Source organism: Syngnathus leptorhynchus, chromosome 7, assembly GCF_054491065.1.
Source record: "Syngnathus leptorhynchus isolate UIUO chromosome 7, UIUO_Slep, whole genome shotgun sequence".
Taxonomy (NCBI): domain Eukaryota; kingdom Metazoa; phylum Chordata; class Actinopteri; order Syngnathiformes; family Syngnathidae; genus Syngnathus; species Syngnathus leptorhynchus.
Window position 1 is genome coordinate 8,392,093 of NC_141201.1, and position 274,333 is coordinate 8,666,425.

The 274,333-nt window shown below is 41.2% G+C and overlaps 33 protein-coding genes, 1 long non-coding RNA gene and 2 other non-coding genes across 61 annotated transcripts in view; 15 read left to right on the plus strand and 21 right to left on the minus strand.

Annotated features, from left to right (window-relative positions):
• The first annotated feature begins 487 nt into the window (after window positions 1–487).
• On the plus strand, window positions 488–4,514 carry ckmb (creatine kinase, muscle b). The gene is made up of 9 exons (XM_085916645.1): window positions 488–546; window positions 1,426–1,539; window positions 1,629–1,725; window positions 1,795–1,949; window positions 2,197–2,329; window positions 3,016–3,187; window positions 3,330–3,453; window positions 3,568–3,757; window positions 4,092–4,514. Exons 2-9 carry the CDS (start codon window positions 1,447–1,449, stop codon window positions 4,268–4,270), a joined length of 1,143 nt encoding a protein of 380 aa, XP_085772771.1. The 5' UTR covers window positions 488–546; window positions 1,426–1,446; the 3' UTR covers window positions 4,271–4,514.
• Window positions 4,515–4,752: 238 nt separating this feature from the next.
• Window positions 4,753–27,804, minus strand: mark4b (MAP/microtubule affinity-regulating kinase 4b). Of its 4 annotated transcripts, XM_085916638.1 has the most exons (18): window positions 26,130–26,996; window positions 22,348–22,545; window positions 22,011–22,064; window positions 16,592–16,640; window positions 16,447–16,512; window positions 14,866–14,936; window positions 14,553–14,609; window positions 13,655–13,891; window positions 13,454–13,573; window positions 13,050–13,149; window positions 12,863–12,972; window positions 12,211–12,394; window positions 11,916–12,136; window positions 11,378–11,469; window positions 10,048–10,335; window positions 8,898–8,980; window positions 7,417–7,453; window positions 4,753–6,566 (listed from the first exon to the last, which is right to left on the minus strand). In XM_085916638.1, the coding sequence occupies exons 1-18, from the start codon at window positions 26,178–26,180 to the stop codon at window positions 6,233–6,235; spliced, it is 2,352 nt and encodes a 783-aa protein (XP_085772764.1). In that variant the 5' UTR covers window positions 26,181–26,996; the 3' UTR covers window positions 4,753–6,232. The 4 variants fall into 4 exon arrangements, with proteins under 4 accessions (XP_085772764.1, XP_085772762.1, XP_085772761.1 ...); XM_085916636.1 differs by lacking the exons at window positions 8,898–8,980; window positions 26,130–26,996 and adding an exon at window positions 27,626–27,804 and having other exon boundaries at window positions 7,417–7,461; XM_085916635.1 differs by lacking the exon at window positions 8,898–8,980 and having other exon boundaries at window positions 7,417–7,461.
• A 373-nt stretch (window positions 27,805–28,177) lies between these two features.
• On the minus strand, window positions 28,178–33,803 carry LOC147054576 (uncharacterized). 2 transcript variants are annotated; one of them, XM_085916641.1, is made up of 8 exons: window positions 33,245–33,803; window positions 32,185–32,286; window positions 31,639–31,810; window positions 31,420–31,469; window positions 30,883–30,984; window positions 30,551–30,737; window positions 29,348–30,087; window positions 28,178–29,269 (listed from the first exon to the last, which is right to left on the minus strand). In XM_085916641.1, the coding sequence occupies exons 1-8, from the start codon at window positions 33,392–33,394 to the stop codon at window positions 29,006–29,008; spliced, it is 1,767 nt and encodes a 588-aa protein (XP_085772767.1). In that variant the 5' UTR covers window positions 33,395–33,803; the 3' UTR covers window positions 28,178–29,005. The 2 variants fall into 2 exon arrangements, with proteins under 2 accessions (XP_085772767.1, XP_085772766.1); XM_085916640.1 differs by having other exon boundaries at window positions 30,551–30,740.
• A 182-nt stretch (window positions 33,804–33,985) lies between these two features.
• Window positions 33,986–40,676, minus strand: LOC147054577 (uncharacterized). Its single transcript, XM_085916639.1, has 9 exons — window positions 40,371–40,676; window positions 38,421–38,522; window positions 38,086–38,257; window positions 37,910–37,959; window positions 37,510–37,623; window positions 36,635–36,827; window positions 35,470–36,203; window positions 35,154–35,258; window positions 33,986–34,950 (listed from the first exon to the last, which is right to left on the minus strand). The coding sequence occupies exons 1-9, from the start codon at window positions 40,521–40,523 to the stop codon at window positions 34,690–34,692; spliced, it is 1,884 nt and encodes a 627-aa protein (XP_085772765.1). The 5' UTR covers window positions 40,524–40,676; the 3' UTR covers window positions 33,986–34,689.
• A 270-nt stretch (window positions 40,677–40,946) lies between these two features.
• LOC147054578 (uncharacterized) lies at window positions 40,947–44,324 on the minus strand. 2 transcript variants are annotated; one of them, XM_085916643.1, is made up of 6 exons: window positions 44,178–44,324; window positions 43,105–43,429; window positions 42,966–43,025; window positions 42,375–42,716; window positions 41,950–42,292; window positions 40,947–41,808 (listed from the first exon to the last, which is right to left on the minus strand). In XM_085916643.1, exons 1-6 carry the CDS (start codon window positions 44,283–44,285, stop codon window positions 41,265–41,267), a joined length of 1,722 nt encoding a protein of 573 aa, XP_085772769.1. In that variant the 5' UTR covers window positions 44,286–44,324; the 3' UTR covers window positions 40,947–41,264. The 2 variants fall into 2 exon arrangements, with proteins under 2 accessions (XP_085772769.1, XP_085772770.1); XM_085916644.1 differs by lacking the exon at window positions 44,178–44,324 and adding an exon at window positions 44,034–44,122.
• A 558-nt stretch (window positions 44,325–44,882) lies between these two features.
• On the minus strand, window positions 44,883–48,786 carry LOC147054579 (uncharacterized). Its single transcript, XM_085916634.1, has 5 exons — window positions 48,254–48,786; window positions 47,756–48,078; window positions 47,401–47,470; window positions 46,493–46,926; window positions 44,883–46,053 (listed from the first exon to the last, which is right to left on the minus strand). Exons 1-5 carry the CDS (start codon window positions 48,618–48,620, stop codon window positions 44,887–44,889), a joined length of 2,361 nt encoding a protein of 786 aa, XP_085772760.1. The 5' UTR covers window positions 48,621–48,786; the 3' UTR covers window positions 44,883–44,886.
• A 1,442-nt stretch (window positions 48,787–50,228) lies between these two features.
• sptbn4b (spectrin, beta, non-erythrocytic 4b) lies at window positions 50,229–79,209 on the minus strand. 2 transcript variants are annotated; one of them, XM_085916142.1, is made up of 44 exons: window positions 79,154–79,209; window positions 78,477–78,636; window positions 77,702–77,853; window positions 77,261–77,434; window positions 75,592–75,683; window positions 75,320–75,400; window positions 74,937–75,052; window positions 74,756–74,868; window positions 74,500–74,687; window positions 73,972–74,089; window positions 73,746–73,904; window positions 72,793–73,095; window positions 72,168–72,318; window positions 71,952–72,088; window positions 71,737–71,886; window positions 71,262–71,630; window positions 70,910–71,124; window positions 70,670–70,807; window positions 70,256–70,496; window positions 69,974–70,132; window positions 69,715–69,845; window positions 69,416–69,641; window positions 69,097–69,299; window positions 68,031–68,121; window positions 64,874–65,020; window positions 61,916–62,179; window positions 61,545–61,769; window positions 60,992–61,081; window positions 60,025–60,303; window positions 59,710–59,840; window positions 59,254–59,458; window positions 58,854–59,099; window positions 58,463–58,597; window positions 58,151–58,395; window positions 57,686–57,824; window positions 56,928–57,012; window positions 56,551–56,747; window positions 55,414–55,749; window positions 54,516–55,000; window positions 54,200–54,260; window positions 53,730–53,986; window positions 52,681–52,851; window positions 52,191–52,233; window positions 50,229–52,109 (listed from the first exon to the last, which is right to left on the minus strand). In XM_085916142.1, the coding sequence occupies exons 1-44, from the start codon at window positions 79,169–79,171 to the stop codon at window positions 51,813–51,815; spliced, it is 7,923 nt and encodes a 2,640-aa protein (XP_085772268.1). In that variant the 5' UTR covers window positions 79,172–79,209; the 3' UTR covers window positions 50,229–51,812. The 2 variants fall into 2 exon arrangements, with proteins under 2 accessions (XP_085772268.1, XP_085772267.1); XM_085916141.1 differs by lacking the exon at window positions 79,154–79,209 and having other exon boundaries at window positions 61,916–62,192; window positions 64,845–65,020.
• A 2,040-nt stretch (window positions 79,210–81,249) lies between these two features.
• Window positions 81,250–84,034, plus strand: blvrb (biliverdin reductase B). The gene is made up of 5 exons (XM_085916153.1): window positions 81,250–81,474; window positions 82,301–82,462; window positions 83,054–83,143; window positions 83,228–83,359; window positions 83,686–84,034. The coding sequence occupies exons 1-5, from the start codon at window positions 81,390–81,392 to the stop codon at window positions 83,835–83,837; spliced, it is 621 nt and encodes a 206-aa protein (XP_085772279.1). The 5' UTR covers window positions 81,250–81,389; the 3' UTR covers window positions 83,838–84,034.
• Window positions 84,035–84,625: 591 nt separating this feature from the next.
• Window positions 84,626–89,676, plus strand: LOC147054582 (sushi domain-containing protein 6). 2 transcript variants are annotated; one of them, XM_085916150.1, is made up of 5 exons: window positions 84,626–84,760; window positions 85,681–85,770; window positions 86,317–86,538; window positions 88,292–88,433; window positions 88,665–89,676. In XM_085916150.1, the coding sequence occupies exons 2-5, from the start codon at window positions 85,689–85,691 to the stop codon at window positions 88,945–88,947; spliced, it is 729 nt and encodes a 242-aa protein (XP_085772276.1). In that variant the 5' UTR covers window positions 84,626–84,760; window positions 85,681–85,688; the 3' UTR covers window positions 88,948–89,676. The 2 variants fall into 2 exon arrangements, with proteins under 2 accessions (XP_085772276.1, XP_085772277.1); XM_085916151.1 differs by having other exon boundaries at window positions 88,689–89,676.
• LOC147054583 (uncharacterized) lies at window positions 88,550–94,949 on the minus strand. 2 transcript variants are annotated; one of them, XM_085916149.1, is made up of 9 exons: window positions 94,643–94,949; window positions 94,154–94,241; window positions 93,954–94,077; window positions 93,204–93,352; window positions 92,444–92,586; window positions 92,180–92,372; window positions 91,877–92,010; window positions 91,642–91,804; window positions 88,550–88,923 (listed from the first exon to the last, which is right to left on the minus strand). In XM_085916149.1, the coding sequence occupies exons 1-9, from the start codon at window positions 94,729–94,731 to the stop codon at window positions 88,912–88,914; spliced, it is 1,095 nt and encodes a 364-aa protein (XP_085772275.1). In that variant the 5' UTR covers window positions 94,732–94,949; the 3' UTR covers window positions 88,550–88,911. The 2 variants fall into 2 exon arrangements, with proteins under 2 accessions (XP_085772275.1, XP_085772274.1); XM_085916148.1 differs by lacking the exon at window positions 88,550–88,923 and adding an exon at window positions 90,790–90,915.
• Window positions 94,950–95,104: 155 nt separating this feature from the next.
• Window positions 95,105–103,839, minus strand: hif1al (hypoxia inducible factor 1 subunit alpha, like). Its single transcript, XM_085916147.1, has 15 exons — window positions 103,769–103,839; window positions 101,196–101,386; window positions 100,961–101,112; window positions 99,538–99,619; window positions 99,312–99,430; window positions 98,975–99,159; window positions 98,691–98,797; window positions 98,477–98,624; window positions 97,919–98,079; window positions 97,022–97,188; window positions 96,866–96,961; window positions 96,353–96,501; window positions 96,120–96,240; window positions 95,922–96,036; window positions 95,105–95,685 (listed from the first exon to the last, which is right to left on the minus strand). The coding sequence occupies exons 1-15, from the start codon at window positions 103,804–103,806 to the stop codon at window positions 95,627–95,629; spliced, it is 1,890 nt and encodes a 629-aa protein (XP_085772273.1). The 5' UTR covers window positions 103,807–103,839; the 3' UTR covers window positions 95,105–95,626.
• Window positions 103,840–105,279: 1,440 nt separating this feature from the next.
• Window positions 105,280–110,178, minus strand: LOC147054585 (WD repeat-containing protein 20). The gene is made up of 4 exons (XM_085916146.1): window positions 109,393–110,178; window positions 108,643–108,825; window positions 106,669–108,054; window positions 105,280–106,523 (listed from the first exon to the last, which is right to left on the minus strand). The coding sequence occupies exons 1-4, from the start codon at window positions 109,792–109,794 to the stop codon at window positions 106,476–106,478; spliced, it is 2,019 nt and encodes a 672-aa protein (XP_085772272.1). The 5' UTR covers window positions 109,795–110,178; the 3' UTR covers window positions 105,280–106,475.
• A 411-nt stretch (window positions 110,179–110,589) lies between these two features.
• On the minus strand, window positions 110,590–118,697 carry LOC147054586 (von Willebrand factor A domain-containing protein 5A-like). 3 transcript variants are annotated; one of them, XM_085916143.1, is made up of 21 exons: window positions 118,590–118,697; window positions 118,002–118,085; window positions 117,482–117,684; window positions 117,193–117,415; window positions 116,902–117,068; window positions 116,700–116,814; window positions 116,469–116,617; window positions 116,145–116,233; window positions 115,899–116,043; window positions 115,651–115,730; window positions 115,448–115,562; window positions 115,194–115,352; window positions 114,684–114,787; window positions 113,883–114,091; window positions 113,169–113,201; window positions 112,573–112,617; window positions 112,373–112,414; window positions 112,054–112,176; window positions 111,679–111,815; window positions 111,484–111,607; window positions 110,590–111,036 (listed from the first exon to the last, which is right to left on the minus strand). In XM_085916143.1, the coding sequence occupies exons 2-21, from the start codon at window positions 118,042–118,044 to the stop codon at window positions 110,957–110,959; spliced, it is 2,385 nt and encodes a 794-aa protein (XP_085772269.1). In that variant the 5' UTR covers window positions 118,045–118,085; window positions 118,590–118,697; the 3' UTR covers window positions 110,590–110,956. The 3 variants fall into 3 exon arrangements, with proteins under 3 accessions (XP_085772269.1, XP_085772270.1, XP_085772271.1); XM_085916144.1 differs by lacking the exon at window positions 112,373–112,414; XM_085916145.1 differs by lacking the exons at window positions 112,373–112,414; window positions 112,573–112,617.
• Window positions 118,698–120,582: 1,885 nt separating this feature from the next.
• vwa7 (von Willebrand factor A domain containing 7) lies at window positions 120,583–128,045 on the plus strand. The gene is made up of 16 exons (XM_085915533.1): window positions 120,583–120,822; window positions 120,903–121,136; window positions 121,214–121,310; window positions 121,557–121,691; window positions 122,610–122,805; window positions 122,992–123,161; window positions 124,413–124,525; window positions 124,583–124,699; window positions 124,948–125,157; window positions 125,225–125,357; window positions 125,625–125,777; window positions 125,855–125,947; window positions 126,048–126,343; window positions 127,038–127,174; window positions 127,304–127,463; window positions 127,536–128,045. Exons 1-16 carry the CDS (start codon window positions 120,583–120,585, stop codon window positions 128,043–128,045), a joined length of 2,994 nt encoding a protein of 997 aa, XP_085771659.1.
• On the minus strand, window positions 122,174–122,255 carry trnas-gcu (transfer RNA serine (anticodon GCU)). The gene has a single exon. It is a non-coding gene; the product is annotated as a tRNA-Ser (tRNA).
• Window positions 128,046–128,402: 357 nt separating the features above from the next.
• On the plus strand, window positions 128,403–132,898 carry LOC147054589 (sodium- and chloride-dependent GABA transporter 2-like). Its single transcript, XM_085915535.1, has 14 exons — window positions 128,403–128,562; window positions 128,636–128,770; window positions 128,894–129,034; window positions 129,180–129,255; window positions 129,339–129,471; window positions 129,537–129,671; window positions 129,742–129,845; window positions 130,309–130,433; window positions 131,095–131,207; window positions 131,299–131,436; window positions 131,892–131,994; window positions 132,100–132,200; window positions 132,472–132,642; window positions 132,800–132,898. Exons 1-14 carry the CDS (start codon window positions 128,403–128,405, stop codon window positions 132,896–132,898), a joined length of 1,734 nt encoding a protein of 577 aa, XP_085771661.1.
• A 1,603-nt stretch (window positions 132,899–134,501) lies between these two features.
• LOC147054590 (sodium- and chloride-dependent GABA transporter 2-like) lies at window positions 134,502–138,993 on the plus strand. The gene is made up of 14 exons (XM_085917070.1): window positions 134,502–134,661; window positions 134,736–134,870; window positions 135,586–135,726; window positions 135,870–135,945; window positions 136,032–136,164; window positions 136,239–136,373; window positions 136,445–136,548; window positions 136,877–137,001; window positions 137,106–137,218; window positions 137,404–137,541; window positions 137,673–137,775; window positions 137,955–138,055; window positions 138,490–138,660; window positions 138,781–138,993. Exons 1-14 carry the CDS (start codon window positions 134,502–134,504, stop codon window positions 138,877–138,879), a joined length of 1,734 nt encoding a protein of 577 aa, XP_085773196.1. The 3' UTR covers window positions 138,880–138,993.
• A 19-nt stretch (window positions 138,994–139,012) lies between these two features.
• Window positions 139,013–144,585, plus strand: LOC147054591 (sodium- and chloride-dependent GABA transporter 2-like). Its single transcript, XM_085917069.1, has 14 exons — window positions 139,013–139,347; window positions 139,421–139,555; window positions 140,092–140,232; window positions 140,295–140,370; window positions 140,456–140,588; window positions 140,659–140,793; window positions 140,870–140,973; window positions 141,330–141,454; window positions 141,802–141,914; window positions 141,991–142,128; window positions 142,355–142,457; window positions 142,934–143,034; window positions 143,902–144,072; window positions 144,204–144,585. Exons 1-14 carry the CDS (start codon window positions 139,146–139,148, stop codon window positions 144,309–144,311), a joined length of 1,785 nt encoding a protein of 594 aa, XP_085773195.1. The 5' UTR covers window positions 139,013–139,145; the 3' UTR covers window positions 144,312–144,585.
• LOC147054592 (CLOCK-interacting pacemaker) lies at window positions 144,389–149,285 on the minus strand. Of its 4 annotated transcripts, none has more exons than XM_085917071.1 (5): window positions 149,248–149,285; window positions 147,929–148,039; window positions 147,188–147,361; window positions 146,855–147,048; window positions 144,389–146,643 (listed from the first exon to the last, which is right to left on the minus strand). In XM_085917071.1, the coding sequence occupies exons 3-5, from the start codon at window positions 147,351–147,353 to the stop codon at window positions 145,744–145,746; spliced, it is 1,260 nt and encodes a 419-aa protein (XP_085773197.1). In that variant the 5' UTR covers window positions 147,354–147,361; window positions 147,929–148,039; window positions 149,248–149,285; the 3' UTR covers window positions 144,389–145,743. The 4 variants fall into 4 exon arrangements, with proteins under 4 accessions (XP_085773197.1, XP_085773201.1, XP_085773198.1 ...); XM_085917075.1 differs by lacking the exon at window positions 149,248–149,285 and adding an exon at window positions 148,310–148,519 and having other exon boundaries at window positions 147,188–147,375; window positions 147,905–148,039; XM_085917072.1 differs by lacking the exon at window positions 149,248–149,285 and adding an exon at window positions 148,310–148,518 and having other exon boundaries at window positions 147,905–148,039.
• ccnp (cyclin P) lies at window positions 148,990–152,371 on the minus strand. Of its 3 annotated transcripts, none has more exons than XM_085917078.1 (9): window positions 152,216–152,371; window positions 151,911–152,036; window positions 151,301–151,397; window positions 151,060–151,229; window positions 150,697–150,795; window positions 149,962–150,117; window positions 149,735–149,893; window positions 149,464–149,642; window positions 148,990–149,402 (listed from the first exon to the last, which is right to left on the minus strand). In XM_085917078.1, the coding sequence occupies exons 1-9, from the start codon at window positions 152,264–152,266 to the stop codon at window positions 149,234–149,236; spliced, it is 1,206 nt and encodes a 401-aa protein (XP_085773204.1). In that variant the 5' UTR covers window positions 152,267–152,371; the 3' UTR covers window positions 148,990–149,233. The 3 variants fall into 3 exon arrangements, with proteins under 3 accessions (XP_085773204.1, XP_085773203.1, XP_085773202.1); XM_085917077.1 differs by having other exon boundaries at window positions 151,884–152,036; XM_085917076.1 differs by having other exon boundaries at window positions 151,884–152,036; window positions 152,210–152,367.
• A 2,387-nt stretch (window positions 152,372–154,758) lies between these two features.
• Window positions 154,759–167,362, minus strand: akt2 (AKT serine/threonine kinase 2). Of its 2 annotated transcripts, none has more exons than XM_085915865.1 (14): window positions 167,119–167,362; window positions 164,414–164,578; window positions 164,078–164,209; window positions 163,852–163,963; window positions 162,424–162,577; window positions 162,161–162,292; window positions 161,079–161,144; window positions 160,925–160,993; window positions 160,682–160,804; window positions 160,086–160,214; window positions 159,730–159,944; window positions 158,304–158,391; window positions 158,108–158,210; window positions 154,759–157,879 (listed from the first exon to the last, which is right to left on the minus strand). In XM_085915865.1, exons 2-14 carry the CDS (start codon window positions 164,457–164,459, stop codon window positions 157,800–157,802), a joined length of 1,449 nt encoding a protein of 482 aa, XP_085771991.1. In that variant the 5' UTR covers window positions 164,460–164,578; window positions 167,119–167,362; the 3' UTR covers window positions 154,759–157,799. The 2 variants fall into 2 exon arrangements, with proteins under 2 accessions (XP_085771991.1, XP_085771989.1); XM_085915863.1 differs by having other exon boundaries at window positions 162,161–162,295; window positions 167,119–167,361.
• A 791-nt stretch (window positions 167,363–168,153) lies between these two features.
• dhx40 (DEAH (Asp-Glu-Ala-His) box polypeptide 40) lies at window positions 168,154–173,177 on the minus strand. Its single transcript, XM_085917029.1, has 17 exons — window positions 172,852–173,177; window positions 172,607–172,752; window positions 172,406–172,525; window positions 172,009–172,245; window positions 171,717–171,783; window positions 171,506–171,637; window positions 171,017–171,116; window positions 170,860–170,946; window positions 170,597–170,779; window positions 170,184–170,264; window positions 169,948–170,105; window positions 169,686–169,800; window positions 169,483–169,591; window positions 169,295–169,389; window positions 168,893–168,962; window positions 168,569–168,797; window positions 168,154–168,484 (listed from the first exon to the last, which is right to left on the minus strand). Exons 1-17 carry the CDS (start codon window positions 173,021–173,023, stop codon window positions 168,363–168,365), a joined length of 2,223 nt encoding a protein of 740 aa, XP_085773155.1. The 5' UTR covers window positions 173,024–173,177; the 3' UTR covers window positions 168,154–168,362.
• A 425-nt stretch (window positions 173,178–173,602) lies between these two features.
• Window positions 173,603–178,944, plus strand: LOC147054596 (P2X purinoceptor 5-like). 2 transcript variants are annotated; one of them, XM_085916445.1, is made up of 12 exons: window positions 173,603–173,822; window positions 174,110–174,260; window positions 174,409–174,480; window positions 175,938–176,013; window positions 176,845–176,941; window positions 177,176–177,253; window positions 177,330–177,468; window positions 177,538–177,671; window positions 177,748–177,841; window positions 178,225–178,290; window positions 178,379–178,461; window positions 178,536–178,944. In XM_085916445.1, the coding sequence occupies exons 1-12, from the start codon at window positions 173,686–173,688 to the stop codon at window positions 178,573–178,575; spliced, it is 1,167 nt and encodes a 388-aa protein (XP_085772571.1). In that variant the 5' UTR covers window positions 173,603–173,685; the 3' UTR covers window positions 178,576–178,944. The 2 variants fall into 2 exon arrangements, with proteins under 2 accessions (XP_085772571.1, XP_085772570.1); XM_085916444.1 differs by having other exon boundaries at window positions 177,330–177,671.
• Window positions 178,945–181,175: 2,231 nt separating this feature from the next.
• On the plus strand, window positions 181,176–194,121 carry samsn1a (SAM domain, SH3 domain and nuclear localisation signals 1a). The gene is made up of 15 exons (XM_085917235.1): window positions 181,176–181,199; window positions 182,510–182,665; window positions 183,228–183,274; window positions 183,997–184,037; window positions 184,660–184,746; window positions 185,034–185,128; window positions 185,940–186,051; window positions 186,181–186,578; window positions 190,010–190,090; window positions 190,369–190,497; window positions 190,601–190,700; window positions 191,265–191,416; window positions 191,514–191,765; window positions 192,076–192,223; window positions 193,415–194,121. Exons 1-15 carry the CDS (start codon window positions 181,176–181,178, stop codon window positions 193,567–193,569), a joined length of 1,977 nt encoding a protein of 658 aa, XP_085773361.1. The 3' UTR covers window positions 193,570–194,121.
• A 760-nt stretch (window positions 194,122–194,881) lies between these two features.
• hspa13 (heat shock protein family A (Hsp70) member 13) lies at window positions 194,882–198,485 on the plus strand. The gene is made up of 5 exons (XM_085915842.1): window positions 194,882–195,035; window positions 195,205–195,545; window positions 195,806–196,019; window positions 196,087–196,254; window positions 196,325–198,485. Exons 1-5 carry the CDS (start codon window positions 195,011–195,013, stop codon window positions 196,885–196,887), a joined length of 1,311 nt encoding a protein of 436 aa, XP_085771968.1. The 5' UTR covers window positions 194,882–195,010; the 3' UTR covers window positions 196,888–198,485.
• Window positions 198,486–198,585: 100 nt separating this feature from the next.
• gdpd5b (glycerophosphodiester phosphodiesterase domain containing 5b) lies at window positions 198,586–222,389 on the minus strand. 4 transcript variants are annotated; one of them, XR_015066633.1, is made up of 17 exons: window positions 221,988–222,389; window positions 213,196–213,368; window positions 209,476–209,579; window positions 208,049–208,142; window positions 207,888–207,947; window positions 207,509–207,607; window positions 206,485–206,578; window positions 205,292–205,437; window positions 204,483–204,565; window positions 203,820–203,970; window positions 203,498–203,719; window positions 202,930–203,087; window positions 202,702–202,849; window positions 201,772–201,854; window positions 200,409–200,521; window positions 200,077–200,296; window positions 198,586–199,474 (listed from the first exon to the last, which is right to left on the minus strand). XR_015066633.1 is itself a non-coding variant. In XM_085915839.1 (16 exons), the coding sequence occupies exons 2-16, from the start codon at window positions 213,310–213,312 to the stop codon at window positions 199,386–199,388; spliced, it is 1,761 nt and encodes a 586-aa protein (XP_085771965.1). In that variant the 5' UTR covers window positions 213,313–213,368; window positions 221,988–222,389; the 3' UTR covers window positions 198,586–199,385. The 4 variants fall into 4 exon arrangements, 3 of the variants coding, with proteins under 3 accessions (XP_085771965.1, XP_085771966.1, XP_085771967.1); XM_085915839.1 differs by lacking the exon at window positions 200,077–200,296; XM_085915840.1 differs by lacking the exons at window positions 200,077–200,296; window positions 221,988–222,389 and adding an exon at window positions 212,905–213,044 and having other exon boundaries at window positions 213,196–213,355.
• A 2,841-nt stretch (window positions 222,390–225,230) lies between these two features.
• serpinh1b (serpin peptidase inhibitor, clade H (heat shock protein 47), member 1b) lies at window positions 225,231–228,841 on the plus strand. 3 transcript variants are annotated; one of them, XM_085916062.1, is made up of 8 exons: window positions 225,270–225,336; window positions 225,779–225,810; window positions 226,292–226,438; window positions 226,511–226,703; window positions 226,957–227,227; window positions 227,354–227,452; window positions 227,534–227,766; window positions 228,025–228,841. In XM_085916062.1, the coding sequence occupies exons 3-8, from the start codon at window positions 226,323–226,325 to the stop codon at window positions 228,325–228,327; spliced, it is 1,215 nt and encodes a 404-aa protein (XP_085772188.1). In that variant the 5' UTR covers window positions 225,270–225,336; window positions 225,779–225,810; window positions 226,292–226,322; the 3' UTR covers window positions 228,328–228,841. The 3 variants fall into 3 exon arrangements, with proteins under 3 accessions (XP_085772189.1, XP_085772188.1, XP_085772191.1); XM_085916063.1 differs by having other exon boundaries at window positions 225,231–225,810; XM_085916065.1 differs by lacking the exon at window positions 225,779–225,810 and having other exon boundaries at window positions 225,278–225,336.
• Window positions 228,842–229,893: 1,052 nt separating this feature from the next.
• On the minus strand, window positions 229,894–243,332 carry gucy2f (guanylate cyclase 2F, retinal). Of its 3 annotated transcripts, none has more exons than XM_085915847.1 (19): window positions 238,166–243,332; window positions 237,308–238,090; window positions 236,539–236,837; window positions 235,981–236,335; window positions 235,831–235,915; window positions 235,642–235,738; window positions 235,086–235,211; window positions 234,860–234,940; window positions 234,049–234,225; window positions 233,491–233,647; window positions 233,253–233,402; window positions 232,914–233,062; window positions 232,680–232,843; window positions 232,415–232,607; window positions 232,147–232,321; window positions 231,818–231,916; window positions 231,656–231,750; window positions 231,499–231,584; window positions 229,894–231,031 (listed from the first exon to the last, which is right to left on the minus strand). In XM_085915847.1, exons 2-19 carry the CDS (start codon window positions 238,032–238,034, stop codon window positions 230,926–230,928), a joined length of 3,321 nt encoding a protein of 1,106 aa, XP_085771973.1. In that variant the 5' UTR covers window positions 238,035–238,090; window positions 238,166–243,332; the 3' UTR covers window positions 229,894–230,925. The 3 variants fall into 3 exon arrangements, with proteins under 3 accessions (XP_085771973.1, XP_085771974.1, XP_085771972.1); XM_085915848.1 differs by having other exon boundaries at window positions 236,539–236,665; window positions 236,744–236,837; window positions 237,308–243,332; XM_085915846.1 differs by having other exon boundaries at window positions 237,308–243,332.
• Window positions 239,167–239,238, minus strand: trnaa-cgc (transfer RNA alanine (anticodon CGC)). The gene has a single exon. It is a non-coding gene; the product is annotated as a tRNA-Ala (tRNA).
• Window positions 241,431–247,305, plus strand: tsku (tsukushi small leucine rich proteoglycan homolog (Xenopus laevis)). Of its 2 annotated transcripts, XM_085915849.1 has the most exons (4): window positions 241,431–241,694; window positions 241,873–241,998; window positions 244,984–245,298; window positions 245,494–247,305. In XM_085915849.1, exons 2-4 carry the CDS (start codon window positions 241,948–241,950, stop codon window positions 246,241–246,243), a joined length of 1,116 nt encoding a protein of 371 aa, XP_085771975.1. In that variant the 5' UTR covers window positions 241,431–241,694; window positions 241,873–241,947; the 3' UTR covers window positions 246,244–247,305. The 2 variants fall into 2 exon arrangements, with proteins under 2 accessions (XP_085771975.1, XP_085771976.1); XM_085915850.1 differs by lacking the exon at window positions 241,873–241,998.
• Window positions 247,306–248,367: 1,062 nt separating this feature from the next.
• Window positions 248,368–251,531, minus strand: LOC147054604 (uncharacterized). The gene is made up of 4 exons (XR_015066715.1): window positions 251,443–251,531; window positions 251,171–251,344; window positions 249,232–249,434; window positions 248,368–248,983 (listed from the first exon to the last, which is right to left on the minus strand). It is a non-coding gene; the product is annotated as an uncharacterized LOC147054604 (long non-coding RNA).
• Window positions 251,532–252,837: 1,306 nt separating this feature from the next.
• mmp13b (matrix metallopeptidase 13b) lies at window positions 252,838–256,130 on the minus strand. The gene is made up of 11 exons (XM_085916088.1): window positions 255,933–256,130; window positions 255,757–255,867; window positions 255,359–255,486; window positions 255,143–255,291; window positions 254,865–254,990; window positions 254,631–254,786; window positions 254,426–254,546; window positions 253,982–254,115; window positions 253,746–253,905; window positions 253,435–253,538; window positions 252,838–253,350 (listed from the first exon to the last, which is right to left on the minus strand). Exons 1-11 carry the CDS (start codon window positions 256,128–256,130, stop codon window positions 253,250–253,252), a joined length of 1,488 nt encoding a protein of 495 aa, XP_085772214.1. The 3' UTR covers window positions 252,838–253,249.
• A 4,586-nt stretch (window positions 256,131–260,716) lies between these two features.
• LOC147054606 (stromelysin-1-like) lies at window positions 260,717–264,119 on the plus strand. The gene is made up of 11 exons (XM_085916124.1): window positions 260,717–260,791; window positions 261,123–261,178; window positions 261,334–261,575; window positions 261,984–262,132; window positions 262,336–262,464; window positions 262,558–262,719; window positions 262,798–262,927; window positions 262,997–263,130; window positions 263,212–263,368; window positions 263,486–263,601; window positions 263,945–264,119. The coding sequence occupies exons 2-11, from the start codon at window positions 261,149–261,151 to the stop codon at window positions 264,043–264,045; spliced, it is 1,350 nt and encodes a 449-aa protein (XP_085772250.1). The 5' UTR covers window positions 260,717–260,791; window positions 261,123–261,148; the 3' UTR covers window positions 264,046–264,119.
• Window positions 264,120–264,986: 867 nt separating this feature from the next.
• LOC147054607 (collagenase 3-like) lies at window positions 264,987–269,003 on the plus strand. Its single transcript, XM_085916123.1, has 11 exons — window positions 264,987–265,153; window positions 265,650–265,766; window positions 265,888–266,015; window positions 266,496–266,644; window positions 266,723–266,848; window positions 267,292–267,453; window positions 267,648–267,831; window positions 267,901–268,031; window positions 268,104–268,269; window positions 268,589–268,692; window positions 268,833–269,003. The coding sequence occupies exons 1-11, from the start codon at window positions 265,037–265,039 to the stop codon at window positions 268,934–268,936; spliced, it is 1,488 nt and encodes a 495-aa protein (XP_085772249.1). The 5' UTR covers window positions 264,987–265,036; the 3' UTR covers window positions 268,937–269,003.
• Window positions 269,004–269,576: 573 nt separating this feature from the next.
• tbrg1 (transforming growth factor beta regulator 1) overlaps window positions 269,577–274,333 on the plus strand; it is a 6,045-nt gene continuing 1,288 nt past the window's right edge. The window contains exons 1-15 of the mRNA XM_085916120.1: window positions 269,577–269,871; window positions 269,950–270,068; window positions 270,406–270,463; window positions 270,564–270,646; window positions 270,759–270,795; window positions 271,044–271,106; window positions 271,432–271,671; window positions 271,888–271,958; window positions 272,084–272,316; window positions 272,390–272,526; window positions 272,598–272,744; window positions 272,928–273,025; window positions 273,206–273,316; window positions 273,417–273,556; window positions 273,913–274,333. The exon at window positions 273,913–274,333 is cut by the window's right edge and continues 1,288 nt beyond it. Of these exons, the coding sequence (XP_085772246.1) occupies window positions 269,950–270,068; window positions 270,406–270,463; window positions 270,564–270,646; window positions 270,759–270,795; window positions 271,044–271,106; window positions 271,432–271,671; window positions 271,888–271,958; window positions 272,084–272,316; window positions 272,390–272,526; window positions 272,598–272,744; window positions 272,928–273,025; window positions 273,206–273,316; window positions 273,417–273,556; window positions 273,913–273,992 (1,617 nt within the window). The 5' untranslated portion in view covers window positions 269,577–269,871 and the 3' untranslated portion in view covers window positions 273,993–274,333. The remainder of the gene's footprint in view (window positions 269,872–269,949; window positions 270,069–270,405; window positions 270,464–270,563; window positions 270,647–270,758; window positions 270,796–271,043; window positions 271,107–271,431; window positions 271,672–271,887; window positions 271,959–272,083; window positions 272,317–272,389; window positions 272,527–272,597; window positions 272,745–272,927; window positions 273,026–273,205; window positions 273,317–273,416; window positions 273,557–273,912) is intronic.
• The window catches only part of siae (sialic acid acetylesterase), a 4,258-nt gene continuing 3,956 nt past the window's right edge, over window positions 274,032–274,333 (minus strand). The window contains exon 10 of the mRNA XM_085916122.1: window positions 274,032–274,333. This exon is cut by the window's right edge and continues 221 nt beyond it. Coding sequence (XP_085772248.1) covers window positions 274,273–274,333 — 61 coding nt within the window. The 3' untranslated portion in view covers window positions 274,032–274,272.

The following is a 274,333-nucleotide window of genomic DNA, read 5'->3' on the forward strand; positions in this document are numbered from 1 at the left end:
TACAATGCTAGCCACCACTGCCGGAGCACATAGTAGAGGTTCACTCGATTGTTTGATAACTTGTATCGGTGATTATGGCAAAGTTGAACGTATTGTTGGTGAAACATTTGTGAATCAATCTGTAGCCTACTGTGGTTGTCGTCCGCTTTAGGCAAACATGACATAGTGTCGTTCAAAATAGTTGAAAATACAGTAGTTGCACATGGCTGAGAAAATGGTGTGTACACGCTTGAATGAAACTGAGAACATATTTGCGAACACATCAGGCACAAGCCGGTCCTGCCGACTGCGGCGGGCCGCGAGGTGAAAGGTCTCGACGTTCCTCCTGCAGCTGTCGCCTCCACCCCGGTTCCTCGTTGCCTTTTACAACAGCAGGCCCGCCCGCGTCCAATCACACCAGTGCGAGCCGAGTCCTCCCAACCAGTCGGGGTAGAGGTGGCGCTATAAAAGTCATCATCCAACACCTGGGACACTCGGGCAACCCCTTCATTTGGTGGACAGGATCTGATCCCGGGATCTGTTACCTATTTCTTTCTCCCTGAGCAGGTAATGAGTCAATCATGGTCTTTAAAATAACAAGATTTGAATTTGTCATTCAGAAAATTGAATGTGCTCAGTCTGTGCTGCAAATATCACACTCGAGGTCATAACGACCATGTGTCGAGCCCCCCAAGGGCCCTCAAGTGAGATTTGCTTTGAGTTTTTTTAGTTTATTACAAAACAATGTAAACTTTAAGATATTTTTATATTTTTGTACTAAATCTTAAATGATTTATTTTGATGCATGAACGCAACCGAGTGGAAAATAGCTTCCTAAATTAGACAACCGAAAAGATAGGTTACAATTTAAAAAGTTCAATTATTATTATTATTCTTTTTTTGTCACTGAATAATATATTTATAATAATAATATATACTTGTGTTGTATAATATAAAATTGTAATTTTTGTTCAGGAAAATTCAATAATACCTGCTCATACTTTTAGATTGTATTTTTTGCTGGACCACAGAGTCATGTTCTGAGGTTGGACGAGGTGCAACAGATGCACTCGTCCTTTTTAGTTCTCTGGTTGAAGGTACTATAAAGGGGGCGGGGGTGGCAACTTTGAGACTATTAATAATCCTCTCTGACGCAAGTGGGGTCTTTTGGTGGGGAAGGGTAAGTGGCACAGCTGAGAAAGACATTGACAGAGTGAGGCTGAGAAACAGATACCTTTGACTTTTAGCAAACAGCTAGGGATGGGGAGGGGTTAGTGAATAATGAGAAGGTGTCTCCTCTTTACCCAAAGACTCATCAACAAAGCTATTGAAGCACTCAAAGAGACCTCAGACAATGCTCAGGGTGCTTCATTTCTTGAAAATAAGAAAAAAATAAAAACACTCATTTCATCAATAGGTTATAATTTTGAATATCCTTTGATACAGTCGGAAACAGGAGTCGCAGCCATGGCCAAGAATTGTCACAATGACTACAAGATGAAGTTCTCGGTGGACGATGAGTTCCCCGATCTGTCCCAGCATAATAACCATATGGCCAAGGTAGCACACACACACACAAGCCTGTCTGCATGAAATCTTCATTCATTTTTATAACAAATACAGAGTCACGGTTGTCCTCCTTAATGCAGGTGCTGACCAAGGAAATCTATGGTAAGCTGAGGGGCAAGTCTACCCCCAGCGGCTTTACCTTGGATGACGTCACCCAGACCGGAGTGGACAACCCCGGTAAGTAGAGTTCCAAGTTGCTGTTTTGACATAAAAAGATGCCACCAATCTTGGAATGTTCCTTCTCAGGCCACCCCTTCATCATGACCGTGGGCTGCGTGGCCGGTGACGAGGAGTCCTATGAGGTCTTCAAGGACCTGCTGGACCCCGTCATCTCCGACCGTCACAATGGATACGGACCCAACGACAAGCACAAGACCGACCTGAACTTTGAGAACCTGAAGGCAAGTTCTTCTTCCAAGACTAAGAATTTATTATTATTTTTTTTTGCAGTGTGGTTTAGAGAATGCATCACTTAATATAAACAAAAAAGATCTGAAAATTGACTATTTAGAGTTACTTTAGAATCAAATCCTTTCAAATAATTTTGGGACAAACTGAAGAGTCTTAAAGTGGGAATCAAATGAAATATTTTCTTTACAATAATATGTTCTATGTGGACCAATCAATGATATGTCTTGTTCTTTGCAGGGCGGAGATGACCTGGACCCCAACTATGTTCTGTCCAGCCGTGTGCGTACCGGCCGTAGCATCAAGGGCTTCACCCTGCCGCCACACAACAGCCGTGGAGAGCGCAGAGCCATCGAGAAACTGTCCATTGAGGGTGACTAGCTGGACAACTTTTGTTTTTTTATTTCTTGACAACAGAAAGTCAATTATCTCATTACATATTTGGGTTATTGTAAATTGAAATCAATCAGGTAAAAAAATCATTCATAATATTCATATTCTGCTTCAACAGTAGCCTCACTAATACATTAATTTAAAGAAGTGACAAAACATGATTGTTTATTTTTTATTGTAACATTTTACACATTTAATTTTTATTTTGACGAGGTAATTGGCTAATTCATTATAATGATACAATTCGGAACTTATTTTAGAAAACAATTTCTAGCTTAAATATTGTTGCTTGTAACAATGTGTGGCGGCTGTGGCTCAGGCAGTTGAGTAAGTAGTCTGGTAACCAGAGGGTTGGTGGTTCAATGCCAGCTCTGTCACATGTCGCAAGACACTTCACACACACCAAGTTGCCATTGTAAATGAGAAAAAAAATCTTAATTGGCTTACCTGGTAAAACATTAATAAATATATATGTGATATAATAATAATTCATGATTATTTCACAATTAAAATAAAGTATTTTACACACATGTAATATTTATTCACTACAATGAATATGTAGGTAATTATTTTAAACAAAAATATTGATTGATTTAATTTAATATGAATGATTATTTATTATTCAAATGAAAACCATAAGCCCTAATATTTTCCTGCCTCCCCCAGCCCTGGCCAGCCTGGAGGGCGAGTTCAAGGGCAAGTACTACCCCCTGGTCGGCATGACCGATGCCGAGCAGGAGCAGCTGATTGCTGACCACTTCCTGTTTGACAAGCCTGTGTCCCCACTGCTGACATGCGCCGGAATGGCCCGTGACTGGCCCGATGCCAGGGGCATCTGGTAAGGGTCTTCACCATCTTGAACAAAAAAAATGACATTATAATTATCATCATTATTTCACTTTTCATTTCTATTTGACCGATTATATAGATCAGACGATCAAGCGATAGATTGCGAGATGTTGACCGATTTGGTTGTGCAGGCACAACGACAACAAGACTTTCTTGGTGTGGGTGAACGAGGAGGATCACCTGCGTGTCATCTCCATGCAGAAGGGCGGCAACATGAAGGAGGTGTTCAGACGCTTCTGTGTGGGTCTGCAGAAGGTAAGCAAAGAACAAACAAAACCAAAACAAAAAAAACCTCAAATTTAATCGGGCACAGTGATGAGCCATCAACTTTCTTGGGAGTCATTTATCGACGGATGGTCTTTTCCTCAGATCGAGGAGATTTTCAAGAAGCACAACCACGGATTCATGTGGAACGAGCATCTGGGCTACATCCTCACTTGCCCGTCCAATCTGGGCACCGGCCTGCGTGGTGGTGTCCACGTCAAGCTCCCCAAGCTCAGCACGCACGCCAAGTTTGAGGAGATCCTCACCAGACTGCGCCTGCAGAAACGCGGCACAGGTATGACAAAAAAATGGACATTTTCTTCTTGTCATCACCCTTACAAATTAGATTTATTTTCCTTGAATTATGTGATTTCTTAAAAAGTATTATTTCTTCAAATCACTGCAAACATCAGAAAAATAACTTTCTTTTTCCATCTCTCAAAACTCCAAAAATATGACAACTTATATTACAGAAATATATTTATATATATTTAATAAAAAATATTTTTTATATATAGTAAAAAAATCTTTTGCTTTGACTGACGGGGGTTCCACTGTACATCCCTTCCTTAAAAGCCACTTTTTGAATGTGGTGGTCAACCAAACTTGAGCTTTCTTTCCACTTCCAGGTGGCGTGGACACAGCCTCAGTGGGTGGCATTTTCGACATCTCCAACGCCGACCGTCTTGGCTCCTCCGAGGTGTACCAGGTTCAGCTGGTGGTGGATGGCGTCAAGCTGATGGTGGAGATGGAGAAGAAGCTGGAGAAGGGCGAGTCCATTGACGGCATAATTCCCGCCCAGAAGTAAACGAAAAGACCAACAACCACCACGGTGACCATGACTGCGTTGTTGCTGTTTTTTTACATACGTATATAAATATCAAAACCAAAACAAAGCCTGGTTGTTCTTTGAGAACATCACTATCTCCTTCCTTTTTCTTTCTTTTCCCTTTTTTCTCCTCTGTAACATCCTGGGATCAATTTATCTGCTCTCTACTTCTCTGGTTGCAAATTACAACTGGACAAATAAACAACTGCCCCATTTAAAACAACTTTGTCTTCATTTCTTTTTGGGCTAGCCACAATCTTAAAATGGAGACTGGCCATTGAGAGCAAATGATACTTTATAACTTTAGGACAGATACCATGTCCACCATTTTTTTTTTTAAAATACTAAATGGGATTTTTGTGCAAATTCTAACATTTTGATGCTAGGCAGTAAAAAATACATGATCAAATACATAAGCTAATCACAACTGCGTGGAGACAATGACGTAATGTCAGGTCCGATGTTTTGGATACTCTTTAATGTGAGAATGCATTTGCAGTGTGTGAGCATGAACAATAAATACGCCTCAGAAGATGGAGTGCATGCTTGTTCTCTGCTTGAAGACAATAGGAAATCAATTCACAATTTTTAATATCTTTTTAACATTAAACAGCATTTGTGTCATAAGTAGCGATACGTTGTGTGATGGGTAGTGAAAAATGTGTGAGCATTAATCAACAAATACATTTGAGAAGTCCAATTAGCCGCTTGCATTAAAACAATGACAAGGTTTTTCATGTAGAAAAAGTCAAATTTATCAACTTTTTAGGCTGACTTAAAGGTATGTTATTGTGAACCAACAAATCCATCATGCCTCCGTTTTTTTGGGGGGGAAAAAACACTACAGGAAATAGTACTATAAAAGAAATCTGTGGTTGTAACTGTGATGATGAGTGGACCATAACTCACTCTAGAGTCTAGAGATCAGCATCGTTACTTTTTTGCTGTTTGTTTCTCTTTCCTATTTATCAAAACGTTAATAAACGTCACTGTAAATAGCAGCATTTCAGTCGGGAATGAACTCTTATCAGGGTGGAATCTTAGCTAATTATGAATGGGTATTAGGACCACACTGGAAAAAAAAAAAACCCCAAGAATACACAACCAGAATAAAGTTGGGATGTTCCAAAAGTCTATTTTTTGGGGAGAAGATCACAATCTTGTGATAATAAAACTGTAAATATGCAATAAACATTTATTATTAATATTATGAGATCACAATAGAAATTTAAAGTGCTAATTATTCAATGGGAATTCTTTTGTATCTTCACTTCACCTAATAGTAACACGGTCCTGGAAATGAGCACTTGGTCATGAGAATAATATGAAATAATGCTCAAAGATTTGTTGTGTTTTTTTATCAAATGTATTTTTGCCCCTAAAACAAAATTGCTTTTCTCTTGAAACAAATCCGACGACAGGTATTCTGCACCTCTAAATAATCAAGATTTTTCCCAAAAACTTTTATGAAAACAATATTTTTTTAAGACAATTTTTTTTCAAAATAAATTTTTGGACAGAGAAATAAATTTAGATTGTAATAGTTATTTGGTAAAAAATTGGCAACTTTGTAGAACGTGGCTCCTTTTCAATAATTGCCTTTTTCCCATCTGAAAAATACATAACTTCCTTGAAAAAAAAAAAAAAAAAGACAATGCTAATGAGATTCCTTTTTTCCCTTAAAAAACAAGACTATTCTCCTAAAATGATGAGTTTATTCTGGTGGTATTAATCCAGAGTATTTTATTGTTCTTTTGAATGTGGTCTTAACACTCATTGGTAGCTGATCAGCCAAACATGATAAAATAAAGTGTGTGTAATCTTTTTGCTTGTTTTCAGCAGTTCAAGATGGGACACAGGACGAGGGTCTTTGGCGGCATTACGGCGAGAAGTTTGTGCCCACTTCTTCTTCCCCGCCATCATAATTTCCCAACTTAGCCCTCAGAGCTCCAGCTCTTTGGACACTTTGGTAGCAATGTCTCTGAAAGCGAGAGGTGCCCCCCAGAGACGCTTGAAACGCACGCCGCTGCTCTGCGCCGGCCCGCCGGGCAGCTGGCACACTTCTGCCTCGAAGGCCACGCGGGCACCGGCCGCTCCGTGTGTGCAGGACAGTAGGAAGGGGCCTGCCAGATGTACCTGGCAGCCGCAGCCTTGGGCCGCCTCCCGTAGAGCCAGGACCACCTCGGCCGGGTCGCGGGGGCTGCGCACCCTCACATCCCAGCCGCATCGGGGGGTCCGGGGCTCTGCCGCTTTTTGATGCCCAGATATATGGCGACTGAACCAAACAGGGTTGGTGGAGGGCGGGTGGGCGGATTGTGAATGAAGATTCGATGAGTTATGAAGTTTGATGGAGGGAAGGCAAAAGGAAAAAAAATTCTGATTACCATAACGCATATTTTTATATGTCTACAAGCATCCTCCTCACACAAGAGTTGAATTGTTTAGCAACTTTTGTCACAAGCAACACAAACATCTGCTGAGTCCACTATTTGAGGAAATACAGATTGTTCTCTGAATCATTTCTATACACAACAAATATTCGACTTTTCCACATCACGTCTGAAGAGGGTGAAAAAGGAGGTACAATCTATGAAAATAAAGCTTTATTTTATTTCTTTTTATTTATTTACTTACTTACGGGTTGGTCTAGCGCTGGAAGCAACGAACACAGCTAACTAAGCTAACGTTACCTGCTGCTGCTAGCTTGTGACACTGATGAGAGTAAACACACAACATTTAGGAAGCAAAAGTACATTTAAGCTTTGCTAATGCTAGATACTTATCTGTCTTACAGAAATACATTTGCTAACCGAAAATAGATGGCACGCATTGCTGTTACATAATAATATTGTTGATAACATGTCTGATTCTTAAAAACAACACAAAAGACCACAGATAGTCCTCATAAGATTGAAATAAATAACAAATTTGAGTCTTTAAATTTTTCTTTCTCTAAAATTTTGACTTATTCTCTTCCACAATTTTGCCCCCTAAAACAGTCTTTCCCCCTACAGTATGTCAAGTACAAAAGAGTGCATGTATTTTTCATTGTCCAAAATTTGGAACTGAACTTAAATTGACTTAAATTTTAAACTTAACTTCAATAAAAATCTTTCATGACTCACCTTGTGACCGGAGATCTGCTGATTCTCTCAGGTTCGTCTGTGACCCTCAAGAGGAAAACAAAAGGTGTCCGTTAGAAAACAACCAGGAAAAAAATATAATAATAATAAAAAAAAACATCCTGCTCAAGTTCTACTTCAAGGGGGCACCAATTCAAAACACAGAACACAGCTACTCATCCGTCACAGTGATCAGAGGGCAGATGTTAATAGCACACATGATGAATATGAGGACCATCGTGTCTTCAAAAAAAAAACCCCCGCTTCATCTGTGTTGGTATTGATCTTATCTTTACCTCACGGAAACTTGTGTGACTTGTTTGTTAACGACAATAACGTGAGGCCAAATAAAGGTGGAGAAGCATACAGGTGTATAATGGGAGAACAGCAGAGGAAGAAAAAGAATAGCAGCAGTAGAACAAAGCCAAAGTTGTGTAAGATGTTGGTTGGAAAACAGAACACACATTAGTGAGGATGACGTGTGAACAAGATGCCACCCTCTTAAACCACACACACGCACCCAAAATCCTATTCTTTGGCAATTACTCAAACTTGAAAAGTCACTTCTAATTGATTAGCAATTACTAGGGGGAAAAAAACTGTTGAATCATTACAACAGCAATTTCTTTGAACTCATGTTCTGAAAATAAAGTTGATTTGATAAAAATTTATAATTTGAATAATATTGTTAAAGTCAAAATATTTTGGTGTAAAACAGCATCATTTTACTAGAATTTAGCAGCGAGAGGTTAATTACTAGGAAAAGTTGTATTTTGAAGAATATAATTGTAATGTTATCAGAATTAATATTTTACAGTTACTTGTTTATCCTTCATAACATCTTGTAAAAACATATTACAATTTTCCGCTTGTAATTTTTTATTTTTCCATTTCCTGTAAAAGCCCAATCTACTGTTTTACTTGTTTAACCCACATCCATATAACTCTGTCTCTCTCCCCTTCCCACAACCAATCAATGACACGAACACACACACACACACGAACACACACACACACACACACACACACACACACACACACACACACACACACACACACACACACACACACACACACACACACACACACACACACACACACACACACACACACACACACACACACACACACACACACACACACACACACACACACACACACACACACACACACACACACACACACACACACACACACACTCTCTCTCATACACACGCTCATAGACCGAGAGTCAGATACAGTAACAATGCAGACGGACAATTGGATTGTTGCTGGTTAGAGCTACCATCAGAAACATTTTTGGATTGCAAAATTGAAAGGTTAAATATCAAAACTCTTACAAACGGCAGACAACAAAAATACACATTTGTATAACTACAGGATACTCCACCAGTGATATGAACACATAGATAAACACATGGGCGGACGCACGGACATGAAGCGAGATACACAGCAGCCAGAAAAGATGGGAAAGGAAGACTTACTAACTGTTTTTGTGGCCTGCGGGAGGTTGCAGCCCGACACGGATTTGTTTGAACTCTGACGCTTAGAAGGGTCAAGAGTGACCCTGGAAGAAGAGGAAGAGGAGGTGTGGAATGACAACAAGAGCAGTGTCAGAGCAAAGAAAGAAAGTAGGAGAGGAGGGGAGGAAAACAACATGGAGGTGAGAGGAAACAAAGCAGAAGATTGAAGAAGACAGGATGGCAGATCGGCAGGTGACTGGCGAGGGGGAAGCAAACGTGGTTAGACAATCAAACAAACACGGAAAAGCAACAACAAGCAGCGGAACGCCACGCGTGGGAAAATAGTTGTCCGCCTCAGAGAAACGACATCAGTTGCTCAAATATATTGGACTACAGGGATGCACTTCAACACAGGGAGCGATGTCAAACACTGAGATGACACCAGTGGGAGTGAACTGAGCTTTAATTAAAGCTTCATTCCCACCAAACCATTCTGTTCTGTTCGACACACATTTAAATATGTTTCTCTAGTAAAACGTTCAATGGAATAATTGGTTTTCCACCTAAAATACCACAAAAAAATCTAGCTGCGATTTTTTTGCCTTCTCTATAATTTAATATGCAATGATTATTTTCAAGGTCCTCTTTTTATGTATTTTTAACCAACACAAGCAATACATTCATCTGTATTACAAAAAAACCCCCAAAAGATTTATTCTACAAATATGTTTTGGTTTTATAGGTTAGGCATAGGACTGAAAAGGCAGAAAATCGAACTGCACTATCTGGTAGAAACAAGGCTGGTACACTATGATGTTGTATTTTTACACAGTTATCGCCACCCTGCTAACACACCCCCCTGCGCTAGAAACTCAAACCTGATCAGGATTTATCTGGCTTAGAATTGTGGTGGAAACGAGGCGAAAGATAGACAGACACCTGAGGCGGACAACTTGTCAAGCTTCACTGAAAAAGAATAAAAGCTGATATGTTAGTAGATGAGCTCTTTATGTACTTGTAGAAGTCATTAACATCAGTCCACAGTAAAAGATCATCCAGCACATTTTAAAATGTCCGTTTTTAGCGTGCTAATCAATTAGCCACAGCGTTAGTCCACAGTCATCAGACGCCTCCTCTTCCCGCCATTTTCTCCCGCGGCTTCTCCGCTTACCTGCGGGTCAACTTGGAGGTGAGCTTGCTGAGAAGGTTGCTGGGGGTGCGTGGGGTCCTGGCACCAGGCAAGGTGCCACCTGTGTCGTGCGACAGTGTGGGCGAGGCCGCCGTCCCGTGTAAGGGCGGCCGGCGGTCTCGGATTTGCCCGCCGTGGAAGGTGCTTCTGGCCGTGGAGCCCCGGGAGAGACGAGAGGAGGTTGTGGAGGTCGAGGAGGCGGAAGAGGCTGACGTGCCTGTGAAGCTGTGGGTAGAGGGAGAGGCGGGGGGCAGCCGGTGGGAAAGGGAACTGGGGTGGGAGGACACGGGAGAGAAAACATTGATTTCCTGAATGAAGATCCGGGTGGATATTTGTCTTCTCATAGAGCACTGACACAAATATGCACCTAACTTCCCAATATTCGCAAAGTAACCTTGGGCGATGGGACACGTGTTGCTTCACCAAATCTAAAGACACACATTATCCGTCTATTTGCACAGCTTGGTTTGTTTATCAGGTGTTATAAATGTCACAATAATGTGGGTGCGTGCATGCGGACATGCACGTGTTTACCCCATCAAGCATCATGGCATGGCATCGCATTGACAAAGCCTCAGAGGCAAATGAAAGGGGGGGGGGGGGGGACTGGTGATGTGGGCAGTGTGCCAGTCTCCACTTTATCACCACAATGCTTCCTCCTACTTTATTATGTGCCCTCTTTCACTTTATGACTCCTTACTTCACTAAACAAATTTGCTTTTCTAGAAAACAGAGGGGAAACAGCCAGAGAACTGAAAATGGAACTTCCATCCATTCAGTTAAACTGGGGCCTATCCTAGGTTGGCAAGTAAATGTTAGGGAATATAAAAACAGCATTGTCAGTATACTAACATTTACAGCCATGGACAATTCAGCATCTTCAATTAACCTCATTTGACGCTTGGCAAATGAACTCACTTGACTGAGAGCCAACGAATCAAAGAGCACATATACTAGAACATCAACCTCAAAATTTAGAGACTTCAATGTTGCTAATGTGCCAACCCGAGTGGAAACAATGTGGAAGGAACAGCAAGAGGTGACTGACACTCTCAGCAGCACAACGCCATCTGTTACAACAAAACGCAGCTCATACTGGCTACGTAAACACACGCACACGCACTTGTGCAGTTATAACTCTATGGAGTCGCCCAAACGCAAAACAAATCTCTTGTGAAATCATATCCGCCCCAGTCATTCTCGACCTGTGCTTAAATCATATTTGGGCATTTGAATAGTCAGATAGGAGAGGAGATGCCTCATCATAAAACATACATCATAATGTATATTTAAAGTTAGAAGATCTTCTCACCTGTTCTCTTTGCCGTTTTGCAACAACGACTGTCTGTCTACGCTGCACACGTACGTATTCCTTCGTGTCATGCCACTAGCAGAGACATTATTCTGGAGAAACAAGAGGGGGGGGGGGGAAAAGTCATCAATGGCTGGCAATAGGAACTATGTCCAATTCAGCAGAGGTGGGATTAAGTGTTGCAAGTCATATCATATCATTTTATAAAAACATACTGGAGTGACGATACGTTTGATAGTGATTCGAACGACAACAGCTTTTAAGGTTTAAACATCACTGTTTGAAAGCTGTTAAACCTTCCTGTCTGTGTTTTTTTAATACGTCAAAGAGTTCATCTCAGGTTAATCTGTCTGCTGCTTTAGTTCACTAAAATCTGCTACGTTAATCTCAAAAAAAGGTCACGGGACACACACTGTATCATAATTGGAGTGAATTGTGTTGCACATGGAGCAAATTGTATTGTCTCATATCACACACAAATCTGCCACATGGACTCAGTATAAAATATAAATATTTAAACACTGTTTTACGACCGTACCGTGGTGGAGTTGGCCTCCTTCCGTCTGTCGGGTATTTCGGCTTTGTTGGGATTGTGAGCAGAGCTGACCATCGGACTGGAGGGCGTCGGGATGCTCCGAGAACTGACGGTATTGTTGCTGGGCTTGCGGACTGACAGCCTTTCCTCCTTTAGCCCAGATGCTTCTCCCACCCCGCTCGGGCTGCGCTTGGGATGCGCCGACCCAGGAGGTGCCGGAGCACCTACGAGAGACACGACATGCAAGCAGATGAAGACCACTTGGAAGCTGCGTGGATGTGATGTCAAGAGGTCATACAGAAGTCAGAGTGTCGTCTCTGGCGCTGATAGGTGGAGACGCTGCGTTGTGGCTTGTGGGCTGAAGAGGAAGACGAAGCACCAGAAGAGGAAGTAGAGTGTTTGCTGGTACCGTTGGCGATGGTACCAGTCCTGGCGCGAGCCAGGCTGAGACTGCTGGCTGATCGGGACACTGTGCTTTCGGCCTGAGACAACAGAGTGACTGCAATGAAATTTTGTATTGGAAGTGTAAACAGACCAAATTGCACTGTAATTGAAGTGATTTTGATTCACCCCAATTATGACAATGCAATTCAATCCAATTATTATGTAGTACAGTATAATTTATGCCAACAACGATACATTGCGATAAAAACACAAATGGCTGTGATTTTGTAAGAGACAAATTGATTGGATGCAATTACAATAAAATACACTCTGATTATTATTATTTCTAATGTAATATGTGATTATGATACAATTTAATTCACTCCACTTATGTTTTGCATAAGTAACTGGAGTGAATCAGATTTATCACAACTCAAGGTGGCTTGAATGAATTGTGTCGTGATTGTGGCAAAGTGAGTAAGTAAAGTGAATTGCATCTTGATTAACTATATCATAGTAAAATTTCATCATACAGAAATACGCTCAAACCACTATGCCACACTGACCTCGTTCTTACGTGCCAGCAGGAAGTACGTGGCCGTCACCTCATTGTACTTGTGACTGACCAAAGAATCTCGGATCTCCTCCCTGGTGAAACCCATCCCCACCATCACATCTGCAACACCAAGTGTCATAGTGCTTGTATCATTTCAAGGGTCTTTCTTTTGGGAGTGGGAGGTGTTGTTAACTTACCGATGCGGACGGTGTCATTGAAGTCCTCCACGGGCTCTTTGTGAGGCTTCAGCTCTTCTCCTTCATAGCTCACATTCAACCACTTGTCTTTCATGATTTGCTGGTAAAGTGAAGCCAGAAAAATAATTATTTCATGCATTTTTACATCTTGTCATATTTACAATATAGGGCTGGGCTATATGCCCTGGTCTTGTTGAAGAAAAAGAAAAAAAAAATCCAAAGATTTGAATGAGGCCAAAAGTGGCAACAGCGAATGTGTTTATTTGTAAAGTAGAACATATTGTTCATGTGAGCAGTGCACATAAACAGGGATGTGCTTTGAACAACAGAAGACACTAACATAAAACATTTAAAGAAACAATAAATCATACTAACAGACTCTAACGAATGGTTTTCCAGCTTACATCCAATGAACAGCGCTTAGTCGGGTTGAGGACCAGGAAGCGGCGCAAGATTCCCTCGCAGTCTGTGGACATGTAGAAGGGCACACGGTATTTGCCTCTCAGGACACGTTCACGCAACTCCTGAATGGAACACAAATTCTGATAAGTTTCAACCAGAGACAATTATGCTTGAGAGAAAAACAATAAGGCAGGTTTGCTCACCTTCAGGTTTTGGCCGTCAAAGGGCAGTGAGCCGCTGACCAGGGTGTAGAGGATGACCCCCAGGCTCCAGATGTCCACCTCGGGACCATCGTACTTCTTGCCTTGGAAAAGTTCGGGCGCGGCGTAGGGCGGCGAGCCGCAGAAGGTGTCCAGTTTGCTGCCAGCCATGAACTCGTTGCTGAAGCCAAAGTCAGCGATTTTGATGTTGGAGTTGGCGTCCAAGAGCAGATTCTCTGCCTTAGATGGTGGATGGAGCACAACACATGATGTCAAAGTAGTACGTTTATAGTAGTGACCTCTCAAAAGGTTTTCATTTATGAAATAGCTAATAAATGTGCAAAGACAGGGGTGGCTTTCTTAAACCCAGCCAAAAAGCATTTACAGTACATATACTTCATTGCATTTTCACCCAAAATTGGTTATTCAGGGTATATTTGGTTATATGTATCATAAAATAATAAATAATAATAAATAATTTTCTTAAACCATATTAATGAACTGTATCTATTGATTAATTTATATTTATAAAAAAGCAATTGGTTTATTGATTTATTGTAAAACATGTTTAAAACTACAATTACTTTACAACCTTAATTTTTTTTTAGTTATGCATTTTTAATTGTATTAAATAAACTAATTAATTAACTTTGGCTGGCAACCAGTTCCGTCTACTGCCCCCAAACTTTGTGAGGACAGGCGGTTCAGAAAATGGATGGAAACTGATTAACTGTAAGAACACATTGGTTCCTTCATCAACAACTTCCAGAAACATTTAATCCACAATATGTTCCACATGTGACAATATCTTTTATGCTCAATTTATCAATGATTAAATCCAACTACTTTTGCTACATAAATTGCATCCATAAATTGTAAATACACTCTGCTGTGCGCTCACCTTCAAGTCCCTGTGAACAATATTTTTCTGATGGCAATAGTGCACTGCTGACACGATCTGTGGAAAGACAATAAAACATGCTTCATGTACAGTGGACAATGTACAATAGAAAATTTCACTGCCGCTGTTTATTTTATTCTGCAGTGGACCACAGTGGAAATGTCTGTGGTGCTTTTGCGTCACACTCTGCTAAATTACAGCTCATTTTTGCTGGCTTACATGCCAACTTCACCAACCTTTTACTGTGTATGATGCAAATTCATCTTTTTTTCCCCCCGATTGATCACAAAAAGAAGTTGAAGTTGGAACCGACCTGTCGGAACTTGCCGCGGGCCTCTTTCTCCTTCATGCGGCCATGAGCCACGAGGTAGTCAAACACCTCCCCTGTGAGTAATGACAAGACTGAATACAAGCAGTTTCAAACAAGAGCAAAGTAATACTGCAGAATCCAACCAGCTCTTTTCTGAGAAATCACAAACAAGAACAAGGCTGGAGAAGAAGGGGCTCTTTTTGTTGTTGTTGTTGTTCTTTTAAAGATGACGAATTGTAATCGAGAAACTAAATGAATTGCTGCGGCAAACTGTTATCTGTGAACACCACCCTTCACAAAACAAAAGATTTCCTTTTTAATTTGGGCCCAAAGTCAGCTTGGATAGATTCCAGCTCATCAAATGGGTGGGTGGATTGGTAAATTGCTTGTCACTTTTTAGACTCGGGGCTAACATGTAGCCATTCCGAGCTTTATGCCTCGTCACCATGGCAACAGAAGCCATACTTGGGGGTGTGAAAAAGAAAAAGAAATGAGGGGAAAATTGCCTAATTTGGCTGTTTCCTTTATGTTTTTAATTCAGTAATACACCAAAGCACACTTTATCTTTCTAAGCTCCAATAAATCCAAGTTAACAGCTGGAATTTATGCAAATAAGCATCCATCTGGCGGAAAAAACAAAAGGCATAATCTAATCTAAATTGTTAGCCAAACAACTAAAGGTGAGTCATTAACTTTAACATACAGTACGATAATTATCATTGACCAAAAGAAAAGAACAGAGAGTCAGTCACAAGTCCACTCCAGCTTGTGATGTAAACTTCTTTATTATGTGAGGAGATTAACACTGGCTGCTCTGTGTGGATTGGTCTCCCATTTTGTGTGCAAGCTCCTTGTTAGGTAGTGGTAGCAGGCACGGGAGAGCAGCACGGGGATAAAAGACGAAAGGTTAACTGAAGCGTTCAAATTGGAAAGGTTTTCACTTCACTGTTTGGTCATGCTGAATTATCCTGTGGCATCCAACGTGTTAAAATCGATTATCCTATGATGTGTGTGGATTATCATAAACGAGTAAGCTATAGTGAGGAGTGTACAATGATAAATTATTCTGTGGTGTGTGTGATATTTGAAGTGTGAATTTTTTTCTCCATTCAGTGCCAGCTCCTTAAAAAGCAGTCCGGCCGACCATCGTAAATATTAAACGTGTTCAATATTTATGATTGAAAACTTTGTGTGGTCAACAGTAAGGTGGGCCAAAATGGTGCTGTTGCCAAACACAATAAGAGGAGCATTTACTAAGTTGTCGTGATATTTCATATAACATATCCCTCAAGTCATTTCCCAAAAGAAAAATAACTGGTTGCCAAACAAGGTTATAGTGCAACTTCTTTTATTTCTTGTTCCTCTGCTCCTTTTTCCTCAGACTAGATGCCCTGTGGCAATGTGCTGCCTCTCATAGTCCAGTGCTATGAAATACAGGCGAATGTTTGTGGTGTGCTGTAACACAGCACACTAGAAGAGCAGTAAAAATACACAGTACGGTCTTTTTTTTCCCTCTCTCACACTTTAAAAATCGATAAGCTGTTAAAACGTATGTATGTGTGATTCTCGCTTAAGTGCATTCACCTCCACTGGCGTACTCCATAATCAAGTATAGTGTCTTCTCCGTCTCAATGACCTCAAAAAGCTGGACTGTAATACACAAATAGAAAAGGTCACACCAAATAAAGGATACCAATAAGACCAATAGACAAACTCAGGGATATTTTACCTATGTTGGGATGGTTGAGGGTTTTCATGATGCGTACCTCACGAAAAAGCTGCAAAAAAGGAGAGAAAATGTGACTCATATTCATAAATACTCAGTCTTTGGTGGCCCACAGAGGTACAAGCTAGCAGTAGGCCTGTTGCCTTTGATGAATGTGCTACACCACACCCCTTAATCCATCCATTACAGCGTAGCGCTCTTGACAATGCTGTCTCATCCTGCAACACTGCCCCGCCCTTCTGCCTCATTATAATAATGCATTTTGCAGGCTGTGTTCAAGGCGTACTGAAAATAAAATTCTTTGATTCGTGCAGGAGAAACAAACGTGATGACAAGGCTACATTTTAAGACCTGCTCGATGATGGTGATGTACTGTTTACATCATGCGTTCACGAGGATTGGTAATTAGTGGTATAGTGAGACATACTAGAGGGGGTTGTTGTTACTGGAAACTAAATGTGGAATGTATGATGATGAAAAGGCTCAGTGCATCCTGAAAGTATCCACAGCGTTTCAACATTTCCGTTTTTTATTGCATTACATGACAGCCTTATGTCGAATTGGTGTCAATTCATCCATGTGAACACATTTGGGTGCGTAATTTTAGTTTTAAACATTTTAAAACATTGTTACGTGCAGAATTTTTAGGGGGAAAAAATATTTAAAAAATCTTGGTAAAAATCTGTAACACAAGTGAGAATAATGTTTTCATTTGGTTTTTTTTTCATTTGTATACATATATGAATATAATAATTACAAAGTAAAAAAATAATAAGTTTCAAATGTCATCATTATCTTGTGTCAATTTAATCCTTCTTGGAATTAGGCTAGAACAAACAAAATGTCGAAAAAGTGAAACACAGATTTTTTTTCCAAATGTAATGTAAATAACATTTCCATCTAATTTGCTTGTGGTCATGCATCATCGAACCAAATCCAGTTGTACTTGATTTAACTTTACACTGCTACCACACACGAATGACTCAAACCTGCATTGTCTATTGTTAGTAATCACAGGAAAGCACATGGCTATTGTCAAAGTCTTATTTCTGCAGCTTATTTCACACAGCATGATACTCGTCAAGGTGACTGCTTACAGAACAACAGGCAGGACAAGTGAGTGATACGTGTGAAAATGCTTTTGGCCTGAAAGTAGACATTAGCGCAGGGGGTGCCAAACTCTGGCCCATGGGCAAAATTTGGCCCACAGTGTAATTATAACTGGCTCACAAAGGCAAATAGCCTTTAAGCAAAACGGTGACATGGAAACAAAGCGGAAAAATACAACTGCAACCAATGAAAAGAAGTGAATAGAAAGAAGCTTTACTTCCTTATTTCCTCATTGCAACATCACACGTTTCTCAATTTGTGTGAATCAGACTTGGCCTGGTTGAACAGGTCAAAGTCTCTAGACATCAACTGACGCATGCATCAAAACATTCTGCAGCACTCCCTAAATGATGTCACAGTAACCAAATAGCATGAAGCTGTAATCTGCTGTGAATTTAGTGTAAACAAAATTTTCAATACAAACAATACATTTTATTGCAATTAACATGACCAAAATAATCCCGGTTATTAATATGACGACAGCAGGATGATTTTGAATACAATACAAAAAAAAAACGAAACTAGGAACTTTATGCACTGTTTGAACATTTGAAATTGTAAACAGTGGAACAAAAATGAATTTTTATGCATGCAAGCCCCCAAGAAAATAACATGTTTTCTACAGCAACTAAAAATACTCAGTTGTGCCCTTATTTAATTATTTTTTGAATTAGCCTCCAGTGATTCAACACAAATTAGGTGGACATTGTGTGTCATAACAGGACACACTAGTATAGTGAAGCATAGTGTTAGTTTCACGTATATTTTGAGGGTTGTTGGCAAGTTTGAGGAAATGGTGCCCTGAAGGCACTTTTACCCATCAACATGAAATTGTGTTAATATACTTAGCAAAGCTGTACACACTAGAGGGTCCCATGGACCCAAACACCTTGCCATTTTGGTTTGACTTACTCACTTTGGTCAAACCCCTCCCACGGAATAGGCCTCATCGCAAGTGAGCTGCTGAAGTCAGCTAATGTGGATGGACCAAGTTTCATGATCTTTTCAAGGATTCACCACCTCCATCATCAACCGAGGACCACAGTAGCTGTTTGAAACATATAATGGGTAAACCAGCAGCTGCGTGTACAGCCGGCGTTGTGGCCCTCAAGGGGATTAATACCGACATTGTCACGGCAACCGTGACGCGGCATGGCCGTTGTCATGGCAGCTGGCCAGTAAGTGAAATAAATTATCCAGTCAGGGTTTCAACGAGCAAAGCGGGATGGAAAAGTTAGAGAAATGTAAACCTCATTCATCTTGGCTTCTGATTGACGGGATGTGGAAAATGTAAAGTGGAGGTGACAGGCTCATGCCCTTAATTCCACTTAAAGTACTCAGATGCTCCACTTTCTTAATTTGATTATACTCTCTTATGTCATTTAGTCCATACATGTTCAATCTTGCTTGTCCTCATCAGGGTCATGTTTGTTTGTGCTTAAGTGTAGGGCTGCTTGAAAAAATATTAATCATGATTATTTTTGGTAATAAGTAAAATCGCAATTATGCAAACAATTATTTATTTTTTGTCATGAAGCAAGAACATTTTGGATTGTAAAAAATACTAAGTCAATTTAAATTAATTTATATTAAGTATAAAAAATAACTAGATCATTTTATGTGGCCTGCAAAGACAAATTTTGCATCAAATTTGTGTCATTACTAGAATTGCAAATTGTCTACACTTTTAATATCTTTCTTTCTAAATATTTGACCAGTTTTTACTTGTCTGATTTGAAAACGTGTTATTTGTCAGTTTGTTTTGTAAAAAAATGCAACTTATATATGTCTTTTCCTTCTTTATTATGCATTTCATGGCTAGTGTGATTTATACTCCAGAGCGATTTATAATCCAGAAAATACGGTAATTATTTTTGTATAATGATGCCAATCTTGTAATCGTGGAGTGTAATATTCATAATCATAACTGAATTTTGTTTAATTGCAGAGCCCTACTAGAGAATATCCCAAGTGACTTTTGGTGAGAGGCTTGGTACGCCCTGGAATGGTCGCAGCTTGGGAGCACTCAGACAAACAAGCATTCAGACATAAACAATTTACAGTCTTCAATCAACTGACGCTGGCATTTGGGTGAGAGAAATGTTGTACACCCTGAACTGGTTGCCAGCCAATCCCATCACAAATTGACAAGCAACCATTCACACTTAAATTCACACCTATGGATCGAGATGAATCCTTCTCAAAGTGTGCCATTGTTGTGTCCATTGGTGCTTGTGGGAAAAGCTGCTCTCAGCCTGTCTGCTTACTTATCTACATATTCACCATACACAACCACAACAAAGCATGCTGAGCCAACAATATGACACAATAGCAATGCATATAATTGCATTACACATGCAGACAAAAGATGGAGAGACGACCAAATCCACATAGTCTGTCTTCTCTCTATCTTGTCTTTCTCCTGTCTCGTGCCAAGGCCCCACAACTCCGCGACCCGGCCTTTTGTTCGCCTGTCTGGAATTCAGCTCCCAGTTTAGGGGCCAGCCTGGGGAGACTAAAAGGAAAAAAAAAAAAAGAAGCTTCCCAGCATTGCTCAATGACGGTTCAAACACAGACTCCAAACACTTTATCAGTGTCACTATCAGGCAGCCGAAGGGTATCTACCGAAAAGTTGCAACTGCAATTGTGCTTCGAGATATAAGAAAATGATATGCATTGCTTCATATGTGAAATTCAAAAACAACAAAAGATTCTGGTGGATAATCCTTGCAAAGAGAAAAAGTCTAGCATTTTGGTAGGGTGCTGAAGGGCTAATCAAAATCAAATCAACATCACAGTGGAGTAGAATGTAGTCATTTTGAAAACCCAAAGGCTGCAATTTTGGAAGATTTTTTTTTCTTCACATTTGTTGTTTCACGTGGTACTTGGATACCTAAAATGAAGTGAAAAGGTCTGTCATACCTACATATAACAGGCCAGTCATTGTTGATGGTGAGATGTCTATTTTTCTTCGCTTAAATTAAAAATCTTGCAGATAATTTGCACTACTGTTTACAGCTTGATTGGTATCTAGGCCAGGTGGGAGCCAGCGTTACATGTTGAGGACCAGACACACTGCCAATACTTGGGTGTTATCAATACTTGCGAGCTAACAAGCAGACAACTCATCAATAGTCCAGCTCTATGCGTGTGTGTGTTTGTGTGTAATGGCTTATGGATCGTTTTGTTGGGACGGTGATGATAAAGTCAACTGATAATCAGACAATGGCTCCGATTGTTTTTCGTACAAAGAGCAACTTGTACCGAGTGTGAGAAAATACCATCACCAAGGTTTTTAAACACTAGAGGCTAAGAAAAGCACCAAAATTCTCATGTTTGATGACAGGGTAGAAGAAAAAATTAAAAATCCACATACATGGAGATAACATGATCGTACACTGGCACCTTGAGTTAAGAAAAAGCAATCTAAACTTTCACCAGTGAGGCCAGTTTTACCAGCCATACAGGAAATGCTGAATCAGAAATCAATAATGGACTGTGACTCTCAATCCTCCGGGAAAAAAAACATGAAAAGCACACAATCAATACAATACAGTGCTTCTTATTACCTCCCTCAAGGAGATTACTGTTTGATTTGCAGTCTGGTTGATTTGTCTGCAAGCAGACTCTGAAAGTAACAAAACGGACTAACAACAATATTTTATGAGGGCCACTGCTGAAATGATGGACAGTGCTTGCCTTGGTGGAAGCCTGCTCTCATAAACAGACTTAATATAAGAGGTCAGACCACCAATAAAACAGATAACCAACCTTGTTTGAGATCACGAGTTTACAGCGAATCCCTGCGGTTCACGAGATACAACCTACTGTGAATAGTGAAACTTAGCAAGGAATTGACACTCAACCCCCCCCCCCAAAACATTAGTACAGCATTTGTAGACCGTAGAGGCCAAACTTAAATAAACCTCCTCTCCTCACTTCAATATTAGTTCATGAGGCCCTTAAAACACTGAAAATAAACGTGAATAAAATAAATACATAAATAAAATAAATACAAAGACAGACATGAATCAAATGAAGATACAATTCTAAGTAAATAAATAAATAGATTTAAATTAAATGCAAAATATAAACACTAGAAAAATACAACTACAAATAATAAATACTTAAATCAATATATATATATATATATATATATATATATATATATATATATATATATATATATATATATATATATATATATACACAACATAAATAATAATGATGACAAATTCAAAAATAAAACAATTGGAAATTAATTTTCTATCACTCGTACTGGGTATTAAATGATAAAATAAAATTCACTCACCTTCTGTAGGCTCGAAGGGTTGAGTTGTGTTTTATCAATTATTTTTATTGCAACCTAAACAGCAAACAAAAGCAAAATATGTCAATAACCGTTAAAAATAAACAGGAGGTTCCATCAAGACAGCAAATAAACAAGTTACCGTTGTTTTGGTGAGGAGGAAAAAAACAAATACTGCAAATTGTCTTCATTTATTCATTGAATAAGATGAAAATACGTTGTGTCACTTGAAATGTATGTAAAAAAGATACAGACATCCTTTCGGAATTGGTAACTTGGACCTGCTGTGAAAATTCTGCCTTGAATGTAAAGTCTTCAAAAAAACAAAAAAAAAACATACCTCTTTGCCAGTCAGGATGTGTCGCGCCAGTTTGACCTTGGCGAAGTTGCCCTTGCCGATGGTCTTGAGCAGCCGGTAGTTTCCGATGTGCGGTTGTTCATCTGAGCACAGCGCGATGGAGTTGCGACATCGGGCACCCAGCGAGCGGCTGGACCAACCTGGACCCTTGTCTGAGCGGCTGTTGGACAGCGAGGTGTGCTGAGGAGACAATACGTAAACACTTAGCATCAGCAACATTATTCAAAGCATCTGCAAAGTAGTCACATTGATTGAAGTTTTACACATTTTCATGTGTATACCTTTATTGTAAAATTGATTCAATTAATTTTCTCGAGTCAAAGGGTTACACAAAACACCCCATTAGGATTATTGGGGAGGGAGGGTATATTTTTTAATATTTTCGCTAATTCATCCAAAATAAAAAGGGGAAAATGTGAAGCACTGTGAATACGTTTTAAATGGACAGTGTAACTGGATCACGAGTTCTGTTCAGTTCCTGAATGTTCAGCCTCAAGGGGAAAATCTGTTCATAAGTACAATTGCAACATTTAACATTAGCTCACGATGGATCTAAAAAGAATTCACAGCACTTCACTTTTTCCAGATTTGCAGACATTTGAGACTTATTCCAAAAGGGAAACATTTCCCACATAACACTCCATAATGACAAGAAAAAGTGTTATCATTTTGCAGATTAAAAAAAATATATATATTCATTCGTACATTGTACATGATGGGAGAAATTTGAAAACGGCTGTGCAGCAATGTTGCCCGAGCAATCTCAGTGATAATGATATTCTTCAGTGATTGGGAATTCAAAACAATTTTTTGACACTGTCTGCCACAGATAACATCTTGCATACCAGCTATATATGATGGCGTAAAAAAAAAAAGTGTCCTGCGGTCACACAGTCTGTGTTGTAACAGGAAATGCGTGGACTTCAGGAAGTGTGACGTTGTGGCCCAGCTAAAGCAGAATGGCGTAACCTTGAGTTAACTCCCAACCTTGCCGCAATAACACCGGTTTCCTTTACTTCCTTGGTTCTTCACAACATACAGGACACATCAATGCTCTGTCTCTCTCAAACACAAACACACACATACACACAATCTCTCACTCACTTTCACACGCACGCTCGCACACACGAGTGTCTCTCGGCATGATGAAAATAGACGTGGGTGAGTCACCGGCTTGACACCAGGTGCTATTTAACAAGTCACATCCATTTTGTTAATGAATTTGATTGTCACGGTGTTGTTGTGTTGCCTTGTTGTGGCGGCAAAAACACGTCACCTGTTGCAATGCAATTCAGAGCCAAACCCCAAATCTTTTAGAATTTGGATATCCCAAGACTACTGATGTCCTTATAGCAATGGAAAGAACCACAAGGAGTTCCTTTGCATCATAAATAAACCAGAAAACTTCTGAGAGATTGTCCTTTGGGCAGATGAGATAAAACGAGGCTTTTGTCAACTCTGTATTCACAGATGCAAAATAATGAAGCATTCCAAGAAAAGAACAGTGTTCCTTACTGTGAAACATTAGCAAAGCCCGGTTACGTTCGCCAAGTTCCATCAGAGGAGTGTTTGATGAACTTGAAAAATGTCACAGTTTCCTGGAGAAGGTTCTTGACTCAAGATGTGACGTCACAAAGTGTCACAATTAAAAGCAAGTATGTTTCCAAGGAGAGAGGTTTGTCATAAAATTAAGTGGAGGTTCGCATTGTGTAGCGACTTGCAGGTGGCCATCTTGGTAGGAGACACTAAGAGCAAACAGATGGCACCTCAATCACCTCTGAGAGAACAAGCTTTAAGACGGAAATGTTGCAGTGACTGTCCTACTTCTCTGACCTTACCACACAGTGCCGGTGAAAAACAAAAAGACCAAACATAGGTCACCTCATATTAAGGTTTATAGGAGTCATGCATGGCTGACTGGGCCTCAGTGAAGCACATGATGGAGGGCCTGAGGTGTGCTGCTAGCGCTGGCTAACAAGTTGTGGCAGCAAGTCTGGGACTTAGTGAATCTAGGAAACATAAAAGGGAAATTATAGCAACCGGTTGGGAGGTGCGCCGGACTTGTTTGGAAGACATCGGCCAAAAGATAAATTCATTTTTGAAGGGCTACCTTCTCATAAAAAGGCAAACTCTAGAAAGGGCTTCTTAAGATGTTTTTTTTTTCTCCTCATGACTGACATGCCTACCCAACTTCATATTATTCAGTGCAATTGGCTTCACGGGCTGAAATTTCAAAACATTTCTGAAGACGTTACCAAGAGCCACCAAACACTACAAAGGCCTCTTTGATCCAAACTGACTCACTTCTTTGGTCTTATTGTTGAGCCTGGTTTGACTCACGAAAGACATATTTTCCAAGAACATTCCAAGTCTTCAAAACATCTGTATGTCCAAGTAACGACGGAATCAAACATCATTGGCACACAGAGGACTTTGTAGAGAGGGGGACAACAAAGTACAAGTGCACACATGCACAAAGCCACGCCCACTTCAGGACTTCCTTTACAAATCCTGAGCAAATCTCATGACTCGCCTTGAGCAAAATATTTCAGTCCTGAAGCAAGGACTGTCAAGATAAACCTATCATCAAAAGGCAAGGTCACGTTATTGTAGCCATGACAGCAAACCATAAAAGCCTGCATGACTGAAAAAGATTTGATGCTCTCACTTTAACCTTGGAAAAGTGATTTTTATTAATTATGCAGACGAGCTCGTGAATGGTCATGAAAACGTCCAAGCGCGTGACAATTGCCCTCCTTACACCTCAAGCCCTACGGCTGTTGCCATGGTAAGATTACTAACTACCATGGCTTGTGAATTTGGCCCAGTTTACAACCTGATTTTAGATGGAGAAGTCATGTTAGGAAATATTACTAGCCACTCTTAAAACATGTCCAAATGAGATATTTCATATGCCCAGCCTCCGTGTGGCATTGTAACATTGCCACAAAAAAAGAAGCTGAAACCTTGGGGATGAAGAGGATCCATAAAACTGAGGGAGGGAACTGCTTAACCCATCCAAGGCACACCAAAACCAAATGAAGAACTATTGAGACGTCAAATTTGTATGTTTATGGACCTCCGATGCTACAAAACACAACTGCAAATTGTTTTTCACTTGGACTGGAGAATTGTTTTTTGACCTTTTCACTAACTCAAGACAGGTAATGTCAGAAAAAGTCAACATGGAAAAGCACCACCTGAGGCCTTGTGAGTCATTTTCATCTTGAAAAATCAGGAGTCTGTATGTGCGGAAGACAAAAGTATATTTGGGTGCTGATTATTTATTCTGTCTTCTCGTTTGTCAGTAGGCAATTCTCACGTATAATAAATCAGATCTGAAATTAGATTCCCAAGTTTACACTAGACAAGAGTGCCATACTTCACTTTTGCATTCCTGCAGTCGGGAACATGTCACGGGCATGGACAATCCGCTTAAAAAAATTTGCGTCAAGTTGGTGGAATGGAGGCAAAGCTGTTGATGTTTACAATTTCAAATGTGCAAATGGTTACAAATTGCACTTTGTTTTCCACTTTTAGTGCATGCATTTGTCATATACCTCACTTTTCACATTCTTCTAATTACACTGGGGTCATTTATAGGAGTGAAGTGGGTGGGTTAGTTCAGGGTGGTCTTGCATAAACTGGATTAAATATTGATTGGCTGGTGGGCAAGGGTGGGGGTGATGGGAGGCGACATAGCTCAAAATGGATGATGGGACGCATCATTTTCTAAATGTGTGTGTGTGTTTACGTGCACTTACATGATCCGGTTTCCGCTCGTTTCCGGGCAGTGCGGCTCGTAATAAAGACATGCTCGTCCCTGAGTGCGATTCCGGTCAGAAGAAGGTAAATGAGCACACTGTTGTGTCCACCACACAAGGCCAGTCAAATCACGCTCTGGTTGTCAATAACAGCAGACGCAGCGGATTTGAGGGGGGAAAGGTGGGGGACTCTCATACAATCTTCGTGAAGGCAGCACGACAAAGAGTCCAGTAAGCTCCACGCAGCTCCACCAACTCAGCATCATCGAGAAAAACAAATACTGTACACAGAGGCCCAACTTTCGAGCCCAACTTTACTGGGGGCTCACTGTCTCCAAACCCTTCAGCTCTATTGCCGCATTCCAAAGGACAGACGGCGTCGCTAACAGGATGATCCCGGAGGTTAAGAAGCAAAGTCTTCAGTCACATCGGAAGAAACTAGAACGAAACCACAGCGGGATAGGAAGCTAGCTGGCTAACGGGTTTTCCGCGTTTGTCCTAGAATTCGAATTCGATTTGGAAATATCAAGAGAACGCATCCAGGGTCCCCATTTCCACTGATGTACCGGAGGGCCTTGTCACGAAGAAAGCCTCTTGAAGCCCCCCTCCGCTCCGCTTCTGGATGCGGCGAATGGAAAGTAGCCGGTGTCTGGAGGTCGTGTGGCAACAAAGCAAAGGGCTAATATCTCCTTAGTGGGGTCTTTTGGACTATTGAACGGAGTCGTTCTGTCCCGGGCCGTTAGTTTAACAAACTAGAATGAGGCCGGCAGACGTCCACTTCTGTCGGTAAAAAGGGAAGACAGGCTGACTCTCCCTCTTCTCCTCCCTCCTCCGACAATGGTGGCCGCGATGCGTTCAGTGGCGCCTCGTAATCGGCGTCTATCAGTCTTCCCACGATGGCGACGCCTTCAATGTCAACTCGTAATCGAAAGTTGCAATTCATTGTCATAGCCATCGCGCTTGTTTGGCTTATGTTGCAATTGAGACACAAGCCATCCATTATCCAAACGAGTGTCGCAGGATGGGCTAAAGTATACACTTTTTAAACAAATGTATTTAAAGGAGGAAATGGCTAAGTAATAAGGGACTTAAAAGTATGTGGGTTTAAAATAATATGAAAGATAGAAGGGTTTGACAGTAAAGAAAAAAGGAAGGAATGGCAGGAGGAAAGAAGGAAGAGGGGAGAAAAGGAAGACTAGAAACTCAAATTTAAAACCACTTTGAAATGCTCGCCATAGTTTAAATCGGTTGAATTTGTGAGATTGACCCGTTTAAAAAATAGAATTGTCATTAATACAAATGTAATGAATTTGAACCAGTTGAAATTGTGTTTGCTTGACATATGGTGTTGACCTGTTTAAGAAATATAATTAATACAGATGTAATGAATTTGAACCAGTTTAAAATGTGTTTGCTTTACATATGGTGTTGCCTTATTTATCAGTGTGTATTTGTGTGAACAGTATTGAAAATACTCGCCAATTTTAATGTCTTACCTGGACCGATCTGGATCTCATGGACCGAATCCAAGGCCTCATCGTTCAGCTGTTTCCTCTTGGTTATGATTTAAAAAGTAAATAAAAGATAAAAGAGTCCAAAGCAGCACTGTCATCTGTCAAGAGAAGCTTACAAAGTGGACAGCAGAGAGCTTGCAGCTCCGACTGTGGGGATCAATACTGGAAAGAACATCCATATTTCCATGTAGCAGCATAGTTGTCCGGTCAGCTGTGGATAAAGCAATTAGAGTGCAAAAAAAAAAACAAAAAAACAAAAGTGGATGTGGAATCATCAATACATCCAGCTGGGTATAGGAGGCATGTGGGCAGCTTGGACAAAGGGCAGGAAAATAATTTCACTAAAATCTTTTTAACAATGAGTGTTACCTGTAAATCTCACTGAAGTCAAAATTCCCACTTTCCTCATACTCAGATGACAAATCTACATGTGCATGTTAATGATGTTCCACAAGGCTGTGTGCTAAGACCAACATTATTCTTCAAAAACAAGTTTCCATGAAGCAAAACAAACAAGTTTCTTTTAACAGCGAATGGATTTTATAGGAGGAAAAGATGAGCTCCATGTAAAATGTATTTTAAAACAGTTGTTTTGAGACACAAAGACCATACGCATCTACTTTGTAGTCATTACATTGTCTGTAAAACCAGCCTGAAAGTCACACATTCTCAATATAAAAATGGTTTGCACAATGGCACAATCTGGTAAGATGCATTAAAAAAAAGTATTTGCAAAAGCTGATTTGGTTGGAGTTGGTAGTGGCTTACACTAGGAATTCCCTAACACTCTACTGCCCCATAAATTTACAAACTACAAATAATGGGTGCCGTTTTTTTGAACGTGAAATAAATGACTGAGCTTTATCAAGATTGGGAAACAGTGGAACTAAACTGCATTTTTTGCATACTACTGCCACCTACAGTTCAATTGATAGTGGCGCCGGTGCAATTAGAGAGGGAAATCCATCCAGCCATCTAGTTTTTGAACTAAAGGTATCCCAGCAATCTATGGGCATTAGGCGGGATACACCTGAACTAGTTGCCAGCCAATTGCAGGGCACATATAGACAAACAGCAATTTTTTCAAAGGCCATCACACAATATTAATGTAAATTAATCATGACTATACCTTAATTCAAGGATTCGAGGAAATGTATTCACTTACTACCACACAATTCCACATAAGGCCAGTGGCATGTGCTGTGCGGCAAGGTTCAAGACTTTTCCAGTAGTACCAGGGAGCATCGCAAAGCTTCTGTGCCATTTCACTACCTTACTGTAAATATGACAACTCAAGTATATATTCCTTCAGTGCAAGCTGCCATTCAACCATCAAGTTCAGTCAAACCATTCAGGCAGTCATTAGTAGAGGCACTTGTGGTTTTGGAGGTTCCTCCTGTAGGCGAAACGCTTGCCGCAACGGTCGCATATGAACTTCTTGTGGCCCGTGTGGACCTGCTGGTGGGCCTTGAGGCTGCTGCTCTGGTTGAAGCAGCGGCCACATACATCGCAGATATACGGCTTCTCGCCTGTGTGTATACGGCGGTGTCGTGTCAGGTTGCCCAGGTTACCGAAGCGCTTGTTGCACGTGTTGCAAGCGAACGGCTTCTCGCCCGTGTGCAACACCTGGAAAGCAAAGAAAAAAGGCGAAGATTAATTCGACAAATTTACCGTGCAGTGTTACTACGAAATACCGCAGTGTACCTTGTGCGTCTTGAGGCTGCTTTTCTGCGAAAAGGTACGAAAGCAGACGTCGCAGGAGAAAGACTTGATTCCGATGTGTATTTTGTAGTGTATCTTCAAGTAGCTTGCTGACTTGAATGTCTTCCCGCAGATGCTACAACTGTGTTCACCTCCCGTCGAATGGTGGTGCTGCTGGTGCGGGCGCAACTCCGCTGCCGTGGTGAGCCGATGGCCGCACAGCATGCAGACGCATGGCATGGATTCAGCGTGTGTTTGGAGGTGGTCGCGCATTACCTCCACACAGTCCGCCACGCCGCCGCAAACCACGCACACCAGCGAGGAGGCGTCTGTGTGCGTCTCCAGGGTGCTCTTCTGGATGAAAGTCTTCCCGCAGCTTAAACAGATGAATGGCCGCTCCCCCGTGTGGATCCTGTGGTGACTCTTGAGTGTGCTGGCCTGGTTGAAGCTCTTCCCGCACGTGTCACATTTGAAGGGCTTTTCGCCCGTGTGGATGAGCAGGTGGCGCCGCAGGCTGCCGAGGACCTTGAAGGCCTTCTTGCAATAGTGGCAGCGATGGACGCAGTCGCGGCGCACCACGTGTAAGCGCTGATGCATCTTCAGGCCTTGAGCTTGGTAGAAGCTCTTGTCACACTGCGTGCACTTAAAGGGTCGCTCCTCGTTGTGCATTCGAAGGTGGTCTAGCAGGATCTGCTTGAGTGTGAAACCCTGACCGCACACATCACACGTGTGAGCACGCTCACCTGAAAAACAACAAGCAAATGTTGCATGTTGACTCCCTTTTCACTATATTTGCAAATCAAACTTTATTGCTCAAGGGGCACATTTCATTATTGAAACAGACAGATAAGACAGATCATTTGTAGATTAGGTGCAAATATGTATCTATATAGTGATGGACTAGTTATTTCCCTGGCCGATTATCGGGGCCAATATTTGGCATTTTGCCGATCAAACGAAACGAAGAAACAAAAGAAAACAAAAATGTGTTTATGTAATGAAACTACACGTGTGTTGTCTTGGATTCCTCAAGGGAACATGTCTGTTTTTATTTTCACTTTAATGCCTCTTTTGGTCAAATTAGAAACTTTTTACATCAATTTGAATGTAATTTAAGATTTCTTTTAAAAACCTGTTTCAGACCGGCTTGATTGGACGCAAGACTTCAGTAACATGCATGTAGCACCCAATAAGGTGAGAACTGACCCGTGTGCTGCCGCATGTGCACATTGAGGCTTCGCTGGAGGGCAAAAGTGCGTCCGCAGAGTGAACATGAGAAGTTCTTGAGCGCTGTGTGGCGGGCTCTGTTGCTGAAGTTGCTGCCGCCCCGTTTGCTGGCCGGGACACCAGGTTTGGTACCTTTTCCGTGGCTGGCGTCACTGACGTCTTCCGTCTCCTGCCCCATAAAAGGGATCACAATCACTCTATGGCTTATTCAACTGATTAATTGAATAATCTGATTAATTTGAATGTTTTTAGTGTGACAACAATAAATGTACAATAAATTGATTGATGTGATTCTAGTTGTGCGTCCTTACCTGATGGTCTGGCTCATCGTCATAAGGGTCTCCCTCCTGATTGGACCCACACGACTTCTGGTCAATCAAGATGTCCTGCTTTAGCGCTGGATGCATGCTGTCCTGTGAAAAAAAATAAAAAAATGATAATCTTCATTTTTGATTCACACGGTCAGAGGGCAATTGATTATGTGCATTACTGTGTTCACTGATGCACATTGCAACTTAATGTTTGCACGCCTGTTATGTCACAGATTATTATTATTTTTTTTTTGGTGGAACATATCTGTTGCAGAAATTAAGTGATACTATCTTCACCGCTCTACCTCAGAGCTTCATAAGGGAAAATATGGAGTAGAGCTTACAGCTGCTGGTCGTGTGTTAGGTTGGTTGGTCCTTACTGGTGGTATGTGCTCTCCTGGGTGACATTCTAAGAAGGAAGGACTTAAGACTATTGGTGGCATTTTAGTCAAATGTAACTTGAAACTTGAACTGCTGTTAACTTGAAAATGCTCTCAGATGTCAACAAGTCAACATGATCGAGGTGGTTTGGAGTACCTTGTAGGTTAGGTAAATGATGGCAGAGTTCTTGACATTTCCAGACATAGCTGCAAGTGCAAATCATGTCAGTAAGTCAGTTAACAAGCCAGTGTTCATTGTTTGCCAGCTATTTTGTTCCGTTATTTTTATACTGTGTTATAGTCTGCTAGAAGAAAAGCATGGATGCTACTAACAAAAATGATAGAATATTGATGATGATCAAGAACTGAGGATCACCTGAGCTATGCGTGTCTCCTTCTGACGTGCCGACTTGTCCATCTGCTTCCTGGACATGCACTTGCTCTTTCTCTACAGTGGCGTGAGCGCTTCTCAGCACCATATCCAGCGCTGTTTCCGCCACTTCCAGCTTTTTCTTTAGGTCCTCTAGCTGCGCTTCCCCTTGCATAACCTGCACAAAGGCCATAATCATATTCAAATATTCATAATCTGTGATTCACAAAATTGCAGCTGTAGGGGAATCAGGATATGAAGAGCAAGGAGAGGCATGAAGTAAAATGACCAGTCAAATTCACACTCTTTCTCATCCATGTACCCTCTCCAACTCAGCTAAGAGAGATGGCACGCCCCCTCTCACTCAAAACCAAAAAGTTAGTGGAATTAAAAAATACACGATTGTTCACGATTATATATCAAACCAGAGTTCTCAAGATCAGAAAAACTTTATAATTAAACAAAAATTATTCAAACTCCCAAACTCTGTCATGCGTGTCACCTTATCGTGCAGGTACCCTGAATGTCACAGTGTTGGATTGTGTGACGTACTTGCAAGTGCAGCAGAGATGAACATTCATGGAATAGCTGGCAGATATTGTCGGCAGCCTCTTGAGCCAGAGACGTCATGAAGGTGTTGGCTTGATGGATCAACTGTAAGGAGAGAATAAGTAAATTTAATACATGGTGGGCCAAAAACAGGTAGACACTCAAAAGGATACAAAAAAAAAAAAAGTTTGATTTGATCCCATTTGGGAAAATTTCCCACTTTGATCCTTCTCCTCCAACCTACTGTACTTTTCTGACAACCTTTCTTTGTTCATCTCATTCATTTATGAACATTTTACGAATGTTGACCTAAATCTACAACCCTCGGATGACCATTTTTGTTCAAATGCTAACTGTTTTATCACTTTATATAGACCCTTTTCAAATACAGAATAAGAGGGTTCAGGGCCTTTTTTTTATTTGATTTGTTTATTTCGGCAAGTACAAAACACTTATTAGAACTTCATTTCACATTTTGTTTGATATGACTTTCAAATACAGTATAAGATGGTTTAGGGCCTTTTAAGTCAAAGCAAGGTTTTTAATTACCTTTGAGAGATCACTTTGATTAGCATTTTAGCAACCTTTTGACAAAAAAATAATGATCAATACTATAAATAGTATAGTATCATCGGCGATTATAATTACAGTATAACATTTACGTTATAACGTAAAGTGACTTTTCTCCAACTGGTCATCGATGAAGATGGGGTGACCTTTGTCCGACATACTTGTAGACCTATAAACATCTAGAGTAGACTAATCCGTGCTTGTCAAACTCAAAACGGTGGCCGCAAATGGTTCTACCCGGGGGGGGGGGGGTGATCGCTAAACACATAAACTCGTACATTAAGACTCTTCCCGGGGGATGGGTGATATCTAAACACATCAACTCATACATTACAACTCAGTTTAGTTTTGAAATGAGTTCTAATGCGTCTATTTGGCGGATGCTACAATGACTAGCGAGCTAGCTATTCTATTTCTATGATCATCCGGGAAAAGGGGGCGGGAGGGAACCAAACAAATTAAGTAGGATAATAAAATAAGTAATAAATCGTACTTTATCTGTCAATGTAACTGGAGTGTTGTCCTCGCTCAGCGACATTTCTTGCGTCGTTTTGCTGTCAAACATCACTTTGCTCATTTCAATCACAGCCCTGTTTGCCATTTGCTCCAAAATGGATGTCGCTCGCGCTTCAAAGTCCCCCATTTTTGGTCTTGAAGTGGACTAAAGACGAAGTGCAGTCCGGTCAATTTAGGAGAACAAGAAATAAGAACGTTAACTTCTATGTAAAAAAAAAAAAAAGTGCTTATCTCACACCCGGAAATTACATTCTTCTCACTGGTTGTTTCAAAATATGAAGATATTTTTATCTATTTGAAATGTTTTAGGAATGTATTAAGTGTCTCAAATGAGGTAACTATCCATCCAAATACGATAAATGTTCTTCTTATGGCGTTTATACTATAAATTAAATCAGTGTTATGTATATTAAATTGAAGTGTTCCTGGGGATTTGTGTAATTTTGTGTTTGGGTTTGCAAGTCACCCTTGATACGACTGTTTTTTCCGGTTGTGTTTCAAAATAAGAGTTTTTTTTTTTTTTTTTAAATCACGTTTTGCCTAAATACTGCAAATATTTGAAAACATTTCTCCAAACTTTATTTTGTCTTATGTTTTCCCCTTATTCTTTTCTACAATTTCAATACTGTGTTTGGGAGAATGTAAAACAGCCGCTGGTGTTTTTTTTTTAATTGCTTTATTAAACCAACAGTAACAAAATATGTACAGTAAGCAAAAGAACATTTGCTGCAACAACGGAAACCTTCACTGTACACCAAATGCCGTTGCCAGGAAATAGCTGGCCAGTAGTATATACAGTGCTCATTATTTGTTCTAATAATTCAGTCGGGCAGATCTGCCATAAATGCATATGAACGTTTAGTCATAATTACAAAACTATAGAATGCATATACTGTATTTATTGTTGTTGATGAAGTAAATATATACTGTATAGTAAATCATGTTTGTTTTTTTACCTGTTGTGGGGTCAGGCTGGACAACCCCCACAACAATAGAGGGACTACTGAGTGAATTGAGACAAGGTCATTAATAATTCAGTGTACATTTTTTTTGGGGGGTGTAACTTTAATTTGGTGATCTGCTATGAGATTTTTCTAATGTAAAATGCTGTATGTTTGTGGACTCAATAAAAGTTGAGGAACATTGCTGTACACATGTGCATTGCCATTTAGCGCATGACTTCCATCTAATCCATCCATTCTTTGTAATGACCAGGAGATGAAAAATTGTGAAGAACGACATACTGTCATATTTTTGGCCCATGCTGATACATTCAATTCCACGTCTGAACCTATCCAGTAATGCCAGGGAGCATCGCAAAGCCTGAGCAGTATTTTAGCTTCATAAATTGAGCAAAAAGTATTTTCCTTATGTGCAATCAGCAATTCGCCCAGCGAGTTCAAGTTTAACCAGTCGTCAGAATTAGGAACACTTGTGTTTCTTGAAACCCCTCTTGTCACTGTAGCTTTTGCCACAGCGCTCACACATGAACCTCTTGAGGCCGGTGTGGACCTGCAGGTGGGCTTTGAGGCTGTTACTCTGGTTGAAGCTGCGGCCGCACACGCTGCAGCTGTACGGCCTCTCTCCTGTGTGGATGCGGCGGTGACGGATCAGGTTGGGATTGTGGTTAAAGCTTTTGCCGCACACGTTGCAGACGTATTGCTTCTCGCCTGTGAACTCTCTCTGAAGAGGAAAAAACAGATTCATCATTCACTTATCTGAGGTGAGCAGCCTAAGCAGGGAATAGCAGAGAGTGGAGAACCCTCCAGCGTGTCCTGTCTTCCCAGGGTCTATGTTATGCATATAACAGTGGAAAAACGGATTTTGATTGCACAGGACTGTTAAAACTACGATATTTCAATCCATCTCTCACTTTTTGTTTTTACCTTGTCAACTGTGTGAATTCGCTGGTGGCGGATGAGCATGTTCAAGCTGCTGAAAAACTTGCCGCATACGTCGCAGCAAAACTGTTTGTCCTCATTGTGCACATCCTGGAGAAGAGAAATCCAATATGGTTTACCTTGGACTTTAAATGACATTTAAATGGGAAATCAACACAAACTTTTTTTTTTTTTGCAATACGTTCTGTGCAGCCTAACCAGTTGAAACGGTGTTGTGATTAAAGTTGAAAACAAAACAAACATCAAATGGTATATCTTTTAGCAATTTTTTTTTTCTCAAAACTATTCTAAAGACGTTTACCTGGTGCAACTTGAGGCTGCTTTGCAGTGCGAAACTGCGATGGCAGATGTCACAAGAGAAGGGCTTGACTCCGCTGTGCAACTTGATGTGCGTCTTCAAGTACGCGCCTGACTTGAATCTCTTATTGCAGATGGGGCAGGCATGCGCACGACTGGCCATGTTGTGGTGCCGCTGGTGCGAACACAAGTCCGTCGCAGAAGCCAGTAGATCGCCGCACAGGGTGCAGATGCACGGCACGGCGTGCGTTTGCAGGTGGTTGTGCATTCCATCCTTACAGGCCACCACCACGCCACAGGCCACGCACGCCACGGAGGCGGCGTTGGCGTGCGCCTTCAGGGTTCCCTTTTGGTTGAATGTCTTCCCGCACGTGTCGCATTTGAACGGCCGCTCTCCCGTGTGGGTCCTCTGGTGGCTTTTGAGCGTGTTGGCCTGGTTGAAGCTCTTCCCGCACATTTCGCAGCAGAAAGGTTTCTCACCCGAGTGGATGCGCAGGTGGCGCTGCAGATTGCATTGGAAACTGAAGATCTTGTTGCAGACTTGGCAGAGGTACTCGCCTTTGCGGCGGGGGGCATGCAAGCGCTTGTGCATCCTCAGCCCGTTTGCTCGGTAGAAACTCTTTGAGCACTGTGTGCACTTGAAGGGTCGCTCCTCATTATGCATTCGTTGGTGGTTCAGTAGGATCTGCTTGAGTGTGAAGCCCTTCCCGCACTTGTCGCATGTGTGAGAATACTTCGCTAGTGGGGGAAAGGAAAAAAAAAAAAAAAAACCACAACAGGAAGTCGTCCCAAAGTTACACAAAACTACAGCAGTGGTCCCCAACATTTGTTTCATCTTGCAGACTGGCAACCAATCATAGACAGTGAAAGGTGGAGGGATGCTGACATAACTATTTTTTTTTTTTTTTTAGTATTAGCAACATACTCCAGATCCAGCCGTATATGTTCTACTACAAAATAAATTATTACATTAAATGAATTCCCCTACTACTTCCTCTTTTTAAAATTACTTTGATCAAATGGAGGGCTTTAAGGACTACCTTGGAAAAGACAGAACTCTTAAAGCTCACTCTTTTATTTTAAGACCACTTAAACCACAACTTTGATCAAATTTAAGTTTAAAGACAATTTTAGCTTACATACACCCGCATACATAATGTAATACTGACCTGAATGCTGCCCAATGTGCTTTCGCATGTGTACGTTGAGGCTGCGTTTGAGGGGGAAGCTGCATCCACACAGTGAGCACACAAAGTTCTTGGGCAGATGACGCGCTGCCGGCTGTGCTCTTTGCTGCTTGACAGCTGCAACGCTGCTTTTGGCTTGGCCATTGTGGCTGGTGTTGAGGGCATCTTCTTCTGACTTCAGCCCAAAGAAAAAAGGGTCATAATGATTAAAGGATGTTTTATTGGGAAGGAAAAAAAAAGACACTCCTCAAATGAAGTCCTTGTTAAAGGCAGGGTAAAGCGAGCCCAACGTTGGCACTTATGTCTTAGAACTGTATTAAAACATTATGTCAGTGCTGCAATTCCTCCTTGAAAAAAAAACCTCAGAAGAGATTTTACAGTATATTTTGGAACAAGAAGTACTCTGCTTAATTTGACACATCAGCTTGACTACGTCACGAAAGATAGAGATCAGAATTTCCCTCTTTGGAAATCATTGTAAAGACAATTGTTTAAAATGTACAAAAGGCTGATTTAAGAAAAATGAGCAACCTCTCTGCAGCTGAAGTGCACCGTTATGTCTTTCTATTTCCTTTCCCAATATTGTGATCTCTTCCTTCTGTGACATCATCAACCAAGACATGGGGGTTTGCGTGGCCCAATTCCTCATTAAAAGTGGCTGTTTTTAAGGGCAATCATTGTTTCTTTATTTCTCCAAAATGAATGGGTGAAATAAAAAATGCTAACTTTTTTCATTTTCCTGATTAAAAAAAAATACATGAACAGGAATAGTTAGTGAAAAATGAACCAGCTTAGCCTCCCTTTAATGACTATACAAGTACAACAAATAAAATGATTGAACTGATAAGAATCCCAACCTGATAGTAAAGATCATTGTGGTTCTCCATGTCTGTATTATTTTCCTGCTGGATGACGTAACACGACGTCTGGTCAACAATGGTGTCCTGTGTTAGTGGTGCAATCGCATGGTCCTAACAGACAAACATACAAGGCGATTCAAAACGTATAGAATACACAGTAATTCTCATTTTTTAGCAATACTAAGAACGAATATTTTTACTAGTCTAAAAAGCTTTGGGTGACATTTTTAAAACCCTTAAACGCTGATAGTCATTTTATTTAAATGCAAGTCTTTTTGTGGACTGGAAGGTGCAATGATTAAGCTGAGGTGTGGCTGTTCAAATGGAACTGCTCTGTAAACAAAGGACAGTAATTTAGCACTGATAACATGCAAGATGTTTGGAGGGCCTGGAGTACCTCGAAGGTCAGGTCCTCGATGGATGGGTTTTCAACTTCAACGGACACAGCTGTGAACACATCATGTCAAGAAGTCAGTTACTGACTTCGGCAGACATTTTTGTACAGAACCACAATACAGCAGGTGTTCACTGTACAATACGCTAAAACAATATTGATGACCAACTGCTGGAAACCTGAGCTCTGCGTCTCTCCTTCCTCCGTGTCCACTGCTCCGACCACAACCAGGTCATGCAACTGCTGTCCCACTACCACGGCGCAAGCATTTTGTAACACCGCACTCAGAGACATCTCCGCCTCCTCTAGCTTCATCCTCAGGTCCTTCAGCTGCGCCTCACCCTCTGTCACCTGCACACAGGACAGCATTCTTGTTCACATTCATTCTTATTCATATTCAAGATCACTTTTGCACAAAATAGCATCTGAGAAGGAATTACAAGTTCAGAGGGATTATGATGTCGTGTGTGAATGCCATCTTTCCCAAACCTTTGAAACCACACCCCTGACATACTTGCAAGCGCAGCATTGCAGAACATTCATTGAAAAGTTGGCAGATGTTGTCAACTGCTTCTTGAGCCAGCAACGTCATGAAAGTGTTGGCAAGATGGATCACCTGATGGGGGACATTAGATAATAAATAAATATATAGATATATACAAATAACACACACACACATATATATATAAATATTTATATGATAGGAATTAAATACATCCACACCAAATCTGTTTTAAATTTGCAAATATGTGTTCAACTTTTGAAAGTCCACTTTTGAAAACCCCATTTGTGACAAATGCTAAAATTTTACTTCTGGTATTTTAAGACTGAAGAGAGAGAGCAACAGCAATATGTGACTATTCTTATTATTTTACACAAATATAGTTACATAGTTACTCTTATATGCTGACACAACATACAGAGCTCAGTAATTTTCCATGACACAATCTGTAGACACAGAACATTCAAAAGATAACAGAACAGGTGTTTGCCTTCGAAGGAAATGTTTTCCCTTCCCGTCCTTGTTCCTGCTTGCGGACAGTATAAAACTTTCTTATCTGGGGTATAACGTGGTGGTTTTATCTGCTGAAATGCATTGTGTACTGACTGTCATTAAACAACCCAAGATCTTGCAAATAAAGAACCAACTGTTACTCCACGTGTTTGTTTTACTTGCTCAACGACGGACTCCTTGCTCAACGACGGACACAAAACCCAATACCGCCTGTCAGAATTGCCACCAGTTCTAACTTTGAATCAACTAGTGCTGCATTCGAGGAAAGTCGAATTTATCCCACTTGAATTTTCCCAGTTCAAAGCGAACGTCAACAACAAAGATGGCTGATTCCAATAGGTTGTTTGTTGTTCTCGTTTATCCCACTTTCTGACTCCCAGCGGACCTTCTTCACAATTAAATAAAAAAAAAAATAATTAAAGTCCCAATGATCGTCACACACACATCTGGGTGTAGTGAAAAATGTCGTATCTTCAGAGCATTTCATTCATTTCACCAAATAATGCAGGTGAATAACATATTCACATACAATGACATATAATCACACAGTCAGTACAAATCAGGCTGTATTATGTAAAGTTGTTTTGAATTACTACATTAATGTAATAATAAATAAAGCTAGATATATGTTGATAATTGTCAAAGTTAAGTTTTGCCATTCACGTACTGCATCTCCACATGGTCGCCATTGTCAAGGTCACATTGTAGGTCACATCAGTACACTCCGGGTCTCTTTTTTTTTTAACGACTTTGCAGCTCAGACCTCCCAGTTCAAAGGTTATCGTGCACTTTTTCTCGTCGAGTTCACCATTGATCGTTGAACTATAATTGATGGGCGGGGCTCCATCATTTTAGCGAGCAAATTACCACTTTAAAAAAAAAAAACCCACTACAGCATCAGAGGAAACGCCTTAAATTTATTAAGACCATTTATTTTCTCTCAGCGTTTCAAAGTGTGCTTAATGGTGCAATCGGATTTTTTTTTTGCCAGTCGGAAGTACGGTGTGACGCTATGGAAGTACGCCTTAGAAGTAGTTCTTGAAATGATTTTATTGTCTGTGCTCTTGCCTCTTGTAAATGTATTTTGTCATCAATCAAGATTGTTAAATTCATGTTTGTCATAATTTACTGATGTTGTCATGTAATCCTACCAGTTTGGATGCATTATTGACATTTTAAAGACTTTTTGTAGTGATCCCAACCGGATAACATGTGGCTGAGGCGCTCGTAGACCTTGTGTCTCGTGTTTGTCCCAACACATCCAAGGAATCAAACGTTGCTTTTTCACAACGGGCAGTGATACTTACTACTTAAGTAAATAGATTCCAACTATAAAATACATTCTAAAGTTCCTCATCGTTGGAGTCAGATGCTACAGTGGCTAGCAAACTAGCGTTTCCATTTCTATGATCGCGAAGGCGCAAAATCACATGAAATCCTAAAATGTACCTTATCCTGATATGAAACTTGAACGATGTCATTCTCACTCCAAAAAAACTCGTCCGTCTTGTCCGTGGAAAGGACAACTTTGGACATTTCTATCACTGCGTTGTTCGCCATTTCCTCCAAAATGGCAGTGGTTCGCGCTGCAAAGTCCTCCATTTGACACTGTCTTCAAGTGCACTAGAAACGACGTGCAAGAAAGAAAGCGAAAAGACGACTTCAACACGATAAACTAAAGTACATAACTGGACCACCATGTTAATTTGGCCCTAAAGAACGCGCTTTACTTGTAAACGGAAGTGACGTTAACGTCATGTTTCAAAACAAGATTGTTTCGTTTTAATTTTGATACATATTTTAGAAAATAAAGAAATCATTTTCATGCCCGACTAACAACAAATCCACTCTATTTTTTAAGTGATTAAAAGCGATTCATGTGGATTTCAGTACTTCCCAATTGCGTTTCAAAATAAGAGTACACGCTTCGATATATTTGTTTCATGAACAGGCCTTGAAACTCATTTTCAACTCATCTTTCCCCAATGAAATTAATGGAAATATCATCAGTCAGTTCCAGCTCTCTCAATAAAATGCATGTTTTAATAACAAAAATAGAACTGTAATATATTTAGCTTTATAAAAACACTTAAGTACAACACATAGCATGTAAATATTTGACCACATTTTCTGCTTCACTTCAATGGACATTGTGCTGCTCCTTCTGGTTTGCTTGCCTTGGCCACTTGGGGCAGTATAATGCAGACATGGATATCCATGGACATGTTTCCTTTTCATGTGTTGTACTCGGCAAAGTGAGGGGGCACGACTGCATGCCGGGTACATTCGTTGTTATGGAAAACTATCAAATTCTACTGAAATGTGTCAAATTATCCTTGGGAGTCAAGATGTTAGCGATGTCTTCACCGGATCCTTGCCAGCACACTTGTGTTTTTTTAGCTGCCTGGAGTCGGAAAAGCCGATTCCACAAGCAGCGCAGGAGTATGGCCTCTCACCCGTATGCACCTGCATGTGGAACTTGACATGTCCGAGTTGGCGGAATCTGACGCCGCACACCTCGCATTCGTACGGCTTCTCGCCCGTATGGATCCTGAGGTGTCTCTGGTAGTTGGTGTAAACACGGAATGCTTTTCCACACTGCTCGCAAGCATGCGGTTTCTCGCCCGTGTGCCGCAGCCGGTGCGACTTGAGCGCATGGTGGATGATGAAGGTCTTGCCACACACGTCACAGGCATAGGGCCGCTCTCCTGAGTGCGTACGGAGGTGATAGTCAAAGGTTGTCTTGTAGAGGAAGGCTTTGCCGCAAACTTCACACGTGAACGGGGTCCCGCTTGTATGGAGCAGCTCGTGTTTTTTCAGCGCCGCCTCGGAGTCAAACGCCCGTCGGCACGTCTTGCAGGCAAACGCTGCCAACTCCATGGTGGTCCTGTTAAGAATTAAAATGACTAAAAAAGCAAAGAGCCCTAACTTTTCATACATAGAAAAATCCTATGATGTCACGACTATAGCAAAACAATTTCAAACTACCACGGAGAAGCAATCTATGATAGGATGAATTTTCCTTCACCTGTCACGCTTAAAGATGACGGTACGCTTTCGCCGAGCCCGGACTTTCCGCCGCCCTTCCTGTATGTCTGCTTCACTGCCCTCCTGGTGCGCAACTTTTTGGTGCTTCTTTAGCTGCCAGTTGTACAGGAAGGTCTTGCCACACAAGTCACACATGAAAGATTTGGTGGCACCGTGGAGCAGCATGTGAGCCTTCAGCTTGTCCTGGACGAAGCTGGCGCCGCACACGTGGCACTTGAATGGTCGCTCGCCCGTGTGGATGCGGGCGTGCCGCTTGAGATTCTGCTGCAGTGTAAAACTGGCGCCACATGTTTCGCAGGTGAACGCTTTACCCTGTGAGACGTCTAAAAAAAATAAAAAAGGAATAAATTATGAAATTCATCCCATTTAATCTAAGATCACTCACTCAGGACATTCGGCGTGTACCAGGGGCGAAGGGCTGTGCGTCGTCGCCATGTACCGACTCGTGTGCCTTGAGCATTTTTTTGTTCTTGAAGGTCTTGTCGCAGATCGAACACGTGAAGGACTGAAGCGTCTTCTCCTTGTGACGCAGCAGGTGGCGTTCCAATGCGACGCTGCGTCGGAAGATCCTGGGACACTGGTGGCAAGTCAGAGGCTCCTTATGACTGTCCAAGTGCTTCTTGAGGTGGAGCTGACGGCTGAAGCTCTTCTCGCACACATGGCATGTAAACTCCTTCTTATTGACTTCAGATTGCAAAAGATTGTTGGAGTCTGTGGACAGCGTCACGATGTCATCCCCTGCGATGTCTGCAGATGACAGTTGGACGCATCAGATTCTTACAAAATGGCTATCTAAGGTACATTTATTCATTCAAGTGAAGCACAAGCCACACATTACATAAAATGAATTACAACCTCTATCTAACAGAAGCAAAAAACTGTCATTTTCAGAAAAGCACACTTGAGTGTTGTCTTTGTATGGCCCAATTAGATGTGTGGACGCATCGCATTTATTGAGGAAATATAATAATTTGTCAGAAAAGATTATGATCTTACCTTGTCTACTGACTGATGATGACTCAGCTTCACAATTCAAGCTCTCCATTGTAGATTCATCTAAAGGAATCATTTTACTTTTTAAATTATTAATATTCAGTCAGTACCATCACAGCTGAGTATATTATACTATACACACCATTGCATATGATTACGGCTGATGTGGACTCAGCGTCATCCTTTGCCCACTCATCCGATTTCACTAAAACCCCGAAAGGCTTCAGGGTGAAGACCCATCCCGTCTGCTCATTGAGCACGGGACATCCACTCAACACGTTCTCCCTCCATATTGTGATGACGTCAAAGTCTTCCGTGACTGCCTTCAGCTGGCACTCCAGCTCGCTTACTTTGTTCTGAAGCATCAGTTTTTCCTTATAGGTGCTGTCAAACAGCTGCTGGTAAACACAGTTGATCTTTCTGCTTGCCTCCCGAGCCAGGAGCTCCACCATTTTGTCAATTTGTGCCTGTTTGGAGCAGTTACAAACATATGAACATGTATTTTTCTGTATATACAATTTTGATATAGATTAAACGTGTGTCTCAGAAAAGCATGGAGACCTCGCTTCTATATGTGAAACAGTATTCGTTTAAGGAGACTGTGTTTGTATATAATTTTAGTTTAGCTGAAGATCAGGTTACATTTTACGACAAATTTCTGGAGAACTCCCAAAAGTGGTTAGTTTGATTTTGAACATCCCACTGTACTCGGGGGTCGTCTTCCAAGTCTCTAGGTGGCGCTACTGCTGCTAGCCCGCGACACAAATAGAACGTAAACAGAGAGCTGTCAATCAGAAAACACACAATGGCATCTGTGAAAGTCATGCTGAAACAAAAAAAAATACCAACTGACAGTAAAATAAAGGGAAAAGAAGAAATATATACATGTTCATATAAATATGGCCATCCAGGTTTCTAGATAGCGCTTCAACTCGCTTTATATAGCACAAAATGCTAATGGTTAACCAAAGTTTAACAGTCATAATTTTTACAGTAGGAATCGGGACACACAGGCTAAACCATGTAAACTATTAACCACAATCACACCAAACAATACAGTAGGCACACAACCTCAACACAACATAACGTCTCTGTGGTAACTTTAGCTTGTCAAGCTAAGTGAGAAGGCTCCATGTTACTTCAGGTTATTGCATTCAGACGTAACATCTCTGTAAAACCCCTACTCTCCCGAACGTAATAAAATTAAAAGTTCACCTTGGCGGTATGGTCTTCTTTGGCATTTTCCGTTAAATCCAGAGCATATCTAATAAGCATCTCCAAAATGGCGTTAGTTTGGGAATAAAACACCAAACTTTCAGACATGGTATATGGAATTTATTGTAGATTCTCTCTCAAACAAGATCTTCGGTTAGTTCGCAAACACAACCCAACAGGAAGATCGCTCGACTTGAGGATTTCAAAATAAAGATTCCAAACTTTCAAAATAAAAGTTCTTTTGTACATTCTCCAAAACATACTTAGCTATCAATGTTATAAATCATACTCTTGTATTGTACTAAAATATTTAAAACAGTAAGAGTTCTTTTTAAAAAAAAAAAAAGAAAAATACCTTAAGAAAATAGTAGATTTGTCATTTTTGGATTAATAATACCCATTTCATGCAACATACACATTTTCAAGGGAATTTGAGACTGTATTTAAATCTAGGTTTAGGACCTTTTCAGAATGTCAAATCTATGCTTTAAACTATCTGGGGTAGTCTCCAAACCCCAATGATGTGGTTTCACGCCTCAACCCTTGTTGAGTTAGATGTTTCCATTTCTTTGCAAATATTTATTTCATTACTTTTTTGATAATATAGTTTTTCAAGTTTTGAAAGTGTGCCCCCCCTGTAGAATTGTTATTCTAGGGGGGGAAAAAATCTGTTAATTTCCACAAAAGAAAAACATGTTGCATTCTTTTCCTATATTGCCAGGACGACAGTTCCGTCACAGCTGTGCTTCTTGAGCTGCCTGGAGTCGGAGAATCCGCGTCCGCATGTCTGGCACGAGTAGAGCTTCTGGCCCGTGTGCACCTGCAAGTGTGACTTGAGCTGGTTGGACTGGTGGAACTTGCGATGGCAGTAGGCGCACTCGAAGGGCTTCTCTCCCGTGTGGATGCGCAGGTGACGGTAGAAGTTTCCGTCGGTGCGAAAGTCCTTGCCGCACTGCTCGCACTTGTACGGCTTCTCACCCGTGTGGATGCGCTCGTGCTGTTTGAGGCTACCGGCGTGAATGAATCCCTTGCCGCACACTTCGCACACGAAGGGCTTCTCGCCCGAGTGCGAACGCTGGTGCGAGCGGAACGAGTACTTGTTGTGGAAGGCCTTGCCGCACAAAGCGCAGGAGAACTCCTTATGCTCGCTGTGGCCCTTCTCGTGGAGCTTGAGCGAGCAGGCCGCGCTGAAGCTGGCCAGGCAGATTTTGCAGCTGTAGGGCTTGACGAGAAGCTTGTTCCTCTGCCTCGGAGGGAACGCCTTGGGGTTGTCGTCCGCCTTGGTGTGTACGTATTTCTGGTGGATCTGCAGGCGGCAGTTGAAGAGGAAGGTCTTTCCGCACAGGTCGCACATGAAAGGCTTCCGGGCTCCGTGCACTAGCATGTGCGACTTGAGTTTGTTGTTATCCGAGAAGCTCTTGCCGCAATCCTTGCAGGTGAAAGGCTTCTCGCCGGTGTGGATGCGCAAGTGTCGCTTCAAATTGTTGTTAAGGCTGAAGCGGGCGCCGCATACGTGGCAGGTGAATGGTTTCTCGCCCGTGTGCACCACGCTGTGCCGTTTGAGTGCCGTACCGGTGCGGTACGAGCGTCCGCACACGCCGCACACGAACGGCGTGATGCCGGTGTGCTTACGTTTGTGCACGGTTAGCGAATGGGCGTACTTGAAAGTCTCTTCGCACATGTTACACTTGTACTTCTTGGCGTTGGTGTGAACCATTTGGTGGAAACGCAGCGTGTCTTTGCTCTTGAACTCCTTGCCGCAAGTAGCGCAGCTGAAGGGGCGCTCCTCCGAGTGCACCACCATGTGGCCACGCAGCTGCACTGCCGTCTTGCAGGTCTTGTTGCACAGCGTGCACTGGAGTGGCTCCTTCCACTTCTGAATACAATACGACACAAGACAAAGTAAAATATTAGATTTTGGTTTTTTTTCGTTTTACTTTAGTGCACACATGGCACCAATTTTGTCAGCAATACGTATATCATGAACACAATTTAGTAATCTGTGCTCACAAATAACTGGCAACCATTTACTATTTAATGGTCAAAAATGTATATTGAGACTTTGTGTAGGCCAATTGGGAAAGTCTTTTGGAGGGGGGGGGGGGGGGGGGGGCAAATAGAGAGACTTTACTTGTTAGGCCTGACCTGTTACAACTGAAATGTCTGTAGGAATTTTTTTAGATCAGCCGAGTCTTCAAACCTTAAATTCAGTTGCAGAGAATCCAAGTCAAGAATATTTTTAAAGGGGAAGAAAATTGCAAGATCTGGACTAAAATGTTGGTGTTGCGTTTAGCTTAGCACAGTAATGGCTTCACCTGGTGGCGCAGCAGGTGGTTCTCCAGAGAGCGTTCTACACGAAAGGTCTTGCCGCACTGCTCGCAGGCGAAAGGCTTTGGCTCGGCCAGTGGCTGATGGCGCTTCAGGTGGTTCTGCAGAGACTCCTCCTTGCGGTAGGAGCGCTTGCAGCGTGGGCACGGAAAGGGCAGTGGTGCCTTGGACACCGCCTGGTGGCTCAGCTCATGGTCCTCCAGATACTTCTTCTCCGGAAAGCTCTCGTCGCACTGCTGGCACGGGAAGGGCTGCTTGTGGAGCGGCGCATGCTTCTTCAGGTCGGCCTTCCAGTAGAAGGCGGCGTCACATTCATCACATGCAAAGCGCTTCACGTTCCGCCGTGCCTTCTTCCTCGGGTTATCTTCGTCTTCGCCAGAGTCTCTTTCGACGTCGCTTATGTCGATGGACGCTGAGAGAGCTTGAAGGGACAGAAGCCAACACCTTTATTTACAAAGGAGAAACTTGTCTGCTAATGATTCAAACGCCACATAACCTCATGAATACAACACTGTTGTTTGAAAGTTTGGATTTCGAGAAAGAATAGAATCATTTACTCCAGGCTACAATTGTCATACAAGTGTTAAAAGAAGTAAATCACAGTTAATGTTAAAAGGTAAACGGTAAAAACAGTAACCTTTACAAAATATTTCTATTATATTTCAAATATTTATATTAGATATATTGTTTTTATAGTTTTATTAATACTTGCATTTTGGTCTGTTCTTAGTATTTTTTGCTAATATTCTTGTCATAATTGTTTTTTTATCTAATATTTTACATGATAAAAATATAATTTTTATATTTGTGGAGATCTTTTGCACATTTTTCCAATTTTATGCACATTTCTTTTGTTCAATTTTAACATGGCCAGCCGTGAAATCTTAATCTTTACCCATTTCCACTTTGAAACTTGGCTTCCTTGTTCTTCTCGGTCTTCCCGATGAAGATTCTTCCACTGAGCCCTGCCAGACAAAGCAAATACAAAATATTTGTTTTCTTCATTATGTTGCTAAACAGATTAACAAACTAATGATCTCATCAAGACCTGTGATTTGTCATATAATTTGGTTCCATGTGGTTTGTCGCAATCTATTTAGTTTTTTTTATTTCTTCACTGGTGAACTTTGACCTTAGGCTTCATGTTGGCATATCCAAACCTCTGAACAAGCTACATGGTTAAAATCAAATATGTTGCTGCTAATTGAAACGTGTCAAAGGTTGAAAAGCAACTGTCGGAGACAGCAAACCTGTTTTTGTGCCTGTTCCTGCGCCAACTCCTGACTGCTAAGAGCGCAGGAATTGGGACTTGGAGCATCTTGAGGTGAGGACGCAAGTTGGGGGCCATGATGTACCACGGGCGATTCTTCTGTTGTCTCCTGTACAGCAGACGCTCCATCTTCTACAATAAGCACGGCACCGAGCTCGCTGACCATCATCGCTTGGGCAGCTTTGGACCGTGGGTCCATTTTAGGAGTCCAGTCTGCCTCGTCACTACCTGCTTCTGTGACACTCAAACTTGATTCTGTGTCAGCGAAGGTCTGGTTGACGGAGATTGACGACAGTGAGACTTCTGTGTTCATTCGCAGAGAGAAATATAACATGGCATATATTAAAGTTTGTTTACAATTGATTACAAAAGATTGCAAGTTAAGTAAGTTATCTTCATTTGAAGTAAATACGCAAACTAAACCGTTCAGGCTTAGTGTGTGATGGGCATTTTTGTATTATGCCGAGCTGAGTCTTGCCTCCTGCCGCAGCCCCTCCATCGCTGATGCTCTTGATCTCCTTCTCCAGCAGCTTCATGTCTCTGCCGAGTTGTCCTACCCGGACGTTCAGCTCCTGTTCCAGCTGTCCGGCCTTCCTCTGCATCACGTCCTCCAGCTGCTCCACTTTGGCCTTTAGCGTCTCGTTCTCGTCGCATAACTCGGCGAACACTCGCTGGAGCTGAGCCAGCAGATTGCGCTCGATCTCCCGCAGGTCACCAATGAGGCTGAGCTCTTCTAACACCGAATTGGGCGCTTGTTTCTCCCATACGCTCCTGATGACCGACACAGTGGCTCGGAAAGCGACATCGACCACCGACGCCATCTCGCTGTCGAACCTCGCCCCCATGTTTGTGCCAACTGTACACCGAACCGACTATTAAAAGACATAAATCGAGAATACGTCAGTATTGGGATAGCATTAGGTTGATGTTACTTCACCAAGTCGACTGCTGACTCTGGCGGACTGTGGGTATCTCTTAATCTTCCGGGTTTTATTTTCGCTTCCGGTTCCTTTTTCTTCTATCTTTTTCGTTTCCTGTTTCCGCCCCTAGCATGACTTATTTCGAAGTATTTAAAAAAAAAAATCTTTAACAATTCCACTCTCACCCCCAAAATTAAGTATGGTCACGTGCAACTAGTAACAACAACAACAACAACAACAATAATAGTAATAATAATAATAATAATAATAATAATAATAATAATAGTAATAATAATAATAGTAATGATAATAGTAATCATAAAAAAGAGGTTCTGAACTAATCATTACATTATTATTAAAAAGTCCCAAGGACCCAAGTTCAAATACGAGGCCATTTTGGCATGATGCAGCCGTTTGAGGGAAATTCCAGGGATTTGAAAAACTCCCAAGAAATTCCACATCATTAGCTCTGATCATAAGCAGACATCCTAGACAGAATTGAAGGATTCTCCATGAAAACAGGAGTAAAATAATGCTCAAGTAGACAGTCATTGAGTAAGACATTGTGGCAGAAGTCAGGAACGCGTTTTTATTCCATGACTGTCTCCTAATTGTTGCTAGAGACATCCCTCAAAGCTGCAAAGAAAGCATGACATTGCAAAGGACAAACATATTACCCCACCCCTAACTGCTGGCCTGCTGGGTGAGAGGATACTGAGGTCCCCCCTAAACACCCAAAACACACACAAAAAACCCATAAGCTTCACGAACCGCTGCAGAAGTAGTTCACTGAGAAAGATGCAGACAGCAGTTGGTATGCGGCAAAGGTGGGCCATGAAGAAGAAGGCAAAGTTGGATCTCTCCTTGAGGGCGGAGTCTTAAAGTAGAGGGTGCAACACACTGGCAAACATTGAGGCAATGCAGACATCGGCCAGGTGGTCCAACGCAGCTAGCAGAGCTGGCTGGTAAAGCCGATGAGGTGGTCAACTGCGTCAACCCAGGTAGCAGAGATGATCGGAAAAGCCTGGTGGGTTGCGGAAGGTTGGCTCCACAGCAGGTTGAGCTGGTCCTGACTGAGGCGTGCAGCTATCCTGACAGATAAGGCCAGGCTCAGGAAGCACACGTTGAGGTGGACGGGCCAGAGGGCTGGCATGGGCGGTGCTGGCCGTGGAGCGTGCAGCCCTGAAAGCCTGACTCGTGGGGTGCATGCCGAGGCGCGGGCGGAAGGCGCCGGGTGGGCAGGAACGCATGGAGGAACATGTCTTTGTTCCATGACTGTCTGCCAACAACTGTGGCTTGAGACAATTCATCAAAGCAACAAAGTGAGCATGACATTACAAAGGACACACATCATCCCACCCGTAACTTCTGGGCGAGGCCTGGTATTGAGATCTGCCACAACATTGTTAAAAACAATCAAATGGGAGTTTGTTTTGAACATACATTAAGTCTAGAGGCATGAAACAAAATAGATTTTTTGGTTTTATTTTTTTTTCAACATGTGATTTCACACCAAATCAGACATGCAAAGTCATAAGGTGTGACAGCTGAAGCGCTTCTGGTCTGCCATCCATTCATTCATCCATCCATCCATCCATTCAGTCATTCATCCAACATTGTTTACACTCTGCTGACGTTTCCAGTGGATTAGAACCTTGCACGCATCTGGAAGACATTTGAGCACCCCAAAACCACGCTGACAACACTGTAAGAAACCTGAGAGTTATGGACAGACGTACACATCAACCAGATTCCTTTTGGGTGGGAACATAAAAAAAAAAAAAGAAAGAAAACAAGATTTGGATGATTTCAGTGGGGTGATGATGAATGAGATCAGTTTGGCATAGAGGGCTTCCTTCACTAAAAGACAAATGTGTTCGATATAATAGCAGTGAGTTTAAAAAAGTGGTTTGCATCTGTGTGGCATAACAGTTTACATGTGCTAGATGTTAGTCCAGAAGAGTAGAAATTTGATGGAACAACTAAAGGGTCTTTAAAGAATTTCTATTTCATCTGAGATTTTAATTAACTTGAGATTCTTTAGATCAACTGTCAAAGACTTTGTGGACCAATTGGAAAGTTTTAAAAGAAGTTAGGATCAACTGAAGAGCCTTGTAGAGATTGTTTAATCAAGCAAAGAGTCTTAAGTGAACTTCAACTTCAAAACAGATTATTCCATCTCAAGAAAGATTATTTATATTAAATGACTGAACCATCAAGGAGATTTTTCAGACTGAATGACTTTTTGGACTAACTCTAGAATCCTCAGATGTTTGTGACCAACTCAGTGTGCTTCACATCTGTATTATATCCCAGAAATGCAAACCCTTCCAAGCATTTTTCACTTTCTACTGTTTTTCTTTTTTTCCAACAGCCTAAATTCATTTCTTACTTAACTTTCTTCAAAGGAATGACAAGTTTAATACATTATTTTATCTGATGTTTATTTGGACTCAAAGTGTTGTCAATAAATTTGCTAAGACTGAAATAAAAGCGATTCTAAGAATTTAAGCAGCAAACATTATTGTGTTGTATGTTGAGTTTTCGACAGGTTTCGTTCAAGGTTGCAAACGATCGCAAAGATGTCCGCCAGACGTTCGCCAATAGTGCTAATTTTCGTCACCAGTTTCACAAGAAAAAATGTTTGCAACTGTTAGCAAACATTTAGGAACCCACGAAATTCTCAACGTGTGCAAACCCTCTGAGCTCAGTGAGATACAGGCTTGACTTACTTTCTTAATTCCACTGCTATTACTCTGAACTCTACACGCACACACACACACACACACACACACACACACACACACACACACACACACACACACACACACACACACACACACACACACACACACACACACACACACACACACACACACACACACACACATACAGCTCATATAAGAAATCAGAAAAGGAACAGCGCGAGCTACTTGATACTCTATCTCAGAAGCAGCAATCATCATCCTGCTCCACTTCCCTGCACAGCCAGTGGGGGGAGAGGGGCGATACCGCTTAGACACATTAAGGGAAGAAGAAAAAGTCAGTTCAAAGAGTTCTTCCTTCCTGTGTCATGTTGCATCTATGTGCTTCCACATGGGAAGCGATGAGAAGACATCACTTTTTCTTACTGGACTTCTCTGAGCGTTTGGCTTCTGCCTTTCCACTCCGCTCTGAGCGCTCCCCCCTGTCTTTGTCCCGTCCCCTGTCCTTTTCTTTGTCTTTTTCCACCTTTTCTGCCTTCTCAGCTCGGTCCGATCGTTCGCCCCCGCGCTCCGAGCCAGCTTTGCTGCCGTCGCGCCGCGTGCCCTCGTCGGTGGATGAGGTAGTTGCTTGGGGCTGGCCCCACTTGGCCATCTCCTCGTGTTCCGAGATGCTGCTGCCGATGTTGCTCACCCACGTCTTCAGGTCGTCCTGACACCGCCGGATACACAAGTTACATGTCAATTACCATCACGTTCCGCAGCCGCATTAAAAACCACAAGAATTACTTACCTCGTCTTTAGCGTGGAATAAAAATTCACTGCCATCCTTTGTCCTGCAAGTACAGTAAACAATTCAGTGTTATTTATTTTATATTCTACTTTGATTCTAGATTGAATTCAACTGGAGAGTCTTCAGATATAAATGGCCTTACGGAAGAGTCTTTAGAAAATCTAAGTCTCAAGGGTCATATTTTAGACCAAATTAGGAGTCTTTTAAGATAACACAAGATTCTGAGAGACTTATTGGATAAACCAAAAATGTCTTCAGAATTAGCAACCTATTTAATACCTTCAGACAGTTTTAAAAAAAACTGAATTCCTTGAAGGCTTTGTAGATGACTTGACAAATTTGATCAAGAGAAGACAATTTCAATCAGCTAAAGAGTCTTAAGGGATTTTTTTTTTATATCAGCTAAAGATCTTTCAGTTGGTGAGTCTTTAGAGGCAATTAGAAGTTAAAAGTTCCAATCTACAGCATGAGTATGAGAACGAGCGCTTACTTAAGCGTAAAGACATTCTTTTTTTTCTTGTATCCATTGGTGACATCACAATGGCAGTGTGCGAGGTTGAGCATCGGCTCGTTGTTGTACGCCGTGGCGGTGTTCTTGGCGTCCTTGTAGAAGCCCAGCTCGCCTTTGTTCAGTATGCAGTACAAATTCACCCAAGACCTGCTGAGGTGGGAAGGTGTGGGGTTGAGGGAAAAGGGAGGGAAGGGGGTGGAGATGTGAAGAGTTAGGGGAGTCTGCACAGTACCTGCTGCTAAGTTTACACCTCACTCACCTGAGCTTACAGGTAGGTGGGTGAGAAGAACCAACACCAACAAGGGAGGAGAAAAAACACTGCAGAACAACACAAGACGGACGCCAATGGGGGGACATGCAGGGTGGAGGGTGGGGGCTACATACAGGTTGGGGTGAAGCAGGGGGAGCTTAAATAGGACTTACCTTAGAGGTGATGAGGGGGGCGGCAGCCAGCAGCAGCAATGATTGAAACAAACAGTATAAAAGTTTGGTTAAATGAAAGTTGATTAACAGAATAGTCTTAAGAGACTTTTTCGACCAAAGAATTCCTGAATATAAAAAGGGCTTGGAGATTTTTTAAAGTCAATTTCACAACCTTTTTGGAAATGTGTGAACACTGTCTGACCCAAATGGAAAGAGTTTAGACTGATACAGGAAGGACTATTCAAAAACATTTGAGACCAACCTGAATCTTGAGGGCCTTTTTGAGCGTCTTAAGAGACTTTGTGGACCAACTGAAGAGTCTTTAGAGATTGTGTAGTCTATAAAGACATTTTAGATCAACATTTTTGGATCAGCTGGAGAGTCGGGTGTTTTTTAGACCAACCAAAAAGTCTCATAGTTTTCAGAAACTGTGGACTGGCGGAAGAGCTTTTTTTTCCACCAACTTAACAGAGTCTTTAAAGTCTCGACCACCTTGTGGGGGAAACTATAGAGAAATTACTTTTCTGCTAGATAGGCTTGGTGTGTAAGACCACCAGTGATGTCAGGCATGTCCTGCATCAGGCATCAGGATCCAGAAGACCCACCTGTTGGTGCTCTTTTTCAAGCTCTCAATGTCCAGCTTGCGGAAAAGGAAGCCCTCGTGGTGTGCGCTGTGTGCGGGTGGCTGGGGGGTCGCGGGGCCACTCTGGGATGGAGCCGAGCGGGATCGCCGCGTGGTCTCTCCTGACTCTTTGGGTCGCGGCCGGCGCCTGGGTTTGGGTCTGTCCCTGGCTCGAGGCCGATCAGGACGGGAAGACTTTTCTGGGATGCCATTTGGCAGGCGGGGAGCCTCGCCTCGGGCCTTGATGGGGGCACAGATAGGAAAATGTCAATATTTTTTCAATACACACAGCTTTGTACAGAATCATTCAGTTATCACAACATTGTTGGTCTAATCGCATAAAAAAGTCATCACTCCACATACACGCCAAAATATTTTTCCAGCGCGTTCACGTCGCACGTGTACATGCTATACCAATGGAAACCAAAATCGTAATTTGCGTAAATTTCCAACCTGTGCTGCTTCTCTCTCCTGAAGCTGCTCCACTATTTCCGCCATGGTGGTTCTCCTCTCTCTGTGGCAAGAAAAGCGCACTAAGCAAGATGGCTGCTGTATTTATGTAATAAATAGCCAAAGACAAGTTTCCACCGAACACTTCAGTTGGTTATAAGCCCAATTGTGTATCCGCAATAAAATTATTATATATTGATTTGACTTGAGTCATAACGGCCCTTTGAAGGAACCCTAAGTGCTGAAAATGAGTTTGGCACACCTGAAAATGGGCATCTTGGTGGTGGAAAAGTGATTGTCCTTAAAACAAACATCTCACCCGCCTCCTGAGCGTCTGTCAGAATGTTCCTTTCCAGTGTCGTGCTCGCTGGATTCCTGCCTCTCAAGCCGGTGCCGGTCTCGCTCTCTCCTCCGGCCCTCGTGGCTTCCGTGTCCTTCCTGCTCGCTGGAGGTCTGCCTCTCCAAGGTCCGCCGCTCTCGCCGCTCGGCGTGTTCTCGCCACACCTCCTGAGGAAGCTCGTTTTTGCGGGCCTGAATCAGCTGCTCGCCGGATAACTGAGGCTGGACCTGCGGCTCAGGGTTAGTCCTGGAGGCCCTGGGACCTCCATGGAGCCGGTCCCGATTAGGTTCCTGAAGGACCACCTCAGCCATCACGGCCACCTCGGCTCTCTCTGTCATCAGCTCTCTGCCTTTCTCCCGGGCCTTCTCCAACCGGCTGGCAACCAGAAGCGGCGTCACAGCGTCGCCCAGGTGTTTGATTTTAGGTTGGCGGAGGTACGGAGATGGCTTGGCATCCACTTCGAGCTGACAAAAGATAAATGGAATGATTCAAAGTCAACAAAATCATTGAAAACATTTTTTTTTCAAATAAATAGTTAAAAACAATATTTCTTTTGTTTGTCAATAACAAACAGCATTTTCCGTACACAAAATATCTATCCAGCCATCAGTCCATCTAAAATCAAGCATTTAAAAAAAAATGCTACTAACTATAACTCAAAACTATCTTTAAATCCATGCTTCTATTTAACTGGCTGTCTATCCAAAGGCTTGTCCTTCCATCCATTTTTCTCTTATCTCTTCTATCAAACCTTAAGCATTTTTCAAAAACATGAACATAAAAACCTAGTAAACACACTCTAGAGGCAAATTCAAAATATATAAAGTCAAAGGGAAATAAAAACTAAACCTAATGAAAAATGGCAAAGTATACACACCTTGGGCTGAAGGTGATCCACCTTCCTGCTGTTATCTCGCGCCTGATTGGCTGAGACCAACATGGCGGCCGTAGCTACGGACAAGATGGACGAATGGGCAGGATGTACGGGATCTCGGACCCCCGATGGGGACGGCGTCGGTGTGGCTGGCGAGGGGGAGGGTGGCGTGCTGGCCTCGTTCTGCTCATAGATGGTCTGTCTCATGACGGGGGAGAGGGGCAGGCGGGGGAGGCTAGAAGGTAGAGCAGGGGACGCATCCTGGGGATCCAGGAAGACTTTACGGCCCAGCAGAGGGGTTGCCGGTTGTTTGCTTTGCTCTGCTTTCAGCTTCTCCACCTGCGCAAACAACACCTTAATATCTACTAGGGACATGACGGTAGGGCTTAAAACCCTAACTTGATCCCCTAATCCCCCAAACAAACCCAGGATTAAACCCATACTTTGTCTTAAAGCTCTGACTTGCTTGAAACTCCAATTGAAAACTGACACCCGAGTCTGAAGCACAAACCAGGCTTGAAACCCTAATTTGAAACCCTAGTATGACAACAAAATTTGAAACTCCATTTTGGGACTCAAGCTCGAAACCTTAATGCTAACGACTTTAAAATGCCATTAAAATCTCAGTCGAAAACAAAATCCAGCTTGTAAATTTTGAACTGTGACTTGACACCCTACCTTTAAACCTTAACTCTGTCTTGAAACCCCAATTTGACAACCCTGCTTTGAAACCCAAATAAAAAATCCTGACATTTTAGAGTCTAAAACAAGTTTGAAACTTCCACCTATGCTAGAAAACCTGATGTGAAACACTAACCAACACCTTAATGTAAAATCCCACCCAAATTTAAAACCCTGATTTGAGAACGTAGTATAAAACTCAAACTTGAAACCCTTAACTCTGACTTGAAACCCTACTTTGGAACGTCCTAATTTGAGAGACATTACGCCTGAAATGACATCCTACTTTGAAACCCAACATTGAAATTGGTGTCAAAAATTGCTGGACTCCATGGGACATAGATACAAAAATATTGTGAATACAGGTTCCACTGGATTGATGATTGAAGTATTGAAATTGGATTACCCTGGCACCTTTTGTTTCTAAACATTCAGAACAGGTCTACAAGAAAAAAGTACCGTGGTGAGCCGTCTGAGCGAGCTGAATCGTTCCTCCCAGGTGGCGGCGGCTTTGCGAAAGGCTTCGTGTCTGCGAATGAGCTGCTCCACCTCATCCACGCTTGCTCCCAGCTCCTTGCTGCTGACCAGCGGTTCCTGCGCCGCCAGCCACGCCTCCGCCACTACCGCTTCCTGAGCAAACTGGTGAACCTCCAACACTGCAAAGACAACGTTTGAGGTCACCATACTGTGAGTTGTTACATGTACACTGTGTCGTATTGAATCAACACTGAAGCGACTACTGGTCGATGTCATGAGTTGACAACTGTGTGCTGCTACTAGACTAAACCTAAACCTAGACTAATGTACAATACTTGTGCGTGTGTGTGTGTGCTTACGTTGCTGCAGCGCCTCCCAATGCTTGTCCCACTTCACAGATAGCTCATGTTGCTTAGCAACCACCTTGTCCAGCTTCTCCTTGATCTGCACTCAAAAATCATCAGTGTTGTTACCATCATCAGTGTAACCTTTATTATGTGAGAGTTTGCACTTTAGGTGGAAGCAGGGTACAATGTCCTGCTATGTTGTCATATTATGTCACACTAATGTCATGTGATGATTTTGTGATAGAATAAATATCCCAAAATACCACCACAAGTTTTTTCTTTGTTGCATATTTGTAATCCAGAAAGATAGCAATATTTGTGTGTAATACATATGAAAAAAAAAGAAAAGACACACATGCACACACATTATAAATGTGTTGGGGCATTGCCAATTAAGTGACATCAGTTGTAGCTTCGACTCCGGCTCCAGGTTGTTTATCTGCCATGGAGTTGACTGAACTAACGTTTGCACCTTTCTTGTTGCGAGAGTTTTCATTTTGCATTTGTGCGTTTAGTTGTTTGTTCAATCCAATAAACATCTGAAAGCGTATCGGCAACTTTGGCTCTCGTTTTCTTTTCACTTCACTCAAGCAACTGTCAACATAAAACAAAAGATAATAACTGGTTGTAACTAGAAAAATGCAAGTGAATGTACTATTATATAAATGTTTTCTGTCATTTTTCCTCAGTAGTGTGCCCTGATATTTCCAAAACATGTGGCAAAATCAAAGTTGAGAAACCTTGAGTATGTATGAGTATTGAGTTGAGACCTGGTGAGCTGCCGGGTTTCTAGCCGCCAGCAGCATCTTTCCCATGTCGATACATTCCATCACACTATGACTGCGAGCGTCCACCTCATTCCTCAGACTCTGGTGATAGTTCATCAAAACCTCCACAGACGACACGTCCCTGAACACATCAGTACAATGTCAACATATGATTACCAGAATTTCAAATGGTGGCATTTTGCTCCTAAAGTTTCAGACAGTGTAAGTCATTTTCACACAAAGCAAAACCTTAAACCAAACTTGAAACCCTCAGCCTTGTTTATCTCCATAATTCAAGCGTGAAACACATTTCAAAAACCCAAATCTGTCTTTAAACCCTAATTTGAGGTCTAACACTTGTTTGCAACCCTAACCCAAGCTTGAAATCCTGATCAAAACCACTGTGGATTCAGATTTAACACAAAGAATTATTAAAACGTTATCAAAAGGTGCCGCACGCATATGTACCTCGGCTTCTCCCCGGTGTCAATCTGGCAGAGGATGGAGTCCATCCACATAATCTGATCGCGGGCCAGGCCCAAGAACCTGAGTTTGTCCGTCTCTGTGGTGATCTGCAGCCGACATTCCTCGCAGTAGGTGAGCAGCTCCTTCCAGCACTGCATGACTTGGTGCTCACGGCAGGCGATGGCTTCCGCTTTCTCGCCGGCGTACACGGTCCTTAGCTGGGCCGCGCTCTCTTGCAGTTGACGAACCTGACAGACCACAATGTCTTTAGAAATTTTTTACCTGTTCAGATCAGGGGTGACAAAGATGCTGTACCTGCGTGACCAGTAACTGGATGTCCTGCTCGAAGCCCTGCAGCAGCCTCTGCAGCGTGGTGGGGTTGGCAGTGCTGCTCTGACGAATGCGCACCTCTGGTAATCGGCGGTGTTTGTCATCAATTTGAGACAGAACCTGGAAAGCACGTAAGCACAAGCTTCTTTCAATATCTGATTTTAAAGACATCTAAAGACAACAACGTTTTTATACTTCTTTAGCATTTTAAGACAATAAAAAATTGGAAGACTTTGGAAAATGTCTTTACAGGCTTTTTAAAGAATATCCGATTTTTTGGGGACTTTTTAAGTGTGTGTTCCTTTGATGCTCACTAAAAGTTCTCACATCAGTCTAACTTTTCTTTCGTATGACTTGAGCAGCGCAGCTAGCTCACCTCTCGGCAGTCGGTGAAGAATTTGTGCAGCTGATGCGAGGCAGCCAGCATTTGCGCTCTTGTCTCCATCAACTCCAGTAGTTCAGCCCACGACTCGTTGACGGCGTCCTTCCATTCTGCGATGACGGCGGCCTCGGCATGGCCGTAATCGATAAGCTCGTCCACCATCTGGTTGACAGCCGTCACGCGATCCTGACCCGTTCTGCCCGTCTCTGATGCAAACTCCGTAAACTTTTCCTGGAGCAACTAAAACATATTTGACATTTTATTATTATTTTTTTTACAGTGCCTTTTTGCAGCATCACAAGAATAACGGTAAAGCTGTCCCTTTCGGACAGAATTGACCTACTGTTATGCTTCTGATGCAGGTGATTGCGGAATCCTCAGTGTCAGAACTTACGGTGACATGCTCAAAGTCCTGTCCCAGCTCGGGCGAGCTGGCCACCACTTCCTTCTGGGCGATCCATTGCTCCAGTTCATCCACCTCGCGGTTGAGCTGGTAGAGCCAGTACTGCTGCTCCAGGCGGCTCTTGCGCTCCTCCACCAGGTCCTTCAGCGACACGTATAAGCGATCCATCTGCGACTGACGCTTGCTGATCTTTTCACTGTGCCAGAAACAGTCGACATAAAATCATGAAATGTGAATAAATTAGAAATGTCTTCTGGATTTCCTAGTTAGACCAAACCGTTTTTAATGACTGAAATTCTATTGGTCTAAAAATTCTCTTACAATTCTCAGTTGGTCTAAAAAGTCTTTAAAGACTCTCCAATTACTTCAAAAAGTTTTTTAAATCGATTTCAAAAGTCTAGGAAGATTTTCAAGTTTGTCCAAAAATTCTCGTGTTTGTTCGCTAACCAATCAGGGTGTCCCATCTCCAGAAGCTGCCGACACTGCTGGGACAGCAGGCCGATGGTCTCAGCGTAGTCCTCGATGGTCTGCTCCAGGACCAGGTGCTTCTTCAGCAGCTGCAACGTACTCGGCTCGTCCTGAATGGAAGAAGACGAAAATGACCAGGACGGAAGACGATTTATGGAGGCAACTCAGAAAATAATTTTCAAGCCTCAAATAATTTCGACTGCTGGGCCTTTTGGGTGATTTGACTTTGATTTCCTGATTGTGTCACATGTGGGTTGTGTTGTGGGATCCCAAAAATACATCTTTTCTTCTCACCTTTCCTTTCTCCTCATTCATCATGTGCAGCTCTTGCTCACTGAGCCAGGCCTCCACTTCAGCCGTGTCAAAGTAGTACTGCTGCGCCTGGTACATGGCGTCCAGCACCAGCTGCCGGCGTTCCGTCTCGGCCCAAAGCAGCGCCCACAGCTGCGACAGCTGCTCATGGCCCGCCCGCACAGCGTTGGCATCGGGACTGCGGACCGAGGCAAAGATTGCTGCACGCTCCAAGACGTCCTCCACGTGGCTCAGGTGGCCCTGGAGCTCCCTCTGGAGAGTCTGGAATAAGAAAGGGAAGCGACGCAATAAAGTAGGGATGTGCTAATTTAAATGTCTAGGGACACGTTTACTCTTTGAAATGGGCAGTTGTATAACAGCTTGTTATAATAACAATAGCATGTTCACTAAATAATTCCGTTTTTATGATATTATTTATAATTTAAACAAAATTCATTTAACAATTATTTAAAGTTATATTTTTTTTAATGTGTATTTCAATAACACTTTTTATTTGACTATTTACGATAAATCAAACAGACAATAATTTAATGAGATAAATGAATACAAAATAAGTTCAAACATGTAAAATTGCTAAATGTGTTTAATCTTATTTTCATATTTAATTGTATTATTTCTAATAATTTAATTATAATTACCAAACAATTATCTGTAGTTTTTCAAATAACCAAGACCTTGTTAAATGTATTTGTAAATGTTTTTCATTAACAAAGTGATATCGATATGTACAATAAATCAACCAATTATTTTATAGATAAACAAAAAAAAATAATCAAAATTGTTTTTAACATTTTCTTTATAAAATGGCCAAATCATTAAAAAAAAATCTTCATAATATAAATGCTGGGTGTGCCAAATTTGGTCCATGACCCAAATTTTGCCCACCATTGTATTAAAGATTTAAATCAGTTGTAAATACTGCTAAACAGAAATAATAAATAAATCCCACCTGGTTCTTCTTCATGAGCTGCTGCACCGACTGTAGGGAGGAACCATGTTCCTGACTCATGGCCAATGGGAGGCGCTCCTGCACCCACAACTGCAACATGCATTGACGAGTCAGACATTGTTCAAGAGACAATGAAAGGCCAACTACATTGCACATACGGACACTTCTTGTTGTTCACATCTCTCACGTGTACTTGTCCACGTCTTTCGTAGTGCGCTGTAGCTTACACTGAGAGCGTAACAATGCACGATAGCAGTGTACTCTAATATAAAAAAAAGCCTAAAAGAGTAAATCTGACATGACACTAGTGTCACACAAAAGCCAGAAAAAGAACCACCAGTGAAGCATGGTAGCATTGTTCCCACATAAAAGCCTATAAAAGTTGCACAATGGGAAATCACCATTGTGTTCTACAGAAACGCTTGAAAGATAAGTGCAGAGGTTAAAATTTGAACAATATGATAACAGAACAGTATTATAGATAGAATTATTATTACCCAACTGGCATCCTGTAGTTTTTTTTTAATTGTTGCACAAACTAGACGATACTCACCATCTCATCTTCCAGGTCTCGTGCCACCTGGTGCACCTCCTTGGAGGCCAAAAGGAGACGTCTGCGCTCCTTGAGGGGTTCGATAAGGCGCACCATGCGAGCCTCGACTGCTGCCTGCTGCTCAGCCACTGTCTCTTTGGTTCGCGTCTGTTGCGGCACGGCGGCTGCCTGAGCCTGCAGCTCACTAACCTCCTGGTACCACTCCTCCATCTGGCACTCCATGGTCTTAAGGCACAGTGACAGAGAAAACCATGAACGTCGTAGCTGAATGAGTTAATTGGGTAGGTTGGTAGGGAGGGTAGTTAGGCGGTTAGATAAATGTGTCTCGTCTGGAAGGCGTCGGTGGGTTAAGTCTAAATTGCGGTACCTACCTGCAGTTTCTTCAGCTGCCTGTTGACGGTGGCCAGGTCGTGGCCGCGGTCCACGTAGGCCAGCTGGCCCTCCATCTGCCCTAGTCTCTGGTCCAGGCTGCGGTAGCTTTGAGTCAGCAGGTCGGCCTTGTTGGCCTGGAAGAGCTGCTGGGCCTTGGCCTGCGTGGTGTTCTCCAGTTCCAGCCAGCACTCACGAATTTGCTCCAATTTCTGACGCACCAGTGGGCTCAGCTCAGGCTTCTCCTGGATCAAGTGCTGGCCCTCCTGCGAAAGCCCATGTTACGTCATGTTATGTCAAGAACACTATGTACTTGTCATGTGGGTGTTGAAATGAAAAGAAAGGCAGCACAGACATATGTCATCATGTGCAAGAGTAAGTCTATCTGTGATGGGGGATTGCAGATGAAAAGGAGAGAGCATGGTAATTGTGGGGGAGGGGAGTGCGGATGATGTACCATTAAATTACACATAGACCCCCCCCCTTACACACACACACACACACACACACACATGCTCCCTCCCATCCCCCAGCCAAACGATTTTCACTTTTTGCCAACAGCAAAGGGGTGATGTCATACAATTTTTTTTCTTTTTTTTAGAAAAATCTTAATTTTTGGTTTTATTTAAATTCCTTTGAAGTCCACTGACAACACCGTGACTTGTCTTTCAGGTTTATTCCATGAAACAAATGTTTTAAAACAGTAAAGCACAGAATTAAGCAGAATTTTTGTTTCACATAGGGAGGTGATTCCACTCCTCATGATCACAAAATTGCAATTGTAAAATTGTTTACTGAAAAACACTACAAGAGGAAATCTCCGGAGCACAGACGGAACACAGTGAACAAGGTCGCCTGACAGAAGCTAACACGTACAGATCTGCGCGTGTCATAGCGACAGACATCTGCTAGCCTCCAAATGTCACTCACAGCTAGTGTGTCAATATTTACCCCCTGAGTGTGAGAAACCTGACAGTCATTCATTCCACATACTGGCTCCCCATGTGGAAGCAACATTTGTGCTATAATCATGATGCTTTCAATGCAACAGCGCAGGAGAAGGCTTAATGGCCAGCAAATAAGTGGAACTATACAAGCTTCCTGTGCCTAAAGTGATTATGGGAAATACAAAGTAAGTGCAACAAAGTGAATATTCAGGTAAACGACAACACCTTACCTGAATGAAGTTTGCTTTGTTTTTCTGACATGTGGCAAATTGTGAACATGCTGGATGCTCACGTTTCATAATCACCAATGCAATTAGCAAACTAATGTGACCCCCATCAATACAGCACACCACACAATGTCATCTCAAAAACAGTCTGTCAAAGTACAATGTATTCAACATAACCAAGCTATTCAAATTGGACTCTCAGTGGCTCTCAGGCCCATCAAGGCATCATCACTTGTTAACCACGCATGTTCTGACTTCAAAGAGTCCTTGTCTGTGTCTTCATTGAGGACAAAAATAGTCATAAGCTCTCAGGGGAGACGCAACCAGGACAGCGAAAAACCTTAGGATCCGCAACAAGACGGCAGCCCTTTAATCAGGATGCTGTTCTCCATTCTGATTGGAGAGCTCTTCATGGGTAGCAAGTATGGTTAACGCTCAAGGGAATAACAGTAGATTTCAAATTATTTTTCTGTAAATGTACTTGTACTTTTAATGTTAAGTCATGGTTGGTATACAGGCCATTTTCTCTCATTGCCCTCCCAGCGGGGGAGTTTAGTTTCAGCCCTGCCCACTCACACACTGCAGAGGAAGCGTGATGCGGCGCACAAGTGAGCGCACGCCTGACCTCGTTTTGGTTTTCAGCAAACGCGCCGTGACTGAGAAGTCCCCTGTTTGAGATCCTCACAATTAGAATCGTTGAGCTAAAGAGTGGTTTGGGTAACACTCGTGGTAACACGTTTAGCACGAAACAAATGTCTGCTGCAATCCACCTAAAGTTGCATTAGCATCGGTTAGCATGAAATAATCAAAAATTTGATCTCCTTCTATAATTTGGATTATTGGTGTATGCAGTGTTATGCCAAATTAGCTCAGGCAATGCAAGCATAGAAGATGGCAAAAAGAAAGCAAAAGAAGACAGACTGTTTGTAGTGTTACACTGAAAGTAGATGTGCATAATATGCTGCTAAGAATGAGGAAACTATGTTAGCATATTAATTTTGAATGAAATACACATTGGAACGCATCAACAAAGACAAGAAAGGACAAATATAGAAGGTGAAAAATGGTTGATATGATATACTGCTTGCTTCTAGGAATAAAAAAAATACTGATGACTAGTCTGAAATAATTTTCAACTAAAATGAGTGTGGAACAAAAGTACTATAAATACTTTGGTAGATTTCAAACTGAAACAAAGAAACTGGAAATGCAGTTTCCAGTAATATGTCAAAATAACCTTGATGATATGAATAACAAAACTCAGGGAAGAGTGTTGATTTTGAACTTAAAAAAGGGGAAAGGGTATCAACGAGAAAGAAGAAAATGACTCTCAGTGTGCGAAAAAAAAAAAACCCTGACAGTGCATGACGTTAATTGCTGCAAAGAATGAGGAAAGTGGGGATATATTGACGGTATTGATTTTGAAATAAAGTATGAAAGGTATCAATGACAATGAAGAAACCCTGACAGTGCATGATAAGCTTGCTGCAAAGAAGGAGGAAAGGTAGGATCGATTGTAAGGATTGATTTTGAACTAACAGACAGTAAGCATGAAACACAACAAAGGTAACAAGAAAGATAAATCACAACAAAATGGACTAACAGCGAGGAAGGAATGAGGAAAGTCAGGATAGACTTTGAACTGAAATACTTATGAAAGGCAATTACGATATAAAGAATAAAGAAGATGAATCGCAGTTTACGGTAATATGTCCAAATATGTATCCTAGACGGTGCATGATATGCTTTTTGTCATGAATGAGGATGTCAGAATAACTTGTCTCACCCTCTCGATCTTGTCGAGCCACTCTTTGTTCTGCGCCAGCTCCGCCATGAAGGCCTGGTGCTTGAGCCATTTCTTGTGAAGCTTCTGGGTGTCATCGCGGTTTCCATCTCTCGCCATCAACATCTTCTCGCTCACCCAATCGCCCAGCTGTGGAGAAAGATCAATCAATCAACCAATCAATCAATCAATCAATCAATCAATCAATCTGTTGACCCACCAATCAATCAATCAATCAACCAACCAACCAACCAACCAACCAACCAACCAACCAACCAACCAACCAACCAACCAACCAACCAACCAACCAATCAATTAATTGAATGATCAACTGACCAATCAACCAATCAATCAAGATTTGTCATCCTGAAGAAATGAGGCATACCTCATATGATATTGCTTGAAAGCAACCAACTATTAAGTTAGTCTATACATGCTGTATAAATATTTACATATATATATATATATATATATATATATATATATATATATATATATTAGAGCAGTCAGGCAATTACAATTTAAAAATAATTTGTTGCACTTTTTTTCTAATTAATTGTGATTAATTGCATTTTTTTCTTCCATTTTCTACAAAGCTTATAACCGATATATACATTTTATTAAAATCTTGGAATGCATATAAAATCATCAAATAGAACTGTATTTGGATTCAAGGTGCATTCTAATAGCTTCCGTTGACCCTTGAAAACAAAAATAATTGAACAAAATAATCATAACTGACTCAGATTTACAGGCATCTTTCTCATATTCCTCTACATCTATAAAAGAATAATGTAAAAAACAAACTGTGATATAACAAAATCAATTCAACTGACTAAAGCATTTTTAGACTGCTCCTCCCTAACACGCACAAGTTTAGAAGACACACTCACACAAAAACACACTCCATGTTGTCAAAAGTCACTTTAAACACACACAGCAGAGCAGCGTACTGGGACAAGGTCATACACACATGCTTAGAAGTCATCACTAAGTACACACATGTCGAGCGAGCAGGAATCCCTACGTACACACACACACACACACGCACGACACGCACACGACAGCATCGTGGTCTCCCGGCAACAACATCCTCAAATCCGCATGCAGCATCGCCTTCAACTCAAACTGGCTTTTACCGGCGACGCTCCTTAACGGGAACGGCCCAAGGAAGATGAAGAGATGGAGGAGGAAGAGGATAAGAAGGGGGCAGGGGTTTGTCGTCGGGGTCCGCATCCGAGCACGTGCGCAGGAGAAAGAGGTGGGGGGGAAACAACTCGCTCTCCTCCTCCCCCCCTCCTTATTCCAAAACAATAAAATGGCAGACGGCCCGAGATGATGCTCTGGCACCTCCCACCTTCATTGAGGGAGGTGGGAAGCGAAGGGAGGAGGGGGAAGTGGGGAGGGCTTACCGGACACAGCTGATGATGGAGCGGGGTGTGTATGTGTATGTGTGTTTCCTTTGAAAAGGACTTCTTCCACACACACTTCTACACACCCCACCCCCACCTCTGCAGTCGGCCACCCGACTGCAGTCGCATCGTACGAGCAGGAATCATACAACGACTTGTCCTCAACCAGCCGATACTCTGAGCCTCAGTGCACAGGGGCGATGACAGGGAGGCATTCTGGGTAATATTTTTAAGCGAGCAGTACACATATATTGAGTTTTACAACCATACAAAAGAATTTTCAACTCTATATTGTGCTCACTTCACGGTGGTGATCTGTGATCGACCTGCTCAACTTGACATCATCTGCAGCTAAGCCTCGATGATATGCGCTTCAATTCTACGCGACTTTCTGTCTAACGGGGTTTAGTCATGAACCCCAAATTTTTTGGGTCGTATTTTAAATAGACGATACCGTAGAAATTGCAGACACTTTGTCATTCCTCGATAACATGGCGCCGTCAACCCGTTGTCCGGTTCTCTTAAAGGGGCTGCAGGAATCATTTCAAGGTACAATCGAACAAACCCAGTGAGCAGAGAAAGGGCAACGACACATCGAAAACTACATAGTGAATTATGTCTTGTTAATTTTCACCCTGATCAATGATCAGATCAATTCAAACACGTGCAGTAGATATTTCCCAACTGCAATTTGTATTTTGCACGCTTCAATCTTCTGCATGGACACAAGCATGTCTATATCTGCTTCTGCAAGGGCTGTGCGCACTGAAAAGAGCCAGAAAGTAACCCGACTGTGTTCACTCCCACAACAGCGCAAACGCCCATTTCTTACTGTACCCGTCTATAAAAAAACAAAAAGAGACTTCACCCATGCGCACACTTAGGAGTGTCCTTTGCACTCGACTTGCTCTTGGCACGTAAATCAGGACCCAAGTAACGATCAAGAATGCTTTTGAACACACCTACTGTAATGACAAAAAAACAGTGCAGTGAATTAAAAACAATTTTCTCACACTAAATGTCTTGTATTTGAAGATCTTGTATTTTACATACATTCTACTACCATACTGTATAATTATAGAGCGTGAGGTCCATTCCTTTTCATGCAGTAAATTAGTGATGAGAAGCCACACTGGTGAATAATTGAGCAGAGACAAAGTTGCACAAACTCAACTAGTTTTGAGGTCCAGAAAAGGAAGATTTCCCAAATCCAAAAGTGTATTCGAAATGCAAATGTGTATTTTATATGTTGTTGATCAATTGATAAACCAAGCTATTCAAAACGCCACCAAAAACCAACAACAATAAATAAGTGACATTGTTCTCTTCCCTGATTGGTCATAGAAATGTAAAAAGAGCAAATGCAACATGGAACAAAATCTAGCTGAACACCAGCAAATTGACAAGTATTCTTACAAATCGGCACATTTTAATCCATTTTAATGGACACTGGACTTTTTGTGAACAAAGGATTTTGTCTTGACTCTTCTGAGTCTGTTGTGGTTCATGTGATTCCAACTGTTTTGGAGCAAAGGAGTTGGTATGATCTAACCCCTTTCAGTTTGTTTTGGAATTTTTGGATGTTTTACATTCGGGGGAAAATGGGGAATCAAATATGATATCTTGGTGATAATTGTGAAAATGAGAGCATGACAAATTTCCACACATTTACAATTTATACCATGTGACCAAAACATATTGTTTACAAAGCCACTGACAAAAGAAGGTCTTTAACATACTGTACTTACCTCGTGACAGTCTTGGAGGAACCTCTGGAGAGCCCACTGGTCATTGAGTTTTTCCAACCACTGCTGGGCCTGCTCCCGGTTCTGGTTGCCCCTGAACGCAACATGCAAGAACGTTGGTTTGACACTGTCGCTCGAAACTTTGCATCTTTCAGACGAGACAATGCAAAGTGTCCATGTTACTTTACTATTACACAAATGACAGAAATACAGGAAGGAAACCACACACTGATCATCTTATAAAAGTCTTATAATGTTATTGACAATTTAACGAATAAAAATAATAACTGCAGCGTAAATGGGTGTTAATTCACTGCAATGTAATAGTGAGTATACACGGTACATGCTTCATTATGTTGAGCACAAACCCCTCCGCCCGTCAACACTCTCAGCCCCGCCCCCACCACACACACACACACACACACACACACACACACACACACACACACACACACACACACACACACACACACACACACACACACACACACACACACACACACACACATTCAGACAAATTTCATGGGCAAGGTGTCAGTTCCGGCTGCAAATGCTCGTTGTTGAATAGTGGCTGAATAACAAAGCAACAGCTGCACTCACATTCGTCTCTCTGAAACATTTACGGGAAATACACAATGTAGACACAAGTATTGGGTCAAAAATTCTCAACTGTGTATTTGTATATTATTTGCATTGATAATGAAACATATTTAATTCAATTTCTTTCGTCTTATAATGATAACTCATTTAATTTTAATGATTTTTTTATTAAAATGCAAAAGGTTGAATCTATAATTGAAATATATTTTTATTTGATCATTTACAACAATGTATTTTCCTTAAGTTGTTTTTTCTTCAAAAAGAAATTAAAAACGGATCAAGACAAAATAAGAAAAAGCCCAGAAAATGTGTCTCAGATATAAATATAAATAATATTATAAATAATAACCATTGATTGAAGAGTTTATCACACCATGACACTGATGCTATCCACTAGCCCGTCTATGGCATTTCCCATTATGGTTTAGCACTAAGCAAGAGGACATAATAAATGAAGAAGGTTGAGTACCTATTGGCAAGGGTGTCTACACGCTCTCGTATGCGCTCCGAGTAGATGTTGTTCTGGCTGATGAGGCTCTCGCCGGCCTCGATGACGGCCTTGATACGGTGCAAGTTGAGCTCCATGGTGGTGGTGAAGTCCTTATGCTTCTTCACCGCAGCCTCCACTGTCTCCACCGTGGTGGGAAGCTCCACGTGGGCCAGTGCCGACTCCTATATCACATAGCAACAAATAACTTTGATTGTGGGCTTCTGTTGTTCTAAAATATTTGATTTGGATGTTCTTTTTCTTCACATCAACTATCGGTTAAAGCCCTAACCTCCCTCACCTGGTTATTGATAAAGGACTCTGCCTGTTTGACGTCACGCAGGAACAGGTGGAATATGTGTGCCTGCACCAAGACGTCCCGCCGGCTCTCCCACATCTCCAACAGCTTGTTCCAGCCCACGTCCAGCTTCTGCAGCCACTGCTGCAGCGCGGCCTGCGGAAGAGGCGCCTCCTCCGACTCCAGTAGGTCGTTCATAGCCTGCAGACGCTCATAGTCCTCCTCGTACCTGCGGAGAATAACTGGTTAACTTTTTTTTTTTTTTATGATAAATTGTTGTGTGAGTACACAAAGGTACACACCGTCCTATTTCTTCCTTGAGTGCAGCGTGTTTGTTGATGAGTTTCTCAGCTTCCTCCAAGTCGTTGGGCAGCTGGTCCGAGGCAGCAGACGTCTGCGTTTGGACTAGCCAGGTCAGAAACAAGTCCAAGTCCTGATGGGATGCAGCAACACGCCAATGAAAGTCTGACATGGAGTATTTTTTGACTTTCTGGATTAAATAAAGTGTGTTTAATGCTTTGCGTAATTAGCAGTTAACTGGTATGAGCGCCATCTGCTTACCTGGATGAAGCTCTGCAACCTTCCGGCCACCATAAGTGAGTCCTCGCAGCCCTGCAGAGTGCGTTTAAGCTCCTCCCACTCCACGCTGATACCGTCGAAGGGAAGCAGGACTTCCGTGGCCCGACTGGCATGGACGGTGGCAAGGTGCTCTGCTTCCTCCTGCATCCGTAAAAATAAAACCAGAACTGACATTTCTGCCTTTGCTACTCTATCATTATAGACAATATATTTTTTTCAAGTGTTTATGAAACGTAAAATCTTTACATTCCCCGCTGTGCATACCTGTAGGTGCATCAGCTTGGGCTCCAGCACAGACAGGGCTCCCTCCATGGTGGAGAGACGGCGTTGCAGAGACAGAACGCCACCCAGATCGCTGCCGGCGTACTGGGTAGCGTCGATGGCCTTGCGCTTCTCCTGGATCTGAGACTTAATCTCGCTACACTCCAACAAGTAGTTCTGAAGACGCTGCATGCTATCTAGTTGATTCTTCTTCTGCTCCACCAAAGCCACGATGCTGTTCCACCTGGCATGGGACCAATATGTAAACTAGATCAGATACATAGTGTGTGATCTACATTTCTCTCCTCATTTCTATTCTACTCAAGACCTTACTTGACACACTATATACTTCCTTCAATGTCTTCCCCAACTTCTGTGGTTCTAAGTTGGAACCTCAAGTGGCTTTTGTATTAGTACCTGGAGTTTAGGTGGTCCTGACAGCCTCTGACTTCTGTGGAGGACGGATGCCCCCCATCCAGAAGTTGCTGGACTATCTGGTTAACATCCAATATCCTCCCCATTAGGCTGTTCATCTCCTGATCCAGGGACTCGAACCTGTGGAAAAAAAAAACCCATGAATGTTGAATATAACGTTACCCTTCCTTTGTAACGTTGGAGTTCCTTTGTTTCGTTGTTCCGTTTTCAGCAGTGTCCTACCTGTGTGTCACCACCTCCACGTCTTCGAGCTTCTCGGGAATCTCCATCTTGTTCAGCCATTGCTCCTTTTCATCTATCCACAGCTCACACGCATTTACTTCGCTGAACATACGATAGACGGCCAGAGCGTCGTGGAGCCACTGTTGGCGGAGGACGCCCACCTCCACCACCTCTGTGTACAATTGCTCCACCTCAACCATCCGAACCTGTACCTCCTGCACAAAAACACATGGAGAAGCCACCAAAACGGAGATCAGACAACATAAACCAGTTACTCACCGATTCTCCAATTCCCATACGTCTTTATTTATCACTATGGCTGAACAATTATAATATCAAAATAATTCATTACCTCTTGCTCTCTGTAACGCAGCGGCAGCACTGTCAAGTGTTTGATCAGCGCCACCACATGCAGCCGATGCTTGTCGATATCCTCGCTGACGCCGCGGTGCTTCTTGAGTAGTGAGCATGTGGAGTATTCGTCATGGCCGAAGTCCTCGCTGGACACCAGGCGATAGGAGTCTTGTAACCACGCCACCAGGTCGTCCATCTCGGTGGAGAACTGGAAAAAGTTGAGCGCTTCCTGTAGGTGGGCGAGGCGCTGCGCAGCCTGCTCCTCTAGCCGCGTCCACTCGTCAGTCACATCCAGGATGCGCTCTTGGATGCCCACTGTACCCAAGTTCTTCTCATTCAGGATCTGCTGACCGCCCTGGATAGTCGTCTGAAGAACAATTTGAAAAGCGTTATCTTTATTTCCATTTATGCTTGACAGAGGGGACACAAACACACATGCACGAAAGCGTGCACACACACGTAAACAAACACACCTCCAGCAAGGCTCGGTGGGCCATCAGTTCCCCAGCGAGGGTCTTGTGTTTCTGGAGTAACTTGAGCACGCTGCTGAGGTCTTTGCCGTAGCCCTGAGCCCCCAGGATGGAGCTCTTTTCCCGGATCCAGGCCTCAGACTCCTCCAGTTCCTGTTTGGAGGACACATGTTAACATGTTTGCATTTTAGCATCGAATTTGAGGCTCAATCTTAGACCTGGAAGAAGGCCCAAAGCTGCCTGGACTCCTCCAGCTCAGAGCGCCGCTTGGCCGCCAACTCCTTTAGCTCTTCTAGGCAGGACAAAACGTGATTGACCCGGTTACGGATCACCTGGGGGTCGCATGGCTGATAACCTTGGAGATGAGAAATACAAAGCAGTCAGTCATTTTCTGTTTGCTACCCTCTATGTGGGTAAATTAGTGTTATGTGTACCCTCAATGGTGGTAAATTTGAGTGCAGCGACATTGAGCGTCTCCACCCTCTCAGCCTGCACCCCAATGTCGGCCTCTTGCAGGCTGTGCTTCTGCAGAAGGTCGTCCACCTCCAGAAGATGCTTCCCAAAGTCCTTAGACAGCAGTTGGGCCTACACAGGAGATGGGATGGAGGTTTGTAACAGTTGGTGGATAGATGGATAGATCTTGAAGGTACTTGACAATGGGTGGGCAAATTATGGCTCGTGAGCCACATACAGAGTGTGTTTCTTTATTGTGGTCCACCGAGCATTTTACATTAGCAAGAGACCTTTGTTGCATCAATTAAATCATTGTCTTAAAATTATTTTTTATTTTTTTATTTTTCAAAGAAATATATGTCATTCATAAATTCATTGAAAATAATACATGCCAATTTTATAAAATAAACAATTTGACATTTTTTTAAAATACATTTTAAGAAATAATGGGTTAAATAAAATACTGTCAAAATAAAAAGAAAAATATTAATAACATGCACAATTTTTTACATTTTTTTTACACTGTGAATTAGATAAGAATTATTATTAAAAACGTTTTTAAATACACATTTAAGAATTTGTAAATTGTTCTAACATTTCAGCTACCTGTGTGTCCTCCATCCAGTCGATCATGTAGACCATGTCCTGGAAGGTCTTCTGCAGGGCCAGGTTCTTCTCCAGCCGGGTTCGCCTGCCTGCAACCAGCTCCTTCAGAAGACTCCACTGTCCCAGGATGTTCTCCTTGCGGGCCAAGATGCGGCGGATGTCGTAGTAGCTCTCCACCTCCATCTCGGAGGCCAGCTCCACCACCACACCGATTCGCTCCTCGTATGAGGCAATATCTGCCTCGATAGCCTCGTGCTTCTTCATGGCCGCCTCAACCGCAGGGAGATCGTAGCCGAAGTTGTCCTAGTGGGGACGGAGAACATCTTGAAGATTTTTTTGGGGCACATGTTGAACTTCTACCCCAATAGCCACCACCTTCAAGGATGTAGGCAAGCGCTCGAGTGTTTTAGATTATTAGAGTTGGAATGAGTTTTAACCTCAACGATAACGTCTCACACCAATATGATTTAGAGGTGAGCTTTCCAGTTGCCTCCTGTTTCCGTCGACATTGTCAGGAAATATCATTTAGTCTGTTTCGGACATCCACAAATCGTTACAGTTGATAAAAACATTTTTTAACAGAAAATTATGCCAGACTAGGTGTACAGGGAAGTATCCACTTTGCGATTTGGGATGTTTCCGCCTTCCACAGATCCACGGATCGTTACAGATGGAAATGACTTTTTCACTGAAAGTCACACAAGGATTAATCTAACTTCTACTTTGACATTTTTATGAGTGAGCGTTCTTCTATGACAAGGGAAAACGAAAAAACATTTTCAGCTGTTTCAGCCATTCACGGTTGATTACGGTTGGAAATAACTTTTTTAATGGAAAGTCATACGGGGATGAATCTTCTTCTGACTTCCTGACGGGGTGACCTTTCCGACACTACCAAGTCATCCTATGACATCAAGAAGCCTCGGGTGCTTAGGTGTTATACTTCACAGTACCTGTGACACGAGCCTCTGGTTCTCGTTGAGCCATGCTTGTCTCATGGTGGTTTTGTGGTCAAAGCGCTGAGCCAGCAGCTCTAGTTTCTCCTGGCGAATCAGCTCCTTGCGCAGAGCCACGCCCCTCTCATGCTCCGCCTTCTCCAGTCGCTCCCACGCCTGGAAAGACGCTACGTGAGGCTTACAGGCAAATGAACTTCAAAAGACGAATAGGTCGTAAGACCACCTTGTTGATGTCAGAGATGAGCTTTCCCTCGTGAGGCACGTAGGCTTTCTGGTTGTTGGCTCTTAGTTTGCTTTGGATGGTGAAGAGAAGGACTTCTAGGTTTCCTTTTTCCTGGAACCTGCGGTCAAGAAAAGTTATTTTGACATGGGACAGCATTTTAGTTGCTTTGAGGGAGAATGTTGAATCGTACGATTTGTTTACTCCTGCCTCAAAATTCAGACAACCTTACAGATGTTGCGGCTAATGCCATTGGAGCGAGTCAAATAATTGCATGGTGAAACCAGACCAAAAAAGTTTCCTTGTCAAACAAATTTTGATTTGGGGTGTTTTTTTTCTATTCACCGATTGTTATCGTAGAAGATAACTTTCGAATGAAAATCAAACACGGATGAACGGGCTGTCCTTTGAATCTAATTTCTACACTCGCATTTTTTGGAGTGGCCTTCGGTTGCAGGGACCCATTTGTGTTCAAGTTATTAAAAATGTACTTTGACTTAAACGTAAGATGTAAACTGTCATTCAACTCACTTGATGGGCTTCTCGACAGTACAGTAGGTGGTGAACGCCTGCAGTTGCTGCTGAACACCGGTTAATGAGTTGGCAAACTTCTGATTACCAATGACTGCGATGGTCTTCTCAATCCACTCTAGCAAATCCGATGCCAGCGCCTCGTAACGTTCCACCAGCTTCTCGGACTCGATACAATTGTCCAGGACCTGAAGCACATGATGACTGGTTGGACCCAAACGCGTTAGGAATAAGGAGGGAATGAACCGCTTGTTACCTTGCCGACTCTCTTGCCCTCCACTATGAGAGCTTTCATCTTGGAGAAGTAGTGGTAGTAAGAGACCACATAGGTGATGATGGACTTTTCATCTGGATTCTCTGTGTTCACATCTGTGCATGAAGAAATAAAACCTTATTTTCAGAGCACTCATGAATAACAAGTGAGGTCCAGTGCTCACCCTCAGGGTCCAGCAGTTTGGTGAGGCCCAGGTTCTGCTCGGCAACATTGAAGGCCTGCTGCAGGTTGTGAGTGGCGTTGGACCTGGTCAGCTTGTTAAACTCAATCAGATCTGGTCTGCAGAAGTAGGACACTTTTAGACACTCATTTTTAAATGACCATTTAACTTGCATGCCTATCTCTGTGTCACGTATTCCATCCATCCATCCATCCATCCATCCATCCATCCATCCATCCATCCATCCATCCATCCATCCATCCATCCATCCATCCATCCATCCAAAATAATGTGGCTGTGGTTTAGATTGTACAAACGTACCTCATGCACAAGAAGGAACACTTAGTGAAGTGTAATGAAAAAAAAAAAAAAAAAAACATGTCAACCTGTGCCTGTGTATGAGAGCGTTGAATGCCAGGCCATCCCTCCAGCAGCTGGTGAAGTTCTGGATATTCACTTCAGAGTACCTAAAAAGCAAAGAAAGTAGGTAAGTAAGTAAGTAAGTAAATTAAATAAATAAATAAATAAATAAATAAATAAATAAATAAATAAATAAATAAAACAAAACAAAACAAAACAAAACAAAACAAAACAAAACAAAATAAAATAAAATAAAATGCTCTGAGTGCATTAGCGCTAATGTGGACTTTCCCCTTACCCGGCAGTCTTCATCTGGCACCAGAGCAGGAGAGCATCTTTGGCTGAGCGCGTCTCTCGGTTGTCAGCTGTGGCGATCTTGATCACCTGGATCTGTGCAAACACACAACGACGATTAACAACACTCCCTACGACACAGAAGACAGACAACATTCAAAGACTTCTGGCAAGACTGCATAAAATAACAAAATAATTCTAAATGATAGCTTGGTTTCAAAAAGACGACCATATTGTGTCTTATGGGTGGCCAGGTACTCCAGACCTACAACTATTGGAAAGAAAGTATGGCTAAGTTTCCAAAATGTCCGCTTTTTAAAACCATACATGTGTGTTATCTAATCATTCCTTGCTGCTTAACGTATTTTTTATTATTTCGCATGTGCTCAAATAATAATGTTTCTGTGAAGAGGCATGTGGTTAATTATTTAATGACCAAATAACGACCTCTTCTCTTCTACACAATACATTTGTTTGAATTGAAGGGTCAGTAAACTCTTATTTGTGATCTTGACTTCAACGCTTGATGAGATTGGAAGCGTACTTCTATTTACTGCATGCTTCTATAAATACATTTTCTAGTTACTCTCTCCACCTCCTCCATCTCCTTTCCTTTTTCATCTTCCTCGTCTTCTTTGGTGTACTGTCAAACCATTCTTCTTTAAACACAAAGAGGAAAGGCAGAGACAAGAAGTGCGAGAAAGAATTGTTTCTTAGAAAGAAACTCTCAAATGTTAACGTTCTTTTACAAAAGAACTACACGTGTAAGGAAACGTCGTCAAGTATACATGTATGCACCGATTTGTATTTGCAAATAAATACTGCAATTTTCGACCTATGGCTACTACAAGTACATACAGACTAGCATGTCTCTAAATAATTAAAAGAATAGTTAATAAAGTAAAGCGGTCCATGTGGCCTCTGCGTCAACCTCCCATGAGAGCAGGGAATCCCCTGAGACCAAGGGGGGCCATGTCCAGATGATGCCATATAACTATTTTACTGTTATGTGCCACTGATGTATAATAAACACAGTAGTTTGTGACCACCCTGGACCATCCTGCATCATGATGTGTGTGTGTGTGAGTGGACATTTCTATTGTGTGGACTCTTTCTATTGTGTGAGGCCTGGAAAGACCCCCCCTCCCCAAGCTGTGGTTGACATTCAGAAAATACCAAGCAGCTGATTGGGTGACGACAAGGGCAGGTCATTATATTCATTTGAGCGGTTCTGGGGCAGTTTTGAGGCCCTATATACAGTTCAGCCTGAGGACACCACATGGCGAGGTACTATTATTACATTGGGGGTGAGGGGCTTGTCAATGGCTTTTCCTGGGGGATACTAAAGCCTTCACACCACAGCATCAAAGCTTAACATATGTATTTTTTTGCAAATAAAACCAATGTCTGTTTACTTAACTGCAGATGGAGACTGTCTAAAGGCACAGTATTGGCATTGCTGGCATTAAGTCTGCTTATCCATTCAAAATATTTTTGGCGACTATGCCCAACAAACCTTATCAGGTTTATTAATATCACAAGATATTTCAGAGATTGCTAGATATTAGTGTACTATACGTTAGCATGTAAGCGCATTAGCAAATTAACTCTTCGCATGTTAGGCTCTTTGCTTGTTATCATTTTGGTCTTTAATATTAGTTTTTGCATGGTACCTGGAAGCGGAGGATGATGGTCCAGATGAGGCCCAGTGTGAGACGGTGGTTTCCATCCACAATATCATGTGAGCCCACATTCTCCAGGTGTACCCTTTGTTCCTTGAGGAACTGGAGTGCTTTGTCCACATTCTCCAGAGAATGGATGCGCATGCGACCTCGTGTCGGCCTCGGCTGGAGCGGTGAGAAAACATAGATATAACGTCAGCGTTTTCTGCCCGTGCTGAGTGATAGCATGTCAGCGTTTTCTTAGCAACATGACAAGTGGCTGCCATCTTCGTGGAATTTTCAGAAGCATGGAATGAGTAATCCTCTATAAATGAAATAACAGTTGATGTTTGAATGCCATGACCTATTCCACTGCATACAATTCCCTTCTCAGAAATAATTTCCCATTTGAGTGTTTTTAGGGCAAGTGACACGTTTGGAAACAACCCTCACCAGCAGCTCCCCGCTGAGGACCTCTAGCAGCCGAGTAAGCATGTAGCCATCGCGCAGGTCATTGTAGAGGTCTGAGATGCGGCAGGACACTCGAGCCAGATGGGAGTTAACCCATTTAGTAAAGGTCTTCTTCTGGACGGCGTCTCGCTCCTCTGAAAGGATTTAGAGAAAGAGTATTTGGACTTAGTGTAGGCAAGAGTATAATGTAACATAGGGCTAGGTGATTAATTGGTTTTAACAATTAATTTAAAGAAATTATTCATAATTCCGATTCATATCTAGAACACCTAAGTGATTTTTTAATTTAATTCTTATTTTAAATAATTGTAACTGTGTTTCACTGTATGTTGTCCTTTTAAAATAATTTTACATAAATGGAATTCCCAAAATAATTTTGTGTGTTTTTTTCTGTATTAAATTTAATGGGTTTATTCTTTTTTTTTTTTTTTTTTTTTTTTCTTGAGCGATTTAGTTTGTGTTCCCTACTGGACTGATGTGCAATGCATCTACTCTCAACAGTTCATAAAAGCAGTGACATTTTTCCAAGAGAAAACATGTGTTGTCAAATTATCCCTGACAAGAAATATCTTCTAATATTTGTCTTAAAGTTGATGCGAGTTGATGTCAAGAGAAAAACACTTTCAAAGCTGGTTTGCTATCACGGGAGATAAAGCAAAAATAAAACAAAGCCATATTTAGACGAATGTCACTGTCGTTTGGTTTTTCAATTGTTTTATTTATTTTATTGATATGGTCCAGCTCTAGTTCCGATTACCTGCCAGGGCTTTGATGCGGGAGCACTCAAACAACTTGGAGCTGGTGCACTCCGTTTCCCAAAATGCAGAGCTGACAGGCCGGTTGTTGTTGTTGAGCTGGCGCTGGGCGTCGGCGTTGTCCAGGTCTGGGGAGGCATTCGCCATGGCGCCCCCGACGCCCTATCATGCACCCCCACACACACACACACAAACACACACAGTATTTAATACACTCAGGTGCACAAAATGTTCACAAAAAATGTTTTTGAGCATATTACTGAAACAAATACCTCAATCCAAGACAAATAGCAAACGGTAAAGATGAATATTAAAACTGAAATAAATCCATCAATAAAAGCTTGTACCTTCAAACAAAAATGGCTGCCGAAATTCGAATTCAAATGAATAAAAGTATCAATAAAACTGAACTAAAGTAAATGACTAAGGTAAATAAAAATAAAATAAAAAACACAACAAATAATAAAAGTAAATATTTGGGCAAATGTTCATGGTTAGGGGTGATATACGTAGTTAGGATTCAAGTTCTGCTTTGGACCGATGTCAAAATGGCAACTAGTCGAGAGAGATGCGAGCCTGGTTCCTGGCTACATTCAAGCTGCCCTCGAGCCACATGCTGCTTCACCACATACAGACATGCTAAGAAAGAGCGTGACAGTTGCCAATATCAATCACTCACATAGTCCCTTGCAGGCATGTTCCTCCTTTTTGACCCGAGTCTTCATCAAAGCTGTCAACTTCTCGTCAAGAATGTCAAAACTCAAAATCCATATGACGCATACACCTGACCAACAGCTGGCTTTGAGCAGCTCTCGGCACAACAAATGTCAACATGTGCAGAGGGCTAGACAAGCTCAACTGCAACATGAAGGTCCGTGATAACTTCTGGCTTCTTAATTTATGCTAATTTATAGTCCATAAAGATGCTTATACCTCAAGTGTGTTGAAAATGGATCAAAGGTACAAGCTATGATTCCCTGTTTGCTATGAAGGCACCTAGTGAAGCTACCACCAGCTAATTATAGGAAGTTAGTCCTTCTATGTTGACTCATAAATGACCTCATAATACTTGAGGTTGGTCCACATGTCCCTCTATGGTATACATGCACATTTAATCAAAATGGCTCCTGTGTCTCATTCGTGTATTTACCTGAGAAAGAGGGTAAATTGAATACAAAGATACATTGTGCAACTACTAAACATGAGAAAGAGCAAATTTGTTGCTAGCCAATCAACTAGCCACAATAACGCATGCAAATTGATTTAGTCTTTAATTAATCTGAGCTGACTTCTGGCGACAGTAGCGGGATACACGCTGGTAATTGCAGAGCACACATATAGACAAACAAGCACTCATGCGCATAATCACAGTTTGGAATCTTACATTAACTTCAATTGACTTTTTGGGGCAAGAGCTATGGAAAACACCATGAAATGGTCACCAATCAAATGTGGCCCAATAATATAGACAACAATTTTACAATCTTTTTTGAAGCTATCATGAATGTTTGGGAACAAGGGAGGAAAGCTCCACTCAAGCAGGAGCAGGAGATGCAAACTCCACCAAATTCAAACCAGAGTCTCGGAGCTTTAACGCAGGCTTGCTTATTACCCCATGGATGCTGCTCGTCTCAAAAATGTCCAAAGTAGAAAGTAAGAAGTATCTGTGCAGCTAGTGTGTGTGCTGCTGATGCTGCATATATAAGGCCTGCTGCTCCATGGACAAGGATGCTCTCACTTTCACGCGCCCTCTGACGTGCACCGTCAACACTCGTCACGGGTGCGCCATCCATCACATGTGCACCGTGCACGGCCGGACTACTGCGGTGCAGTACTTCTGCAGCCTGACGCATGCCCGGATGCCGACTCTCCCACCCACCGGTCCAAGTGGAACCATATCTCCTCAGTAATCCCTTATCCCCTTCCTGGCGGTCCCCCGTCTTACCTTCCGCCCGTGTGCCGAGGACGGACCTTTGTGTCTCCCGGCGATTGAGTGCACGTCGCTGGCTTGCTCTGCACCGGCAAGTCAGTAGGAGCTGAGCAGAGCGGATGAGGCCGCCAATTAAGCGCCGGACCGGGAGGTGCTGGCCTGGATGCGGCTGCTGAGGATGATGATGACATCCATAGGACGGACCCTCTCCACCCCACCACCACCGTTACCACCTGACAAAACCTCCTCCTCCTCCTCCTCCTTAGCTTCCTCCTCTTCCTCGGCGTGGAGATGCGGGAAATAGAAGCAGCAGCGGGGACGGGAGGGGCCGAGAAAGAGCGAGAGATCACGTAAACGGCACTAGAGGGCGCCCTCCAACAAATGCATGTCAAACCAATCAAGACTCCAACAGTAGAAAAGTAACTGCTCAACAAATTTATATACGTATATATATTTTAAATCAGAAACACCAGGACCCCTTTTTTTTTTGCGCTTGTTCCCGAATATGAACCCGATTTTATCCAGCACATCAAGTTTTAATAATGATAAAACGATTAAAACCTAATCTGGATCAGAAACACAGACACCATCTTAAAATATATTATTTTTATGTAATGTTAAAATGTAATAAAGAACAAGAGCCAATGATATTAAAATATGTTCAAGAACAATAAGCGCTATACAAATTTGATTAACATTGCAAAACCCCTCACTTTTAAGATTTTTTTTCTTCATACTTATGTACTTGATGAATCTGTCCAATTTTTTTCCGAGTATTTAAAATCCAAATGTGTACCATACAAATGACGAAAGTAAAAGTAGGTTAAAAGGCGATACTGTCCCTTTAAATGAACTTGAGGGGAGGAACCAAATGTTAGACGGAAGCGGCACAAGGAGGTTGAACAGTCTGAATGTCTAAGTCTCTGTGTATTTAATGTGACTAGTTTTTTACTCTCTGGCTCCCAGGACGCCCTTAACGTTGACAATGTCGGACTCCGTTAAAAACGTGGTCATTTTTGGGTCGACGGGAATGACCGGCCAGGCCACCGTGCCTCTTGCAGCGGCTGCAGGTGAGACAACAGATGACATCATGACGTCATGACGTAACTGTGTCTCGTAAAAAAAAAAAAACTGTAACTAAATAACTGTCTCGTTTAAAAAGATAGTCTTTCAGTTCATATCGTGCCAATGTTTATTTTTTTTTATTTTTGCATAATAATAATAAAAGTCACCATCATTATCCAAACTCGAAATTTGCATGTGAATACTGACGACTTGATGCGGTTGAATGAATTAGAAATGTCGTAGATTTTGAAAAGGAGAAAAACGAATAAACTTTCCCATTAACTTCTAATGGCAATTGTAAACCTGTTTAAAAAAATCTGCTCTTATTTAAATTCAAAATAATAATCAGGGTGCCTTAATGTTTAAATTTAATGTGACTGTCCTGGTCCAGAAACTGCAAAGTCATGTTGGGTTGGCATGGTGATGATAGATGCTTGTTATCTGGTTTGTACAGAAGGGGCGATGTCACTCTAACTGTTTGGTCCAGTTTGGGTGTGTATGCAAGCATGTGTGTGTAAGGGTGGGTGATCAACAAGGACGAGTTGTCAGGTACATCTGCTGGCCGTCAAATCATTAAGAGAAGGTTCTATTTTCAGAGAAGGATTTTTTTTTTTTTTTTCATGATTTAATTCAGTCGTTTCTATTGTTGCTAACTGCTAAGCAATCAGCACAGGACTGACTGTGTACCGGCGCTTTCTGTTCATTGAGGGAAAACAAACCAAAAAGTAAAAGAAACAGGGAAAAAAAAAACGTGGTTTGTGAACCATTTCCCTACATCGCAATAAGGTGTCACAACGGTCCTCCTTGGCTCACCTGCTCTCCATCCTACAGACTACAATGTGACGGTGCTAGTACGAGATCCCGCCAGGCTGCCGGCGGACCACAAGGCCTCCAGGGTGGTGGTGGGCGATGTGCTCAACAAGGATGATGTGAAGAAAGCCATGGAGGGCCAGGATGCCGTCATCATCATCCTAGGAACCAGGAATGACCTTAGTGAGAACTAAACACAAATAACTAAGATAGTGAATGCCTACTATTCACCAGAACCTCTCGCACACAAAAACCTCCTCCATATAGTATACACATGACATAAACTCACACACCCAAAAAAGAACTTCTCCCTTTACACCCAAAAAAAACTCTCATACACTCCAAAAGCCTCTCACACACACCAACAAAACTTTCAAAAACAAAATCACATTCAAACTAATCACAAACCTCTCACACACCAAAAACCTCATACAACACACCACAAAAACTCATGCACAGAAAAGCCCCCCTCACAAAAAAAAAACCTCTCACACACACCCAAAAATCCCATCTCACTCAAAACCTTGTTTACTAATCAGATACCTTTCACACCAACTCAAAATATCAGTGAAAAACTCCCAAAAAGGTTTTTTGGGTCACACCAAAAAAACCCAAAAAAACCCCTCTAACACGCCCCCCAAAAAATCATACTAAAAAAAGTTCTTATTTGGCAAAAGTCCACTGTGTGCCCAAAATATCATATTTGATCTATACAACACCTTTTAAAAAAGTGCAGACTGACAACCAAACTTGTCTGTGGTGTGTTTCTATCAGACCCGACCACGGTCATGTCTGAAGGAACCAAAAATATTGTGGAGGCTATGAAGGCTCGTGGCATCCGCAAAGTAGTGGGCTGCATGTCAGGTACAACACGTTCCGTTTTCACCTTATTCGTATCTTTCTCAATATTTCCATCTGATTCTGGTTCTTCCTCCTCCTGCGGGTCAGCCTTCCTGCTGTGGGACCGCTCCAAAGTGCCGCCGCGCATGCTGGCCGTTACCGAGGACCACGACAGGATGTACGATGTCCTGAAGTCGTCCAACCTGGACTACGTGGCCGTCATGCCGCCTCATATTGGCAGTGAGTGTGGACTGAACAAAAACAAACAATTATAACATGCTTGTTGATTTAGTAATTCCAAATTTTGATTGACACATCTTGGATTGACAGTATAATGTGAGTTAAAAAATGGGCCGCAAAACTCACAAAACATTTAATGACTATAAAACCAATTCAATATACAATATTCTTACAATGGGAATTTGTCGGACTCTAAGTCGCTGTGGAGTAAAGGAGATATATACACGTATATAAGCCACTTAGGAGTGTAAGTCATATCTATAGTATATATACATACATACATCCGTATAACATATTTTATGCTTCATCTCTGATGTGACGCACAGACGATCTTCCTCTGACGGAGCGCTACTCAGCGACGGAGAACTCACTGAGGGGCCGAGCCATCTCTAAACACGACCTGGGACACTTCATGGTCAAGTGTCTGTCCACCAACGAGTGGAACGGCAAGGCAGTGGGTGTGTGGGGAGACTACTAGTTCAAATCACACCGTTTTTCCAAATCTAAATAAACATTTGCTAATACTATCACCATGAACAAAAGCTATATTTTTAAATCATGACACCAGCCTCTCTTCCAAAGCCACAATATGTTATGAAATTAATATTTGAAGTGCCAAACTTTATTGCAAATGTTCTGTTTTGTGCATTTCAAATAAATCGAATTTTAAAATTCTATGTGAGGTATGTTCATCTTTGTTGTTTAATTTCATTCTTGACTGTTTGAATACAAATACTGTATAAAAAGTTAATTTGTTACTGTTAATCAATTTTGACGCAGTCGTTTGCTGCCCTCTAGCGGCCAGAATGATACGATGCAGAACAGTTTTTATTTACTGTCAAACAAATAATATAGTGTTATGGGTTCCTCCTTTCTATTAAGCTGTAAACGTTGTAAAATATGTCTTAATTCTTCAAGTAGGCCTAAAAATGTAAAAAAAAAAAAATCTTAATTCTCATAGCATTTCTTTTGAGTAGGGTCATAAAACGCCTTCGTACTCTATTCAACGGTTTATTTTGAACATATACACATTACATCGGCCTTATTTCAGTTTTATGTGCATCAATTTATAAAACCCCTTAACTGCTAAAAGGGTGAGAAGAAAATACTTTAAAATATCACCCGGTACAATATTCCGTGCAGAGTCTTGCTCCCACGTCCGCTTCACTCACTTCTTCCAAGTTCCAACCACCGTTAGTTCCGCTGGGGGCGCGGCTGACTACTCGCCCGAAGCCAATCAGTCTCATCGCGACTGTTTGCTTATGCATTTGATCCTGGCACGGTTGCGGAGGTGGGGAGAGAAGCCAAAGAGGCAAAACGCTGATAAGTCGAGAAGCCAATTGTTGCCGAGCAGCGAGCTGCGGTCGTCGGCTTCATTCGTCACCTCTCCGCTGCCTCCAGGTGAGACCTTCACGGTTCAATTATCTTGTCGTTAATATCACCTTCTAACACTTATGACGACACACACAAACCCAAAGATAATACATTTATGGTCCATATAAGGTTGGTTGTTGTTATGTGACAGTATAAACAGTTGGTGTTTTTTGTTTTTTTTAAAGCGATGATTTTGTGTTATAGCGGAATTCCTATAAGGGTGGACAACCTATGGCCAGTGGGCCAACACTAAGCAATTTTAAAAAGAAATGACCTGCTCTTAATGTTTTCTATTTTTCCACAATTTTTGCCCTGATAACATAATTCAAGCGTTGTTGATATTCAACAAGCCTCAGTGGCAAACCTGCTGCATGCCCACGTGACACATAGCAGCACTGTGTGAGATGACTTGACCTCACACAGATGTCCTGTCTGTTGACATGACAACACAACGCGCACAGAAATATATTTACACTATACACAAACACTCACATTCCAAATACACTATGTGTTTTGATTATATTTATACTTAAAACGTTACAATCAGCCTACAAGGGACTACAGATGGAAACTGACTGCTATAATCTGACACATTCTTTTTTTTTCGAATAAATAAAATATATATGTATAACAAATGTACACTCCACCTCCAATAAGAATATTTCAAGAAAAATCAGGGCTAGCCCTCCACTAAGGGGAAACAAAATTACAAAATCATTAAGAAATCTGCAAAGGATTGAATCCACAGGTGTCGAACTACGAATATGCTGGTGTCCACTGTACACGGGTATATTAAGAAGGAACTTGATGTCATGGTGTTTTTATATCACATAATCATGATTGTATCTATTGCCTGGGTCAAAAGCAACATGTGGTATTCAAGTGTCAAACATTTCTACCCAAGTCTTCTTAAAATCCCCTCCTCAAAATTGCCCCATGCTTCACAGGAAGTTGAATGTCTGCATCATTGTTGTCTCCATGGCCATGTCCACACATCATCATCATCCTCTTGACGTCCTTACCACAGCTTTTTGCAGGTAACCACACACCTAAACCACGTAGTGTGCCATCCATTTGGTACCCGGGCTGAATTTGTTTACTATCTTTTCCGTTCTGTATCACAATGAGATGGTTTGCCAACAAATTACAGTGCAAACAGTAAATATGAAATGTGACTCTTGCTCAGGGTCTTGCAATCAATCATCCTCATACACAAATGTTTAACTTTCAATTTATAATCGGTTTACATATGAACTTCCCTCCAGAGTACAAATTTTATATTGCCAACATGACCAAGGAATTTGACCGTGTTAGCCGTACCTAAAGACATAATGGCACTAACGTGTTCACAAACACCAATATTTCCTTTCTAGAGCTGCCCTAGGGATTTTGATGAAGTAAAAATTTTTTGCAGGTTCGCCATGATATTTTGCTATTTGTATCAACTGTATTAAAAACATGTGCAAATTTCTACGATCCACATCCTGGAAGCACTACACCCAAGAAAAATCCTCCAAAATCAAGAAAATAGATTGAATAAATTGACTCAATTCGCATAGTTATGCCATTGCCCTCTTCTACAGACGCCAATGCGCTCCCTACAGGCCGTATGGGCAACTGCACCCACCCACTGGTGCCAGAGCACGGGGGCTTTCGCTGTGAGCCGTCCCCCTGCCGAGGTTTCCCCCACAGGAGTTCCATACACCTGTTCTGTGAGGACGGCTATCACACAGCCAAGATTTCCGTCTCCTGGTGCCATCACGGAGCTTGGAAGCCCCCCATTCCCGCTTGCATCCGCATCAGAGGTGAGCATTCAGGAGGTCATTACTAGACCTGCAAAGAAATCCTCAAGAGGACGTCAGAAAAACATCATGTAGGCCAATTCCAGGGTTCCACGCTGATTCATTCTAGACTCAGATTTTGTCTGATTGCTACTACACTGGACAGATGGTTCACGCTCAATTCTGGTCTTTGCATGGCAGCAAATTTTGATGACTCGCCACAAAACTAGCTGAAGATGGTTTGACTTAAAGACAAATTCTGACCCAGAAAAATGTCTCAAGAAAGCATGTCCAAGAATACACATGAAGTTGCTGTTTTGGTTCCAAGCCACCATTTTAAGCTCCTTTTAGACATTTCTAGTCCTACATTAACTCACTTTTCTTAGATATTGTGTTTGATTGTTAACAAATTTCAAAAATTCAAATCCCAAAGCCAGTATGACTTAGCAACATAAGACATAGTAGAAATATTTTATGAGTCAATCCAGTGTCTTCCTCAAAAATTTTAAATGACACATTCAATATGACCATTTTAGGCTCATGGTTGCAATTTTTATGGCTTATCATAAATGCCTACTGTATTTGATGTATTTTATAACCCAGACCTGGAGCTAAACGTGCTGACCTACTTTCTGTCCAAACTTCTTGTTTTCGTCCTTCCGCAAGCCAATGCTGGGTTAGTTTCACTCTGATTAGGTGGTGTGGTTCTCCTCCCTGAAACCAGGTCACATATTGAGCACTATATTGTGTTATATTGTACACAGATTCGAAAACCCTCATTTGAAACTGTCAACTTTATTTCAAACTAAAATCTTAACCCAGGCTTCAGAATGTAATTTGAAACCTTAACTCGGGCTTTTAAGGTCTAACCCTGACTTGAAACTGTAACCTTTGTTTGAAACCAGAGCTTGAAATGCAAATTGAAACCCCCAAATATTATCTTGAAACCTTAACTCTAAACCTTTATTTGAAATATAACTCTGGTTATAAACCCTAATCCAGGCTTTCAACTGCAACTTGATACCATAGGGCGAAATTCTCAGTAAACTCATTTGTAACCACAACTCAAAACACTAAGCCTTAATTGAAACTCTAAATCAAAAACCTAATTTGATACCTCTAACCTAGACCAGAAACCCCAATATGAAACATTATCTCTGGCTTGAAACCCTGCTAATCACTCAAGAGTGATTGTACTTGTGTTCGATGTACCATGTGTGGTTTTGGTGCCATGTCTTCTTCTTCTGTCAGTGGTTCCACAAGCAGGAAGTGAGAGCTCAGAAGAGGAAGTGAAAGAAGACACCAGAATTAACACAAAGCTGACAGACAGGAAGCACCAAACAAACCGCTCAGACATCAAAAACCTGTCCACTCTTTTACCGATGAAGCACTGCGGTGATAGAAACCAAAGCCTGTCAAATAACATTTGAGTATGAAACACTAACCGAGGCTAAACCCTAATTTGAGATCATAACCATATCTTGAAACCCTTAACTTGATACCCTATTTTAAACCCACCTTGCCATGCACTGATGAGGATAGAATCGAATGGAATACCTGACTCGGTTTAATTAACAATTTGAAACCCTAATCCTTATTTGAACCTCCAATGCAAATCGCAAACCCTACTTTGAGACCCTAAATTTGTCTTAAAGCCGTAACTTGAAACCCTCACCTGGACTTGACACTCTAATTTGAGTTTTAAGCCTGTCCTGAAACCTTAACTCATGTTTTAGACTTTAACCCTGGCTTGAAACACTGCTACCTGTCTCCACAGGGGGTGCTCGTGTCAACGAGGGTGAAGAAAACTTTGGCGTGCCCAATATGGCCACGACGGCTGTGAGCGTGTCCATTTTTTTGCTCACCACCACTGCATGCCTTGTGGTCAAGTCCCGCCTCTGCCCCTGTCAATCACACAGGTGAGGTCCCTCACGTCACCTATCACATGACACGTATTTCATTGGACACCTGTCGCATCTCTGACAAAGCATGACATGTAATGATGTGTTGCATCACACATCAGGTCTTTTTATTAACATGTTACTTGTTACGTGACGCATGTCACATCATGCATATTTCACTTCTTGTCATTTGTATCACATGAAATGTTACATATATGACATCGCATGCTGTTACACGTCACACGACAGGTCACATGACGTGTCTCCCGCCAGGCGTCGGTCTTCGGACCAACTGGACCTGATGGCCGAGGTACATCCTGTCTCGCTACCGTCCTACGAGGAGGCGATGGGCCAGGCCCTCGCTTCCTCTTGCTCGCCAACCCCGGGACCCACCCAGCTCCTGCTGGCCCAGGAGCCGTTAGGCGATCAATCCAGGCCCGACAATTCCCCGCCCCCTTACGAGGAGGTCCAATCACGAAGGAGCGACAGCCGACAGCTACGCGTTTCTCTGTCGGATGACAAAGATGTTTAAAGGACAAACTATAAGGTGGTTTCGATTGACAGCTAATGGATGTGATGACTTGGCACTTTTTCCCCCCCTTGTATTAGGTCAGATGCAGCTGGCTGGAATCAAGACTAAAGCTCATTGGCCAGTTTGCACTCATCTGACCTATGTTGTACTGTACGTGTGTGTACGTGTGTGTGTGTGTGTGTGTTAGTGAGTGTGATCACGCTGTTATAGAAATCTGTTTTCATGGCAACCAACCTGGATTTATCATGTTATTTCAAACAAGTTATATTGTCAAATTCACTTGAAGGGCAATGGAAGCTCTCAAGCCCAACATGAAATGCTAAATTAAATTAACCCTGACTTGAAACCCCCAATTTTAACCCTTCTCTTGAACCAGCCAAGCCTTGAAATAGTTACTTGAAACCCTAACCCGGATTTAAAACCCTAATTTCAAATTCTAACGCTAGGTTCTTAAGACCTAACCGTTTTGAAACGTAAATTTGCAACCAGCTAACCCTAACTCAATTTCAACCTAAGTTTAAAACCTGAATATATGCCTGCTTGGAATCTGAATTTAAAACTGCAACCCCGGCTTGTGACTTGAGAATTTCTACTGTATCTACAAACAGAATATTTGAATGAATTTATGAAATTATATTTATATGAGGTAGATCAACTTGCACACTGAATGTATTTTTCTCTTTAATGCCATACTGTAAATTATATCAACATACTTGATAAATATCTTTTCATGTCTGCTTTGTCATATTTATAGTTCCTATCCCCTCTCCCTTATATTCTTTCTAACTTCCCGAAACTCTATGTTTTTTTGAAACCACTCAGTTCTTCTAAAGTGTGAGATATCTTAACCCTTTCCATCGGGGCTATCTTAGATGCTCCTATTAAGTTATTCTAGGCTCAACTAGTGCAGTACGCTAGTGTGTGTAACGAGTGCTCGCGGTCCTAACAAGGACAGCTTAATATATTTTAGTTTTAACAAGTGCAACAAAACCACAGGGAAGGACCCACTGTAAAAAGGACATGGTTACCGACTAAATAAATTCTCGTCTCCTCATCTACCACTAGCGGTGGCCAGGGACTAAGGAGAGTTTTTACCTTTTAAACAGAGATTCGGTCTCTGAATGAGCTCGGTTGTGATACCTTCTGACATTTTAGTTTCATTCAGTGGAATTTGCCACCAAAGCAGGAAACCAGAAATGACACACCGAGATGACTCATCTTGATCAATTCTGAACGAGTGGTTTTCAAAATAATGTGGTGCCGAAAACAAAACAAAATCCCTGCTGACTAGTAGCGTGATAAATATAAAAAAATACCTTAGAATAACAAATCTCACTTTTAGTAACTAACCAGTTTACAATGATGATTATTAAAATTGCTTGGCGTTGAACTAGTTTGTCCTTAAAAGAAGTTGGCCATAGGCACACACACTCTCTCTAATACGCTAAATACACTCTTACGTATGACACACACTACACACAAATGCACAAATGAGGAAAGGGCATTGATGAGTTGTGGCTACAACTTTTGTTTATGTAACTTATCATTTTAGCTTAACTCTCCTACCCTATGTTTGAGTGAAGCTCATCATCATGAGCAGTAATAACTCCCTGGGTCTTGTTTTAATTCACATTTGAACAAACTCGACACAAACAGACAAGTGAAATGAGACTGCACTCTAGTATGCGATCAAAAAAGAAGTAAAATTACTCTGTCCTTTATCAAATTAACTTTCCATACCGTTTTTTTGCCTGGTACTTGGAGCAAGACTGTTCATCCGTAGTACCTTGTCCTTTCCACTATAGACCTTATTTCCGCACACACATTAATATATTCAGTCCCTTGACTGTTGCGACTTGGTTTATTTATTTGAATATAACAAATGAAATGATCTTCAAAGCATCAGATGAGAGGATTGGTGCAAAGAAATATGAGCCAGTCGCTGAGGCTGCCATCAGGGTTTTGGGGCTGTGAGCAAGAAGGGAAGGAGAAGAAAAATATAGTTCACACGATTGAGGCACATGATTGATGCTAACTAATTATTTGAGGCTAATAATTCATTAGGGATGAGCCATCCCCAGATTTTGGTATTGGGCCAATATCAAACAGTCACTTATGTTTGAGGCGCCCTCTTGTGGCCGTTGCGCAATCGAGACGTAAATGACATGGATAGCTGACAGCTTTTTTTTGTGAACTGCATCCTTGCCTATCCTGTCATATGCCCATTAAGATGTCATTTCTTTAAGTATAGTATGTATAAGGTTTATAAAGATGCTCACAGTGCATTATTAGTGTGTAGCCAAAATGTATATGTTCATTTGCTAATTCACTTTGAGTGGCTGACAATGTTTTTCTGTGTATATTGTTTGTATTTTTCCTCTGGATAGTTTTTGGCTTTTTTGAATAGGTTGAAAAAAAATGTTATCATCATTTGCTGATATAAAATACAAACTTCATAAAAACTGAACCTATTTTGTTATGCCGAACAATGAAACTATATTATCTTGCAACTCAATTTTATACTAAAATATATACCAAAATTCAAGTTGTTGTTGGTTTTATTTGCATTATATTGTCATTTTATTACACATCCTAAAAATTCTGAGAGTTGCTTGTGCTGGGGAAATTTCTTATGATGATTAGTGCTAATAATTGAAGGTAATGATGAATGCCAATGATGCGTGAGCGTCACACCTGTAAAGTGGCGGTGTTCAGGGGTTGTCCATCTCTTCGTACATCTCGCAGGCGTACGGCTCCGGCCTTGGGGTAGCCTTCCTGCACCTCCAGATGGCATAAGATAGACGCCGACTTGAGGTACACAACCACACGCTGAGCGGGACACCAGTCAATGGCAAAGCTGAAAAATTAAGCGAGAGTGTCCGCGTCAGGTCTCGGAAAACGAGGAGTCGCCGCAGTTTACGGAACCCACCTGGATCTCAGATGCTGAATCTCGGCCAGCAGATCTGCCTGACCAATGTAGTTCTCTGCCACCTCCAGGAGGGCGGCGCTGAGCTCGGCGGGGCGGCCCGAAACATCTTCCTGTAGCTGCTTTGTCAAGCTCGCCTGATCATATTACATATCACACTTCATTCACTCATTTCGTGCTCCATCATTTCTATAGTGATGTAGACTCCCCTGCCACTTGATGGCAGAAAAACACTTCTTTTGTCCAAATAAATACCCACAACTGACTTCAAAATGAAATCAAACAATACTCGAGAGTTTGTCATACCGGATCAAGCCGAAGCGTGAAGCGGTTATCCTGGCTCCAGATGATTGACAGCTTCAATGGATCAAGCTCCTTGAAAGCCAGGTTTGCGTTGGCGGGGTGGCGTGCCCTCAGCTCCAGAGTTACCTGCGATTGGTTGAAGGACAGCAGGGTGACGTGCGCCACCTCCTGCACGGCTGCCACACACGCCTGCAAGCTAACAATAGCATGCCGCGTTATTTGACGTGTCATGTCTCTTGAGCCGTCATGTGACTTGATGACACTCACGCCTTTCTGGAACACTCCCAGCCATCTAAAGGCCTGAGCTCTGCATCAAGCTCTGCCTTCAGCATAGTCAACTGACCATTACGGTCCTGCAATGCTTTGCGTGCCTCGTTCACGTTCGCCTGTAAATCCTCACGCTGCTGCTTCTGAAACACACACACCCACACACCCATGTGAAAATTCCTTTTCTAAGTTGAATGGATCTCCCAGTTTGTTTAGAGTAAAGTATTACTGAGAATCATGTTCTACTGCAGCAACTAAGGATTATTTTAAAAGCAGTAATTGAATAATTCGTTGCTTATTTTGTTAATTAATGGATAAATTGCAAATGTTTTATTTTCAGTCACACAAAGCTAATCAGTCTGTGTTCATGGAGGACAACAGAAATCTGAGGGCATCTACTGTTGAATTTTAAATTAAACAAAGCCTCTAAATGATAAATTGAAAATTTGTGAAACTAATACTCAATTCATCTGATAATTGATTAGTTGTTGATTAATCAACATTATTCAAAACATGTTCTGTTATTTTTCTGACTGAGATTTGCCTTTCTTTCTTTTTTTTAAACCAAACAGCAACAACCAAATAGTATTTTTCACAGCATCAACTTCCCATGAAATAACTGAAATTGTATTTTCTTCACAAGCAATGCACATCAACTATGGAAGTTGTTAATAAAAAAAAGATCATTCTGAAAAACATACTCAAATGAATTTTTAATATCAATGAATTACCCACACCTAGTGTAATATTGTGTGTGTACCTTAGCTTGCAGGTGTTGCAGTAGTTGTGTGACTTTGTGTCGTTTGTCAATGATATTTTCTTGCAAGCTGTCAACCAGTTCCTCTGTATGCTCTGCCGTCATTCTGCTTTCCGCCTTCAAACCCTTCCAGTGGCTTCGAGCGCTTTCCTCTGTGTTCAGCAAACAGACTGGTGTCTGATATCATATATATCCAAATAAATAGATAGAAAAGCAAAATTCTCATTCCTCAACACATTTGTCCCTCAACAACGCTTCTCTCGTTATCTTCGACTAAGGTGGAAGTATAGCTTAAGTAAAAAGGGGTGCTAGGACCTAATAAAGATTCAGCAACTGTTCCCATAGAACAGAGAAAATGTGCTGCTTGTGTGTTAAAGTCGTCATTTGAAGGTTTATGATAGCAATGGTACATTTTCGTGAGCTCCAATATGGTGTTCCGTTATTATACGTTGAGATTAGGAAAGTGAAATATTTGTTTTTTGTGTCAGTTATACAGTAAACCTGTGATTAAAAAAAAAAAGTGACAAACTGCTTGGTGCAAGTGCTCTGTGCCTCTTCGAGAAAAGTGTGAAAGCAAGACTTCATTTTCTTCAAAGTGACTTCCATTTTTTAACAGCATGCTAAAAAGACTTGGGAACCTCCCTTGCAATAGATTGTTGAGATGTTTGATGAGTTTGCACCTGAGTTCCAACCGCCTTTAACAAAGTTAGAACATCCATTGTCATTGTACTTTCTGTAGGCAGGTGAGGCTACCTGGCTGCATTGGACAGGGCTGTGTCAGCAGTTGTTGGGCACGTGGAAGACCCTCCAGCTCACACATCATGGAGTCCAGAACAAACAGCTGACGCCACAGAACCTTCTGCATACGCCGTTTATCCTGCACCCATGCACACAACAAATGAGGACCGTGGATATTTCGGTGATCAAAACCATCAGAGGAGGAAGATGAAAACCTGGAGGATGAGGAATTTCTCTCCTGCAGGGTCCAGCTCCTCATTGTCACACGGCGCCGGAAGGGTGGGATCACAGCGCTGCAAAACACTGAGAAACATATACACTCTGAGAAACATATACACACACACATTTCTTACTTGCACTCAGCACAGATAGAGTTGTAATCTTAACCATGACGTCATTACGTCTCCATCCATTATCTGATCGCTTTCTCACACGGGTCTGCTGGAGCAAATCCAAGCTATTTAATATTTAATTTTTGGGGTAAAGGTTGCTTATGTCGCTGTGGTGCGGTTAGAATTAGCATTAAACACATTAAAAGACTTCTGAAAGAACATTTTTATTTCAGTTATGGATACATTTTTTCTCTACGAGTATCTAGTTCAAATAGAACATATCCCAACAACTAGCAACGAGGTCCTTGCGTATTTAACATGTTAAAAAAAACTGCTCAGCGAGTAGTGTCTAGAAAGAAACGCCAAACTTACTTTCGAACGGCTGACGTTATTGCTGACATGTCAGACATTTTTGTTTTCAAATCCCCCGCGCTGTAAACTTTGTCGCTCGTTGATGACATCACTCACCGTATTCTTTTAGGTGCATTAGCGCCACCCCATGGTCCATGAAATTAACAAAAAAGAAATGAACACCCCCTGCAAATATTCATCAGGAAGATAATCTAAAATAAATTAAATCATGTAAGCAAATCAAAGATACATTGGACGAAACAAGATAAATGACTCAATTCCCACTTTAAAGTCAGAATTCTGACTTTAAAGTGAGATTTCCCAACTTTCTGACTTTATTCTCTGTATTCTGAGAAAAAAAGTGAGAATCCTGTTACCTCCCTTTTTTCTTCTTCATTGGCCCTAATCCTTTTCCATAGACAAGCATATACAGAAAAATATTTGTCACCATGTTTTTGTTGGTGTAGACACATTGAATATCGCTGCTGTTAAAACCGTTTATTTTATTAGGCACATTAAAAATAATCTTTACCAACCTTGTTCAAAAATTCATATCCAGAAAAACATTTCTAAAACCATCAATGCCCCAAAATTGGCAGTTTATTCCTTCTGCTGTCAATCTAAAAACTAGCAAATGCTAAGCTCGCTACTCAACTATTGCATGAATATAGTACACTTGTATAAAGCAAAAGGTGAATACGTTTTTGTATTTTTGAAATGATCATATAGGGAGTGTTAGATCATCCTAATTTCACTTGCCCAGGGCATTCATTCAGAAGAAACACAACTAAATGCCCCCCAAAAGTGATTCCACTTGATAAATGTACAGATGATTGGTAATTAAGCATACAAAAATATGCCACTAAAAGGCCTTTGTGCGTCAGATCAGCAAAGCATCATCATTTTCTGAGCTTATAATGTAGCTGGTTAGCTGGCTGTCATCTGAGCGTGCGCAGAAGACAAAAGATGACGATGAAGATGGTGACCACGATAATGACAGCTTGGTCAGGACACAGGGGACAAGTCAGGGGGCGGCTGGGATTTGAAGATGTCCAGCAGCAGCGCTGTCAAACACATCAAATGTTAGATTTCATATCAATAGCTAGCATATGAAATTTAATGTCAATTTATCTGCAATGCATAATATTTACATCATATTTAATGACTATGCATATGTAGTTCAAAGTCTATTAATACTTAGTTCCTAATGTATGTGTACATGTCTATGTGTAACATTTATACTTTACGTACAATATCGTATTTCCATTTTATTGAAGCTGTTTTAGTTGTGCAAACCTACATGTGGTGTCACAGAGTCCTCTCATGCTCCCCAAGATGGGATCCGTGTCAGTAAGAAGATGACTTCGCCCCTCGGTGCCCAGCTTCCCTTCTGATTGGCTCTCTTCCAGGCAGCACTGTGTTAAAAAAAAAAAAACAGCATTCACTTTCAATAACAGTTACATTTTCCACTCCGACCCCAAGATCATTTCTCGCTCACCTGTAGCGCATGGCTGGGCAAGAGCCGGTCCTCCGGGGAGGCGGCATCGCTGTTGTGCTTGTGACGCTTGACGTTCTCCGCCATCAGCTGGGACAGAGCATCCTCATCCAGGTTGTGAGCCCTGAAAATAACAACATGGTGGCCACTGTTGCAACTTTATTATCATAGCATCATTTTGCATATCTCGTATATCTTTTTTTTTTTCTTCTGCATGTTTCCATATGGTTTGTTACCGTTTCCTATTGATGGCGGCAAGCTCAGGTGGTAGCTCTGCGTTGATGTCAGTATTGGCCTCTGGGACGGTGTTGAAGAAGCTGAGCTGGAAGTCGTCATCCATAGAGATGTAGGGAGCCAACATGTCCAGATCCATACCATCCGTCACCTGATAACACACACATCCAATTACTTAGTTTTGATGTATTTGTGTTATTTTTATATTTAAAGAATACATATAGATATAAAATGACCTTGGTTTAATTGTATTTTATTTTTTTACAAAATAAAATGCCATGGGAGTTATGCATTTGATTATTTAAAAAATATATAATTTTTAACAAATATATTTTGGTATATTTTGAAACCAAAATATGTACTTCAAAATTATTTTAAAATAAACCACAAAAATATGATCCATTACAATTTCACAAGAATAATAAAAGTCATATTGTTGTGATAACATCCCCCAGAACGTTTTTTTTTTCTCCATCGCCTGTCAATGGTGTGTACCCAATGAACCTGCTGCTCACCTGCTCCATGTTATCCTGCGTCTTTTCGCCATCTTCTGGCCAAAAGGCAAAGAACTTCTCAACCTTATTGACGTCACCCATTCCGCCGTTATCGCTCTGAACAAAAACAACCCTTCAGCTCTAGTCTCATGTTATGTGAGCAATTTTAGGATTTACCGGCTCAGCATCCGGTGAGGAGGATGCCGAGGATGAAGATTGCGGGGTAGTGTCGGGGTTGAAGATGGGAAGAAGGAGCTGGCGCAGCTGGGGAGTGCAAAGGTCCTGAGGGTTCTTGGGGACGTCACTTGGGCTGTGTGGCGTGGCGAAGGAAAGCGCAACAAAATCTGCCCAAAACAGGTGCAATGATTATTAGAATTCCCCGTCATTAATCCATTGCAGATCAAAAAACACATTTGTTATGTTTTGAAAAAGAACTGGAAAATGAGCAACTGGGAAACAGAGTGGGCTAACTCAATTTTCTATCATTTTGAATTTAAGTGCAGAAATGACTAGTGATTGGAAAGGAAAGTTTGAGGATTAGGTCAAATTGCAACAAAGATGTGGCAATCATCAGCCCGTTTCCTGATTTTATCAACACATGTACTTGGTAGTGATTTTATTTACTTTTTTCAAAAAAGCTGTACTTTTTTTTTAAATGCATTTTCGCCCATTCTCCTATTGCTCATATTTTTACATTGTTTATGATTTGTTACACTCTGGTGATTTTGTTTACTTTTTATCTTTTTTGTATATTGGAGGTTTGAAAAAAAAAAAGAATTTCACAACAGTATTTTCCCACTTATTGAATTTGTTATCACTGTTTGCAAATCTATCTTTTTTTTTTTTTAAATGAGCAGGTATTGTTTTACATTTTTAAATATCACTGTTTATAAATCTCTATCATCCCATTTTTTTTCCCAAAATCAGTATTTGTCAAAATAATTTCCTTTATTATTTTTAATACATGAATCCCAGTGTTTGTTTCTTGTTTACTTGTCTTCTTAAGAATGGAAACAACCAGCCACAACAAAACTCATGGAATAAAAAACATATACAGCCAAAATGGGGCCCCACCTCCTGTCAGTGGAGCGACAGTATCTGTGTCTTCTGGTGTGGGCGGGAGAAGAATCTCCTGCGTGCTGCTGCTGCATCTCTCGCCCACATCGGTGTCTTTGTCGAGGCTTTCGGATTTTATCTGCTCAGGGGAGAAAACCACGTCCGACTGCTCCACGACACTGCCAAGAACAATGAAGTGTAACTCTTATTTCATTATTCATCAATTATGACGTGGTATTTATGAGGGATATGGACAAGCCCTACTAGAAATAGCAAAGAACTATGACATGAAAAGCATGACTCAAATATTTATAGTTGCCTATATTGACCGTTGAAATTGTAAAGTAGATGAACAATTTATGATCTGAAAACATTTTCATATTATTTCAAATTCACTTTTTTGTTCAACGACTATAGCAACTTATATCTACACAAGTAGGTTCTATAACAATTATTGAATTGACGACTGTACCTCAAGACATTGACTTCACATTGAACACAATCGAGGTTGTGCCTTGACAGCCAATATAGTTGGTCAGTTTCGAAGTAATTGCCCAGCCCTGGTCCATAGCGTACCTGAGCACAAAGTTGAGGCAGACCACAGCCTCGGCATGTGATGTTTTGTTGTTGTAGAGGACGGTGGCTTGAGTCTGGGCCCACACAAAGCCACCGCCGCTCGCCAGGAAGCGGTAGGGGCTGGTGCTCACCTGCCCTTTGGCCAGCACTCCGCAAAGAAGGAAAAATAAAGTCAATCAAAGTTCTCCCCTGGGTTGATACCAAAACAACTTACATGTGCGCAGGCTGTTGTTGACATGAATCGAGTCCAGCGCGTGATGAAACTCAAACACAGAGCGGCCGATTAGGTCATCTGCCTCGTATCCCACCAGTTCGCTCAACCTGGTCAACAAATAAACACAAAATCGTTTGTGATTCCCGATAGAATATCTACTCCTACAAATTCATCTTGGAACTGCAAATCCACTTAATATTACAATAAAAGCAAACATTCAATATGTGCTTGCCAGAGATTTTTTTTTCTATGTGGATGTTTGAGACAGGCGCCTTGGTGCTCACCTGCCCTCGCACTGTGTGAAGTACATGTCCATGCTGTGGCGGGTGAGGAAGGTGTACGTGTCTAGGGGGAAGTCCACGCTGGATGGGTGGGGAATGGGCTCGCAAAGCAGCGTCATGACAGCGTCCTTGGAGGGCTCTGCAGACGGGTCATCCAGCATATGCATGTGACCCGTGCAATGGAACACCTGACAGAAAAAGATCTGGTTTTAAAACCACAAAAAGACTTTTCACTTTTTATTTTTCTTGAAAAGTAGTTTTCCGTGAAACATTTAAACAAGGTAAATCAGTTAAAACAGCATTTACAAAGCGTATACATTAGGAATACGTGTGCGACTACCTTCCAGTTGGCAGACTTAAGGTTAACAGTGCGCCCCTTGTTGGTCAAAGTGCTCTTCAATCGCAGGAAGATGTTTATCTGGTTTTGCTTACTACCCCCGCTCAGTTTTTTACTGCATACTAGAAAAACAAAAAAAGCAGAGGTTTGCTTTAAGCTGATTTTACTGTGTATACACTGTATACAACTTCATCATCATCATTAATATATATAAATGGATTTAGCTAACCTGGGTGCAGAAGGAGGTCCGTGAGATCTTCCTGGTCGCACGGATGAACAAAGTCATACACGCTCTGACCCAGGAGCTCCAACTGGAAAACACAAATAAATACAATCATATTTATTTTACATACATAGAGAAGGGGGAGGAGGAGAAACAAAAGAATAGTAGAATGGCAAGAAGGAGGATCAGGGAGAAGGTCAGGAACAGCAGTGGAAAGCGGAGAAGGGAGCAGAGGAAAAGTAGCGGGAAAGAACTGGGGAAGAAGAGCAGTAAAAGAAGTATAAGGCACAGGGGGGAAAGAAAAGGGGCAAGTGAAGGAGCAAATAAAAAAATGAGTAGAAGGAGCAAGGGAGGAGACTAAGTGTTCCAAGGTAGGAGAGAAGGAGCAGGAAGAATAAGAGAAGAGGGTGAAGAAGGGTAAGAAACCAGGATTAAAGATTGAGGTAGGATTTGTAATACATTTCTGTCATATGTCTGTGTTTTAATTTTCAGCTAACATTTCTGTGATTTGGTTTAATATTGGTGTTTTTTTTAAAGTAAAGCCTATTGTGTGGTTTATTTGTAATATTTAACAAATATTCTGTAGTTTTTCTTTATTTATTATTCATTTTCTGGGGTATTTTTGCTGATTGTTGTATATATGTAATGTTTCGCTATTTCGTACTATTTTAAATTATCTTTATTTTTACCACTGTCTTTTTCCGAGTGTATTTTTGCGGTATTTTAATGGTGGCCAATGGACTGTGCAATGTCAAAAGATGCTAAACAAGCTCAACAGCCCACGTGGACAAAGAGCGTCCTGTCGTAAAGCTCCTCCACCCCCTCACCGCTACGGTTTGAAAGCATTTGTAGAGAGTTGCTTTGTGGAATACGTATGTGGGTCCCAACCCCCATTTTTACCATGCTGTCCCCTTTCCCCCCGATTTTGCGGGAAAGTATGGGTACTGAAAATACTTCAACATGGTATTGTTTCATTTTTGATTGCGGGGTAAAACTGTCCAAAGAGATGGCTACAGACTTCAGTGAGAGAGTACTTGCTCAAAAATGAACCCAAGCACAAACACGAGGTGACACCCCCCCCACACACACACACACCTCTTTGGCCTCACAAAGCAGAAGCAGACAACAGACCTGAGCAGTCTTAGTCTGCGTGATATGCCCTAAAGCTGCAATTTGAACTGCTTCCAAACACGTGACCAACTGTTGACCTGTGAGGCAAACGTACGTACTAGCAATATTTGTTATATAAGTTTTATTTATTATTGTATGATACAATCTCATATACGTTTGTACATTTTTTTTTTTACCTTCTATTTATGGGCTATTTTTGTTAATATTTTTGTTGTCATTTTTGCTCCCCAATTGTATTCCCTAATATTCGTGCATTTTTTTTAAACGTACGTTTTTGTATTATATGAAGCATCTTTACCTGTGGGATGCCGATGTGCTTGTTAACGTTGTCTGTCAGGTAGATGATGTCTCCTTCCGCCGAAATCACCACAATAAAGCCAGATAGCGCTTGAGCGTACAGGACATCTGCCAAGTCCTCCTCCTCGTCGGATACCCTTGGGCTCTCAGTCCCTGAGACCAAATCATTGAATTGAATCAAGTCCAAGCAGCCATTTCGATTAGAAGCGGCCATTTTTTTAAGTGCATCTTCTTACCGGGATGGAGGAAGCGTTGCATACGCAGGAAGCTGAGGGCGACCCTCATGATGGCCGCCTTGTCAAGGTGTGTCGAGACACGTCTGGGTAGGGGTAGGGTTCGAGCCAGGTTGTAGAATAGCTCGGTCTCCTTTCCCCGTCTGCAGCGAGCCGCATCGCGAGAACGCAGCTTTCTCTGCTCTGAGCTGCTCCTGAACCAGGAAGAGAATAAAATAGAACTTAGCCATTTGTGATTCTATTGGAATGTCAACATTGTAGTAAATTCATAATTGAAGTATTTGTATGACAAACACTTGATGAAGCGGAAAAACAATAATTCCAGCGCAGAATTGAGCATGCATTCTTTTGTTGCATGGCCACAAATATTTACACCATTATGCAAAGGAGTTTATTGCGCACCATCGGTACTGTCGTTAACTGGGGAACCACTTTGATATTTTTTATGACCTGTTCCCAACCCACCTATCACAGGTCTGTGACCTTCTTCCAGGCCTCGACCCACCGGTTGAGAATCTCTGCTCTAAATAAAACCACATCCACCATTTTTCCATTAAAAGCCTTTTTGTAGTGCAGGAATGTTAAAAATGTCCCTTGGGTGTGGGGTGGGAACACTTTAAGAACAAGACCCCATCCCATATCCTGCCCTCAAACGCTAATAACAACTCTTCTGCTGCACAAACACTTGGGATTGCCAAAATAAAAGAGAAAAGTCCAAAAAAGGAGAGAATGTCTTTAAAAGGGCTTCTCACTTGTTGACAAACTGCTGGATACTCGCAGTCCCTCCCTTTCTCACACTTACCCCGCCTCATCCCCCGCAACTAGAGAACATTTCAGACAGGACAACACACTTTAATTCCATTTCAGACACGCACGTGCGCGCATGCACACATACTCCAATTCCATTCCAGGCACGCGCACGCGCACGCGCACGCGCACACGCACACGCACACGCACACGCACACGCACACGCACACGCACACGCACACGCACACGCACACGCACACGCACACGCACACGCACACACACACACACACACACACACACACACACACACACACACACACACACACACACACACACACACACACACGGCGCAATAAACTGATGTTGTACAGGAACACTCAGCCCCTGTGCAACTTGGCTCATGTCTATGTGTGAGAGAGATAGAGAGACAGACAAAAATAGACGAGAGAGCGAGAGAGAGTGAGAAAGAGAGAGAAACGATGCAAGAAGTAACAAGAGGTGCTCGGTTTGTTTATATTGCCGTGTCTTCTGAATGGGAGACAGGAAATGCACACACACACACACACACAAGAACATGTGCACACACATTCACGTTTCAAGGAGAGGACATGAGGCAGAGATTAAACTGAATTGTAAATTGAACTTTTGGCCCACATGGATTGGAACATGCTGTTCATCAAAACAGGAAGTGATTGTGTGCGCATGTGGGTTACACAACACAACTGAGGATTTACAGTAGTCTTATTCTAACCTGCTCAAGTATGTTTGTCAGTAAACAGTTTAAATAAACAGCTTAAAGCCTATTTTCAAAAGAATATTTCACTATGTGCTTGTAGCTCACCCTCTGATCGCAATCGGACGATGATACATAGTTGCATGCATTTTCTGCACTGTCAATTTGAAGTATTGTTTTTGTATAATAAAGGATGAAAATCTGCACACAAAAAAAACGGATTCCTCAATTAACAAACAAATTGACAAACGAATTGATTATTAGAATAATAATTAGTGAGCAGCTCTAAAATTGACAAACGTACAGGTCATTCGTGTCATCGTTCATTTGTCATTTGGGCCTGTGAAACCTTTAAAGGATTTGTGATAGTCTAATTTAAGCATCCATATTTAGGATATATATAATAACTATATACATATTTGAACTTCAGCAAATTTTGCAGTCATTACTGGTTAGCCTCATTTAACCCTACATAACTTGTTTTTTTTTACAGTGCTCGTTTTAATAACGTTCTAACAACTTAAAACATTCCACACGTCAAAATTTTACACAACCTCATGCTTCATTCAACCTTTTTGACCCATTGAAAACATTCAAATTTTAAACTTTATTTCAGTTCATTCAGGCCCTATTCTCAATCCCTAGATTTGCACAACACATTTGTAAAACAAGTTTTATCTTGCAAACATTTCTAGACCGATTCAAAGTTCAAACCATTCGAGCTCTGCATTTCAATCACTCAAATCGCACAGCATTTCAATAAGTATTTCAGAATTCACATACCACGTCTACAACTATTCTATTATAACTACTACTCGGTATAGATGATTAATTAGCAATACATAAGGACTCTTTAAAAGGGATCAAGAAGCCAAATAGGTCAACCTTTTTAGCAGCAGTTAGCAGGTACCACCCATCACAAGTGATCAGAATAGTCACTTTAAACGATCGATTTTTGTCACAAACCAGTGAGCCACCATCGATGAATTTGGTGAGAAATCACGGTCATGTTTTTCTTCATTCGACTCATTCTTCTCAAAAGTTTCTACACGACAAAAAAAAAAAAAAACAAGGTCGCAATTTGACGACATCTTACCCTTTGACGGTCACATCAGCTTCGTCTATGTCGTCCATGTTAGTTCGCTGGAGCTGAGATGTATCCTGTGGCTTGTTTTTGTCAGGGAGTTCATTAAAAAAAAAAAAAAAAAAAAAAAAGAAACTGGCCAGTCACGTGTCCAAGAAAACTACCTTTTCCGGTTGCACCTTTTCAAGATTGAAGTCACCAGGAGCTCATGTCACAGGTCTTCCCGATGATTGAAGGTTATAGTAACACCAGCACAAGTCATACAAACCTTAGAGCAGAGGCGTGTAATGTGCTGAAATTGCACCGCATTCTTTAATCGGGCCCACTGAGCACTTATTTACTTTATCCACATGAATACGTTATCAATTATATTACCGAGCACATTATGCCCACCTCTGCTTTGGAGAGTCGCGCGTAAAAAAGATCGTGTACTAACCAAACCAGTTTCGGAATTTTTCTTTATATTCAGACGAGGTAACAACGAAAATCAACAAAATATGAATTGCTCCATTTATGGCAACGGTTAAATTTTGTTTTAAATTCGACTTTATTCTAGAAAGGAAACAAGCATTTTCCGCTTTGAATGTGAGTTGATTGGCGAGCTTTTTTGTGTTCGCCCCACCCCTCACAGGTCTTTGCTGTTTATGTTCAGTGAAGGTGCCATGAAGGTTGAGCCGCGGTGACCCGATCTGCACCCGAAGAGCGATCCGCGGCAGAAATTGTACAGCAACATGACTTGGACAAACTACATACCACAAAAATCCTAGGTACCCAGAGTCGTTGGCAGTGTAATTATCAAATGATTATGTTTGTGTAGTTCATGTATATTGTAACATTTAATTACACTTTGATTTCATTTCATGTCCTATAACTTTTTTCCCCCCAAATTTGAACTGTTTCGCAAAAACAAACTTTTTTTTTTGGGAAAAAGATCATGAAAATGGAAACATTTATAAATATGGTAGAGTGCACTTTTATATAGAGCCTTGTCTACATCATATGGTGCCCTATATATATATATATATATATATATATATATATATATATATATATTAGATGATATTTTTAGGACAATCATCCATCTATCCAGTATATTTTCCATTTGTCAAGAATAACCAATTTTTTTGTCCACGAATTTCACATTTTAATTCTATGGGTTCGTTTTTATATAATAAAATATAATTTAGATGTATTCTTTATGTTTTAATAGTATCACTTTAATTACACATTTTATTGCAGTGGTGTTCACAAATAGGGTGCCAGGCGACTTTTAGAACTAAGGTGTTTATTTGCAAGGTCGGCCTTAGGTTACAAAGGTACTTAACATTTTGTTTTCCTGTGGTAGTGCGCGTGTATATCATTTTTATAAAAAGTATAACCATCTTCATGTGTGTGCTGCGTGCTCACAGTATCATGTTTATCCAAAAGGAAATCTAGCAGGGCAATCGGAATAACTTCCTGATCTGGAATGAGCGCGAGAGAGAGGCATCAATGACATCATCATGGTGAAAGACACACAAACATACTTGGCTTGTCTTTATTGTCGCTGCAAAGCATAAAAGATTCACAGGACACTTTAAAGAAGTGTGGGATTTATCTGTTACATATGTTTTGAGTGAAGTCCACCAAGCAGTGCGTGGAGGAACCGTGAATTGTTTTTGTGTGTGCAAATTATTGCGTGAGGCAATTCACGTGCAACACTACCAAAAAGGATCGGCGCCACACTGGAAAGAAAAAATATGAAATACTACAAGAATAAAGGCATAATATTACAAGAAAAACAAGCAAAATGTGTCAACACAATAGTGACACTGTCGAAAAATGGTTTTTCCCTGTCCCGAAATTTGCATTTTACTTGAAAAGAAACTATTTTCACAAAGAAAATCCACTTTAAGATTTGGTTTTCTTTAAAAAAAAAAAAAAAATCTGCTCTTTTCGCAAACACACTTTTTTAACTATTGAAGATTTAAAATTAGTCTTTTTTTTTACGAATTGTGTATTTTTTCCCCCGTAAAATTATGCCAGTATCCCCCCAAAATGCTTAAATTAGGGAAAAAAGGCAAGTTTTCTTGAACATTTGTCAAAGAATCTTGTATATGTATTACTTTTAAAACTCTATTTCAGTTTCAAGACTTGCATTATTTTCTTTGCAGAAAAAAAAACTTGAGAAATGACTTTCTGAAAAGACCCTTTTCCCTAGAAACTCCCCCCTGAATGATTTTCAAGATGGAATTTTTCTTCTATAGTTTTTTTCTCATCTTCATCCCCATAGTATTGTGCAACACTTGCTAGTGCAACACGAATGAGTCGGTCATACACACAGTATGATGCTACACCGCCAGAGACTGTGGGTGTGTGCGTGTGGCCATGTGACTTGGACCCGAGTGTGACACGTCCCTTTCAAAACCCGTCGGAGCATTTCAAGAGCAACCGGCGTGAATTTAAAAGAGACGCCGACGTCATGACATAATTCCCTAAAAGACATTCAGTGCGTTGCCATGTGTTCAATTGCTTCCCGTAGAGCCTCCTTGCCGATAGAGCACTTTACTATTTACAGTATAAATAACTACACAGTCTCGTGATAAAATAAATTACTTAAATACAGCTGGCCGTGGCTTCTGCAGGATGAGCGGAGGGTTTAATACTGCATCGGTGAGGTGGTCTGGTCTTGACGGTTGCCCTCCATTTTGGGATGGTGGGTAGAGAGATGAAGGTGCAGCTATACCACCGTGCCACTTGGAGAGTTTCCGTTCTGTGCTGTTAAGTTCTGCGAGAGGAGACAAGAATCATTTAGATGGCAAGACGTTAACAGTTAGTGTTCATCACAGGCTTGGACTGTCCAATTAGCATCAAATTTGCAACCGAGTAACTTTAGCAACAGCCTTCAGATGACAAAGGTCGACTGTACGTACCGCCTTGCCAGGCCTGGCCCAGGTGCAGATGAGGCCCTCCTGGCACGCCGTGATGATGCAGTCGTCCATAAAGACGAGCACGGTGAGTCTCTCGTGGGCGATCTTCTTGCATACCAGCGGCTCCAGTAGCGGCACCTCGTGCATGCGCGGGCACAGCGTGGTGCCCAGCACCTTGGCGGCGTCAAGGCGACCGCTACCCCGCGGTGCCACGTTGATCTTATCGTTACTCTTGCTGATATTACCCAGGCTGTGGTAGCGCTTGTGTTCTTTCTCCACCCCGCCCCCCACCACTGACTTGTCCGACTTGCGCTCCTGAAGGGAAAGCGTGGCAAAGCGACCGATGCTGAACGGCGCCGTGTTACCTGGGCCGCTACCCACCGTACCGGTGCCGCTTCCTGTTACCCCAGTACCGCCTTCTGTGGTGCCCTGGCTCTTGGAGGTGTTTGCGACTGCTGGGTGGGGAAGTGAATTGGAACGGGAGAGGGACCGAGGGAGCGGAAGAGGCAGCGTAGGAGGGTTGGAAGTGCCAACAACAGGCGGGTGGTGGTGGCCCTCCACTCCACCACCCCCAGAGGTGGGCAATGTGGGTCCAAAAGTATTAGTAAAAGCGCGGGAAAGCGGCAGGCGAGGGTACAGAACGTCATCTGTGAGGTCCCACAGGCAAAACTGCGTGTCCTGCCCGACGGATCCAAATCGGTAGGTGACGGCTGCTGAGCCGCCGCCCTTGGAGCTGTGCCGAGAGAGCCGTGACAAGGTGCTGCTGGTGCGCACCCGCCCAAAGTGTGGGGCGGTGTTGTTGGGCACCCCACCCTGGTGGAGGTCCTCCTCACTCCCACTGAGTTCCATAGGCTCCTCGTCCTCCAGGGAGGTAGTGAAAGGGTCAAATGCCACCACGTTGACCCAGGATTTGTGTCCGTGCCCGCGGGCCACCACCCGGCTCTCAGCGAAGGACCACACAGTGACTAGGTCGTCCTCGCCTCCCGTGGCCAGGTACTTGCCATCTGGGCTCCAGGAGACGCACAACAGGCCTCCAAAATAACTCCTCATCACCCCCTGGAGCTCCATGGAGTCAAAATGAAAGACCCGCAGGCAGCCGTCCTGGCCCACGCAAGCCACGTGGACCCCGTCGGGCGAGAAAGAGAACTCATTGAGGCCGCCCTCGCCCACGGCCCAGCGTAGAAGAGGGTTCCGGGGGGTCTTGGTCTTGCAGGCGTACACGGCAAAGCCCTCGCCTTGGCGCAGAAGTGAGTACTGAGGGGCAGCCGTGCCGCACGAGTGCTCCACGTTGTAGAGGTACAGGTGGCCGCTGGCGTGAGAGGCCAGGAACAGGTTCTCAGACTTGGGGAGCCATTTCAGACACGTCACCTTGGATTTGTCGATAAGACGCTGCGCAGGCAAAATGGGAGACAAATTGGAGGCTTCTTAGTGTCCTTGACATTGGTAAATCATTTTATTTTAAAAGGCAAACACTGGAAAACACGCGCCCAGGGCTCGAAACCCTAATTTGAAACCCTAAGCCTATCTCGATACAGTACTTTGAAACCCATCTGAACTCTGTCTGGTGGCTTGAAACCAAAACCATAGTTACTCACCCTATTTTCTAACATCAACCTGTCATGAAAGCCCAACCCTTTACTCATAAACAGCCTTGAAACCAGACTTGAAATCCTAGCTTGAAACACAAAAGCAGGAATAAAACGAAAAACCCAAAGCCTATCTTGAAACTCAAATTTAAAAACAAAACACTATTTTGAAAGTCCAGCCTTGGCTTGAAACCCCAACCCTAGTTTGATACCTTAACCCAAGATCCCATATGAAGCCCTAACCATACTTACCTAACCCCGTGACAAGACCCTCCATCAAATTTCTTAAATCTTGATTTAAGAAACCCGAACCTTGCCTTAAAATTAACCCTGATTTGAAATCCTAACACTGGATTCAACACCTCATTAGAAACTGCATTGCATTCAATACCTCTTCATTGAAGAGCTTGCTGGTCTCCTTCTTGATGGGGTCCAAGTACTGCACCTGCCCGGCCGAGAAGCCCACGATGAGTGCCACGCTGTCAGCCGAAGCAGAGTACTGGTTGAAGTCATGACATGTGGGCTGCGTGCCCTTGTAAATCCTCTTGTCGATGGGCTTGCTCAGGTCCACTGCCTGATGCATGTGCACACACACACACGTACACACACACACGCACACAAAGTAGCTTGAGAAAATTTGATGACACCAAATACCTGCAGCAAATTAACAGAGGATTGTAACCCCAACTCTTGGCTTGAACCCCATCTTTAAATCCCTTACCAAACTTTATTTTTTTCCAAGTCTTTACCCTGCTTATTACCGTGTGATGACACCGAAGGTGCTTTGGATTACTGCCTCATTTGAATCAGCTAAGATGTGTCATGAAGCGCATCTTTTTGACATATTTGCTCCTCAACCACCTCTGTCCACCTTCTGCTGCGTGACTCACTGTCAAAGGGCATCTAAACACACTAATTGTGTTGCCTTTTTGACTAAGCTTGAAACACCACGTGACACCAAAGACTGCTTAAATAGATGAAACGTTGTGTTTGTTACTAGCAGGAAATAAACGGCAAATTCGCACCTCCAGAAGCCGTAAAACAGAAGCTATGTGCTAGGCTAGTTAGCATGCGAGGCTAACACCGACGGTCCACTTGCTCCCGTGACCCGGGTGGAGAGGGCCGTCCGGCCGGGGCTCACCTTCTTGATATTAGTGTACGTGTAGAAATAAAGCTCCCTGCCAATATTAAAGCACACCCGCTCCGACTCCTCGCCTGGGTCTTCAGGTTGGAGCTTGACCATGGAGACCCGCACCGGCGGCAGAAAACCCGCCGGGGAGGAGTTGGCTGCGGCATTCGTCGAGGAAGCGACGGCTGCGGCTGCAGCGGCGGCTCCGGGCCCCTGCAGCAGCCCGACCCCTGCGCCGGGAATCGGGCCGGCTCCAGCCACGGGGCCCAGCGTGGCTCCGGCGGATGAACCCCTGGGCAGCCCACTCCGCTGCTGCGAGTCGGAGAGGGTGAGCAGCTTGTAGAAGCCCTCTCTGGTCCGGAACTGCGACTTGATCTCATTGATATCCTTTAGAGCGCCGCCATCTCCGGCCATTTTTAGTCCAAACGAGCCGCTAGGGAAATTTTTGATCAGAAAACAATAAAGCCCCGATAATATATATATATATTTTGTAAAGGGGGGGGGGGGGTATTACTGGAGCTGAAATGGGAGCGGCGGAGGCGAGCAGCCAGGCTCAGCTAGGCCGACCAGCGCTGCCAGTGTGACCTGCTGCATTTTACACCCGTATCAGCCACAAGAGAGCTGCTGGCCGAAGACTCAAGGCCGACGGGGAGGCCCTATGAGCCGGCGACGGCATCATCCTCAACCCGGTCCCTGCCTCACTCCACTCGACCGCAAAAGAGTTGTGAACGGAAATGCGCACGCCCGCCTGCCTGGAGCTGCAGCTGCGCACTGAAGCCAAGATTGCTTGAGTAAACGTGAAGCACGCGGGTCTCATTTTGGACCTTATTTGATCATCAAATGGCCCACTTTAACTTTTCTTACTAACTCACGATCACTATAGCTTGAAACTCCACTCAACCCTAACCCTGCAGGTTAACCCTTGAAACTTGCTTGAAACACTAACCTGTCTGTTATAAAACTGCTACCATTGTTTGGAACCCTAAAGTTGCCTTACATCTTCACCCTCTTTTAAAACACTAACCCAGGCCGGAAGGTCTACCTAACCCTAGCAATGTGCTTATGGTTGTTAGGGTAATATAGCCATACTTTTAGTGGCACAAAGATCATGATCATCACCTACACTCATGCATTTTAACATTGTTTTTGAAGGAAAATGATAAAAATACACACCACATTTTTCACTCAGACGTAAAAAAAAAGAACAACTGACATCCCATCTGAAGTTTTTATGATTCATTATTGTTCTTTGTTGATGACAGAATAACATAGGAAAGATCAATGAAAAATAAACAGATTTTAGAATCCAATATAAAAATCACTGTATGGACATAGTAACACAATGTAGTTCCGGTTTCTCTCTTTTTACCCGTTGATGACCATACCACCATATTTAACAAATTACATTACATATATATTGTTGATTTAAATGTTTTGACTACATTATCAATAGGAAAACATGAATACAATTGTTACTTGCTGCAGACTGATCAACGACCAAATAAGGAAGAATGCCAAATAGTGCAGAGCATAGGGGAAAAAAATCCGCAGAAAGTCCTTCACTGTGTTGCAGACCTTAAAGACCGAGGCTGTCTTTTTGTATGTTGCAGCCCAACAGAGTGTTTCCAGCTGTGACACACTCTGCAATACATGGCACTTTAAAAACACACACACCGACACGCACACATTCACACGCACGCACGTACACACACATGAAAAAACACAGTGGGTGAAAATATCACTTCATCAATGCATTTCAATACTTATCCCAATTCCAAATGGTTCAACAACTCCTACCAGAGCGGTCATGTTTATTTTTTAATTTTTCTACTCTATATGCAAAAATAAGTAGTGTACCTATGAATTTTTTAAATTAGAATTTCCAAATGGAAATAAATATTATTTAGGTTTTCCAATAATTTAGATTTGACGTGTTCGACAACCCTTGTGCTCGTAGGATTAAATATTTTAAATTGTATCATACTTGTGAATTATTACGCCTTATTGAATCGCTACCTAAAGAATCAAAATGGAATCGGGAGGTTCTTAACAATGCCCAGTTCACCAGCTACATACAAAAAAAGGAATTCCTGAGGTAATTACCATTCTGAGCCAGCAGCCATGACACAGCCTTACGAGCAAGAAGCTTCCATTCGACTTCAGCATCTGACTTGAATCCATGAAGCCAAACCAGAGCCACAACGGTGGCCCACACATTTCCGTTCACCTAGTCGTAGAAAAACACATGACGCATACAAGTGGAAAAGGTGTCATAGAAAAATTTAACCAAGGTCTTACATTTGCCGGCTTGGCCTTTTCCACCTGCTTGCTGGTCTTCTGCAATGCAGTAGCCAGAGCCGGGTTGAGCTCCCAGTAGCCCGACGCTTTCTGGAGGGACACCAACTGTAGCAAAGTGTCTGAGGGTGGCTGGATAGCTGGGTTGTTGGGAAAGGAAGTCAAATAATCAACTGGAACTTCACTGGCGTGCAAGTTTTGGGGGTGCTTCATGGACAGGTTGCAACTACGTCATAATATACCGTTTTTAGAACGAGTTGTTACCTTTATTCGTTTTTCTATAGTGTTATTTGTGTCGGTTTGATTGTTTTTCCAAATTGTTAAGTTGAATGATTGAACTAAATGCAGCTTGGTGGTATCTGTGTATGTACAACTTACAAGGGCCAGGATTGAGCTCCTTGGAAGAGATGCCGTCTGGTCTTAATGCATCACCCAGGCTGTTTGGTATACGACACTTTGCACTTGTTTTCTTCATTCGAGAAGACCCCTGAAATCCTGATGCTGGTTGGATAAAGAACGGAGGGGGAAAAATTATTTTAGTTGCTTTATTGGTTTGTTCAATGATTTTGCAGTTCAGTTATTCTTTTAAAAATTGCAATAATACTACACTCTTAGCGCCACATCAAACCTTTCCTTTTCCTTTAAAAGGCAGTTGCTAAAATATTTGAATAATATTTTTGATTCTCATCTCTTTTACCCTTGGCTGAAGTTGGTTTGCTTTTGAATGCATGTCCGTATGCTGGTATAAGATATTTAGGGGGAAATAAAAACAAGAATATTACATGAGAATGAGCAACAATATATTTTTTTAATTACCCCATCATTAAATATTATTATATTTAATTTATATATTAATATTATATTATTTCCAATCCCTGTTTGCACAATGCTACTTGCCTCCGCCGCCAAGAGCACAAGGCATCATTTGAGGCATCATTCGAGCTTAAAAAGAAAAACATACAAAATATCAATTTTGGAAATGGGTGTTTTTTCCAATTGCATAATACATTTCCAGTTATTTTCATAATAAAAAAAAAATCCTAACTTCTAGATGAATACTTAAGTCATCAACATCATGAAAAAATAATAATGGAATTATTTGTTAACCTTTTTTTAAAAAATAAAACACAATATGATTTATAATTTAAATTCTTCAAAATAGGCAACTTCTGCATCGATAATAGCTTTGTACATCTTTTCTCAGTCAGCTTTATGATGTGGATGATTCTTTTTGACCTGGAATAACTCTCATTGCACCGCTGTGCATTTTCAAGAGTTGATGGCTTGTATTTCTTTGCCTCTTTTCCTTTGAGACTTTATAAATTTGAAGGTGTTTCCAAACTTTGAAACTAATACTCTATGCAAACTTTACACTGATTTACTTGAATACTTGAAGTGCATGCAAAGGCTTCTGTGTTGATTAAAAAAAAAAAAAAAAACATGTTCCTTAGGAATTTTAATTGTAGCTGTAACAAATGCATGATTCTACTTACCACAATCTGCCACTGGCATTGTATACATGAACCCTTTGGGAGAAATAAAACAAGAATATGTCATAAAAAGTAGCAACAATATAATTTTGGGCAAAACAAAACCTGATTGTTAATGACAACATCTTTCAGTTTGTTCAAATAATTTGTCATATGAACAAATGATTGAAGAAAAATTGCCAGAAAGTGCGCAGACTGACCATCGCTGGAATATAATGAAAGAATGCAATGTGTTTTGGGAAAAATACTTACCGATGGCCGTATTCATAATGTAAATAAATAAATAAAATGACAAAAACCTATGACCAAAATAAAGCAAGCAAATGATAAATTCGTCCTCTTAAACCTGTAATTTTTTTGCAGCAGGCCTCGTGTTCTTGAAAAACAAACACACACGGGACAAAGAACACAAATACGATTATCTTTGTTCTTTATATTACGGCTTAACACAGAGTGTTGTTCATTCTAAAGCTCATTTTCTAATATTAGGTAATTTTTTGTTTCAATATTTTAGGAATAGTAAAATGTTATACCTTAATTTTACTCAACCTCTGGCTGTGTTTTTAATCAAATTGCATGTTGTGGAAAATATATATATTTTTTTAAATAAATTACCATTTGTAACCACAAACAACTTAAAACAAGTACCAAAAATTGGTACCATTGAGTACCAATATGGAACAAAACCGGTTCAAAGGTGAAAGGTAGGTACTTTACCACTACTTGGAACATGTCTTTGCAGTAGAGGTCCCTGTATGGGTTTGTTGCTGCCTTTGTTGATGGCAATGAAGGAAGTGAAGGAGCTGCTGACTCCTGATTGAACGCTGACATTCACCACCTTTTTCTTCACTTCCTCATCCTTCTCTGGTTCCTTGGACTCCAGACAACGAATCAGAGTTCGAGCACCGAGCCTGTGGATTGTTAATCTGCCAAAAACAGACGTATACACTATCAAAACAATGACAAATTCTCATATTTAATACAGACAATTACTGTTTATGAACTAACAATAACGTATCTCGGATCTATCTATACCAGCAGTGTATATTGATAGACTGAAGAATGAATATGCTTGTCTACTATGTACATCATTTTTGTATCCAACTTTTACCATCTACACAACAGAATAAGTCATAGCACGCACACGCTGAACTAAACGAAATGAAATTATTAAGTGTATTGTGATGAGATCATCATTTCCGTGTATACAATATACTCGAGTGGCTTGAGATTTTTCCGATGTAAACGATACACTTTGGCTCATTAAAGGTTGGAAAAACTGCTTTCGTGAGTTTTGACAACATAAAGACAAACTATTCACGCTCACCCATAAGGACAATTTAGAGTCTTCCATGAGCCTAACACGCATGTTTTTCAAATGTGGGAGGAAGCCAGAGTACTCGAAAAACTCGGGACAGACATGTAAATTCCACCCAAAAGAGGTCAGGCCTGAGTCAAGATTCAGACCCAAAACTGTGAGGTAGTGCTGCAGTATTGCATGAATAAAGATTGCGTTACCCAGTGTCCTCTGTGGGATGGAAAGCGAAGGCAAGCTTGTTCTGGAACGGATGACCTGCTAGGCTGTACTTCACAGTTACACAACCATCTGTTTCCTCCGAACTCTGAGAAAACATTGCAGTGTTAAATGCATGCTACGTATATCATTGTTGGAATGTAACCAAATTGCCAATGTCCCATGTTCAAACTTAATGAGTTAAAAGTCCCGACTCACTTGTTCTCTTGGTTCTGGTATCATGATTGCGAAATGTCATTCCGTAAAATATAGTTCATATATTTTAACAGATGTTAATTTGAGATGAGAAACTTTACAATAATATAATTCTATTGTTCATGTGTCAATTTTCTTTTTTTAAACTTTTAAAATTTTCATTTGATGTTTTAATGCCAGTCAAGAACTTGTTTTCAGATTCATGGATTCCAAATTTTTAAAGTTTTTTGCAGGATCCGCAGGAACTCTGCTTTTGTGGATACAGTTGGGTGTTTTGTTTACGCAGAGCTGTTGCCTACCTGTCCAGTAAGCTGCGCATAAATGAGTGACCGTTGACCGTGGAAAATAGCTGTGAGAGGCGGAGACAGAGGTGTGACCGACACCCCGTTTGGCAAATCCCATGTAACCGAAATGTCCTCCACAGCCGGTTGCAAAGCAAACTGCAGCGATTGCATCACCTGTTAAAATTAAATCAACCATTTAATCAAACTGTGTGTGCCTTTGAGACGGTTGTGTTTACATCTAACATCATTTGGCACAAAGTGAGTTGAACCTTTGCTTGCATTCTGTCAGTTCCTGCAATGAATTGAGCGTGACCTCCTCCCTCCTTAGCCAAACCATTGATGAGAGCGGTGCTGGCCCCTTCTCCGATCCCAAAAGAGAAACACCTGCAATACAGTTACTTTGGTTTAAACACACTGAAACAAGACGTGGCACATCGTGACTATTTATAACATATGCTGTATGTGGTTTAACCTGTGGGAATTGGAATTCCTCTTCACTAAGCTTGTAACATCTTTGGTGTTGCACACTTCGCCGTCAGTGAAGACAAAGAGCTGGAAGGACAGTTTACATTTGTCTTAAAAGTGACACAGCATCAATCTTATGATTATTCAGTCAGAGAAAGGTCACAAGACAGCAGCATAAGTCCTTTCCAAGTTGTCAAAGTGAACACAAAAGAGTTTGGCAAATGCTACCCGCTCAGCCTGTTATACATGACTTACTTGTCGTGGTTGATTGGGAATGCAGGGCTGACTGTAAATGTGTTGAAGGGGCCGAAGTATCTCTGTTCCTCCCAGGTTTGCCTGCATCTCCTTGACAATCTTTAGAGCATTTTCCAAGGTCTTCTCACTGTATTCCATACTTTTACTGCCATCAAACACACATAGGCACATGGACTTGCTTGCACACGTGGCAAAAAAAAAAAAAAATATGTTGTTGATTGGTCTGAGAAAAGGGTAAATTCTTACGGAAAGATGTGTTCAAAGGAGGAACCAAAACTGTAAATGTTGAAGTAGCAGCCCATTGGCAAGCTTTTCAGAAGCAGCAGCAGAGTATCCTGTGTGGAAAGTGAGATATAATGAGTGTTCAGTTTGGTTTGCCACAGAATTCTCTGATAAATGGGCAGAGATTGTTTTTTAAGCTAGGGATGGGTGAGGGCCGATAACAGGTGTCAGTCTCAGTACTGATACCAGACTTTTTTAAAGGGGGGGGGGTCAACAAAACAAAAAAGATCTTTGGCAAACTCAAAATATTCTTCAGAAAACATTGATAAAAATTTTATATGTGTTTACCCTGGCACTGCCGATCCGATCACCTTGCATACTCCCAGATCGGTCCAGTAAGAACACAAACTCTCCCTCTGTGGCGAGTGAAGACATCACTGCCTGGGAGAACTCTGGGTAAACGCTCAACATCACTGCCGCATCCCCCATAAGTGTGCCTGAATCACAACAGACAGGAAAGGTGCATTTGATTCATTAGAAAGCATTCAAACACATTAGATGAAAACATTTTGAACTCACCAGCCTCGGCAGAAGTCTTTCCTGCTTCCACCACAACAACTGGTTGGTGGGCATCTTTGTAGTAAATCAACAGCTCAATATCCCTGTCAAATGTGTGTCCTGCAGCCAGTTTAACCTGAAATCCAAGAAAACAAATAAGCCATGAATGAACAGCATGCCTCAAGTGTGAGTAACAGCAGATCAACATGAGTCTTCTACGTACAACCGCTTGGGTTTGCTCCTTGTTGAGATACTGCAGAGGCTCAAGGGGACACGCGGAGTCCACTTTAGAGACCTGACGCGGCGACGACAACCTGGCTGCGAAGGTCAGACTGTACGGCACTTGAGAGGCGAGGACAGACATCACCTGGACGCTACGGTCTTCACTTCCTGGAAACAAGAAATAGTCATAAGCGTAAAATCAAGCAGTAGTGTATCGTGTATTGAAAACCGTAATTGTGCACAAATAAACATGTCGGTGAGATGCGATGAAAGAAATAACAAAGAATCCTACCCCGAGGTTGATAGCGAGGGTTGAGCACCACAGGTAGACAAAACCTCAACCCGCCGTCAGCCTCCACAGCCAGCTCAGTGACGTAGTCCAGCCTGATGGAGGCGCTCTCTCCTGGAGGGAGACTTCCCACACTCAAAGAAAAAATGTCGGGACTTTGCTCACTCTCCTCTAGGAGGAAAGCCTGCTGACCAGAACTCAAGGCATCGTCGTACTCCTCTCGAGCCTGGGGAAGACGATATAACTTTCACACTGTCTTTTTCATCTCGCTCATCTTTAGGAAGTCACTCACTTCTTGTTTCTCCTTTACATCAGCTACAATCTCAGTTTGTCCAATCTTGGCACTAAAATGGCAGACGGCAGCATCAGCAGGCAGAGGGAAGACAAAAACGGCCTCTATGGCTTTGTCCTCCTTGTTCTCATAGTGCAGTGTGGAAACCACAGTGGCCACGTGGTCCTTCACTTCTACTTGTACTACAATGGCCTTCAGAGGAACTGACACACACACACAGGTTGGTTATTACTGGCAATTGTTAAATGTACTTCTTTCATCTGTTTATATCCTGCTCAAAAAACTTTAACACATAAATCCTGCTTTCAGGCTGATTTCAGTATGAATTAGCCAAGTCATCAATAATCATTTCTAATATTAATATTTATTTCCTGTCCGGCTCACCCTGACACTAATGAGGACAAGCAGCACAGAAAATGGATGATTAAATGTACGTAATTTTTGGAAGACAAGGAAAATCTTTCTGTTTTGCGCATATAATGTAATTAACACCCATTTGTTTTGAACCGTGAACTTCTACCTGGCTTCTTGTTGACACTGAGCAGACCACCGCATCTCATCATGATGACCAGTCAACAGGTAATTTTTTTTAATATTGGTTTTGCTGCACACAACAAAGGAAAGACACAATTAACAATTGTTTGGGATACTGAAATTGTCATTTTTAATCGTCTATAAAAATGCAGGTCGGCGGCACAGTGTATAGTCATTTGCAAATCTGCATTTATAACATATCTGAGGTTCTGGCTTTGAATCTCATCTCTGGCCTGGGTGTACAGAACCAACTGGCAAAATATTTCTTTTTGTTCCATTCTCATGCCACTTAGTAAACTAGGTCTTTGAGTTTATTGCCTCAAAACTGTAAAAATTACTCTAAACTGGTCAGAAAATGTCTATTTATTGCTGAGATAACGTAGTGTATATGCAGTACATTATAATTTTTTGACTAATAGTGACCGCTGACAGGCAGAACATTTGAATGCGTATTAACATGAGTATTATTATTAGAACGTAGATGACAGCTAAACACATAACAAAGTAAAGCAAATTACAACGGAAAACAATCGAAGTCATGTTCTGTAAATGTGAACATAACTCTTCTACCTACCTTACGCAACGTTGGGAGTGTTTGTCCGATTTTCACACAGGCAAGCAGTGAACACGGAAGAGCAGAAGGGGAAAAACACGCCCACTCTGCCGAGAAGCTGGCCATTCCTGCTTAATCACTCATGTTAAGTTTCGGTTTCACTTTAGACTACAGGAAATACATGAGTTGATGAAAAGGAAATGCTTTAGTCATTTGTATAATCGTGCAGGATAAGCACATCCGTATTAATTAACACCGTTAAAAATAAATCAATCTACAGGTAATAATACATATTATGTACATTAATAATGATATCATAAATTTTATTGTGGTTTGCAAATGTGAACAACCACATGCCCTTTTGACATTTATTTTATAAGACATAAAATATGGTTTATCTTAATCTTTTTTTATTATTGTATTGTTATTATTATTTATCATTTTAATTATTATAGTATTATATTATATTTTACACGTTATAAGAACATTCCATTTGAATAGGGCTGTGTAATCTTTTTACATTCACTACAGATAATTCTATGGATATTTTTGGCCAGGGTAAAAACTGACTTAATATTACTGCAATGGTACTGACGCCATGCAAGATGTGCAAAATCTATGATAAACCACCACACCACCAGTGCCCCCACAATGGAAGCTACAAATGGGGGAAAAAAAAAAAAGGACAAATGATTATGGGCTTTTTTATGACACCGGGTCCAACTATTTGATGGTGATGACTAGTAACAGCCATTAAAAGTGGCGGCAACCAAGGAAACTGGAAGGTACTGAGTTTGTAATTGTGATCAACTGTGGTGAGGAAAGAAAGGGAGAGTGATGGATGTAGAATGGAGGGGGGTGCAGTTAAGGAAGGTCTGTGGGTGGTAATATATGCAGCCCTATTGTGGGAAATCAATGCACCGTGCGTTAATGAAAGGAGAGGGGCAAGGAGGGGTACACAGCGCCAAAGGCGGGCTATGACAAATCACCCCAAGAAACACACTCAGACCACTCAGATCCTCATGTGAATCCTAGAAACTACTTTTCGGGGCCATATCTACGTTGTTGTTTGTATTTGGTGGGGAGCTGGATACAGATACGTCGACATTTTGCACAAATGCTTTCTGTGGGAATTGTCACTTTGTGGTGTACGTCTGTATAGTCATGAACCAATGTGTGTGAGGCTCACTGTGGGATTGAAGAGACTGCCAAGAAGAAAAACACTGAATCGGGTGAGACTTGTTTTTTTAAAATTTGTTTTCAACCTTTATGAACTTCAATCAAGCTATTTTAGGAAAAATGATGATCTAGAAAGTGCATGTGCTGTTCTTTCATGACACATTAACTAAATTGTTGCAAAGGAGGAACTATTTTAATTGCATAAAAGTTAGAGCTCCTCCATTCCTGGGGTGCAAGGAGAGTCCACACTAATTAATTGAAAATGATTTGCAGAGTGGAGTGCTAAGGGTGCACTTTTTTTTTTTAAGGGTGACTGGATCGCCAGGCTTCGTTTCAGCCGAACCCTTGCGAAATCACAATTCACAAGAACAAAAGTATTGCATTGGAATAAAGATGAAAAAAACAATAGAGCCTCAGTACAGGACAAGCTGGGGAAAAAAAAGTGAAAGAGGAGTTTTTTTTTTTTTTTTTGACGGGGTGGGGGGTGGCTGATATTATTGCAGAATTGGGCCATTACTATGATTGGGTTTGATTTTCAAATGAATATGCTCATAAGTACAAGAGCTTTTATTTTTAAAATAAATTCATCGAACATGCCGTTTAGCCATTTGATTATAACAAAACATCTATTTTTAATTCATTCATTTATGATAAAAAAACTAAAGCAACTGCATGGAAATGTGATGTGCAAAGTCAAAACGACAACCTTGTTGAAGTATTTATATATGTATGCTGTAAACCAAATTAAGATAATCGAACAGGATAATGAATACAAAGCCTCCTTTACAAACCTTCTTGCAGGTAGGATGCAACGTACCAACCATTCAAGTAAGCCATGATGTCACAGGGAATAAAAAAGAGATTTTGGAAAGACAACGAGAGGATCGTGCACCTGTTTATGTTTGCTTCCATTCTCCTGGCTTCACCGTGCACGTGCTTCCTCCCCAACTTTTGGTCACGGGTGCTGACGCTGTCCTGGGACTCCTACACCCACCAATACATCACTGAGCAGGCCATCCTTAATGTAACCCTGGACACTCTGCAACAGCACCTGGGGCTCCGTGCTGAGGAAGAGGTGCAACAGAACATTTATTGTAATTAGCTGATAAATAATAATCGGTTATATTTGTGTTTTATATTCGGCCTCTTTTTCAGACCAGACTGGGACGAAGCTTCTGGAGGGCCGTGGGGGAAGTGGTTCACTCCAATGCTGAAATGGACTTCCTGAGCTCCACGAGGTCCGACCCCGTGTATCATTTTGATTCTGAGCGTGTCGATAGTGCCGTGGCAATGCTGCGCAGGTTCTGGGCTCAAACTTTGCTTTCAGTGAGGGCCAATGAGTACCAAAGTGCTCTTCACAGCTTGGGACAACTATTTCACTCCCTGCAGGTAAACATTAAGAAGGACTGAAAAGATACAGTATAGGATGGAGTTTGGACATGTTTTTTTTTTTTATGTCTCACCAGGACTTCTACAGTCACAGTAATTGGGTGGAAATGGGTCAGCGGTCCATTTACCTCCACTTGCTACACCCTGAGGAGCCAGCCGTCCCTGTGGCTGAAGGTAAGGCTGATCTAGACAGGACCTAGACTATTATGAACTTTCATCACCTTCATTAGAATTGGGATTTGTAGTTGATTTCCAATCATGGTGAACAGGCTTGTTATTTGTTCAAATGAAAATAAAACAAACAACTATGAAAAATACTTCTGTAGATTCAATAGCCCTCAGAGAACTGAATGCATATGGATAATAATCCTGAATTTCAGTCTTTCCAGCTAGTTCTTCATGAATGTGTCCTCTCCACAGGTGACACCCCTACCTGTATGGAGTGCTTCAGCGCTACTTGTCGAGACAACCTTCTCCCGAGACTGACGAGCAGACAGAGGGATGTCCAGCTGCTTACAACTGGCTACTTCAGCACCTTCCCTCCAAAACCTGAAGGTATGCAAGCAAAACTAAACCTGAATGATTGTTGGTAATGATTGTGATAGAAGGCAATACAATGTGACGGCAATACAATGTGTTTGAGGCCGCTAATACAGTATGAGAAGTTACGTTATTGACTGTACTTGTTAATATAAACACAACAATTTAAAGATAAATTCCAATTAGGATGGGATTGGACCCCATGCATTCAGAAAATAACAAATCTTCAGTTCGTCACCATAAATTGATCAGCAAAGTGAAGACATGAGCACGGGCCACTGTCTATGCGTCTGGACCTGGACTGTGCATCACCTTCACCACTCAGTCACCTCGTTGTGCATAAAAGCCAGATGTATAAAATAATTACAGTATGTAGCGTGTTGTACAAGCCATATAAAGTATGCAATTGAAGTGACACTATGATGCAATGCTGTACAACATGAGGTGCCAATACGGTCAAGCATGACAATATGTTAATTGCACTTGAAGCTAAACATCGATGAGGATGGGATTCGAACCCATGCGTGCAGAGCACAATGGATTAGCAGTCCATCACCTTAACCACTCGGTCACCTCATCCGTCCATCCACTGCAATTTCCTCATTTGGGTCACGGGTGAGCTGCAGCCTATTCCAATTTAAAGGTAGATAACAACAGGGCACATATTTACAATAATTCACCATAATAAAGGTAACCTCATTTAGTCTTCAATTCAAAGAAGGATGAAACATTTTGGAATGTTTGAGGAAGCTGGAGTACCCAAGAAAAGCCAGCAAGGAATGAAATAGTATGCAAACTCCATATAGAAATGCTGGTGAAAAGACTCAAACCCAGATTCTCAGAACCACTAGTTTGACAGAGGAGTAATTCTTAAGTTTAACAAATGAATGTTTGAAGGCAAAACGTGCGTAGAACATGTCACTTGTTGGTTAGGAAAATGCAGTCATGGAGGAATGCTGGACAGCAGCCGCTCGATGGGGGCCAAAGGGGGCATCAACAAAGACAGTACATCACCTCTCTTCTCGCCTCATCATTTCCTCCACGTTGAAGCAGCCAAGCTGGCCTCCGACGCCACGCTGACTGTCTTGAGAGATCTGAGGAACACAGTGGGCCACAAAACATTTCTTAGGTATGAATACAGAAATCTAACACTAAAGGAGTACAATATTATAGAAGTTACAAAGTTCAAAAAGAGAAACTGTAGAGAAGCTTTTTTTGTTGTGCAAAGTGATACGGAAAATACATATTTTTTTGTACATTTCCAAATAACTACAGGGATTAAATCACACTTGGTTGTCTCTAACAACCTTCGCAGGCTTTTCAGCGTGAAGCAGGCGCCCGCTCTGGTCTTTGTCATGGACACCACGGGGAGCATGTTTGAGGAAATCACGGCGGCTCGACTGCGGGCTCACGCCATAATCAGGAACCGAGCTGACCTCCCTGGGCAACCTGGAAGTTTCTTGCTGGTACCCTTCCATGACCCCCGTGAGTAAACACCCGAGGGATAATGCCCATAGGCGTTTTGCACCTTACACTTCATGTGGCCCAAATGTGATTCAAGAGTTCAATCAAAATTTAGTATGTGTTAAAAAATAATCAACATTTTGGCATTAGCAACAAAAAGCAAACCCAAAGTTTTTAGACAATTAATGCATAATATGACCTGAAAAAACAAATGAGCTAATAGGTGACTATACAGGTGACTAATCCAAGTTATGTGTGAGAACATTATTTATTTTTCCAAAGAAAAATTGTTTTAAAATTAGACTAATCTTTAAATAAACCAGAGTCATATAAAGGATTGTGTTTAACTTCAGGTTCTACTATATTTGTATATTTGTTAATGTCATTGGAAACCATTTCCATATTATCCATCACAAATTATTAGTATGTCCACCATTGAGGCTATGTTTTTTTGCTAAGAGGTTGCTTGTTTGTTACTTTAGCTAACATTTCGCATATACTTTAATTTCTCAGTCAGTGATGCATTTTTGTTGGCTTAGTTTTCAGGGAAATGCTAGCATTGCTTTAAAAAAAGACACATTTGTGTCTCCAGGCAGAGCTGACAATGCTTTACTAAAAAGCATGCAAACTGTGAAACTTCCTAAAATGGACACCGTGAGAACAAAAGTTTGCAAGCAATAAATTCTCGACAGGTTGCCAGGCAACCAAACAGGGACCGCAACAATCCAACCTGAAAAATGTTGACAGACTTATGGCACCAATTAATCTAACCGCAACGAAGAAATGTCAAGCTAAACAATTCGCAAATTAATATTGCAGTGACAGGTCAAGTTTGGTAAAAGTGTAAGCACGAAAAAGTATAGGTAATACATCTCTTTTTCATAGAACCGGGGCCTAACTTAGCAGACTTTGGGCAAGAGGTGGGATACAACCCAAAACTGGTTGCCCCTCAATCGCAGGGTCCAGACAACACATTATTCACACAGACGTTTTTATAACTAGCACAGTTATTAACTGTGCACAGTGTTATTGTGCCAGATAATAATAAAAATATTTTTTTAGGAATAAAACCTCTGTCTCATTCTTGATGAACACTTACTGTAGTGTTTCATGAGACTTTTCTTGTGTAAACTATGTGAGTGAATAAGAGAAAAACAGCACCTTCTAGTGGGAAGCTGAAGTCAAACTCTTTACTAAAGACATCCAATATAAAGTGTATTTAAATTAAAGGTGTAACTTCATTTAATAGATCCATGTCACTAATGTGTTCAGAAGTTGGCCCGGTATATGAGACGGATGATCCGGACCAGTTTATGGAGCACATGGAGAACCTGATGGCCCTTGGAGGAGGAGATGAACCAGAGATGTGCTTGACAGCCATTCAGGTTTGTGTGTGTGTGTTGTGTGTGTGTGTATAAGTACTAACTTTTGCGTGTTTCCAGCTCGCCCTCACCCACAGCCCACCACTGTCGGAGATCTTTGTGTTCACCGATGCCTCTCCCAAGGATGCCCACATGTTTGATGTGGTGAAGGGCCTCACGCTTGCCAAACAGAGCAAAGTAAGATCGTTAGTAAACCCTCTAGAATTGATGCTGGTCATTGATGCTTACCTTTTATTTTGAATCATTTTATCTAATCCATAAAAACTTTTTTATAGGTAATCACAATATTTACTTGATTGAATAATATAATTGAATAGTATGTAAATTGGTCTTGTTATGGGTGGCACAAGTTGTTAACTTATAATAACAATAGCACAACAAAGACACTTTTGCTGTTAGTCACACTCATCCTGATGTTCTTACAGGTGACCTTTCTCCTCACAGAAGACCCAAATTACACCATAGCAAGAAAGGGGTCAAGGAGGAGAAAGAGGAGCAGAGAACCTTTGCCCCCTGATCGCTTCTCCCTCTATTCTGCGCTGTCATCCCTGTCGGGAGGACTGACGATACTCACCAGCAACTCTGATATCCACAGCGTCTCCTCCATAGTGGAGGACAACACAGCGGCAGCAAAGGTAAGTCCATGAATTAGAAAGGAGCTAACTTATTGTCATGTGAGTTCGGTTATCTCTTCCTCACCAGGTGACTCTCCTCCATGTTGAGAGAGATCAGGAGCAGATGTCCTTGCATTCCTTCAGGGTCGACAGCACCGTTAATGATGTCACTGTACACATCACTGGTTCACTGAGCCACTGCATCCTTATTGATCCTTCAGGTACACAAAGGAGAATCATCATCAACTCAATTGATCAGATGACCATTTTCATGTCAAAATTAATATTTTGTGCCTCATTATTACATATTGAATAGCAAAACAGAGATTGAAATGCCCAACATCAAAAGTAATGGTGTGTCAGGAGGTTCCCATTCTATTCATTGCCAATCTTAACGATAAAAACATTTGATGGATTCAGTTTTTTTTCTTATAAAGGGATTTTGTTTTCTAACTTCTTTTTGAAGTGTTACACCTTTCCCCCCCTAGGCCAAACTCAGTCTCTTTTGAGCGAGCAAGGCTCTCTCGCTTCTCTGGAGCACTTCAACGGTCTGTATCGTGTTCGTCTTCTGCCTCCTATTCAGCCGGGCCAGTGGTACCTGCGTGCCAAGGCAGACGGACATATCGCATTCAACGTAATGGGTACTGAATTTCATGATGGAAATAATGTGAGGAGCTGTTCAAATGTGGCAAACTCCACTGGTTTCTGATCCACTCAGCTGATAGCAGTGTGGATTTCCTCTATTATTTTGCCACTGTAACCAATGAGACTCATCCTGGATTGGCTAGAGTAGAGGGCAGTCCTGTGGCAGGTGAGGGGTGTTCCTTTCTTCTTGGTTTTCAATCGTGCTGTTTAAGCATGTATTCTGTATTCTTAGTCTCCATACTGACATGTTCTTTCATCCCTTCCAGGTGTCTCCAACTTCCTTGTGCTGGCTGTGACTGGCCTGTCTCCTCATGACAAAGAGGTCTCCTTCAGTCATGTGACGCTGCTGGGAGCAGATGGGGAGAGCCTCAAGAAAGTTTTGCTCAACTCTTCCTCTTCGCCCTCCGTGTCGTCAAGCTACACCGCTGTGGATCTGATTGGCTGGGTGGACTCCATTCCCAGAGCACCCTTTTGCGTCCGACTTACAGGCCAAGACGGCAGTGGAAATAAACTGGAGAGGGTCGCCACGGAGATGGTGCAGCCCACTCGTGTTCAGATACAGGTCAGCCATTCATACACGTTTTCTAGATCAGGGGAGTAGACAAACATTTTTTTTCAATGGCCATATTTGATTTTAACCTAGATGGGCAAGGTCATTCCTTGATGAGGTTTAAATCAAAGAAAGAATAATAATAATAATAAAAAAAACACAAATAAATAAAGAAATGAATAAATAAATAAATGCTTATATGAAATAGTTTATTTTGGAAATTAACTGGTCATTTCCACTTTTAATGAAATTAATTGACTAGTTATTTTAAAGTTGTTGATTATTTTTTCTGTTTGATGGATTTATTAACATAAATTGTTTAAAGTGGTATATTTTAATAATGAAATAAATATTTTCATCTTCTAACAGAAGTAATCAATCTAATTCTATTCATTGATGAATAATTTTATAAAACACGTTTTAAACACCACTTGTATTTAACCATATCACATCACGAGTACACTGGCACAAAACTAGCATGAACAGCCAATTTAGAAATTTAAATAATTATCCTTATCATGATTCATTTTGTAACAACACGCCAGTAAGTTAAGACTGTCTCACAAGGGTCTAAACTCAGTTCACTTTCCAATGCTTGGTGAATTGACATTGAAGGTTCAGACATTAAATACTGCTGCAATGAACAGTCGGCCGCCACTATATATGAGTGTTATGTAATGTGTCATGCTGATGTCTTTCTCTTCAGGTCCTATCCACACCCCCTCTGGTACCTGGTCACAGCTCCACTGTGGACTTGAAAATTCTGAACCATGGCCCGGACAGACTCTTCACTCTGACAGCTGAGGATGATGCAGGATATCTTCATACGAAAGGACCTCACAGGTAACATTAGCGCAGGGGTCACCAAAGTGGTAACCCCCGAGGACCACAACACTTTTGTTATACAATTTCAAGATAGACACGAAGACGATTATGTCTGACTTCAAAGCACTTTGTCATTCTTCCCATCAGGTTCCACGTGGAAGCCCACAATCTTTTCCATAGTCAGGTGGAACTTCACACGCCTGCCTCAGCTCAGGCTGGAGCTACAGTCACGCTTACACTTTCAGTGTACGCTCTTGACTCTGCAGACACAAACTACGCGGTGGCCTACCTAACAGTGGTCCCACCTGTGAGTATAGTATCATCTCAGCCCAGCACAAATGGCTCCTCGGACCACCTCTGCATCTCATGTCCCTTTCAGGACCTTGACACATCTCCTCCATCCTGCTCGACCACCCGCCTGCAGTCCTCCTGTTCTCCAGCATGCAATGAGTCCACCTGGAATGTTTCACTGGCTGTGTGGGACAGGGGGCGCTCTGGTCTGGCTGCTCTCCAACTACACAAGGGACAAGGCACTTTAACTTTACTCCCACTGCCTGTAGGGGACAAACCGGGTGAGACTCATCCTGAGCAGCATGTCCTACACAAGGCCACATTAGTGGAGAGAGACCCTCCTTTGAACGTGTCCGGGTGGGGGCTGGGTTCATCGGAGCCCCTTTGGGTGAGCTACACTTCCAGCTGTTGCTCGGTCCAGGCTGAGCTGCTGGTGTGGGACACTGTGGGGAACTTGAAGCGCTGCCACCTTGCATCTGGTCAGCAGAGGCAGCTGAGTGACACAAGGACAGAATATAGTGGAGGTAGTAGGCATGTGATGCCCAATGCCTTCTCTTTTTTCATGTTGATTCTGCTATGCTCTCAGCAGTTATCTTAATCTCTTGCAGGTAAAAATAAATGTTCCTCCTCCCATATTAGAATAAACAGAATTGATTTGATCATTCATGTGCTATCCTCTTTGACTTGGGGTTTAAAGATGATGATTTGCACAATCTCATTATCTCATTTCTCAATTAATTGAAGATTTCTGTAACAGGTATCATCTTTTTGCATTCCACAATCACAATGTGGCCATGAACTGCACGTACTGGCAATAATTGACACTTCTATTCAGAACTGGCTAACTGCTTGCCCGTTTGCTGATTAAGTGGCCTACATTTCAAAGTACAACTGGACAGCCAGTGTGGTGTTAGTGGCCAAAAGGACAGTAGTCTACACCTCGAGCTCATTGGGAATGTGGAGGAAAAAAAGTGTCTTAAAGACAAATCAAGATGCACTTGAGGAGAGAGGACACTGGGGAAGCAAGGTGGAGTTTCTTCTGGCCGTTGCCGGGAACATTGTGGGCCTGGGCAATGTGTGGAGGTTTCCCTACTTATGCTACAAAAACGGAGGCGGTAAGCAAATATGGCAGCCAGAGCTTCTTCCAAAAGTTGTACATACAGTATATCACCAAAGTATAACGTTCAGGTGCCTTCCTGGTGCCATATCTGGTGTTTGCGGTGACGTGCGGTGTACCGCTCTTCCTTTTGGAGACCACCACGGGCCAGCACACCCAAGCGGGCGGCGTCACTTGCTGGAGGAAAATATGCCCGCTGATTGAAGGTATGTCATTTACAAGCCTGCCATTCTAAAGTACTAGTTATATCAGTTATGATTGATGTCATGAGAGTGAATCATTATGCACCAACTGAAACCCAAACACAAATGATTTGTGATGTGCATCAGGTATCGGCTATGGGGGTCTGCTGATCCAACTGTACAGCTGCATGACCTACATTATTATTCTGGCCTGGGCTCTGTTCTACCTGCTCTTCTCCTTCCACTCGCCACTACCCTGGAGCACATGCGACAACTACTGGAACACTGGTGAGGTCGAGCACGCAACATGAGCATCTGTTTTCATGATGTTGGCATTTTCCTGTCTTGTAATTGGTTGAGTTTGATCGTCTTGCAATAATATTATATACAGTAGTTCAGTATGCTTAGCTGTGATGACTTGTCATTCTTTCAGCAGATTGTGTTGATATTACAACAAAGAACCTCACCAGCCACACCAAAGGAACCTCAGCAACAACAGAATTCTGGGAGTAGGAAACATAAAACATGACAAAATGTCTTTAGACACATGATATGTGCCATGAAATACGTTGTTGTTGTTTACCCTGTCCAGACGTCGCGTGTTGAAAATCTCAGGAGGCATTGAAGAGATTGGCAGCATCAGGTGGGAGGTGCTTCTGTGCCTCCTGGCTATGTGGATCCTTTGTTACTTCTGCATCTGGAAAGGCGTAAAATCAACTGGAAAGGTGAAGTCCATCAAAATGCCCCAAATACTTCAAAAACAAGTGTTCTAATCCTCTGTTTTATCCAGGTGGTGTACTTCACGGCCACATTCCCTTACGTGATGCTCCTCATTCTTTTGATCCGAGGACTCACTCTTCCGGGAGCTAGACAAGGAGTCGAGTTCTACCTTCTACCTGAGCTGTCGCGACTCATAGATCCTCAAGTAGGATTGAGTTACATGCGCTCAGGTGGATTGGAGTGTATTTAATGGCAGTGGGTATTTTTTAAAACAGGTGTGGATGGATGCCGGCTCGCAGATCTTCTTCTCATATAGCATCGGTGGGGGCACCCAGGTGGTACTGGGCAGCTACAACCTTCGCAGCAACAATTGCTACAAGTAAGCATTCAAGAGATGTTTTTTTTTTTGGACTAATATTTTAATCAATAAATGTAATATGATCAAATGATCATATTTGTGAGTATCACTTTGGTCTTATCCTTATCCAAATGTAAGTTGGCATGTACTGAAAGTGTGTGAATAAAATTCCCAGTCCATTTCATGACTAAGATGTGAAGAATTTGAAGCTATCTGTTGCCAGATCAGCATTTCAAATGAAGCTCTGTTCTTAATGGCCTTTCCTGGACAAATAAAGGTTAAAAAAAAAAAAAAATTGAATGGTTCAAATGATACTTTTGTTATGCCTGACTCACTTCATAAGTGCGTTAAAAAATTCCTTAAGACAAATTTAATGAGGGCTTTACTCAGCATGACATTACACTTATTCCAAGCGTAGGGCAGTGCTGCAGTCGTATTATTTTCACCCAGTTTTGTTCAGTCCAAGTGCGTTTGTGTGTTGTAGGGATACCTTTTGGCTGTGTTTGCTGAACAGTGGGACCAGTGTGGTGGCAGGTTTTGCTGTCTTCTCTGTGCTGGGATTCATGGCTCATGAGCAAGGTGTTCCAATCGCAGAGGTAGCTGAGTCAGGTAAACTTAAAATCCTCTTAAAAGGGACCTTTGGATGGGCTGAATATCGGCACGTACATAATAGATATGTATGCAAAAATCACGTCAGCACTAAAATTCACCCCCTAAAACACAGGTGTCAAAGTCAAGGCCCGGGGGCCAGATACCGCCCGCCACATCAATTTACGCGGCCCGCGGAGACAAATTATGCATTAAATTCACATGTCAATTCCAAAATTTCAAATTGCTTTCACTTTTAAAAAATAGAGATATTCGCAATTTTTATAACCTCTTTTTTTTTAATATATGTTCTATCTCATTAATATTCAACAATTTTCAATCCTTAAATAAACTTTTCTGATTGGGTCACTCACTAACTGTTCTCCTATATTTTATATGGAAAACAGTTGGGTAGCATCTTGTGGCCATGCCTCTTCATTGTGTTGGATCTGTGCCGAAAAATGGATTTTTAGCACGTGCGGAAGGTCCAACAGACAATTCTCGTTCTGAAATTTTTTAGCTTTAAAACAGGCGCCATTTTTCCCCGAGTTGAGTGGGCACGTAGCCATCAGAAAGAACCTTGGTACATAGGTACATATCACCGAGGCAAAAATGAATTCCTCATTTGGCCACCACGCTGCCCAGTTTTGTCCACTTCTGATCATTTGTATGTTATTGACAGGTCCTGGCCTGGCCTTCATTGCATATCCTCGAGCAGTGGCCATGATGCCGCTGCCTCAAGTGTGGGCCATCTGCTTCTTCATCATGCTCCTCTTCCTTGGCCTGGACACACAGGTTAGACTTCAGCTTCTCAATTACTATGCCTCGAGCAGTAATCCGGATGCTTCGAGAAATCCTCTACCTTCTGGCTCTGCTTTCTCTACAGTTTCTTGGCATGGAGGTGGTAGTCACATCCTTGTCAGACATATTTCCCAGAGTATTGCGTCGACCGGGCAGACGGGAATGTTTCCTCCTGCTCTACTGCCTCACGTGTTTCTTCTTGCAGCTCGTCATGATCACAGAGGTTGAAATATTGTCTTGTAGTCGCTGTCAATTCATCTGTACTCTCAAAGAAACACGTAGATCAAAATGAAGTACACACCTCCTGTTTGAAAAATGTTTTATTCTATCGTTTCATGGTCACGGCAAAGAACTCTCTTCGGTTAGGAAAAAAAAAGGAATGGTTGCTCTATATAAAGGTGGCCTGCCCAAGGCGAGAACAACTGATTTAGGCATAGTTTGGATATTGTTAGTCTGGGTTGTACTCATGTTTGTAGCTGTACACATATTTACACAAAATGTGGGGGGTTAGGGTTAGTCACTGTTCTGATATAAAGACTCACTTTGAAAAGTTTATTTAGCGTACCTGCACACATTTACGAGATACAGGGTTGTAGTGACATATTGCAATACGTTACACTGATGTCCCTAATACAGTGGCCTGTGAGCAGAAATGATTTTTCCCGATGTTTTCCTCAGGGAGGAATGTACATCTTCCAAATTTTCGACTACTACGCTTGCAATGGAGCCTGCATCCTCTTTCTCTGTGTGTTTGAAAGCTTGACAGTGGGCTGGATATTTGGTAAGGTGGTGGGACACATCGTTTTATTGCTTTATTCATGAAGCAAATTCAAAGCTTCATGAAGCAAATTCAAGCCTACAGTGTAACAGATACTTCTCCATGAAGGAGCAGAGCGGATGTGTGGCATTATCACGGACATGACTGGCGAGCGTGCCAACCCGTTCTTCAAAATCTGCTGGCGCTTCTTGACCCCCATGGTTTCTCTGGTGAGTTGGACTTTGGGGTTTTAGCTGTTATACGCTTATCAGATGCCCACATAATGCAAGGACCTTTGAGACTGAAGGATGCCTAAAACATCCTTATCCTTTGGAACATTTTTCTCCAGGAATCAGCAGTCACTGTTTTAGCTCATCTGCACACATGCAGTTTCAAAAGTCTTGGCCCAACTCAGTTTGGACCTTTTTTTTTCATAATTACACACACAAACCATGAATGAGATTATGCCCATAATAATATATAATTTTTTGTTTGTTCCAGGGCTCTTTGATATATTCTCTAGTTGAGTACCAGCCGCTGACATTCAACCACTGGTATGTGTACCCCACCTGGGCTTATGTAATGGGCTGGCTACTGGCCGTCTCCTCCATCCTGCTGGTACCGAGCTGGGCGCTGTACAAACTGAGCACTGCCACCGGAACCTTCAGTCAGGTGGGTCCATTCCACCATTTCAGTCCACCACTGAAATGACTGTGAAAAGCGGGAATCCATTTTCTATTCATCAAAAGCAAGTTGAGCAAATCCTGAGTGTTTGTCTAGAAGATTTTGTTATGTCAGTACAATCGTGTCACTTGTATCCATTTCTTAGCGTCTCCGTCACCTGTGCTGGCCTGAGCCACCTGACTCCTCACTGTCCCTAAAGAGAGACACAGCGCCACAACACATCACGGAGGAGGATCTGGAATGATTCTGAGCTCGGACCTTGCAGGGGGACTTTTCAAATTGCTATCAAGATCTGAATGTAGCATTATTTAGTTCCCCTCACCACCGCTCAATGTTTGACATGATGCCACTTAAAGTGTGCAATGGGAATGAATCATTAGCCTACAACTGAAATCCAAACATAAATTCAAATATTTTGCTATGGTTGTCAGAGTTAGGCAAACATTTACTGCATGAGGTCCCCAAGTCAAACAAACAATGAGTTTGCTTTTATGGCCGAGTGATGATGGGACGAGATATTGACATTGTGATTCATCATGTCGTCATTTGTTATGACACAGTATTGATACACCAGAATTTTATGCTGATATTGTTATCTATTCTGAAAGATAAACATCTTTACATTAGTACATCTGTACATTAGTATAAAAATCAGATGTGCTATAGGTTGCATCATAGTATTCAGAGATGAAAATCAAACAATGCATAAAAAACCCAAATATTGAAACAAAAAAGTCCTTTGTTTTCCATAGTTTTTTGACCAATTCAACTTAAACTGTTCAGCTTCTCCCTACTTACGCCAAAAATGCTGATTTACTGTATTTTCCGGATGATAAACTGCTACATTTTGCACAAGCTTTGAACCCTGCGTCTTATAGTCCAGTGCGTCTTATCCATGGAATTTTCATGATTTTGTATGAGGATTTATTTTGGTAATAGAGGTAATAGAGACTGGTCATTTGTCATGTGACATCATTCCATAGGAATCCACAAGTTTTCATCCAACCTACCAGCTTTCACACGTCATTTCTCCAGAAATTATATTCTCTAGTTTTATAATGCAACATCAACACATCAGTACCAATACATCAAACAGTTTTCTTTTACGATACGCATTTGACACATCAGCATCACAATCAATCCATGCTATCCTTTGCTCCTCATCCTTTTGATCAGAGGACTCACTCTTTCGGGAACGGTACAAAACTGGTGACGATTAAATGGATGAATCCCACTTACTCAAAACTTCTCTCAATTCCGGCTGCAAAATCAGCATCCGTCCGGGATGGATGGACAAATGGTTCCGCCCCTGCATCACATCACATCACTGAAAATTACATATATGTATATAATATTTAAATTATAATTTAAACTCATACTAGTGTTGTTTACTTACCCTAGGGTGTGTGTGGGTAATTCTAATTGATTTGCCAGCTGAGAATGTAGGTCCAGTACAGAGCGCCAAAAGAGTAGAGCAGCAAAATTTTGGGGCAGTTTTACACCTGTTGCCATTTCACCACTGCATGAAGAAAGGTTGCCACTGTGCTAGGACGAGTGAGGTATGTGGCATTTGAAACACTAACGGCATGTTTTGTTTGTGGAATATGATTTAAAAAGGCAAAGTCCAACTGTTTTCAACCATCTCAAGAGGAGTCCATTTTGACACTTGCTGTTGATTAGCCAGACGTGTTACAGATAGACAGTTACCCTTAAAATTGATTCACTGCTTGGGCAGGTGTCATTATATGACTAGGCGTAAATTGAGCATGAGGGTAAAAGTACACAGCCAGCGTTGTCCGTGTCTGTGACTGAATGGAAGTGTCAGTTTCATTTTGTGCTTTTAGAGAATGTGGAAAAATAAACGCAACGTAAAGCCAGGTCATCCTGCACTTCAGAAGAGAGGACACTGGGGCAGCAAGGTGGAGTTTCTTCTGGCAGTTGCCGGGAACGTTGTGGGCCTTGGCAATGTGTGGAGGTTTCCGTACTTATGCTACAAAAACGGAGGCGGTAAGTAAATATGGCAGCCAGAACCTCTTCTAAAAGTTGTACATATATCACCAAAGTCTACGTGTAACATTCAGGTGCATTCCTGGTGCCGTATCTGGTGTTTGCGCTGACGTGCGGTGTACCGCTTTTCCTTTTGGAGACCACCATGGGCCAACACACCCAAGAGGGAGGCATCACTTGCTGGAGGAAGCTGTGTCCACTGGCTGAAGGTATGCAACACTCCACCATGTGCGAGCCTCACTCCCATTCTGAAGCACAAAACTTGAGCCAACTTGTACTTCCGCGTTGTGCCTCTGCTAAAGTGACAGCTGAACTTGTCCTGCAGGACATTTTGACCCCCATGGTCTTTCCACCGATTTAAGACCCCATGGTTATACTTCAGAAACTGCAAGAACCCCTTGTCCTGTCATGTGTCTGCTCCTTCATTACCTGTGAGCAGGTTCTTGGCCCAGAGGCAGTTTCACAAGCAGCACAGGATATGATAATACTGTGTAAATGTGTTGTTTCTTTCTGTTTATTTTAATATACGACCCAACCACTGAGTACATCATTTGACACACACAAAATAATGTTTAAAACAGTGCTTGCCAAACTATAAGCAAACAAAGGTTGGAACAAAGTCAGCCAGGAGCATCAATTTCAATAAAGTATGGACAACATAGTCTTACACTGTATTTAACTGTATTTAAGTATTAAAAATAGGCCAATGATATGCAAGGTGCCATGACTGTTTCACATCAGTCAGCCTGAAAACAAACATGTAATTTGCTGAACTGTGAGTATGAAGAAGTAAAAGTAAGCCAAAGATACAAGGTGCCATGGTTTGTTTTAAACTAATTAACTGTGTACCTGGGGTGGTATTATTGCTTGTATACATGCCCTTTGTATCCATGTCCTTGAACCTTGAACTCAAATGTGCGTCAGGCATCGGCTATGGAGGGCAGCTGATCCAGCTGTACAGCTCCATGACCTACATTATTATTTTTGCCTGGGCTCTGCTCTACCTGGTGTTCTCCTTCATCTCTCCACTGCCCTGGAGCACCTGTGACAACTACTGGAACACAGGTAACATCTCACAAGCAACAAACGGGGGGTAGTGTTCCTTTTATGGGTAAGGAATCCTCTCCCCTCATATGATTGTCAATATTTGATTAAATCATTTCATGCGATGACATTACGTTATAGTCACTGTACTGTCACTGTTTCAGCGGATTGTGTTGACGTTACAACTTGGAACCATACCAACCACACAAACGGAACCTCGGCAGCAATGGAATTTTGGGAGTGAGAACGATAATACTGTACACTGAAATAGCTCATTGAAAAACATTGTACGTGACATATTGTGTCTTCCTTCCCACCTTAACCAGACGTCGCGTGTTAAAAATCTCAGGGGGCGTTGAAGAGATTGGCAGCATCAGGTGGGAGGTACTTCTGTGCCTAATGGCTATGTGGGTCATTTGTTACTTCTGCATCTGGAAAGGTGTCAAATCAACTGGAAAGGTGAAATTGATCAAAACGCACCAAGTATTTAAAAAAAAAAAACAAGTGTTCTTATCCTCCTCTGTCTTATTCAGGCGGTGTATTTCACTGCCACTTTCCCTTACGTGATGCTCCTCATCCTTTTGATCCGGGGACTCACTCTTCCGGGAGCCAGACAAGGAGTTGAGTTCTACCTTCTGCCTGAGGTGTCACGACTCGCAGATCCTCAAGTAGGACTGAGTTGAAATATAATCATCGATATGGAAGGTACATTCTGTGTCAGTGAGTGTCTTTTTCACAGGTTTGGATGGAGGCCTGCTCGCAGATCTTCTTCTCGTACAGCCTCGGTGCGAGCACCCTGACTGTACTGGGGAGCTACAACACTCAAAGCAACAACTGCTACAAGTTGAAATTCATACTTTGTATTACACTAACACACGCACGCACACACGTTAATTTCATCAGTAGAGTATTTTCTACGGCAAAAAACAGCTTCCTGCCAAGCATGAGCGATGATCAATTTCAACATTTCATGTTAAATCTTACCTGACCCTACCCTTACGCCGTAACGTCAATTGTGAGGTAGGCCATAATGGGATCAGAAATTCCAAAGAGCCTGAAACCCAAAATAGACACAAATAAATGTCACTGAGTGGTCGAAATTACATTTCCTACTTGGCATTGCTATCCGTGCGTGTTGTTTGGAAAATAAGTGTGTTTGTGTGTATTGCAGAGACAGCTTGTGGCTGTGTTTGCTGAACAGTTGTACAAGTTTGGTAGCTGGCTTTGCTGTCTTCTCCGTGCTGGGATTCATGGCTCACCAGCAAGGTGTTCCTGTCGCAGACGTGGCAGAGTCAGGTGCAGTAAACTTGAAATATTCTTACATCATAAAATAATTGAATTGAAAGGGTGAAGAAGCAGGCACCTGTTATTTCGGGCATGTGGATGGATGTCTTTTCCAGGTCCAGGTTTGGCGTTCATCGCATACCCTCAAGCGATGGCCATGATGCCGCTGCCTCATGTGTGGTCCATCTGCTTCTTTGTCATGATCATCCTATTGGGCCTGGATACACAGGTTTGACCACTTACAATCACTGACCTTTTCATCAACGCTCAAGAGGTTTCAATAAAATCTGTCAGGCTTGGCTGTGGCCTTTCAATATATACAGTATGCTTTTTGAATCATGAAGTGGCTAGAATGTTCAGAAACACTGACTTTTTGAATGGAAGTGACCTTGTGGGTGGGCTCTCTCTCTGCAGTTTGTCGGCATTGAGGTGGTGATCACATCCTTCTCGGACGTATTTCCTAGAGTATTGCGTCGGCCGGGCAGACGAGAATGTTTCCTCCTGCTCTTCTGCCTCACGTGTTTCTTCTTGCAGCTCGTCATGATCACTGAGGTCAGAATATTATTGCTATGAATTTGTCTATTATGCCAAAAAGTGCTTGATTTAAAGTCCATACTGTAGCTATGATATGCTGATGTAGCTAATGTGTGTCTACGTATATTTCTTTCTAATGTCATCCGCAGGGAGGAATGTACATCTTTCAGATTTTTGACTACTACGCTTGTAATGGAACATGCCTCCTCTTTCTTTGTGTGTTTAAAAGCTTGGCTGTGGGCTGGATATTCGGTAGGTTGGGTGGTGTTTTGGATTTTGGTTTCATAGTCAATTTTGGCCTTTGCGACTCACTTGATGATCACTAAATCACTACCAAAAACAAATTAAGTGAACACCTATCGGGCACTTTTTTTTCTAGGGTTATTATTGTCATAATTATAGTAGTCACAATATGTACATACTTCATAAAGGAGCAGAGCGGCTGTGCAGCATTATCACAGACATGACAGGTGAGCGTGTCAACCCGTTCTTCAAAATCTGCTGGCGCTACCTGACCCCCTTGGTGTCATTGGTGAGTTATTCTCAGGTTTTTAGCTGTTATGGGCTTGTCAGACTTTTCATGAACTACATTTGCATTACATTGTGCTCCGTATATGGTTTACAAAATGAACCAATGTGTGTCTAAACTTTGTAAAATGGATGCATATCATCATAAAGGATAATTTTCTTGATTTAATGTTGTTTAGTATATTAAAATTCTTATAAACCAATGATGTAGTATACATAATCCATTTAGAAATTGTTTTATGTTATGATAGCTTTCATTTTCATAAATTAAATCAAGCAATTGTGTTTTTGATGTGATTCATCATAATTGGCAGAAAACAGTGGGGGTCATCATCTCAATTTTTCTTCTGGTCCTATACAGCCATGGCCTGGCTCTGTACATCCACAAAATGGTGCAGATGATGAATTCGATTCCTCTTTTTTTTGGTTTTGTTCCAGGGCTCTTTTATATATTCTCTAGTTAAATACCAGCCCCTGACATTTAACCGCTGGTACGTGTACCCCACCTGGGCTTACGTATTAGGCTGGATGATGGCCGTGTCCTCCATCCTGATGGTGCCAGGCTGGGCGCTGTACAAGTTAAGCACCGCCACCGGAACTCTCCATCAGGTGGGTTGAGTACATCACTCAAATGCGCAGCGAATGAAGGAATTTCTACCTGCCTCAATGGCTGAATCTCAGATTTTGGTGAGTTTCAGTTCAACGGTGTTGTGTGTATACGTTTGTTAGCGTCTCCATGGCTTATGCTGGCCCAAGCCGCCTGACTCTTCGTTGGCCCTGGAAAGAGACACCACACTGCAACACATCACTGAGGAGAATTTGGAATGACTGTGACACTCAAAATGACCATCATTTCCACGGCAACAGCCTTACAAGAAAACGTTTGTGTTTCATCATCATGAAAACCTAAACAATCACTTCTCGTTAGTTTTGTGGATTTAAATAAAGAGATGAAACTTGATATACGATACATGTTCTGGAGGAAACACATCTTTCTGCTCAGAACTGATTAACTGCTCAGCCAGTTGCTCATTACTGGTGGTTTGAGTGAGAATGTGGCCTCCAAGTTAAACTGGACAGCCAGTGTTGTAAGTATGGCGAGAAGGAAGGTTGGATTCACATTGAACTCAAAGGGAATGCGGGTGGAAAAACACGAGGTAAATCCAAGCCATTATGCACTTGAGGAGAGAGGACACTGGGGCAACAAAGTGGAGTTTCTACTGGCTGTTGCAGGGAACGTTGTGGGCCTTGGCAATGTGTGGAGGTTTCCGTACTTATGCTACAAAAACGGAGGCGGTAAGCAAATATGGCAGCCAGAGCTTCTTCCAAAAGTTGTACATACAGTATATCACCAAAGTATAACATTCAGGTGCATTCCTGGTGCCGTATTTGGTGTTTGCGGTGACGTGCGGTGTACCGCTCTTCCTTTTGGAGACCACCATGGGCCAGCACACCCAAGAGGGAGCCGTCACATGCTGGAGAAAGCTGTGTCCACTGGCTGAAGGTATGCAACACTCCGTTTTCTGTAATACAAGCTTGCTCTTCTAAGACAAAAAGCAAAGAGATGTTTTACCCCCCAGTTCAATGTTTATTGCGGTCACCTCAAGTGTGAGATGTGAGTGACACATTACCCACAGACTGCAACATAAACACAAATTATATTTCAATCTAAGTTTAAGGTAAACATTAACAACACAAACTAAAAAATGAGTCGTTTCAAAACACTTTCATGGTAGTAGTGGTGATGGATCTAGATTTCAATTTTGTGATTTACGGCACTGTATTATCTGTGAATTGGTACGGTTTCCACAGTATAAACCATTTATATTTCATATATTAATATATTGTATTGGCCTTTGTTTCTTGACATTGTCCATCCACCAGCATCACATAATCTTTTATTGCAATGATGCACACCCCTATTTGGTGTTTGAACGTAATGTATGATTATTATTTATATTCATGTAAGCAGCTTCTGGACACATTTCTGTGCACTGAGATGAAACAAGAGACTCTTCAAAATGTCCAATGCGCGTACAGGTATTGGCTATGGGGGTCAACTGATACTGCTGTACAGTGGTGTGACTTACATGATTATTCTGGCCTGGGCTCTGCTCTACCTGCTGTTCTCCTTCAACTCCCTGCTGCCCTGGAGCACCTGTGACAACTACTGGAACACAGGTAAGGTCAAAGTATGTGTATTTATTCCACATCTAGTGTTAATAACAATATCATTCTTTCAGCGGATTGTGTTGATGTTACAATTAGGAATCACACCAACCACACCAAAGGAACTTCAGCAGCAATGGAATTCTGGGAGTAAGTCAAATAATTGAATTAAATTGCATTTTTTAACCATTCTAGGTGGCATATAATGTGCTGTAGTTTCTTCTAACCTGTGCAGACGTCGAGTTTTGAAAATCTCAGGGGGTATTGAGGAGATTGGCAGCATCAGGTGGGAGGTGCTTCTTTGCCTCCTGGTAGTATGGGTCATTTGTTACTTCTGCATCTGGAAAGGCGTAAAATCAACCGGAAAGGTGAAGTTGATCAAAATGCACCAAATATTTAAAGAAAAATAGTGTTCTCACCCTCCTCTGTTTTATTCAGGTGGTGTATTTCACTGCCACTTTCCCTTACGTGATTCTCCTCATCCTTTTGATCCGGGGACTCACTCTTCCTGGAGCCAGCCAAGGAGTTGCGTTCTACCTTCTGCCCGAGGTGTCACGACTTCGAGATCCCCAAGTAGGACTGTGGAACATCATGCTACATGTGCTGTGATGGAGAGTGAACACACTCGATGGCAACCTTTTTTGAACAGGTGTGGATGGAAGCAGGCTCGCAGGTCTTCTTTTCATATAGCATCGGTGTGGGCACCCTGGCGGTACTGGGCAGCTACAACACCCAAAGCAACGATTGCTACAAGTAAGTGTCACAATAATAATACACACTGAATGCATACATTTTCATCAGCCAATGAAATGCAATTCAAGGGTTGCCTCCGTAACAAGTGCTACATGTAGTAGCAGTAACAAAGCTGGAAATGCATGCATTCACCGGCCAGAACATTAGGTACACTTAGAATTTAATAAAAACTGCAAACCCCCCAAAAAATTATGGTCCAGATCCTACTTGTGTGATTCTTTTCACTTTGGACAAATTGTAGGCCTTCCTCAGCATGCCACGAACTCAAAGCAGCTTTATAGAGCCTCTGCTCTGATCTACAACCTCTTAATAGTTTGAACCCAAGTTGAGAACAAAAATGCATTTGTGTGTTGCAGGGACAGCTTATGGCTATGTTTGCTGAACAGTTGTACCAGTGTGGTTGCTGGCTTTGCTGTCTTCTCCGTGCTGGGATTCATGGCTCACCAACAAGGTGTTGCTATTGCTGAGGTGGCAGAATCAGGTCAACTCCAAATGTTCATCTATGAAAAGGAATAATAATAATAAAGTTAAATAAATAAACAAATAAATAAATAAATCCATCAGGGTTTTTTTTCTTTTTCTTTAGTTTTTCATCATTTGTCAGCAAAACTGGCATCTGTCAATGATTGATTGATGGACCTTCCGTCTAGCCCTGCAGATAACTAATAAACTGTTGTGAAGCTAATGCTAATGCATCTTTTTGTCATGTGGGAGAATCCAAGATTCAAACCCTGAACCTTAGACTATGAGTCATGCTGCCTGCCCTTTTATCCACTTCCAATAATTTCAATGTTCCAAACTGATTGTGCACTTAAATGTTGAGCGCAGGGCCAGGCCTGGCGTTCATCGCATACCCTCAGGCGGTGACCATGATGCCACTGCCTCAAGTGTGGTCCATCTGCTTCTTCGTCATGCTCCTCCTCCTTGGCCTGGACACGCAGGTTGGACGTGCGTCTCGGCATTCCGTTCTGCTCGGAAATGAGTTTGAGTGACTTCACGGCTCTGCTCTCTCTGCAGTTTGTCGGCATTGAGGTGGTGATCACGTCCTTCTCAGACGTATTTCCCACAGTAATGCGTCAGGCTGGCAGGCGGGAAGTTTTTCTCCTGCTCTTCTGCCTTACATGTTTCTTCTCGCAGCTTGTCATGGTCACCGAGGTTGGAATGTTGACTCACATCACCTGTCTGTGCTGTCAAGCAAACACTTAAAGGCCACAAACATCTTGCTTTATGACCTTACCGCCCATGTATTTTGAGTGAAACAAAGTGGGCAATCACGATGAGCTCTTCATGTGATACAAGATGTACAATATATTGTACAAATGTCCCTAATATTGTGGCCAGTGAACATGAGTAACTCTCTCTTCTCTGATGTCGTCCTTAGGGAGGGATGTACATCTTCCAGATTTTCGACTATTACGCTTGCAATGGATCCTGTGTCTTCTTTCTCTGTGTGTTTGAAAGCTTGGCAGTGGGCTGGATATTTGGTAAAGTTGATAGGTTATATTTTTGATTTTCTTTTTTTTTTTTACTGTATTTTGCAATATTTTATAACTTACTTGCACAAAGGACTAAAGATTTAGAGTTTTCATCAATGGTTAATATGAGGTGAAGTCATCTCTACGAGCAGTGAAGAGTGGACTGTGACCATTGGGGATTCCCCAAATGGTCAATCAATCAATCAATCAATCAATCAATCAATCAATCAATCAATCAATCAATAACTTAACTATTACAGAAAAATTAAAACTAAAGCGAAACAAAGAATGAAATGAATGAATAAATACAACTAACAAACATGCTCTAAAAATATTTCAACGTAACAGAATTTAAAAACAAAGGTAACAATGAAATAAATAAAAAAAAAACAATTGTAGTGAAAAATCCCAAAACATGATAACCCGGGTAGGTACAGTATTATGGTGATTCTAATATGTGCCGTCATGCATACTTCTTCCCAAAGGAGCAGAGCGGCTGTGCAGCATCATAGCAAACATGACAGGCAAGCGTGCCAACCCCTTCTTTCAAATCTGCTGGCGTTACATGACCCCATTGGTTTCACTGGTGAGTCAGACTTCTATTTCTTCAGTTTGTGTATGTGGCGTAATGCGCTGGTCAGACACTTGAGCAGATGTCTCATCACAAGTTTTGAGTTAGATTTACAAAGAAAACCCTCAGTTTTATTGACACTTTCAGAGAGGTGTTCATTTAAATCTTTTTAATGCAAGGAAGGATATTCATCATAGAATCGTGTTCAGCCGATAAAGTGTTGTTTTTTTTCCCCCCTTACCATGTGCTTTCTGGACCTAGCATGTAAATTGCCAGTATAAATATATGACAAGATACTGTGTAACAATGTTACCCATGTAATAAATCCATTCATCTATTTTCTAAAGAGCTTGTTCCTATTGGATTGGCGTGTTACTTACAGACAAACAACCATTGGCATTTACACCTATAGAGTCTTGATTTAACCTAAATTGGATGATTTGATGATGTGATAAGAATGTGGAGTACACGGAGGAAACCCAGCAAGCATGGAGGGAAAAAATCCAAACCCCACATTGGAGGGCCTGACATAAGGTTTGACCCCAGAACCTCTCCACTCTGAAGCAGAAGTGAATGTCATAAATTATAATTCAAAAGACTGAAAATGTCACCTGTGATACAAAGTGCCTTGACTTAAACTCAATACCTGGTGAGGCCTTAAGTCTGGCATTAATTCTTTCACATCTAGTCCACTCTTTGTAGCAGAATTGCTTTAATAAAGGGTTTTCAAGCACGAACAACCTATTTAAGGTTATACCGCAGCATTTCAATCAAATTACCCAATTATCAATTAACACACACAGTTTAGTGAAGTCCGATCAAAAGTTTCAATTCACTGTAGTGTTCATCACCAAAGTGATGATAATGTCATTTTTGTTCCAGGGCTCTTTGATATATTCTCTAGTTGAGTACCAGCCCCTGACATTCAACCGCTGGTACGTGTACCCCACCTGGGCTTACGTGTTGGGCTGGATGATGGCCCTTTCCTCCATCCTGATGGTGCCAGGCTGGGCGTTGTACAAGTTGAGCACTGCCGAAGGAACCCTCAGTCAGGTGGGCCCAGTCCAAATCTAATGACCATGCACTGTGAAAGAATGTTCTATGAGTCAAAAATGAAAATGTTTGTTTACCTGTGTATGATTTGCTCATTTGTCTCGACAACAATGGTTGTATCCATTTCTTAGCGTCTCCATCGCCTGTGCTGGCCCGACCCACCTGACTGCTCACGCGCCCTAGAGGAAGAGAGAGCACTGCAACACATCACTGAGATGGGTCTCAACACTGACACATAAAATGGTAGCTTGAAATCCCACGATACGTTTAATGAAGTCAACCTTTTCCGTAGTTTTGCTTCGGGATCATTTTCATACAACAATACACTGACAACTGTAGTCTTACCTTTCCTTTATTACAAAATTGTAATCCAAACCATGCAGTGTTGGCAGTGCACAAATTGAAAGCGTGTGTGAAGTGTTCAAGACAAAAATAATCAAATGACATATAGGGTGTGGCCAATTTGGAGTCCTGCTTTATGGTTAAAAAAAAAAAGACTCATGAACCCGCAAACGATACTCGCTGCATAAAAGGAAACTCGTTGAACTTGTGCAATGTGATAATGTGAGACTGTATTAAGGCATAATTTCACTACTTAATAAAAAGGCATGGACGGCAGAAGCTCATCTTCTCTAGAAGTCTTAATTCCACTATTGGTCTTTCTATGTCTTATCATTGGAACACAGTATTTTGTTTTCTACTCCAAATATACTCTTTAGTGGCCAGGAGCTTTTATTTACTGATCAGACAACTAGCAAGTTCTGCAGAAGCTCGATGACAACCCTGATCATTAGAATCAGGTGAGTTGCATCTGAGAGACACAAAGCATCTAGGAAACCGGCCACGAAGACCAGCTTTGCAGACCCCTAGCCTAAAGGCTCATCTGTTTTCTGGATTTGGTTATTTCCACTGTGATGTTGTTTTCAGTCGGCAAAAAGTGGCAAAACGGCAGCCGCCATTGGATAAAAATGGCTGGATTTTCCCACTGTCATCAAATGCTTTATTAATCAAAAATATAAATGGACTTTTAAGGAATTAGGTTATGTATAATACATCAGCTCTTTCAGCATTGCTTGACGGGAAGATGTGAATTGTTCATTCCTGAAGGCAACTACCACCGTGTTGAGGAAGCAAAGGACCCCCCCTCCCAGTTGCTTAGGATACCAATGTTGACGTTACAAACTGGTGACAATGAACTACTTTGTGCATCGGTGTTCAGAAAATTGGTGATCCGTGATTGGTCGTGATCTGAGACCAGGCAACTGTGATGTCATTCTCAGTTAACAGCAAGCGTCAAAAAAAGCTGACCCCTGAGATGGATTGCCTATTTTACTTGGATTCCATGAAGCAAACATGAATCAAAACACTGCGTTTTCACTCGTTGGCCTGCACAGAAAATAATACAAATAAAATTTGGGGTTGGAGTTGACTTCCCCTTTCAGCACCAAAGTGCTGAGTGCAAAGTGTACGGCATCGGGGTACCTCCCCTCTCCCAGAGTTGCCCTTAAACCTCAGGGTATTAAAATGAGACTTACATTTTTAAATTTGAGTCATTTTTGGCTTTCCACTGAAGGCTTGAACAGACACACGATTGCCAAAATTAGCATATGGTTGTCAAGTACAGCCTTGAACCTGAGTGCCGCTCTCTCCCCTAAGGCACTATATCTCACACTAACCAGTAGAACTATCAGGAGACATGAAGGTGACCTCCTCAGATGAAGCCTCACTTGACAAAAGCTCTTTGCGTGGTTCTGCCCACCCACAGTTCGGTCTCGGCGTTGTCGAGAGACGGCCGGACGAGCCAGAGCTCTGCGTGGTCTCTTTACCGGCACTTTCCAAATAGCCGGGTGATTCCCGGTGAGACGGCAATTTTAGATGCTGCAGGTTCTGCAGGTCCGCGTAGCAGTTGGACTCGGCCATGGTTCTGTACAGGCTCTGCCAGGTTGCGGTGTCGCTCGGACTGGCGCTGGCGGCCTGGCAGAGCAGCTCAGTGTGCCTGCGCAGCTCAGCAATCTCCCGCTCTGTGACGTTGCTCTGGCGCAGGAGCTCTTTGGTGCGCATGGTGATGTCCAGCAGGCCAGACTGCCGAAGGATCTCCACCGTGTTGAGGAAGCGGCGGTGGCGTTTGTTTCCGCTTCTCTGAGACTCCCTGCTGGTGGACGGACTGCAGGGTGCTGAATACGAGGACACGCGAGTGGGACCGGAGGAGGACGAAGCCGACAAAGCGGGTGGTTCCAAGGTGCCCATTGCCGTCCGTGGACTCCTGGCCGTGAGTTCGAGTTCTCCCTTGTGTTCTGTGCACACCCTCTTGCTCAAATTCTGCACCTCATTGCTTGACAGTGATTTATCAGGGGGCTTTTTACTGGGGTGTGGTGCAATGCGGGGGTAGGAGTTGAGGATGGGTAAGTAGGTGGTTACTTTCTTGCCTGCCATGCTGCTCTTCTGAGAGGAAGGCTTGTGAAGTTGCAGGGCAGTGTGGCTCAAGTTGGGCTGCTGGAAAAGGATCATATGGGTGCCACCGGAACTAGTGTTTGTCCACAGGAGCTCACCACTTTTTGGGATAGTTTCTGGCTGCGGAGATTAAGAAGACCGCGATTATAATCGAAAGAAACAAGGGGACAAAATTACAGTCGTAAAAGTTCCTTGGTGTATAAAAAAATTCCCCCAAAATTGCAAATCTTTACTTGTTTTCCTTCATCATGATGCATTTCTTGACTGATGCGTACATGATGGCACGACTTATCATACAAGAAACACGGAAATCCTTCAAATGTGTCTTTACCTGCTTGAGTACTACGTTGTTGAGGATGTACATGCGTTGGTTTGCTAGGTCTCTTGGCATGTGTTGAGGATTGACAGGTTTTGCTTTTCCGCGATCTTGGCCTCGGCTCGACACCGGCACATCAGCATCCTCTTTTGTCTGACGTTTATTGCTTTGCTGATCCACATCCTTCTGCTGCCAATCAGAGCCGTTGTCTAAAATACCAGCATTGGGTGGAAAGAGATTAAGAGGACCATGGTTCATGAGATGAGTGGTTTAAAACCTCAAAATGGTTGCGGAAAAACAACACTAGGCAATTTAAGACGGGTGAACTTTTTGTCAACTTCAACTCACCCGAGTAGCCAGAGTCCTTTTCCGAGCTGCAGCAAGAGCCACGCTCACTGCAGTCGTCCTTGATCGAGTCCTTGATCTCTCTCATGGCCCTCAGAGTCGAACTGTTGCTCTTGTCTTTGGCATTCTTGCTGCTGAACTCACCCGGACCAAGCTCCTCTTTCACCATACTTTCTTCTGAAGACAAAAAGCTCCATCCAAGAGCGGAATGAGTAAGAAAACACTCCACAGGAGTGGGGTCAAATGTAGGCATACTTGTTGTCACTATATTTACACTTATTACATTAACATTTTTTCAACACAGATGAATCTGCAAAATGCCTGAGATGTCGGCCTTCAACACTGCTGCCATCTAAAAAATGTTTGCAAAGCAGTCCCGAAAACTGCATTTCCAAGCACGTTTGCACTCATCTCCTCCCATCAGCACGGTATTTTACATGTACGTGAAGGCACCACTACACCCTCCCCCTCCTATTATGTAATACAAACACAACACAACTTCACAGCTGCCTCTACGTAACGCAAACACTTTCCAGTTTCGCATGCAAAAGAAACTAAAAAACTGAGACAATTATTGTAATCCTCGACAAGAACAGTTAAATGGTGTTGACAGACCGTGACTGAAAAAAAAATCAGTTAAACAGCGGCTCGAAAAAAAGTTTTGTACTTTAATAATATTGTTTATTATAGTCGCTGTGTGTGCGGGTAATATGTCTTTACCTAGTCGTGGTGTTCACAATTTACCTCCGGATGTAGCCAGTTATTCACAACAGCAACAGTAGGTTCTCCACATCGGCGTGATAACGCGACGCCAAGCGACGCAGTGTTTCTCACTCAGAGCCATGTTGGATGGTTCTGTAGGCGTTTAAAAAAAAAAAAAATCGCGTTATCTCTTTAAAGGCCGTCTGATATGGGCAAGTGAAACGGGCTGTGATATGTCCAACAGATAAAATGGGATCAAGGAAACGGTAGCATACGAGGTCAATTTCAAAATAAAAGTAAACGACACCATCCGCCCACCTCACCCCCAAAAACCGTAAAGGTAAAAATTAGAAAAAAATCATGTATTACCGTTACTAATGCAGCAAAATAGTTATGTTGCCATTCTACTTTTTATACACTCACCGTGAAGTTTAACCTTCAATGGCACCTCGAATGAGTTTTGTTTTGAAATCTAAATCGGTACAATGTCGTGAACTTGATGCCATACAAGCCGACGCGACCACAAAACTAGTGCAACATACTCGCTTTGGCTCCGCATGTCACACAAGGTCAGATGCTGGGGAGCTTGGCATCGAAGAGAACTTAATATGCTTCATAAGTGTCTGCTGCAAAACCCAAACGGAAGCCATTATTGGTGGACTGTCGACAGCCTAAAAAGCGCTGCGTGCATGAACTAACCCGTCCATTGGTCAGGAGACAACTGGAAAACCCAATCAGAGCTTGGCTCACGTAAGAAGTGAAACGTCTTCATTCTAAAATATATTCACCATTTTTACTCTACCCACCTACGTAATGGTCACGCCCCCCTGTAGTCCCAGGGGGAAAAAATTGAATTGCTCTACCCCTTGTAATGTTTCCACCGAGGAAACGAAACTGTCTTAAATCTTCTGACTTGAACTTTAAATGCGAGAATCAACGATAATTGACAACTAAACTGATGACCTCTCCCGTGTATCCTAAACCTGACGCATGTACACTGCGGCTAGGACCGCTGCTAAGCTGCAAAGCATTGCACTAAAACTCTTGAACATGCTGTGAAGAAATTAGTGACTTTGTTTGGGTACAACATATAATTCCTCAAGTAGTTTGCAGCAGACACTTTATTCTTTCAACATTAAAAGTTAAATTTGACAAACAGCCCACTCCACAAAAACACAATTACAAATATTTTCTAAATGTGCTGCAATCATAAAATGGAAGCAAACATTAGGCTAGTAACAATGCTTGGCTGTCATATTTTTCCACCCTTCTTCCTTCTCAGGTCAAAGGAGTCAAGTTGAACAAGTGTCATCGCTGTACTGTATAGCATAAGGTCACAAGTGAAAGTCAAGTGCACACACCCATCAGGGCAGAGACGTTCTTAAGACCAGGGTGTCTGCTGACATGCATGGTTTCCGAGGAGGAGAATTTGATAAAAGTAGCGCAGGTCTCTCGGGTGTGCGCTGTGGTTGCAGCACCAGCCAGAATTTGCATTATTCTCAGTAGGACGGTCTCACTACAAACAAAGCAGACGCTGATTAAAACGACGACAAATGTGAAAACCAATGGCTGCGTACCTGCCGGCGTGAAGGCCGGAGGCTAAACACCAGGCAGCCTCGGCCTCCGGGGTCAGGGGCTCCTGCAAAACTTGACGGGCCAAGCAAAGGGCCGCCCCCGCCAACTGCATGGGGAGAAACACCACACATTGACCCTCCAGGAGTGACAACTCGAGCAGGTAGCGGGCCATCCACACCATCTGGTAGTACAAATCAAAAAGTGATGACACATTGCTTTGATAGGCAGCATTTCCTTTTCTGTGGCATGAATCTTAAAGAAATGACCAGTCACCTGAGCACTGCAGCGGGAAATGGAGGCGAGCAGCAATAGGAAATGCAACGGGGGACAGTAGGACAAGTTAAACTTAAGCCCAGTGAGGACTTTTCTTTCCATGCGCAGGAGCTGATGCTTAGTGTAGGTATGGTCCATTAAGTAGCACAGGCCAGATACCTGAGGAAGAGAAGATGGTCAAATTCAAATCAACTGGTTTTCAGATGAGGAGGCTCAAGTCAACAAACCTCAGGGAGGAGACACTCTTCTTTCTTAGCAGCAAGAAAGAGGCAGACTATGCCAAGGAGCTGCAGGTTAGCCGTGGTTACTTTGACCTGACAGAGGGAGCGGTTGAGGAGGTAAATGCCCAGATAGAGAGTCTCCTCCTGGAACTGTAACATCTCCTGAGAGTAGACATACATATATGGCTTACATTTCAGCATCATCCGTTCGAATGGATAAAATCCAATGTTGGGTCAGCTAGAAAAGGATCTGATGGGCTCAACTATGTTAAGGGGGAATTTAGATTCCAAATTAAATGATCAAGAAAATATTGGGCTTGTCAGGTTAACGGTACAGAAAAACAATGGTTCAAGTGATAATTCAAACTTGTGCTCAAGGGTAACATTTGATTTGAAAGCGGATGGCCAGTAGAAGCAAAATAGGTCAAGTGTGTATGTAAAATATCCATTTTGATGATTCTGTTTTGAATTCCTATCATGAACAAGTTGATTGATTCATGAACATTTCTAAATTATAATCCATTTTAACAATACCTGCCACTCCAAAGATTCCTTTTTACACAATTACAACCAAGTTTGATATCAACTCCAAAGGCAAAAGACTGCCGTAGGAGACGTGCTGATAGTGTCAAACTTATTTTAGAATTACTGGGATCGTGAGTTAATGAATATTTTCCTTTATGGGCTGAAAAACAAAAGGCTACATTTTGACATTCTTTCATGGAGGCCGTGTAGACTCACATTGACTTGAATAAGCCAGTCAACCAGGACAGCTCGAGTCGCATCAGTGAAGTGTCTCGGCAGCTCAGTGTTGGGCAAAGAGTGCCAAGTTTGACTTCTCTGCACACAGAAAAATACGATTATCTTTCTTTCCACTTTCATGCAACAGTGGGCTTCATTTACCTAAGGCAAGCAAAGCTGCATTGAATGATTCTCAGCCTAACAAAATTAAACCGCATAAACTTCTGATTAAGTGGCACATGATTGGTCGCAGAGGTTGTTTAAGCAACAGATGAGCCAAGGGAGCAGATTTAATTAGTTTGTTTATAAAAAAAAAAAAAAAAAAAAAAAAAAAGAACATTATGTCTCTAAGCTCAGCCTCACCATCATATCTAAGAACATTTCCCAAGCAAATGTGCGGTCCCATACGAGGCCCAACTTCTCCAAGGCGATCTCAACTTCATGGCGCAGCAAGTTCGGCACCAGCGCCTGAAGGTTGTGGAAGCCCTGCAGGCTGCAGGGGTAAAGCCGCAAAGGCTCTTCCAGAAATCCATCTGGTACATGCACATTGAAAAGAGGGCCCAGTAAAGTATAAGCAAATCCAACTCTATTTTTGATTCAATACCTTTGGCATGAATGATGCTGGCAGATGAGACTGTCCATGCTTTGTCATTGAACCCTACAAAAATGCCATTGCTAACTTTGCCCAATAACATCTTGTCCTGCAAACAGATAAAAATTTAAGTCTTTTAGCAGTGAAAGAGTACATACATTTTTATAAGAGGATATGGGTTGCTTTCCACAATGGAAGCACACAATTCAGACAAAACCAAAAAAGTACAAATAAATAACTTTGTCAGCATGTGTGAAACTTCAGCATTCCTCACTAGAACTCAATTCAGCATGCAAAACCCAACTTTTTTAAATATAAATGCAAAAAGATCAGATAATGGCAGGGAACCCAAACCATCTAGCGGAAATAAAACTCATTTTAACATGTGGTCAACATCTATTTACACATAAATACATGCCAGTTAATGCTACAAATGAGATCCACTAGCTCGGCATTTGCCAATATTTTTTTTATATATATATAAATAAAGTATTTATATAATAACTTGCCTGGAACGTTTAAAGTTTTAGATAGCAACATTGAGTGTTTAACATACAGATGTGATGACTTCAGACTAGTAATTGAAGTTTTGTACTGTAGAGAGGAAGGACAACACAAGTACCCATCTGGGTTCTGGCTCCCTCTTGACAGGCACCAATCTGGACTCTAACACCTTCAATGGCTGCCAGCAATCGGTGGTCCCAAAGACAGTCGGCAAAGTTCTTATAACTGCTCGCCTCGTGTCCGCCTACATGAGCAAAAAAGAAAAAAAAAAAGGAAAAGAAGTGGCTGACAAGGAGATTGCTCTTATAAACAATTAAGAATACAAGTCGGATAGATAATTTCATCTATTAACATTTTCCGACGGGAAAAAGAAAAAGCGCCACGACCAAGGTGAATTAGTAATATTTTCGAGCTCACGTTGACCTTGTGTAAGTCCAGCAGGGGCTTGGAGTCGCAGAACCCGGTCCTGGCCATTTTCACAGCCGGAGACTGAATTCCCTGCCCGGCCACTGCAGCTACTTACGCACAGGAGTCGACGGAGGCCTGCAACACGAAGAGACGCCATGGCCGCTTTCACTGGCGTTAATTATAATGAAGGCCAGGTATCGCAGGTGGGCGAGACAGGAATGATTGGCTTGGTGACGTCACTTGCCAGTAGCCAGATCACGACTTCCGGTCTCACCTATCGCTGTAGTTTAATTGGATTAATTTGTGTATTCATTTATTTAAACGTGCATTCTGTATTTTAAGATAAATATATTTTTCTAAATATTTATTTTTAAATCCTGCACCTTCTTTGACCAACGGTGAGCAACATACAGCTTGTGGGCCATATACGGCCAGCTAGTGCTTTTGATCTGGTCCGATTACCTGAAGAAATTCAATACAGGTACAGGTAGGATAGAGCAGATATTTGAACATCAAACCTCAGATCTTTGAAGATCCTAGCATCGATATCTATATATCTAATCTAATTAATCTAATCTAATTAATCTAATCTAATTAATCTAATCCAATCTAATTAATCTGATCCGATTTATCTATCTGATCCGATTTATCTATCCGATCCGATTTATCTATCCGATTTATCTATCCGATTTATCTATCCGATTTATCTATCCGATCTATCTATCCATCTATCTATCTATCTATCTATCTATCTATCTATCTATCTATCTATCTATCTATCTATCTATCTATCTATCTATCTATCTATCTATCTATCTATCTATCTATCTATCTATCTATCTATCCATCTATCCATCTATCCATCTATCTATCTATCTATCTATCTATCTATCTATCTATCTATCTATCTATCTATCTATCTATCTATCTATCTATCTATCTATCTATCTATCTATCTATCCACACGGAAATGTTAATGTATACTGTACATTTAAATGGAGTAAAAATGTATTCAAAATACACATACACACAGAGGCTGGTTCAGTAAAAATGTTTACTGGCACATTATCAATGCAAATGTTATTAGCTACTGTATTGTAGCAGGTTTCACCCGTTACATTGTCTTGCAAATGGAGGCTGGTCCTGCCCAATAGGACATTTTCCTGCCTTTAAAAAGATTGCTTTTTTTTTTTAATAGCTCTCTGAGCCTTAACTAACAGCAATAAACAAAAAGACAGAAAAAAAAAATGAAAGTCTTGTTACACCAGGATCAGGTGTGACATTCGTGACTGATGATCACATTCAAATACAAAGAGAAGCAAGATAAAGCTGCAAATCAAATTCTACAAAAGCTGCACAGCTCCCGCACTAGTTATGTTGCATTCTTCATCAGCTTTTTTTTTTTGTGTTGCTGCCCTTTAGACAATGATAGTGAGGAGGCACTTGTTGTGCCAGCATATGCCCCGCAGGAGAGGTCCACTTGCATGTTTCGCCGTAAAGTAATGTTTTAAAGCATGGCTAGCAGCGAAGTTCAGCGTATTGGCATGGCAAGCCAGACCCAATGCTGTACCATCGAATGAGTCATGTGGAAAGGACAATTGCTGTGGCTTGTCTTGACTCAAAATGAACCGACAAATCAAATTCGTTGACCTGCTGTGACGTATCCTTCGTGTACGTCACTCTTCTGTGCCATAAGTCCATCCTTACAATACTCAAAACGGCACAGCAGAGAGACAGTAGTTTAATCCAGTGTAATAACTAGAAACACAGTGTCATTGAAACCTCAGTAACCAATCCACGTCTTTACTTTGAAACTTTGCTGAGTGGTTCCTTCGAATGATCTATTCGCCAAACGTCAGAAATGCGTATCAACGCGACTCCTGGACCAATCGCTGGAACAGCGTTGGGTCTGGTTTACCAGGCTATCAGTGAATGGCTTCATAACCAAAAACAACAATATCCCAAAATATGTTTAGCAGCGCCCCCTTATGGCCGTGGCAGCAAATGAAGGCAAATCCACAATGGAAGTCCATCAGTGCAGTAGTTCTGATGTCCAGGTGGTGACCCACTCTAAAGCAGGACACGAGGCTAGAGGCTGTGACGGTGGTGCCTGAGCCGGTGAGACGAGGTGCTGCAGTTGTCAGCAGGCCATTCAAAACCATTTGATCACAGCAGGGGTGAGGAACCATTTTCAGATGAGGGGCTGTTTCATTTCAATTAAGGCCTTTATGAAAAATAAATGGCTACCACCAAACATTTTGCATTGCTGTATGTTGTTGGTTGGGGGGCCTTTGATAAACGTTTCTCAAAAACAAAGCCTCAAGACTTGTCAATGATAAACATTCAATCTGCAATCAACTAAAAACAAGGGGGTGGGGATAGGGCTGCATAAACAATATATCGGAAAAATAAAAAATATCAATCACGATAATGGCCTATGTAATGGGCATATTGCAAAAAGATGCAATAATTTCTTTTGATGGAATTGTATGCTTTTATCTGAAGTCGACCAGTCAGAAATGTACATTGACACTTTATAGTGGGACTTTATCTAGGGGAATTATAATTAATTAGCTAAGAGCACATTGAGCTAGCTGGTTTTGTATATTAATTAGATAATAAAATGTCATTCTGTAGGAACATGTTGAGTACCACAATCTCAATATATTGCTAGAGCCGACATTCCTACCCCAATTTCCCAATATTGTACAGTCCTAGTGGTCGATTGTAAATTGTTCGAGATTTGCATGGTTCCCCACCCCTTCATCCGCATGAAGCCAAGGCGCCTTTGTGCACTCACTTAAGAAGCTTTTTTTTTTTTTTTTTTAAAAGACTTTCACTTAAGCATTACACAATCACACCATCACTCACAAAAAGGATGATAGTAAATTATAGGGTCATGAGGATGTTCAGTGAGCTGCATGGTTTAGAATCTATTTCTGTCTGGCTTCCATTACTTTGAAATATGTCCAAAAAAATAAATAATTGTAGCTGAAATGTGAGGTGTGGTCGGTGAAAATCTACAGTGGCCCTCAAGTGCAAAACACAACAAATAGCTAAACGTAACAAATTAAAATTAAAAAAACAAATATCACGTACCCACTATGACAGCAAGTTGAGAAAAAAGTAACGACAACTAAACAAATCATCCAATAAGCAATATGACCTCCCTCACATAACCTTTTGGTTGTCAGTGTTTTATTATTTTTTTTATTTGATGTGATTCATCTTTGAATTTTTTTGTGAATTGCTTTTTGATTTGCTTTGTGCTTACATTTTGTATTTTTCTTTATTTGCTGCTGTGTTTGCTTTTCATTTTATTTTGTTTTAATGTGTTGAACTTTTGCTTTCATTCCTTTCATTTTCTATTGAGTTGAGCTTTTTGTATGTAGGAATATGTTTTATCAAATTATTTGTAGTGTTTTTTTTTCATTTGCTGTTGTGTTTTTTTTTTTCTTCATTTAAAAAAACTGCCGTGTTTTTTAGTTTTTGTTGTCTTGCACTTCGGGGGCCACCGTAGAAAACCAATAAAATGAAAATGAAGAAAGAAAGTTTAAAACATTTTAATATATATTTTATAGAATGTATGCTAAACATAACATTTTCCAATTTTTCTTTAGAAATATATGGACAAAAAGAAGGGGAAAACAAAACACAAAGAATGACATACAAACAAAAATAAAAGGACTTGATTTTCCTTTAGCAAAGTTCAAATTTTAGCCAGCATGTTCTCCAGAAAGAATAAAATATAAGCACAATTTCCTAAAAAAAATCTGGCCAGAACTTGATTTGACTAAATTATACATCAGCTGAAATGGGACTCTTTTACAGAGATCCTGCTAAGAGCCCTTAGAGAAGATCTGGCATTTATCTCCATTTACCTTTCACACAGAACCCAGCGAAGCAGGATATTGCCTGCAACAGCCCCTGTGTCTGGTGTGATAAAAAAAAAAAAGAACACTTGTCAGACAGCAATAATTGCTTTCAGCACAACTGCAGAGTTCCGTTACAAACACGTAGGCTGGGCGTAGGTAAGGCAGTAAACTGCTGGTTAGACCTGCCCTCCACCCCAATTATATGTATGCCGGTGCTGTTTATACAGAAGATCGACACGGGACAAGGGTATAAAAATACAGGTGTAGAAAGGGGTCAATGATTAGTATGCCCCTGTGTTGAGGTTGCTCGAGCAGCTCATGTGACATCTGGTTGTTTTCAAGCTGCATGCTCCACACAGATAGATAGAGGTTGAAGTATTTGGGAGACACAATTTCCCAGAAAACACAAAACCAACATCTAACGTGGAATTATTTGAAGTGTTGAACATCCACTAAGTCAGTCAATTGTTTTGTGTGGTTTTTTTTGGGGGGGGAGGGGCATTATAAATATTAACACTTCTTGCTTTTAAACACAAAAACATTCAAATGGCTTGTTTAAAATCATTAAAATTAAAAAGAACTTGCACTGAAATTATGAAGAAAAAAATGGGAGAAAACTGAATGAAGCCTGGCAGTGAAGATGACTGGACTGATGGTAGTGAATGGCTGAGGTCAAGTTGTCTCTTAACACACCGGGCAAGTGGCCTTCAACTTGTTCATGTTACTGAGTGATTGTGACACACAGCTACATGGGCCCTTCGAGTGTCTCACCATTTTTTTTAAGCAATACAATTTAAAAAGCCATGCAAGAGAAGTCAAAGCATCAATTTAGCACTTAGCCGCTCGCTTTTTTTTTTTTTTTTTTTTCCCATAAATAACATTTGTTCCCTTAAGTAAGCCATCACTGTGTAGTGTCCTTGCTTGCCCGTGTTCCAGCATCCATGAAATCAGACAAACGGATGGTTGCAAAATAAAATTGTTCGAAGGTTCTCTCACACATTCATTTGGACGAGACACACGTGCAGTGCATCCACAGAAATGGCAACCTTACCCCCATCTTCTCTCACACTCACACACACACTCAATTGATTTGTAACAGCAAGTTCCAGAAAGAGCACTTATTAAAAAAATAGCAGAAATATGGCTTTATCTTTAAAACTGTAACACTCCAAGTTAAAATTGGTCAATTATCACCTAATTTCTCTCCCATTCAATTGATGAAAAGTTAAAATTGGTCAATTATCACCTAATGGCGCTCCCATTCCTCGGATTTTAAAAATGGTGTCGATATAAGATGCAGTCTACGAGTCAGGGCTTTGTGTCTTACGGCTGGTAACGAGCTGGTACTTGCTGGCTTAACCTGGTTTCAAAGTGTGCCCAGTGTAGTGCAGCAGGGGTCCCCCTGAGAGGCTGTTTGGAGACAAAGCTGCCCATCTGTCCACATCTAACCCCACTGAGGTCCATCACTCGCAAATACACAGAGACTCCGTCCGTGTTCACTGTGTACATGATTCTCTGCTGGTTTGTGAGTGCATTTTGTGTCTGTATGCATGTTGGGTGAGTGGAGGTGAGTGTGTAAAAGACCGGATGAAATGTGTCTTGTGCCAGTGTGCGTGTGTACGTATGTGTGTCGTTCGATTTGTCCTCAGCAGTGCAAGTGTGAACGTGAGATTTGGGTCGTGTGTTAGCCTGCCTGCTGCCTGCTTGGTCAAAGGTCTGAGCCGCTATTCCCGTATGCTGGCAGAGTAGGAGAACTGGGGGAAGTGTGTACGCTGATCCGAGTCCTCTGGGTCTAAAGTGTCATCTGGAGGAGAGGGGGGTCACACAGCCAAACAAATTAAAAGCAGATAAACTACATCTATGTTGAAATATAACATTTTCCACAATGCAAATAACAAGAAGCTTCTGCAACTAATATTTACTATTTCTTCTTCTCCCGCTACTCGTTTGTATTTTGCTATAGTCTGGACATCCTATGAAACCATCCTGCTACTACATTAATTTGTGACGCACCATGGTAGGTATTACTTACACTTGTCTGGTGGGGTTATTGTGATAGTTTGTGCTGTGAACTCGTCGTCAAAGTATCTCGTGTCCGTCTCTGAGGTGACCTGGGGCTTAAAAGGTGGGACGAGCTATGCAGAAGAGCAAGCAAAGCAGTATTGACATTGACAGTATTTTGGACTGAAAAGGTGAAAAACGTGCCCCTTCCTTTCCTCTTGACTTACCTTTTTCTCCAAGACATCCTGCCAGTTGATGGAGGTGAAGAACTTGTGTGTCATCACTTCTTTGGCATCATCAGGTCCGCCCCCAAGCCTGGAAACAACGCAAACATAAAAACAATGCAATCACCACCTACTGATTTCGCAGCTCGTGTAATAAACGCACTTAAAATGTGCTGTTCCCTTGTTATGGCCAATTTGAGACAAATTCAGCCGTAATTTCCTCGCCTGCGGGCAGAGCACCCTGACGCTATTTTAGTTCCCGAAAAACGATGAACTGCCTCCAAAACAACAATCAATGACGTCCTTGTTTATAGCCCGTAAACGCGAACAAAACAAATCAAGGAACAAAGCCTAAATAATGTGGTTTACTGCATAGGTGCTGGCTGAAGGCAAGATGAGAGAGAAGGTCGTGCAAAACTAATTAAGTTCTATTGACGTACTGCACTGCAGCAAATGGGGACAGATGCATCATCTTGCATCTGTGTGGCCAAAAGATAATGCCAGCTATCCAGTCCTTAAAACGTTTTGATGAAAAATAACATTTTAGGCTTTGCTATCGAATGTTATGAATGATATCAACGCTTACCCACTGTGGTCCAAAAAGTGCCCTAGTATATTTTTACGAGATGCACAAACAGGTATTAAACAGTTTGATTGTACTGATGATTTTGTTGTGGCTTTGAATAGAACTAATGTGAATAATTTGGGGTTTTTCGTGTAACTTGTTACATATTAATAAACATAACAAAAGCTGCAGCTGTACTATATGGAATCGTAATTCCACAAAATGAAACCGAATCAAGTCCACCTGTAAATTGTATCATACCTCATCCATCAACATTTAATCAATTATCTTTTATTGGAGGGTTGCAGATTCCTAATCGTGACCTTCTTTTACTATACATTACAAAATACTAACATTTTGAATTAATCCACATTCTATCATTTCCTAATTCTAACTACTGGTTAGGAAATCTGCCCCATTTTTATGAGGTTAGCGGTTCAAATCTCCGGTTTTCCTGTGTGAAGCTTCTATTATCTCCGTGTGCTCGAAGTAGGTTTTGTCCAGGTTCCCTCCAAAGACTCAAAAACAAGCAATTTAGGTTCACTGAAGACACTAAATTGTTCATAGGTGTGATTGAGTATGGACTGACTGCTGACCAGTCAAGGTTGCCCCCAGCCTTTTGGCCAAAGTCAGCAGAGATAGGCTACAACTCTTCAGCAACTTTACTGAAGAAAAGTGCTTTAGGAATTAGATGGTTAAAGAAGAATGAAAGAAATGAGAAGCCGATCCGCACTAGAGCATAGGTTGTATTTTCACTTAGAAGATTCCAATGTCTACTTCTCGTACCTTTGTCAAGTCACACTAACAGGACCGTAGCGTTTGAGATATGTGATCCGATAAGGGAGGTTGAGGTTGTGGACAAACCTCTGCTTGGGATCCTTTTTGAGCAGGCCGGCCAGCAGCGCCTTGGCTTCAGGAGCCAGATTTTTGGGGAAGCGGATCTCTTCCATGAGGATGAGTTCAAAGAGTCGCTCATGGTCCTGGTTGTAGAAGGGCAAGCGACCACACATCATTTCGTACATGACCACACCCAGTCCCCACCAGTCCACAGCGCGACCGTAGTCGTTGTCCTCTAGTACCTGTCAGAGTAAAGAGAGGGCCTCAAAGTTTGACTCCTTCATGTGATCATTTTGGTCAAGAGATCCATTTTTTTTATTTTATTTAAAAAACACTGTTCTACTGTGAAACTTCTTGTCAAGTTGAGCACGCGGGTTACCTACCTCAGGTGCCAGGTACTCAGGAGTCCCACAGAAGGTTTTCATGGTGGCGCCATCTGTGATGCCCTCTTTGCACAGGCCAAAATCTGTTATTTTTATGTGGCCATCCTTATCCAACATGAGATTTTCCAGCTGAAAAAAGAAACTAGTCAAATTACTCTTCAATTAAGTTACAAAAAAGTGGCCAGCATCCATGACAATGCATTCAAGACAGCAGTCGATAATATTCATGGTAATAATACGCTTGATCTCATCTGGCTAATTAAAATCTATGTACAAAACTGTCAACCTTGAAATTCACTTCCAGAACAATTTGTTTGAATTCACATATTTTTAACATTTTATCAAGAGCGTTATCACAGAGACCTTGTTAGCGCAGTGTGTGTATACAGTATATAAGTATTACTTGATCTATTAATTGAAAATGACCTCTATATGACTATTAAAACAAGCAGCGATCGATATCAAGTCAAATAGTCAGTTTTGAGCCAACTTTGGACTTTGAAAAATAAATAAATAATAATAATTACGGAACACATTTGGACAAACGCATGACTTCCTTGTCAATGTGGGAAATACATGGCAGTGTGACACTTTACCTTTAAATCCCTGTAAACGACATTGCATGAGTGTAGGTACTCCAGTGCCGATACTATTTCTGCACCATAGAATCGGGCCCTGTCTTCTGTGAACACTCGGTCCCGGGATAAGTGAAAGAAGAGCTGAAAATGAACCAAGACATGACACTGAATGTACCAAATACGACAAATGATAAGTCCCTACATTGAATATGCTTTTGGTACACTTCATAGACACAACTACAAGTGAGGGAAAAAACTTACTTCTCCTCCATTTGCATACTCCATCACAAAGCATAGACGATCGTTTGTTTGAAAAGCATATTTTAGTGTCTGTGTGGAAAGGGGAAAACATTGACATTACAGTATCATTCAGACGGCTGAATTTTGGGGAACAAAAATGTGTTTGGTAACTCACTGTGAGAAAGGGGTGTCGTGTATTTTGGAGGACTCTGCTCTCTGTCACCGTGTGCGCTACCTCATCCTAAAGCAAACATACATTTTGTACAAGAGTAAGCCACACATGCAAACTAACAGTAATACACTAAATGTCAAGTTACATAATGTAGTGGATGTGGTGGGAAAGCTCAAGGTCTGCACAATTAATTGAATCCACTAGGAGCTTCAATAAGCTGCCTAAATAGTAAGCAATCGACTCCTGCTGAGTTATGGCAAGAGAAAAAAAAAGTACGGGGAAAGAAATGGAGATGAGGAGCATCACGATGAGGAGCTAGTGCCTCGAGAGGGATCAGTCGCTCTTGTTGTGGACCTAGTGGCAAGTGACATTAAACTAGATAAACACATATCTATTCAGTCAAAAGGAAGCTTCTGAGTCACTTGCATGTTTGCACCAGAAGTCCTTCCTGGTGCAACCCACTCATTTTTGTATTTTTTGTTCATTATAATTTATTCTAAAAAAGATTATGCAGTCATTTTAAAGTTTCATTTTGCACTGAAACGATTATTGTTTGTTTAAAAGTAGTGCTGTAAAAAAAACAATATTGATCAAAATAATCATGATTATCATTTTGCCCTTAATTGTGCTACACTAGTAGTGGTCAACATCTACAATGACACAGAGTGGTAGCTGACATCATGACATTGTGAAAGTTATTATAGGTAATTTAGGACACTATCAGTTATTTTTGTGTTTACTTGAGGCTATACATTTACCTGTTCAATTCAATGATGATGTGTGCGATTGATTAGTGTGAAGGCCTTTTGAGGAAGAATGATTGGTTTATAAAAATGTTTTTTAAACAACAGCAAAAACAAATGTAATGTACACCGGTAGGATACGAATCATCTACCACAGCAGTGGGGCTGGGGAAAAAAAGTCCATCGATTCGGTTGTTTCGACCACGACCAGTTATCGATGGAATGATTGATTCCAAAAAGATTCATTTTTTGATAGCCCTACTCAAAGTTTAAGACAGTAAAACATGATCTAAACCCTCTGCACGGGTATTTATAAAACATTTGACAGAAATAAGCACTAACTTTAGCGATGATGACTTCTTTGCGGAGGATTTTCATGGCGTAGTACATGCCCGTAGCCTTTTCCTTCACCAGGATCACTTTGCCAAACGTCCCCTTGCCCAGTAGCTTAAGGTAGTCGAAATCACTCATGGTCTGCTGAGACGATGACAGAAAAGCCAGAGTGACCAAAACACGTCAATTCATATTCACGCCTCAAATAGTCCCTAAGTGAGGTATGAATCAAGAATCTTGAAAACACAAGCTCAATAAAAATTTGAGCTGACCACTTTTGAGCGAGATTTGGACACGGCAATCTCCATCTCCTCTGCGCCACTGCTATCACTCGGTGAGCCAAATTTGATCTCCATAGGCTCCTCGTCCTGCTGCTGACTCTTCAAGCTGTTTGCCACAGCCTGGATCGATCGCATCCATTCTTCCCTGAAACAAAAGTGCACATCAACACATTCGAAAGACAAAGTCCCCTCATGTTCAGATAGTGAATGTCCCCATAATCAATGTATTATGAAGTTGATCATGGCATACATTTAAGCATTAAAAAGAAATTCTGTTGAAAAAAAAAAAAAAATACACTGCAAAAAAAAAACTGTCATAATTTCTCAGCAAGCCATGTTGGTTATTTAAAGACTTAGCAAAGGTTACATAAATAACGCCCACTTGGTTGTAATCTTGTCTAATTTGGCCACAAATTCTATTCTGAGCACAAATGTAATTATCACACTCTAAAATGGATTTCCCTGCCTTTAAAGAACAATGATTCATTTAGGCCGAGAGCATGTGTTCCGCTACGGTTCAAACTTGAAACTCTCAAGATGACTTTGTCAATGTTAAAATCAAGATAGGATCGTGGTTTCAACACAAACATCCTCCATTAGATTAAGGTGGAACTTCTACTCTTGTTGCGCAACTGTCTTAAAGCTCATAAAAAGTGGATACACATTTTTTTATGAAAGTTTTGGTGTGAATTTATTTAGACAGATAGAGATTATTGCCAGTAGCTGCGTGGAAGACACATACGGCAGACATGTTGCATCTGTTAAAAGATGTTTAACACTCTTACTAACATTATTTTACATCCTAGCACCTGTTTTTGTTCCCAATTTATTGTTTTACATACTTGGATGTTCAATTGTCAATTTAATTGTCAATCATTACGAAGGTTTTATATGGGTGTGATCGAACGGTCAATTTTGAATGATGTCACAGTCATTGGTTTGCCTTTCTTTTTTATTGAAGCAGAACAAATGGATTAAAATCAGAAATGGGATTTTTGGAGATAGAGAAATTGCAGTTTTGTTATTAAGGCCATTTTAAGGTCATAATCGCCCAGCCCCAATTACATTACTGGATGGTTTTATTTTATACTTATTACTAGAGGTGCATGGCAAAGATGGTGTATTCAATATAATGTTATGAATTTGCCCAATTGAAAGACTCCAATGAAATGCAGTCACAAATTACCCATATACTATAGCATGACATGAATTTTGGCCATTTCTAGACGCATGTGACTTAAAGAGGTGCATTGTCGGTAGACGTTCTGCTTATAAAACTATCAATAGGCTCAAATGTTACTTAGAATATTGCCTGCACAGTTACTAAAGGTTATATGGTAGTGAAATGAACATTTGTTAACCATAAGGACTTATTGAAACTCTAACTGGTCTCAATGGCAGTTTGCTTTTTAAACCTACCTCTCATCGTTGCTGTCTACATGGAAAGTGCGCTCAATGACTGAAGTCCACTGGAGGCAGCGGATAACAAACGTATTGGGCCTGGGCCGCTCTGTCTTCATCAGCTGGCATTCTGCAAAGCACAGAACCACCAGAAAAGGAGATGAGAGGCCAGGTTCATCAAAGCATGGAAGGACACACGTCAAAGCTGAACAACACATGGCACCGGTCGGGATGCAGAACTGACCTGCAACGGAGAAGTTGTTGAGAGGTGGCAGGCTGTGATCGCTGGATACTTCGGGCTTCTCTTTGTAGCCGATGAAGGAGCCGTCGCTCTTTAGGATGAAATACCGAGGCCTCCAAGTTTTAATGTACTCACCTAGGAAACAAAAGCGGAACGCAATTCATGTTTGTCTGTTTCAAAAGGGTTTCAGGATTTTGTGTTTGCACAAATATACACGAAAATCAGTTATTAAGACTGACTTGTGTGTCACTCATCAGTGAGAGGCCCATAAGAGCTGAGCAAGCTTGGCAGAAATTCACAACGGTTTGGGAACACACAGTAGCATTAGCGATACAGTACCTCTCTTGTGGAGCCATCCCTCTCTCACAACGCTGACTTCATTCATGCTGGGGCAGAAGACTGTCTGGGTTGGGAGGGGGCGGCAGACCAGCTGGTGCAAACTGTTTAAACTCAAACCGCTCCAGAAAGTGACAGTGACACAGATTCGACACTTGTTCAAAAAGCCTGGAAAGGAAAAGGACAGAAAATAAATAACACAGTGAGAGAACTTAAGTCACCTTGTCATCGTTATTGACAGAAAAGTTCATGAATGTGTGTTCGAGAACACAATGGCATGAACATCTAACAAGAGGTTTCTGGTACCAGTGTTTGAGTCTGGCTTGCCAGGCTACCAAATTACAGCGTTTGAAATTTTAACACATCGTCGGATTTTGGCATGGATAAAATCGGCTAGCAACGACAGCTCAAAAAGTACATATTATGCAAATTGCTCAATGGTAACCGTGACAAGCACGACAAAATAATAGGGATCAACACAAAACAACGGAGAGGTAAACACTGAGTATGAGCTGCTAATTCTATGGGTCAGGTTGTGCTAAAACGAGTTAAAGTTCAACCAGGGGAGGTGTATGTGAACACATCAAGCAAAATCTGATTCCCTGGAACAAAGGACATTTCTGCGAATTGCGGGTTAGCACGCTTAAAGTACTGTAATGCAATCACGTCCTTGCTGTACCAAACTTGTGTTTCGCCACCAGCCCACAACACAGAAAAGTGCTGAAGTGTGCACGTCATCTCCTTCCTATCTGACCATCTGACATTTACGTCAACATGATGGGAAAGTGCTCACCGCTGATACCCCATCTACCTTCTTTTCCTCAGTATCAAGTTATAGATAGTAGATTAATATTATGCAAGCAGTGCCAGTAAGAGTTTACATGCAATGTTACTGGCTTCCAATTACTGTTTGCCACAAAATGTCTTTTCACAATTACATCAAATGTAGGTTAGGGCTGGGTGTTTAATCAATTTTATTGAGCAATTTGAGTTTGTCATTTCTTCCAAACAGATTTTTTTTTTTCACGGCTGTAGTTCAAAGTGCATTCCCACTGACACTAACAACATGGCTGCGGACAATACGGAGCTACCGTAGTTTGGAAAAGACGTGTTGTCAAATGCGTGACTTCATTCCTGAATTGGAAGGGACAACACAAGCTGAATCAATTTCACATTGTTTCGACAAGAAAAAAGTCCAATGCACATGGTGCCCTTTAATACCTGACTTGATTTATTGTCAATATGGAAACTTTTTACCCATAGTAGGTCTGACCCAAGCCGCAAAAACGTATTTTCAGAGCCTGGCTTTCCTCACCTGTACGAGGACCACAGCTAATGAATATTTTTACAACTGAGTGTTCTGTCAATTGTAGCAGCAATTACTTTACAATTACCAATGACACAACGTGCATGTAAGATGATTTTTGGTATTACTTAGTATTGCTTACTCACTTTCTAATGTAGTATCTGTGACCTACGGCTAAAGTCCTAGCCTGGTGAGTGACGTGGGTGCCAGTGAAGGAGCGCATAAAGTTGGCTGGCTGTTAATTGGCTAGCCAGTCGGCATTTTGAATAACAGTGTGAGATGTGGTCATCAGCAGCTTGTGTATGAATGTGCTCATTATGTGTTTGTTTTCATACCATTTAGCGATTGAAAGTGCACAAGTGGCTGTGTTTGTCATACCTCTGTAGAAGGAGATGAAATCGGTGGAGATTATGGTGAAGAATTGGCCAATCAGAGATCTCCCAAAATGAATGAAATCTGCGCCGATTGTGATGCCGGCCGATCAGTACGTGTACCCTAAATGCAAATGGAACATTGCTTGCGAGAAGAGCTGTATGAACAGCAGAATAGGTCATGTGATTTAGTAATTATTTGTTTTTCTGAATTTATTTGTTATGAATTTGAGAAGAGAACGTTCACAGCTACTTGCCACATGACTAGAAACGTTTTAAAACTTTGTTATTTACGAATATGGTTAATGTTTAATTGTTGGCAAAACGGAAATACAAATTCTCATGTCAGTAAATCAAAATAATCTATCTGATATTTCTCTGAATGTTTATGCAAATTCATATTCGTATCTTGAAAAATAAAGCAACTCCAATGGAAAAAATATTTGTTTCTAATAGAGCACCAATTTGGGAGATTTTATTTAAAGGCAATTTCACAGTCATAATGTGGGCAAAGGGTGCGTGACTTTACACTATTAAACATATGGAGCACAACAAAACTTTTGCCGTCGTCGTGACAAAACAGGACTTGATTAAAAGCAGCAAAAATAGATTATCGATCACTCTTAAAGGTCAACTTAAGTGCGGAGTGCACCTATATAGCTATAGCGAGTAAATTAGTGCTGTAATTAACTTGGGAAAAGCATGTCGCATATCAGTACCATAACACGTCCCCAACCGTTTAGCGTGGAGGCTAAAAGCTAAGCTAGCACGGGTCAGAGAACAGTGTCGCTTAGGGTCCAGAAGGCGGAAAATTGCTTCCCACGCTCAAACAAATTTCTCCCATACAGCAAGGCTGGCCTCCGGGGCAGGCGTGCGTGACATTTACGAACAAACAAAGCAGCTAACCACAATAGCACCCCGAGCTAACAGCTACTTTAGCACGCGAGCTAGCCCCCTGACTTGTCTGCCGTTCTATTATTACTACCACCACGCCGGTTTTTTTGCCCACTCTTTCCCACTTTATTGCTTACCTCCGCTAAGAAATATTCCCACTTCTTCAAGAGTTCCACGAGTAGGGCTGTGCAAACCGCCCTCCGCCGTTTATCACTCTCTGCTTGTGTGTATTGAACTCTGTCAATGATCACACAAGCTTAGCCGACTAGCTTGTTTTTCTCCTCACAATAACAGCGCGGCGGCGGCGTGCTCGGTTTGTAACCTAAGCGAGCCAGTGAGAGTGAGAGAGAGAGTGTGTGAGTGTGTGAGAGAGAGAGAGAGAGAGAGAGAGAGAGAGAGAGAGAGAGAGAGAGAGAGAGAGAGAGAGAGAGAGAGAGAGAGAGGGGGGGGGGGGCGATTTGGTGGACTAAAGAGCGTAGAAAGACGGATATAAATAATATTCAACTATTCAACTCGTGGACATATTAAACCGCGTCTCTGTTGATTTAGGCGAGCGTGTCTCCTGCCTCCGCTCCGTCCCCTCCCAGCCAGGCGAGGCAAGTGAGCGAGCAGGCAGGGAGCATCGGAGCTCCGCAGGCTCTCGTCGGAAGTGACGTATGTGGAGGCCATAAACGAGCGATCACCTGGACGTATGTAGGGGTACACTCACCTGTACCCTTGTCACCCACGTCTGGCTTGTCACATCCTGTTTTTTTCTTCACTGGCCCTAATCCTCTTCCGTACTTATACAGTATTTTACAAAGTATGTTTTGCGCCATAGACTTTTAAGTCTTACAGTAGCGTATAAAGGGGGGGGGGTGAGTGACACTGGTGGTCATGTTTGGGAGTGCCGAGGGTCATCTACAGCATTTTATAATATGAATGGGGACACACCACACATAATCACAATCAAGCTAGGGACTAAAATTAAATTATGAATTACTCTAGGCCTGCATGATTGAAAAAAAAAAATGTTTTAAAAGCCTGTCTGACATTAGTAAAAGGATGGTTAATGTGTTAGAGATAAAGTTTAATTTTTACACCACTGAGGGCATATATCAAACAAAGCTGAAATGTCACCAAAAGTAGTCAATTTCAACAAATGAATAAACCAGACACTTCACAAATGGAAAGAATGTATGAAGATATATGCTTTATTAAAAAAAAATATCAAAAATATCTATTGTCAGGATGTAATTAAAAATTGCTGGACACTAAATCAGGTCCATTACATCCACGCATATGGCAATGTATTTTTGCATTTGCTATCTATCCTACTAATTCGCTGTACTGTCTTTGAATGAGTACATTCTTTCTCCTCACTATTAGGACACACATATTCTCAGATAACTTTATTCTGTTGTCTTTGCAGCTTCCGTTGAAGATAGCGAATGCGTGCATCACTGACACTATTTTCATCGTTTCGCTTCTCCACTTTCTTCAAGGCATCCTCAGTCGAAATCTCTGAAATAAAATGGCAACACTCAACACGTGCAAGAAAGTGGCAGTTCCCTAAAATATAGTGGATTTAAAAACCATCCTACAGACCCGATTGCCTTTTGGCGGCCTCCCTCGTCTCCCACCTGGTAACCTCTTCATCAGTGACTTCTTCTCTGGCCACGCTGCTTAGTTCATAAACGTCTACCTCGTGCAATTTAGGCAGCAGATCCTTCACCCACTCGTATCGGATGGGACATACCGTCCTGACGTACACTCGTGATGTCACCAACACATCATGGAAAATAATCCAATCCAGCTCCATCTCTTTGTCAAACAACTGAGGAAAACAAAGGTCATAGAGGGCATCATTTTAAGTATAAACCGTGACAGTTTAATACATAGTAAGTACGCAAGCATTTTTAATAATCTTACCGATGATGATGGATGAATGTGAACCATGGACCCGTGACCATCCATTGTGCAAAATACTTTGCCAACAGATCTACGCAAGGTATAGAAAAAAAAAAAAAAAGGAGTCTGAGTAATTAGTGTTCTTTGCACTGCTTAACATAAATTTATACAGAACACTACTTTACACTCCACTTAATCTGAGCAACAGAACATTTAATTACTTATGAGAAGCAAACAAGGTAAATCAGGTTTTAATAGTGGGGACAGTTTTGGACTTTGGAAGAAATGATTCCAAATATAATTTGATCTCAATGGGAAATTTTCATTTGAAAGTTGAACAAATCGAAAATTAATCAACAACCTTTGAGGTTCTACTGAACATGAAAAAAACAGCCTTTAATTTGCATTTCATCCTGATATTACCTTCTGGCAACATTGGTGAAGTACCCCATGCACAGACACCGTCTAAAGAATTCCTTCTTATTGCCATCAAATTTATCCTCAGGGAAATCTCTCCTCTAAAATGATAAATACGCAATTAATACAAGATAACAGGCAGCATGAGTTACCACAGCTCCGGGTAATGTATTCAAATAATTGGTTGACAATACTTGTTGCAAGCGGAGGAGGATGTCACGAAGCTGAGTCTCCACACTAAAAGCAGACTTGAGCGCCCTCCAGTGGACCCAATTATCCTTGCACCACATTGAAGGTCTTTCGCTGGAAAATACAGGAGTAAGGAAACCGCTATTTTGTGCAGAAGACGAAATCATCAAATAGAACAAAGAAGCTATGCTCATTTTATGAACAGTACCTGGATTTACACTGTTGAAACACACCAAGAAGTGTACCAAAGTCGTTTACACCGCCACTACTAGCCGCCAGTGCTCTGTGACTCTCATCAGCCTCTTTCTGCTTCTCAGGATGGCCTAGATGAGCAATAAAGCAGGAAGTACAAGCTCATAAGCGTTTTTCACCCCAAAAATGTCGGTTGGCTCCTGCCGAAACGAGTTGAGGAGCTTCATACGGTTGAGATGCATTGCAATGTTGAAACGTGATACAGAACACCATATTACCAGGCCGGATGAAGATATTCTCTACGGACAACATTGCAGCCACGGGAAGCAGAAGGTCCTGGCAGCCATGTGAGGCGGCTTTGAGCAGGGCTCTGGTGAGGCCTGGCTGCAGGGGGAACTCCACCATCAGTTTCCCCAGGAGAGTCACTTGACCTCTCCTGGCAGACAAGTCTCTTGTGAGAACCAATTTATTGAGCTAAGCATACCAAAAAAAGGCAAAGAGTGCACAAACAAACCTGTCGATAGCATCAAACTGGTAGAGCTGTTTCAATGCTTCCAGGATAAACCTCTCTTCTGGCGGGTCCAGATAGGGGAACCTTTGGAGAGAGAAAAAAAAAAAAGAAAAAAAAGACCACGGCTAAACAACGTAACCTGTCAGCAACTGTTGAGACTGCATTTGACTGAGCACCTAAAGGAGCATGCATAACTTTTGTGCTCGTTTGATGGCGACGAGATGTCACGGAAGCTCTGGCTAATTGAAAAGAAGTAATTGGTGTCAAGGAAGCATGTTGTGCTGATACTTAGATACAGAATTTTCTTTTAAATCAAATAATCTGTAATGTAGTGTTTTAATATGAGTTTGAGATCAAGTCAACCACTCTCACAGAACCTATTGTATTTGAACCTTGAGTAGACAAATTAAGTGTACCGAATGACATCGTGGACACCCAGGCACTTGAGAGTGAGGACCACCGCAGTCAGACTTGTCCTCTGGATCTCAGGAATGGTATATTCTGGCATGCATTCCTCCCAGAATTCCTTGGTGTAGATGCGAAAACACTTGCCGGCTGAGGTTCTTCCAGCTCGGCCCGCTCTCTGCTGAGCTTCACTCCTAAAGGCGGACAATCACCAATTAAATGAGTCTATGATTGCTGGCAAAGGGAGATTGACCCATCATGAGGTATAACTCACTTTGAAATTGGCACCACTTCCAAAATGTCCATGCCCACCCTGGAGTTGTGGTTCAGTTGTTTCACGAAGCCGCTGTCTATGATGTACCTGAAAACACAACCTGCCAACTTGAATTTGGCTCATTACTGAAATGGATAAATAGAAGCAGCGAGCTCACTTTATGCCATTGATGGTGAGAGATGTGGCAGCAATGTTGGTGGCCACCACACACTTCCTTATTCCCGGAGGAGGAGGCTGAAAGATCTGCCGCTGTTGCTCTGTGAGGAAGACAAAGAAGGATCATACAGAGGTACTCTGTGACTTTGAACAGATCTGATCCGATATATTCCATTTTATGCAAAATCGGTCGCTGATCGACACACTATTGAGTAATCCAGGGTTCCTCAGGCTCTACCCCAATATTTTTAAATATTAATAAATATTTATATATGAAATCATTGAGACCTAAGGTATCACATCATGATATACAGGGCCAGTGCAAAACGATGTAATATAGGACTGAGGAAAAAAAACAACTAAAGTGCAGAGCAAAAAAAAAATCTACAGGGAAAATTTGTCAGTCAACATGCCAATTATATTCATCAGAGAAAATATTATATTTCATATGCTTAATAGAACAAAGTGCATGACACCTGTATATACTTACCAGTTGGCATGGAACCATAGAGGGGTAAAATAAGAAGCCCATCCACTGTTTTATCCTGTACATCATAGCGGTAGTCTATAGACTCTGCTTTCTCAAACATCAAGTCACAGGCCCGTTCGATCTCCACTTGACCTGTCAAACGTTGTAAGATCAATACAGTTTGATATCAACAGGCTTCATATTTATACGTCAAGTAATGATTGTATCGGACCTGTTAAAAACACAAGAATATCCCCAGCCTTCTCACTGGTGTGAACATCCAGGGCCACAGACACAACCTGGAGAGCAACAAGAGCTTCATTAGTCATCTTCAAAATATAACAATACTTTGGAGTGACACTAGCACAAAGAAAGGAAAAAAGTGAACTTCCAAAGTGTAAAAATATGATGTAATTACAAATTTAAGGCTCATAAGTTTAACAAAACTCATACTGAGAGGTGTTTGTATTTTAGCCATGAGAGGGGCAATATCATAACATTTAGTTGCATCGAAAGTTGGGTACCTCTTTCACATAGCCCGTGCTTTGATGGTCTTTAGGTCCCACAGCAGTGCCCAACGTGCAGGTGACAGGAAAAGTCCTTCCAGGGATAGTAAATACAGGGCAGTCACCAAGAAAGGCTGAGAGTTTGTCTGTTTCCATGGTGGCGGACATCACCACCACCTTTACTGGGAAAGCTCTGCCCTTCATAGTTTCATTTGGATTAGAAAAGACTTTCTTCAGCAAACCCAGGAGGATGTCCTGCAATAAAAAGACACTCGACTTACTATGCAACATTTGAAGACTCAAGATGTTTCGAGATGCAGCCGTGCTGATTACTATTATTAATTTTATCATTATGTTCTACAGAACAAACAAGGGCAGATTCAAAATTTGCATTCAAGAGGATGTGGTGACTCACGGTGTTGAGACTTCGTTCATGGACCTCATCCAAAACCACAACACTGTAGTGAGACAGTCCAGGGTCTGCCAGGACCTCTCTGAGCAAACAGCCATCAGTCATGTATTTCAACACGGTGTCCTGTATCAATGAAATTATAACATCACATAACTTAGTCTCACAACACTGTCTGCAAAGCGTGGCTCTAAGGTGGTCGCTCACCTGTGTGGTGCAGTCGTCAAAGCGCACTTGGTAGCCCACCTCTCTTCCCAAAGTGCACTGCATCTCATGGGCAACCCTCTGTGCCACGGTGATGGCAGCCACCCGACGTGGCTGGGTGATGCAAATTTTGCCATTTTTACAAAAACCTGCCAATGAAACACATCACACACTACGTAAACTAAACTGGGATGGAGATCACAATGTAAAACATAATGATTGCATTCACAAGAACGGTAAGACGATACCTGCTTCGTACAAATACTGTGGAAGCTGCGTCGTTTTCCCGCTGCCAGTTTCACCGGTGACCACTAAGAAAGTGCTTTCTTTCACTGCTTGTACCAGTTTAGCTTTATGCTTGTAGATTGGCAATTGTTTTGAGTCGTTTTCTTTCGGGTGCTTCGCTGTCGATTTGGACATTACTGGTACGTAAGTTATTACCAGGCGTAATACAAAACAATAAACAATATCGTTTGCTGCCGTGCCCCAAAAACTTTAAAACGTTTTGCGGTATAAAAGTGTTTTGCCACCACCGCCTGTCGTTCGGAAATGGCACGCTTCCGATTTATTTCCGCAAACTATTACTTTGTATTTCCTATTGGTCGATCGTTGGTCACGTGGACAAAAAACAACGGAAGCCGATCTAGTTCATTATTGAGTTGTGCACTGCACAGAAAACGGAACAAATTACGTCCAGTAATTACCACACTTAATTTTATTTTTAGGGTCAATTAGAAGCAAAATTAACAGTTACACGTTAATTACCCCCCTCTTTTGAGTTATTGTTAAATTCGAACAAGCACTGACTCGTGTGCATATTGATGACCTGCGCCGGTGTGAAGGGATGTCGTAACGGTATAATAATAATAAAGCCCAACCTCACCCGGTTCCCTCAAAACATCACACAGAACAAAAATACAAGACAGGTCTGTGCAGGTGGTGGTGGGTGGGAACATAGTACATACAGCCAGGGGTCATAACCAGCAGGCTTATCAACTTTCAGTTGCAGTAATGAGGCAGGAGCGAGTTGCTGACTTCGGAGAAGGGGCCACTCCAACACATGACGTGGAGACGCTCGCAGGATGGCTGCGAATGGGTGCAAAGGACGACTTTTATCCTTATTGGACTACAGAACGGAAAAATACATAGTGGCCAAAAATAAAACAGTCGGGGTTTTGTATAGACTCATCCAGTTATCTATCATCGGTTACATTATAGGGTAAGTGAGACACTTGTCTCTCTGTCTGTCCGTCCGTCTGCCCGTCTGTCTGTTCTTCCATCCATCCATCCATCCATCCATCCATCCATCCATCCATCCATCCATCCATCCATCCATCCATCCATCCATCCATCCATCCATCCATCCATCCCACCACGCAACCCTAATGAGGTTAAGTGATTTGTATAGAATGCCATATTCAAAAGATCAAATGATTTGTGTATTGGCTTTGATCAGAATTAAAAGGCAATTTCAGTATTATTTGGATTTTCCCCCCTTCCCCCCAGGTGGGTTTTCTTAAGCAAAAAGGGGTACCAGGAAAAAGACGAGGCGATCCAAAGCACAGTGATTACTAAACTGAAAGGGGTCTCGGTGACCAACACCACCGAGTCAGGCTTGCTGATGTGGGGACCAGAAGACTACGTCATCCCTCCACAGGTAAAAACAGCTCATCATAAGCATGAGCTCAAATAATGGTTTGGATAAAGTTTAGTCAAACCGATACGTATGCAGTTTAGGTTCTAAAATAACAAGGATGTCTATGCTCCTTGTTGTTTTTATGACCTTCATTGCTCTTTACATACAGGGTGAAGCTGTTCTTTTTGTTGTCACTAATTTCCTAGAGACACCCAATCAGAAGCTGGGATACTGTGCTGAGGTATGAATATTTCACTTATTTTTAAATTCAATCACTTCTCGACAGCAAAGTTAGAGTTTTTCCGAAATATTCAAAATGATTGAAATTCATCTGTCCTGTATATACGGTATGTATGCAACTCAGAAATTCATTATAGGAGCGGACTGATAGAAATACATGATTAGAAATGTATGTCTTTACCTATTTTAGTAGCTTGTGTCTCCATCCAGCCATGTAAGTCAATGCAACGAGGAAGGTACTGTACTTTCTTCATAACTCTTCACAGCTCGTGCATGTGCCAAGCTGTCAAAGAGTGTTTACCTTCAACCTGCTTTATTACCTCTCTCAACGCTTGATCATCTGGAAACTATTCCAGACAGCCTTGAGTGTGAGGCTGCCATATACAAACACTCTGGACACTCAAAACTAAATGTCTTGCTCTGTTCCTTAATCCAGCCATCAGAGCTTTTAATGATCAAGAATCCTGTAATATTTGTTGCATTAATCTAGTGCCTATTAAAAAAAAAAAAGGTTGATTACAATTAATTAATATTTTTATTTGTTTTTATTAATTTAACTAATTAAGTAATAACTACATCAATCTATTTATTGTAAATAATCAAACAAGTAAAATAAAATAATTTGATGATACATTTAACATTAAAACTGAAATCATTGATTAATTTGTTCTAATTAAATGATTTATGAAAAATGGCATTGAAACATGGGAATTAATTATATCATTTTTAAACAGTTTAGTATCTTCTACATCGAGGCTCCAGACTGTCCAAGCCACCTCATCTGGCTCCTTCCTCTCAATGCGGAGGAGCAGCATTTTGCCCGCTTTGTGTTTATGTTGTTCTTTAGCTCCATGCAAACGCGACTAAAGTTGCTAACCATTACGTTGCTAGTTCCATTACGTTAATACTAAGCTCCACATTTCTAAAAGGTTCCCGGCATGCACAGTCACTGTCGTCACTCTAACAGCAGCCAAGAAAAATACCCAACATGTACCAGTGTGATACAGCAGCCCTTGTGGACATTTGTGTCTGCTTACTCAGTTATGTTCTTATAAATCAAATTGCAGTTCCACAAAGTGGTGTGGCACTTAAACACAGCTAGCAGCTTTGCCTTGTTAGGAATTTCCAATCAAGAACCAAATTTTGCAATCCAAACAAAATATATCTTAAACTGACAAAACATCAACTAATACTGGACAAAAAGTAATGATGAGTAATGTGTTCAACGATTGAAATGTTTCATTTTGTGGCCAGGCTATGTCATTCTATTACATACAAAGTATATCATTTTTTTGTTGAACATGTACAGACTGAGCCAAATATTTCTTTACTGTACTTGATTGACTCATGTAAAAGTGGGTCAAGATTTCATAATCATGAGAAGATGTGAAGTCGCAGGCTGAAACGAGTTGTGAATCCCTTTCTGAAAGTCTTGGTGCTTGTTGTGTTTGTTCTCAGAGCCCCAAAGTGTTGGATGGACTCTGTCAGCAAGACGGGGATTGCGAAGAGGGAAAGCTCGTGGTGTCTGGTCATGGTAGGACATTCCTCAGTGTTATGGTTCAACACTTCTTCGGGGTTATGAAGAAAATACACATCCACTCTACTTGTGAGTGATGTTACGTTTCAGACTACTTTGTATTTCATTTAATTGTGCAATACATATCAGCAGAAGCTGAGCAAACTGAAAAGAGAGAACATGCTTTTTGTGACGTTTTTATTTGGTATGCCGAAGCTTCATGGCCAATTCATCAGTTATTGGAGTTTTTTTTTAGAAAAAAAAATCAATTCAACCTATAAAATTTCAAGTCGTTATAAATATTCAGAATTTGGTGTTTATAAATTGATGAATAGCTTGTGAGGAAAAATACATTAACAACGTTTAAAATGTCAAAATCTGACATTTGAAGAGTGAAAAAGGCGAGATAGATTGCATGGCAAGACAGAACATCCATCCATTATCTGTACCGCGTGTCCCCACGAGCCCATCCCAGCAGTCATCGGGCAGGAGGCTAGGGACAACCTGAACCGGTTGCCAGCCAATCGCAGGGCACAGAGACCAACAACCATCCGCACTCGCACTCACACCTATGGGCAATTTGGAGTGCTACCAAGCATGTTTTTGGGATGTGCCTGGAGAAAACCCACCCGGCCACGGGGAGAACATGCAAACTCCACACAGGGAATGCTGGAGGTGGAATCGAACCCATAAATGATATTTCATACTGTAATTTCTGAACTATATATTATTACCAGCTAAAATTAGTGCTGACATCCTGCTGTATCACCCTTTTCAGTGTCGATGGCCTTTGGAGGCAGCACTGTAACAAGTTCAATTCTCCTGTTTTTTTGTTTTTTTTCCCCGAAGGACTCATGAGTGGACGATGCTTACACAGGGATGAAAACGGTACTGGAACCTGTGAAATCTTTGGCTGGTGTCCCGTTGAAAGAAAATTTAAACCACAGTAAGGAGCTTGTTGCTTTCATTGGATTATTTGCAATGAGCTCTATTGGATTGGACTTTCCTTCGGCATCTAAACGCATCCACCTGTAGCACTTGCCCTCTTAACTTAAGCAAGGGGACTTTGGGCGAGAAGCAGGGTAGACCTGAGCTGGCTGTCAATCAATCGTAGTGCACGTGTGGACAAACAACCATTCAAAAATAGATCAACCAAAACTGACTTCCTCTTTTGTAACAGGTCTCTGCTGACAAATGCAGAAAACTTCACCATCTACATCAAGAATTTTATACATTTTCCCAAATTCAAATTTTCAAAGTAAGTTCATCCTACACATTAAATACAAAGCATCCAAAAGTCAACCACACCGTACCAGCGTGCTCTGTCCTCTAAGGTCCAACATTCTGGAGACAACAGATGTGTCCTATCTGAAATGTAGATATGATGAGAAGCTCCATCCTTACTGCCCCATCTTCCGTCTGGGAGACATCACTGCGCGAGCGGGATACAACTTCAATGACATGGCAACGATTGTTCGTGTTATCGGTATTATTATCGTGCATTTAGGTCTACTACTAAATAGACGTATTGTTTTGAACCAGGGTGGCTCCATCGGGATCCAGATCCAGTGGGACTGTGACCTCGACAAAGGTTACTCCGAGTGCCACCCGCAGTACACATTTACTCGCCAGGACATCATCGCCTCCAATACCATTGCAACAGGATTCAACTTTAGGTTGTTTTGAATTTAAGAAAAGCAGTCGCTGTACATTTGAATATTTGCTAATTGTTTGATTCTTACTTTTAAACAGACACGTTCGCTATTTTAAAAACTCAGCCGGTGAGAGCTACCGATCTCTGTACAAATTCTATGGAGTCCGCTTCAACATTATGGTGAATGGAAAGGTAAGCAAAATGTCGCACGCATGCATGAAGTCATTTTACCCTACTTTTACCATTTACAAAAACAAGTACAAAAAACAGGTTATTTAAACATGGGCTGTATTTGAGGTGTGTTTCACTAGGAAAATACAACTGGGTGTAACCTGTCGACCAAAATCAATACATATACATATATGTTTTTTTTGCTTTTACGGTTTTGGCAACCAAAAACACATGACAACATTTTTCTACTTAAAATATTGATGTTTACTTCTGCATCAGTTTCATTTTGGCTCCAGCTATCACCGTCATAAAAGGGTCTATTGTCAAAATATAATGAATGTGATAAAAACCTGCAATTTTAAGAAAGAACAGGGGATTAATAAATTGTATCATTTTTCTTATAGGCTGGAATGTTCAATATTGTCCCTACAGCCATTAGTGTCGGTTCAGGGTTAGCTTTAATGGGAGTGGTAAGTCGCAGCCATCTTTTTTATTATGAGTTTGTTTCTTGTTAAATTGTTTTTGTTCCATGACATAATGCAAAATTGGATTGAACAGGGAGTGTTCTTGTGTGACATGATCCTACTCTACATCCTGAAGAACGGCACCGCTTATCGAGAGAGGAAGTTTGAAGGGTCCCAGTAAGTGCTTGCTCGTACTTTCAGGACCACTCACCACCACTGCGGCCATGCTAATCTCTATTTGTTGTCCGCAGGCAAACACCAGAAAACCAGTCTGGGATCTTAGTACTTTAATTTTGACTTACAAACAAGTCTGAATTCGCTCTTTTTGTTCTTCTGACAAAAGACAATAAATCGTGACTGTCATGAAATACTGTCATGAAGTGAAAAATGAGCATACAGCCAAAAATACCGCACGAGTCGACATAAAGCAGGGTACACAATTTTGTGTGCATGTGTGTGTAAAATTGCGTAAAAATCATGGTGTACTTCACATAAGTGAGAAAACTGTTTCATGATGAATACATGTACAAAAATCTGCACGCCTTCTTGCACTTGCCCTTTCCTTGCCACTAGATGTCACTGAGCTGATGAATTTGAGTTCCTCAAAGCATCATGCTTTTACTTTTAAGACAATGAAAATGCCTATTTTCTGCACCAATAATAAAACAGCAATATTGTTATCATGGTTTTTATTTTATTACACTAAAACGTTTTTTTTAAATAATATAAGGTCAGAAACAATAAAATGACAATCTTTATCTTATTTATTTTGAATTAAGAATTGGTATTAATACTATTTTATTCATTTGCATTTGTTACGCTATAATGATTTAGGAATTGAATTCCACTTAAAAGGTCTAATAGTCTCATTTAAAGCCATCAGTGTTATTAAAGTGAAATGTCATTGTTTAGACTAATGTGGCTGTGACGATTGCAGAAGAAGGGCAATGCATTCATGCAGAAATAAAATATAAATAAATAAATAAAAATATAATAAAAAATAAAAGACAACTGGGTGAATTGCGAGGAAAACCAAATATTCTGCAAGACCGTCGGCTCAGGTTTAAAGACATCCTCTAATCTCAATATTGTCTACATGCCCAGTAGTGATTGAATGTTATCAAGAGATTTTTTTTTTTTTAATTCAGTGGACTATACAAAGGAGTATTTGGGCCATTGTGATTAAGAAAAACTAAGCATATATACTTCCATAAATAAATACACCATGAAATGTTTCAATAAAAAAGGAATTAAGTGGACAGGACAGACTGAGATTTAAAACAAACGAGTGTAAATAGTGTCGAGCTAACTTCTTTTGCCTTTGTTTGATGAGCCTATTGTCCAACAGCATGCTTCACACAATGGCTGTTATCAGAGATGGAGGCGCACCTTATAACAGGTGCAGCAATGTGTTCCAAGATACCAACACAGAATTTAAGTCAGGGTTAAGTAACAGCCGCAGTCCAGTGCCTATGCCAGCGATGTTTTTTTTATTATACAGAGGAATCAAGACGATTCCATGATAAGCAAGTAAGGGCAAGTTCTATTCATGCATATAAATGTGACCTCAGATGACACACTCACTGACCTCTGTGTTTATTTTAATATGAAGATTCACACTTCACATCAATGTTGGATGTCATCCTATACGAGTGTGTGTGTGTGTGTGTGTGTGTGTGTGTGTGTGTGTGTGTGTGCGCGCGCGTGCAAATATGGGTCATACGGTATGCGTTCATCTGTCCAGCTGTTTCTTTTACTCATTAGATCAGCTCAGACTGCAGAGGTGAAGGGTGGATGGATTAATGAGCAGCTGTGGAGGAGTTAACCTTTGCTCCAGAAGCGTAAAACGTGAGAGGAGATGCCCTCAGATGGACAAAAATACATCCATCCCTTTTCTGATTTCTGAAAATGTAATCATATAATCGTGTTATAAAGACCGAATAAAGCTCTAACAATCCTCCCAGAAGTGGATCAGTCTTAGTCATGTGAATATCGACATAATGTTTTACCTGCACATCCAGTTTTAAAATACACCATCAGTTAACACTGAGAATAGAATGCACCAACAAATGAAAGCAATAATAACAATAGTCTTCATATTGTCAATGGGCACACCTGAAGAGATCCCTATTAAAACTACCAGTTCATGCTTAAATAATGCAAAATTTAAGAAACTATTTATAGATGCATTGTTATTAGTTTGTCCAATATTGTATTTTCATCATTGTGGGGAAACAAATTTAGTATTATCAAACAAAAACGTGCACTTGCTAACAAATAAAAAACAAATTTACTTGAAACGCCTATTTTTAACCACAGTTTTGTACATTATATCCTTAAATTTAGAGATTTAAGTTAATTTTCTTTCTTTTCAATGTCTACCATACAGATTGCATTACAGTACTATTTAAAAATTGTACAACCTTGTACTAATTAATTCAGTTTCCCTTCACAGAGTTCAAGTAAAAAATGAATAGTTACGAGTAATGCTCAGCAATGTCCTAAATAACTTATAATTACATGTATTTATAATATTTAAATAATACTTGACATACTTGTCTACAAACAGTTGAGAAGGGATTAAACCATTTTGTATATTAACATATTAGATATATATTAGAACATAGAAACGTCCGCAACCTAGTTACTCTGATCCAAACTGAATGAAAAATGCTGTTGCATGAGATGCAGGTGGGTGTGTTGTCAAATTGTGCCTCATCTGCTCGCTAGAGCAACGGTGGTCTGTCTATTCTATTGGATTAGAGGAGGGATTTTACTGTGGTATTAATCTGACAAGACAGCAGCCGGCCACCAAGGCTGGACTCATACCCAGTTAGGGTTCTTGTGATTCCGACACTCAAACCGCTGCTTCACTGCCACCACGACACAACATGAACTTGTTTTGCTTCTCATTGGTAAGAAACATACCAATATTTTCTGTGTGTGTGTGTGTTAGTGTTATCTGCTAGTTTTTATGCAGAGGAAGGGTTGAATTTAAATTGAGCATGCGACATGGGAAGGGGCTAATGTGGTGGTGCAGTATTCTGAGTTCCTGTTTACCCCTGAATACTTCAACTGTATACTTTTTTGTGTCAACAACAGCTTTGTTATATATACTTGCACTGGCTGTGCACAGATGTTGGGGTTGTGCACCGGCAATGAGGATTACTCTCTAACCTCTGGAGAGATTGTCTTCTGTGTTAGTCAACATTATGTGCACTATTTGTATTATGATGAACTGGCTTTTAAGAGAAAAGAATGGGAATTAATCAAGACACGTAATGGAAATGGATATTAACGTGTTCCAGTTGTATAACAATGAGTTATTACAAAGCATACACAGAATGGCTATGAAACATATTCTTATTTCTAAATCCCCCTTGTCATAAAACGGGGGAGGTGAAAACTGGTTATGTTCCTGGAAGGAATGTGAACGAGTCAATCACATTTTTAGGCCAACCTCAAAGCTCTTTGGAGGAATTTCAATCTAGTCTGGCATCAGAACTTTGGCATTAGCATTAATATCCCTACCGTCAAACAGTACCGTTTTGATTTTCGAGCACGGTCACAACTATGCACTCATACACTCAAGGCACCACTATAATTTTATGCATCATTATACTGAGCTGCCAGACAAAAAGTTCTATTTACAATTTCCATTTCTGGTAAACACACCACAAAAATGCAGATAGCCAAAGTGTTTGTGGAGTTAACAATTTGGATGCTCACTGAGATGAGACTTCAGAAATGATAAAGTTTTCAAACTCCATCATTCAGGATGACTTCCCGCCTACGATACCTTTCCTCCCAAATGTGTAACATTTAAAAGCTGCTTGGTGGATAAGATGTGTATTTCATGGCTGAAGCTCAGTCAGATTTATCACACAGATGAGATTAAATCCATTCATAAAGTACAGTGTAGGGAGTGGAGTGAGGGGGGGGGGGGGACATCTGTTAAAATGACTCCAAAGTGTCTCCTAAAGGTAGGAACACTTCTACACTTGCAACCCAAGTCAATTCCTCTCCCAAAAATTATTGGACGCTTTGAGGTACAAACACTTGTCATTGGGATACAGTTTCAACATGCCATTGACCTAAATCTTACATCCAAAGGAATTCATGAGGAGACAAAGCCCAGACCTATACCCAATGAGTTCTGCATAAATGTTTATACTGCCTGTGGCGTCTGTTACAAAATGTCTAATATACGTTTGTATGGCACCAGGAGGGTTCAATGGACAGCCTGTATGAGGCTGTGCAGACCACCGGAGACAGCCCCGCCCAACCCATCCCAAGCCGCTCCTCCAGCCGCTCGTGCAGCCCAGCGCTCCTGCTGGACGATGACGTGAGGTGGAGGGCTTCTGGAAGGTCTATTTCTATGGTGAGAGGCGTTCAAGTGCCTGTGGAAAAAATATGACCACAAGGATTCTTGCATGGTTTGCTATAAAAGCTAAGTGAGCAAACCACCTCAAAAAGGAATTGACGAGAAAGCAACCTCTCATCACATTAAACTAAATAACAAAGCTGATTATGAAACCATCATAGTGAAACTAGCCCAGATGGCTTGCTCAAAACCCTTCATTGGGAAAGTAACCATATTTGGGGTCACCAGTGGGTTATGAGTCCATAGAGCCTCATGATTACTGAGTTTTATTCATGATTGACAGCTCCGTGCAAATGTCTTGGATAATTGTTAGATTTGGACGAGTATAATTTATTTATCAGCTAAGGGTTGATAAAAATGCTTATATTACCACTACACTTCATAGAGTTGGTCAATTAGTCCAATTGAAATCAAAACACGCCATGCCACGACATGCAGAAGTTACACAAAGTAGTCTGTGAATTTAAAAATATTTCCATTAGTTCTTGTGGAGCTATAATGTGAAATCCATCCAATTCATGACATGAAGTAACATCAAGAATGTCATGTTTTACATCAGGAAATGACAATGAGACCAGGCACCAACGCTCACAAAATGAAAAAAAGGTAAGCTTCCTGCTCCCTACTAAAACATATTAAATTTTGCGGTCAAAGGCAAATCTATGTCATATCTCTGTTGTATGACAGAAGCTATTATGTACTTAGAAATGGCTACATAATAATCCAGCATCCCATAGAGACTCGTGCGTTGGTGACACGAACTGTGGGATGTGCATGCCAATACTCAAGCAAGGCTTTCCCCACACGGCTCGAAATACTCAATGTTTATGTTCTGTGGACGCTAATGCTGTAAATCCTTCCAGTAGCACAACGAACTGGCTCTGAATAGGCAACACAAGATTGCCACTTTCTTACCTCATCGGCCTTAAGGAGGCGCCCTGACAGCTTGTTAGAAAGAGTCATTGAGATTGCACATGATGAGTTATGACGATTTAGTTGATCGGAGTAATGCAGAATATAGATCAAGCAGATTATGGCTTTGGGATTGTTGAACTAAGCGGATTGAAAGCCTACTTAGTCCCTAGACTCTACGATACACCTTCATTTCTATGAATTGCTCCTCTGCCTCCTTGTTGGCCTTTTTAAGGCCATGTAATAAATATATGATTGAATTTATACAGGTAGGGGCATTGGGTACCATTTCCACTTCACAGTTCTGATTCGAGTTGGAAGATGAATGACAGTATTTACACACCATAATGAAAAAAAGTGAAAGATGAAACTAACAATTGAAGAAATGTTTTGAATTCTATTAATTATCCTTTCAGAACACAAGTACCCAAATCTGCATCAGACAATGAAGCGTTGGGTGAGTCAAATAAATTCTTCTTCGTCTTTTTTATTTTTTTTATTGAGATGAATTTATTTTCTCTTCTTTGGGAATACATTTTTGTCAGGGGCCACATTGTAGTTTTGGTTTCCTTCAAAAGACCATTATGACCGTGAACCCTAAATAATTGCATAATTAATAAAGTGGTTCAGATGATTAATTGATGGGTGGATTGATGGTAACAAAAATGCTTCCGATGCTTCCAATATCTTAAAATATAAGTCAATTAGCACTTTCGATATTTTAGCATGAAACATCAAGTGGAGGCACATGATGGGCGTTTGTGGGCCACATAAAATAATGTGATGGGTCAGGTCTGACCCCTGGGCCTTGAATTTGACACCCGTGACTTAAACCATGAAAACAAAACACACTGTCTATGTTGAATAGAACAAGTGACAGCATGGATGCTGCTGCTTGATCGTTACTGTTTAAAAAAAGAGCTTGCATAACCTCCGATACAGACCTGGAACACTTTGCTGTATTTGGATTGAACTCAGCTCTGACCTACTCTTTTGACTTACTATTGACTGCATGTAGTTCACCCGGACTTTCCAATGAAAATCCTCGACATATGTGATTTGTTCTCTCCCCTGCTCAGCAGATAACGCCGCTGGTAATGCGGCGTTTTGGAAGACCGCTAAGAGCCCAGAAGATTTAGACCACATCACCAATCATCACAATGAAGGTAAATAGGGAATAAATCGGATCTATAGGCCAACATTCATTTGGGCTCTCAGCATGGTGTCCCATCCCCTTCGCTGATTAAAACTTTTGCAATGTTGAATGATTATCAACACAACTAGACAACATTAATTGAGTCTGTAGGATTTCTCATTGTCATTGGCGATTGGCTCAAGTTCATCCACAACCATAATGAGGACAAGCAATCAGGGAACGATGTATGTTAATTTCAGGTACTAAATACCTGATCAATTCTGTATTTGTTTTGAACTACATCTCTTTTTTGGGTAGGGATGAGGAAGACAAAACACAGAGGAGACAACAAAGGAGGAAAATCAGCTCATCAATCCGGTCCCAAAAAAAAGGACAAAAATTCTGCAAGTCAGGTAAATGATGATACATTTTTAGTTGGTTTGAAACCTAAATTGGTCCACTGTCCAAATTTGGCATGTTTTGCTGTTTTATTTTTAAAGAAAGACTTGCTTATATATCTTGCTCTTTTTTTCAAAGCACACAATAAATACATAGGAGCCGGAAATGACCATAATCCCATACCAAATAAATACGCTGCACGTTTTATATTAAATTGTACAAAGCAATATCAGATTTAAAATGATAACATTCTGAATAAAATGCATTAAAAGTTCACATTCATTACAACTTGTCTGGTGAGCATAATGCAGAAGAATTGAATTTAAATGCTGATTGATTGGGTTTTAATACAGTGCAGATGGTCCAAACAGCACCACTGCTTTGTGTAATCTCTGAGTCACATGGTAGAGCAGGAGAAAGGGTTTAGAGCCTTTGAGGCAGGTCACCTAGCGTGCATTCCTACTAAAGCTCATAATAGTTACAAGCAACACAGCCAGAATAAGCAGCAGCCATAATAGTGTTTCAAAATTGTGTATATATATATATATATATATATATATATATATATATATAATATATATATTATATATATATAATATATATATATTTATATATATATATATATTTTTCAAAATAACGCACAACAGCGGTCCACAGCCTTTTTACGAGTGTATAAAAGTGATCAAGTCATCACAAAAATCACGGGAAAAATCCTATATAAGCCGCACCGGACTATAAACCGCAGAGTTCAAAATTTGAGAAAAAAGTCCCGGCTTATAGTCCGAAATTTACGGTACTATTTTTTCTATCTATACTTCTTTTCAGAACATCAAAACCAAAGGAGCTGCAACAGCAGCAAAAAGGAATGACAAATCTGGAAAGAAACCGATTGGAAAGAATGGGAAAGAGGGCGCCAAGAAAAGTTACAATTCCACAGGTAATAAAGTTTTACAATTAAATAGCATTGAGTAGAGCATCGATGTTCTTAAAGTGGGATATCAAAATGACACAGATGCGAACATTATCTTGCACGTTTATCTGGAGAATTTACTCCTATTGTCCTCAGTGTGCCCATCCGCAGGAGCTACAAGCCTCTCAATGGCCCCACAACTCCTCGACGTTCCCTACAGGTCTGACAGGTGGCTAAACGTGGACAAGTTCTCCACAATTCCAACGCTGGAACATGCAACTCTGAGCCACTGTACCGATATGATGAGCCTGCCTGGTGGTGCGACACCTTGTCGGTACCAGCGCTGGAGCAACCCATCCGACAACATTCCCATCTGGGGCACCGTCCAACACAACTGCCGCCGGCCGTTCACGGAGTATTTGTACACGGAGTCATCGTACTCCAATGACTTCAGCCTTGCTCACGAGAAGAAGATGCAACCACAGAACTGTGACCCCCCGATTCTCCCAAAGGTGACACGCTCCACTACTGACTTGGATCTGTCAGAAGCCAACGTAAGTCTTCAGCAATGTACTAAACAACATAACTAATACATTTGAGCGGATGTTCGAGGGCTTGTTCATAACTGCCCCATAAACTAATTAAAAAAGTCACATAAGTGACATCAATTAGGCACAACTAGAAGACAGCCAAACTCAAGAAAATTACTCGTGACAACAAATATGTCAATTTCATATACGCATTTGCGGACATATGCTTTGAGTCCCACGTTTACTATTTTTAGTGCACTGTATGCCCTCCTTGCCACGTTTTCTGAAGTTTAAAATGACAATTATTGTTTACACTGAGGAGGAGGATCCATTGAGCCCATAGATGACAAGATTCCTATAGGTCACCAGCCCAGTGCATCTTAAGGGTCTTTTACACAAGAAAAGTTTTATTTATACAACGAAAAATATTTAGGCCAATGTACGTGAAATTGTGTGTAGATGTAGGTGGTTGTTGGTCTTTTAGAGTTGGAAACTTTTCAAAAAGCCAAGCAAGAGAAGGAAACACTGTGCAAAATATATATTTTTTTCCATACTGCAAACAGTACATGCTCTACTTATATTGATCTGATTTATTTGCACTGGAAATTGCGAGTCTGACAGTTACAGATATAGAATAGTGGATGGGATGTGCGGTTGTCACCAAGCAAGGGATTTGGGTTTTGGGGTTTTGACCTTTGACTACCCACAGTAGATGACAAGAGTGATACGTGTTTTGATATGGTGCAAAATTCAAACTTCAAAACGTATCATTTCAAATCTTCTGCATGCTGGGTTCATACCTTAAGGGAAATACCCTTTCCAAATCATGTTCAGAGACAAAATGTTGAAAAACTGTAAAAACAATTGCAACCAAAATGGCCGCCATGTGGGTCATCGTAAAAAAACAAAACAAAACAGAAACTGTAATCTGGATTGACAAGAGTTTGTGTCTAATTCCAAAGGCAGGAAAACCGATTTGTCTTTCAAATTCCCTCTTTTCAACAAATGTGCAACTGAAATCCTCCTGCAATACAATGTAATCTACTGGGAACACCAGCGCAGGTTTTTTTCCACTGTGAAAGCCCTCAAGTGTGTCATACGATCCACAAAAGCAGAAGATCCAACAAGTAACAAGTGAGACTAGAACAGATTTCAACACAACAAGCATCAGCACTTCCTCAAACGCAAAATCCAACATTAAGAAATGAATAGAGAAGACACTTCAAATCCTTTGGCATCATGTACCCTCAACTTCTTCCCGTAATACTATTAAAAGAATAGTTTGGGGATAACTGAACTTTCCCCAGTTTGCGTTTCTTGCTTTAGAGTTGCTTTTCTTGGGTTTCATCTCACACAAAACGTCTAGTTTGCATTGATTTTAGAAGTTGCGTTGATGTGACGCCTGTTTTTTAAGCTGCGTTTAGACTGCAGATTTATCTGATTTCAATCTGATTCCTCGTGGAGAAAAAAGTGAAAGCTGAGCTTATAGTGTGCTGTAGAAGACACTACAGCATATGCTGCTGTTTTTAGCTGACACTAACTCCAGATGGTGACAAATCTTGAGAAGCTAAATTTCTCTTCTTCCCCATTATTGTTTATGTGGTATGGTATGGACACGAGTCATCACCGCACTGAAAAAGTAACACGACGCATAGGTTAAATCACTCCCTCAGACGGGAATGTGAAGACGATAACTCCCACAATGCCTCATTACATCCAAGAGTTTCCATAATGTACAGTTCATTTCATATAGTTATCACAGGTCGCCTTGGCTGAAAAAGCAAAGTGGGGAGAGTCTCTGTTGTGTAAATGTACGTGTCAATAAATGACACAATCATATTTTTATTTTTTACCCAACAATATTCAGTCAGACGTCACTGAGATAGGCTTTCTTCAGTCATTTTTTTTTTTTAAATAAGGCTTTACTGGCTAGTAAGCTACACAACTTGAGGACTATGTTGCTGTTTATCCTTTTTAATTATCTTGCTAAAATCTTATTTTTGAGTGGCATAATGTGAGTCATGTTTTAAACTGCAAAAAGAAGGAATACCGTAATTGTATCATATCTAACCAAAGTGATACATAAATGAAAAAAAAAATCAACTGCTGGCATCTGCGATGTCACTTTGCCTTCAGCGTCATTTTACCTCAAAACAAAATGCAACTCTTCCTGGATGTGATGACGACGTGTTAGTTGAGCTTGGCCACAAAGCTTAAATTTTCCCCTTTCAATTCTGCAACGACAGACAAAGTCGGTTGCTTCACATCCTGTGCAAGGAAGTCAGACACACGGCCATACAGCCCCAGAGTCAGTCTGCAATTGAAAGTCAGGAGATCAATAAGAAAACAAGACTAGGAGCGCAGAAACGAGACAATGTTGCAGAGAACAGCTTCCAATGTGTCCGACAAAACAAAGAGCAGCAAACCAAAGGTAGGAGGTGACCCTATAAATGTAGAATATAAAATGTATTTATATTTTAACAAGAACTATTGAAAATGCTTTTGGTCATTTTATTACCTGATTGTATGTACATATTTTTAAATATAATTAGATTGAATTAGTAGATTAAAATTAGGGTGAGGGTTTAAGAATTAAATTTACCCCCCAACTGGTCCGTTTGTATTTTTTTGATCTTGTTCAGCCTGTTGCATCATTAAATCAATCCACAGAGGAGAGGACTATGGAGCGGATGGCTCATATTTAACCCAGGATTTTCACAGGGATTAGCCTACTTTCTTAATATAATTATTTGCTGCTCTGTTGTTCAGATGACGGAGGTTTTGGGAGAGATTATGACTTTTTTTTTTTTTCCAAAAATTGGTGCTGGAAAATAAAGCATCCAAAATGAGAGAGAAAGGGAAGTAAGCATGAGTGCGTCATGGTTTAACTCTGGGTATTAGATAATTTATAAATACTCGTCACGATAACGTATTACTTAATATGCATTCACCTGGCTCAACATTAGGCACAGTTTAAGAACTTGCAATACATTATGCGTATTGAAACTGAGGTGGGATGATACGATTTACTCATGATTCGATACTGTGGCAATATTTGGTCCACGATAACGATAATATCACGATACATGATATCTGCAATCTTCGATAAGTAGCAAAAAAAAATTAAAAAATTGCAAACTATATTTTACGATACATGATTCAAAAAGATAAAATACCCATGAAAAAATACCCATAACAAGGAATATGTCTCATGCATTTATTCCAATGCAAAAAAAATAAATAAAAAAATAAACACTTTCGAGCTGAACACATGAACATGCATTATGTAAAGTTGTAAACCATGACAGTGTTTAATGGGACTGAAAATTGGCCTGTTTTAGTTTAACAATAGCTAAATAACAGAATAGAAAAATTCCATTTTGAAGAACATGTAGTTTGTTGTGACAATGACACTAAAAATAAATTGTAATAATAATTTTAGATGTCTTCCATAGCGCTCCACAAGCTTTGGGAGGTTTGAAGGTCGCAAACAGAATCAATCCCCGGCCAAAGTCGAGGGGAATGGAACAGATATGGTTTGTTCATTTTATTTTTCCTTAAGCTCTGGCAATAACCTTTAAATGAAATCAGTTCCGCCTCCTCAGAAATCTGATTTTAATTGATTAGTTTTCCTTTTTGATTCCTGTACAAAGCAAATTTCTATCACAAGTTTTCTTTGTTGTCATATTTTTTCATTTGTTTTCATAAAGATGGAAACAAAACATTTCACGTCAGGAAGATAAATATTTGACTCATTTGGCATGCAGAGTGTGTATTAAATTGACACAAATTTTCACAAAACTTATTTTTCCAGCTCTCTGGAGAAAGTGAAAGCTTGGATCCAAACAAGTCAGCTGGGATTGGGAAGAAAATGAAGGCCATTTCACTGACCATGCGCAGAAAAATGGGCAAAAAACATGCCAAGTCCTTCTCTGAAGAGATGGTGAGCATTATCAAACTGCACAATTTTAACATGCAACTGTCTGAACTATCCATAAATGAAGGTTAATATGCTGCAATGAACATTTTTCTGGTTTATGTTTCAGGGTGATGACACAGTGACAGAGACGACACCTGCAACAGAAAAAGCCCCCACAAGGGCCAGCAACTCATTAGAAAGTCTTTACAGTGCCCAAAGTTCCTCAAGTATGCATGCACACATTTTATTATTCATGCAAAGCAACATTACACACTGTTGATTTTTTTAACTTAGCAATTTGTGAAATACGTACCACGTCACGTACTATTTAAATATGATGCATATATAGATGTATTTTTAATACAACGTTACAACGTCATCTAGCGGCTTGACATGCACATTGCATGACAATGACTATGGTTTACAAACGTAAACACGTCTGCCATATTGAATGTGTCAAATCTGCCCTGTAAACTGATAAACGTCATTGAACTGAACTTCATAAAGCAACAACAGTGCACAAACTTAAAGCCTATCGTTTTCCCAATCACACACTTTATTGTATTTGGGAAAGTGACTGACAAAAAAAGCAACATATACATTTTAAATGGATAATTATAAACGTTCGCTCCTCTAACTTTAGGACAATGGCAATAAAATCGATTCTGATCTAGCTAAGCACCAAACCAATCAACATGATATCACGTGATCAATATTTTATATAGGAAATACAGTGAGATGCAGAATATGTAGTTATGGTATTTGCGTTATGCATAAATTTGTTGTTTCAGGTGGTGTAACCAGTGAGTCCAATGGTTCTGGTCAAAGGGACAGTCTGAGGTTGCAGGAGGATGGTTCCTATCAGGGTCAGTTCTGTGGCAGAGCCCGCGTCCATACAGATTTTGTTCCCAGCCCGTATGACACAGATTCTCTCAAACTTAAGGTAGACTCATGCCTTCATACAGTGTGCTTGTGCAAATTAAAAGAGCATGAATTAATTTAAGTCTGATCCAAATGTTTGTTTTTCATAAATATTCCAGGCCGGTGACATTATTAGCATCATCAGAAAGCCTCCAATGGGCATCTGGACAGGCTTGCTCAACAATAGGGTGGGAAACTTTAAGTTCATCTATGTGGAAGTTTTGGTAGAGGAGGAGAAAAAAGAAGAAGAAAGACATGACGGCGACGACGGGGATGGGGACGACGAAGCTCCCAACATACGACAACAAAAACTGTGCAAAAGACCTCGACCCAAAACATTGCTGGAGCTGCTGGAGAGACTCAATCTAGAGGTGAGGGTGTCTCCATTCAATCATTTGGTCCAAAAAAAAAAAAATATGAGAAAGGACAAGGAGTGTTGGCAGAAAAGAGAAGTGAGACAGTCATCAAGGAAAAAAAGTCATAACACTCAGTTTTCTAAAATACAGACAGTCCTTAAAATAGCTGTAATACATTTCGATGGCATAGATAAATAAATATTAAAAGCAAGAAGCTTTTACTTACTGGAAGTGCAGCAGCAAGGATGCTCCTACCACAAAAAGTATTTACCTCTTTTAGTGCCATGATTCATGAATATAATTTGGAAGTGTGCTTTCTTCTAAGGAATACGCCTCTGCCCTGCTACTCAATGGCTACCAGACGGTGGAGGACCTCACCCACCTGCAGGAGAAACATCTCATCGAGCTCAACGTCAAAGACCCCGAGCACAGACGCAAGCTGCTTGCCGCCTCCCAGTGTCACTATTCAGATGGTCAGTGACACACAACCAACACTTAACATTACAAATGACAACTTTGATCAAAAAAACGAAGACACTTGAATAAAGTGTCTTCAATAGCTTTTCAATCTTTATGTGTCTATCAGTCTGTCGACGATTCCAGGCTGCCATGAATTTAACCGATCACCTTCAAACTCATGTTAAATAGGCGTCAACACAAACACACCTGTCACCAATGCCAATTCTCTTTCTGTTTTCTTTGTCAAGGTGGAGGGAATTCTGAACATTTTAAATTTCATTATTTCAATGAAAATCATAAATATCTATAAAATTATTTTGATGCGTGGTTTGGAGGTATTCGTAGTTTAAACCCGAGGTTGTCAAAGTCTTTACACCAGGTACACCCACATGTTGCAAATCACTGATTTATACTATTACTAGGGAAGAAGAAATTTTACTTTTGGATTTTTGGCGACCCCCTAATATTCAGTCATTTTTGCTATTCACAGGGGTCCACTGTAGAGCTCAGTATAGGCACATAAACAGTGTAAAAAAACATTAGGTGAACTGTTAATGGGTAACAAAAAGATCTGAAACATTTAACACCAAAGTGTTCAAAACATACATACATTGTAACAGTAAACATTTGTGGCATCATATTTCTTCACAAATTTAATGAGACCATAAGAGGACTAATCGGAAAAAAAGTTGCCCACTGAACGATTTGAAGCACTTTCATAAACAACCATTCTCTCTAAAACTCCCACTCAGTTAGTTGGAAATGATTTTGACACCTTCAAATGCAAGATGGCACATAAGACGCTAAACCGTAAGTCTTACTGGAACTCTTGTATTGGTGACTTCCTCATAGTCACATTGAAAGTACTGAAGTTTTGTTTTTTGTTCCTCTGCTGACTTCAAGCAGAAAGCAAAAGTAGCCACCATCACTTTTCAGAGAAAACAAAGCTGGTGGATTGAATTAAAAACCGAGCAGATGTATAAATGATGGTATATTGCATTCATTATTATAATCCCTTTAGAGGAAAGACAATAATGATCAATATCTGAAATCATAACCCAAATGAAGACGAGCACTATAGCATTATAGAAAATGAATGGATGGAAGTCACAAGGGCAGATATTCAAAAAAAGCTTGTGCTTGTTACGTCAAACTACATTCCAAGGAGGTCATTTCTATAAATGTTTTTACTTCTGCACCTGCAGGTGATGAAGTAAGAGATGTGGACGAAAGCAAATCGTTGAGCGGTCCACAGGAGGAAGACAGCGACTGTCCAAGGGATTCAGGCTGCTTCATCCCGTCCGAGTGCTCGGATAGCAAGGACGACACAGAGCAGCCTGCAGATACCGTGGGTTCCTAACCTTGTTCTCATTTTGACTGAAGAAGCATACAGCAAAAAAAAAAAAAAAAAAAAAGAGATGTAGCCCCTTCTGGATGTTTGCAAACGACTCCTACACACTCACATCATGACGCATAATTTCTTTTGACTTGAGATGATATCCTGAACAGCAATAAATCACATTGTCAATGATAATCAACATTTATTTCTAATTTCAAGGGGGGTTATTTGTGTAACATTTTCTTTACATTTTATTTCCCACTTTTTTTGTGTTTATTTTATTCTGAATCATTCAGTATTTGTATTTCTTTATTCATTGTCTCATAAGAAACTCTCTTCACATCCTTTCACCATGTTTTCACCTTTATTTTGAATGACCAGTGTGTTAGTAAGCGGAATATTATGATGCATGGTCACTGGATATTTTTTTAAATTCCAAAGTTGCCTTGTACTCTATATACATACTTTATACTGTACTGTGAGTTAAATGTGTTTGTGTGAATGGCAGGGAGAGAAAATAATATATTAATGTGAATATTTCTGTAAATAACTTAATAAACACTGCCAACAGTCTCATTGAGTCGTTCTTCGTATTAAAGTGCTGGAAATGCTTTTAATTAATGTAAATACAAAACATTTTATTCATTCAACATTTTTTATAAAATAAAAACAAAACTTTTCACAAAATAATTCAAAACATTTGAAGTGATAAGACCGGTTATTGCAATTGAAAATACGAAAGAAAAACAGAATACTTGCAGGTTTATTTTCTTTAGCAATCAATACGGTAAATAACTTAAGCTCGCAAAACACTAGTATTCTTTTAGCGTTGGACACAATCCAAAACAGTTTGCTTCCTGTCAACCCCGCTGGTGTTTACGACAATCCAAAAAGAACACAAAAGGACAAAAATGGCTCATACAACATTCTTTAATAATTAGGACTGTATTTAATGAACTACTATTATAGGTACCTTTGTTTGAACCAATGTAGTACTGATTACAAAGATTTCCTTAATAACCAAAATCACCTCAATTGTTCATTTGGGCACATCAAAGAGTCACAGAGAGGAAAAAACTTGTACGTAATATTTTCAAACTTAATATTATTGCATTAGTGGTCATGCATGATCTACAATGATGATGAATATTAAAGAATAAAAACCATTCTCTGTGACAAGTTGACAACCCCGATCCACGAACGTTTGTTTTATTGCTTTTGTATCTTACACTTCATTGTGGGAAATGTAGTAACAAAGAAAGATCCGGGTTGACAGTGCAGCTCTCTGACTACATTACCCAGCATCCTCCGCAACACGTACGCAACGCTGACGTGTGTTTAGTAGGAAGTGACCGTCACGTCGTCGTAGCGAGAAATTCTAAGTGTTAAGTACAGATTCGGTGGTTTAAAAAACAGTTTCTGGTTATTTCAACTGAGGTCGGATTCTCTAAAGGACGCGGCGATGTCAGGGCAAATGTCAATCTTTGGTAAGTCGAGAAATAACCGATTTGAATGAATACAAAAATATTTGCCTGTCTGTCTCTCTCTGTAACCTGTCTGTCTCCCTCTCTGTCTATTTGCCTGTCTAGTAATCTAATGTATAGACGAGAGCATGCTAACATTGTTTTTTTAATTTTTTCCCCCAATATATTACAGGTTCTATGATCATTGCTCTGTTCCTGGCTGGTTATTTGGGTCAGCAGTACTTACCCCCACCCAAGCCCAAAGTGATTGGCCTAGACCTGGGGACCACTTTTTGTTCCGTGGGCGTGTTTCACCCCGGTAGTGGAAAAGTGGAGGTAATAGCAGACAAGGAGGGCAGGAGGAGCATCCCAAGTGCCGTCTCCTTCACCAACACCACAGTGCTGGCTGGGCATGATGCTGTGGATGTAGCCGACAACAACCCCCAAAACACCATCTATGACGCTAAGAGGTTCATCGGGAAGATCTTTACTCCACATTTGCTGGAGCTGGAGAGCAGCCGCTATCCCTTCAAGGTGGGAGGTTGTGTGATTCCAATAGATGAGTAAACAAAAGAATGATCATTTCAGGGAGGTACTCTTTTGGTGCCCAAAGTACTCAGTCTGTGCCAACGTAGAGCAACATATATTGATTACTAATTAATATTACTATTAATATATAATGGAGACAACGTAAAATGTGATGCTAAAAATAAGAGGTTAAATATTATTTAAATATTGATATGTAGAAGAAACCCTTGAAATTTACATAAATACCATTTTCAAACTATTTCCAGGTGATCTACAACAACGGGAGTGCCGAGTTTGCGATGACCACTAATGTCACATTCACGGTGACCCCCGAGTTCATTGGCTCTCGGCTGCTGCTGAAGATGAGGAAGATGGCTGAGCAGCAACTGGGCGTGCCTATCCACAAAGCCGTCATCTCGGTGCCCGCAGAGTTTGACGACAGGCAGAGGGAGTACACTATCAAAGCCGCCAACCTTGCAGGTTAGCTAGGAAACAACTGTCATGACCTAATGTCACAAACATGACTAACATGACAACGAACCGACAGGTTTGGAGATCTTGCGCGTCATCAATGAGCCCACGGCGGCGGCCATGGCGTACGGTCTTCACAAGGTAGATGTCTTCAACGTTCTGGTGGTGGACCTCGGCGGAGGAACCTTGGATGTATCTCTGCTCGACAAACAGGGCGGCATGTTCTTCACCAGAGCCATGGCCGGTAAACTGAGATCTGTTGTTTTTCTGCTCTGTACTCCATATACATGATGTTAATTTTGCTGAAACCGCAGGAAACAACAAGCTGGGCGGTCAAGACTTCAGCCAACGGTTACTCCAGTACACTATAGAACGAGTGCTACAGGAGTTTGGCGTTGTGCCCACTCTCAAAGAGGACCTCCATTGTCTCCGCCAGGCCGTGGAGGCGGCCAAGATCAACCTCACCCTCCAGCTCAGCGTCACAGTCAAGGTGCCGCTGCACCTGCTCGCCCGCGACAACTCGACCCCAAAGCCTGTGCTCTTTGAGACCGTGGTTACGCGTCAACTTTTTGAGGAGCTCAACGAGGACCTCTTCCAAAAGATCCTGGCCCCGGTGGAGACGGTGCTCGCCGAGGGCCACCTGGACAAAAATCAGGTGGACGAGATTGTGCTGGTGGGCGGATCCACAAGGATTCCCCGGATCCGGAGGATCATCGCAGAGTTTTTCCGCAAGGAGCCCAACACTTCGGTGGACCCCGACCTGGCTGTGGTGATGGGCGTGTCCCTCCAGGCGGGCATCATGAGCGGGTCGTGGCCGTTACAAGTTAGCGCCATCGAAATACCCAACAGAAACCTTCACAAGACCAACTTCAATTAGATTCAAATCCCTAACAGTGCAGAGACCACTTGAATGTACTTCATCTGGACCTCTTGAGAATGAGCATGGGCTCTAGCTCATGTTTTTGTCATTTTGCAAAGAACTACTACGTTTTACGACATGTGACGTAGCTGTCTGAATCCTAACATCCGTCACTTCGATCAATTTATCATGAAAAATGACAAAAACATCTGCTTGTACTAACATGCAGATGCACTGGCACTTAAGCTATGAAAAGTCTTCAGGGCAATAAGGGACCACCCACCTATTTGTTATAATTGGCATTCATGTAATTCATGGCGGCACACTGGTTAGCATGTCCGCCTCACAGTTCAGAGGGTGCGGGTTCAATTCCACCAATGGCCCTCCCTGTGTGCAAAACATGCAGGTAGGCTGATTGAGCTCTCCAAATTGCCCGTGAGCGTGGATAGTTATTCATCTCTGCGATTGGCTGGCAAGCGGTTCAGGGTGCCCTCCACCTACTGCCCGATGATTGCTGGGATAGGCACCAGAACACCCGTTACCCACCTAGGGACAAGCGGTACGGAAAATGGATGGATGGATGCATGAAATTCAACCATCATTTATCAAGCTTAAAAATGACCAGAATATAATTAGCCCACTCGAGGAGCTCGCAGTGGCTCAATAATATGTTGTATGTTGTATATTCATCGCCAAATTTCCAAGTCATAACTTGGAGACAAAAGGGACAGCAGCTTTTTGGTAGGACCAACAGGAATGAAGAATCTCAGGGACCACAGGGTTATAGGTTCAAGACCCGATAAAGACGGCAAGTGTAATGACGGGCATGCAACTTGCCCCTCACCGTAATATCAATGTAAATTAAAGACAGTATATTTATCATATTTAATGTTTTGCTTGAAGTAAAGGAATGTGCCTGTAATGAACACAATCACAATGTGTTCTTGCCAACAATTATTAAATGAATTATCAGGCACCATCAGGTCTGCCTGGGTATGAATCTTGCCGTTCGGTTTGAAGTTTGCGTGTTCTCCCTGTACTTGTGTAGCTTTTTTTTTTAAATTTTGTATAGCTTGGCCTCCCAACCCCAAATTCCCCAAACATGCCTGTTACATTCATTAAAGACTTAAAATTGTCCAGTGGTCTGTGTGCCTTGTGACTGGCTGGCAACCAGTAACAGGGTGTAACCTATCTTTCTCTCAAATGGAGCAAGGATAGGTTCCAGTTGACCCAAATGAGGTCAAGCATGATTTAAAATGGCTTAGAATGATCAGGCTTTTTATGAAACAGTGGCTGAGCAGAGTGTGTGTTTTCTGTGTTAGGCACTTTAACTCCTGATATTAAACAGATATAAAATAGCTTATTCTTTGGTATTTATTTTTATTGTATTTAGTACTGGAAAATGGGTGTGTATGCACAGTTCCAACAGTATTTGCACAAAAACTTCAGGCTTTTACTGTAAAGCAAAAATAAATGCCAGGAAATACCTTTTTTTATTTAATTAATTTGTGCAGGCTTTTATCATGGTGGAAACATTCAAAATGCTGGAAAAGCTTTTTAAATTATTTATCTAGGTCTCATTCCACAACAGTATTATGGGCTAAACAAAATTTGAATAAATTGAAAGTAATACAATAATGTCTCCATTGTCTGTGTACCTTTTATAGGATTTAAGCACTTTTGAAAGGAAAACAACTGAAGCGTTTGTAGACTGACTAGAAGTTGTATTAACTTTATTTAACTTCTGAGGCACAGTACAATTCAATGAGTAAATTAACACACAAGGCAAGTTGCTCTCCCGTTAGTGTCCCTTTAGTTAACTTAGTTTTATTCACACTTCATATTTTAACAGCAGCAAGTGACAAAAAGATGCTTTTGGTTTGTAAACAAGACCCACTGTAGACTCGACTACAGTCAAGTGAAACAAGGTCCATCACATGACTCACATTTGTGGTTTATGTAGCAAAGCATCACATGCACGTCACACTACCTAAACACACGTTTACACATACACACGCACACATACATACACACAAAATACATACTGGAAGTGGTTTGAAGAGAGGAGTAACAGTTTTGTGTCCCGTTTCGTCCCGACTGTACAGCTCACACACATCTTATATGATCATAACTGTTTCACTCACCCACAGGACTTCCTAACAAAGCATTTACACTGTGAAACACTTTTGATAGAAATCACAAAACACAGCAGGGCAAGAAGAGCTAGAAGCATTTTTCATGCTGAAATACAGTTCATATATATGTATATGGTGTAATATATATATATATATATATATATATATATATATAAAAAAAAAACAGGCATCAGTGCTTAAAATTGAAGGAACTCCTTTTTGGGAGAATGAGCTTGAAATGAAGAATATGGAACTCTCCTATTAAAAATGATAAATAAGCCAGAGACATTCCATGGCTTGAAAAGTGCTGAGTCCGATTAGGATCCTTCGAGCCGAAGTTTATTTTACAAAATGTACACAAAGCAAGCAGTTCCTCCATCATTAACTCCCACCTCTTTCCATGTAGTAGTCATAGCCGTTGGGGCCATCTGTGTAGAGCTCCTCGCCGCTCCCGACGCCATTCCCCACCTCTACAAAGAGACAAAAGACATACAAGCGCTCAGATGGCAATCAAGTTAGTTACATAACAGAAGGTCCTCGGGTTCACATCGGATTTCTGATACTACAATTTGTCATCCTTACAGCAGGTATTATTTAGAATGAAAACCACTTCAATGTATGTTTTTATAATAAAACAAATAAACCTAAACTTTAAAATATATGTATTTTTTTTAAATATCAAGGCTATTACTTGGCGAAATAAACTCCTCCCCTCACTTCAACGTAGTTTCTTGGCTCCTCTATGCCACAAGATGGCACTAAAGCACAAATGTCTGTTAGAGATGGCTATTTATGTTATAGTAGTTTTTCAAGAAATAACTGAGCCGAGGTAACCATTAGTAGGGGTGTAATTACAAGTTCAAATCGAAAAATCATCAATCAGTCTTTTTGAATTCCAACTTGGATGATTTGTGCTTTTGAGAACTTTGTCGCATAAATAAATAAAAAAAGACAAAAGCTACATCCTTAACATCAAATCGAATCAGACTGTAATTGTACTTAATCAAACCAAAATGAATCGATGCATTTTAAAATCATTGGCCCCTTGAATCATCCCTCTATGATGTCTTACCTCAAATCGCCCCAGTATAAGACAAACCAGGGGTCATATAAGCTTCCCAAGCATGGCCGAGTTGGGAGGGGAGGGGGGAGGTGGAAGGCGGATTGCATGGAGGGATGGCGGATGCAGATAAAGGACAACAGGTAGCGAGGCAGACGCGGAATAAAAAAGGATGATGGCGCAGACGGCGGCCACGTCACATACGCAGCCTGAGGTCACTACTGGGCTTGACCTTTGATGGGATGAAGAGGAGGCGAAAGTTCACAGACACTCAAAAGGAGATGGCATGCTGGGAGAAAGACGGGAATGCGAAACAAATGAAGGGGGGGGGAATTGTTCCTCACCGGAGAAGATGAGCTTCTCTTTCATGACGTTGAGGTCCCGACTGGACTTCCTCACCGCGGCGCTAAGCATGATCTGCTCAGGGTTGTAACTGCGCATGTTGCTGGAGCGATACCTGCAGGCAAAGAGAGAAGGAAGGTCCAAAGTGTCAAGTCAGAAAGCCATGGCAAAAATAGCAGCTGCTGCTTCTGCTCATGCTGTATCATATTGATCTGGCAGAATTTCCAGTTCATTTAACATTTGAATTTAATATTGTGACTGTTAATTAAAGAGAGTCTGCATTCATTCGAGTGTAATTAAGAGAAGTGGCACAGCAGCAGGAAGTGCAACCCAGACTAAAGTCCATCAGTGTCAATCAAAGACTCATGAGCCACTTTCCTTATTAGAGGGGCTTCCATACTTCATTTTAGACATTTAGTACTTTTAGTTTAAAACCACAATTTGTGCTATGTGGGTAGAAGCGGATAGAAAAGAGCAGCAAAGGGAGGAAAAAGAACAAATATATACATATATATATTAAAAAGAGAAAAGAAATGGTCAAAAGGAGAAAGGGTTACGTGACAAACCCGGGCTCGTGCAGTTACCGGAGAGGAGCGTTACCTGATCATGTGATAGCTGAGAGAAGATGCCAGAATGCAGCAGAGGAGGCGAGCATGCAGTCGGGCAGAGAAAGAGAGAGGACAAAGAAAGAAAAGGACAAAAGAAGGCCGGAGACAAGAGAGGTCAGTTTAGAAGGTGGCACAGAAGAAGAGCTCGGGAAGCCATAAAATTAAAACGATGTCTGACATCATCTCATCAGCTGTCTCGGAACATATCCTTGGGGTTTTAGCTGAGGAACAATTAAGTCCTGGTGTATAAAAGATGAGGAGTAAAAGGTTAAAGTAAAACACATTATTTTGGATAATTAAACTGGAAGGTTTTTTCACTCCTGAAAATGAAATAAAACACAAAATAACAAAAGGAATAACTCAATATTTTTGGCATAAAAACAATTGAACACAAAAATAAATAAATACTAAACCATATTTACGCAATGATTTAAGTTTTTCTTTCTCTGGCTTTCCTCACAAAGTTAGTACAACCCACCAGATATCTTTTGGATGTTTTTGCGTTCTACATTCCAAAATTAAATGTGAATGAAAGACAAACAAAAGCGCGTATTTACTCTCCCAAGCCATAAAAACACAAGATGGTACATATTCTGGAGGGATACGATAAAGATTTGATCACACTCTAAGCAATGGAATTAGTAACACATTGAAAAGGGAGTTAATAAGCAGTCAGTATGAGTATTGACGGCAGGAATTCAAAGAAGTACGACCTTGTCGATAATTCAAACATGGTTGTTGACTCAAGTGAACTTACTTCTGCAAAATGAATATTCCTATGACCACTACAAAGGAGATAAGGTCTGCACACACCCACATCAGGCAGTATTCATCTGGTCTCTGGAGGAATAAAAAAAACATATTGTACCCAACAATGGAGCGTAATGGTAGCCAACATGATAACACTAGGTGGCGCTGTGGGTCAAGATACATTCCTAGCCCTATCAAATGGAAAACGACTGACTGCTGCAAATTCGGAATTAATCTATTAATCTATATCTGTATACTGTATATATTTGAATAATTTGGATTACACATCCTTTTGACGCCATCTGCTGGTAGGTTTGACTTTGCCAAAACACAGCGAGACTCTGAGGTCAGGAGTTCCCATGCTGAGCTCCCATATGGGAGAAACAGTAAGACCCGACAGATCTGCTGCTCAGGCTATAAAACCCAAAGTAGTACTGTGATGGTGCAGCAGGATTGTTCGATATAGTGAGACTCTTTGCACTTGACCTAAAAGGTTGTGAGGAAATGTATTCTAAATTATAAATGAACTTCATAAGATTTGTCAGAATTTTTTTTTTTAATGCATGTTCAGTTTTATGCTTGTCATAGTGTAGTAAACAGGTTCTGTCTAATGGTAGGGGAAATAATCACAAAATTCAATGTTCAAACTGTGCATAAGTTATTGTTTTAATCTACGACAGTATATTTGCTCAGTGCAGTTCAATGTGGTGTTGAAGCACATTCCATTTAATTGTTTAGAAGCGTTTTCAAACAATTGGGTACATTTTTCAGTTTATGTAGCAATACTCTGTAACCGAATCATTTTTTAGAACTTCATTTTTTCTTCTATTACAAAATACCATTCGTGTTGAAACTATGGATAACAATAAATTTGGAAATAAAACCTCTTGGGCCTACCCCTACCCTAACCTGTTAGCATAAGATGACAATGTCTTACCAGGAGCCAGATGGGGTAAGGCACCTTTTTGAGGATATGCGGTGCCTCAGACGACACAGCCGACACGTGGCTGCACCACAGCACCGAGTACAGCCAGGGGTCGTTCACCGTGTAGAGGGTAAGGCTGATATTTTCCTGCGACAAGTCCCTGAAAGACGTACATGTGTGTTTTTTGAAAACATGGTCTTATTTGAGGTGTGCTAGTTTAGCATGAGTGTGTATTCCCACCTGATTTCCTGAGTGCTTGCCTGGTTGTATCGGAGTACCAGCTGGCTGATGTCCGCCTCTCTGAGGCTTTGAGGACTTTGCTTCACTAAAGACGTCTGGATCAGATCGGGTGCAAGATGTCTTACCTGATCTCTGTCTTCGTCTGGTGTCCACATCACCTTTAAACACAAATCAGATTGAACCATACTGAACTCAAAAGGGAAAAACTTGAAAAGATATTATGATGAAGGGAAGTCAACCCCATTTTTTTTCTCTACAATAATATGTTATATGTGCTCCCACTAGTCTAAACACGGCCTTCTGATTAATGTTGAGTTTGTTTGTCTGCACGTTTTCATCAAGCTCATCAACTGAGCAACTGTGATGTCATTTTCAGTCGACAGCAAGTGGAAAAATGGCCGCCCCCTGGGTCGGATAAAAACGGATGGATTTTGCCTATTTAATTCATATTCCACAAACTCAACATGAATCACAACATTGTATTTCAACTAGATGGGCTGCACAGAATATATTATTCCAAAGAAAATTTGGGGGTTGATGTCCCCTTTTAATATAGTACAACACCAACCAGATTTTGAGGAACCCCAGATTGCTCCACAGCCTGCAAAGTGTTATTGATCCAGCTGTGGTAACAAGGGTGCCCCAGAGGGGGTCTCCTGAGTCTGAACATCACAGTGGTGTTATGATAAGAGGCCAGTTTTAGCAGTTGCTCAAGGCTGCACACACTCTGGTTGGCTATCAGGTTCCTTTCGTGGGGCGATAGAGTGTGTGTCGTCCAGAAGGGGTCATCCTGGAGAACAGTAGCAAAAAAAAACATTACATTTTGCACCAATAGAGACTATTCAGTATGAAACGCAAATATAATTTTTTTTATAAAGCTGCGGTCCCACCTTGAGGAACCACTGTCCTGCGTTGAGCTGCTGCAGATCAGTCCAGTTGAAGAGCGCGGCGTCCTCCATCTGCCTGTCTGGGAATATTTTCACCACGTCGGTCGTCCTGCGCAGGGTACGGTCACGCATCAGGAACGGGACACCGTCAACACTAATTAGAGGTAGAAAGGGAATAAGGCAAATGAAAATAGATCATTCCCAATTTCAGAGACTCGAGTTTGGATTTATGTTTAGGACTGTATTGCAGTTTATAACAATCAACTTCTTTGTAAAAGGCAGAAACCGGATCACCTCTCCACGACCAACAAGCTCACTGATCAATAATGTTAACGAGAGGGATGTGTCATCTCAACACTGGCGAGATAATGACTTTCCACTTCTAATATGACCTTTAGCTTAAATGTTGAGGGGGAAGATGCTTCTCATTGTGTACAAGGCCACGTGATCATAACGTGAGGAGAGTCAAGCTCCATGCTAATCTTTAGAATCATACATGAAGAAAAGCCAAAGACAAAGCTTGTGCTCAACATTAGAATTCACATCAACATGTAGGCCCCAAAAATGAGCAGTAAATGTCATGTTAAAAACATATTAAAAATGTTCTTGATGTTTTACCAAACAATAAAGCACAAATAATGTGACAGTTTGATTGTTTTTGGGTACCTGATTGCAACGTCTGCCTCCAATCCAGTGACGTTCATTTGGAGTGCTCGCTGAAAGGACCGCATTGTGTTTTCTGGCGCAAGCTGAAAACACACATTCAGAAAAAAAAATTTGAATAAAAAAAAAAAAAAGAAAATTCCTACCCGAGTGTGTTTATAATGTAATGGGTGTCGTATTTATTTTTGGCTACATTTTGAGAACAAATGTGAAATGTGAGGGAAAAACAACACTTTGAATTACAAATTAACTTGGTTAAAATCAATGTGATCCCATGGGTTGAACATCACTTGCAGAAAAAAAAATTCTGTGCATGGACAAAGAGTGAGTCACACTAGCGGGAACACAAGAGGAATGTTATGATCGATACAGTAAACTTGTGGGGAAACCGATTCCAGTCAAGTGATTTGTTTTTACAGTCACACAGAAACGCTCCCAATTTCAGATGCCACAGGAAAGATCGATCACAAATGCAGCAAATAGAAGGCTGTGTGTTTTTCTTTGTGGTATGACCATTTCTCCCATCCAAGTGTTGTGTAAGACTGAGTGCCATATTGTGCCAAGCACATAAAACAGTCTTCGGATCACTTAAAAAGCAATACAATTAGAATGAGAGATGATAAAACGCATCTAGGCAGGCATCACTTTCTCCATGTGGCTTCCCACAAATTAAACTTCTTCCAGTTCATTTTGATGCACAAACTAATGGACCAGAAAGGGACAAATGAAGACAGACTGTGGAGGGAGTGTACATCCAAATAGACGTAAGGTCACGTGTTGTACGAGTGCACTTGAATTTGTTTTTGACTTACAATGGGGGCACCTTGGTGACCAATAACATTTGGACGAGGCCTGAGGTTGCTGGGGTCCATGATGCAAGGCGAGGTGATGTACAGCGGCACCACGTATAGACCCAGCAACAAAGTCAGATACAGGAGCAGCACCACAACCTGAAACGCTGCAAGACAGCACACGTTACCACTATTAGACCACAAGTCAGAGATGTTCACGAATAACAGTCGCAGTTACATTTGTGGTCATGTTTTTTTTGGTAAAAATGAGAAATGTTTAGAAAACAAATACTGTCATGCAATGCTTGAACAATTAGTCATATTTTGCGAGGATTTATGGGTTAGATGTTTTAGGGCTTGTAGTATTATTTGCATTTTAATATTGCATGGCAGGCTAAATTAAATGTGATCGATCAATCAAAAAATGGCCTTATATTAATAAAAAAAAAGAATCACTTAAAATAATTCCTTATTAAGATTCCGTTTTGGAGGAATTCAACATACCATCTGTGCATGCCACCCGCACGCAACTCGTTATCTCTAAAGAACACTTTTTCTTATGTTGCAGCAGCGAGTACGAGAGACACCGCCACAGAGGAATTTGTTTCAAGGTCAGCTGTGTTTGCGTGTGTGTGTGTGTTTGTGCGTAATGCGAGAAAGGCAAGTGTGTGTGCACAAGGAGACAGCCACAAGCATTTCGTCAGACCTTTCCACCTCAACAATCGTACACGTATAGCTTGAAGAGGATCTTATCAACAGAGGAACATGTTATTCTTGGAAAAAAAAAGACATGTTTTTAACTTTCCGAGGAAAGAGGCAAGGAATTTAAAGTGATTTTGGGTGTGGCCATTGAGGAAATGACTTAATTGTATGATTAACATGACAATCAGTTTGTGTGCTGAGCAGTCATAACGTTTCATTATAACCTGAGATGACATTCAAAGTATCTACATCATACAAACGTCATTTGATTTGATGGAAAATAAATTCATGTGACCACATTGAGGAATGATAAGAGTGGATTTCAGTATTCCAGAGGAAAAACAAATCCCCAAAAGTGCTCTGTCTGACATGAGCTAGAAAGAATGCTTGTTATCTGTAGTTTGCAGAGTGGAAGGTCTTTGCCAGTCTTCACACTGTTAATCATTGCGCATTCTTCCTGTGCGCGAGTCCAAAAAAACAAGCATGCCTTTTAATAAGTATTGCAAACTTACATGTTTTTTCTGCACGGGCCACCTGTCCGGCCACTATCCAAGACAGAGCTGTGACAGCGGCGACGGCACCGATGTGCAGGAACGGGCCCGTGGCCTGTAAGCGTGGAATAAGCGGACATAGAAACAGTAAAGTGGATGTCGACAAAAGAGCGCAAGATAAAGACATCTTTGGTGGAATTGCAGACTCGGGAGATAATGGCTGTAATTCGGAGAGGCATTTCCTAAAAAATGTCACAGTTGGAGTGCAATTACACACGACACATTCCTGCCGCCGCAGTGATCACAAAGGGATGCTAATTACAGAGTTCTTGAAACTACTTAAGAGTTAACACACAGGTGACAAGTTATTTCCATCCAAAACTGCCAGTTGACATCCAAATTCAAATCACACATACGGAATGCAATTTTCTGAAATATTACCAACTGAGAGGTTCCTCACGCAACTCGTCAAAGCAGAGTATGAACAACCCTGTACAGTAAATTCAGAGATTTGTTTCACGTGTATTCTAAAAAAAGCAATTCTGAAAATACACAGACTGAAAATTGTGTTTGACCAGTATGTGTTACAGTATCATGAGCGAGTCATTGTGTGGATGAGTCAGCAGAGGCGATTCGATTCAACACAACAGAATTCATTGGTATGCATCTTCTATGCATTTGAATCCATTTGTTTGTATTCCTTGACAAGAAGTTGAAGGTATGATAATGATGTCTCCATTAGCTTCTTGCACTTTCTACTGGTTAGCTGCCATATTAAGAGATGCTTGTGATACAGCATCATCATTCCTCATCATTAAGTGAATGCTTAAAGTCTAAATTTGTTCTTGTACGACAGTTAACAAGGTTAAAATGTTAATTGGCTTCTATAATGGCGACGGTTTAGACTCGGGAACACATTTTTTTCGGCTCTAATTGGGAAATTTTGACAATCTCAACAAATGACGGGTCGACGACTTTTACCATACAAATTGCTTCCGTGCTATTTGTCATACAGAAAAATAAAGCTGCCTGGGCTCCATCTGACCTGCAGAGAGATGGGGATGATGTCCCACTCGTGTTGCCATGTTTGATTGATGGATATCACCCCGACAACAGTTGTGAGAAGGGCCGCAGTGACTCCTATCTGTGAGGACAGGAGGAGAGGGAGAGAATAAAACGTGCCATCAATGTGGACAAACAGCCATCACAAAATAACCCAGAGTGTCCCGTGGCCCCTTCACGACCCAAATCTGGCGTCTGCATTCATCACGTACTGTAACAAGACTTTCATAATAACCACGCTTTAACATGGAGATCCACACTGTAAGCTCAGTCATCCTTGAATGAGCATACACACCCAGTGACACAAAAATACAACAATGCGTGACACACAATTTCGCAAAAAATCACAGTTGACATATTACCTTATGCAACCAATGCAAATTCAGCTGTTGGCCAAGTGCAACGTGACAAAGGGCTAAAACCTGAGAGAGAGGGGAAAAACACACAAAGGTGGCTACATGCTGCTGTGCAAGGAAATATGCCACACAGATGATGAATATAGATATTTGTGGGAAGCACCGACCATTAAAAAGGCTATGTAGGTGAAGCCAGCGGCGGTTGTGGCCAAGACTGGAACGGTGCCATCGCTCCACTTGCCAGAGCGGTTGTAGAGGGACCTGCAGCAACAAGACATTTTATAACAGTTGTCATATTGAGTGCTTGCCTGCATTTCATCAATATCAACCAGAGGGAACAAGCCTTTCGATATTGCTGCCTAGATTAAATTTTGCCCAACTTCCAATCCCAATTGTGTGCTTGCTTATAGGTTGTGAGTGAAAATGAAAAGTTTCCAAATAAGTCTGTGGCTCACTCACAGGCAGACATCTATCAAGTCCCATGGATATGCAATAAAGCCAGCGCAGACACAACAGAGACCCACAGAGATTGCTGGAAATGTTTGATTAATACTTGCCTGGAAAATTGTGCAGAGAAATAAGAAGTACAGACTCAGAGATACAAAACTATGTCGTTCTATATGTGAGAAGATGTAGAACATTCCAAGACATATTCCACAACGTTTTGTTTTTTTCTTTACTTTTTGTCACACCTCCAAGGTGGGAGAACCAAACAAAAAAAGGAATTTATTAAAATGTGATATGGTTAGCTGCAGGTAAGTAGAACTGAAGAGTCCATATCAAGAGTGAAAACTAAAACAGTGACATTTGACTGCCCATAAATAGTACCGTGCCATGTTTTACTTGTCCGTAGTTAGGAATATCAAAATATTACAAAAAACAATTTATCAATAACACTCTAAAGTAGCCAAACACTTGCATACTAATTGTCTTCAAAATTTTCCTTCAATTTACATGATTTGGTTTTCATTGGATATATGTTGTTTTGGCAATGTATGTTCCATACAGGATGTTAATGCATGTAGATAGTCTAAAATGGGATGTTACATAATGACTAGGAAACATGCTATTGTCATGCATATCCTTTTGACTCAAACGTTAATCCCAATGTCAGGCTGATCAAGTGTCAGAACTGCTGCTGCTGCTGCTGCTCTGTCAATACGTTTACATTGCAGATGGATCGAGGCACTCGCCCTCATCATTATTATGCATGCGCCACCTCTAAGAAAAGCAAGCCTCTTTTACATTTCCTCTTGAAGCCATGATAACGCACCAAATAAAACGTGAGTGTGACCTCTTGACATGAGTGGACATGTGACATGTGTCTGTGCAGCACACATTGAGAGTGGAAGAGAGAAGGGTCATAAAAAAAAGAAAAAGAAAAAAAAAAAAGGAGAGACCGGTGACATTGTGAAAGTCTTTAGAGAGCAAGTGGAGGGTTAGACCCCTTTTAAAAATTATTAGTTCCACTTGATTTCCATTAACGATATCCACAATGTCCTTTGGGCTTAATTAACGATGTTCATATTTTGACGAGATGTATTCGCACAACATAGACATACACACACTAGCCTCGGTCAAGTCCACCACTCACCAGTTAAACTCATTGTAGTCATTGTGAGCTTCCAACCAGAAGTAGAACCAGACCAGCAGAGCGCTAAAGGTGAAAAGCAGGATGAGGGACCACAACAGTTCCCACTGTGAACACAAATAGAACCAATCATTAGTTGGATCCAACTCAACTTTGAATTATTTGATAGAATCTGTTGAATATAGTGTCATCACAATTTTCTTAGTGTCAGAGTCAATTAGAAGTTAACTTTCTTAAAAAAATAAAAAGGGTTCTGGAGTACATTAGGTGACGCTACCTTCTGCATTAAGTATTCCCTTATTCACACTGCTCATTAAAACTTTGAATGCCGCTAATTACTGTCCTGCACTTTCACTCCAGGCAAATATGTGGGCTTGTAGTTATAGATTAGGACAGCCATAAGCATAATCGGACACGGACTCATTTCTGTTGGTAGGTTTATTATTATTGTTTGATGGGGGGGGGGGGGACTGAATTTCTTAACTGAAAATGACAGAACCCGTGTCAAAAATATATTATGTAAAAGGTCAGTGAAGCTGTAAGTTACCACAGCCTTTGTGGAGGCCGCCCGACTCAGGCATGGGAAAGATTACATTTTGCTTTCCATGGGCACCAATGAATATTTGAAATGAGAGATATTGATTGATAAGTATCGAGGAAATCGTGAGGAAATGATTGCAGATCCTGCAGCAATTGAGAAAAAATGTAGCGCACTCCTCAAGATATCTTCGTACAAGAAATAATGGCAAATCACAAAATATGTTTGCGATGTGTTAAGTAAGTCACCGTGGGACGGTGGGAAACGTAATTTCGATCTCTTTGTGTGTCTTAACATGTGAAGAAATTGACAATAAAGCTGACTTTGACTTTGACTAACATTTTAGTATTTGACGAGAAATCGTATCATGTTTTCAGTGCTATTGAGCTTTTGTTATCAAATAATTTGTCCACATAATTGCCATTATCTTAAGTTACCAATGGCACAGTTCCATTCTAATTGTTTCAGTCATTTTCCCCCAAAAAAGTATCTCCAATTTCTCCCACTTTTGGTCTGCTATACTTGACGATGAAACATCCGATGGTACTGAGCTGTGGTTGCAACATCAAACAAAAGCGTCTGTTTTGAAAATCGGATTTAAGCACTCTCTTGCCGTTTCGCAGCACACTCAGCAGCAGCAGCACAGGCCGAGGAGTCAAGGCCTGCCCCCGTGACATCACATTACCATTTCTGCCTGGCTGGCATTTATCCGACGAGCCGGTGGCATAAAGCGAGATAGCGGCAATATAAATCCTTGGGAACATTACAATCTACGTATCAGGTTAAGCAACTCTAGAAAACAGTTTGTTCAAGTCCTTGGCTTTATTCAGCGCTACACAAAAACATATCTGCAATTCCATGCAAGTATGCTATTTCTCCTTGACAGATTGTACTCCTGACCGTTCTTGCGGGTCAGATTTTATTCACAAATAAAAGGGGACTAAGTTCAGCATTATCAGCAATGTAGTTAAGGAGGGAACGGTGTGAACGGAACGCCGCATAGCTTGTCCCTTCACACTTCATCTTGTCTGGAATTAACCTCTCCGAACCTTGTCGCATTCCTGTGCGTTTCCAGATAACCCGTTGGAATTTCACACGGGGTGAACTACAATGCCGACAAGTGACTGTCTCGAGTGAGTGCAAGTGCAAGGAGAGAGCTGAAAAGGATGTGTTGGTACAGAAGATCGGATAGTGACAGTTATTGCTATTTGTTCTTTTCATTGTAAGTATGATTTTATAGGGAGAATTTTTTCTTTGGTTTTTATTTTCCTAGACTTCAGTCATTCAGATTTGGATTTTTGTGAGGATATGACAAAATGCCAAAGTGCTCTGGTTCTGATGTTGTCGTGTATAACAGACAAATGACACCAGAGCAGGAGCACTGTTGCTGCAATTTCTAAAGCCTTTTGTGTTAAAGACTGACTACATGGAAATACTTTCAATTATTACTGAGTAGCCAGATCGGATTGCACTCTGTGACATTGGCTTGAAAGTTCCAAAGCACCTTGAACACTCACGCAGACACACAAAAGCGGGTTGTGCACCTGAATGCAGGAATAAAGATGAAAAAAAGGAAAATGAGAACAGAACAAACATTCTTTTGTGAGCTTTGAATGCTTCTTCAAATGTTTCAGAATTAGATCCTCGGTTTTCACGCAAACAGGTTAAGTTACCTGCAACTGATACGCAATCTTGATTGGTCGTCTGTTACAGACGCTGTTTTGACATTCTCGTTCGGCTTCAAGGGTTGCTGGCCAATTTTGTGTTTGTCGAGTCCTACAAACCTTTCCCAGTTGATTTTCCAACATAAAGCTGAAGCTCAAGGGCTGCAGATAGATGTGCTTTGTTTCACTCGTTGTCATGGAAACAGCAAAGGCAAAGCTCAGGGTCGTATAACTGTCTCTCGAGATTACAAGGTAGGAATGCCATGAATCTCTTCAGTGGTTCAGTGGAACCTCACCTTAAGTTGACCACATTTTCCCAAAAGAGCAAATCTTTTCATACAAGCATCCCAGTGACATCATATGGGATGCTTTTACCAGGAAAATGGTACAAAACAAGGAATGACGAAGGAAGCTGTACTACTGGGAGAAAAAAAACAACATTCAAAATAGATTGTGCTTAACCTCAGAAGTCGATATTGTACTTTGTACAACATGCAGTGTAGTGGAGTCCAAAACAAGTGGTTCAAATGTGCAAAATTAAAGGATGAGCGCCTCAAAGAAGGAATGCTGACTCAGCACTATCTGTTGACCGGAGAGGACTACCACTTGCTACAGGAAATAGAGTTACGCGGTGTCCAGTTTCCTGTAAACAGGAGAGCATAAATCAATACCTCTATTTTTTTTTTGAAATGCTTTACATATGATTCCAAAGCACCATTCATACTTGTATCCCTTATTGAAGATTTAATGCATCCTGTAAATTGTCGTTAGTTGTTTGATAGGTTGAGTGATTGGCTCTGGTGTGTGTGTGTGTGTGTGTGTGTGTGTGTGTGTTTTGCAGGTTTCCACTTGTCCACATTGCACATGTGGGCATATACAAATTATTCAACTAAGTGCTGAGTTGCATTCTAAGAGTGAACACTCGGTTGCTTGCCGTCCAGATGAAAAGACAATCCAAAGGAAAAGGTCAGGACAAATGCCCAAGCGAGATTGGTATTTATGATGGCATGTGACTGGGCAAAAAAATGCCTCGTGCACTTTTCCACGATCATAATATAATCTCATAGTCTACAACTTGTGATAGATAATAATTATTTCAATTAATTCTGCATGACTGATGACGTACATACTAGACATTGTAGTCCTGCATTGTGATGAAACGCAAAGCTTGACAGGATGAAGGTCATTGAATGAAACCAGCGAGGACACTTTAGCTCAGAAGGTAATTACCAAAAGGTCCCTGAGGGTTGAGAGCACTCTCGTATGGATTCCAACCAACAACAGATTCCAAAATGCAGGATTTGTGCGTGTGGGTTTTTTTTTTTTTGGTACTGTTTCCACCTCCTACATGGCCATCTTGTTTTTATGAACTGTAAAGAAAATAATAGCTAACAAAGAAAACTAGTCACAAAATAATCACCAGTTCCTATTTCATATAAAAAATACATCATTCCTATTTATTTGGATGCTCGCTCACATCCAAGAGGTGTGCATCAAAGACCAAATAGTTCTTCTGCTTACCTTGGTGGTGTCATCGTGAGAGCGTTGATAACGTTTCCAGCGGCAACCGTAGATCCCGGTGATACAAGACAAACACAGCTGGCGCTCATAGACTTGGAGGGGTTGGTGTCTGACCATGCTCCTTCTGTCAGTCCTGCTTCCTCAAGTCAAACATCCCACGGACCAGAAGGACACTGTAATGTTGGAAAACTAGATCAACATTTGACACAATTCAAGTTTTGGAATAAAAATCATCAGAAGTAAAAACCAGCGGTCGATAGTTGGAGGTAACCGCAATGTATCTCGATCCTCCGATAAAATCTAAAACACATTGACGTTTTTCATTGGACGGTGACAATATGCCAGTAATTTACTACAGCGACACTTAGCGAGCTTAAAATAACCCAGGAAAAAAAAAAAGTGAGTCGCACAGTTTCTGTCCAGCATTAAAATATTCTGCTGTGTGGTTCTTTGCATATATCTGCTAAGCTTCAGTGTAACCCTTGCAGGGTGTTAATATTCCACGTTATAAATCAAACTCCACTTTAGGCCGCTGCTGACTCAGCATTGTGACTGCAATGCACTACAACAACAAGTTTATTTTGACATGACTGAGCCTGCTTCGGTGAAACTGTAAAGTCAATCTGTGGGAGCAATTGCATACACTACATAGACCAGGCACATTTTATGTCTGTACATAAATTGTCTTCTCATGCAAAGTCACTTTCATAGGGCCGTAGCTAAAACCACTTGTTCCCTAGATACACGACAAAGGGTTTCGGAGAAGCGAGATAACACTTCCTGCTATAATCATACCGTCTCAACTCTGGGCAGCTGCTTATTAGCATCTGCTGCAGTGGCCGTGTTTCCTGTTATTAACGCAACTGTTCTGGTGAGGGCGGGTCGGAGCCGAGGCTATAATGAACCTGGCCCACCCCGAGCAGGACCACACAAGTTCCTGACTTAACTGCTTCTACACAGGGATCCAACTGCACAACAGATTCGACAGAGAATAAATCAACGGAATTAAGAGGCGAGTCACAATACGTTCACGATATAATGTTGCAAAGGACGCTGTAAAGGTTATTACCAATCAATATCTCACCTGGATTTGTGTCACACAGCCAACTTGACACAATTTCATTGCTATTATGCTTAACTGGTATTTCTTTTGAATCACATGGTGGACCACATCCAGATTCATAGCCTCAAATCAGATGACGCTATATTTACTTACTCCTGGTTATGCTCCATTTAAAATGAAAATGCATTATAAAGTGCTTTTGAGTTGCCACAAGATGAAAGTCACGTAATTTTGTGACAAGCATCAAGGGAGCCCAAGCCCTTTTAATTGCAACTCATTGCAGACCACAAACGCAGCATAGTAACCCACACTGTAGGTCCTCTGTCTTCCTAAAAACAAATTCAAGTGTTGCAATTAATCAGTCTGACCCAGCAGGAATTCAGCTAGCATAATGTTTATCCCATATATGAATAAAAAAGGGGGTTCTGTTTACTCATTGAAATATTCAAGACCTGGGGTACAATAAATCAGCAACACATTATTTTCAAGAAAGTTACATTAAGTGCTATATTAAGTCATATCCAGCACACTGTTTGACGAATGCTTGACGGAGCACCGCTGACCACAGAAAAGGAAGAACTGCACTCAACTTAAGGCTGCACACTCCCACTGACTCACCATGTGCAGACAAAAGAGAAAGATTCAACATATTCGCTTTCAAGTAACAATAAATGAATGCTGACTTGTACTTAAATGCTTGAATGCAGTTTTGAAGTAAAAACAAAAAAAAAATAAGAATGTGTTGGTGACATTTTACTGACCTTGACAAATCAATACCAAAATGTTTAGTCTGGCCCAATCCGATTAAGCACTGTGACCAAAAAACATTGATTTCTTGGTGGAGAATAAATTAATTTCTCTTTTGACTAGAATAAAAATGAGCCAATAAGTATTAAAATTATTGTCGAAATGTTCTGCCACACTTGCCATGACATGATTTGTGATATTTAGTCAGAGTGTTCTCTGGGATCGAGTGATTCACTTGAGGACGTCACATCCATTTTCGGAACCAAAAAAAAAAAATTTGAGATTAGCGCAAGTGTCAGATAGAAGAAATATAGGAAGTGATAACCACGTCCATTCATGCGAAAAATCAGGAAAAGGAAGTCAACAAATCATCTGCATCTGTCAAGAGTTGGCTGAATTTGTAAGACAACTGTTGTCACCTCCTTTTCTGCTGCTTCACTTCCTCTCATTCCAAAACTCACATTGAGGAAACGCTTCAGCATTTTCCCTGCAAACGAGGGTCTTTGTCTGACCAGGGGGGCTGTAAGTGAAGCGGGCGGTAGAAAACTAAACATGAAGGGATCATCTCGGACTGGATGTTTCCAACAACAATGAGTCATTAGGGGAGCGAGGAAAGGTCATGTTCATACCTGCTCAGAGGAATGTAATAGCACAATATTACCGCTTTATCTTTAATGTTAGGTCTCCAACCTTACCACTTGATCAGATATATTAACTTCAATAAATAAATAATTACTAAACAAATGTGTTGTGAAATAATACAAGTATTAATTTTTCAGTTTATTTTCAGAATTCAATAAAAGGACAATTTAATGCATTGACTTTTTAATGTATTTCATGTTTTATTAATGCACTTCATTGTCATTATGTTTATGTGATTTTTGACACACATACAAAAACTTGAATTGACTTCGAACCACATAACTCAAAATAATCAATTAATTAGCCCACATTGGTCAACAAATGTTTCCTCTTTTTTTGTAATCAAAGATGGTATTAAACATTTCTAGATTTTATTTTTTGCTTTGATTCTGAATCTGGCCTTGATTTTTTTTCTCCATTCGCAGCACATCAGGTTTTCATACTAATAATAGTCAAATAACAATAATTAATTCAATATATTCAATAATGTTTATGTATTAAGAGTTAGGGTCAGCACCAGGTGGATTTTTTTTTTTTTTTTTTATATAATGCAATGCATAAAAGAATCAGTCTTGCACGATCTTAGACTGAGACCGAGATGAATGTTTGATGAAATTGAGCTTAAATGAAGGTATGACAATAGTGGATGAAAACATCCCTCTCATTTTTGCTCTGTCCAATCTGAGATGGCGACAACAAGGTGCATGAAAATAACTTGACATGACTCACAGTTAACATGTGTGACAGGGCAAGGAATTAGTGAGAAGTGAATGAATGAATGTTTGCACAATGTCATCACCATAGCCGATGACATAATATGATTCTAGAAGCAAAAGAACTCAGCCATCCAGTTCCATGCGTGATTTTCAAATGATCTCAGCCGCTTGGCGAGATGTGAAATGGAAAGCAAATGAAGTAACAAAGCAGCATGCTTGGCGACTTTTCAGAGCCAGGAGGCAACAGAAAGTGACAGAGAGGGAGTTGATTAGTGACACATGAGCGATAAAGCCCATTGTAACAACAAAGATATGACGCTCATTACATCAGAGCTGTTAAAGTCGGCTCACAACTGATAGACTGCCAACACTTGCACAAAGACTCTCGACAATATTTTAGAATCAAACAGATTGGGAACACATCACACAATTATTGCTACAACTTAATCAAAAAATTCATAAACCAGTCTGGAGTGACAATTTGCGTTAATTGCTATTATGAACTGGGCAGCACAAAACACAGTGTTCAGTTTAGTGATGATGCTAGCAAGCTTACTATCAGTGAATTATTTTTTTTTCCAAGTCACACTCACATTGCTTGTTAGTGGGACATGCATTCTGTACCGACCTGTCCACTGCGTCAACCCGGGTGTACATAATGGACTCAGACTAATTACATAATCTCTATTGGGTCATCATCTAAAAGGTGGACCATTAGGCCTTCATCCAATCATGTGCGGTCAGTGGTCACACCATCAATTCATTGCAATATGTAGTTGTGTCAAAAACGTCACAAGCAGGTCATAATGGCCAAACTTGGCTACAGCTTCCCAAAATAAGAACTGTAGCAAGTGGATGGATTTCTTTCATCAATCTGCAAGTGCAGATCAATCTGATCTGCCAACTGCTGGCATCAATCTTCCCAAATCAGTGTGGTGAGTGAGGCCCATGAAAAAGGACTCTCACATTGTCGAGTCAGCTTGAATGCTTCGCAAAACCGTCCAGAGTCATTTATGACATAAGTAACAAATACTTAACTGAGGAAATTACAAGTCAGCCATCATTTTAACGAAGAATCAATTTTAGAATACCTACGTTGAATACCCGTGAAGATCTACAAAATGGACTTGGTCCAAAAGACTAACTAGTTTAACTGCTCTCATCTCAGTGAGCATCAATGGACTAACTTGTTTTTCTTTGTACGAGGGACAAGCCACAAATAAGGAACAAAGTAAAAGACTGGCTTTTATCTTTCACAGCAACACGTGTGTAACATTTACAAAATAAAAGGATGGGGGTAACAAAAGGACAAGGAGGTTGAGGCTAAATAAGCCCAGTCAGCATTTATGGCATAGCATCATTTGATAGCCTGTTCTTTGTTACAAATCACAATGACCAAAACAGATGCAGCAAAAAATGTTGCAAAAACAGGATAATTAGTGGAGGTGTTGAACCAGAACATCTTGACAACGTGAACAATATTCCATCTAAAAATGTAGGACACAGATTATCCATAAAAAGATTCAATTATTCACAGCCCATTATGCTCTACTTCATTCAGTGGAAGGTATTCACTCCAAACACTAAAACATACTAAATAAAACCGAAAATGAAGTGTTACAAGTGGGCGGAGACTTGCAAAAAAAAAAAAAAATATCACTCTCGGCTTTGCTCTTGAGTTAAAAATAATTTCCACTGGCTAGAGGAAGTTCTGGTTTCTGAGCTGCATTGATTCAAACGGTTGAGTGGATGCTGCGCGAAAAGTGCATGACAAAGCAATGTCGACAGTTGACTTTTCAAACCTGAGCGAGATACTGGCCTGGAGGAGCTGCGTGAGACACTGGACCCAAGTGACAGTAAGTAAAAAAAAAAAAGGTTCAGCCATCATTATCATCATCATTCATTCAGCACAGTTTGAATTTAAAATAGAGTTAAAAAGATGGTCCCTTGCCATGCAGCAGGTGTAAAACATCTCCACTCATTCAGACCTTATATGAAGACTTTTTCTTGCGGATTTGATGTACCCTCTGCGGCTGATTATCAAGGCCTAATAAAGGCATATCGGCCTCTTACCATTGTTCCAGCTATATAAACACTTAATGGAGCTGTTCACAAAATAAGGTTACTGATGACTTAACTGATCGTGTATGCTTTGCAGGGCTTTTTTTTTTTACATGCTGTTAAATATGAATAAATTTGACAAAATCTACAGCGAATAATTCCACTAAATTGAACCAAATTAAATTGGATCGTATTATTCGATTTGATGAATCAGATTTCTTCAACATTCTGTCAAGGTGCTTCATTCCCTTTTACATCAGTAAACTTGCTCACCACATTTGGAGACAAGACTCACATACATACGTACAAAGACAAACGTAGTTTTAGTGTACTCGAAGCTAAGTTTTCCCACGTCTGGAGTTGTAAAATAACAGAAAGTTGAGCGGCATGAATTAGTTCCAAACCATAATGCTACAGTGATGTGGGAACATTTTGGATTCAAAACAGATGAACATGCAAAGTTTGTTAACATCAATGAGCTGAACAAAAAAAAATACACACACAACCATCCCACCACGTTTCTTCAACAGAGAACATGGCTGGACATAGAGGGCTGTCTATTTAATTTATCAATTCATCTTTTGGAGTCTGTTCAATTTTTAATTATCCAAATTTAATTTCGAGTTTTAATATGGCATTTATGGTCTGTTCAAATTTTAATGAACCAAATCTAATTTTGAGTTTTAATATGGCATTTAGACAGAGTTTGGGGGGGATCACAAATTGTCTTAGAATAGAAACATTTTTGCCAAAATGTAAAAAGAAAAAAAAAAAAGCACGCTTGAGCCATAATGACATGCAATACTTGCGACCTCTATTTTTCCTTTGAAGGTTTTTTTTTTTTTGTAAAGTGACGCTGTCTTACTATGAGTAGTTCAGTTCACACAACAATCCCACTAGTGACCTTATTCTACAGATGATGAGTTGGCGAGTCACTTCTAAAATGTTCCATTCATAACCTTGCTTATGCAGACAAAACCTCCTCCACATGCAACTAAGAAGTGTGTGTACTTTCCTCTTGTCTTGACTTGTGTTGTAAATGTCTCCATTTAATAACCATTAAAAGATCAAAACACAACCTGGAAATAGATGGAACCAAGTGTTATTGTCTCCATGACAGCCTGTCAGGTCGGGTGTTGGACAAAGCATTTTTCTGATGTTGACTGTAGGTAACTGCAGAGCTGATAGTGTGGCAGAGAGAGCAAACAGCTGACAAAGACATCCGCGGCATGCACAGACATGACGGCAACCATTGTTGTTGGACGGGGCAAACCAGGCAGCGCGTTGCTTCGGTGGCCCCTCAACACCTGGCTGCTTCATGACAATGAAGTAGCAAAGGTGGGTGGTCTGGTATGTTAACTGAAGATGCCACCAAGACGGATTTTTGACAAAGTCATCAAGGCTTGTCTTCTACTGTTTATCAGGAAAGCAGGCGAGATGGTCATATCAGAGCACAAAAACTTAAAAGCTAAAGTGAATTTTTTTGCTTAGTCCATACCATATACACAAAACAGCAACGTGGGGGAAAAATTGCCGAGTGTGTGAAAAGCGAGTGACGCTCGGAGAGCAAAACTTGCCTTATTTACATATTTTCATTTAGTTCAAAGTCTTGACTTAAAAAAATACAAATCGATTTGCTCATGTAGTGAGTGGCCACGGTTGTTTAGGACCGCAAATGAGGGGCCGACTGGGGAGAGGCTTTAATGGTGTTAAAACAAATTTTAATCTATCGGTAATTATAAGAAATGGCCGATTTAAACACCACAAAAGTAAACTGGCGACAAAGCTGCTGTTTTGGTACGCAAAGAGTTCAAATGGGCTCATCAATTATCCAACTGCGCATTTTTTCCCTGACGGGAAAAGGCAAGTGATAATATGAAATGTCTTCTGTATACAAAATAAACAAAGGTGTGAGTTTGCTGTTCCAATACTTTTGAATCTGACTGTATTGTCACAGACATTATCTTGAGGCTTGAAAGTTCATTGAAAATGCTTGAGAACGGCTGTCGATAGAGAGAACTCTGCCTTGAAAATGTCTGAAAGTGAATGAAAACCTTTTTTTCTGCTGTTTGGAACCTTAAACGGTGGTACTATTAACAAACTTGAAAGTTAAGCAGGTTAATTCTTTTCCCTTAAAAGGGGGGTATTGTCACCATTTTAAAAAAAAGGGAGCTCAGCATGGCCATATACACCACCTCTCAGTTCATGTGAGTACTTTGAAGCCATCTTAAGTTGCAGTCTTGCATGGACAGCACAGAAATGATTAATTAATTAATTAAAAATAATAATTTTACAATGGAAATTAGCACAGATTACAATTGGATAGATTATTTGCTCAAAATCATGGAGAAACATGTTCATATCACGTCAATAATTATAAAACTGGGCTACACTTAGTTTGGAGCTTCACAAATTTGTCGACTTTCAAATAATGTGCAGCCAATGGTGAGTTGCCGCCGAATACAAGAAAACAGCTCGCTTGCCTGTTTCAAAGTCTCTATAAATTTACCGGCGGAGGTTACAATTGGTTTTGGTAAAGTGAGACATAAAAGGACACACTGTGTCTGTGCATTACATTCTCTCATTTCATGTACGTTTCATGTTGGCCATGGCTACTTTAATAGCTGTAACAAAACGTAAAGCAGACATGTCTCTTGGGGGCAATCTAACAGTAAATGCATTTAGATAAATTCCAGATCTTTTTTAGCAAGTCATTATCCCTACTCGGCAAAAGTCACGGAATATGAGCCGTATGTTTGTGTTTTAGTGTGCGTGTGTGTCACACAGGGTTGAATGTGACCTAATTTGTGCAGGGCAGCCAATGATAATAAGTCATTGTTTATTATAGTTAAATGCCCTCTGGATAAGTCGGTTCTGCTTTGACAGAGTTTACAGGTGCGTATATGGTCGGTGGTGCCATGTGTTGTTTGTGTTTTTATCTTTTAAAGGGCACTGAAGATGACACAATTGCATGAGGAAGCAGGTAAACTGTCCCTTGTGTCATGTTTTAGTTCTGCATTGGCTACACAAGGGAACAATTTGCATACCATGTGCACCATTTGCAGAAAACATTTTTAATGGGAATTACAATGCACTGTTTTTTTAGTCCTACTGCAAATATTGAACTTCCATGAGTAATCATTGCCCTCCCATACAAATGCTTAAAGATGACATAAAGCACTACTTTTGTCTAAATGAAACTCCTCAACTGGTTTTGACTTAGTTCCTTGGCACAAAGGTGCCATAAGATGATTGTAAAGAACTACTATCGTATTAATAAGTCCTCAACATTTGGTTACGATTATCATTTTAATGTAGGGTGGAGTATAAAACACCGCAGCGGAATATAATAAAATTGGTATGTATGACTGAGACAGATTGCGCAATTGTTTGGCTGGGGTGTCTGTTTAAACTGCACAGTTTATTTTTTTACGTTATGGGTTTAATCAGACGTTCAAACAACGGTTGGAAAACAATTTTAGTATGTGACTTTCAGAAGTGGAACATAAACACGGAGCGTGTAAACAAATCCAGTGAATGTAAATGTTAAGAGGTACACTCACCTGTCCGCGCAGTGGGACCACTTTCTTTTTCCCCAGGTCAAAGAGGAATTTGATGTTTCTTTTTCCCAGATAATTGGAGGTGGTGATTTTTTTTTGATTTTCTTTTAAAGAGGAGACTCGGTGGTTGGCTGGCAAAAATGCCAAGTTTGACAGCCGGACCCCCCCTCCCCAAAAGGCAAAAGAGAAACACTAGCGCTTACGGGTTTTTTTTCTTTTTCTTTTTTGTGCTTATAATAGCGATTTTCTTTCACGTGCAAATAGCTTCCCCCTGCAAAGGTTAACGGTATCTCCTCCTTCCTCCTCGGCGTGGGAGCCGAGTCGTCCGCCTGGCCAAGTAATTCAAAGCACTAAAAGGTAGGAGGGGTGTGGGTGCTTTTTATCAGCTGCTCTCCTCCAGCGAAGAGCGTCACCAAACTGACTTTACTCCCAGCCGGTTTGTGTATTCAGGAAACATCGACACTACCGCAACTTTAAGCCTTCTAACTTTAATCCAACTATATTTTTACGGATTTCGGTAAATATTTCCAATGAGTGCATTTATAAGATGTCATTTCTATTCTTAACATTGGTATACGTGTCAAACTTTGTTGCATCGTCGTGTTTTTACCGTCACGTGAATTTGGTTTAACAGTAAATCCGAGGGTACCTGAATGCAACAGTGGTACATTTGACAGGCAAGTAGCCAAGGCGCATGCTGTGTTTACTGTCTGTTTATCAAATAAAACCTTGTTGACATTGAGAGATAAGATTATATGAAAGGCCATGAGTACACCCATGCCTCGTCTACATGAGTTTTGCCCACCCATCCAAAAGATCTCAACCCTTATACGTTTCTCAGGCTGACCCAATGATTTATGTAGTTGACCAAAAAAAAAAAAGATTCCAAATGCTCCCTCATTATTGTGAAATGAATCAATAACCATGAATTTTCAAAATGCATATCTGCACATTTAAAGTTTCACAATGAGTGAAGCCAAGAGAAATACTATACAATGAACAGACTGCTGGCAATAAACTAATGGAACAAATATTAGAATTTAGCTTGTAAATGTAGGTCATCAGAGTGGGCCTTGCTGGCACTGACCACCTCTTATTGCCATTTGTGCATTTGCAGTCCCTGTGCATTGTGTATTTGCAGTCCCTGTGGCTCTCCACAGGTTGGGGTATCAGTCAGGAGTTCCAGCTGCTTAGCTTCTATTGATCTTCACATATTTCAAAATGCCAGCATCTGCTGGCAGGAAGGGCCAAGAAGGGCTCTTCGCTGCAGGTGGGAATTGAGGTTTAGGTGCATTGCAGGAAGAAATCTTATAGTGTATTTCCAGATACATAACAACGTGGCTTAGAATGACTTCACAGATGATCAGACTTCCTTCCATACTGCAGCTGCCAAAATGATGCAATGTTACATATGCCGCTTTTGTCCTTTATTTGAATGTTTGGAGCTCCATCTAGCGAATTTTTTCTATAGTGCATGACAAAAGTTGGTAGAAACCAATAGCGGATTTTTTTTTATTACCCTGCCGTATGACACAAATTAAAAAAAGAAAAAAAAGCAGACTTACACATGAAACTGTGTACCTGTTTTGATCAAACTGGCATCAGAATCACCACAAGAGGTTCAATGGTTAAAAAAAATCATTTCATTTCAAATTCATTGTGGTGTTTGAGCCAAAAGATAAGGATTGCACGTTTCTATCTAAAATTTACCCAGAGAAGAGAAACAAAAACTCTCCTTATTAGTTGCTAGCCCTTTTTCTTAAAAAACACATGCTTTTTTAAAGTGAATTAGATATTGAGATATATTAGTTTACATACCATAAACCATGTTTGTGTTAAACTAAACCGCTCCCCAAGAGCAAAGAATGGTACGATAAACAATATTTTTGGGAGACATTTATCAGTTTCATCAATAAGAAACAATTTAAAATCTAGTTGTATCTTGTAATTGTGAAAGACATGTGGTTGGCTGCTTGAGTACAAACCTTTTGACTAAGCAGCATTTTGGCGTCCAACTGTAAATTAGCAGCTTCTCTTTGAGGTTCTGGAAGATTCTTCTTGTGCCGCTTGGCACACACACAAACGTAAAGAAAAATTGTGTAATTTCACCACTTGCATCTGGTTGATGAAAGAGAAAACCATTTGTAAATCATTATGTTTTGGCATGCAGTTCTGCTTTCTTCTTTTGTTCATCTTGGTTTTTATTTCTATACTGGACCACGAAAGACTCTCTGCATGTACTCCTGTTTATGAGGAGATTTGTTTGTGACCCCAAGATGAGGAATTTCAGTGCAAACTGTTGTCCTCTGGTAGAATTACAAACAAATGGTGGAAGGTCGTCATAGGTTCAAATTAGTCTTTACACATAGATTCCGAAGAATTGCATCATCTATCCACCGTTTCCATTTGCACAATCTAAATGGGAGGTTTTACAACAATTAAAAGGTGCAAAAGGTTGAGAACTCAGAATTACGTGAGTGAGTATGAAATAGAACGTACGTCACATGTTGGTGTGTCTGGACAATTAACCGAGGGCTGCAAAGGAGGAAATTTGGTGTTGAGAGATTCAATGAATTCTTTACTGTTTGGGAAAACTCTCACTGTTTTTTGTCCCATTCAAATTATTCAGACTTAGTTTATTAATTTCAGTGTGGAGAAGGTACGATATCATTTGAATCACAGCAATTTATGTAATCTCAATAGCGTTCATCCTTCTGCCCCGCATCCAGCTGAGTTGGATTGACGTGGCACTGGTGGGGGAAGGGCTTTTAAAACTTTGGAGCGCAACTGCAAGGAAAACAGTGAAAAATAAAATTATTTGGTTGATCAGGGATGCGGCTTTTTTTCTTCTTCTGCTTTTACTTAAGTATTTTCACAAAAAACTACCGGCTTGAGGGAGTTTACTGCAGTTTTAAGAGAAAATTGGCGAAATACACGATCAGTTTGCAAGTTTTATTTTCATGCATAATAGTGACCGAGTTGATATTTAAATACTCAATTGTCGATTTTAAACATGACGAAATAAAATTTAAAGATTGAGTCAGCAACCCGGATTAAGACCTAGAAGAGGTTTCAAAGTTGTTCTGTGCAACAAAAGCCAACTGGCCCAGAGTCCGTTTTTTTCCTGACTTTTCCTCGCTAAAAGTTGCAGAACTGAACTCAGATCAGTTGACCACGTCGACATTCCAAAAGGGGCATGTCCCGCCTACCACGTTCCCAACCAAATCATTTGAATATCCCATTCCCACTTCTAGAAAGTTCCTTTTTTCTGCGCATATATAGAGGGTGTGTTCGTCTGATCTAAACCAATCCGCAGGACAAAATTGAGAGAACCTCCGCAGAACTTTTCCAGGTAAGGATTAGAGAATAACACACTTTAATTTGAAGGGTGGATTGCAAAGGCGTGCAGCTTTGGCTTGACTGCTTTAAAATCACAGCACCTCATTTGTCCGTTTTTGGAAATGTTTGCCATTGCTCTTTTGGTTGTTGAGGTTTCCTCTATTCTATTCTATTCTATTCTATTCTATTCTATTCTATTGCAGAATGAAACTATTCACAGCAATCAATGTGTTACGGTGCTCCAATCTTGAGAAGAAAAAAAATCTGACTATGAATCTTAAATCCATCAGGGTCTCAGTTGCCCTTTTGAAAAGGAAATTCACAAAGGTGGCACAGCTAAAAAAAAAAAAAATCCATGAGGAAAAAGTACATTTTGAAGTCAGTCAAAGGCAGTCAAGAATTCTGATTTACTGCCAACTCTATGGGGATTACTACATACGACTCTTGTTTTTCAGAATGAAAATCACAGACATCAAAACATCTCAAGGTATATATTCATAAAAAAAAAAACACCGAAATGTGTGTGAAAGCAATGTTATGTAATTTCTGCAGTTTCTCAATTTTTCCGGAACCGAGACATCCTGCATCCTATTCACAAAGGAGAAAAGGAAGTCCAAAAAGATGTCTGTCCTTAATATTGGGAGCGTTTAGACCTTAGCGTTTAAAAAAATATATATTTCCTCTCCAAACAAATGTTTAACATCATACATAAGACAGAGGTATCGGATTACATCTTGGTGTGAGTACTAAGAGAGCGTTAGTTCCAGAACCTGCTGCTGACGTGGCGAGCAACATGTCTGCTCGATGGAAGCCATCCTACTGACCTCGCCTCACGCTGGCACTCTTGCCCCCCCCCCCCCCCCCCCGCCCCCCAAATTCAATTGTGATGATTAAAACTCGTACATAAAAGACACAGGATTGGATTTACACGCAAACTAAACGGGGATCGGCCATGCTGTTTGTTGCAGGCTATTACCGCTACTTTAGCAGACAAACAGGATGTGGGTGAGCAACCTCGTAGCTATTTGCCTGCTGGCCTTGGTGGCCTCTGCAGAGAAGAAGCTGAGCGGCCATGCTACCTCATTGGCCGACAACACCGCCGACCTGGCATTTAGGTAAGTGGGCACAATTTGAATCCTATCTCCTCTGCATTTTAAATAACAATCCCTCTTTCTTTTTCTCCACAGCCTCTACCACAACATGGCAAAGGTGAAAGACATGGAAAACATCCTGATCTCACCGGTGGTGCTGGCCTCCTCACTGGGAATGGTTGCCCTCGGCGGTAAATCGACAACCGCCTCGCAGGCCAAAGCTTTGCTGCATGCAGACAAACTCAACGATGAACATCTGCACGCAGGTCTCTCAGAGCTGCTCTCAGAGGTATAACTAGTAGTACTTGGTATCTTAAAAGATCTAGAAATCGATTGTAGGCTTTTTAAGTTTTGGTCTATCTGAGTCACTGTAGTGTGCCTTCTTCAGAAAGCATTCACTTTGAGTTTAGGTCATTGCAATATATTAGTTCACCACTAGTTGGCGTTGGAAATGTCAAATGTCAGTCAACTGTAGGGCACATTAATATGTGTTTATAATTGTTTAGACAAACACTTGAGCCAAGATTTGAACCAATCCACAGGTGAGTGACGCCAAAACGCGCAACACCACCTGGACGATCAACAACCGCTTCTACGGGCCCAGCTCGGTGGCCTTCGCCGACAACTTTGTGAAGACCAGCAAGAAGCATTACAACTACGACCATTCCAAAATTAACTTCCGCGACAAGCGGAGTGCATTGAATTCCATCAACGAGTGGGCGTCCAAATCGACGGGCGGCAAGCTTCCTGAGATCACCAAGGATATGGTGAACACAGACGGGGCCATGATTGTCAACGCTATGTTCTTCAAGCGTGAGTATACTGGCAGTGATTCTGAAAGTGTGGTTGACTGGCTCCCTCTAGTGGGGTGTGAAGAATAACAACTATATGGAAAGTCTGAAGAGTTCAATTCTAAGCAGTCTGCGTTTTCTCTTACAGCTCACTGGGATCAGAAGTTCCACGAAAGTATGGTGGACAACCGTGGTTTCTTGGTCACTCGCTCCTTCACTGTTGGGGTTGCCATGATGCACCGCACAGGTACGTTTACTCTGTTGTTTCTTTCACAGCGTTGCAGTTTGAAGAAGAGTCCTCCGACCGCTCTGTCCTGCTCCTCCTCAGGTCTGTATGACTTCTATGAAGACAAGCAGAACAACATCTTTGTTCTGGACATGCCTCTGGGCCAGAAGCAGGCTTCTATGATCTTCATCATGCCCTACCATCTGGAGCCCCTGGCACGTCTGGAAAAATTGTTGACAAAGGCGCAGGTTGATGCTTGGCTCAGCAAGATGGAGAACAGGGCTGTGGCCATCTCGCTGCCCAAAGTCTCTTTGGAAGTTAGCCACAACCTGCAGGTAAGATGGGGAAACCTACACATATTTGCCATAACAGTGTCAATCACCTGCAGATTTTTTTATATTTTTGTCATTTGATCCCTATTCCCCATAACGATGAGCGTGCAAACTCTACACAGGAAGGCCAAAAGCCAAATTGAAACTATAAGGCAGACGTGAGAACTGCTAAACTACTGTCCTGCTGGAAGATCATCCGTTTAATGAAATGAACAAGGTATACGCTCTATTGAGTGACTTTGTCTCACTTTCTCTCTTTAGAAACATCTGGCTGACCTCGGCCTGACCGAGGCGGTGGACAAGGCCAAGGCAGACCTGTCCAACATCTCCGGAAAGAAGGACCTGTACCTCTCGGATTTCTTCCACGCGTCGGCTCTGGAGCTGAACACGGAAGGCAACCCGTTTGACACCGGCATCTTCAGCAGCGGCAAGCTGAGGGACCCTAAGCTTTTCTACGTGGACCACCCCTTCATTTTCCTGGTGAAGGACAACAAGACCAAGTCCATCCTGTACATCGGTCGCGTGGTTCGACCCAATGGAGACAAGATGCGTGACGAGCTATAATGTTAATTTTGGTGGGTAGCTTTATTTTTGTGAAAATATGTTAAGAAAACTGTTTTTGTGTGTTTTTTTTTTTTTTAAGTCTAGTGTAACCTCAGGAGCACATTCCATTAAGACAGACTGTGGACTAAATAGCTGAACTTTTGAGACACACTTCTTTATTTGAATATTGTTTTCCAAATGTGAGCTTCATTAAGATTTTTCTTGTTTCTATTAAATGTGACCTATTTCCCCCGCAGCCTGCTATTGACAGCATAGGTCAAACGATGATCCATTGGTGCTCATATTATCTTTAGTATCATAAGACTATGCTTTTTAAAACTCAACAACTTTTCATTTCTTTTTTTACAGTGCTTTTTAAAAATCACTAGCAACTTGTCACTTCTCTTTCTGCCTGCACTGAATTCTACTAGCCTGCCTGTTACATTTTTGGTTTGAATTTATGCTCACATACCAAGCACATTCACCCTGTTTATTGCTGTCCACAGAAATGCTGTTGGAATTATGTGACTATGAACAAGTGTTGTTTTTCAATAAAATTAAAAAAAAAAAGATAAATGTGTGACTTGTTCTTTTTTTTTTTTCTCCAATAAAGAAGGCATCACAGATTTTCCACTATGTTTGGGATGAACAGGCGATGTGACCCGGGGCTTATCTGCCGCAGTCAGCTATCCCAAGAATGTCAGGCTTGACTTGTTCAACCATTGCTAGACTAAATAAAAGTCTTTGGAGGGATAAGTTGCACAAAGGAGAGGCTGGGTTGAAACTGGAGTGTAGGGTCCTTATGGTGAGCTGGGAACTCATTCTCCAGGCACATTGTAATTTTTAGCTTCCTGTCTGTTCATTAACATTATGGAGTTAATGTTCTAACTTTTGTTAGATCACCGTGGAACAGAAAAAAAAAAGTGAAAACTGTAACACGACGACATCTGCTCAAGTAGAGTATGATATTGCACTGTTGTGTTGCCTTACAAGAACGTTAACAACATATAAAAAGTGTTTGGCTCATTAATAATTATGAACATTGTCAGAATAAGACTATCAACAGTTGTCACCCTAGGACCCACATTTTCCTATTGTCACGTGGTTGCAACTCACTTTTATATAAATCAAGAGCAATAAAGAAATTGTAATCAGTAGATAATTGCCTTTGGATTATTGAAGTTATGATTGCAGTATTTTTTTTTTAAATAAAAACGAATATAAAACAAATGATTGAAAAATCACTTGGATAAAATATATTAACTAATGCCTTCATGAACTAGAATTTAACCAAATATTAAAATATGATAACGATATAGTAATAAATAGCTGTAACCAGTGGAGATTATTTTTTTTCCTGGGGTGTGAAGCCCATCAGGTGGTGCTGTAGTACAGTTTTATGAACCATAATTCATCCGATGAGTCTTCATCTTTTGTAGTGCTTGTCCTCACTAGGAATGCTAGAGATCAGAGAGCACGTTTTGACAAACCACCATTCACATGCATTCACAAGTATGGACAATTTAGTATTCAGTTCACACATGGAAAGGACATGCAAGTTCCACACAGGAAGCCTGAAGTCAAGATTCAAACCCTGAACTTTGAAATCGTGAATCAGACTGTCTAACCATTGCATAGATACAACTGACAAAAGTGTCAATAAGCATATTCTAGTACTAAAATATTTTAATTCTCGTTCGCTGTTTTTCTTTGACTTCCTGTTCTGCCACCTCTGTCAAGACCATCCCCCGTGTCGCTGAGGAAGCAGCATAATGATAGTTAAATTATTGTCGAATTTTTCATGGATTTATTAGTTTGACACTTCAGTGTAGTTACTTGGTGACTTGGCACTTCTCTATGATGTTTACGGTATTGCGGTAGATTTAAACTAGTTTTTAACTACATTAGAATTAACAAACACAATGAGTGCATAAAATTGTGTAAATAATCATAGCAATTACCAAGAGCAAATTTTTACATATTTTTTTATTTTTTATTGTTTTTTTAATCCATTATTGATGCTCTCTTTTTCATTATTCATTTTGTAGCATCATTATGCCTTCCAAGAATTATTTTTTTTAAATATCCAATAGACAAGTAAATTCCCCCGCTGTGGGATGAATGAAGTTCTATCATCATCATCATCATAGAAAAAGTAGCCTTTATATTTTAGGACTCATCATTGTGCAATATCCAGCCAGCTAAGTCCCCTATTAAGAGCATTCATGTCAAAGCTAACACAGACAATACACATATTATTTTAAATGAGGCATCCGGGAACATCCCCTCTTTGTGTGGGGGAGCCTTGCCTCATTTTGGTGACCCCCCCTCAGTGGCCAGTGAGTGCAGCAAGTAAAAGAGTGCATACATCTTTGACTAAAGATCAGTCCCTGGTCTACTGGCAGCGGCAGGCAGGCAGGTCACAGGACCAGTCTCATTACATTAGCACCATCGTGTTCCGCTGTGTCGGCTGCAGGTGGATTAGCCAGTCCGTGGACAATCCTCTTAAAAGGAGTCTGCGTTAAGCCACGGGAAGGAAGAGAGGCCGGGTACGGCTTTTACGTCCTCGGACCCGCTTCTCCTTTTCCCAGAAGGAATCTGTGCTATGGCTTCATTCTTTCACATCTTTCCTTCTTTTACGCTCTTTTTTTGCTTGTCCACTGGCCTGTTGGCCTTGCGAAAAAGGCTCTTGATCTCATCCGTCATCATCTCCTGCCAGTTGACACTAATAAAAGACAAAGCTTGGAATTAATAACAAGCAGTCACTACGTATTTCAATTTAAGAAGCACACCACAAGACACCCCAATAGCAAACACAACACAAATGTTAAATACAATGTCATGAGAGTTAACTACTCACTACACAAGGAGGGATTTCCGCTATCTACTTATGGTCAGAAGTTGATAAGATCAAGAGATTAAGAAGAAAAGATCACAAAGGAAGACTTGGAAATCAACGAGGTTGACATTAAAGCATGCCAATGTTTTCCACTGGACACCACAACACCGGCTGCCGTGCGAGGCGTCTACCTTCGGGTCAAGACTTTTTTTCGGCCTTCTTTCTCTTGTAGGTGGCTATGTCTTTGGGGTTCAGGCCGTGATTGTCTTCACTGAGATAGCACAAGTGCAGTTTGCGCGAGTTTGGATCAAAAATATATTTAATGTACACAAGAATGATGAAAGTTCTCTTACCCCGGTTTGATCTCTGGCGGTTTTGGCAAAGGCTTTGCAAAGTCCGACTTCCCTACAAGCCAGTAAGTTTCTTCGATGCCTTTCCCCTGGTAATAAAGAACACTGTTTTACACAGATAATAATGATTTCCAACATTGATTTTACAAATTCATGTTACCTTCAGCTCCGTCTTGCCCCTGACTTCTATTTTATAACCTTCCTTGAGAGAGCGGAGGATGTTCACTGTGCTCAAGTTTACGTGGATTCTATAAGCTGAGAGAAGATGATTGAGAGTTAAATGATAAGGAAAAGAATTGAAAATGCAACACAGAAAACGCACGCAGGCTGGTGGATTCCATTCTGGAAGCGGTGTTGACGGTGTCTCCAAACAGGCAGTAGCGAGGCATGGTCAGGCCCACCACTCCAGCGACGCACGGCCCTGAGAAGACACAAATGTATCATGCTCATTTGATTGAAGAAAAGGCTTGAAAATTAAACACTAAATTGGACCTGATAGACTTTTTCACAATTTGAATTTTGGTGGATGTTCCTTACATACTGTCAAAGTTAATACCTAAGAAGTGTTATCAGAAAAATATTGCATAGCCGTTTATATTTCGGTCATTCAATTTCACGCTGACCCAAAAGCCATCCACATGGATGAAGTACCTGAGTGGATCCCGATTCGTATCCTGACAGGAACGTCGGGCATATGGCGCATCCGGAAGGTTCCCACCGAGCTGAGGATGTTCAGAGACATATTGGCCACTTCAGCGGCATGCTTGTTGCCGTTTCTCTTCGGAAGGCCCGATGCCACCATGTAAGCATCACCGATAGTCTCTACCTGGATAACGGATTTTTACAAAATCATGATCATTCTCTAAGAAAATAAAGAGAGTTCATCATGCTTACTGTATCTTGAAAATACGGAAAATACCTTGTAGACATCGTGGTTGCTGAGCACAGCATCGAACAGAGTGTAAAGGTCGTTGAGAAGGTCAACCACCTCGATGGGGTCACTGAGCGACGAGATGGTGGTGAACCCCACTATGTCACTGAAGTAGATGGTCACCTGGTCGAAGTACTCCGGCTCCACTGTGGCGCCGGTTTTCAGCGCCTCGGCCACCGAGCTGATGGATGAAGTGGATGATCAGCTGGTTTTAAAAAAGTTTATTTTTACATTTGGGTGTGTGTCAACTGACGGTGGAAGCATCTCAGAGAGCAGTTTCTCTGTCCTGTGCTTCTCCACCTCCAGCTCCTCCGTTCGCTCTCGGATGAGGTCCTCCAGATTGGAGCTGTACTGCTCCAACATCCTCAACATGGAGTCGATGATGTTGGTCTTCTTACCCTTGTTGATGATTTTGAACTACACGAGAAAGAAACAATTATGTAGGAAAACAAAGAAAACGCTAAACCTGTTTAAATCCCAAACAAACCCTGTCAAAAATCTCATCAAAGTTGGGTCTTCGGTCTGGAAGCTCACTCCAGCACTGCTTCATCAGATGGATACATTCCAGAGGAGCCTGGTCGGGAGCTACAGTGGGCCGACACATTGGAGGGGGTTTCTTAACCTTTCGAATGATCTCTAAAGAATTACAGAACAAGAATATAAATATCAGTCAGGTTAGACAACAAAGGAACAATATTTGGAGATGTGGACTTGATCACGGAATGAACTTGCTTGTTGCTTGGCAGAATTCAGGACATTTAACTGTTTTTATCATTTACCATTTTTAATTAAAGTCCAAAACAAAAATGGCACTGACTAGACACACCTTCGGGTGGTAGGCCCAGCATACAGTACGGTGGTCCTCGAACCACCACCTCTTGGAGAATAATGGAAAAACTGTATACGTCCCCCTTGTAGGTGCCTTTACGGGAGCTTGCGAGATCCCTCAGGAATTCAGGAGCGGTCCAAAAAAGGTCTGATTGAAGCAGAAGGAAATGAGATGCAAAATAAGTCGCATCTTGCAACAAACTTTTGTTTTGTGATGATTGTGGGAGACATGATACCTTCAGGTGGTGGTTGTTTGAAAGGAGCTTTTTGAGATTCGAGCAACTCATTAAAGCCATAGTCTGTGATCTTGAGAACAAAGCGCCCGTCCACCACACAGTTTCGAGATTTTAGCCTGCCGTGTGGGAAATCTCGATGGTGGAGGTATTTTATACCCTACGGGCACAAAGTGTCTTTTTTTGTTACAATGTCCAAACTTTGCATACAAGCATCATTTTGAAGTCTGTATCAAAAATGTATCAAACTCCTGTACTTACTTAGATTGCACCATCTTTTTTTATTTATTTAAGTGAAGGTACATTACAATACACAGCAAGAACAGATTTTTACACGTTAGTAAAACATCACAGAAGTTGTGAAACTTTAAACTTTGTCATTAAGAATGATGACATTGTGATTAGCTTGGTCACATTCAAGAAGGAAATACAACAAATGTGGAACAAAACATAAGGAAAGTTGTTGAACTATCTATTCAGGAAGAATAGATGAATGTGAGAAGCAGCATGTTTTCTCTGGGAATGTGACAAACGTGACGTGCAAGGAGGATTGGCGTTTACCTTGATGAGGTCGAGTAAAAGCGAGGACTTGAACATCCAGTCTAATTTGACGTCCTCGTTCCTAAGCAGGTCCTGCAGACTTCCCCTGGAGCAGTGCTCTGTCACAATGGCAAACATGGAGCTCTCCGTGAAGAAGCCCAGGAAAAGATTCACGTTCTCATTTCTCAAATCCTTCATCTGAAAAGGACAGCGGGTTTGATGGATTACCTTGTTATTGTTTTGATTGCAAAAACCACATCACTGAATTTCCTGAAATCTGTGCAGAGGTTATAACTCAGTTTTTGTTTTCCGATGACTCAAAGCTCCATTAAGTGAGATCAGTCAATATAGTAGTGCCTTGAGATATGACTTTAATTCATTCTGTGACCACATTTGTCACTCAAAATACTGCTATATCTTAAAACATCTGTGCCCATTGAAATGAATGGAAATGCCATTAATCCGTTCCAGCCTCCCAACAAAAAGCCTACTAACTATGTGTTTTTTTCTAGAAGGAAGACAATTCAGTATTATACATTATAAAAACATTTAATAATAACATGAACAGAATTAAATAGTCAGACACAAATAAGGAAGACTGTTGACTATTGACAAACCAAGAAGTGGCCTGCTAACTAATATGAAGGGACAAATAAACACAAATGTGGGGCACCAAAATGAACCAGGAAGTCATCAGCTAATTTACTAATGGACTAACAAACTCAAATCTGGCCACTGACATATTTTTGCCAATTTTTTTATAACTTGACTCTGTGCTTGTTTATGAATAAATGCTATAAATGCTAATAAATAAACACTTAATTACGCTAACCTTGGTAAAAATCCTTGTGCCACTTTGTTTCACCTCCTTAAACTGGCCATCCTCAAATTTCTTTAGCCACACCCAGTCACCCTGGAGAAGAGGTCAATTGTTAAATGTTATAGTGTTAATATTGAAATGTTGTTATAACTGATTGATTGATTCATTGTTGGCATTAAGCTATTATTTTTTTGTTGAAGTACATGTTAAAAATGCGAGGAACTTCACTGTTCTTTACCTCAAAAACGGCAACATTGGTGGTCTCATGCGTTGCTGTGTGCATACTGTTCACTGAATGTGAGCGGTCAGCAGATTTCTCGTCCATAGCACTCCTGGACTCACTCATATCCTCTAAAGTGATTTTCTATGCATGAAATCAAATAAAAAATGTTGTAGAAATGGAAACAGTAAATAAGATTGGCAGGAAGAAGGGAGCAAAATCCAACAGTTTATTAGAGTTGTAAACTTCAGGAATTAATTGGAGAATAATAACAACACCGAAATCCAGCCATCCATTTTTTATCTCACTTATCACTCAAATTCAAACCTATGAACATTTTAGAGTCTTCAATTAACCTAACACGTTGCGATTCAGACCCCGAACATCACAACTATGAGGTAGACTTGCAATCAATTCATACATATAGTGCTCTTTATATCATTTTCTGTATTATCACAAATTTCCTGTTGCAACACTTCCCGTGGAAACCTTCGAGACTTCCGAGCAGTTTTTCTCCTTTGTAATCTCAAATTGTGGCGCAAACGAGAGCGAGGAATGCAACATGGACACTCACCCTCTTGCTAATCTGAGGGTTGATGAAAGTAAGATCCTCTAAAGTCAGCAGGATCCGATTTGGGCCTTTGACCAGTTGGATTTGCTGGAGTCTTCTCCTGTCAATCACATCCACAAAAGATGACAATGTTAATCAATTATAGGAGACATGATTACACCATTTCAGTAAATTAGCAGTGGAGAACTTTACCTGATGTATAGACTGATCAGAAGCCCCGTTACAGCCAGAGCCAAGATGACTCCAAACACCACTAGGATGTAGGTGACCTCCACGCCTGCATAACAACAAGTTAGTGATAGATAGAGGCTCTAATGAATACCTTCAAGCAAAATCCCTTACTTCCTTTGCAGAGAGCACTCTTAACAAACCAGCAGCTGGAATCGGACGGTGGAGGAGACCCTCCTGGGAAACTAATAGACCTCCCGGCAAACCGAAGCCGCCCGGACGTGACATCCACCACGTAGGTCGGGTACAGCTGACTGCCGGCGTTGCTGGTGTCCAGGATGATGTAGCTGGTTTTGAGTTCGCCTCTATTATCGACCAGGACCTTCTGGTTGAAGCCACCGAAGGATGTGTTTTTGGTAAAGAAGGCCAGGTTTGAGCCTGACAGAGGCATTCCTGCTCTCCTGGTCTTGTGGATGGAGTTGGCGAGGAGATAAATGCTGTTATAGATTGTGCCGAATAGTGGATTCACCTGCAATACAATGCAGATACCGTTAGTATGAGAAAGTCCAGGCCAGAATATTCTAATCCAGATCATGTGACTCCCCACCAGTGTGCCATGTCACATTAGCCAGGAAGGATCAACAGATGTTTATTTATTCCAAATAATGCACTATACTTTTATTCATCTATCAATGGCGTAGAATGGGAAGCTTCTCCTAAGCTTGTTCCTACCTTCTCGGCAGCCACAGTCAGCCTCACTTCCCCGCTCTCTTGGGCCCGTGTGTACGCCTCGTTGAAGGAAACCGGGTCTGAGATTATTGTGATTGTGAGCACGGCGTCATAGGCCTCACTCAGCTTGCTGTTGTTTTGCAGCGGAAAGTAGGGGACGTTGTAGGGCAAGCTGTAGTGCAGGGCGTCGTAGGGCACGAAAACGTACTTGCCCGAAGTCAAACCCATTTGTTGGGCCTTGACGAGGAAAGTAGCCTGCTGCTCTCCTCCGAGCAGTACAGAGTGCATGCACATGACGATCACTAGTACACACACAGGAAATTCTACGTTAGGTCATTTTATCCAGGCAAAAGTGTACAGTCATTCCACCTCTACCAGGTGTGTCAATATAGGCTACACAGCAAACTGATGCTTTGAAATCAGAGACAACTAAATCTGTTCAAATATTTTAAAACGAAGAATGCTAATAAAAATTGCTAGCTATATCTGTGTTTTTTTAAAAGTGAAAAGAATTTGCAATTTTGGTATTGGCACATGAAGTCGATGCACAATTTGTCTTTGCAGGCCAATTAAAAATGATATGGCGGGCCCTATCTGGCCCCCGGGCCTTGGGTTTGACACCTATGGCCTATATGGACTAATAATTGAGTAGAATGTGAAGATGATCCGCTGTTGCAGCTAAGCCGCTCCCACTCTTCTGGGAAAACATTTGACAAGATTGTCTTGGTAAAAATGAATACTTAATATGTGATGATCCGCTCAGCCCCCTCACCTCTTATTTCCCCTGCGTCTTGGATCTTCCTCAGCGTGCTTTCAACTTGGGTCTCGTTGATACCCACAGACGTAACCAAGGCGACGGGAAGCCCCTTACTCCTCATGGCAGCAGCCACTCTCTCCGCTGTGTCCATCCAGATCTCTTCATTGGATGACACCACCACGATGTTAGCCCACCGGAAGTGTTTCAACACCGTGAAAAGTACCTCGGAGGGAAACGGCACCGTCCTGGAAAAGGTCGGGTATCCCATAATGCGGTCCAGCTCAAAATTGACACACCCGTGGGAGAAAATGGCCTTGTCCCAGTTCTTTGCCAGCAGTGATGCTGCAGTACAGTATCCAGGATTAGTGGGACCCACAAACGCATCCGCCATATTTTCGTATTGTATGAATTCAGTCAAAGCTTTGGAAGTTTCGCAAGGCTCCTGCAAGATGACAAAGTCTATCTCCAGGCCCAAATTCAAACTGAGGTCCTCGTTTATCCTGCTTACAGCAAGTCTTGCCGCGGCGGCCGGCAGCGTCCTGTAGAACACCGGGTCACAGTTCCAAGGCCCGAGGACACCCACTTTGAATACCAAACAGCGGACACAGCAAGGGAACGTCAACAATCCAAGGAGGACCCATATGAGAAGGTTGTACAAAGACGGCGTCAGTAAAGTATGCCTGCTTTTAATTAAAGGCCCAAATGGATGGTTGGACTCCCATAGCGGTTGAAAATGTTGCATTGTCCTGGCTGTGAATTTGAGGTAGTGACGTTTTAGGTTCACTGCAACATAGTCATCTGAAAAGTAAGCATATCTTTTCACAATGCTCACCTTTGAAGCACAATTAAAAGTAATACAGTAAAATAACTCACCTAGTTTGGCTTTTTAAGTCATCAGGACAGCTCTGCAGTCCAGGCGTCACCTCACTATCCTCGCAAGCTTACCTGTTTGCCGTGAGCGAGCTGGGAGCCGAGTCATCGCGCTTGGACCGCCAGGCTGCCAAGTGACAGGTGGGGAGACCAGGAAGCTGTTTGGAGACACCTTCAGCACCCTGGAGAGTTACTTACGCCCCGCAGCCACTGGCGATAACTACTTTGCCTTCATGAAGTGGATCTGGATGACAACAAACAACTGTGCTCCTCTGCACTCATGTTGGAATTTCAAAAAACAGGTAATCCAAAATCCCGGTTGAAAGCAAAAAACATCTTAAAATACTGACAGAATTATATTGGGTGTATTATATTATAAGAACATTGCCAGACACAAGCTCATTCAATCCAATCCTCCAAAGTGACCGTGGGCCAAAACGTACGTGTAACCCGCTAATCCATTTTCAGTGAGTAGCATCGTAAGAGGATTGACAGCAGACCTTAGTCTAGTCCAAAAGCTTTTTTTTTATGGTGCAGCTGGAGCTGCAACAAGGCCTTTACTTTTTTTTTTTTACCATCTAACACACTCAAATACTCTGATGTCATCACAACAGGTATTGTATCTAAGCAAAATGCTGTGAAAAATGTCATTGTTTTGACATTTTGCAATGGTTAACTCACATCATTATTATTATTTTTGTGCTGAAAGAACATGGAAGAAGGATCATGTGAAGACAAACTGTGATCATGAAGAATATTTAATTCCTGTTAACTTATTGCCTATACCCAGGAGTGTAACCGTCATTTTAGAAGTGTTTTTGAGAAGGGAAGAAAAAATTAACTGAGGTCACAAGTGTACACAGCATCTTATAAGTAGGGGAAAGCTGCATTTGGAATTAATTTTGGGGCAGTTTGGGTTATTAGTTTCTTTGCAGTGATGGTTTGTAACATGGGTGCAGCCTTAACCACTCCCTTAACCACTTGACCATGCCCATCATGTAAAATGGAGATGCTGGGGATTGAACCCAGGACCTCATACATGCGAAGCATGCGCTCTACCACTGAGCTACATCCCCATGCTCTAAAGGAGCAATGCACACCTTTGGAAATATCTTATTCAAAGAGCTGGGAGGACACGAACGGTGCTTTAATTGCTCTCACACCAGCAGCTCCTGGTGATTAAATGAATTGGAACCCAAAGAGGAGTGGGGGTAATTAAAAATAACGAAGGACTCTCCCTTCATGTGTCACGGTCCCCTGGGGATGGCCGCCGATTTTGACTGCGTCAGTCTTTTAGGATGCTTGTGAAAAGACTCCGCCTCAACTGATGAGGCGGGCACCAGACAAATGAGCATAAAATGGTTGCCATGGTGACAAACGTTACAAAACAGTATTACGATTCATCATAAAACATGAACAAAAATGTTCTGTTTCTCAATGAACATATCTTCAAAGTAGACATGATTTGTGGTTTTATAAATTTTGAAGACATGAAAGAAATGTTAAATTCAGACAAATTTAAATACCAATATGTCTTATGTTATATTTTGATGTATTTTCTGAATGAATTGCAGAGATAATTCCAGTTTATACGCACAGAAACAGTTCTCACAGTCGCAAAATGATTCCACCTTTGTTGACCCTTATCCCAGGTAAGCCCATGAGCCTCTTAAATGTAACAGCTTGACATCACTGCATGCATGTAAGAATAGGACATGAATGATGACTCAGCACTGACGAGCCGCAAACGTACCATAGCTCATGTTGAGGCAAATTTCACACACATGCTGATAAACATAATATAAATATCATGCATAATATTAAAATGGAGTATAAGTATTCGGACCAAATTAAGCTCCCTGCGCACTGAGGTCCACTTAAATTTTGGAAAGTCCATTAGGACTTTAAAAATTTGTCTAAATTTTAGCGACCGCTCTGTCACATTAATGCGACCAGCGCGCTGCAGTTGCGCGGTTGGCGGCGCGCTACGGTTGCGCGTTCGGCGATGCGCTGCAGTTGCGCGATCGGACAAAATAAAGCTCCTTGCGCACTAAGGTCCACTTAAATTTGAAAGTACATCAGGACTTTAAAACTATTTTCTAAATTTCAGCGACGGCGCTGTCACAATAATGCGACCAGCGCGGTGCAGTTGCGCGCTCGGTGACGCGCTACAGTTGCGCGTTCAGCGGTGCGCTGCAGTTGCGCGATCGGACAGAAATGCGCGAATGAAAAAATGCTTAAAAAAGGCGTTTTTTTTCTTCCTTGGAATGGATTGATTTTTTCCCATCATTTGTAATGGGAAAACATGATTCGTAATTCGAATGATTCACTTCTCGAACAGCCTTCTGGAACGGATTGTGGTCGAAAACCGAGGCTCCACTGTATTTGAGAACAGCACTGCAGACTGGATGGATGGATGGATGGACGGATGGACGGACGGATGGATGGGGACTTTACGGTTTATGTATTTAAAATGTGAAATGATGAAAACATTGGCTGGTGTCTAGAATTCTTGATTCCAAAGCAATCACAAAATTGGATGGATGGAATATGTTACAGCGCAATCAAAGTGAGCCCAAGCAATACACAAAATACATGGGAAAATGAATCGCTCCGATTTTGCTTTACTTTCCGGTAAATTAAATGGTTAAAAGCAGCTGCAATGCAGTCAGCCCAATGCCATAATAATTCAACTACGGCGCCCTCTTGTGGCCGAAAGTAAAAAATGCCCACGCAACTTTTTGAGGAGAGCCAACTCCGGAAATATCACGTTTATAATTTATAAAATAAAAGCATTTAGATAGGCAGGTAGGTAGGTAGGTAGGTAGGTAGGTAGGTAGGTAGGTAGGTAGGTAGGTAGGTAGGTAGGTAGGTAGGTAGGTAGGTAGGTAGGTAGGTAGGTAGGTAGGGAGGGAGGGAGGGAGGGAGCGAGAGAGAGAGAGAGAGAGAGAGAGAGAGAGAGAGAGAGAGAGAGAGAGAGGGAGGGAGGGAGGGAGGGATGGTGGGAGGGATGGATGGATGGATGAAGGGAGGGAGGGATGGAGGGATTGATGGCTGGATAAGTGGATAGATGAACACACAGACAGACTGGTTCACGAAATTAATAAATACTTTTGGAACAGTTAGTATGAAAGTGTGATTTTTCTCCCGCAACTTGTGATGATTTCTCAAGTGCTACGGCGGGGTGAAACTGAACCTGCTATTTTACTTTGAAACAAAAAAAGCGGAATTGTTTATATCTCACAACTTGGAACTTTCCTGTAGGTGGCACCTTTCGAAAGGCCAGCCAACGAGGCGAGCCAGGCAAGAAGCAAGAGTGAAAAGTGGGATGGGAGCAAACGAGTGTCTCAGTTAAGTGTAAACGCCCGCTGGCGGTTCGTTCGTGCAGAGCAGACGAAACTCATGAAGCCGCTTTGAGACTCACTCCGCCCGGACACAGAGAAGCCCTGCTCAGCGGGGGTCTGGAAAATGGGAGCGGTGAAGTGAAGTGGAAAAACGGTCAAAAGAAGAGCGCGGACACTCTGGATGAAAGGCGAGTAAAAAGTTTACGTGAACTTTTTAAAAAATGAAGTTGTTGTCAACACTTTTCTGGCTTCTTTTGTAGAAGACGCTCAAAAGTTTTTGTTGTAGGAGTTTGGTTAAAAAAAAGAAAAAAAGACGCTTCGAGCTCAGTGGTCAGCTCAGGTTTCATTTGGCATCTGTGTTTTAAGAAACCGCCCACGGTGTGTCACCACTCAACTGACCGCACAATGTCACCCTAAGATCGGACAACTTTATCAGGCATCATGCAAGACTGTGACATCTGCGGGGGCAATTCAATTATCGATTCATTGAAGGTGATCATCAATCAAACTGCATATCTGCCACGTACCAGAAATCGGACCTGGAACCATTCGTATTTACGTTTGCATGGGCTTCTCTTAAAGTGAATGTTTCTGAAGATAGTTTCTTGAGATGAGGGAGCCAGACAGCTTCACTATATTGCGTGTGTTCAACACCGAATTTCTTGATGTGATTGAACTTTTTACTCAGTGTTGTGATTGAATTCAACTTATTAAACATGTAGTACAAGAAAGCATGAATGCAAAATCTACAATAAGCTACATCGTGGCTTTAAAGGTAAGAAAATATAAATATACCACCTCGAAACGCCATATGTTATGGTTGGAATCATTAACTTGTGAAAATTATAGACGCTGCACCCATCCGCCTGTCAATCTCACACTCCCATCATGTCCCCATTTGTGAACAAGACCACAAGAAGCCCAAGATATTCGAACTCCTGCAGGTTCCCTGATCAGGAAAGCACACTCAGATTCAATTGTTATCGCCACTGAGGACAATGTCCTCAGATTTGGAGGTGCTGATTTGATGAGATCCAAACATCTCCAGTGAGAGTTTGACATCCAGGCTTGAAGAAGCCAACAGTACGTCATACTACTGAGGCCACAAAACCCGATCCCTCAACGCCTCTGCTGCGTCTAGAAATTCTGCGTTGATGTCATTGCCTGCTCTGAACTCTCTGCGCCACTCCCAGTGAAAAACCACATTTCAGCCTTTTCAATCAGCAAATTTTAGTTAAGCTTTTTACCATTATATTGCAAATACAATTCATTCTTTTTTTTACACCAGATGGCTTCAAGTCTCACTGTCAGGCATGTCTTCACTCAATCTTACATGATTTTTCTTTTCTTTTTTTCTCCCATGTACAAATTGTTCTAACTGCAGGCGTGTCCGAATTGTTTGTGCATTTAGAGGCACGTATTAAAAGTGGCTCATCAGGATTGAGCCTGCCATTCATTGAGTAATTATTCAGTACTCTTCAGTGTGTGAGTGCAATGAACAAAAGGTTCAGCGAGTTTGGTAGTAAATGAATACAGCTGAGTTAACACTGACTGACCTTACATCATTTCTCTGTATCTTCAAGCAATTCTATTCCATGTATTTGCACTGATAACAACTCGATGATCACAGTCAGGGAGGTTACTAACCGTTAAATGGGTTTAATGCTTTTTATGCTGGTAGGTTTTGCTTACATAAATGCAGATGTCCCTCCCAGCGGAGTGAGGAAGTTGTGTTTTCACTTTTCTTAGATAAAAGGCTCGGAAAGTGAGAGAAGCGGATTGTTCACTGGGGTGGGGTGTTGATGTTCTCACTTCTTTTTGTGCGTGTGAGTTGAAGGGCATTTGGTGGAAACAGAAGATTTATTGGTGGGGGAGGCGGGGAACAGTACACCTGGTAGGGAATGTTCAGCATAGATGGAGCAAAGGTTGAAGGAAGGGTGAACATAGAGTTTCAATTTACAGAGGTGATGACCTGCCTCGGTCATGTTCTGTACTTGTTACACCCACATGTCGCTGTGTTTAGTCAGCAAATGGTCACTTTTGTGTTTTGATAAAGAGGCGGGTCTGTCCAAGCCCTTTCCTCTACCATTTCAAAGCTAATTGGGGTGAGTCATAAAGGCTTGAGAATTTAGGATGGCTCAGCATTGTGTGATGTTCTTTATATGATGTCTTTTTTTTTTTTGGTCACATCATGTTTTCTGACAGGATTTAGTGCAGCGCTCTCCACCAGACAACCATTGTGGTTAACATCTTTATGTTCACAACTGCAGTTTAAGTGCCCGCTTGTAAAACCCACCACAGACGATGTGGTCGTGGAAGTCCAAAAGCTGACAGTTAGTTTCAGGATTACAGTGAGATGTAGGTTTTATAGTTCAGGGGTCAAAAGAAACACTGCACAGAGGTACAAATAGTGGACTTTGAGCAACCATGAGTATTGACCAACTAGTGGAACATCAGTCTTTGACATAAAGTTGATTAATAATCTGATTACATTATTTATTGCATTACCTGTCAAGTGAGCAAACAACATTTCTTGAAAGGGCCGGGCTTGTTATTTGCTGATTCGATTCCAAGCCTTACAAACAATAGTCAGTGGATTTTTTTTTTTTTTTTTTGTCACTCACACACACCATCATATGCGGGAATCGAACTCTCTGTGTCGACACACAAGTCAGGCAAGTGCGACTCCCATAGTCAGTGTATTTCTCACCATCCAAATGTTACTTTGCCAGATGTGGCTGTCATTTTGCAAATGACTCTTAGCTTCGTCCTGCTTTGTCACGGCAGGATGCTCAACCGTGACACTTTGTTTCCCCTTGTAACTGTCACGAGTTACTCAAGCTTATAGATAAAAAAAAAAAAACTTGTGCCCAACCCTGTGTGACGAAATAAAAGGACCATTTTATTTAGTTAGTTACTAACAACAAGAAGCCGCAGTCACAACAACAGGCTCTTTTCATTGTCTCTTTGTGTCTTTCAATATCTCCCGTCAAAGCCATATAAACTGTGTGACGTAACCACCGAGTTGGCATCTTCTTTTAAAAAAAAACAACTTTTTTTTTTTTGGTTGTAATCAATGCTGGAGAACATGATGTGCTTGATAAGAGTTGCCCTGGAACAGAAAGGCCTAGTATACAAACTAAAAGCATTTGACCACCAATGAGAATAAAGTGTTCTATGTTTGCTTTTGTGGTTTACAATCATTTTGACATGTTAGTGCTAAAGTAGTGTAACAAAATATGAAATTATTTTTAGACCTTTTTTGTGCGATGCATTTTGATTGGATCAGTCATTAAGTGCAAAGTTTGTTTAATTATTCAGAATGTTGCCGTGGTTGAGTAGGATAATATATTTTTAAGTATTCGGGTAATAAATGTAAAATATGAAAATTAAAGCCACAGTAAGTTATTGATACGTTTTATATTTAGTTTAATTTGACTTTGTAAGGTCGTTGTAAATAATGTGCTGTGTTTACAGAACATGATGGCGCTCTTGCTTTGGCTTGGTCTGCCGTTGCTGGTGGTGGATGTCTGGTCCACCTCCATCAAGAACTGCCACCCGGACTGCCGCTGCGAGGTGGAAAGCTTCGGCCTGTTCGACAGCTTCAGCCTGACCACGGCAGACTGTCGAGGCTTGGGCCCCGGGGCTGCCATGCCCGTCCCCATACCGCTGGATACTGCTTACCTGGACCTGTCCTCCAATGCCATAGGCCCCCTCACAGACACCATCCTGGCTGGGCCGGGCTACACCACCCTTGTTAGTTTGGACCTTAGCAGCAATCATATTACAATGGTGAGTACACTCATAACAACACTATGTCACAAATTGTTGATTGCAACAATGGTTGATCATAACAAAATAGGTTTGTGGTCAGTTTCTCTTCCTCTGAAAAGTTTCAGTCAAACATCTATCCAGGTCTATCTCTACCATGGATTTTTTTTTTGAATGTCTTGTTTTTGTCACTGAAGATTCTTTTTACCTGTCCAGGTAAGCCCCAATGCTTTGTCCAAGCTGCGTTATCTGGAGACTCTAGATCTGAGCCACAATGACTTGGAGGGCCTCTCGCAGGGTTGCTTCTTTGGCCTTCCTCTGGCTGAAGTAGATCTCAGCTACAACAGCTTCCGGGACTTCAACATGGACGTGTTTGTGTCTAAAGTAAAAGGCAAAGCCGTCAGTGTGGACCTATCACACAACAAGCTGGTGTCTATTTACACAACACCGCACAGAAACCTTGTACACATTCAGACCTTGAACCTAACAGCAAACCGTCTTTCGAGCGTACCAAGGCTGGCAGGACTTGAGATACTGAGATACCTCAATCTGGACTACAACCCCATTATTGCCATTGAAAAGGGAGACTTTGTTCACTTGACAGATTTGGTTTACTTGTCCCTCAGCAGTCTTCATCAGCTTCAGAAAATTGAAGCCCACAGCTTTGAGGGCCTGCAGAGCCTCCAAGTGTTGGATCTCTCCAACAATCCCAATCTGAAAACCCTAAGCCTGTCTGTTTTCACCGGACTGGACTCGCTGCAGGAGCTGAATTTATCTGGCTCTGGAGTGACGTCCTTACCGTGGAACATGCTCTCTCCCCTCCCCTCCATAAAAAGTATTATGCTAGGACAGAACATCCGCTGCTTGAGGACCCAGAAACAAGGCCAGTTTCACAGGCAGCTGGGTCAGACCCAACACTATGAGGTACTCAACTGCAACCGCAATGGCATTGTGTTGCAATCCTGAACATATGGTCCGGTCTGTTCTTTGGTCTTTATACCGGCACCGTGCCTTCCAATTACATACATACCTCTTCCCCAAGCTTTAAGAGGTGTCATGTTGCCTTTAATGGATGATGGGCATGAAATGGTCAATATGCATCCAAAGCATAATGTCAAATTAACATTCTTCATCTGAACACACATTAGCAATGTGTTTGCACTTATTTTCCTCACAAATCAAGTCGGCCAAAGGTTCTTTATAGAACTGCTGATTATTGTCAATGGCACACAGCTTTTATCAAGGCATTATTTTTGCCAATTTTGAAGATTATTAAGGATCTTGCTGTTGTTTTGAGTTAGATGCCAATCAGAAAGACTTCTTAGCCTATAGTAAGTTAAAGACTGTACAAATACAATAAATACAGCTTACTTATACATTAAGGTATGAAACACCGGGTTCCACACCTCACAACTACTGCATTTTCAGAGCTAGGCATAGTGCTTCCTTAGTTTCTTACCATGCTAAATTAAGATAGCTGTCAAGTTCATAAATGTCTAAATAATTATGTGACGTAAAGCAGGGGTTAATGAAGTTGACATCATAATATCACCACCGTTTGCTTAGATATTGACTGCTAACCAATTTAATTGATTTTGAAGAACTTGTCAAATAAAAAAAAAACAACCATTTTTGTAAGCCAACCCGTGGAACCGTCCGTATGTGCGCTTCGTTGCGTAAGGTCACCACATACCCTTTGACGAAGTGGCTAGCTACATGATATGTGAGAGGGAAACTATCAGGGACCACATTGACCACACTTCCCTTTTACTGTCCCCATTAAAGCATTACGTATGAGAAATGAACCTTTTCCTGTGGACTGAAGAAATGGCCAGGTTCAAGACTGCATTTTTGAATGTCAACAAAACATAACGAGGTTCTGGCTTTAAAAGTGTCATGTCCTTGTTGTGTAAATACGATGAGATGACGTACAATCAAAGATCCACTGCAGAGATTTATATTTGTATGGACATCACAATTCTCTATGTATTTTTTCCAAATGTGTAATAAATTGAGATTTTTCTCCAATGTTGCCTACTCTCTTGTGTCTGACATGTTAGGTGTGTCAGTCTACTCTGTAAATACTGGTAACAAAAAAACACCCATGAGGAAAGACTGTGTCACCATCCACTCTATATTTGTCATTTGATGAAAATACATGTGTCTCAGGACAATGACTACTTCGCAACAGAACCGGGTGTGTCTCGCTTCAAAATAACAGCCACATTTGGGTCTGAGCAGAAAATAACAAAATAACATTTGGGTCTGAACAGATTCTACCATATCTACATACATAGAGATATAAATGCAGCAGTCTCGATAAGATTCCAAGACAAAATCGTATTTTGCTTTCACACAGACCACTAGTGTGTAATAGGCCTCCGAAACTGTCAAGTGAGCGCTAAGCTGACGTGCTGGAGTTTGGCATGTTAGCCAGCTAGTTTAGGCTGGTATCCTGCCAAGGTAACAAGCAGAGAAAGAGGCTTGAATAAATACAAAAGACCCTCCACACAAAGCAAACATTCACACGATGCCCCCTTTGTCTTGACAACACTCGAGGCCCCAAAAGAAGTAGTTCTCACATAAACGTGTGGCTTTACAAGTTATATAAGAGATTGGAGATTTGACAACTAGCCCTCATTCATTTAAATGCTCGAGTAGGTCTTTAAGAAAACTACAAACACCCCCCCCCCCCCCTGCCCTCCACCTGTCTCCTACTGGACTGTGTCTATTTGTGAAAGTGACTATTCTGTTGCATGGGGGAGGAGGAAAAGTGGGCCCTCAGTGAATGACCCCAATGCAAAAAGCACTTCCAGATGTGTGCGTTTTTTCCTCAAGCTCTTGTATGTTAGGACTGAAGATCATCCATCACAATGTGCTCCTATACTTTGGCCCACAACGCGTCGTTACGCTAAACGATCCACATTCAAATGGAATCGTTTGCGGAATTCACCAACACTGCAAATCAGCTTAATAAACAAAATCTCTTTTGTTTTTTAACTTGACTTGAAGCCAGCATATGTGGACTACAGGAACACAAAACATTTGTGGTGGAACACAGGGAAAGTATTTTTTTTTTATTTTGCACTTCTATCATAACAGGGATTTGCTTCACATGGTGTAAATTAAAAAAAAAAATCACAAAGAGCATACAGTCTCACATTACTCTTGTTAAAAATGTCCACACAAAAAGCAGCACAGTCTACAAATCTCTATCATCTTTGGCTTTCATTCTTGTGTGACGGACAGCACGTAAAAGGCAAGTCAGCAGACCGCAGTGGCCTAACAGAACAATGAAATGACCACCAAGTACGGAGGAGCCTAACCACCGAGTGCTCTGTAAGTGTTCAAATTTGGAAGAAACAAGGAGCCAGAGCAGTTATTCGAACCTCCCATGTCTCGTTTTGTGCTTCAGATATCGTATATCTAACTGTTAGAGGCTTTTCACAGCTTGACTGTGTTGAAAAGAACAAGCAGCCTTTTTCTGTTTCCTCCCAGTGAACAAAGTCGAAAGTGCTTCATGTCAAAATTGCCCTGATTTTTTTTTTCCACCAAAATAGTCATGTTGTGCAATCACAGCTAGACCAACAGTTTGCGGAACAAGATGGGGCAAGACTTTTGTTATCTTCCCAATTTGCCCTCCAGCAATGTGAGGACTGTGTTAATGAATCTTATTTTGGGGCGACGTGACCATGCAGTTTTGCATCTGTGTGGAGAAAATTGTTTGTCGTGAATACAATGAATAAAAAAAATACAACTCCAAAACACCGATAGATTTTCTTAAATAAACAGTATTTTGATTTTTTTGTGGTTCACATATTTGTGCTTCCAATGTATTGCTAGGCAGAATTCCATCCATCCATGCATCCATCCATCGGTCAGTCAGTCCGTCCAGTCATCATTTTTTTCCACAGTGGGGATATTTTATCAATTCTCACTTTGCACTACATTTACCTTTCCATCTTGTTTGCATTTGCACTGATGATATTGATCCGAACGCCCACTGGCTCATTGGTGCAACGGTGGTGAAGGACACAGATGAACCGCGTCAGCGTGTTCCTGCTCAGCTCAGACTTTTTTTTATTGGTCAGAACAAACAAAAGCTCGGCTCATCTTGCAAAGCACAAAGCTTACTTGTTCTGTGAGCCAGGATATCTCTGAAAACAATGACACAAGGTTAAAAAGTGATTTTATCCTAATGAAGCCACTTGACTCTTTGTTGGGTATGCATTCAAATATTACAACATAACAGTCATATAAAATGTTGCATTGTTGCAGTTGACTTCATTCACTTTTTTACATTCCAAAATGTCATGTTGGTGTAAAATAAATCAATAAATAAATAAAAATTGGCCAACAGTCTATTTCCTAAAACTATTACTTGGTATACATTTAGTCAGTTGGAAAAAAAAAAACCCCTAAGCACTAAATAACTTTTGAGTTTGTTCTGATCATTATATTATCAATATATTTTATTAATATCGACACATACAAACAAAATTGCAAATACAAATATTGCACAACAATATCACTTTAAAACATTTTCTAAATGAAATAACATAAAGCAAAGTAAACTCAGCCACAATAGTCTTAAATTGTGTCTTTGTTTTCACAAACATGAAACACCAGGCAGAGATAATTAAGTCTTTCTAGCATTCTATATAAATACATATATGATTACATTTCAATGAACTGAGACACCCACATTAATCAGTAAAAGTGACATCTGTGAGCAAAACCAATTTGAGTTTTCTACCAAATTAATTCTTTCTCTTCAATGCTGTGCACACATTGCAGATGGCTTTCTCTCTCTCTCTCCTCATCTTGAATGTGCACAGTTGCGATTTCCATTTCCGTACTGTGATTGTCGTGTTGATTTTATTCCACAGAGCATGACCTGTATTTTGCACAATCAAACTGAAACAGACTCTTGAATGTTTCTCAATTTCTAAATTGAATTCTTTGTAGGCTGAAATTCTGACTTTTATGCAGACACAGTCACACAGATGACAGCTGTAGTCTGTTCGTTCATCCATTTTCAATGCTGCTCGTCCTGACTTGGGTCACGGGTGAGCTGGTGTCTCTCTTTTAGGGAAATATAGATTACTGCCATGTTTCATGTAAATGAGTCATTTTGTGGTCACAGCGACTGAGTCATTAGATTTGTGAAACAGGGCACGAGCAATCATAAATACCTGTGGATCAAAATAGAAGTACGTCGCGTGTATAATTAAAGAAAAAAAATGTGGCCCTTAGATACCAAAGTTGGCTCACATCTGCAATATAGTCTCCAAGGACACCTGGTTTTGTTTCTTGTATTCATAGTTGACATTTCTGTAGGCCGCCTTCATGTTGAGTCAAGTGGAGAAATAATAATAGTTGTTGGGTGTGTCTATTTAGGACCAGTGGGAGTTAACAAAATGAAAACATTACAGACAATTATTACTTGTCATAGTTTCCTGCGTCTTCATTCCATCTTGCGATAATCTCAAAGTGGAACAGATATGACTTGCATGTTGAGGCATAACAGCAACATGTATGCATGAGAACATTCTCATGTTGTTTTCTTGATTTTTTGAGATGGTGTTGTAGATTAACCTAACATGGGCTACACCCGACATTCAAACTAATTCTAAAGAAGTACAACTAGGTCAAATAGCTGACAACACTTCTCACTTGCTATCTTAATCACAGCTCTGAATTGTAAAGCTGCTTCTTATCAGTTCTCTGGAAAGAATGTAATCGGTTCAGACATTTTCACACGATCGATTTAGATGAGTGAGATTTTATGCAGATGTATTCTCAAGAAGTACATTGTGCAAAGAAAGAGGTAGTTAGATCGTACAGTTGACTTCTTTATTGTATTTACACTGATTATGTATTATCATCTTACTTTTGCAATTGTAGGGAGTTGGTGTCATGACTCGCCCCCGGTCAGTCCATCAGGCAGTAGAGTGGGTCGTTTAGTAACCGGAGGGTTGGTGGTTTGATCCCACCGCTGGCACAGTCACATGTCGTTGTGTCCTTTTGGGCAAGACACTTCACACACCTTGCCTCCAGGTCGCCACTGTAAATGAGAAAATGTTCTCAATTGACTTACCTGGTAAAACACTGAATAAATTTAAAAAAAAAAAAAAAGTTCACAATGCAATAAATATAACACACTGCTGGTCCAATAACATGCATGGCCACCAGTTTTTCCCCATCTTTTGTTCAACCACCGTCTCCAGAGTGTCCCCACCACAGAACTGGCCTTCTTCTCTAGCTCGTTTAGTCTGGTGGCGTCCCTGGCACAGTTTTGTCAGTGTGCTCGCCCCTCCCCCTCCTGTGTGCCAATGATTAGTTTGATTATTCCCCTCCTACCTCGTTACCTGTTCTGTATTTAAGTCCTGTCTGCCCATCACTCCCGTTGGATCATTGTTGTCGTCATTTGTTGATGTCTTGAGTTGCAGGAGATCCAGCTGAAGGACGCCAAGGACATTTCTGAGGAGGCGGCCCATAAGCTGGAACGTACAAACTGTCGTACAGAACAACCTGAAGTCTCGAATCAGCACCAAAGTCTCATCCTTATTTATTTTGTGAATCCCCATCTGTCGACATGGTACACACACTTTTAGTTGCCATGGTGCAACGTCGAAATAGGGCTGCGTTGTGTTGAGCCTTAAACAAGAAGTCGCCACGGCCATGTGTGTGTAATCGAGTTAAGGGAACACAGAGTCAGTATGTCATGTATGTTTTTATTTTGTGGAGGGGTGTTTGCATCATCACCTCTCATCTTGCTGACCTCAGGGGGAGTTCCCAGGAGTTAAGCAGAGTCATTGTTATGATTCATTTGTCGTTTTCTGTCCGCCATCTGGTTTCCATCAACAGTTAGGCGGGTCCATCAGAAGGTTTTCCTCCAAGGATGCTTGCGTATTCATTTGCTTTTTGTTGCTTTTTTCCCCTTCAACTGTCTTTTTGAAGTCTCGAGCCAAAGTTCCATAGCTGCAGCCACAACCTGAAAGATTTGAACAACACACACACACACACACACACACACACACACACACACACACACACACACAAAAACACTCAGAGCTTAGCATTCAAAGCTGGCAAATGGCGAACTTGGAATACAGTCAAATAAAGTGCATTAGCCTAATAACATATTGCCCAACACTTACTTTTACCAGCAGAATGAACAACAACAACAATAAATGTTGTTTATTGTAAAGTATTGTAAAGTTCAGGGTGTCCCCCGCCTGGATGGATGGATGGATGGATGGATGGACTTGCATGCATTCATTCCAGCTTCTTGCAATCAAAATCTGAATTCCTGCGCCCTCTAGTGTAAAAGGCTGGACTTACACAAATGACAGTTTGAACAAAACTTTATTCTTTACGTCTATATAATTATATAATCAATATAATAAAATAATAATAGCTAATTTAAGTTGGTTTATATTTGACAGGGCAATATGCTGTGTACACCATAAGATTAACAAATAATACATGTTTTTTCTAACATATGGTATACCAAAAAGTAGAGCAACGATTCATCAGTGAAGTAATGTTCCAGTTGAGAGAGAAGAATTTTATTTTATTTTATTCATCATTAGAAATAGCACTAGAATTGAATGACAAGTACAGTACTAGAAATGGGCATTCTTTTAAGTTATCAATCCCTTCTTTTGTAATACATTTAAAAAACATACAAACCACCAATTGTTAAAAATATGAGACCGTTTAAACCTTTTTGAAGTATCACATTATCATTCTACAGTATCTACAAATACTTGAGTGGCAAAGTTGTAGAAAAAAAAAACAATAAACCAAAAGAATAAATATAAATAGTATCATCACTCACAAGGATGGGAATTTTCTAAGCATTTGTGTCCAGCACTGTTGTAAATATACATATTAATTTTGCTACTGTGTCGCTCCTATGAATTTTCATCTCATTATGAATGTGCTTAAAGACACGTTTGCAATCTCAGCAGCCGAAGATATCGTTGGTTTTCATGATACGTCGGACCTCCCTCGCTCTGTAACTGTATTCATACTGCTTTTGGCCATGGAAGAAATACAAGAATCCTAAAAAATGACAATAAAAAATAGTACGACTTAGAAAGTTCACTTGAAAAAAAAATTGAAGAACACAGAAAAGCAAGTCGGTACCGTAGTGAAAAACTGCAGCATCAACCTCGTCGTCCATTCCGGGAAAATCTTTCTCTATGGAACGTGGGTAGCCATTGTCCATGGTGCCTCTTGCTTCATCATAACTGAGAATTCAAAAACAATATTTATAATATAGGGTAGGATAAGATATATGAAACGATACGATACGATATAACACATTCTAATACTGGCAGTGATTGGATTGAGAACAATTTCGGAATTTTCCATTTGAATTTCTGATACGTTGCTGACCAATAAATAGTTTGTTTACGTCAAATATTTAAACAAAACAGTATGTCACATTACACTACCTCCAATATTGTTCATCATGAAAGAGCAGAGTTTTCCCTGTGTCTTTGATGTAAACAGCCGCATCCAGTTTCCTCACATTCTTGGGAAGTCCCAGTTTGTGTATGTACTTTGGATAACCATCCACAAGATCATATCCATTCAAAACCCACATACGGATACCTGCCCAAAAGCACAGAGAGATTGTGATTCAAATTGATGAATTCTTCAAATCATATAAAAACATTTTTTAACTCACCGCTAAAAATGATAACCTGGTCTGTCTCTGGGTTCTCATAGGCTGCATCCACCTTGTTGGGGAGGAACGGCCATGTGGACTTGATCGTTGTGATCTGGGGTTCGAGCATCTGGGGGTGAAGGCGCCAGTAGAACCTGCAATATTGATATAGATGATAATAATAATAATACATTCTATTTATAAGGCGCCTTTCAAGGCACTCAAGGTCGCCTACAGATATAAAATAGCATAAAAAATGACCGGAGATATACATACATACATACAAACATACATACATACATACATACATACATACATACATACATACATACATACATACATACATACATACATACATACATACATACATACATACATACATACATACATACATACGTACAAATATACTTATGTACGTACGTCCTTCCGTTCGTCTGTCTACAATATGTTTGCGCATGGACTCACCTGTCTTTGAAAAGGACGGTTTCGCCTCGGAGTTCTGTCGCAGCATCAAAAGTCAAATCTGGGTCACATTTTTGGGGGGCATCCGGCTTTGGCTTGACTTTTTTGTGGTCTGGGTTGGGGCCTGTGTTGAAAGAAATTAACATTTTTGAAAAAAGGCAAAATAACCAACCCTGGGTTTGTCAAGTATGATTGCTTATGTTGTCACCATAGAGCGCCTGGATGCCTTTAACATCATCCTCAGCAAGCGGGTACCCTTTTGCGTATGAATAGATCGGGTACATGAGGGCACCCGAGACAGTGGAGTGCCCCATACCGAGGGCGTGACCCAACTCATGCGCTGCTACAATGAACAGGTTGTAAGCTGCGATGAGAAAATTCATACATGAGTCAGCTTTTCCTTTCCTGAAATGCCACCTCTACTTCACAATCAGTTATTAACCTGATGAATCTTTGCTCCAGTGCTCGTCCTCGTCGAAGTGGGTGTCTCCACCGATACCTTGGCCCGGCGGGTAAGCGTGAGCTAGCAGCCCATCAGGACCGTCAAAAGGGTTATGGTCGCCATGTTCTGTGTAGCACAAGTGGAATTAGTTACAATGACCAACATCAGAATGAATGTGGGGATGTGCAAATACGCTTCAGCCATTGAGAGTGCAATTAACCTTTAATTTGGTCTCACTAGTAAATTAGGATGAATGCAACCATTTTTTTGGTGAGTACCTTTCCTCCCAAAGCTGATCATAATGTCAGCAGTGCCATAGTACAGCTTCTTAAAAATCAATGGCGTCACATCGGACCACGCGTTGAGCGCTGTGCGGATGGCTCGGTCCACATCGGACTTCTTCAAATCTGGAGTGTAATTTAAAATCCTGAAACAAATGAATGACAGATTGTCAAAACAGTTTTCATATAGATGTGCATCTCCGGGAAACATACCTGAAAGTCACAATATTATTTGTCCATTTGAGATCCTGAGGGAAGTGATTGTATTCACCGATGTCCGGGACACCGCATCTTGCTTGAGTCATCAAGTCTAATGTGTTGTCATCCAGACTACCTGTCACCTGCAAAAAGACGCAAAACTTGGCTTCATGTTGCAAACTAAAGTTCAACCACATGTACTTTAAAAGCTAATATTTGCCAAAAAATTTCCAACCCGTCAGCAAACTCATTTTTTGTCCAAGTAAATTTATTCCCAAAAAGTGTGACTATTATGTTTCCAACAGCATATTAGAGGGTTAATACAATGAATATATAGTTCAATGAATTTTTTTTTTTTTTAAATGGTGACGTCTCAAAGGCACCTAAAGGTGATAATGGACACAGTTTCTCACCTCAAGTTTGAAGAAACGCTGCATTTCCTTAAGCGTGGACTTAAAGGTTTCCGCTGTCCTCTTCTGACTTTGCAGACCAGCCGGAAGGCCATAAAAGCGTCGAAGGTACTTCTGTGTATGTCAAAGAGATCATGAATGTATTGACGATAGGGAGCTCAGACAACCTCGGATCTTACCTCAGCTAAAAGCCACTTGTCTTTTTCCTGGACAAGCAAAGGCCCAGCCAGAGAGGAGTGAAAGGCCAGCGGCAGGAGCAACCAAAATAACATGGTGGCGATCGAGCAGTTATTGACGCTGAGCCTCTCTAAGGGGTATTTATAATGCTTGACCTCCTCTTTTTTTTTCCCCCCCCTTAAAGGATCCAAGTGATTCATGTAAAAGCACCTCGCCACTTCCTCCTAACATGTTTGTCTGAGCGCCTGTTTCTGAAATGCGCCAGGGCTGACTCAATCAATGTACCCAAATGTCAATGTGGCAAAAACATCCTGATGTTGCATTTAATGGTAGGACACATGAGCTAAAAAACAAAACAAAAAAAAAACCAGATCTGTTTTCTTTAGTTAACAAGAAGAAATGTACAGACGGGACTGATTCGGAGATTAGTGTATTAGGCAATCAGACAGCTGCAGTTGAACCAGAAGTGATGTCACAAAAGGAATAATATATGTGGATCATCACTTTGAATCCCACACACCTCGACAGCAGCAATTCCCAAGCAGGGTGGTGATCGATCATCAAGGTATTGTTGAAAGGTGTGCTAAACTTTGCAAATGAGGACTCGTGTAAAAGAAAAGGGAAATAGTTGCAGATGCGGCACTTTTTAAAGAAACTCTGCTCTCATGCACATTAATTTGTGACATTATATTATAAACTATGCATATGCTGTGAGACTTATGTTGCCTCACTATTAATGGCCCTGGGGAGCTGTAACACTTTGAGACTTAATAACGATATAAAATGCACTTCAATGGACTCCAACTTCTGCTACTTAAACATTTTGTTACTGGTATGACTTTTTATTAAATTGATTATTATATTATAAATGATTATTCAATAATGCCAATGATAATAAAAATGGGTCCAAGTCTATTATTTGGTGCTCTAATTAAAAATGATGTTTCATTTTGGTTGGGACCTGACTTGAGCATACCAAGAGAGGCATGTTCACCACGTTCACCGGTAGCCGTTTTTTATTATATACGCCAAAATAAAAAGAGATTTTCTGTTCTGTTTGAAAGCGCCAGAATGTCGTTTTCAGTTCGAAACTGTCTTCACTCGTGCGAAACGTATCTGGACTGGGTTTTGACGAGAAGTTGGACTCAAAATATCATATTTGACACAAGGATGGTATCATCCTCTCCATGTCATTACCAAATGCTGTCTCCACATTTTGGTTTTATGTTTTGGAGCAATATCGCTGATTGCTGGGGATGGTGTGGACCATATGACTCATTAAGGGGAAGTTGGCTGTCAGGGGGAATTTGGATGGTATTTTAAAATGGTCCCTGACAAATGCACACACGCTGTGTGAGTTTGTACGTGTGTGTGTGTGTGTGTGTGTGTGTGTGTGTGTGTGTGTGTGTGTGTGTACGTACGTGTGACCTCTTTTCGGCAATCCTGGATGACATTCCTGCCCTGTTTTTGCACATTCTTTTACAACATGACTGCAGAGCTGAGGGTCCCTAACTATTACATTATTAACATAGCAAGCATTAAAATGTTCACCATGTAGGAAAGTCAAAGAACGCCTCTCGAAAAGACCAAAAAAATCTCCATCTTCAAAATTGGTCAAGGTCAAAGTTCACCCAAATAAATGTCAAACTATACTCATATCTTATATTACATGTTGAGATGAGTGCATCACTTAAAATGAACGCATGAATCAATTTTCAACACATCTCACTTTAAAGCTGCTGATGTGCATTTTCAAATTCTATGATTGTGTCCATATGTCTTCAAGTGATGATGACACCATGACGACAATAAACAATGTTACAAGTTTGTTTGCCAGTTACTGGTTGCTGAGGTTTGCAAAGCTTTATTTTTATAGTGCATCACTTCTCGTCTACATATTTTGCAACTTTTTATTCACTCCATCCCCGCAGCCAAAATGTGCCGAGGTCCTCACATTTCCACTTACCACGGCTTTTTTTCTACAGCTGTGACGACTACAGTGCTGCTCTACATAAGTAATGCACTTTCCCATAACCCCTTTCTGAAAACACCCAAGTATGTAGTCTGAGGGAGGTATTGTATCACTGCTGTGTCAGAAAACCATGCTGGAAGACAGATGCTCGTCATGCTGCCTGTAAACTGTGTAGTTACAGTCAATGAAGTGAGAGTTATTGAACAGAAGCTAGTTTCCACAGAAGATTTAAGTACACTAAAACACTTTATTTTGTGCTTCCGATATTTACCATGCTTTTGTTTTGCTGGATTCTCAAAACAACAACAAAGAAACAAAATAGCCAATAATTTGAACACCCAAGCCGTTGGCCACTAGTTAACCTGCTCTATTAACAGACAGAAAGACAAACTTGACAAAAAGACTCCAACTGGTCACAAACTATCACCAGCTCCTGGCTGGGCCCCAAACAACATGCTCGTCCTGTGGGTCAGTATTTTTTTTTTTTTTTTTTTTTTTTAGCAGGTATTCTTTTAAGAGACCCACCCCAGCCCCCAAAACCCCTGTTCCGGTGACGTCACAATAAATCATGGCCATAATGGCCTGCAGAACAATATCCAACAGCCAAATGACAAAAAACACAAGAGGGCAGCAAAGATTCAAAGGGGACTGCAGTCCTCTGGTCCTATCTTAGCTCCTAAGGAAAGAACATCCGTCATTTATATTGCAGTATTGACGTAACTGCCACACGGGCTCAGTCATAAAAAACATAATTAAACCATAAATCTGTGCTGTTCGTCTCTGAATTGATTATTTATCACTAATACCACAGCACAGCATCATATTGTGTGAAAGACCACAACAGCAAAATGCATTGTACTCAGACAAAATGGATAAAATTGAGAATTTCATTTTTTTCTTTAACTTGAATGCAATTAAACTTAAATAGCAACCACTTAAAACAATCTACTAACAGTGACAGCAATGACTCATATACAATTAGTTGTCGCCATGAGAGGAGGAAAATGTCAGTAATGGCTCTCGGTATGATGCAGTGCAGTTACACACCACTGTGAAAAAACAACAAGAACAACCACAAGAACATGTGGTAGACTTTTGTCAGAAAGGTTTCAATGTACAATGTAAAAATATTTAAGGCTACAAACGTTGCACTTCATTGTAATCTCATACTTATCCTCTGTACCAGGTCCAACAGACAGAGCTGCAGAGAATCTCCAAAAATGTCTTCTAAGTGTGCATGAGAAAATTCCCAAAGTGTTTTGGACTCCAGGGACTTTGATGGGAAAAACATTGTTGTCTGGATTTAAAATAGATATTTTATGACAGTAGTCCTGTAACCTTTCCAACATACATAATATGTTGTTAAAATAATACCTCTGAGACAATTGATCAGAATTAATTTGGAAAGAAAAAAAACAACAACAATTTGCAACACACCCTAAGCCACATATTAAAGCTGTTAACAAATATTTTCATAATATGTTATCATTTTAGCCATCCATGACACAATTAACACATTCTGTGTGTGAAAAAAGTCATAAATGAGTACAAAACATTTCATATTACAGGATATCAAACTATGACACCATATTTTTGGACAAGTCAAATTGATGTAGTGGGAGGTAGGCACTTGCGTTTAACCACTGCTTGTATGCTGCTGCTAATGTTGTCAAATGACATATGTGACATCAATTCAAATAAAATATTCTTTTTTTTTTTTCCCAAGAATATGCAACTAAATTACCAGTGACTTCTTCTCATTTCATACAGCTGTGGCAATCTTTGGTTATGTTTAGAAAGGGTGGGTTTTATTTTGATTCCACTTTTAGGCTTAACATGACTTTACTGCAGCTTCTGTGCTCCAACCGTGAAACCAGAATGACAGAAATTCCTCCTAAAGGAATGTGGGGCTCAAATTGCCCTGCAGAAGAATGTTAATGGTCCTAGAAAGGCCCACAATAGCCCATCAACCTTAATTGTGGACTCAAGTTATGATGGAACCGCCCAAGTGTCCCTGCAGAAAAAAAAAGAAAAGAACAACACTCCACAGGGGCATCCCTCTCTCTATCTGGTGAGATAAGGTTCAGACTAGGCACATGACGGGATTATTTTGGGAGAAGCTCCTTTAGTGATCTAGGTTGGTATCTAAGTGCACCTTGATGTTAACAAAATACTGTTATTTTATTTGGATTTAAATATACTGAGGATTTGCCTTGTGGATGAATGGTACCACAGAAATTAACTTGACTCGCTTGTGTCTGCTAATTTTAGGCAAGACCATAACTATTGTAAACCAGGGTGCGGCAGGCAGCCAACTTCAGGGCACATTTAGACAAGCAATATGGAGAACATGAAATCTTCTATGAGCTACATGTGTTTGGGGAATTTTGAAATATTGTCACAATTAGTTCTACATGTAATTATTGAAATGACCCAAATAGAATGCAGTAAATATGCAATAAACATATTTGATTGCTGGTTCAGATAAATTGTAAATACTGTGAGTCACAATATATTTAAGGTCAGAATATCTTAAATCATTTACATTTGACGCTCATTTATTGCTGTCCATATCATAATAGAAAGTGACATGATTTAGTGCAATATCGATATAGTTCAAATGTTGTGCCTTTGTTCTCCTTGGCTTTTTGCCTCACCAACTCCTCCCTTGTTGAGAGTAAGATCTAAGGCTGGTCGAGTCGTAGAAGAGTTTAAAAGCATCATTAAGCACAAGTGGCATCTCTGTGTGCTCAAATGAACATCATGGTGCTCTCCATCTGGGTCTTGCTCTCGTCAATAGCCACCCCGGGTTTGGCGGCACCCAGGTCCATTCTGCAGGAAGCTACCTCTCTTTCCCCTACTCAACACGCTGACTTGAAAACGGCCACAGTAAGTTGGAGTTAAGATGCACTTGACAGGACTGTATGAAATTGACTCTAAAATTTTGCTTTTTGTTATTTTTGTGCCGAGCCAAGTAAGTAAGTGCAAGGTTTGCCTGCATGGATAGAGTTTTTTGTCTTTTGTCTATTTCTGCCCATGAAGAAGGGGTGTTTGCACTTTTGAGCTCCTTTGCGAGCTGGAATGTACCTTGGCTAATCATCATTTCCATTTAAATCTGTACATTTAAAGTAGACATATGCTTGACATTGCAGAAGCAGAAATACAGTAGACTCGCTAGGTCCTTTCATGACATTGGCATGCTCAAAGTTTGTTTACGCAGGTAAACTGCAAGATCTCCCCTTGTGGATGATGTTGTCGGATGAGCATGAGACATGGGTAATTGGACCGTGTTTGATTGTTATTATTATTACTATTGTCATTGTTGTAAATCCAGATTTCTTTTCTAAAGATGTTCAGGTATACCTAATGAAACATCTTTGACGGATGCTGTGAGTGAAAATATACTTTGATGTGGATATACTGTACTGTAGGAATACCTTAAGCACTACTACGAACTGCGAGAGGAACCTGCAGGAAGCTGGAAGCAGAGCGACCTATCCTTTGCATCCAAGTTGAAAGACATGCAGATGTTCTTCGGGCTCAACGTAACAGGAAGGCTAGATCGGGACACGCTGCAGATAATGAGGAAGCCTCGATGCGGTGTTCCAGATTCTGCAGAGTATAGCAGTCACATACAAGGTGCACGATGGAACAAGAAGTTCATCACGTACAGGTAAGAGAAAATAGAAAATGATTTCACATTTTATTGAGTAAATGCCTTGATACCACCCATATGTCCCACAGTCCTGTCACTTTACAGTAAAAGCTTCACATATATTTTTTAGGGTGTTGAAATATTATAGTAGTCACTTTGGAGGCTGTAATATGCAATGCAATTTTTTAAATATTTAATAAGATCAGAAAAACTTTTCAGTTCAGTGGCACCAACCACATACAGAGTCCAAGTCAAATTTAAAGCATCCGTTTTAAAAAAACACAAAACCTGAACTTTATAATCTGCATGAGAGCATTCATTCCATACCTGAAGTTTTATTGTGGTCCTCCGGTTGAACTCCACAAAATTGTTTGTGATGGGACCACATTCTGATGGTGACGCCTTTAAGAGTTTGTCATGTTTCAGCATTGGCAGGTACACCAGAGACATGCCTCGAAGCACCGTCAACTCCCTGCTCAAATCTGCTTTCAACGTTTGGGCCCGAGCCAGCGGTCTGACATTTGTCTGCTTGCAAAACCGTAACACTGACATCACGGTGGAGTTTGTCACCCAGGGTGTGTGTGGTTTGAGAATTCAAACATGAATTACACTTTTGTTATTTACTGACTGCCTTATCAACAAGACAAACCCCAAAACTGTCAATGTCTCTTCAAATGAAAGGTTAATTCAAAGGGGAAACTTGTCGTTTGGATTTGCGGCACCAGTCTTGGAACTGTACTATTTGTCATATATCTTTGTTCTGGTTTACATCATGTAGAACATGGTGATGCATATCCATTCGATGGACCCAGTGGCTCGTTGGCACATGCTTTTGGTCCAGGACTGGACTTTGCAGGAGAAATGGACTTTGATGATGATGAACTTTGGACAGCAACAGGAACATCTGGTTGGTTCTTCTCATTCAATCCTAAAAAGCCAGGGACCGGTTTCATCTTAACACACCACAACAATCTCTTCCATGTTGCTCTTGTCTGTATAGGTTTGAATCTTTTTGTGGTGGCCGCACATGAATTGGGTCACGTGTTGGGTCTAAAACACTCAAGGAACCCGGCATCACTAATGCACCCCAACTACAAGGTCTCTCACTCAGGGCCCGACCTCCTATCCAGAGAGGATGCCACCAATATCAAAGCACTTTACCGTAAACTCATCCATTCGTTTTATCAACATTTATAATCTTCAAACCTGGTTCTAAAACGTCTGCTCGTGTGCACGTCAGGTCCACCCCAAGATCGCCCAGATCATTTTGGAAGACCATTCCCTCGAATGATACAAAACAGATGTGCTCGGGATGTGACATTCGATGCCGTCTCCACACTCGGAGATGCCACCATCTTTTTCAAAGACAGGTGCGGTGACAATTTTTGTCGCTCACTTTTTACACTCAACCTTAAACCGAGCACTTTGTTCCCATCCAGATATCTTTGGATCAAACACAATCAGGCGAATGATATCAAAGAAGGTCCGATCACCAACTTCATGCCCAAGATAGAAACCAGCATCGATGCTGCTTTCTGGGTGCCACGCAGGTCGACTGCTTACCTCATTCGTGGTAAATCACTTTCATTATATTGTAGTAGGAAACGTTTTCATTGCGTATGTTTTACAAATTTCATCCCATATGTTGTGAAAGAATCAATGTTCTGGACGGTGAAAGGCTCCGTCGTGAAAGGAAAGCCCAGAGCTCTGTGCCACTTTGGCTTTCCTGCCTGGGTGCAGGATGTTGATGCCGCTGTGCACATCGCCAAAACAGGACGCACCCTCTTCTTCATGCATGACATTTATTGGAGGTAAAAAAAAATTCAATTTACATTTTCTGTACAATATATCGACAGAAAATGTTGCTCAGGCAACGTCTGTACCAGCTTTTAAGAGTCATAAATTATTTTCCTCAATTATTGTTGCAGCTTCAATGAAAACAGAAAAGTCATGGACTTTGGTTACCCCAAGTACATCAGCGAGGACTTTCCTGGACTTACTTTCCCAGATTTATCAACAATAAATGCAGCCTTTCACAAAGAAGGTAAGCCACTTTAGTTGTCACACACAATAATAAAACATTAACTCCTTTGATGCAACTTTAGTCCAATGATCAAACTTTGTACCTTTGCACTTCACTCGGCTGTTTGGGGGCTGTGCCACTTAAAAGACAGTTGGCAGGATTTGGAACTCTCTGATTTTTATTCATACACTTTATATTTATTATTTAAACACTTATACACTCAAAATTACAAAGTGATATGTTTTAAAAATCAAACATTTATAAGAAAGACAAAAATGCATTGGGTCGCACCTATCACTGTTAAAAAAAAAAATTGTGATCCTAAAGACGTGTGTTTTTTTTTATTTATTTTTTTTTATCTCAGGCTTCATCTACTTCTTTGTTGGACCACAAGTCTATAAGTACGACTACGCCAACAAGCGTGTTGCTGGAATGGAGAGGGCGAATTCCTGGCTTGGTTGTTGATGCTCAGCAATCACCCGGGATTCGACGCATCACATGAGAAACACACTGTTGCAAGTTGTACTTAATGAAAATAAAAATTTAAGCCCGAGAATGTGTCTGGGGGGGATCAGATACAGATCAGATACAGATTCTCAATTTGATCTTTCAAACTGCCCGACATCACTTTTCACATCTGTGGCACATGGCTGAACATATTTAGCTGGTATGGTAATGAGCACTATGCACGGCTCTCTTGAGCCTTACGAGAATGACATGGCAGAAATTTTCTAAAGCAAGAGCGTGTATAGTTGGGTCTTAATTACAACCCGAAGCAAGCAGTCTTGCAAGTCACGCTGACTTTGTTGCCATGTCTTGTGGTATGTTCTTTCGCGGCGCCCTAAAATGCTGAAACATGGTGGAGCTTTTCCAAATTGTTGACGGAGCTTTGGCACTAAAATCATCTTGGCTCAATCCGAGAAAGTGGCTACGCATGAGGGACAATGGAGAGAATTCACAGTGCTTTAAGCAGACAGTTTTATTGCAACAACTTCATACTGTAGTTTGGATTCATAGTCCTACCATCTAAAAGCTCTGTCAAATATAATACGCACTCACTCCTCCAAAATCTAATCCCCACATTTCAAGAGTCCAAATAGCACAATATAGTACTGAACTCCTATTTACCAAAGCAGCTGGACTATGTTTTTTATTTACCAAAGCTTATGGTAAAGTATAAGCCATCTCTGTCAACAAGAAAAAAAGATTGCAGTGTTCTTGTTTTGTGACATAACAAGATTCCACCAGATGTTCATTTCTTTATTTGATCTAACAGATGTGATGTAGTACATTGTGTTTCCCTGCACAGCTATCTTGATCTGTGAAAATTGATTTTCCATTATTGAGCAATCAGAGGAAGCCCTTACACAGTGGGCTTGTCTTAATATAATTGACATGCACACGACATAGGACACTGAGTACTCTTTGAGGAAAGAAGTGCAGAAAGAGGAGAACTATGATGCTGCGATCAGGACTAGGGACGCTGTTGCTCGTTGTGGGTTTTTTGGCAGTGAGCCATGCAGCACCGACCCTCTCTCCGGCCATTTCAACAGATGATCACGACCTGGCTGAGGTAAGCTGCAATAATGTAGACAAACTGACAAAACTGGGAGTTACTTGACGGGTTAGCAGTGACTGATAAAAAAAAAAAAAAATCCCTATTCATGATTTGCTTCACAGGATGACGTACAGTGGAACAATTTGTGATGGGTATAATGTTGATCTCAAATTTGGTCAAATATAGAAACATTTAAACAAAAAAAAAAGCCTGTTTGATTTTAGATTCTTAAGTGTAAGAATAAGTTAACCACTGTAAATATTCATATGTAGGACCGTAGACTTCATGTCTCATGTTTTGACATCACACAAGTGCAAAAAGTAGTCATCGTAAAAACATCAGAAGAACATAAACACCACGTGTGATGGTTTTTTGTTCTGAAGGTGAGTCTTCTTACTTCATTGTCTATTCTTATCTCCTTTTTTAATTTGACCTTTCTCAGGGAATGTCTCACAAAAAAGCCAAAGCAAGAAAAACGTTTAATACTTAAATGTGTCTTGCTTTGCGCTAGAAATATCTCGCTCAGTTTTACAATGATGTCGGGACCAGAAACTCCACAAGGAGAAGCCCTATTAGGAGCAACTTCAGCGAGGATCTGGAAACCATGCAAGCGTTCTTTGGCTTGGAGGTACAAACCATGACGGACCCAATCCTACTAGAATGACTTTGTTGGTGAAAATTTGTTGTGTTTGGGGAGAAAACATAGTTAATGAGACATTTGTCCATCATACATGAATATTGGCAAACAGGTGACGGGGGTCTTGAACAAAGAGACGGTGGAGACCATGAAAACTTCCAGGTGTGGTGTGTCAGACATCGGCCGCTATGGACACTTTCCTGGGATACCCAAATGGACTAAGAAACTTATAACTTACAGGTAAAGTTGGATGATCGCTAATAGTCAGAGATTGGCTAGTACTAGTACTAGTCTGTGGCAAATTAGAATAGTGGTGTGATGTTTTGGTTTTTGACCAAAACAATTTCCAATTGGTTTCATTGACCAGAATACTGACACTCGCGGACCTATTTTCATTCATAAGGAACTGCAAGTCCACTTGGAGGTGATTTAAAGTTGACCTCTGTAAATTGGGCACTTGGTGACCCCCTTCCACATGCATCCATGTGACCACCATCACACACATACAGTAGTTGTGCCACAGCTGGCGGAGGTCCTTATAAAAATATATTTAAATCATAATCAAAATTCATTCAATGAGTTAATCTCCCAAATGGCAGAACACGTTCTGCCAAAACCCCATACAGTGTAAATATGTGACAAAAATACCTTGTAAAATATCCCTATCTCCACTTTTTTGGTTTTTGCGTTGTGATGAATAATTCCATGTGATTTGAACAGGATCACTCAATACACGCCAGATTTGAGCCAGAAACAGGTGGATGACATCATCGGTAAAGCCTTCCAACTCTACAGCGACGTCATCCCACTAGACTTCAAGCAGATCGATGATGGCACTGCGGATATCGTGATCGTCTTTAAGGGTGGATGTAAGTCCAGATGGAAGTAGGTGTACCCACACACATTTACGAGTACTTTTCTAATCTTCTTTGTTTATTTCAATGAAGCTCATGGGGACTTTTATCCTTTTGACGGCCCGGGTAGAGTCTTAGCTCACGCAAACTCTCCGGGGCTGCATCAAGGAGGGGACACACACTTTGATGATGATGAAGAATGGACACTAGACCAAAGAGGTACCAGCACTTCACCATGGAATATTGAAGTGGAGTGCACCACCAAGTCATTATAATAATAATAATACCGTATTTTCCGGACTATAAGGCGCACCTTATGAATGGCCCATTTGCGCACCGGACTATAAGGCATCATGTCAGATTTTTAATCCAAATCAAATCTTTCTCCATTTTATCTTTTTTATTTCAACTTCAGATGCAACAAATTACTTTATAATCACAAAATAATGATACATAGTATTTTTGATTCATAGTCTTCAGCAGGCCACTTATGATTCATTTCATGACACAATGCTTCGGGCCAGTTTAAATTTAGGAATTTGGTCCATATATAAGGCGCACTGGCGGCTTTTGAGAAAATGTTTGGTTTTTAGGTGCGCCTTATAGTCTGGAAAATACGGTAATAATAATTATGTTTGCCTTTTTATCTTTCCTGAGTACAGGTGTGAATCTGTTGCTGGTGGCCGCACACGAGTTTGGCCACGCTTTGGGATTGGACCATTCCAGAGACAGGGGTGCGCTGATGTTCCCCACTTATAAGTATGTCAACACAGATGACTACAGACTGCCAGATGATGATAGGAAAGAGATTCAGGCGCTCTATGGTGAGTTCACGTCGAATATATGTGATTTATTTTATGATTAATAATCACTGATAAAGCATTGGGGGTTCTCCAGTGGATAGATCCATGCAATAGAAACAATGGCAACAGGGTAGCACCACAACTGGATTGTTAGGTTCAATACAGGGATGCCCGGTTTTATATAATGGAGTTTTGCATTGTTCTCCATCTCCCAGGTAGCCGCACACAAGAGCCAACAGAAGTCCCCGAAACCAAACAACGAGCTGAACCAGAGCCGGAGGATCCAACAGAAGACCCGGAAAACGTTCTTCCAAACCCTCGTGATGAGCAATGTAACCCCGATTTGGTATTTGATGCCAGCACATCCATCAGGGGAGACTTGTACTTCTTCAAAAATGGGTAATTTTTTTTCCCTTCTCTTTGTAAAGCATCAGAGTACTTCATCTTTACGTTTAAATACCTCCCCAGATACTACTGGAGGAAGAGTGCCTCACTCCCAGAAATCCGTTTTGCTAAAGTGAGCACAAAATGGCCACAGATCAACACTGTTGACGCTGCATATGAGGCCGAAAATAAAGACACAGTTTTTCTCTTTGAGGGTAAAAGTCATGAAATTGTGGTTACATATTGTATGCAAATTAACTTTATCTCTAGTGCTTCTTTTTCTACAGGGAATCAGGTTTGGGGCATAAATTCTATTACAAAGACACTAAGACCAGGTTATCCAAAACCGCTAACCAGCCTGGGCCTGCCTTCCACTGTCAATAAGGTGGATGCAGCCGTCTACGTGGTAGAGACTGGAAAAACATTATTTTTTGTGAATACACAGTATTGGAGGTGAGTGCACAATCCAATAAAAATATATGCTTAAATACACAACTTTTGATTTCAAATTCCAGTCAAAAGACTTCCACATGAAAAACAATGCAAACACATTTTTGGGGGTCTAAACAATGTCTTCAAAAAGTGTAATAAAATACAGTTTAAGTTTAAAGCATGGGGGGGGGCACTGTTAGCACAAGCAAAAATACAGTATCAAATATTTTCCCATTCAACATCTTTCTTTCATCAGTTCTGTCCAATCCCTTATGATCACAACGTGCTTGTGGTTGAACATTGACGCAAACGTTTATTGTGTCTCTCTGCTTTATCACAGCTATGATGAGGCTTCAAACCAAATGGAGTCTGGGTACCCGCGATTAATTGCGACTGGGTTTCCTCTCATCGGGTCAAAGGTCGATGCAGTTTTTGAGTATTATGGTGAGAAACACTAGAAAATATGTTTTGTTAGTCAGGGGATAACCTGACATGCCTTCTATTAAAATATGACAAGTTTTTTTTTTTTTTATGTAATGTTGCCCAATTTGAGGTTGCATGTAACTGTTTTTTCTCTCTCTCAGCGTACCTTTACGTCTCAGTCGGCCCCAAACTGCTGGAATACTACCTGCCAGGAAATAGAGTGACGAGAGTGATGTTAAACTATGGCTGGCTCAATTGTTACTAAGAGTGGGAACACAGCACATACTTTTTTCATGTTGTTGGAAAATGACACAATAAAGGATACATCTATATTCTACTTTTTAATTTGTTGAACCTCAAAGTGAATACCTTTTGAAGAAAGAAAACTAAATGTGGGAACATACAAAAGATGGGGAAAATGTATAATTAACCATCTTTGAAACTAATTAGTACTTTTCGTCTCTCAAAATGTCATCCTCAGTGTAGTTGTGCCGTGACATGACGCAATCTTGCATGAACTCCATCTTTTGCTCGTATTTCACATTTTTAGAACGTCACCTTTGCTGGTTTTAGTTTTAGCCGACCAGAGGAAACCATATGAAAGTAACTTATCATCATCTGTCTCACCATATCCAGTATCTGATATGATAAAAAAAAGTACTCAATAGGTACACCACAAATGTCAACATGTTATTTTTATGACATATTTGCATAACAATGAATGGACAACGCAGGGGATCTACGCCTTTTAATTTGAAGTCATAATAAATACAATTTATTTGAAATAGCTGACAAAAATAAAGCTTTCAGTTTTCTACATCAAGTAAGCAACAGATCACTACTAAATGTAATTCACACAGTAAGGCTGGAGGTGGCGGTAATGCTTCATACGTCTGCTAGCACAGTTTAATTTTAGAGTAGAAGAAGAAGCAATGCGGAAACGTCGGATAATTTTCTTTGCAGCAAATTGATTGAGAAAGAAAGCTTATTGGCAACAAAATTACTCTAAGACACAAAGACACGTTATGTTTTTTGCTCCGAAACCGTAAGAGTTACCACCCCGCTCACTCGAGTTTGCTTCTCTCAGGTTCTTGCTAACTTTAGCCTTTTAGCTTATCTGCATGTAAACAAACAATGGACTAAACAACTACTCTCAACGCACAGCACAAAAACCAAAGTGTTAGTTCATTTCCTAAAAAGGTGAGTCTGTTTCTGCCCGTATTTTGGCCAAAATTATTGACAGGCTTATTCAACGGGTTTCTTTGTTGTGCTCACAAGATGGAGTCACTCAACACATTTGAGTCAGAGATGGAGCCTGACGGGCAAGGGAGCTACTCTCTATTTCCATCTTTGGATAGCATCGCTGGTCTGTCTGGGACGGCTGATACGCTGGAGAGGTTTGTTGTAACTGAGGTTAAGGTGACAACGTTTGCACCACTGCTTGTTGATCGTCACCCACAGATCATAACGTTGGGTGCAGCTATCCGGCGGTAATGATGTCAAAACGAAGGAATTTCCTTCTTCCGCCTCACAGTCTATTCTGGATTTTGTTTGCACACTCTCCCTAAATTTTGTGCAGGGAACGCTTTTCTTTATGTATCTATAAATCAGACCATACTAAATTCAAGTAGTATATCCAGAGTGTATTTATATACACGTACTGCATAGCATTGTCTAATTTTGTTGTGTATAAAAGTACTTGTATTGATGAAACCCCAACTGCTTTTTTTGCAGTGAACCGTCCAGTGAAATTGCAGAAAAGCCAAACCTCACCTGGCTTGATGCTGCTCAGGTTGGTGCTTTTCCACTTGCATCTTTTTATTTAAAGGTTAACTGATTGAGGTTAATGCTCTTGGATTATTTCTTTATTTTGTGTTCTACACATACTGTAGATCGTTTTGGAGGAAGCTGGACATCCCATGCACATTAAAGAGATCAAGCAAAGAATCATTGACCGGGGCCTTGTTCAGTCCAAGTACGGGCAATTATTATCACATATTATTTGACATTGATGGTCAAAAATAAATTACTTTAACTAAGATGAAGCATGTTGCAAAAATTGCAATTCCATTTTGCTATGTTGGCAGTGCAAAGTCAAGTCTGGAAGCTGTCATGTATCGCGAGGTAAGCGGGACTTGACACTTAATAGTACATTAACTCTTTTTGTTCATTTGATGCTACACATTCTTCATTTTGAGTTAATTTAACATTGCCTCCGTCCTTTCACATCACCATAGTTATCAGAACTGGGGGTTCGATATGATGGTGCAGGCAACTTTGTTTTGAGCTGCACAAGCCAGTTTTTAGTAAACTGAAGGCCTGATGCAGCTCTAGCCTCCATGTGTCTGCCTCAGTTTCACGTTATGTTTCAGACACAAAAAGGCAGCAAGAGATTCAAGAGGATTGAAAACAGAAATGGAGTCTTTGCATTGCTGGTGAGTTGAACGAGGGGCAGTAATGCAATACTGACTGCGTTCAATTATCTGAATTATATTGCAGCTACCTATGTAATTACTTCAATGCTTTTTGTTCTGCAGTCAAAATTCCCATTCGTGCTTGTTTGTTGTGGGATTTTGTCAACGTTAAAGCATACTTGCAGCTATGATCCCCAGTCAAACCAATTTAGTCAAACTCTTTTTCTGTGTGTACATAGCATCAGTTATGTTTTCACCATTTCCATTTTAGTTTTTGTTTTTATCTATCGCTTTGAGAGTCTTGCCACTGCGAGAGTCTGCCGGTGTTCACTGTCTTCTCCCTCAGACAGATGTCGAGCGGCAGCAGGCCCTAAAGGCCTTCACCGCTCAGGCCTTCCTGGGCACACCGCAGCAGAACACCGTCTCTGCTTCGGGATCCGGGGCCGCCCCCGCTGTTGCCCCTTTTCCGTCCCCTGCAATCTCGGAGAACAAAGCCAAAATGAGGAGAGGTGCGCGGAAAAAAATGAATGAAAAGTATCGGCTGAAGTACCTCCGACTGCGCAAAGCTGCACGAGCCATGATATTTGTGAGTTGCTTTAAGACTTGCATCTGGTTTTTAATGCAATATCTACACAGGTTTATTAAGGCTCATGTTCTAATGGTACATTGTGTTAGAAGGCTAATGAATGATTTGAAAACCCTTGTGCAATTTTGTTAGTTTTTATGGAAAACACTAAATTGTCTGGATGACCTCAAACATTTTTGAATGGTAGCGTACGTGACAGTTGTCATTCCCTCACAGGAAAACGCAGCTTTGCATGACGAAGTTGCCCATCTAGAAGAGAAATTTTTAAGAGCCAAGGAAGAGCGCCAGTACGTAAATACACTCGATTATTTTTTTATTCTATTATTGTTTCAAATAATAATCGTATTTTAGCTTAAAAAATTGTCATCAAAGAGCATGTTCCCTTTTTCAAACCTGTCCTCCATATGTCCAGATTGTTGCTGTTGCACTACCAGTCCCTGTCAGAGGGTGATTTCCTGCCCACGCCCAGCTCGACCACTCATCCCGCCGTGCCGCCTCCCCCGGCGAGCTCCGGTCCCGGAGCACCACCCAGCTTGTGCGGGACGCACATGCTCACATCCGTGGCGTCGGCTGTGGATGAGGGGCAGCTTAAAAAACCCAAGAAGGAGCGCAAAGAGCGGGGCAGAGAGAATGGAAAGGATGAACGTGAGTGCTTTTTTGAATTATTTGGTTGACTTCATCAGTATCAAAAAGTTGATAATAATTTCATCATTCTTAGTTCCGAAGAAAATGGCAAAGAAGCGAAAACTGGCTGACGGTTCCCGTAAGCTCGTGCAACCCATCCCGCTTGATTCCTGCGGTCGCCCCGTCTTCCCCATCGTGTTGGGCGGCTTAACGTTGTACAGTTTGGGGGAGGTTGGCCAAATCACACGAGACACTGCGCCGGCGTGTAGGCAAAAGCAAACATTTCCCTACTTCCCCCCCAGATCATCACGGATCGAATGTTTTTCCATGACGAATGTGCCATCTACCCGGTGGGCTTCTGCAGCACGCGGGTCTTTGCCAGCATGAAAAACCCTGAGCTGCAGTGCCTCTATACATGCCAAATCAAAGATGGAGGAAGCGGACCGCAGGTAATGATAAGGCGCAGAGGTACACCAGTACAACCCAAATTATTTGTTGGTGGGGTTTTTTTTTGTGTCCAAAGAGAATTACAAAGTCAACAAAACAAATTAAAGGCCATCATTCAAAATTATTCCATATCCATCAAAATTGGAGGGGACCTAATCATTTTTTTTCTGATTCTTTTGGCTTAGTTTGAGATTGTACCCGAGGACGATCCCCAGAATGCCATCGTGGCTTCCTCGGCCCTGACGTGCCACTCCAACCTACTCAAGGCCATCGCGTCAGTCAGGTACAATACTGAATAATCATCAAAACTAAGAACAAGCTAAATACACGTCCACTTAGATTGGGTATTGCAAGATTTGTCGGTGATGTCATGTTTTTTTTTTTTTACCTGTAAAGTTCAGTTGAAAGCCAAATTAGCTTTGACACTTCCATGCCCACGATAACACCTTTTTTCTTTTTTCAGTTCCAAGGTTGTTGCCCCAATTGTCCCATCCGGAGCAGACTTTTTTGGATTCTCACATCCCACCATCCAGAATCTCATTCAAAGTTGTCCTGGGGCACGGAAGTGTAACAAGTACATTACATATAACACATTTCTTTTGCTACTAATGTTTTGTATTCTGTGGTTCCTATCTTTTAAATGCTTTAGGTTTTGCTGTCTTATATCCTCATAGCTACCGATGGATACGTTTTGAAGTGTGTCGCACGGGCGATGGCCAGAATCCTCACAGCCTGTCAGAAGACGATGCCTCCATCAACTTTGAGGCCTATCAACGACACCGACGCTTTAGTGACAAGCTGGAACAAATCCCAGGTTTGGTTGCCAAATGTTGATTTTTAAGTAATGGGATTTTCAATAATTTTCCACATAATTTGAAGGCTACTTATAACCTTATTACTATTTCAAGTCAACCTTGAAAATAGCCTTACTAAAATGTTTGTTACAATTTAAAGTCATTGGAAGGAAGATGTCCGAGTGGGTCTGATTACAGATGACAGTATCATGACATTGAGTGCCTTAATAATAGAACAAATAATTGTTTTAAAAAAATACCTACACATGTTGACTCGATCTGAAACTATACTTTTTGCCGTAGTTATACTAGTAAAGACTGTAATGACGACTATCAAATATTTCTCAGCACTTAATATTTTATTTCTGTCTTTTAGCACAGACATTGCATTGTTCGAGTGCGTCGCACCTGACCACCACATCTGTGAAGCCGTCGACTTCGTACTTCAGCTCCTGAATTTTGGTTCCTAAAAGGCTTTGAAGGTCATAAGAATTGACAAGACATGGATGACAAATGCAGAGAACATCAATGGTTTATTTTTGTGAATAGAAACCAGTATCTCAGTATGGACCTTTTTATTTGTTCAAATTGTGTAAACAGTGACTCATGTGGTAAAGTGTTCATTTGGAAAAAAAACATGGATCTTATCCAGTCTTAGATCATGGCAATCATTGACAGTGTTTTTCAAAAACAAAATTTTATGCATAGAATACTTCAGCAGCTAATTTATAGGGATTTATAAAACATCTTTCCAAAAAGATTGCTTGTTATCTGTTGAGCCAGAGGTATTCACTTGA

Coding starts and splice junctions, on each gene's coding strand:
- ckmb (XM_085916645.1), top strand. CDS start 1,447: ATGGCCAAGAATTGTCACAATGACTACAAGATGAAGTTCTCGGTGGAC. Junction 3,188..3,329: donor CCCGATGCCAGGGGCATCTG/GTAAGGGTCTTC, acceptor TTGGTTGTGCAG/GCACAACGACAACAAGACTT. Junction 3,454..3,567: donor TCTGTGTGGGTCTGCAGAAG/GTAAGCAAAGAA, acceptor TCTTTTCCTCAG/ATCGAGGAGATTTTCAAGAA.
- mark4b (XM_085916638.1), bottom strand. CDS start 26,180: ATGTCTTTATTACGAGCCGCACTGCCCGGAAACGAGCGGAAACCGGAT. Junction 16,513..16,591: donor CCTCAACCATCCCAACATAG/GTAAAATATCCC, acceptor TGTGTATTACAG/TCCAGCTTTTTGAGGTCATT. Junction 14,610..14,865: donor CCCGCGGCAAGTTCCGACAG/GTCGGTTCCAAC, acceptor GTCTTTCCACAG/ATCGTGTCAGCAGTGCACTA.
- LOC147054576 (XM_085916640.1), bottom strand. CDS start 33,394: ATGGGGGACTTTGAAGCGCGAGCGACATCCATTTTGGAGCAAATGGCA. Junction 32,287..33,244: donor CAGTTACATTGACAGATAAA/GTACGATTTATT, acceptor CTCTCCTTACAG/TTGATCCATCAAGCCAACAC. Junction 31,470..31,638: donor AGGAGACACGCATAGCTCAG/GTGATCCTCAGT, acceptor TTGCACTTGCAG/CTATGTCTGGAAATGTCAAG.
- LOC147054577 (XM_085916639.1), bottom strand. CDS start 40,523: ATGGAGGACTTTGCAGCGCGAACCACTGCCATTTTGGAGGAAATGGCG. Junction 38,258..38,420: donor CTGCAATGCTGCGCTTGCAA/GTATGTCAGGGG, acceptor TCCTGTGTGCAG/GTGACAGAGGGTGAGGCGCA. Junction 37,960..38,085: donor AGGAGAGACGCAGAGCTCAG/GTTTCCAGCAGT, acceptor ATGTGTTCACAG/CTGTGTCCGTTGAAGTTGAA.
- LOC147054578 (XM_085916643.1), bottom strand. CDS start 44,285: ATGTCTGAAAGTTTGGTGTTTTATTCCCAAACTAACGCCATTTTGGAG. Junction 43,430..44,177: donor AAGAAGACCATACCGCCAAG/GTGAACTTTTAA, acceptor TGCTCCAAACAG/GCACAAATTGACAAAATGGT. Junction 42,717..42,965: donor ATCATCAGTCAGTAGACAAG/GTAAGATCATAA, acceptor TGTCATCTGCAG/ACATCGCAGGGGATGACATC.
- LOC147054579 (XM_085916634.1), bottom strand. CDS start 48,620: ATGGGGGCGAGGTTCGACAGCGAGATGGCGTCGGTGGTCGATGTCGCT. Junction 48,079..48,253: donor TGGAGGGGCTGCGGCAGGAG/GCAAGACTCAGC, acceptor GAATGAACACAG/AAGTCTCACTGTCGTCAATC. Junction 47,471..47,755: donor AGGAACAGGCACAAAAACAG/GTTTGCTGTCTC, acceptor TTTGTCTGGCAG/GGCTCAGTGGAAGAATCTTC.
- sptbn4b (XM_085916141.1), bottom strand. CDS start 78,621: ATGGCGAATGCCTCCCCAGACCTGGACAACGCCGACGCCCAGCGCCAG. Junction 75,401..75,591: donor TGCCAGATGAAGACTGCCGG/GTAAGGGGAAAG, acceptor TTTGCTTTTTAG/GTACTCTGAAGTGAATATCC. Junction 73,096..73,745: donor ACCAGAGGCTCGTGTCACAG/GTACTGTGAAGT, acceptor CGTCCCCACTAG/GACAACTTCGGCTACGATCT.
- blvrb (XM_085916153.1), top strand. CDS start 81,390: ATGTCGGACTCCGTTAAAAACGTGGTCATTTTTGGGTCGACGGGAATG. Junction 83,144..83,227: donor AGTAGTGGGCTGCATGTCAG/GTACAACACGTT, acceptor CCTGCGGGTCAG/CCTTCCTGCTGTGGGACCGC. Junction 83,360..83,685: donor CATGCCGCCTCATATTGGCA/GTGAGTGTGGAC, acceptor TGTGACGCACAG/ACGATCTTCCTCTGACGGAG.
- LOC147054582 (XM_085916150.1), top strand. CDS start 85,689: ATGTCTGCATCATTGTTGTCTCCATGGCCATGTCCACACATCATCATC. Junction 86,539..88,291: donor CGCTTGCATCCGCATCAGAG/GTGAGCATTCAG, acceptor CTGTCTCCACAG/GGGGTGCTCGTGTCAACGAG. Junction 88,434..88,664: donor TGCCCCTGTCAATCACACAG/GTGAGGTCCCTC, acceptor GTCACACGACAG/GTCACATGACGTGTCTCCCG.
- LOC147054583 (XM_085916148.1), bottom strand. CDS start 94,731: ATGTCATCAACGAGCGACAAAGTTTACAGCGCGGGGGATTTGAAAACA. Junction 93,353..93,953: donor GCCCTGTCCAATGCAGCCAG/GTAGCCTCACCT, acceptor TGCTGAACACAG/AGGAAAGCGCTCGAAGCCAC. Junction 92,373..92,443: donor TGGGAGTGTTCCAGAAAGGC/GTGAGTGTCATC, acceptor TGCTATTGTTAG/CTTGCAGGCGTGTGTGGCAG.
- hif1al (XM_085916147.1), bottom strand. CDS start 103,806: ATGGACGACATAGACGAAGCTGATGTGACCGTCAAAGG. Junction 99,431..99,537: donor GGACCTCCTTCTGCACCCAG/GTTAGCTAAATC, acceptor TTGTTTTTCTAG/TATGCAGTAAAAAACTGAGC. Junction 98,625..98,690: donor CAACAACAGCCTGCGCACAT/GTAAGTTGTTTT, acceptor TTCTTTGCGGAG/TGCTGGCCAAAGGGCAGGTG.
- LOC147054585 (XM_085916146.1), bottom strand. CDS start 109,794: ATGGCCGGAGATGGCGGCGCTCTAAAGGATATCAATGAGATCAAGTCG. Junction 108,826..109,392: donor CGTACACTAATATCAAGAAG/GTGAGCCCCGGC, acceptor CACATGCATCAG/GCAGTGGACCTGAGCAAGCC. Junction 106,524..106,668: donor GGGCCAGGCCTGGCAAGGCG/GTACGTACAGTC, acceptor CTCCTCTCGCAG/AACTTAACAGCACAGAACGG.
- LOC147054586 (XM_085916143.1), bottom strand. CDS start 118,044: ATGATGAGATGCGGTGGTCTGCTCAGTGTCAACAAGAAGCCAG. Junction 111,816..112,053: donor GGAGCTCAATCCTGGCCCTT/GTAAGTTGTACA, acceptor CCAACAACCCAG/CTATCCAGCCACCCTCAGAC. Junction 111,037..111,483: donor ATGGCTGCTGGCTCAGAATG/GTAATTACCTCA, acceptor GTGTTTTTAAAG/TGCCATGTATTGCAGAGTGT.
- vwa7 (XM_085915533.1), top strand. CDS start 120,583: ATGATGTCACAGGGAATAAAAAAGAGATTTTGGAAAGACAACGAGAGG. Junction 125,778..125,854: donor TATCGCATTCAACGTAATGG/GTACTGAATTTC, acceptor TGATCCACTCAG/CTGATAGCAGTGTGGATTTC. Junction 127,175..127,303: donor CATACGAAAGGACCTCACAG/GTAACATTAGCG, acceptor TCTTCCCATCAG/GTTCCACGTGGAAGCCCACA.
- LOC147054589 (XM_085915535.1), top strand. CDS start 128,403: ATGTGGAGGAAAAAAAGTGTCTTAAAGACAAATCAAGATGCACTTGAG. Junction 128,771..128,893: donor AATATGCCCGCTGATTGAAG/GTATGTCATTTA, acceptor GATGTGCATCAG/GTATCGGCTATGGGGGTCTG. Junction 129,846..130,308: donor CGCAGCAACAATTGCTACAA/GTAAGCATTCAA, acceptor TGTGTGTTGTAG/GGATACCTTTTGGCTGTGTT.
- LOC147054590 (XM_085917070.1), top strand. CDS start 134,502: ATGTGGAAAAATAAACGCAACGTAAAGCCAGGTCATCCTGCACTTCAG. Junction 134,662..134,735: donor ATGCTACAAAAACGGAGGCG/GTAAGTAAATAT, acceptor TGTAACATTCAG/GTGCATTCCTGGTGCCGTAT. Junction 137,219..137,403: donor TATTGGGCCTGGATACACAG/GTTTGACCACTT, acceptor CTCTCTCTGCAG/TTTGTCGGCATTGAGGTGGT.
- LOC147054591 (XM_085917069.1), top strand. CDS start 139,146: ATGGCGAGAAGGAAGGTTGGATTCACATTGAACTCAAAGGGAATGCGG. Junction 140,974..141,329: donor CAAAGCAACGATTGCTACAA/GTAAGTGTCACA, acceptor TGTGTGTTGCAG/GGACAGCTTATGGCTATGTT. Junction 143,035..143,901: donor TGACCCCATTGGTTTCACTG/GTGAGTCAGACT, acceptor TTTTTGTTCCAG/GGCTCTTTGATATATTCTCT.
- LOC147054592 (XM_085917071.1), bottom strand. CDS start 147,353: ATGGTGAAAGAGGAGCTTGGTCCGGGTGAGTTCAGCAGCAAGAATGCC. Junction 147,049..147,187: donor AAAGGACTCTGGCTACTCGG/GTGAGTTGAAGT, acceptor CTGGTATTTTAG/ACAACGGCTCTGATTGGCAG. Junction 146,644..146,854: donor ACAACGTAGTACTCAAGCAG/GTAAAGACACAT, acceptor TAATCTCCGCAG/CCAGAAACTATCCCAAAAAG.
- ccnp (XM_085917076.1), bottom strand. CDS start 152,266: ATGGCCAGGACCGGGTTCTGCGACTCCAAGCCCCTGCTGGACTTACAC. Junction 151,398..151,883: donor TGTTGTCCTTCCTCTCTACA/GTACAAAACTTC, acceptor ATCTGTTTGCAG/GACAAGATGTTATTGGGCAA. Junction 149,894..149,961: donor AAGAGTGTCTCCTCCCTGAG/GTTTGTTGACTT, acceptor TCTCTTCCTCAG/GTATCTGGCCTGTGCTACTT.
- akt2 (XM_085915863.1), bottom strand. CDS start 164,459: ATGAATGAAGTCAGCGTTGTGAGAGAGGGATGGCTCCACAAGAGAG. Junction 162,578..163,851: donor GTAGACAGCAACGATGAGAG/GTAGGTTTAAAA, acceptor CTTTTGTTTCAG/GGAAGAATGGATGCGATCGA. Junction 160,805..160,924: donor AGTATGCAAATGGAGGAGAA/GTAAGTTTTTTC, acceptor GTTCATTTTCAG/CTCTTCTTTCACTTATCCCG.
- dhx40 (XM_085917029.1), bottom strand. CDS start 173,023: ATGTCCAAATCGACAGCGAAGCACCCGAAAGAAAACGACTCAAAACAA. Junction 172,526..172,606: donor TTGACGACTGCACCACACAG/GTGAGCGACCAC, acceptor TCATTGATACAG/GACACCGTGTTGAAATACAT. Junction 170,780..170,859: donor GAAGTGGTGCCAATTTCAAA/GTGAGTTATACC, acceptor GTCCGCCTTTAG/GAGTGAAGCTCAGCAGAGAG.
- LOC147054596 (XM_085916444.1), top strand. CDS start 173,686: ATGGCTGCGAATGGGTGCAAAGGACGACTTTTATCCTTATTGGACTAC. Junction 176,942..177,175: donor GAAAGAAAATTTAAACCACA/GTAAGGAGCTTG, acceptor CTTTTGTAACAG/GTCTCTGCTGACAAATGCAG. Junction 178,291..178,378: donor GGTTAGCTTTAATGGGAGTG/GTAAGTCGCAGC, acceptor TGGATTGAACAG/GGAGTGTTCTTGTGTGACAT.
- samsn1a (XM_085917235.1), top strand. CDS start 181,176: ATGAACTTGTTTTGCTTCTCATTG. Junction 185,129..185,939: donor ACAAAAATTCTGCAAGTCAG/GTAAATGATGAT, acceptor ACTTCTTTTCAG/AACATCAAAACCAAAGGAGC. Junction 191,766..192,075: donor TGGAGAGACTCAATCTAGAG/GTGAGGGTGTCT, acceptor CTTTCTTCTAAG/GAATACGCCTCTGCCCTGCT.
- hspa13 (XM_085915842.1), top strand. CDS start 195,011: ATGTCAGGGCAAATGTCAATCTTTG. Junction 195,036..195,204: donor AGGGCAAATGTCAATCTTTG/GTAAGTCGAGAA, acceptor AATATATTACAG/GTTCTATGATCATTGCTCTG. Junction 196,255..196,324: donor CTTCACCAGAGCCATGGCCG/GTAAACTGAGAT, acceptor CTGAAACCGCAG/GAAACAACAAGCTGGGCGGT.
- gdpd5b (XM_085915839.1), bottom strand. CDS start 213,312: ATGGTCAGACACCAACCCCTCCAAGTCTATGAGCGCCAGCTGTGTTTG. Junction 203,971..204,482: donor GAGGCAGACGTTGCAATCAG/GTACCCAAAAAC, acceptor ACCTCTAATTAG/TGTTGACGGTGTCCCGTTCC. Junction 201,855..202,701: donor CTTACCCCATCTGGCTCCTG/GTAAGACATTGT, acceptor TTATTCCTCCAG/AGACCAGATGAATACTGCCT.
- serpinh1b (XM_085916063.1), top strand. CDS start 226,323: ATGTGGGTGAGCAACCTCGTAGCTATTTGCCTGCTGGCCTTGGTGGCC. Junction 226,704..226,956: donor TCTCAGAGCTGCTCTCAGAG/GTATAACTAGTA, acceptor ACCAATCCACAG/GTGAGTGACGCCAAAACGCG. Junction 227,453..227,533: donor TGCCATGATGCACCGCACAG/GTACGTTTACTC, acceptor GCTCCTCCTCAG/GTCTGTATGACTTCTATGAA.
- gucy2f (XM_085915847.1), bottom strand. CDS start 238,034: ATGCAACATTTTCAACCGCTATGGGAGTCCAACCATCCATTTGGGCCT. Junction 235,212..235,641: donor ACCCTCAGATTAGCAAGAGG/GTGAGTGTCCAT, acceptor TTTCATGCATAG/AAAATCACTTTAGAGGATAT. Junction 234,226..234,859: donor GCACAAGGATTTTTACCAAG/GTTAGCGTAATT, acceptor TGTCCTTTTCAG/ATGAAGGATTTGAGAAATGA.
- tsku (XM_085915849.1), top strand. CDS start 241,948: ATGCAAGACTGTGACATCTGCGGGGGCAATTCAATTATCGATTCATTG. Junction 241,999..244,983: donor CAATTATCGATTCATTGAAG/GTGATCATCAAT, acceptor CTGTGTTTACAG/AACATGATGGCGCTCTTGCT. Junction 245,299..245,493: donor GCAGCAATCATATTACAATG/GTGAGTACACTC, acceptor TTACCTGTCCAG/GTAAGCCCCAATGCTTTGTC.
- mmp13b (XM_085916088.1), bottom strand. CDS start 256,130: ATGAATCACTTGGATCCTTTAAGGGGGGGGAAAAAAAAAGAGGAGGTC. Junction 255,487..255,756: donor AGCGTTTCTTCAAACTTGAG/GTGAGAAACTGT, acceptor GTCTTTTTGCAG/GTGACAGGTAGTCTGGATGA. Junction 253,906..253,981: donor CCAGGTTATCATTTTTAGCG/GTGAGTTAAAAA, acceptor GCTTTTGGGCAG/GTATCCGTATGTGGGTTTTG.
- LOC147054606 (XM_085916124.1), top strand. CDS start 261,149: ATGATGTTGTCGGATGAGCATGAGACATGG. Junction 262,928..262,996: donor ACCATCTTTTTCAAAGACAG/GTGCGGTGACAA, acceptor GTTCCCATCCAG/ATATCTTTGGATCAAACACA. Junction 263,131..263,211: donor GACTGCTTACCTCATTCGTG/GTAAATCACTTT, acceptor ATGTTGTGAAAG/AATCAATGTTCTGGACGGTG.
- LOC147054607 (XM_085916123.1), top strand. CDS start 265,037: ATGATGCTGCGATCAGGACTAGGGACGCTGTTGCTCGTTGTGGGTTTT. Junction 268,032..268,103: donor CACAGTTTTTCTCTTTGAGG/GTAAAAGTCATG, acceptor CTTTTTCTACAG/GGAATCAGGTTTGGGGCATA. Junction 268,270..268,588: donor GTGAATACACAGTATTGGAG/GTGAGTGCACAA, acceptor GCTTTATCACAG/CTATGATGAGGCTTCAAACC.